General features: G+C 39.7%; 11 protein-coding genes and 1 long non-coding RNA gene across 17 annotated transcripts; 4 read left to right on the top strand and 8 right to left on the bottom strand.

Moving 5' to 3' along the window:
• The first annotated feature begins 71,545 nt into the window (after window positions 1-71,545).
• Window positions 71,546-76,612, top strand: LOC129727572 (intraflagellar transport protein 140 homolog). 2 transcript variants are annotated; one of them, XM_055685541.1, is made up of 5 exons: window positions 71,546-71,825; window positions 71,880-72,092; window positions 72,147-72,742; window positions 72,802-73,805; window positions 73,863-76,612. In XM_055685541.1, exons 2-5 carry the CDS (start codon window positions 71,946-71,948, stop codon window positions 76,538-76,540), a joined length of 4,425 nt encoding a protein of 1,474 aa, XP_055541516.1. In that variant the 5' UTR covers window positions 71,546-71,825; window positions 71,880-71,945; the 3' UTR covers window positions 76,541-76,612. The 2 variants fall into 2 exon arrangements, with proteins under 2 accessions (XP_055541516.1, XP_055541505.1); XM_055685530.1 differs by having other exon boundaries at window positions 71,546-72,092.
• A 3,930-nt stretch (window positions 76,613-80,542) lies between these two features.
• On the bottom strand, window positions 80,543-107,884 carry LOC129727631 (sesquipedalian-1). The gene is made up of 3 exons (XM_055685635.1): window positions 107,399-107,884; window positions 107,038-107,340; window positions 80,543-106,610 (listed from the first exon to the last, which is right to left on the bottom strand). The coding sequence occupies exons 1-3, from the start codon at window positions 107,598-107,600 to the stop codon at window positions 106,261-106,263; spliced, it is 855 nt and encodes a 284-aa protein (XP_055541610.1). The 5' UTR covers window positions 107,601-107,884; the 3' UTR covers window positions 80,543-106,260.
• Window positions 107,885-108,942: 1,058 nt separating this feature from the next.
• Window positions 108,943-112,141, bottom strand: LOC129727589 (uncharacterized). Of its 2 annotated transcripts, XM_055685571.1 has the most exons (8): window positions 112,078-112,141; window positions 111,401-112,015; window positions 111,264-111,347; window positions 110,865-111,212; window positions 110,433-110,804; window positions 110,026-110,376; window positions 109,322-109,963; window positions 108,943-109,252 (listed from the first exon to the last, which is right to left on the bottom strand). In XM_055685571.1, exons 2-8 carry the CDS (start codon window positions 111,991-111,993, stop codon window positions 109,000-109,002), a joined length of 2,643 nt encoding a protein of 880 aa, XP_055541546.1. In that variant the 5' UTR covers window positions 111,994-112,015; window positions 112,078-112,141; the 3' UTR covers window positions 108,943-108,999. The 2 variants fall into 2 exon arrangements, with proteins under 2 accessions (XP_055541546.1, XP_055541537.1); XM_055685562.1 differs by having other exon boundaries at window positions 111,401-112,133.
• A 3,445-nt stretch (window positions 112,142-115,586) lies between these two features.
• On the bottom strand, window positions 115,587-119,456 carry LOC129716674 (uncharacterized protein K02A2.6-like). The gene has a single exon (XM_055666509.1). It carries the CDS (start codon window positions 119,454-119,456, stop codon window positions 115,587-115,589), a length of 3,870 nt encoding a protein of 1,289 aa, XP_055522484.1.
• A 1,517-nt stretch (window positions 119,457-120,973) lies between these two features.
• LOC129716675 (uncharacterized protein K02A2.6-like) lies at window positions 120,974-121,681 on the bottom strand. The gene has a single exon (XM_055666510.1). The coding sequence runs from the start codon at window positions 121,679-121,681 to the stop codon at window positions 120,974-120,976; it is 708 nt and encodes a 235-aa protein (XP_055522485.1).
• Window positions 121,682-122,969: 1,288 nt separating this feature from the next.
• Window positions 122,970-124,820, bottom strand: LOC129716677 (uncharacterized protein K02A2.6-like). Its single transcript, XM_055666511.1, has one exon. The coding sequence runs from the start codon at window positions 124,818-124,820 to the stop codon at window positions 122,970-122,972; it is 1,851 nt and encodes a 616-aa protein (XP_055522486.1).
• Window positions 124,821-130,954: 6,134 nt separating this feature from the next.
• Window positions 130,955-134,653, bottom strand: LOC129727580 (uncharacterized). Its single transcript, XM_055685554.1, has 9 exons — window positions 134,582-134,653; window positions 133,905-134,522; window positions 133,768-133,851; window positions 133,369-133,716; window positions 132,937-133,308; window positions 132,488-132,880; window positions 132,080-132,430; window positions 131,376-132,017; window positions 130,955-131,311 (listed from the first exon to the last, which is right to left on the bottom strand). The coding sequence occupies exons 2-9, from the start codon at window positions 134,498-134,500 to the stop codon at window positions 131,059-131,061; spliced, it is 3,039 nt and encodes a 1,012-aa protein (XP_055541529.1). The 5' UTR covers window positions 134,501-134,522; window positions 134,582-134,653; the 3' UTR covers window positions 130,955-131,058.
• Window positions 134,654-141,724: 7,071 nt separating this feature from the next.
• LOC129727598 (uncharacterized) lies at window positions 141,725-144,932 on the bottom strand. The gene is made up of 7 exons (XM_055685584.1): window positions 144,200-144,932; window positions 144,063-144,146; window positions 143,666-144,010; window positions 143,254-143,604; window positions 142,847-143,197; window positions 142,146-142,784; window positions 141,725-142,081 (listed from the first exon to the last, which is right to left on the bottom strand). The coding sequence occupies exons 1-7, from the start codon at window positions 144,769-144,771 to the stop codon at window positions 141,829-141,831; spliced, it is 2,595 nt and encodes an 864-aa protein (XP_055541559.1). The 5' UTR covers window positions 144,772-144,932; the 3' UTR covers window positions 141,725-141,828.
• Window positions 144,933-146,811: 1,879 nt separating this feature from the next.
• On the top strand, window positions 146,812-206,571 carry LOC129727606 (armadillo segment polarity protein). Of its 4 annotated transcripts, XR_008728565.1 has the most exons (8): window positions 146,812-146,970; window positions 148,687-148,747; window positions 200,306-201,936; window positions 202,326-202,529; window positions 202,746-203,021; window positions 203,609-203,702; window positions 203,941-204,589; window positions 205,196-205,334. XR_008728565.1 is itself a non-coding variant. In XM_055685595.1 (7 exons), exons 2-7 carry the CDS (start codon window positions 148,717-148,719, stop codon window positions 205,450-205,452), a joined length of 2,493 nt encoding a protein of 830 aa, XP_055541570.1. In that variant the 5' UTR covers window positions 146,812-146,970; window positions 148,687-148,716; the 3' UTR covers window positions 205,453-206,571. The 4 variants fall into 4 exon arrangements, 2 of the variants coding, with proteins under 2 accessions (XP_055541570.1, XP_055541580.1); XR_008728566.1 differs by lacking the exon at window positions 203,609-203,702; XM_055685595.1 differs by lacking the exon at window positions 203,941-204,589 and having other exon boundaries at window positions 205,196-206,571.
• Window positions 206,572-210,406: 3,835 nt separating this feature from the next.
• On the top strand, window positions 210,407-227,106 carry LOC129727639 (uncharacterized). The gene is made up of 11 exons (XR_008728572.1): window positions 210,407-210,860; window positions 211,052-211,205; window positions 211,260-211,386; window positions 211,452-211,616; window positions 211,680-211,841; window positions 211,904-211,982; window positions 212,039-212,265; window positions 212,366-212,498; window positions 212,559-212,708; window positions 214,581-214,705; window positions 226,837-227,106. It is a non-coding gene; the product is annotated as an uncharacterized LOC129727639 (long non-coding RNA).
• Window positions 227,107-230,033: 2,927 nt separating this feature from the next.
• Window positions 230,034-239,174, top strand: LOC129716678 (uncharacterized). The gene is made up of 5 exons (XM_055666512.1): window positions 230,034-230,336; window positions 234,129-234,599; window positions 237,774-237,919; window positions 237,977-238,156; window positions 238,217-239,174. Exons 1-5 carry the CDS (start codon window positions 230,034-230,036, stop codon window positions 239,112-239,114), a joined length of 1,998 nt encoding a protein of 665 aa, XP_055522487.1. The 3' UTR covers window positions 239,115-239,174.
• A 480-nt stretch (window positions 239,175-239,654) lies between these two features.
• On the bottom strand, window positions 239,655-241,273 carry LOC129727622 (uncharacterized). The gene is made up of 3 exons (XM_055685622.1): window positions 240,945-241,273; window positions 240,696-240,875; window positions 239,655-240,625 (listed from the first exon to the last, which is right to left on the bottom strand). Exons 1-3 carry the CDS (start codon window positions 241,121-241,123, stop codon window positions 239,728-239,730), a joined length of 1,257 nt encoding a protein of 418 aa, XP_055541597.1. The 5' UTR covers window positions 241,124-241,273; the 3' UTR covers window positions 239,655-239,727.
• Between the last annotated feature and the right edge of the window lie 3,177 nt (window positions 241,274-244,450).

Raw genomic sequence — 244,450 nt, forward strand, 5'->3', positions numbered from 1 at the left:
CTATCTCTATCTCTATCTCTATCTCTATCTCTATCTCTATCTCTATCTCTATCTCTATCTCTATCTCTATCTCTATCTCTATCTCTATCTCTATCTCTATCTCTATCTCTATCTCTATCTCTATCTCTATCTCTATCTCTATCTCTATCTCTATCTCTATCTCTATCTCTATCTCTATCTCTATCTCTATCTCTATCTCTATCTCTATCTCTATCTCTATCTCTATCTCTATCTCTATCTCTATCTCTATCTCTATCTCTATCTCTATCTCTATCTCTATCTCTATCTCTATCTCTATCTCTATCTCTATCTCTATCTCTATCTCTATCTCTATCTCTATCTCTATCTCTATCTCTATCTCTATCTCTATCTCTATCTCTATCTCTATCTCTATCTCTATCTCTATCTCTATCTCCATCTCTATTTCTATATATATATCTCTATCTCTATCTGTATGTCTATTCCCATTTCTATCCCTATCTCTATCTCTAGCTTTAGCTCTAGCTCTAGCTTTAGCTCTAGGTCTAGCTTTAGCTCTATCTCTAGCTTTAGCTCTAGCTCTAGCTCTAGCTCTAGCTCTAGCTCTAGCTCTAGCTCTAGCTCTAGCTCTAACTCTATCTCTTTTCTATCTCTTTTCTATCTATTTTCTATCTCTTTTCTATCTTTTTTCTAACTCTTGTCTTTTCTCTCTCATCTCTCTTTTATCTCTTCTCTCTTTTCTCTTTTATCTCTTCTCTCTTCTATCTGTCTATCTTCTCTCTTCTATCTCTCCATCTTTTCTTTTCTATCTCTCCATCTTTTCTTTTCTATCTTGATATCTTCTCTCCCTCTTTCCTCTCTTATCTCTCCTTTCTCTCTATTCTCTCCCTCTTTTCTCTCTTCTCTTTCTTTCTCTCTTCCTTTTCCTCCTAGCTTCTATGGATGATTTTTTTGTGTATTTCGGTGTAAACTTTTTCCCAAGTTTGGACACATTTTACTTTAAAAGGCAACAATGGCGCCATTCTGATTTATTGAGAAATCGGAAATTTTCGATGTTTTTCCGACGCCATTTTGTTTAAATGCGAAATATACAATTTTAAGAGTTTGTCCACATAATAGCATTTTCTTACTCATCTTTGAAGAAACAGATCTTAAATTGTACAAAAACTGAGCTCAAAACGGTGCATTTACAGAAACAGTTTTGGCATGGTTATAATATATTTCACAAAGCGAAATAAAATCAAATATGTAGGGAATTTCAGGGAAATTTGGACCCCTCTGGGGTGAAACGGACAGGTGCTTTATTTTGAAAGGTATTATTTTTTTGGGTTCCGGTTCCGTCCTTCCCTTAAACCACTAAACTGCCTATAACCGCATATCAGTCCCATCTTGAAAAACATCAAGTTGAGAAAACAGCACTTGAAGATATTTTTCTTGTTTTGGGTATTTCTCCTGTTTGCGGTGAGTTATTCTAATCTTTTCGTCATGATGTAATGAAATAGACCTCAATCATAACTTCTTCATTGGAGAATTGCCTTTGTCGTGAAAATTACAATGAAAAATATGGAAGAGATTAATATGCGATTATTAAGGCCATCGAGTAGCAATATAATTGCATACCAGTTTCACTTTCAACCACTCGGTGTAGTAGGAGTAGTCATATTTTTCTCAAGTATTTTGAATATGAGCAGACGTTTATGGCCGCAGACAGCTTCTAGCCCGTGCATTTAGCATATTGGAAAAGTGGTATTGAAAAAGGGAAGTTTCCAATTTCATTACAACAGTGACTTGACGGAAGACGACGGTGATGAAAAGAGCTGTTTTTAGCTAAGCAACTAAAAATATCTGAGTTCTGACAATTTCAATTTGAACAATTATTTGAAGTGAGCAGATCATCCACAGGAAATTAACCCCTCACAGAAAGCAGCATTGCTCGAAGCTATTGACGAAACCAATAACCTTTCGAGAACGACCTTTCAGAAAAGTTACAGTTTCAGTGTCTACTTACAATTATCTTTTGCATGGAATTTATTTTAAATAACCTTGCAATTATTAATTATTTGATGAATTTTTAACAGTAAAAAGCTTGAAAAATAGCACCAAGTATTTATTATATGGATTGAAGAAAAAAATATGGCCGTACTCAGGAAAAACATTTGGTGGGACTGATATGCGATTATTTTTAAGATGGGACAATTTTACCTCACTTTTTTTTTGACTTTTTTCAAATAAAACATACTTTTTTGTTTCCTCAATCGATAGTAGAGCAAGAAATAGATGTAATCTGATATTTAACTCAAAAACGATGAAAATCCATATGGGACTGGTATGCGATTATAGGCAGTAAACCTAACATGAAAACTTCATGGTTCGCTGTGATAGGTGCACCGCAGTGCCAATGTAAACAAAGGAAACATCAAAAGTTTATTTTGCTGTAAGTTTTACGGTCGTGTATTTAAGGTTTTATGAGAACTTCTTCAATGTTTTTTGTCTGATCAGCTTTGCAGCCGTGTTTGTCTTCGGCTACATTTTGATAAAAGATTACGATAACATAGTGGAAAAACATAGTGGAAGAAATTGTGTTTTTTGTAAGCCGGATAAAATATCCGTACAAAGAACTTTCAATCCCACGCATAGTGGCGAGTTTCTGACCAAACTTGGAAAAAACCTGAAAGTCTTTCTTAAATGATTGAAAATGACGTATAATGCCAATTTTGGGGTGCTGAACTCATTTCTGATGTCAGAAAATGTTATTCACTTGAAATGCCGTTAAACCTTTCCTATTATCAGATTTATTTTTTGTTCAGATCATGTTCAACATTGGTAGACGTTCTTTATCGAAAAACTTTATATCCGTTTTTTTTTGTTTGGTCCTTATGGTGGTCCTTTGCAGAGCCGTAGCTACTTCGATAAGCTCCACCTTTATTTTTAGTTTTCAAGTTTTTCCTCAGTTTCGTTCAATTTATCGTTTGTTCGTTTATTCGTTTTGTTCAATTTATCATAGGATGTAGTGTTTATCTTACATCTCTGTGTTACCTTGATAGTGAGGACTAAGGCGCACGGTCAACACAATAAGAAAGGTGTTTTACATTGAAAACTAGACACGGCTTTACTGGAGGAAGTGTTGGCAAATGCATCTACCGCTAATACCACCGCTATCATACGAAAGCGCGTCGTTTCATTGGGGAATATCAACAACGAAAAATGACGCGCGTCTAAGCATAACCCGAACTGTTTCGCCGTGCTGCTCCCATTTACTTCCACATCGGCCTCAGGGAAGTACCGGACCGGCTGCATCTGCATCTACCGCTGAGGCTGTTACTATACTGCTATTGGTACCAAAAGCTATTAACTCTTCAAATGAGTCTTTTATTTGTTCTCAAAAGAACAATTGTTCAATTCAAAATCGGATTTACGCAATCGCATCTCTGTAATATTACCGACAATAATATTCTTCTGAACAAAATGATACAACTTTCCCATTAGGCCTCTGCCATAACAGACACGAAAAGCGTCGCGAACCGATTCGCTCGGCTGTAGGTTAATGTACATCCATCAGTAGAGCTGTACATTAACCTACGGCCGAGCGAATCGTTTCGCGCCGCTTTTTGCGTCTACTATGGCAGAGGCCTTGGAGAAAGTTGCTGGCTGATGTATTCACTTCATGCAAGCCTGCTACTGATGCTTCCCGCTACCACACTGAAACAGCATTTTGGTGAAGGGAGTGTCATTGCAGCAGCTAACCCTGCTACTATCGATGCTGATATACCCGCAGCAACAGCTACGCTATGCATAGCCATGCCACAGTTGTGGCCGCTATACGCTGGCCCAACTGCTGAGCAACTGCAACGCTATCCGTAGCCATGCCACAGTTGTGGCCGCTATACGCTGCCATTGGTATCCGCTGTACCTGCATCTGCTGGCCCAGCTCCTATCGATGCTGAGATCCGCTGAAACTGCTACGCTTATCCGCAGCCATGCCACAGTTGTGGCCGCTATCCGCTATCGATGGTACCCACTGCACTGCTTCCGCTGCTGCTAAGGGAGGACTGCTGTTGTCGCTGTTCAGAACTAATATGATATATAGGGATGAAAATAGGAATGAATTATTTTTCGTACGTGGTGGAATGATATAACTTGAAAAATATGTGTGACTTCATTCTGGCTCAGAGCGATCATTTGATAAGCTCCACCTCTTTTTTCCGTTTCTAAAGTTTTTCCTCAGTTTTCGCACGGATGCACAAAAATGATTTCTTGTGGACATTCTGTCGAGCCGGACCGATAGCACTCTCATTGAAGCAACAAAATAACATGTTTTGTGTCGTGTTGCGCAGCTTGGTTGAAGAAAATTTTCCCGTTCCCGTGTCGCATTCGCATGGAAGCAGATTATTGCGTGTTTGATATTGCCGATGGTAGACATGAGCTGCTGTGATTTTAAACTTCAATCGTCTTCTACAAGACGTTACACCCTTGTTAATGAAGAGTTGTGAATTTTCTAAAATAGACTCAGCATCGTAAGCAGAACGTGCTGACTGCTGTACATTTGCAGCAGCATTAAACCTCAGTTGCAGTTTATTGATAACCATTCAATATGCTCTTCGATACATTTAGTAGCTTTGAAAAAGGCAGATCGATGCAATTGCAATTTTCATTCAATTAGGCGGCATCCATAAGTTACGTAATGCTCATAGGGGGGAGGGGGGGTATGCTTGAGCGTTACGATTTGTTACATAGGGGAGGGAGGGAGGTGAGTTAAACGTTACGTAACGAAAAATCGCTGAAGATTTTCTAAAAACGAGCATTTTTATCAAGGAAATCCTTCTGCAGCGTTACGTAATATATACGGGGGGGTAGATGTTGGCGTTACGTTTCGTTACATATGGGGGGGGGGGGTTCAAAAATCGATTTTTTTGCGTTTCGTAATTTATGGATTTATGGTCGCCTGAGGTATCAAAATATAACCGTTTCCATTTAAGACGCAAGAGCGTAAGTGCTGCATTTCTGTTATCTGCTGCCATCCAGCACAAGAACAAGTATAAATTATAACCGGTCCTTCGCAGGGCCACCAACACGTTCTTGAGGCAATGTTGAATTTTTCCTCGCTTGCAAATGCTGAAATTCGCGGTTATCCGTCTGTTACACATGATGAAAAATTTTAACTACTCCAATCACATAGTTGAAGAGCACCAAAAGGTGCTATTATATTTCACAACAGTAACAACACTGGCAAGTTTGTTCAATTATCATAATTCCGGATAACCATTCGCCGATGATTCTAGATCTCCTGGTTTCTCTAGTAGAATTGCCTGCCATTTCCAATAATTCTGCAGCTACCGAAATAACAGCCGCCAAATAGACAGGTGCTTAAGTATCAACGCGCCCAGAACGATCGGCCAGAAATTGAAACCCGGCTTTTCTTTCTTCTTCATGATCAGCAACCAACGTCCGTGTGGTATCGGCACAATCATGGAATGAATTATACATAAAACACAAAGCGCGCATTCTTAGTCAACTAGGTATATTCTGTCGACCTTGTTAGGGAAAGAAGCATTGTGCGACCAGTCAGAGGTCGACATTTGAGTTTCGACAAGGCTTGACAATTTTCAATAGTACAATCGTTCGAACAATCAGATTACAACTTTCTGCATTTGGACGGGTGCTTGGTTGATTTTCCAATCGATTACTGCAAAAATAACGAAAATCGGTTGGAAACTGACTGAGCTTAAAACGGTTGAAAATGGACAATTTTTGTGACGCTCTCGATGTTTTTGGTTTAAGACGTAAGTCTACGTCAAAAAAGGATCTTTACGCGTCCAACGGAGTTCTCGGGCACTCACAAATTAAAATTCTTATACCGTTTGCAGTTTTCGTCCCATTTCGATTGTTTTAGCACCTTATGATTCAGAAGCTCATTTATTTTCAAATAAGCGTTAGGGGTGTCCCGTAAGAATTTTCTTATTCCCGAAAATCCGGTTTTCCGGGTTGATATTCCCAGAAATTCCCGGAAATAAAGCAGGGATAGAAACTTTATCATTTCTGTCTTACAGAGGTGAGCCAGCTTGTGGTTAAAAACCTCCTTATTAAAGAAAAAGAAATCTACAAATTTCAATGAGTTTGCTAACTTAAATGAGCAGGTTTACATTGTGTAATTGAGTTTCAGGGGACCAATTTTTTACGCAGGTTCAGCTAGTTTTACTCTAACTTAGTAAGAGCTTCGTACATTTACTTTATATTCATATCGAGCTTGTATTCAAATACCCAGCCGTAAAAATACTCACCTCAATTGACGAGTAATGGAAGATATACAGTGAGGCGCCAGTGAGATGTATGAAAAAAGGTCATTCGGATATCGTTTAGCGGTAGGGTTCAAAAGTCCCCATGCAAAATTTCAGCTAAATCGGCCTTTGGAACACGTCCCTCGAAGCGATCAATGATTCAACTTTCTGACTGATGAAATGCACAGGTAAAAGTTCATGATATCGTCGATATCGAATTTTTTTATGCCAAATATCTAAAAGATGCATGAAACGTCGAGATCTGGTGTACCTTATAGGAAAAAATTTTTGGATGATTTTTTTCGAGAAGACGAAACTATTGAGCCCTATCGTTAAACGAAATTCGAAAAATTGATTTTGGCACCCTAATACACAGGTTACGGCTAGGTATTTGTATTCGAGCTCGACGTGAAAACCGCTATTGATTAGCGTAACTGTGTATCTTTTGGTTCAAGGAGCAAGTGTAGTCTGAACATGAATCAATCATATCAATCACATACATGAGAAAATTGCGTGGTGGGGCAATACAAACGCGTGGGGGGGGGCTAAGCCCCCCCGGTACCTACGGGCCTGGTCTTTTGTGAATTGCGGTTGCCAAAAATCAACAATCATTTTCAAAAATTTGTAACTTTTGAGACGTTTTACCGATTAAAAGATTTAATGTAAAATTAAAGATAATTGATAGGTCTTCCAATGAAAAATAAGAAATCGTACGTCAAAGTACATTCGTTATATATTCTCCAGTTCCACCGATTTGGGATTAACGAATTTGGAGCGACGATACACAAACCGGGACCCAACATTTGAAAAAGTACGATAAATTTCCCATAGTTGATGTTGATTATCTGATCATTTCGAACTGTTTCGCAATACTGTACGTTACAAAAGAATTCTGGAATACATGATTTTTGGGTTTCTGGCAAAATGTTTAAAACTTGATTTGAAAACTGGTAGTAATTTTGGTAAACGTTGGAAAAAGAAAAAAAAATCACATAAGTTTCCCTTCAAAACAAAACCTGTTAATCCGAAATCAGATCAAAATTGAGGAAGTTAAAGGTACTCGAAGTCAAGCTTAAAATTGTGATTTTCAAACATAAAAACCATTGAAAATGCCAGACACAGCAATATTCGAAGTGCTGCCAATAATTGGTATTTCATCCGATTCTCATTAAATTTTGGGAAAAGAAATATATCACATACATTGTGACACACACGGCCACTGACACACACATTAACACACGCACACTGACACACATACACACACACTGACACACATACACACACACTGACACACATACACACACACTGACACACATACACACACACTGACACACATACACACACACTGACACACACACACGCACACACACACACACACACACACACACACACACACACACACACACACACACACACACAGACACTAACACACACACACACACACACACACACACACACACACACACACTGACACTAACACACACTGACACTGACACACACAGACACTAACACACACACAGACACTAACACACACACAGACACTAACACACACACACACACAGACACTAACACACACACAGACACTAACACACACACACACGCGTAACACACGAACGCATTCTCAGTTTCTAGTTTGAATAATTGGAAAAGGTTATTTTTTTTTGGCATATGGCATATGGTGGAATCACTGTGCAATTATCGTTACGAAGAATTGCAATTATCATTCCGTAATATCCTAATAGGGGAACTGCTCCATTATTCATCTCAGCCCATATATTCATCTCATGAGCAATTCTCGCTGAAACCGTCCCACTGGTGACATGAGGTCTTTCAAAAAGGTTATTTTTATGTCAAAATGATTGAAAGTAGCGAAAAAATGAGAAAACCACTTTGGTTATTTAATATTGATGGACCCCTCGGGCACAAATCGGTTAAACAGTTTTTACAAAAATTGATTTTTGAGCAATTCTTGACCTTTTTATTGATTCATTTCTCCTGAATTTGTCATTGAATCCCCTGCAACCAACACATCGTTTTCAAGCGGTATGATAAAGCTTTCATTTGAAGTAGAAAAAAATTGGCCGCCATCGTGGATCTCATCGCCATCTTGGATTTCATCAGAAAAACGTGGTTTTGAGCCAGTTCGCAACCACCGATTTTGAATTTGACATCACCATTGGAAGGCTGAGAAAAAATGCTTTAAGATACATTCAAAATATTAGGTGAGCATTGAGGTTATCTTGTTATTCTGTTTACTCTGATTCTAACAAAAAAAAGTTCCTATTATAATAAAACTGGTGTGAGTAACGTATAAAGTTCTCTCCAGGGAATTGTAATTAGGCGATATTGTTGGGATGGACAGAGGCTCGGTATAGTAGAGTAGTAAGCTTGAAACGAAAAGGTAAAACTTACACACAAGCATGGATATGTATGATAAGCGTATCACTTACTTCAATAGGATACTGCCAATAATATGGAGTGCGGAGTACAGAAAACATCTGGGCAATATCACAAAAGATCTAATCTCTGGTCGCAGTGATTAGTCCACACAGGGGGAAAAAATCATAAAGTTACCATTTTCCGCATTTTATTGGACGCTTAGCTAATTTCCCAATCGATTGCTACGAGAATAATGTAATTTCGTTGAAAACTGAATGAGCATTTGAAATGAGATCATTTTCGTGAAGCTCTCGATGTTTTCGGTACATATAACAATTTGCAGCCCTATCCCAAAATGTGGCCGTAAGACGTGATTCTACGTCAAAAAACGACGCTTAACGTCCCTTGGCTTCAAATCATAAAAAAAACCAAGTTCTTTATTGTTGAATTATTTCCAAAACATGCGATTGCTTAGAAATGACTTGGCGGGTCCTAGAACCAAAGCAAGCTGTTCGTGCATTTGGCAGCGATACTCACCGAGCAATACCTCCAAATCAGCATCTTTAAAAGTTTTAGGTCTTCCTTTACGCGGGCAGTCGTCAACATCGAAATAACCGCTTCTAAAGTGATGAAGCCAAGCACGGTACGTTGCTCCACTTAGAGCAGTATTTCCTTGAACTATTTTTACCTCTCGATGCTTTTCAGCCGCCTTTTTAAATAAATGAGATGGTGCCAGAAAAAAATATCACTAACGAGTCAAAGTGGTTTGTTTACCATATGTCTGAGCTTGGTTTATCGCGTTTTAGATATGTCAAAATCTGAGTTTTCTCCTAAGCAAACGTAGAAGGCCTTTTGATGCATTTCTGCATTTACTAGAGGCACCAAAATTCACAGAAATGATTGAAAAGCTGTTCTTTCATTATTTTCAGTTTAGGATTTGTTTTTGAAGTGTTTTCTATCAAAGTAACTAAAAACGGATGGATATGGGAGCTGATAGAACAGTCAACAAAATTTTAAAAAAAATTTCGCTTCAGGTAAATTTCTACCGTTTCAATCTTATTTTTGGGTTGTATAGAAGCTTTTTGCAGTTCTGTTTTTTTACATTTTATACTACTTAGCATTTATTTGGCGTGGTTTATCATGCTCGAATCGTTTTCAGTATTTCTGCATCATTTTTATAGTGTCAATCTTTTTCACTTTTACATAATTTTCACATATTTCTTGCAGCATTTTTAAGTCTCTTTTCATTACCTTTTTGAACTCCCAGATGGCCTCGAGGTATGATTTTGGCCTAACAAACCAGTCGTCGTCGGTTCGAGTCTCGGCTCGGGAGACACTGTTAGTGCCAGTAGGATCGTAGCGCTAGCCCCACAATTTTCCTGTACACTAAACAGTTGGCTGCGAAGCCTATGTATAAATAAACAAGGTATAATGGTACATTTCAGCTATAACTCTTTTTCATTTTTTTAAATGATTGGCAACTTGACTTGAAGTCAATCAGAAAAATGTCGAAAAACACAGTTGTAGATGGCACTCTACTTCACCGTCAAAACAAAACAGCGTGAGTGGAATTGAGCAGGATCAATTGAAATGTTAGATCAAATTTTATTTAGCGGCCAAAACTCATTTGTACAGCTTCAATTGAAAATATTAATATTGAATTATATCGTAATTACGGTTGATTTTCATTTTTATAAATCTGGGAATTTAACGAATATACCTTCTTCTGTGTTTTGTTTTGGCGGAGTAATAACTACTTCGATTGAATAATTTTGGTGCGCTAAAAGTGCCATTGGTGTGACAGAATAGTGGCACCGGCAAGTTTTTTGTCGTCATTGCGGATTGCCTATTACTGTTTTTCTTCGCACACTACATTTGCATGCAAACAACACATATTGCAAGTGAACACACGCTAACTATTAGTAGTGCCCAAACAGCTGAGAGTGAACGCGATAGATCCGAAGAAAATCACTAACATGTCCAGGCATGTTCAGCAGTGCTGCCTGCCTGCAGCCATGCCTCTGTATCACAGTGCTTCCCACATGGTCGGGAGATCCAAAATCTAGCGCTGCGGAAGGTGATCTCCAAACAATAGTCAACCAATTTCTGCTCTGCTGGTCCGTCCGCTATGGCAGGCTGCAATGAAATTTATATATCTGTATCATTTGTGAAGTATTACTGCTCACTTTTGAATTATTTTTACGTAGTTTTTTTTAATTTTCTTCCAGCATTCCAATATATTTTCTTTATTTTTGGAGCTTTTCGATGGTTTTTAAATACTCATGAAAAACTAAAATGCAAAAAATTAACTAACCATAAATATAATCTCAATTTTCCTATACATTAAAAATGACTGATCGAAATTTGAAAATAAAACATGGTTCCCTTATTAAGAATAGTAACAAACACTCGTATTAAATGCAAAACATAATTGTAAAGTGGCTGACGAGAAGTACACAGTACATTAAAATTATATATTTTTTTACTGTGTATATTCATAGATAAAAATTAAAAAAAAAACACAAATTGTCAATTCATAAAAATATTATGGAAATTCGGCATTTTTACCGGTTTTACACCTATAGCATTTTTGACATTCATGACGATTTTGATATTTTTAACTTTTTTAACATAGTCATTTTTTTCCGACAGTTTTGATATTACGATAAAATTCGCAAGCTTGTCAAAAAAATACTGAAAAATGGCTGAACATTGAAAGGTTTCTGTTCGAGAGCTGTGGTAGCATAAACAAGAGATAATTTTTCAAATCACGATAATGTAAGAAAATTACGAATCAGGACTGCAGTTTAAATTTTTCAATCTCTACGATGTATGCAAATTTCACAACATCTGCCAATATTTTATGTTACAGCGACAATATCTTTCTACTAAGTTATCATGGATCTGCTTTCAAAAGCAACTATAGTTTGCATATCGGATATCCACTCCGTGTGGAACAGTTTCCTTCATCACGGCCACAGGCAACCGAAACCCTCTAATAGGTTGGACTTTCCCTCGCCAACCTCGCATCCGGTTCGTCATTATAATAGTTAAAAAAAACTTTCTCCATGAGCCCAGCAGCCGGAAATTTTATCAATATGTTCGGCCTTAATAAAGTATGAGCTGCAGAAGCAAAAAAAAACTTATCCCGCCAGCAGCAACACGCTGCTGATGCTCCTTCTAGATTGTCAGAGAGTGAAAAACTTGTTCGATAATGGAATATGGGCGACAACAAAGAATAAGAAAAAAAGAACTGAAAACCCGTCGCAGCTGGTCGTCACACGGAGAAACATGCTCTCGAACCGAACCTCGGCATGCCATAAGTTTGGTACAGAAAGACAGGAATGTCGGAATGCCGACATACTGTAAAATGGACAAGTTTTCCTATGACCATATGGATGGACAGGGAAGGGACGGACGGTTCTTCATCAATCCTCTTCCGGCAAATCGTCGTCGTCGTCCTCGCCGTGGTTGGTGGCCAAACGAGGATGGGATTATTTGCGCCTTCCTGCCTCAAGTAAGTGTGGCATAAATTTACACTTGGATGAACGCAAGAGGGGCTTAGTATTTTGATAATTTTGAACATGCTTATGGGAAGCGACTGACACATGTGTTAGCACGGCAAAATGAGAACATTTGCATAAAAACTGTAAAAATACATCAACCTAACTTCCACTAATTAAACATTCGCTCGCTGAAGACAGCAATAATGCGACCAACGGTGGATCGAATTCAACCGACTCTAATTTCCCATCCGAGGGTCGTTCAACTGGAATCGCTTAGATTGCACGGATCGCTACGGAAGCGACCCCGGAGGATGCGAAACGGGAACGATGCAACCGCCAACCAGACAGCAAGTGCGACAGTTTCCGACAGAAGAGCGCAAAGTTCTGCTAAAAGATTGACTTTAAAAGTTATCCCTCTCTCTCTCTCTCTGCGTCAGTTGCTCGATTTCCGTGAGTCTGTTCGGGAATGAATTCAGACAACTTCAAAAGTACAGCCAAAACCGGTATAGAAATTGCACCTCCGTGAACCAAAACCGACCTTTCCAGAGAAGACGGAGCAAAGTTCACCCACAAATGTCTTAATCTAAGATTTATACGTAAAATCCGTGCTTGCGGGCGAAGAGTTTACTCTCAGGTTTCTGTTTACGCCTGGGCCAAGTCTCGAACACACACACAGACAGACAGTAAGCACTCGTTTCCAAGCGAGGTGAGGTTAATTAGATGAAAAATTTATCACCTTTCGATAGCTTGGAAGTATCGATTCGGTGGTTTTCAGTGGCAGAAGTTAGTTTTGCAGCCATACCAAGCAACGATTAGAAGTTAGCCACACCGAGAAGCAGTACAAAGTTTACGCTCAAATGTTAGCCTGGTTGCACTGGAAAAGACAATTTAACAGTAACATAAAATTTTAAACCACTCGACTGGCATTTGGGCAAGGTTGTCTTCGTTTTTTTTTTTGGAGGTGACAAAACCATAACCTCATAACAAAACGACACAAATTCCTATTTGGAGGACTTTTGTTTCGTTTCTTATTTCACAATTTCCACTTCCATTAGCGTAGTAAAGTTCGCTAGTTTACGACACCCCCCGAGGTGGGAGGGAAAGAGCGTTTCGGAAGCCTTAGCTTATCGTTTGTGTCGTCGTAGAATACGGGAAAAAAATCTAACTTTTGGTCCTAGTTTTGATTGTGGTCATATATTCGTTACAGTGTGATGGGGTATGAAATATAATGACAATTACGCAAGATGTGTGCAATCTTTGAAATCTTCATGAAAATGACTGAAGCTTGCAAAGGATCGGCAAAAAATCTGCAGAAACCATAAGATCTAAATACTATTTCCAGGGGTAAAGCACATTGGTGCTTTACCCCACAGCATTCCAAAGTATTCATCGCAAAACACACTGTCTTAAGAGAGGGAGAGAAAAAAAACCTCCCTCGGCTAAAAGAAAAACAAAAGATTAAACCACCGGACGTGGGCTGTTTCACTCGCCCACCCCTTCCCAGGCCTCGGGACCTGACGAAAACGAAACGAAACGCCCGAAAGATTATTAAGTTTTATCTTGTCACTTTGCTTTTAACGGTCACGTCACGTTTCACCCGTGTCCCACTACAGAGTAGCGACGCGTGATACGCTCCGGGCCCGAAGCCAAAAGTGCTGTCTAATTATCGAATGCTTTTGAAGTGGGAACCCACCGGTGCTTCCGGTCTTTGTTCGACTGGAAGACATGTGGGGCAAACTGGCGGAATCTTATATTCAACCATCAGGCGTTTAAGGTGCCTTTTAAAAGAGGCGCACAGTCGAGGCAAGGTTTCATCTGACTGGATCTCTCATACAGACAGTCGACTCAAAGCTCATCTCGCTTCGGCTCATATTCCGGCTAACATGTGCGGCTGAATTGCCTCACACGATACGTAAACTGCCATTCGAGCGGGAAGAGAAAAAAAGTAACAGCCTAAAATGGCAGCGAAACTGAATTACCGAAAACAGCCGTCAATTCGGACGGGACGGGCACGGGGACGATGCGCTGGGCAAAAAGTTGCAATTTTTTCCAGCTTCCCAGTGGCGAATTATTTTTATGTTGAAAAGCTTCTGCTGGTTGGGGCGAGTTTCCACAGCTGGGCAGACCGGATTTTTAAAAGTTAGTCTTAATTAAATTTTGAAACTATCAGTGCGCAGATGAGACATACAGAAAAGAAAAAAATAGGAACTGCAGGAAGCAGTTCCAAATAAAAGCGACGATTGCCGTTTACAATGGTGTTAATCGTGGCGAAACGGAGAGCGATGTCTGTGCTCTTCCCCATGTTATTATAATTAGTAGCAAACGAAAGCTAATTGCTATGAATAATTAGATCCAATCTAGGCGTGGTTCAAACCTAGCGATATGAACCTACCGCAAGCAGCTTCATAGTATATTAAATTTCATTCGATGTAAAATCGTATCATCGTGGAATTAAACATAATCCTTCGCCGTCTGGTCTGACATCTTGAGACATGCTTACAGCAGGCACAGGAACGCTTTCTCGACTTTTCCGATTGCAAGGAAATCACTGGCAGCTATACACACTCCCGCAGCCGCAGCCTCCGCCACTCCATTTTTTCCGGTTGGCCACGGTATTATCATCATTATTATTATCATTGTTATTAAAACGATACTTCCCTCCGTGCTGCTTATTGTGGATGCTGCCACCCATGGGTGGCAGCTACCACTGCCATCTTCCTCGTATAAGCGTTTCTTTCTTCCAGCATGCAGAAGCTTTTCCATTCCCTGCATCAAAATCATGAATGAATTGCTGCGCCTGTTGTTGCCATTTATGAGCGAGATATTATTTTTATATTGTTCTCGGATTTTGTACGAGGTCCGGTGGACACGGAAAAAATGGGCATGCGGGCTACACTTATGAATTACAAAATGAACTTGAAGCAAACTTATTTTCTCAAATAAGGTTTCCCTTCAATCTTGGAACGGTGAAACTATAACTTTAGTTTTTCAACAGAAAATAAAAATTTTAAACTTCGATTTGTGATTTGCAAAAATTAGTTCGAAATTTTTTCCGGAATCCGCGTGAAAAAAACCTGCGTAATTCTGCAATCCGAGTGAAGAGGAACCGAAATCCGCGCAAAAAAAATACCGCGTAAATTCCGGAATTCGCGTAAAAAACCGCGTAAATTCCGGAATCCGCGTGAAAAAAGCCGCGTAAAAAAACCCGCGTAAAAAGCGGCCTTTGTGCACATAATTGTTATTCTGCCTTTCGATAAGTTTCAAAAGTTTCTAAAGGCGTCGTACACAAATTACGTAACGCATGAAGGGGGGGGGGGGTTTAAGTCTGCGTTACTTATTGTTACATAGGGGGAGGGGGGGGGGAGTTGAGATCGTTACGTAACTGTGATGTTTGCCCAAAATTGCAAATTTGGAGGGGGGGGGGGGAAAGGTTGTCCAGTGTTACGTAATTTTAGGGGGGGAGTCATATCGAACGTTACTTATCGTTACATAGGGGGGGGGGTCTGAAATCTAGGTTTTTAGCGTCACGTAATTTGTGTACGACGCCAAATGATATCAGTTTAACATGGTGTAAAATTAACATTAAATAATGAAAACATACAAAGTTTCAACAGAGGCAAAAATGTTCCTTTTAATTTTACAAGTTGTACAACGAGTTCGCATGGAAAGGTTCGTCTTCGGCAAAGTTGGAGATGATAATTTTGTTTTTCCACACAAATATACACCTAAAAAAAAATTCAAGCAAATAAATTGAAAATAATTCAGTTAAAAAGGGCTGTCTGATCGTGGAGAAATGAAAAAAAGTCGAAATTTCCAAAAAAAAAAAACAATGACGATTTGCTGGATTAGAAAGATGTCTCCGGTGAAGTTGTACATAGTGATTTAATCCTTCCAATAAAAAATACACTTTACGACAAAAAAATTCAAGAAACAACCTTAATAATGTTATTAGAAATTGTATATCTCAAAAATCCATATTTTTGAAATCTCTTTTTTGACAGAAACTACACACTGATAAGTGTTTGATCTTGGAGCAATAAACAATAAAAAATATGATAAAATTTTCCCAGCAAAATTTTGTTTCAGATTTCTTTTACAGTGTATATTTTTTAAAAAAGGATAAAATTATTGTATACAACTTTTTCATTGACACTAAAGAAACGGTTTTGGCTCGAAAAATATTTTCATCATTAATAGGCACTCAGCCCAGGAAATACTTCTTAAACTTTATTCAACTTTCTTATGACTCATAAATCAAATGCACATTTTAATATTATGACACTCACACGAGACACACTAGTTTTGGTAAAAAAAATGCTTTCATTTCCATTCACAAGCGCCCAACGATAACCCTGCTGCCAGAGCTTTTTAAGTATGAAAAACAAAAAGGAAAGAAAAAATTCAAACCAAAAGATGAAGCTCAAAAATAAGATCGAAACGATAGAAAGTTACTGCAAATCAAGAAAAAAATTTACATGTCTTTTACTGTGCTGAACTCGAATACAAATGATACAAAAATACTGCGAGAAAAAAATGATTAAGGATGATGCGGAAAACATAGAAATGTTGTAAAGTAATACTAGAAAAATATTTCAGAATAGACAAATACGATAGCATCATTATAAGTTCAATTTGACTAAATTCAAAGATGGCTAGAACAAGATACCTGACTTCAAGTTTTTTCATGCATTTTACCTACGACACCATCTGATCTGCTGCCATCTGATAACTAAAATGCGCAAAAAACTGGTTATTAGCAAAATTGATTTTTCGTGCATAATCCGCCGGATGAAAATGAAAACTAGATTGCACCACCATATGAGCATATTGAAAATTACATGGCCACATCGTGCAAGAATATTGAAAATTAGATGGCAGGACCATAAAATGGCTTTACCTTTTTGCCACCTTGCCGTCATCTTAAAATTACCAGTATACAAGTTAGTTTGACTTTCGTTCACGCGCAGCGACAATCGTGTCCGCTTAAAGAGTCAGGAATTTTGTTCTAGTCATCTTTGCTTAATTTCAATAAGGTATTTATCTCGTGATGAGAAATCAGCAGGATTGTATGTAAGGCCACTACCGCAAGGTTGACGTAAAACTACAGAAGGCTGTTTGTTATACACTGGATTCTGTTTTTACGCAACTTGTTTTACGTGACTTAATTTACACGATTTTTTTACGCGGTTTTCTCGAAATTACGTGGAATGTGACATGCGAAATATTGTTTATGAGCCAAGATGACACACACATACACATAGATACACATACATACACATACATACACATAGATACACATACATACACATACACACACATACATACACATACATACACACACTTACCACTAGGGTGGGGAATCGTTATATGGAAAAAACGAAACTTGATAGCAGAAAGCCAGAACCAAGATTTTTTTGTTCTATTTGGGGCCCCAAACAATCCTAAATTTATCGGTAGTCGATTGGTTTGGTCTCCGCTTGTCGCATTGCATTTCAAATTTATATGGAGATTTGTATGGAAAAACCAACGTTTTTGCATTTTCCTTTCTAAAGAGCTAAAAGTGGCTCAAACCATAGGTTTCATGACTTCAAATGGTAGGTTTTTTTATGCCTAACTACTTGGCCGAAGATATCAAAGAGCTAGGGTGTCCCAAAAAAATACTGGAGCTGTTTAAAGTTGAGTATGTCGAAATGTATGTTGCAAATCATTTTTTCTGCCAACACTGCCAGTATACTGGCGTTAGTCAGATTTCCATCTGAAGTAACCTCTGAAACACGTTGTAGATTCTACCTACGACTAGAATATTGACCTGACTTCGTTTGTTTGATCCTACTGAGTGTATGAGCTCGTTACGACAGGTTACTTCTGATGGGAATCCTACTGATGCCGGTACATTGGTAATGTTGGCAGAAAAGAAGATTTTCTGCATTTAAATCGACATACTCAACTTTGAACAGTTATAGCTCTTCTTAGGGACATCCTAGCTCTTCAGTGCCGTTTGCAAAGTTGTTGGGCATCTAAAATACTATACTTTTACATAATGTAGTGCATTATTAGATCATTATTGAGCTCTCTAGAAAGGTAAATGCAAAAAAGTAGGTTTTCCCATATAAATTTTCATACAAATTTGAAATGCAGTGCGCCAAGCGGAGACAAAACCAATCGGCTTCCGGTAAGTTTACGGTTGTTTGGGGCCCCAATAGGAACCCAAAAAACTTGGTTCTGGAAAATCGATCATTTTTCCCCACCCTACTTACCACATAGCGAAAGATTTTGTAACGACGCGATCTTATTTTACACGATTTGCTCCTAATTACGCGATTTTTTTACGCGATTTGTTCAAAATTACGCGAGTTTTTTACGCCATTCTTTTTTTGCTCGCACGCATCAATCGCGTAAAGAGAGAATCCAGTGTACTGCAGTTTTGTAACATAATATGACGAGGGGAGGGGGGGGGGATGTTTTTCAAGCCAATTTACTAAAAAAGTCTATTTTTCCTTTTTTTTATATTAATTTCCGCTCGAGCGTCTTGATAGAATATTAACACTACACATTACACTTTTTATCCACTTTTACTATTTAGTTCTATCACTTTTGTGAAAAGTGATAGAATTGAATAGTGAAAGTGGATAAAAAGTGTAATGTGTAGTCTATTTTTTCCTTGAACTCGCGTCTATGCGCACGATTTTTAATGCAAATGCATACTATCACATTTTTTCCCTGTGTCCTCTTTTTTGGGAGCAAACGTCAAATATGATTGACTTCGACAGGACAGAGAAAGATGCAAAACAGTGAATGACAGTATTCGAGCAAACACTAGGCATGGAAAATATCGGTTAAAGTGGCTATGGATATGTTTATGATAATAAAATTCGCTAGGATAAATTGTCAGGGGGTGATATAAAGCTACGTTATTATCTAGAGGGTGGTCTACAAATTTTTGACGAATGCTACGAAGGGGGAGGTGGGGGTCAACAAAACCTAAAAAAAAACTACGTTATTTATGCATGCTCCCTAAGAGGCTCAGATTACGATGGATCATCTTGTATGAATATCCAACACTAAAAAAATCACTCTCTGGAAATAATGTGGTGGCCCTGAGAAGATTTTAGATGGCATCTGGAGTCGACTTTTAGCTTTTGGATCTCATCCCGGTTCTGGAAATACCCATACACAATATCGCACGCTTAGCCTTGGGGCTAATAGCGGTCTCGATCAACTAGATTAGTTGAGAGAATTCGTTATCGATATTGTTTTTGACACATTTTGCATGTATAGGATAAGTACAACGATACACCGTGTCCCAGTGCTGAGTCGAGAAAATTTCTAGCTCGAAAAGATCCTCGACTCGATCGGGAATCGAGCCCGATATCACAACCGTGTGGAAGAGAGCTAGCCGACCGACATCGCTAACCACAGAGCCACGGGGACCTAGTATGGAAATACCCATATTAGATATTAATATTTGGTGAATTGTAGCTGTTTTTCAGAAACCGGGAGTCTCTACCTTGGATTCTGCGTACGATTTTTGGTTCTAAAAATAACCTTAATGTCAACCTACTTTTGGTCATTTTCGGAAATAGGAAGTAGCGATTTTGGATTTTGAAATGGCGTCTGAATTGAATTTCTGTTCTTCGGGCATAATCCCGATTCTGACAAAACTATTTTTGGCTATATTCCATTAACCGGAGGTTGCCATTTCAGATTTTAAAATGGCTTATTGAGTCGGTTCTTGGCTTGCGATGGTAGATCTAGTGGTGTGTAACTTTCGCTCATCCTAGATCACCCCTAAAATTTGAAGTTACGGTTATAACACCCAGTGAAGTTACGGTTATAGCACTCAGTCTAACTCAGTCATTTCTCAACCGATTTTGAATATTTTAGCCGTTTTGGAGGGAGGAAAGCTATAACTTTCGAAATATATACAGGTTTGTATTATTTGTTTTTTCTTGTTCACACAACTTTTATTTGACACGGCACAATACAAATTAATATTTTACGGAGCCAATTAAATCTAATGCCTTATGGTCTAAAACAGCGGTTCTCAAACTTTTTTTATTCGCGTACCTCTTGGCGATATTTTTCAAACCAATTGTACCCCCTGACATGAAATATTCTAGCAGAGTGGGAGAGAGTAGTGGTAGATTACAATTGAAGTATTATAAGAAAAATTGCTTTATCCGCCATTACTGATTTTTCTTTCGCGTACCCCCTGAAAGCTTTCACGTACCCCTAGGGGTACGCGTACCCCAGGTTGAGAACCGCTGGTCTAAAATATCTTAGAGCCAAAGGCAAGCAGGTTTGTATTAACTTTACTAGCATATGTTTGATTATTTAAGCTTAATTCTAATTTTTCATACTTTTCCATATAATTTTTCAACTCAACTTGAAATTTGCCAGTTTTTTTGGTATGAAAAGTACTACAGATATATCAACACTTTGGAACTATATTCAATCACCAATAAAATAGAAAATGTTTTGCGTGAAATTTAATTTTTGGAGCTGTTTATTTCGCGGTGCTACATTTTTTATTTCTGCGGCAAATGGAACAAAATGCAAGAACATCTTATGTGCTCTAGTGTAGGTTGTAGCTCAGCTAGGTGTTTCTTGCTTCCATATATGGGGTTCTCCAGATACTTTTAAAATTTTGGGCTATGATCAAAACCTCATTTGCTTGGACTTTATTTTTAACTCAGTCATTTTTCAACCGTGCAGATAGCGCGCCCTAACTGTTTACTGATGAAAGTAGGTAGAAGGAGACGAGTTTTCCTAGAAATTTTCGACACAAGAAATCGCTTCTCTAACTCAGATATCAAGGAGATAAGCGCAATGAGCTCTAACGTCGGAGCTTGTTTTGTTCTCATGAATTAAGCGAGAGGAGCAGGCATTATGTCAACACAGCGGAACAGCTTTATCCGTTCAACGCATTCCAGTGGAATGTCAAGAGTTCGAATCTATGAGAAAGGAAGTTAAGATTAGAACAAAATCTATGCGAAATATTAAGTTATAGAAAGAAAAGAAGGAGTTGAGGGGTCATATACCTTTTTGCTCGAGAAAAAAGAGGAAAGTTTGTTTATTTTTTAGTCGTGTAACACCTTTTTTTTGCATAAAAATAGTAATTTTCTGAAAGTTCAGCTATACGACAACAAAAAAAAAACACGTTTGATCATAACAAATACCAATTATATGTGGAGTAACGGCCGTTTTTCCGAAACGCTTCTTTTTTGCAGAGGTTTGCGGTATTTACGATAGCGACCCAGCAGATCAACAGGAATCAAAACACTCATATTATTTCATTAATTTGGAAGTGTGCAGTGTTTTACGAGTATTTTGTTTTCAGTGCAAACGGGAACATTTTTCCCGAAAAAACCTGTTTCGAGCGCTGAAAATTGCATCAAAATTTGTTTTCCAGCCAAGCTAAACTTTGTGTACCAAAAACGATCGTTCAACGACCGAGCAATTTAATAGTGAACATTTAAAAAAAGATGAAGAAAATCGGTTCAGTAGATTAACCGCAATCGTAAACACGATTCACGATCCCCTATCGCTCAGATCTTTATGAAAAATTGTGAAAATGTTCTCAAGAAGTTACACTTTGACACAATGCAATAAAAAAATTTGAGCCTTTTTGAAAGCTCGAAAGGTGTATAACCCCTTAAAAGGAAAAATTCAATTTTGTGATTCATAATGGAAGCGAATGACTTACTAGTGGTTAAAGCCTCGTTGAAATAAATAAATACAAAAAAACTTGTTTGATTTCTGTAGGCAAAAACCCAGCTACCGTTTGACGTCTCTTGAGCAATTCGGCTACATAGGAGTGTGGAATGAGAATCTAAAAACGGAAAAAGGAAAAAACATGTACAATTTCAAATGCTAATAAGTTGGTTAGTTTTCAATTAATTTCCTTCACTCAGGCATCAATAGACTATAAAATCATCTATGCATTCTCCCAAATCCAGAAAGCTTTAACTTGATTATTCGAACTATTTAAAATTGTCAAACCTTGTTGAAACGCAGATTTCAAACTCTGATTGGTCGCTTGATGCTTGCTTTTCCTCGCAAGGTCGACTGAACTATATACCTAGTGAACCGGGAATGCGTTCTTTAGACTATATAAGTGTTTCTGCTCAAACCAATCAGTTTAGTAGTGGATAGTCGCTGAGGCGGCACTAACTAAGCAACAGCGGATAGCAGCAGTAGCGGCAGCGGATGGCAGAAGTAGCTGCAGCGGGCTTCAACAGCGATAGTGATAGCCGCATCAGCGGTAGGTGCAGAAGCAGTACTTCTTCCTCTAGTAAAGAGCTGCATGAGGGGTGGAATATTGGTCAGCACTTCCTCCAGTGAAAATCTCTGCCATATTCTGGCAAGAGGTTGATCAATGGCTGGATACGTGTAACATGAGACCCTAATGTAGTCACACACCTCTGTCCAACAATTCCTATCCCAACCTCTACGAAATGGTGCCCGGGATGCAAGTAACCTTAGCAGAGATCGGGTAACCAACCCCCGGTAGAAACTTTGGCTGTATGCTGACTTGGAAGGGGGCTCGTACGCGACTGTATCCCCATGTTAGGGGCGGCGTACAACAGCGTCTGACCCGGAGCGAGCGGTTGAATCATCAGCCCCATCAGGAGGATGTAGGTATTGCGACCTTGGTAAGGTAGAAATTAGTAGTATGGAACGGAACAATCCACAGAGACATAGGCTACGAACACGGAAACAGAAAACGGTAAACGATTGATAATTGGGTAACCGAACGTGCCATCTCTCATTGAACCGGCGCGAGCTGACTTGCTTGCTCGAGAGCTGCAGCGGCAGGGAGTCGAAATCACAGTGATTCAAGGAGTTCAGTGGCCACATTTCGGAGAAAGGAAATTCTGTACAGTAGACCCTGTTGTACGCGCTTCTTTCAAGTACCACATCTACTACAGTGGCGGCAAAGCAGCGCAACGGGGCGTCGGTTACGTAGTGCTGGGAAATCAGAAAACAAGAGTCATGCGATGGAGGCCCGTAGAAGACCGTATATGCGTGTTGAGGATTGAGGGCGAATTCTTCAACTGCAGTTTACGCACCGACAAACGACAAAAACGATGATGTCAAAGATAAGTTCGATGGAAAGCTAGAACGAACCGATGACGAGTGTCCAAAACACGACGTAAAAGTTGTTATCGGAGATGCAAACGCGCAAGGAGCTGAAAAATGGAAAGGCCGCTGGAAAGGATGGTTTCCCGGCCGAACTTCTAAAAGCAGGAAGGGAGCGCCTGTACTATGCGATCTACCAGATCATACTGAGGATCTGGATGGATGAACAAATGCCGAACGACTGGTTGGCAGGCCTTATATGCCCGAAGGACCATCGACTGGATTGTCGCAACTATCGAGGCATTACGTTACTTAACTCCGCATACAAAGTGCTCTCCCGCATCATGTTCTTCAGATTGAGACCGTTAACGAAATCCTTCGTCGACGAATACTAGCCTGGTTTTTGACAGGGGCGTTCCACGGATCAAATTTTCACACTGCGACAGAACCTCGATAAGTTCTGGGAGTACTCTGTTCGTATCTATTTGTAGAGTTTGAAGCGGCATACGACTGACATCGTTGGTATCGACCTCAGAGCCGTGGAGGAATCCTTCAGGCCTTTTTAGAGGGAAGCGATGAGGTTGGGGCTCAACATTAACACTGTCAAAATGAAGTACATGGTAGCTGGCAGGGAGTGTGGGAATTCCGATGGTGTTGGTGCTGAAGTGGAGATTGATGGGGAACGATTTGTAGTGGTTGATGAATTCATTTATCTCGGTACGCTTGTGACATGTGACAACGATATGAGCTGCGAAGTGAAAGGCCGGTTTGCAGCTGCGAACAGTTACGGTCACGTAGTTTGCAAACTCGCTCTAAACTAGCGCTGTATTGGATGCCGATCCTCCCGGTTGATCTTTACGGACATTAAGCATGGACGCTCAAGAAGGCTGATCAATAAGTGCTCGGGGTATATGAGCGTAAAGTTCTGCGATCGATACTTGGCGGTATATTGTAAGATGGAGTGTGGCGCAGACGCATGAATCACGAGTTGTACCAGGTATACAAACATACTGATATAGTGAAGGTTATACAGCGGGGCAGGCTTCGGTGGGCTGGAGATGTGGCCAGAATGCCTAATTCGTTCGGCCTTAGACCGGTTAACGGTCCGTCGGCCAACAAAATAACGTAAGTATAGGTATTGTAAGTATTTTTTCATCAACTAACTAGAATATTTTTTAGAAAAAATGACCAACATGGTTTAAAACTTATATGAAAGTAATATACAACCCATTGAAAATGCAAAAACATTGTGAAAAATTGTACGAAAATAATATCAGAGTGATTCATGCACTGTAAATATGATGCAAAAGTGATCAAAAAATTGCAATATGCTTTTACTGTGTGTCGCTTAAGCATATATCAAATGAGGTAGGAAAGTAGATTACGTTGTTCACTTTGCATCTCAAAACTGAGAAAAAATAAATCTAGCCTACCGTCACGCATGTTTGCTCTTTAAATGCTATCGAATTTGTCTCAGCAGTGTGTACCGCGGTGTGTATTCCCATTTGAGTGATTCACCACTTTTGTGCTCATCTGTAGTGTAAGCAGCAAGTGTATTAAGTTGTGAGCGGCAACAACACAGCACAAAGCAAAACAAAGAAGTTTGAAGCAAAGAAATGCTGCACGCAGAGCTTATGCTGAGCAAGAATTGATCGGTGTATATTCACTCTGCTCTTTCCACATATAGAAGAGTATACCAAGTCTGAGGGTTACCATCACTTAATTTTTGTTAGCTGAATTTTCTGTTGCAATTCCATGCCAATTTTGGTTCACATTGGATGTCAAACACTGCAAGGATGTCAAAACTGTAAAAAAAATTACATTTGTAAAAATGTAACGATTTCAAAATTGTTACATTTTTACAAATGGTGTTTCACAGCCTTCTGAACAGAGCATTTATTTTTCGACGATTTTAAACTTCCGGAAATTCAAAAAATTAAAGTTTGAACTATCGGGAAAAAATTGCAAAGAAAAGTAAAAAAGTGGCGATTTATTTGTTTGGATTTTTTATCATTTAAGAAAAACACTGAAAACATGATTCAATGATTCGAATTCGTAAAAATTGATCAGTTTCCGAAAACAAACTGAATAATGTTCAATGTTAAAAAGCGGGAGCAATGACGGATAATAATTCACGAGCAGAAGCATTCGGGTGCCAATGAAAATCTACTATTCGAATTTCGTTTAACGCTCAGCTCTAGGGCTCAAAAGTTTCGTCAAAAGTTGTCATGCCAAATGTCTTAGAAATGCATAAAACGTCGAGATCTGGTGTTAACTCAAAAAAAAATTTTTTTCCTGGGAAGTTTTTTTAGTCTTAAAAATTCGGTTAAAAAAAATCAATAGAATATCAGATCTCGACGTTTCATGTATTTCTGAGACATTTGGCATTAAAAAATATGGTTTCGATATCGACAAATTCATTAACTACTTTCATGATTTTTTTATAGGTCAGAAAAACTCTTTGAGACTCCACTTCCCGAAATCCGATAGAGTCCACATTTTCCACTACATTCCATTAGCACTTTGAGAAGCATATTCATGAACAAAGATTAAAAGAGATGATTCACAGTTCAGAACCGGGTTTGTCAATGGTTATGCAATGGTTCAAAAAAGATCTTAAATTTTAACTCGATTAATCAATAATGTTCATTGCAGAAAATGTTTTCCGGAATTTGAATAAAAAATTCTCGGATATCAGGAGTCCCAGGAAATACCAGCTCGGGACGTCCCAAGAAGGACATTCTACTTTTAAAGCGATTCCGAGTCGATTTAAAAATTTAAAGAGGCCATTTTTTTACGAATTTCTTTTAGAATCATTCATTTCTGTCTGTTGGTTCATAGGAACGGTTTCTGCTTTACTTGGATTTTTTAATCATATTGTTTTACAATTAGTTTTAATCATGAATTGGAATCGTCATTCTCCTGCCTTTGATAGTTGTTTTTCAATTATTTTAAACTTTTAAGGATTCCATTTTTAGCCTTAAGGAACGTTTTTCAGTGATTTGAAACCATTTTTCTATTGTTTGCAGCTAAAAAAATTAATAGCGTTCCAAAACGTATTCAAACTGGAATCTGTATTATTGTTGATTGTATTGTAATTGAGAATGACAAGCAAACTAGCGTTATTATGATTTTTTTTTTCGAAAAGTTTTTCAATTGTAATATGGGATTAAATATCTGTAGCGCTAAAATGAGCCGCTCCAATTTCTCCGAGAAGTATCACCAACGGAACACACCTCCTATGCAGTTGGTGCAACATGAGCTTGACGTGAAGCTGTGCGCCCAGGACACGAAGCGACACTGGAGACATGGAAATTCATTTTGTTTGTTCGCCTAAAGGCAATTTTAAACTACATTTCATTTCAATTTTTTTTTTTGCTTTCTCTCTCTACTATGTAGCTATTTTCTTGCTTTTCATTCAACCTAGCAACTTACACACACACACACTGTACAGGAACGGATTTGTGTCATTGTTGTGTAACGCCTGCCTTTGCTTGGCGAAGCCCAGGAACGTAGAGCATCTCTGCGGTGCTACAGCGAGCGAATCGCGGCTCGACAAATTGTTGCCACCGGAATGCGCTTTCTCTACGTCGTGTGCCAGTTGGCAACAGATGTGCACTTAGTTAGTATTGAGCCTCTTCACCCGCTTTCGCTAGCACCAACTGAGAGGAGACTGACTGACGAAGGCGCCGCACGGAAACTTCTAGCAAGAGCCTGCAACTGTCTGGTTGCGGAAGATAACGTGTCTGAATTTCCCGTTTGCATTCCTTCTCTTCCGCCAGAAGCGCTCGGATTTGATTACAAAGAGAGGCGCAAATTTAATTCGAAATGAGCTCCGCTATTTACCAGCTATAAAGGATAAACATGTGACAATTACGTGAAGTGCAGTCCCACTATGTTGTGCTGCTAGTGGAACTGCCAACAGATTGCCACAAAAAAAGAAAAAAATCTTTATTCAATTTAGCTATCACACGAGTGATTGATTTCAACCTCTGTCTCAATTACGGTCCGAAGGATAACAATCTCGATCCATCCAACATCCCGATACGTATTCGCCCTCTCTCCTTCCTAATCCCTCCGTTGTTGGTTGGCAAAGTAGATTCAAACGGAATCAACGTTTCGTCACGACCGACAGCTAGTCAATTTTCCCTATGATCTAATCATCCGAGAGACCACCGGGAAGCCACAGCTACAGAATGCAGCACGACCAGAAGTGCTCCTTCAGTTCGGCTCAGTGTTGGATTCCGGGCAGCGCAGAAACAAGACGGATGACAAAAAGTGGAGTCCGCTGAAAAATAGCTGATACATCAGGGATTATCGGCGCACCGAGATCGGGGGCGTGCGAGGAGTGACCGTAAGAGACCCGCATATCGGTTGTGATAACGAAAAAACACCAGTAGAGGATAAGAGAGCACGTTCCGGGTGGACTCTTCAGTTCGCCCCTCGGTAGTCGTTCTGAAGGGGAAAACGAGACACAGATTGATGTCATCTTGATATAGAATATGTATACCTTTGATTCCGCAAAATTTTCAACATTTTCAACTTGTGCGATATGGTCTGGAACTTGAAAGGAGAACTGATGGCTGCACTAGATATTTTTATGTACTTCTAAACACTTGCGGAGATATGAAGGGCCTCTTAAAACGACTCGATAGGGATCAGCCAAGTTACCGTACACTGCTTTCACATGTTTCAACCAACCTATCCTATCAGAACATCGATTTTCCGAAACCAACCCTCCAGCAGCCATTCGCTTTTCCAATTTAAATCTAATCATGTAGTATTATAATCCACCACATCAGTCCACTCTGTATCAGCTAGCTTCGGAGGCTCGATCCTCTCCACACTTGCCATGAGGGCGGGCAGGAAATGAGCAGCGTACAGTCTGTCGAAAAGTTAATAATGAGGCTGGAAACCAATTCCCCCAGTTAGATTAAATTACTCATGCTAAACGGTACGTTGTGCAAAATTAATTGTTTTCTGATGGGGAGACGATTGTGACGATTGTTTTCCAATTAACCTACGGTTTATGTATCTCTAATTAGATAACAATTATTGTGTTGTTCCTTGGGAGATGACTCTTCGCTGGCAATATTTTAGCATAACCGGACATTATTTTGAAACGAATCCTTTTGTTTTTAACATTTGATTAAAATTGAAATTGAAATAGAGTGACAAAAAATTTTAAAATAATTGAAAGAAAATATAAATATAAATTTAAGTTCAAATATACTGATTTTTGCGAGGTAAAGGTTCAGAAGAAAAAACTTATCTCACATTACAGCATCGCCTGGTGCAACCTTCTTCCATCTCACACACACACCCAACATAATACATTCAACTTTGTAATGAAATTTAAACCACAACACCCAATTTATCGCCTAATAAATTCATCACATCTGTCGCAGTCCTACCAGCACACAGCCGGCAAATCTACGATCTGAAACTACATGAACACGAAGCATAAGCATTTATAAATATTCATCACCTTGTTTGCTTCTCCTCAAGCATCAAATTTGGCTGTCTGACTTCTCGCAACGCAACGGCGGGAAAGCTCCCCCCCAACCCCATCCCCCCCAAGCCCGATCCATCGCAGGCAAATATTAAATCAGTGGGAAATTAAATAATTTGTAATAAAAACCCATTTGGGATGAAACGAGCGGAAAAGTTGCTTCCCGTGGGACTTCGTCCCTTCTCTCTGCCACCGGTAAACCACAGAACTTCGCCGATTCGGCTCTCTGAGGCCTTTGAACCTTGGCTTTCGTCGGCCTTCTTGTCGGTTTTCTTGCCTAATGCCGGGCGGAAAACTTCTACCACCCTGTACAACTTTCGAAAGGGAGATCTGGCAAGGAGCCATATTTTTCTGGCCGGGAAACGGGCGGAAAGCAAACATGATGAGATGACGAGAAATTTGCAAAAAGTTGTTCCTTCCTGATGCTCTACTCTACCAGCGAGCCTGACGACGACGGCGGAAAGAGTAGCGAACTTCCGGTGGGCCATCAGATGCGCCTTTAGGGGACACCCGTGAAGATAATACAGTTTAATCTATCTTCTGCCTGTCTTGTGATGGGACTGTGACTGTGCTTCAACAAAGTGCCGGAATTTATGTTCCCCCAGAGAGAGATAGAGCGAGAGGGTGGAGGAGTGTCGCGATTGTGTCGTCTCTCCTAAGCCGAACTCCTTAAATTAAGCTGGGACACCGACACCGGGTCCTGCTACCGGTCGGTCGCTCGGTCGGGCATGGCATGATCAGTGTCACACGACAATAAATTCGCGCGAAAATGTCGCCAATTGACGTTAAAAGCTGGCTGCTTTTCGCTTTTAATGGACTTTAGACTCCACAACCTAAGGGACTGCCATTATCGGGCGTGTTGAATTGATGTCGAATTTTGAGTTCGTTTTCGGGACGGTGTATTAGGAGTGGGCCGAGAGACTGAGGAGAGGTCTTGTGGTTTGTAGTGGATACTGTTCGGTTTGACAGGCTCAACTGTTTTATCAATATTGCTACTAATTGATACTAATGGGCCTTTTCTGTTGGGAGCACCGAACGGACGCTTTTGGTTGGGGCCTTAAATGGAGCGTAATGGCAAAGCATTTAGGGTAATAGTTTACCTGCCTCTCGAATGCTACCCCGATGCACGCGTCGTTCTGTATGCTTAACACATACACGCACAGGGTCTGTTGGATCAATGCTGCAGCAGTAGGGTACCCACCCTGTTCATAGGATAAGCGAAATAATTATCGTTTACCATAAATGTAGTAAACAAATAAACTTTGAATATTTTACAAATTAAACATCAGTTTTCAGTGATATACAGTCAAAAAATTGATTAGATTTTAAACACAACTAACAGATATTGCACTTGTCGAATTTCTAATTTGACAGTTGATAACATTGTATAAATTTTAAATTAATGTTTTTCCGTTCATTCTTTATTTCATGTTCTCAACTGTAGCCACAGTTCTTATTTTGATATCTTAACTTGGATTAAATTTCAATTTATTCATGTAATTTGTAATATAAAACTATATTAAACAGTCAATATTCATTAAGAAAATTTAGAAGCTGAAATGCAAATCAGATTTCCCCAAGAGCAGATTGCCGAAAACTAGAAGGTGAAAATATATAGAAAGAAGAATATAAAAAATCCAGAGAACTAACAGAAAAAGTAAACTATTAAAATTCTCAAAAAAGCGGTCCAGAAATCTAAAACAATAATAAAACTATTAAATCTAGAAAATCTATAACGAGCGTCTAAGCAGAGTGATTGAGATCAATCAAAGAAATAGTTATCAAATATATATTTCGACTGTGACGTACAGTCTTCCTCAGTGCTTATGTGGACTGGTAAAGAGCAAAGCGTAAATCCTGTTTTTTTATTTGTAGTAGGTAAAAATGAAAATTTAGCACCCTTAATTGGAGTTAGGGAGGGACTTATGCGGTCGATTGTTTACCGTACCATGTCTGGGGTTTTTGGGAAGCAGATTGAATAGCCATGAGGGGTGATTACCTGCGTCTTTATTGAGAAGCGTGCATGAGTGTTGTTTATAAATTTCTAAACTTTCAGCTACGTCTAATTTCCATAAATTATTAACGGGGCGGAGGAGGTGAATGTTATCCGAAGTTAGTGGATGTTCCTCGTTAAAAATATGTTCAGCCACTTTTGATTTGAAATGGTGTGGTGGGGCATTTGTTGAAACTTTACTTGCTTTGGTCACTTCTGCGAAATGTTCTTTGAAACGTATCAATAGGTTACGTTTAGTTTGTCCAATGTAAACCATGTCACAGTGACTGCATGCAATTTTATAAATTCCAGCTTTGTTCAGGGTATCAATAGGGTCTTTGGTAGACCCTAATTTTGTTTTGAGTTGGGTATTTCTACTAGTGTAGACAATATCCATCCCAAATTTTCTAAATTTTGAACGAAGTGGGCGTGTCAAGTTAACGTCATATTCAACTGCTACCCTTTTTTAGTTTTAGTTAAATTTAGTAGAGTATAACGGAAACCGATAACTATTTCTTTGATTGATCTCAATCACTCTGCTTAGACGCTCGTTATAGATTTTCTAGATTTGACAATGGCATCCAAGCCAAATGAGCCAAATAGGTTTTTAAAGTTAAAAAAGAGCATTGCGGGTATCCACAAATCTATTTCCTTTCTTAAAAATTTTAGTTAAATTTAGTAGAGTATAACGGAAACCGATAACTATTTCTTTGATTGATCTCAATCACTCTGCTTAGACGCTCGTTATAGATTTTCTAGATTTGACAATGGCATCCAAGCCAAATGAGCCAAATAGGTTTTTAAAGTTAAAAAAGAGCATTGCGGGTATCCACAAATCTATTTCCTTTCTTAAAAATTGTTTGAAATATCATGTCACCCCCACGAGTCATAGAGTAAAATTTAAAAGTCCTATAGCCCCCTCCATTATGAAACATATGGAACGAGAGTGTTTGAAAAGTAGCTCATTTGGCTTGGATGCCATTGTCAAATCTAGAAAATCTATAACGAGCGTCTAAGCAGAGTGATTGAGATCAATCAAAGAAATAGTTATCGGTTTCCGTTATACTCTACTAAATTTAACTAAAATTTTTAAGAAAGGAAATAGATTTGTGGATACCCGCAATGCTCTTTTTTAACTTTAAAAACCTATTTGGCTCATTTGGCTTGGATGCCATTGTCAAATCTAGAAAATCTATAACGAGCGTCTAAGCAGAGTGATTGAGATCAATCAAAGAAATAGCTATCGGTTTCCGTTATACTCTACTAAATTTAACTAAAACTAAAAAAGGGTAGCAGTTGAATATGACGTTAACTTGACACGCCCACTTCGTTCAAAATTTAGAAAATTTGGGATGGATATTGTCTACACTAGTAGAAATACCCAACTCAAAACAAAATTAGGGTCTACCAAAGACCCTATTGATACCCTGAACAAAGCTGGAATTTATAAAATTGCATGCAGTCACTGTGACATGGTTTACATTGGACAAACTAAACGTAACCTATTGATACGGTTCAAAGAACATTTCGCAGAAGTGACCAAAGCAAGTAAAGTTTCAACAAATGCCCCACCACACCATTTCAAATCAAAAGTGGCTGAACATATTTTTAACGAGGAACATCCACTAACTTCGGATAACATTCACCTCCTCCGCCCCGTTAATAATTTATGGAAATTAGACGTAGCTGAAAGTTTAGAAATTTATAAACAACACTCATGCACGCTTCTCAATAAAGACGCAGGTAATCACCCCTCATGGCTATTCAATCTGCTTCCCAAAAACCCCAGACATGGTACGGTAAACAATCGACCGCATAATTCCCTACCTAACTCCAATTAAGGGTGCTAAATTTTCATTTTTACCTACTACAAAAAAAAAAAACAGGATTTACGCTTTGCTCTTTACCAGTCCACATAAGCACTGAGGAAGACTGTACGTCACAGTCGAAATATATATTTGCGGACTGAATTTCAATATTTATTTCCAAAAAATTTAGTAGAGTATAACGGAAACCGATAACTATTTCTTTGATTGATAAAACTATTAGCAAGAATTTAAAAACCCGAGAAAAAGAACTATATATATTGTTATAGAAAACAAAAATTACGTGAAAAATTGAAAAAAGTAATTAAATCAAAACAATAAAAAATTAAGTAAATTAAAATCACAATTCTCCCAGATGGTCCCGAGGTTAAAGGTGATAGACGACGGAACAGGATCTGTGAGAGTATTTTGTAGGCGGCATTGATAAGCGAGATATCGCGATAGTTGCGGCACTTCAGCTTGTCGTCCTTCTTGTAGATGGGACAGATGACTCCCTCCATCCACGCGTCTGGCAGTTTTTCCTCCCCCCAAATCCTGGAAATGACCCAGTGCAGCGCTCTAGCTAGCGCCTCTCTTCCATGTTTCAAGAGCTCGCTCGGCAGTCCGTCTTTGCCTGCGGCTTTATTGTTTTTCAGCTTCCCGATCTCACAAAGAACTTCATGAATATCGGGGGCTGGTACTCGGTCATCCGCTGCTGGTGCTCCTAGGTCAGTTCCTGCTCCGCTTCTGTTTACTGTTTCGCCATTCAGGTGTCTATCGAAGTACTCCTTCCACCTGTCGACCACCTCGCTGGCATCCGTGAGAAGGTTCCCAACCGCGTCGTTGTACATGTCGGCTTGCGGCACATAGCCTCTGCGAGACTGGTTCACCTTCTCATAGAATTTCCGCGTTTTACTGACACGGTACAGCTGCTCCAGCTCCTCATGCTCACGATCCTCTTGCTGGCGCTTCTTTCGTCTGAGAATCGTGGTCATGTCGTTCCGTGCCCGTTTGTAATTGGCCTTGTTCTCTCTTGTTGACCTGCCCAGGTATATCGCCCAGGTCCGGTTCTTCTCATTCACCGCTGCCCCGCACTCCCCGTCATACCAGTCGTTTCTGCCACTCGGTGCTTCCACTCCTAGTGTCGCCGTTGCGGTCTCCACGATAGCTGTGCACCAGCCGTCTTCGAGAGGCAATGCGCCCAGCCCCTCCGCCGTGGGTAGCACCGCTTCAAGCTGTTGCGCGTATTCCTCCGCAGCCTGGAAGTTCCGGAGCTGCTTAATGTTGAGCCGCGGGGTTCGGCGATGTCGCGCGTGGTATACGGTCGACAGTTTTGAGCGCAATGATACCACAACTAGGTAGTGGTCCGAGCCAATATCCGCACCGCGATAGGTACGTACGTTTGTAATGTCTGAGAAGAACCGGCCGTCGATGAGAACATGGTTAATTTGATTCGCTATACGTTGGTCAGGCGATCTCCAGATGGTTTTGTGTATGTCCTTACGGGGAAAGAAAGTGCTTCGGACCGCCAGTCCTCGGGAAGCTGCGAAGTTGACGCATCTCTGGCCGTTGTCGTTCGTCACGGTGTGCAGGCTATGCGGGCCGATCACCAGCTTGTACATTTCTTCCCTACCGATCTGCGCGTCCATGTCCCCGAGACATCAAGTCTCTACGCGAGCAGCTATCGTAGAGTTTCTCCAGCTGTGCGTAGAACTCTTCTTTCTCTACATCGGGTCTTCCTTCGTGAGGGCAGTGCACATTGAAGATAGAGTAGTTGTAGAACCGGCTATTTATTCTCAACAAACACAACCTGTCGCTGATCGCCTGCCACTTGATCACACGACTCTTCCTCCTGCCCAGCACTATAAAGCCGGTACCCAGCTCATTGGTTGTGCCGCCGCTCTGGTAGTACTGTGCCCTGAGGCCACAAATCCTCCGTACCTTCTCTCCTTTCCGGAAAAGCTCCTTTAGCGCAACGATGTCGAAATGGTGGGGTTCTAGCTGATCCAGTAGAATCCGGTCGCCACCCGGGGCGTTCAGCGATCTACAGTTCCATGTACCGAGCTCCCAATCGTCGTCCTTATTTCGTCGCCTAGGTCGTTGCCAATTGTTACGGTCCGTATTCAATTCTTGATTGTTCGTAGTATTTTAATGTTTCGGCATGCTGCCATACTAGGGCTGCGGATGCCTAGTCTCGCGACGGGACTACCGTCTTGGGTGTAGCTGGCGAGACGCCGCGTTTCATAATTCAGCCGTCCGCTCCGGATCAGTCGCTGTTTGAGCCGCCCCTAACATGGGGAACAGACGCTCGGACAAGCTGCCCTCCTAGGAGAGCAGCTCCCCTTTCCCTGTCAGCATACGACCAAGTTCCCACCGGTTCACCGATCTTCCCTTGGTTGCTCGTATCCCAGTCGGTACCACGTGGAGGTAGGGATAGGAGTTGCTGGGCATCATGCTTTGGACCACACTGGGGTCTATTTTATGCCAACTAGTACGGGTGTACTGCTGGTACGCACTGCCCAGCTGTTTACCAACTCATAAATACCAATTTGCGAAGATCATTATACAAACCGTATTTTGCCGTTTTGGTGGATTCAAGTCCCTATTGGTTGATTTTTTTTTTGGGTTACTTGGGGAATTTTACATTAAATATCAAATTATGACGGAGCTATATTCTTTTGTTTTGGAGATATTTTTTTAATCAATAATATCCACCATGACAACCACGCGTCTCTATTCAAAAAAGCTACTGTTAGGGACGATCCATTAATGATATCACACAAAATTTGGAAAAAATTAACTCCCCCCCTCCCCCTTGTCACAAGCTGTCACAACTTCCTTGACCCCGCCCCCCTCAATTACGTCACGTTTTTGAATCCCCCCTCCCCCTTTTTTGGTAATAATTGATTGAAAATCGAGAAATTTTTAGGAAATGCATTTTTCGATAAGAACGATTTTACTGAAAGAAAAACTGAAACTAAAAGGAAAGGAAGAACATAGAAGATAACTAGAAAGCGGTTAATTCTAAGTCCAAGGATGCTGTTGAAGGAGTCGCATATCGACGACATAGAAAGCCGAGACAGTAACTGCAGCATCATTGCTGATTTTTGAAAGACCATCAATATTTAGTTCCTCTTCTTCAATCAAATCGCAATCCAAATCATCTCCATATGTTACAATAGCCAAGCATTTTTATTTACGTTTTGTCACAAGTTTTGTATTTATTGATTGGATTGAGAGATACTAAAAATTAATGAAATTGCGCTGTCATTCATAAACGAACATGCACGGTAAAACGTAATTAACGAACATTATGCTTTTTAACATGAAAAAAAATCGTCATTTATTTTATCTAAAGCAAATCTTAAGCAAAAAAAGGGATCGTAGAACTATAAATGCAAATATCATAAATAGTTCTGAGTTGAACTCTATGGTTAGGTATGTGACTTTTTCATTTATTTTTTTTTTCTGAGTTTAAATGTGATGTCACACGCAAGCTAACACCTCCTTCCTCATATGTCACAAAATGTCACAATAATTGAAACCCCTCCCCCCCCCCCCCCTAAACGCGTGACATCATTAATGGATGGTCCCTTATGCAGTATCATGATAAAAATTTTATTCTGCCGTATTTGATATTTTTACATTGCAGTATTTTATTTAATGGAGACGCATGGTGGTTATGGCGAACATTGGAAATTAAAAAAAAATATCTATGTCCAAAACAAAAAAATACCGTCATGAAAACTTTATATTTTACGTAAAATTTTCTGAGGAATCCAAAATAACGTATCTACTATATAAAAATAGAATTCCGTAACGCTTGATCTTATTGATATTATTCCCTCCGTCTCTGTGCTGTACAGTAATCATCATCATTTAAAATCGTTCCAAATCAGAAAAATGAGCGGTGACATAAAGATTTTTTAACCGGAAAATGTTCGCTGATATTCAGGAGATTTGGAGAAAAATAATTAGTATCTCATTACTACAATTTGAGATATTACTCACAAAACTACGTAAAACATGCGAAATTATGACTTTTCAAGCTGAATTTGCCTCTAAATCAAAATTCAAAGCGATGACATGTGTTTCTTTTTTCATTAAAATGTTTGTTAATGTTCAGGAAAGACATTTGAGGAAAAATAATTAGTATCTGATTACTACAATTTGAGATATTATTTACAAAACTACGTAAAACATGCAAAATTAGGACTTTTTCAGCTGAATTTGCGTCTAAATCAAAATTCAAAGCGATGACATGTGCTTCTTTTCTCATTAAAATGTTTGTTACGTTCAGGAAAGACATTCGAGGAAAAATAATTAGTATCTGATATTCTGATATTATTCACAAAACTACGTAAAAAATGGAAAATTGTGATTTTTTATACTGAATTTACCTTTAAATCAAAATCCGAAGCGATAACATGAGATTCTTTTTTCTTTAAAATGTTTGTTAATGTTCAGGAAAGACATTTGAGAAAGAATAATTAATAGCTGATTACTTAAATTTGAGATATTATTCACAAAACTACGTGAAAAAAAGCAAAATTATGACTTTTTAAGCTAAATTTGCGTCTAAATCAAAATTCAAAGCAATGACATGTGATTTTTTATTCATTAAAATGTTTGTATTGTTATGGAAAGACATTCGAGAAAAAAAATAGTATCTGATTACTAAAACTTGAGATATTATTCACAAAACTACGTAAAACATGCAAAATTGTGACTTTTTGTGTTAAATTCACCTCTAAACCAAAATTCAAAGCTATGACATGAGGTCCTTTTTTCATTAAAATATTTGTTAATGTTCAGAAAAGACATTTGAGGAAAAATAAATCATAGCTAATTACTAAAACTTGAAATATGATTCACAGAACTACGTAAGACATGCAAAATTATGACTTTTTATACTCAATTCGACTCCAAATCAAAACTCAAAGAGATGACATGTGTTTTTTTTTTATTAAAAAGTTCGTTGATGTTCAAGAAAGACATTCGAGTAAAAATAACAGGTATTTGATTACTAAAACTCGAGATAATAATCACAAAACTACGTGAAACATGCGAAATCATGACTTTTCATACTGAATTTGCCTCCAAATCAAAATTCGAATCTATGATCTGTGATTTTTGCCTTTCTCCTAGAAAGGTATAGCAATCACTGGAAAAACCAAAGGTATAAAAGTGGTCCCAATGGCCGAATGTCATGTACCACTCGACCCCTTTCGACGAACTGAGCATTTTCTGTATGTATGTATGTATGTGTGTATGTGTGTGTGTGTGTATGTATGTGCAACTTTTTTTTCTCACTCACTTTTCTCAGAGATGGCTGGATCGATTTTCATAAAATTAATTGCAAATGAAAGGTCTAGTTGCGCCATAGGTTGCTATTGAATTTCATTGTAATCGGATTTTTAGTTTAGAGGTTATGTATCAAAATGTAAAAATCACGAAACAACAATATCTCAGAAACCACACAACCGATTTTAATAAAATTGGTTTCAAATGATCAAGCTGTCTCCAGAACCCTCAACTTTTGAATTTCGTAATGATTGAACATATGGTTCAAAAGTTATGTAAAGAAAAGTTATCCTGAGGTTGTTTAAACTCACTCATTTTTCTCAGAGATGGCTGAACCGATTTTCACAAAATTAGTGTCAAATGAAAGGTCTAGTTGCCCCATAGGTTGCTATTGAATTTCATTGCAATCGGATCGTAACTTTGTCCGTTGTTCATGAAAATGTGAAATCACATAATGAAAGTAAACATATTGACTTCATCCTAACGATCACTGGCTAATTAAAAGGTAGAAAAGTGATCCAAATGGCCGAATGTCATATACTACTCGACTCAGTTAGACGAATCGAGCATTTTCTGCATATAAGCATGTATAGGTGTATATGTTTGTGTGTGGGCGTGTACGTGTGTATGTGCACCTTTTTTCGCACTCACTATTCTCAGAGATGGTCTGACCGAACAGATTTCAATGAAATTCATTGCAAATGAAAGGTCTAGTTGCCCTATAAGACCCTATTGAATTTTATTGTAATCTGATTTCTAGTTTAGAGGTTATGTATCAAAGTGTAAAAATCACAAAACATCAATATCTCAGAAACCACACATCAGATTTGATTAAAATTAGTTTCAAATGAACGGGCTACCTTAAAAACCCTTAACTTTTGAATTTTATGAAGATTGAACATGTGGTTCAGAAGTTATGGAAATAAACGTGTTCTGGAGACTATTTAATCTCACTCATGTTTCTCAGAGATGGCTGGCCCGATTTTTATAAAATTAGTGTCATATGAAAGGTCTTGTTGCCCCATAAAACCCTAATGATTTTTTTACAAACGGATTATTACTTTGCCTGTTATGTTTAAAAATGTGAAATCCAGCTATAAAAAGAAACATATTCCAAGACAACTTACTTTACGTCGTCAAATTTCATATTTTATATTTTAATTACAACATCAATATTTTAGAACCCAAAGAGTGGATAAACATTTATTGGATTTAAGCATTCATGTAAATAATAAGTTTGAATGAGAAAGGCTGAGTCTGACCGCTAGGTGGATTAATTTAGGTTTTTTAAGATGAAATTAAGGGAAAATAATAAGTACCTGATCATTTGAAATCTAAATAATTTTAATTAAACTACGTGAAAAATGCAAAACCAAGATTCTCAGGCCTCATTTGTCTCTAAATCATAATTCAAAGCGATGACATGTGATTTTTTTCAATTAAATGTTCGTTCATGTTCAGGAATGACATTTTACATAGAAGAAATGATAGGTATCTGATTACTGAAAATGTAGATATTATTCACAAAACTAAGTAAAACGTGCAAAATCATGAATATTTAGGCTCAATTTGTCTGCAAATCAAAATTCAAAGCTATGATATGTGATTGTTTTCCAATAAAACGTTAGTTAATGTTCAGGAAAAAATAACACGTATCTTATTTCTAAAAGTTGACATATTACTCAAAAAACTACGTATGTTCGAAGCATTTTTGAAGATGATTTTCTGCATACAAAGAAACACCTTAAAATACTCTCTTTGATTTTTTTTTTTTTTTTTTTTTTGAAAAACATATAATACATGCAAAACTTTGACTTTTTAAGCATAAGCTCAAATCGCATCTAAATCAAAACTCAAAACGATGACATGTGATTTTTCTTTCAATAAAATGTTCGTTGTTTCTTCCATATTTCCATATATTTTTTTGCAGAAAAATCCATGTTTTGAATCAGTGCGAGTCGAGCATAAAAAATTTACATTTCTGATGTATTCGTAGATTTGTGAATAGTAACACATTACGGGATTCGGTTTACTTTTTTACCTTTACCCAAACTAGATCTTGAAACATTTAGCTGAAGGAAAGGTCCCATTTCATTGGTTTGAACATAGATTAAGAGGCGACTTAAGCATTGAAAGTCATTTTTTATTTTCTACATAGTTTAGTGGATTAAAGCACAGTTGTTAGTTATCTGAAAACCTTCACTTCTTCTCAGACGTGTTCCTTGGCCACCAACAAACATTTTCGTTTTGAAAAAATCGCAAGCATCTATTTAGATTCCATTATAGAGGAGAAATAAGCATGAGTGGTCATGCTCAATTCTTCTTACTTACTTTAATTTCCTAAAGAGAGGTTTTACTGTAAACGATTGTCAAATTGCTCGAATATCACCCAGTATAGGTATATTCGAAACTGGGATGACTCCACACAACATTTTCCAAAACGGCGGCTTCCAGCTTCAGAAAAATAAACTAAAATGGTATTTGGCCAACCATTTCAATAATTCCGAAAGTGGAACTGCATACGTCGTTTGGAAATCCGATATGGCGACTTCCAGTTTATGTGTGTTCTGTTCTCAAAATATTGAAGTATTCAAAGTGATGAAGAACGTATAAGATGTGAAATATGTTTTAAGTAAGTTGTGCTAAAGCAGTAATGAATTATAAAAAATGATTCTTAAATTTAAAACCTTTGATCCCGAGCATCGCCGGGAACGTTCAGCTAGTATGTTATAAGTTAAGAACCCGGATTGTTCGGTACGTTTTTAATTAAAAAAATTCCCGCAAAGGTCGTCAACGCGCATTCAAATCGGCAGTCTCGTTGCTATTGCATCTATAAGCGGCGCGAAAAGAATGCTACCGTGTTCGTCGATATAACTGAATAATATTTCTTTGCAATCTTAACTTATATAATAACTAATTCAATTCATAACTAGTGACAACTAAAATTTTGATTTTTTTCAGGCTCTGTAAGCTCTCACTCGTCTTTATGGCAGTATTTTTCGTTATGTTCATGCATGTTCAGTTCTATTCAAAATGGCGTCGAAACAAGAAGCCTTATTATTATGATAAATAAACCAAAATAGAAGAATAGAAAATTTCGAAAACAAAACTTTAAATCACAAGAAATAACAAAAACGACGAACTATAAAAAAGAACAAACCATCACAAAACAACACAAAACCGTGTAAACAAACACAAACCAAAACTTGAGCAGTGTTGTTAGTACCACTCATAGACGGCATGCAACACCTCAAATGAGGTTCTCGTAGCTGCCGATATCACGCACTGGAGCATTCTCCATTCAAGCTATTTCTCGTTCTTTCTCGCTGTCTTCCTTGCTCGCATTCGCTCTCGAGATCATATGCAACACACACGCGCCTACTCTTTTACTCGCGTGTAGTCTATCGTGTAGTCTTCTCGCGAGCCCAACCAGCCGAGTACAAATGTTTCAAGATGCATTACGATAGTTGCAGAGGGACAAAAACAAAATTCAAATAGGATAACGAACTACTTCGGTAGCGGTTTGCTTCAGCTGGTTTTGCATAAGACTTACCAAAGCAGTCCGATATCCTACACGTTCCAGTATGCAATATTTTACAATGTTTCCCCCCAAGTTCGGCTGACGGTGCACGAAGCAAAACAGTAAGATGAAGATAGCATTTTCGTTTTCGAGCACAGTTTTTCAAGCACTCCTTCGAGTCGAACAATTTTAGTCGAGTACTCGCTAGAAGGAACTCGCGTACTCTTTTACAGTCACTGAGTAGCCACACAAAAGAGTTTTTGCGTGTCGGTGCGTGCTTGCTGCTGCTCAAAAGAATGCATGAAGAAGAAAGAGTATCTCGAAAGCGTGTGTGCAAAAGACTTGAGAAGCGTTGCATACGTCTTGTTCTCAAGCAGAAAGGAGGAGTATGGTTTTGCTTCTCGCACTTTGCAACGCTGAACTAAAGACTGTGATAAAAAACAATCTAAAAATCACAGTCCAGTCATAATTGCACTATTTATACTATACACTATACTGCACTATACTCAATTCGAAATATAGAAGACCAAGTATGGCTAAAAAAAACGCAGAAAATTAGACAAAGTTTATGCTGGACCAATACGATCATTTTTATACAACACCCAAATGTAAAAATTACTAAATGAAAAGCAAACAGTTCATGGAAACAGGAAAAAGGAATCTGAAATAAATTTCTAGTATAAGTTAAACATCGGAGCCTAGCCTTCAAAAGCAAAAATTGTTATGAAAACAAAGGTAGGATGTGAAAGAATCGGTATTTACAAAAGAAGAAAACAGAATAAGATATACAACGCAACAGTAAATAGACAAAAAAATCATATCATGCTATTCCATTATATTACTCTTACAAACGGGGAAGACGTGATGGGATATACGTCATCCGCCTAAAAGATACACAGCATACAAATTATGCAACTACAAACATATACGCCAATTACCGCGCGAACGATAGAAAACTCGCCTTTGGTGCTTCGCAACAGAACGCGACTCATTTAAATGAAAAAACCTTCTTCAAAAGTCAAGCCTCGAATCGTTACAAGACACAATAGAAACGAAAACATTAGGAACATTCACCAACTCTTCTTAATAAAATGAACTAAAATAATTATTAACAAAAAATAGAAAACGTATAAAAAAATCGATACAAAACTCTTGAAAATTAATCAGAGAAAAAAAAGTGAAATGGAAATTGTTGAAAAAAAGGAACCCTTTGGAATGCATTAGAAGGTTAAAAATAGAGGAAAATAAATAGATAGAACATAACGAATTCTGATGGAAACAGAAAATGGGAAATATGAATAACAGAAAAAACAAAATTTTAATGAAATAAATGGAAAGGAAACACATCAGGAACACGCATGCATTCATACGTAATTTAAATAAATCGAGATAAAAAATTGACAATATTAAATCGAGAATGAGAATCATCTCAGAGTAAACTACAAAAATTATGATTGGTCGAGTAAAAAATAACTAAACTTTGAAAAGATAATTTAATTATACAAAAATAAAAGCAAGTCCAATAGGAAATTTCTAACATACTGAGATAAAATTAGTATTGAATTAGTATCAATTTTATTTGGATTGAATTCAGGTAGGTAAATCGAATTTATTTGAATTCCACCCAATTTTTATTTCAAACTGCTGTTTATCATTCTAGTTCGATTAAAAAAACAATTTCCCCTGTCATTTATTCCATTTTGCTCCGGTTCAGAAAATGTTTTATTCAAGACACCTAATTTCAAACTTTTCTGCCCCTAATCCATTTACCGTCCAGCATCAGCAGTGGTTCTAATTTTAATAAATACGCATCAGTGGTTCGATACCCACCGAACCTGAGAGTTTGAAAGCTTACACAAATCTGAGTACCTACCAAGGTTTTTTTTTTTTCAATCACCCACACCTCCCAAAGTCCACAACAGTCAGCCGACCACATCCTGGCACACCTTCGAAAATAGAGCGCCGCTGCCAGGTTTCCAGATAGTGTTTGGAATATGTTTAAGGGATAAATTGAAAATCACAATTGTTTGCCGTACTCTTGAGTGCCATCTCCTGTGGCACCCGGTGCAGCACCCAACCACCCGCTTCGCACCTGTCCAAATCGAGGAACAAGCAAATTGCTTTTTATGCCTCTGGTTTGTTGTCTAGAGGGGTTGCTGCCGCTGCTACAAGAGGTGGTGGCACTGACCCGACTCCGTCCAAAACAAATATACATCTCAATGAACGGCACTGCGCACAAACTGTACACCTATTGCAGTGCTTTCTGCTGCAGGCGGCCGATTCCGTGAGGTGCCGCCCGCCGGGTTTGGTTTGGACGGAAATAGACCTGTAACTCTCTGTCTCTCTGTGTGCTCTAGGATAGCGGTTCTCAACCTTTTTTTTTGCGTACCTCTTGGCGATATTTTTCAAACCAATTGTACCCCCTGACATTAAAAATATTCTAGCAGAGTGGGAGAGAGTAGTGGTAGATCATGTTGTGGTAGTCTAATTTAAGTTTCAAATTGAATTATGGTTTGTTTGTTTACTCTGCTCATGTTTCGAGAGCAAGTTTGAACAACAATTGAAGTATTATAAGAAAAATTGCTTTATCCGCCATTACTGATTTTTCTTTCGCGTACCCCCTGAAAGCTTTCACGTACCCCTAGGGGTACGCGTACCCCAGGTTGAGAACCGCTGCTCTAGGAGTACGAACATTGAAAAGAACATTGAGGAGGTACAGCTTAACTCATTTGATGCAACATTATGCCTCTGCACACAGAGTTAGGTTTCGGTTATGGAAGCCGGGTTAGAGGGAGGTCCATGTTATTTTCGCAGCAATGGAGACACAAACAGACTCCCCTGATGAGGGAAGAGTACACAAGACAGGGTGGATGAAGAATTCCCATCACTGTCATTGAAAATCAATTAGCTTTGGTTTTATGTTCTAGAATAAATTTCTTTGAAATCTAAAACTAGCCAATCTAGACCACCCTAGGGCCAAACTTTAGCAGCAACGAAAAGCCCCTACAGCTGCTAGACAATCGGTAGGGCAGAAGTTTACTCCGATGATGTTACAGGTACCTACACGGTCTGTAACGAGTCCCGAGTTCGGAAATAAAGTTCGGAGAGCCAAACAACAATTGCCCAGGTAGGAAGAACCCGCAACCTGCAACTCCCCAACGCCGTCCCCACTACTGTCGGCGCAGGAAAGTGTCGGGATGCAATAACGTCGTAATTAATGTTTTAAGGTTGAAATGTACCCCTTGGAGTTTAAATTTATGTCACTTGCAAACCGAAGTGACCACGCAGCAGCCCGGGCTTCGTAAGGGAACCGGAAACCGGCAGGTTGTTGTTGTTGTGTGTTCCATTCGACTGCGGAAATTGGGTGTTTATGGTTTTTAACGCTCGTAAAATGATACTATCGGGGATCTGTGTTGTGTGTTGCTCTGGGATTGATGCTGTAACCGCCGTGATTTTTACTGGATGTGATTTTCCCTCCCTTTGGTTTACCTTTAAATGATGAAAATGGCTACAAAGTATAACAAAGTTTTGTTTGGTCAACTTAGAAAGTTTCTTTCAAAAATCAATTAGAAGGACAAATTTGCATTTCCAGTGTCATACCATAAATCTTCCCCATGTTCCGAAACCATTATTGTGATTAAACTGACTAAAAATCACAGACCGATAACATTGCGAAGTTAATTGCTTCTTGATAACAAGTTTGTTTTATTTCTGATAACTGGTTAAGCTATCATAACATGGTACGAAACGTTGAGTTGCTTTTGAAACTTTGATAGTGCATAAACATTTCGTGCTTACTAAGGGTATACTGCTGCCACCAGGCCATTTCGCCTTGTATATCCACTTCCTTTTTGTCGATTGCATTCAATCATCGCGAAGCCCTTTCTGATAGCCCTCCCACAAGTAATAATGAAGGTCCAATTCATGCTGCAATTCGTTCACTGTATCGCTGATGTTTCCCACGAGCCGTCTGTACAGTCTGAGAGATAGCCCTACTATTCTCCCGCTGCATAAATGCCACCTGAGCGTCTTCCAATCATTGTTCAAGATATAGATCATACTTTCCGCTGCGTCTTTAACGTTCAAAGAACCATACTACACGTAGTAATCGAAGAATTCCCATACTTCCTGCAAACAATCATCGTTCAGCTTATCGTGGCTTGCGATAGCTTGTCGCGTTTCATTGGTGATAATACGCATCTCCAGCATCAGATTGGCATGTTCCACCAGAATCCAGTGTATTTCTTCTCCACGAAAACGTGTATTTTCCGCACGTAGCTCCTGAAGTCGAGGTTCTACCAGTTGACTCTGTTCGGCGAACAGTTCCTGAAATTCCGGAAACGGTGTGATGCCCCAGCACGCGCTAGTCATCGTTAGTAGCAGCACAACCAAGGGCAGCATGATTTCGGGGATGAGTAAAACTACGCACTGAAGCAGTGGATTCGGATTCGGATGCTCTAAATCTGTTCTCTGTAGATAGAGATTTTGCGATAGCTTATCGATAAGCTCCAATTATAGATTGCCGGTACTTTTTTTTATCGGTTTTCTCAATGACCTAATTTAGGGGTTTCCTAGCAAGTGTAGTAATATTGGGATTGGTGGGTTACTCATAGTTAAACATTTGGAAGAGGAATCTTTAGAAAGTTTTGTCACTGTCACTGAATCTGTTTTTTTTTCCCTTTACAATTCTAAATCAACTATCCAGGTTTGAATTTCTCCTCTTCTGGCCTGATAAACATTTTTCACCATTCGAATTAGGAAATTGACCTTTCGGAGCATTTTTGCTTCATTAGAAATCATTTTCTGTTTTCTAAAAAGGATTGACCTTTTGAGCTGTCCTGCAAAATTCAGTTTTAGTTCATATTTTGGCTTTTTTCTGTTTTATGTTCTCTCAAGCGTGGCTTTGCCATTGTGAGCTCGGATTTTTTTCATTTTTAACAATTCAAACTTTGAAAAACGGTTTTCCGTTGCTCAGAGCAAAATTTGGGATTGTTTTTTTTTTTGTCAATACTGGACAAAATTTAGGATTTTTTTTGCCTTCTCTGATTTATTTGAAGTAGTTTATTTTCTAGCTCTTTTGCAGTTGCTTAACGGAACAGTGTTTACTATAGGTATATTTGTTTTCAAAAAAAAAACAAACTTTGTTAGAGGGGGTGATCGCTACGCTCTTTGGTAAGCACTGGGGTTAGTATGGCATTGCCATTTTGACATCTTTGGTTAAGTTTGACATATTTGACTATTACCTAATACATTAAAACTTGTGACTTGCTCTTTAAACTTATCGTTTACATCAAAAAAAATTACGCACTGACGAAACTATCCATGCAGCATCAATCATAGTAACTCATGAGTCAGCGTAAAAAAAATTGACTGCCCAACGATGAAGCAAAAAACCAGCAAAGAACGATACCACGCCGCGTCGAAAACGGACATTGTGTAGCTCTTTGTGGACACCGAATACGCCTGTTCTAACATCTGCAACACTACACTATTGGACAACAATCAGAGCAACGAAATAAAGTAAAGCCCGGTTTCCGTGCGCTTGGCAAAGAAGAAGTCGGTGCAACCGGCCAAACAGTGAAAAAGTACCTGGCGAACATGAACATTAGAGTGTCCCAAAAAAATCGATGTTGAAAAAGTCAAGGTGTTCAGCTCTAAATTGAAGGATCATGTTATTTATAGCATTTTTGTGGAACATTTCGACTTTCTGAAAAATTGTTTCCAAGTTGCCCAAACGTGATTTATGGAAAAATGACTTTTTTAAGCTACAAACTCACTCTTTTGCACTTTTTACAATTCTATTCGATTCCCAAATTTTTCAATATATTTTTTTTATTTTTGTGGGGTTGTTTTTGAATATTTTGCATGGTTCAGTTCAGCATTGCATTCAGTTTTTTGACTCCCAGACCCCAATAAACATCACAAAAAACAATTTTTTTCTAATAATTTTCAGATAAAACCCTTCAAAACACAAATAAAAAAAAATTGTTCAATAACTGAAATTTTCATTACAAAGCGGGATTTACGACAAAAATTTACATAAAAAAAGATACTTGATATCTTATCGGGGAACTGAGATATTGGCATTTTTCTATGTGATGAAAAACTATGCATTTTAACAAATATGTTAAATAAATGTTTTTTTTCGGGAGATAAAAAATAACAATGTTCAGAAAACAAATGCATTTTTGGATGGCTGATAACCTAGTAGAAGATTTAAAAATTCGGAAAAACTTGCGAAAAAAGTTAGAACGGGAATTGTGATTGTAATGTAATATGTAAGAGATAGAAACATGACGTCTTCGGTAAAGTTTATTGTATTAAGATATCCTTAAACTTTGTCGAAGACACCTTGCGTCTATGTTATTCTGATTGAAAAGAAATTTTTTTATCTAACTCACTGGTGGATAGATAGATGTATTTTTGAATACCCTGAAACTACTCCGAACATACCTTATGGCTATAATCAACATTTGAATCACTATTCAAATAATCGCACAAAAACGGCAAAATAAAACACTGCGCAATGGAGATATTGAGCTTCAGTGGCATTTTTGTGAAAACACATAGTTTTCCATCATGTGCACAAACGCCAATATGCCAGCCCCCCGATAAGATATCAAGGATCTTTTTTCATGTAAATTTTCGTCTTGAATCCCGCTTTGCAGTAAAAATTTCAAGGGGCTAAATTTCCAAAAATACGCAAAAATAGGGTGAAAAGAGGCGAAAAAGACCATTTCCCGTGCCCTGTTCAAAATGAAACCATCGCCAATCAATTTGTTGACCAATTCTACATAAGAAACGCTATATTTAAGGTATCCAGCCCAGCGGCTTTTAATTAGTGGGAAATTGGGTTCATTTTTGCCAGTGTGCGTTGGTCGAAATTTTAAACCGCCAACCAGCGTTGGCGGTACTATCAATGTTTTGATTGGCTGTCTTGTGTGCCAAAAAGAGAAGCACACATTTTTATTTGACAAGTCTCTAAATGTGAATTTGTGTAGGTGTGAAGAGGCACGTTTGCTTTCGCCATAACAATGACAGCAGTCGCCAACCGTTGGGAACGGTCGGCGGCAAAAATAGAAATGATTCTATTTTTTGCAACAACAACAAGCGACCAGACCTATCTCACCTTGGATGGCAACGACTGGCAGGGCGCTTCGTTTTTTCCTTTCTCCACAAAGGAAGTGAGGCCCGACGCGAAGTTCCTTTGTCACATTAAGTTCCCCAAGAGGTGCTGCTGTGGCTGTCAATCAACGAGAAGGGGATGTCAGAGCCGCTCTTCTTTCGCTCCGGACTAGCCGTGAACGGGGAAATTTCTAGTACAAAGTGCTTGCCATAGGGGTTTATCAAAAAATGCCCTAAGGGCGAAAACGCGGTGTTCTGGTCGAAGCTGGCGTCGGCCCACTATTCGGCGTAGATGGAGCGGCTGAATATCGATGTGGTATCCAAGTCGGCGAACCCGTCCAACGTTCCCCAGCTGCGTTCCATCGAGAATTTCTGCATTTCTGGCATTTTACAGCGTCTATAAATATCTGAGCTCAATTTATAGTTCTTGTTTGTCCCTTTTGGCCTTTTCTTCCCTACAGAAGCGTATTTCGATGATATTGAGCTTAGGGGCATTTTTTTCTGGTCCTAAAATAAGTTTTTACTGGTTTGAGATTATACCTTTTCTGTCCTTTCTGAGCTCAATTTGGGAGTTCTCTTTTTGATTTTTTCTGGCATTTAGATAGAAGCAATTTTTGATTAAACTATTAATTTTAAACTATTTCGTTTTCTATCCTTTTGTAGCGATTTTCGGCGATTCTCAGTAAAATTTAGGATAGTTTTTGTCTCTTATGACTTTGAGGAGAATATTAATGCGATTCCAAGCTTAATATTGGACCATTCTCTTCTCCGGTGATTCAAAGCTTAGTTTGAAATCATTCACAGTGCTCCCAAAGCACGTTATTATAAAACAAAATGCACCAAAGAATCTGAACGACAAAATACTTATTGTAAAGCACGTTTTTCAACCACCATTTTATGAAATAACTTCCAAAACAGTTTCTACACATTCCAAGGGTTATATTTCACGACATTAACAATTGGTTGAAAGATTTATTTGAAAATTCCACAGTGCACAGTGGTCTACTAATCGTGCTCGTTCTAGATTTGACTGTGAAATATTGATTTTATGTACTCAATGTCTTCAGTGTCAGGAAATACAGACACTCAAACATTTGCATCATGTCCGACAGTCAAGCAGCTTTAAATGCTCTGAAGTCTGCAACATGAACATCAAAACTTGTTTGGGAGTGTTCTCAATCACTTCAAACACTGGGTTGCAATATTCAAGTAAATTTATATTGGGTTCCTGGTCACTGTGGAATCAATGGGAACGAAAAAGCCGATGAACTTGCAAGACTTGGATCGGCTCATCAGTGGCTTATCCGCTTCTTCACTTAAAATGGAGCTAAAAGCATGGGAAACTTCGAAGGTGGAGTCCAACAAAAAGGTTTATAACACCGAACGGTCCTATGACTCGCAAAATACTGGAGCTTTCAAAGAAAGATCTAAGCACATATACTGGTCTAATAACAGTGCATTGCCCGAGCCGTTATCACTTGAAGCTTATGAAAAAACTTCAAAATGATACGTGTCGCTTATGTGGCATGGAAAAAGAAGACTCGGAACACCTGTTATGCCGATGTCCGGCAAATATTAATAAAAGACATAAGTTCTTCAATAGCAGGCTGTTAGAACCCTCTGAAATCTGGAGAACAACTCCCAGTACGGTTATTCGCTTCATGCGAAGTGTAATACCAGACTGGCCTAATGCTATTGGTCATATCATGACGGCCACTTCCAATACTGGTACGTTATCCTGACTTAGCAAAACTAAAAAGGGCATATGTCACAAAAGATAAAAAAATTGGTCGCAGTGATAAAATACCCAACACGGAAAAAAAAACAAATGTCTTCAGCAAAATTATTTCATAGAACAAGGCCTCACTTTTGGCGTTTTCGGTTTTTCGATCAAGCCTCATAACAGTTAGAAAAAAAAAATTTCTCATTTTCAATATACCAGACTGCTTCCTTCAGCAAAGTTGTGGAAAATTTTAAAAGAAAAACAATTGCTGAATACTGCGATGTCCTATCTGTACGTTGGACACGACAAAATAGAGTTTTTTGTGGAACATCCCTCCTTAAAATCAGTTTTTTGTCTATAACTTTTTCTATGGTAGTCAAAACAATAAATTTTATAAAGTCTTGAGAGAATCTTAGTTGAATGAATAAAATCTTAGAACATGTTTTGACCATTACAGACAAAATTATAGACAAAAAACTGACTTTGAGGAAGGGTATTCCACAAAAAACTTTATTTTGTCGTGTCCAACGTACAGATAGGACACTGCGATGTCCTTCAGCAATTGTTTTTCTTTTAAACTTTCCACAACTTTGCTGAAGGAAGCAATCTGGTATATTGAAAATTAGAAAAAATATTTTTTTTATCTAACTGTTAGGTGGATTGATCGAAAAACTAAAAACGCCAAAAGTAAGGCCTTATTTTATGGAACAAGTTTGCTGAAGACATTGAGTACATAAAATCAATTTTTCACAGTCAAATCTAGGACGATCACGATTTTTCGAATTTAGACCACTGTGCACTGTGGGATTTTCAAATAAATCTTTCCACTAATTGTTAATGTCTTGAAATATAACCCTTGGTATGTGTAGAAATAATTTTGGAAGTTATTTCATAAAATGGTAGTGGAAAAACGTACTTTACAATAAGTATTACATCGTTTTTATATCACTTTTTTGTACTTTACGACCTTCAAAAGGGCATTACTCAAAAATGTACCGTACCGTGTATTTTGAAATTTTGACCAGACATTCTGGACGTCATAACGAATCGAATGGTGTACTCAGATTCTTTGGTGATTTTTTTTTTTATAATAACGGTCTGAGGGAGCACCGTGGCTTCAACGGTGTGGAAGGGTAATAATTCCATTCATAACCGAGATATTTAGGGCAAGCCTGACCGAAGAAAGACGAGAGTGATCATCATACCAAAGGCTGGGAAGCGCGACAAAACACTTCCAAAAGCCTTTAGACCAATGAGTCTAACCTCCATTATGTTAAAAATTATGGAAAAACTAATTGACTATCACGTCAAATCAACGTACCTAAAAACCTCTCCGCTGATTAGGTATCAGTTTGCATATCGAAGCAACATGTCAACAGTGGATGCAATACATATGCTGACAACAAAAATAGCGAAATCTATAGATACAAAAGAAATCGCACTCGCTGCGTTCTTCGACATAGAGGGAGCTTTTGATAATGTATCCCAACACGCAATGTTGAACGCAATGGGACGCCATGGGTTTGATACATATACCTCAAAATGGATCAAAACCATGCTGAATAGTCGTGAGATAACTGCCGTATTGGGTAATACTACCCTTACAAGGAACACAACTAAGGGTGCCCGCAAGGTGGAGTTCTATCGCCTTTGCTGTGGTCATTGGTTGTAGACCAGCTACTTAAAAACCTAACTGAGCTAGGTTTCTTGTGCTAGGATTTTTGTGCGGGGAAAATTCAACAGTTCAGTATCGGAGAGAATGCAGTTAGCTCTAAACTATACTTTAGAATGGTGTAGACAAGAGGGGCTGACCATTAACCCCTCTAAAACAACCATTATTCCCTTCACTCGGAAAAAAAGGTACAACTTGAAGAGCCTGAAGCTGGACTAAACATCTTGGAGTAGTTTTAGATCAGAAACTCAGCTGGAATGCACATATTGAATATGTCATCGGTAAAGCTACGAGTGCCCTCTGGACATGTAGCAAAGCTATTGGGAGAACATGGGGTCTAAGGCCAAGTATGATTTATTTGTTGTACCAGGCAATAATAAGACCAAGAATAACGTATGCCTCGCTAGTGTGGTGGCCTAAAACAAAAGAAAGGTCAAGGCAGAACAAGCTTGGCAAGTTGCAAAGGCTAATTTGTAATGCAATTACAGGAATAATGAAAAGTGTTCCGTCGAAAGCCTCAGATGCAATTCTGCATCTATTACCACTCCACCAGGTAGTACAACTAGAGGCGGAAAAAACACGCCCTAAAAAAGTACCTGATGAAGATCAGACAGGCCAGCTGGCAATCCTCAAACATATCGAAGACTGTATGAATACAGAAACAAACTTCGAAATACCTTTCAAAATCATAGAGACTGAACGAGCAGTTTGGGAACAAGGTGGCCCGAATATCCGACAAGATTCTGTCGTCTTTTACACAGATGGCTCGAAAATGAATGATTCAACCGGAGCAGGTATAAATGGTCCTGGGATAAGTATCTCGATACCAATGGGCCGTTGGTCTACAGTGTTCCAGGCCGAAATATTTGCAATTTATGAATGTGCACAAGTCTGTTTGGCTAGAAAATACAGGCATGCTAACATATGCATTTTTTCTGATAGCCAAGCAGCACTTAAAGCACTAAAAGCCTTCACATGTACCTCTAAGCTAGTATGGGAGTGCATCCTTTCACTGAAACAACTGGCAGAAAGGAACCAAGTATGTTTATACTGGGTTCCTGGTCACTGCGGAGTGGAAGGCAATGAAAAAGCCGATACGTTAGCTAGACAGGGGTCGTGTACCGATTTCATTGGCCCAGAACCGTTCTGTGGGGTGTCATCAAGCGCCATGAAAGCAGAATTGAAAACCTGGGAACATAGGAAAATACAGAAGAACTGGACATGCTCAGTAGGGCTATGTTTAAACGCTTTATAAAACCAAGCGTGAAGAAAAGCCAGCAATTGCTTAGTTTAAATAAAAAGGGATTAAGGACAATTACTGTACTGTTTACAGGACACTGTCTAAGTAAGCATCACCTGAAACGAATTGGTCAGTCAGATGACGAAATTTGTCGTCTCTGCGGGTTCGAATGTGAAACCGCAGAACATTTGCTCTGCCACTGCAGTGCACTAATACAGCACAGAATAAGAGCCTTTGGAAAAGAAACTTTGGAGCTTTTTAAGGTCTGGTCTGCGAATCCTAATGAGTTAATACATTTCATACGAAATTCAGTGCCTAATTGGGAGAAAGGGTGCGATATGACAACGACGATCACTTCCATCAATAGTGATATGTCTGCCACGAGTACCTAGACTAAAGAAGAGGTATACCACAAAAGATCAAAATAATGGTCGCAGTGGTCCAAATCTTACAAAAAATGATACGAATCACAAAAGTACGACCCCAATATTACAAAAAGTATTTCAAAAACGGAAATGGTACAAAAAACGCTAGCAAACAAGTTTTTTTGCTAATCTAAGCTAAATGTTGAAATATTTTCTCACCTCTAGGAACGTTTTTAAGCTATTCTGAGTTCAATTTGGATTCATTGACTTTTGTTGGCTTTTTCTGCCTTTTTAGAAGTGTTTTTCACCGTTTTGTAATACATTTTCGCTATTTTTTTATCATTAGAAGTGTTCTTACACAATTTTAAGCTTAATTTGCAATCAATTTTTTTTTTTGGCTTTTAGAAACGTATTTTCGTAATTCTGAGCTCTACTGGAAATCATTTTAGTTTCCACGCCGAAACCGTTTTCTCGCCATTCTGAGCTTAATTTGAGGTTATATTCGATTTTGGTTTTTAGGAGTTTTACGAGGGTGCAAAAAAGCGAATAAGGGAATTGTTCTTTAGTTATTTTACCAACAACAAGCGTCTTTGCCACTTTAAGCCAGGCTAGTAAACTGTCAAAACTTTCGTTTGATTGCGCTCCGTTGGTGTGCGTCACAGTAGGCTTTCGCTCGTAAATTTAGAACGACCGTTGGCTGTCGCACAAAAAAAAACAGATTGTTAATTGACATTCGCGCGTCGAAGAGATGCACACTATCATTCGTTTGTTTTAATTCTGTCCACTCAATCCTGCCAAAATATTATCACAAGACAAAGGATATGAGTAATTTCGCCACTTCCGCACTCAGCGTTTAGGGGAAAAACGTATTTTGATAGTGAGTACTCGTTTGACATCAACAATGTATTTAGCAAGGGAGCCTTGCCACCAACAGAAAAAAAGACAGTTATCGCAGAAAATAATTGTTCTACAATTATGCAATGTTCTTACAATCAAGCAAATAATTGTTCTACCATTTACGAGCCTGCTCTAAGCGCAATTAACGATGTTTTCTTGTCTCTTCTAGACTTTAGAAAAATTTAATTTAAGAATTAAAATTGTAACTTTAGAAAAATGTTCTTAGCATCATCCCAAGCATAATTTGGGATCATTTTCTGTTTTGGTCATTTCTGGTATTCAGAAGAATTTTTTCGCTTCTGAGCTCAATTTAGATCCACTGTTTCTGGTTTCTTACAGATTTTTTTTTTTTAATTTGGACTCAATTAGGGATCAATTTCTTGTTGTAGCCTCTACTGTACACTACCTAAACATATAAAAATGCGGCTCTGTCATTCTGGAAACTACTGAACCGATCAGCGTGAAACTTTGTATATAAGTGTTTTTAAGGCCGGGGAAGCTGATTAAGATAATTCAACCCCTTTTTTAATTCTGGAAGGGAGAGGTCCCATACAAATACAAATTTCTGCACAACTCGAGTACTAATCGAGAAAACCGAACCAAATTTGGTATGTAAAAGTTTATGGAGCTAGCAATATTCTCATGATGGATTAACACCTCTTGCTTTTCTGGAAGGGCCCCTCCTTCATACGAATAAAACACAAATTTCTGCACTACTCAAAACTTATTAGTGCAAAATTTCCACGAGCTTGGAAGGCCGCGAAAATTATTCCAATCCGTAAGAAACCCTCTAACTCTGACTTGAACAACCTCCGTCCTATTGGCATTCTGTGTTCACTGTCCAAGGTTTTCGAGAAAATCTTGAAAATCAAATTCAGGTGCACATTCAACGGTTTAATCTTCTAAGTCCTTATCAGTCTGGTTTTAGATCTGAGCACAGTACTACCACAGCACTCCTCAAGGTCCACGATGATTTGCATAGATTCATTGACAAAAAAGGTGTAGGTTTCTTGCTTTTGATAGATTTCTGTAAAGCATTCGATAGAGTTTCTCACGTTAAATTATTGCATAAACTTTCGCATGAGTTCTATTTTAGCCGAGAAGCTGTGTTTCTTATTAAGTCCTATTTAAGCTCTCGAACTCAAGTCGTTGAAATTAATGGCCACCTATCTAGTCTACTCTATATTCTTTCTGACGTACCCCAAGGGTCCGTTTCAGGACCACTCCTCTTTTCATTGTTTATAAATGATCTACCATCTGTTTTAAAAGCTTGCTGCATCCATATGTTTGCTGATGATGTACAATTATACCTTGGTACGACTGATACAAATTTAGTTAACGTAGCGCAACTTCTCAATTCTGATCTTGATGAAGTTTCAGAATGGTCTTTGAGTAATTTGCTCCCCATAAATTCATCGAAAACCAAAGCGTTATTCATTTCTCGACGACAAACTCATACAATCTTGCCTGATCTGTTTATAAACAATGAGAGGATAAACTATGATGAAAAAGCACCGAATCTTGGAGTGATCTTTCAGTCTAACCTCGAATGGAACTCTCAAATGAATGCACAATGCGGAAAAGTTTATGCAGTCTTAAGACATCCGAGACTCACAGCAAGAATGCTGCCTGTTTCGACAAAACTTAAACTGTTTAAGTCTCTTGTGCTGCCCCATTTTTCTTATGGTTCAGAACTAATTTTGAATGCTACAGCTGTTGCATTTGATCGTCTGAGAGTCGCTTTGAACCACTGTGTTCGATGGGTTTTTAATTTGTCTAGATACTCGAGCGTAACCCACCTTCAACAGCAGCTGTTGGGTTGTTCTTTTTACAATTTCTTCAAATTTCGATGTTATGTTTCTCTATTTAAAATTATTCACCGCGGACCTCACTACCTGTTTGAAAAGTTGGTACCATTTAGAAGTACTAGAGTTCGTAACTTTGTAACTTTCATCATAACACTGCATTTTACAGTAATACTTTCTTCGTACGGGCAATTACCCTTTGGAATCTACTTCCAAATGAAATTAAAACAATTGAAACAACGAAAAGATTCCGTTTCGTATGTGAAAGCTGGCTAAATGAAAAGTATCAGCATGAGTTGTTGAGATTTTTTTTTTGTTCAAGTAATAAAGTTTATTTAAAAGTTTATTTAGTTGAATGTGGTGTGAACAGCAAAATTGCGATTGTAGAAATTTGAAAGGGTTAACCCTTACTCTACATGTATGAATTGAAGAATAAACAAGAATAAATTAACCCAAATTTGGCATGTGAAGGATTTTGGGAGCAACAAATATTTTTATGGTTTTTCGACAGCCCTCCAACATCCCCTCTTTTGAAAGAGGCAACTTCCATACAATTCAAATCAAAAAGCCTAAAATGAAAGGACTGATGCACAGCAGTCAAAAATTGACGCCATACGCCATCTTTAAACCCAAGATGAAAACTTTAGGTTCATGGAAAACAGCCAAAAATAGCCGAATACCAGCTAACATCGGTATTTCTGGAACCATCATAATGCCCAGACTCCACATAGCAATTTTTATTTTCAAGATGGCGACTTCCGGTGTCTGGAAAACAGCCGAAAATGACTGAATACCACCCAATATGAGTGTTTCCGTATTCATGATGATGTACAGACACCAAAAATCCACCTCAGACGCCACTTTGAATTCTAAGACCTTTCGGTCATCGAATGTTCAAAAGAGAATATTGTTTTTGTATATTTGAAACTAACCTGCTAAGCTCTCCGTCTCGCACAGCCAATTCAGAGTGAGACCATTGCCGTGTAAATGACAGAAAAACAGTCTGACAATTTGAAAAAAAAACAACATCTTCAAAGCCAATTTTTACTTGAACATTAGCTTGTTTTGGATGAGTTGCACATGCGCCGTGCTGAACTAGATAAATCTGCGTATATTTATCAAATTCGTAATACAAAAACAATGAAAAAATCACTAACAAACGTAACGATTCAGAAGAACGTTGCTGCAATTCACTACAGTACTGCCAGATCTCGAAAGTTGTAATTGTTGCAAATGAATGTGATAAACTAGTCCCACATTTGAATATAGAATTAATCCTACCCTGACCTAAGGTATAATGAATAATTGGCTAGCAAATTGCTTCAACCCCAGTAAAACTAATTGCTAACCGAAATTTGATACCTATTAGTGAGTGACCCATTGCAGCCGGAAAGGTGTCGCACTATTCACTCTGATGGTAACTGTATTTAATTACTGGTTCCTGTACAGAGCTCCTCACGGACTTTGGCAGAAACAATTTCCCTAGGTTTGATCCTTCGGGAGATATTCGACAAGAAGAAGAAGGGCCACCGCATTTGCTCAAGATGGTTTGAGAAAACGAGTGAGAAAAGTTTTTATTTGTCTTGGCATAGCCTAGCTACCAGCTCAACTATGCTTTGCCCTTCTATGTCTGATGAGGCTCTGACCACATTTGCTCTGATGTGGTTTAGTTGATGGAAGATTCTTGTAAATAACAAGTTTCGTGAGGCGAAGAATGCAGTAAAACTCTAAGGATCATAAAGGCTCACTAAAACCGGAGCTGATTTGAAGCAGAATCTAATCTTCACCCGGCTCCGATTCGTAACAAACTTGACTACACAATCCGATGGAAATCAGAACACAGTAATAAACTCATTGTTGGCCGGCAAATCGATTATCCGCTCGAATTTCGCAATTTCGGCAGATCGAGTTTGGCCGAGAGTTTCCAAGTTTTTCGCTTTAACTTTATTAATTCCGCCAATTAGTTGCTTTAATTAACAGTCAAATCAACCACCAGAACCGGTCCCGCCGGTGGCAAAAATGCACATCCGATGTGCGTTTTCCTCCCGCTTCTGACTCTGGTGTTACTTCAATCAAGTGCATCGTTGTTTCCGGTTTTATGATTTTCATTGCGCGCTGGTGAAAAAAAACGAACGCGCAAAAGTTCGTCCACTGAATAGCTTCCGATACTACGGTTGGTCATCCATCCGAGCAGAGCCGGTTTGTGTTTTCTCCTTCCTGGCGCATCCCGATATTCCTCATCCCCTTCCCTCAGAAAGGTAGCCATCGTTTCATCGCGTTCTATTAATGAGGCTGAGAGGTTACGCGAATAATACAGAATAAAAAAAAACATGAAAATCGAAACCAATCCAAAGTGCACCCCGGGAAGCTCGAGTGTTGAAGTTTCGTTGTACATTTCCACCGAAGAGCTGAGCTTTTACCAGTTTAAAGTAGCTCTCGCGAAAAGTGGCCTCTCGAGGCTTTTCTTCGCCGGAAAGCAATCCGCACGCAAGCAGCGTTCGTTCTATAGCGGGCCAATTTCAGTGCTTCACTAGTGATGCAATTTACCGTCATTCGCCGGTGCCGGTACCGGATGCGATGCAGCGTCGTGGTAACCATCTTGACTCTTGGTTTGTTTAAGTTTGTTAACAGGTGGAGAAATTGTGGAACGCACAAGTTTGGTGCCACTACCCTACCGGTAGCGGAAGTAGAAACAAATCCATTGTGGGGAAGATGAAGAAGTGCAGCGAGCGCTCGATGAGAAAAAAAAAGAAGATGGGGTGGAAAAAACTCCAATAGTATTATTTTCAATTATTTTGGCATCAGATGTTCTCCAAACAGCCAATTATATCGATAGACGGTGAAAAAAAAAACCGAAAATAAAAACCGTTATTGTTGAATGTTCAGTATTCGCCATCGTGAAAGAGCTGTCGGATTGCATTTCTTTTATTGGGATAACGAAAACAATGTGTTCAGGGAGAACCAGAGATGCAAGGTGTTGTTAATGCTGTTTTTATAATTATTGTTCGAATTTGATATACTGATTATCTCATTAAGAAAAAAACTTAATGTCCGAATTTAATTAGCTATCATCTTTAAAAAAATGGCAGCACAACAGTCATTACATCACTGTTGTACTCGCAAAACCTGTTTTCACTGATTGGACCCCGCCCATTGTTCCGTTTCTTACGGATTACCATAGTTTCAAGTAATATGTACTTTGATGTGTTTTTAGTACATTTCATGGGCTTCATCAGTCTCCGTTAAACTTTTATTTTTTTGTACAACAGGTTTTCAACGATTTAGAGTTTAATTCGCGATAAATTTATATTTTAAATTTTCTGGCTCTTAGAAGCACTCTGGCCTTTTCTGGCCTCCATTTCTGTTCTGGCCTTTTCTGGCCTCAAGAAGCCCTTTTTAGCAATTCTGAGCTCAATTTGGGATCATTTACTATTCTGACCTTTTTTGGCCTTTAGAAGCCCTTTTTAGAGACTCTGAGCTCAATTTGGGATCATTTTCTTTTTCTGGCCTTTAGAAGCTCCTTTTTTTCAATTTGGGATAATTTTCTATTTTGGCCTTTTATGGCCTATGAAGCCCATTTCAGCGATTCTGCGCTCAATTTGGGATCGTTTTCTATTTTGGCCTCTTCTGGCCTTTAGAAATTCTTTTAAGCCATTCTAGGCTCAATCTGGGATTATTTTCTATTTCGGCCTTCAGAAGACGTTTTCATGGATTCTGAGCTCAATTTGGGATCATTTTCCCTTTTGGCTTTTTCTGGCCTTCAGAAGCCATTTTTAGCGATTCTGGGCTCAATTTGGGATCATTTTCAGCCCTTTTCGGCGATTCTCAGCTCAATTGGGGATCATTTTTTATTTTGGCCTTTTCTGGTCTTTAGAAGCTTTTTTTAGCGATTCTGAGCTCAATTTGGGATCGTTTTCTATTTTGGCTTTGGCTGGCCTTAAAAAGCACTTTTCGACGATTTTGAGCTCAATTTGGGATGATTTCCTATTTTGACTTTTCCGGGCATTAAAAAGCACTTTTCGGCGATTCTAAGCTCAATTTTGGAATAATTTTTTTATTTGGCTTTTTCTGGCTTTTGCAAGCACTTTTCGCCAATTTTGAGCTCAATTTTGGATCATTCCTATTTTGGCTTTCTTTGGCCTTTAGACGCACTTTTCGACGATTCTGAGCTCAATTTGTGATCATTTTTTATTTTGGACTTTTCCGGCCTTTACAAGCCCTTTTCAGTGATTCTTAGTTCAATTTGGGATCATTTTCTATTTTGGCCTTTTCTGGCCTTTAGAAGCCCTTTTTAGCGATTCTGGGCTCAATTTAGGATCATTTTCTATTATAACCTTATCTGGCCTTTAGAAGCCCTTTTAAACAATTCTGGGCTCAATTTGGAATCATTTTCTACTTTGGCCTTTAGAAGCCTTTTCAAGCAATTCTGAGCTCAATTCGGGATCATTTTTATTTTGGCCTTTTCTGGCTATTAGAAGCCCTTTTTAGCGATTCCGAGCTCAATTTGGAATCATTTTCTATTTTGGCCTTTTCTGGCGTTTAGAAGCCCTTTTCGGCGATTCTGAGCTCAATTTGGAATCATTTTCTGTTTTGACCTTTTCTGGCCTTTAAAAGTCCTCTTTAGCGATTCTGAGCTCAATTTGGGAACATTTTCTTTTTTGACCTTTTCTGGCCTTTAGAAGCTCTTTTAAGCAATGCTGGGCTCAATTTGGGATCATTTTCTATTTTGGCCTTTTCTGGTTGGAAGCCCTTTTAGCGATTTAAAGCTCAATTTGGGATCGTTTTCTATTTTAGCCTTTTCTGGCCTTTAGAAGCCATTTTAAGCAATCTTGAGCTCAATTTGGGGTCATTTTCTATTTTGGCTTTTTCTGGCCTTCAGAAGCACTTTTCAGCGATTCGGAGCTCAATTTGGAATCATTTTCTATTTTGGCCTTTTCTGGCCTTCAGAAGCCCTTTTCTGCGATTCTGAGATCAATTTGGGATCATTTTCTATTTTGGCCTTTCCTAGCCTTTAGAAGTCCTTTTTAGCGATTCTGAGCTCAATTTGGGATCATTTTCTATTGTGGTCTTTTCTGGTCTTTAGAAGCTCTTTTAGCGATTCTGAGCTCAATTTGGGATCATTTTCTATTTTGGCCTTTTCTAGCCTTTAGAAGCTCTTTTTAGCGATTCTGAGCTCAATTTGGGATCATTTTCTATTTTGGCCTTTTCTGGCCTTTAGAAGCCCTTTTCAGCGATTCTGAGCTCAATTGGGGATCATTTTCTATCGTGGCCTTTAGAAGCCCCTTCGTTTTCAATTTGGGATCATTTTCTCGTTTGACCTTTTCTGGCCTTTAGAAGCCCTTTTCAGTGATTCTGAGCTCAATTTGGGATCATTTTCTAATTTGGCCTTTTCTGGCCTTTAGAAGCCCTTTTTAGCGATTCTGAGCTCAATTTGAGATCATTTTCTATTTTGGCCTTTTCTGGCCTTTAGAAGCCCTTTTTAGCGATTCTGAGCTCAATTTGGGTTCATTTTCTATTTTGGCCTTTTCTGGCCTTCAGAAGCCCTTTTCAGCGATTCTGAGCTCAATTTGGGATCATTTTCTTATTTGGCCTTCTCTGGCCTTTAGAAGCCCTTTTTAGCGATTCTAAGCTCAATTTGGGATCTTTTTTTATTTTGGCCTTTTCTGGCCTTCAGAAACCTTTTTTAGCGATTTTGAGCTCAATTTGGGATCATTTTCTATTTTGGCCTTTTCTGGCCTTTAGAAGCCCTTTGTAGCGATTCTGAGCTCAATTTGGGATCATTTTCTATTTTGAGCTTTTCGGGCCTTTAGAAGCCCTTTTTAGCGATTCTGAGCTCAATTTGGGATCTTTTTCTCATTTGGCCTTCTCTGGCTTTTAGAAGCCCTTTTTAGCGATTCTGAGCTCAATTTGGGATCATTTTCTATTTTGGCCTTTTCTGGCTTTTAGAAGGCCTTTTTAGCGATTCTGAGCTCAATTTGGGATCATTTTCTATTTTGGCCTTTTCTGGCCTTCAGAAACCCTTTTTAGCAATTCTGAGCTCAATTTGGGATCAATTTCTATTTTGGCCTTTTCTGGCATTTAGAGCCCTTTTTAGCGATTCTGAGCTCAATTTGGGATCTTTTTCTTATTTGGCCTTCTCTGGCTTTTAGAAGCCCTTTTTAGCGATTCTGAGCTCAATTTGGGATCATTTTCTATTTTGGCCTTTTCTGGCCTGTAGAAGCTCTTTTAAGCAATTCTGGGCTCAATTTGGGATCATTTTTTATGTTGGCCTTTTCTGGCCTTTAGAAGCTCTTTTTAGCGATTCTGAGCTCAATTTGGGATCATTTTCTAATTTGGCCGTTTCTGGCCTTTAGAAGCCCTTTTCAGCGATTCTGAGCTCAATTTGGGATCATTTTCTATTTTGGCCTTTTCTGGCCTTTAAAAGCCCTTTTTAGCTCAATTTGGGATCAATTTCTATTTCGGCCTTTTCTGGCCTTTAGAAGTCCTTTTTAGCGATTCTGAGCTCAATTTGGAAGCATTTTCTATTTTGGCCTTTTCTGACCTTTAGAAGCCCTTTTCGGCGATTCTGAGCTCAATTTGGAATCATTTTCTATTTTGGCCTATTCTGGCCTTTAGAAGCTCTTTTCAGCGATTCTGAGCTCAATTTGGGATCATTTTCTATTTTGGTTTTTTCTGGCCTTCAGAAGCATTTTTCAGCGATTCGGAGCTCAATTTGGGATCATTTTCTATTTTGGCCTTTTCTGGCCTTTAGAAGCCCTTTTTAGCGATTCTGAGCTCAATTTGGGATCATTTTCTATTTTGGCCTTTTCTGGCCTTTAGAAGCCCTTTTCAGTGATTCTGAGCTCAATTTGGGATCATTTTCTATTTTGGCCTTTAAAAGCCCTTTTTAGCTCAATTTGGGATCATTTTCTATTTTGGCCCTTTCTGGCCTTCAGAAACCCTTTTTAGCAATTCTGAGCTCAATTTGGGATCAATTTCTATTTCGGCCTTTTCTGGCCTTTAAAGCCCTTTTTAGCGATTATGAGCTCAATTTGGAAGCATTTTCTATTTTGGCCTTTTCTGGCCTTTAGAAGCCCTTTTCGGCGATTCTGAGCTCAATTTGGAATCATTTTCTATTTTGGCCTTTTCTGGCCTTTAGAAGCCCTTTTCAGCGATTCTGAGCTCAATTTGGGATCATTTTCTATTTTGGCCTTTTCTGGCCTTCAGAAACCCTTTTTAGCAATTCTGAGCTCAATTTGGGATCAATTTCTATTTTGGCCTTTTCTGGCCTTTAGAAGCCCTTTTCGGCGATTCTGAGCTCAATTTGGAATCATTTTCTATTTTGGCCTATTCTGGCCTTTAGAAGTCCTTTTCAGCGATTCTGAGCTCAATTTGGGATCATTTTCTATTTTGGCTTTTTCTGGCTTTTAGAAGGGGTTTCTGGCGATTCTGAGCTCAATTTGAAATTATTCTCTATCGTGACTATTTCCTGGCCTCTAGAAACTCTTTTAAGCAATTCTGAGCTCAAATTGGGATCATTTTTTATTTTGGTTGGGAAAGATAATTTTTTATGTTTTTGTATGAAAAGTGGGTTAAATTACCGTGATTACGTTCTCTTCTAATCCAGTGTCCGAATCGTCATTAGATTCCCAAATTGTATACTTAGTGTTATACCAGAAAATAATTTGTCAGCGGCTTTCCCATCCTCCATCAGGAAATGCATTAGGGCCTGAGGCAGGAAAGATAATTCTGTGTGCTCTTCTGACCAGTCTAACGAATGTTTATCCGTACTGATGGAATCGTTGATTACCTTGCTCCAGACAGACAGACACACAACCAGACAACCTCTGCTGTGGTGGAGGTGATGGAGTGCACCTGATTCGGGTAGGTACTTGGATTTAGCATCCTGCCAAAAATGGCATGGCTTTCGTCGACCTCAAGACCCTGCAGGAGAAGACGGCTGACGGCAAAAGCAAATATCAATCTGTGCACTCGCTCACTCACCACGGCACACGCTGTGGCAATCCAATAGAAATAATAAAATCTCGTGTTCAAATATTTATTCAAAATTTCAACATTTTGAATTTCAATTCGTTTGTCGTCGTATTGGGGCTTTCGCATAGCGCCAGCATTTTTACCGCATCGCTAACGCGGCAGGAAAACCGATTTTCTCGTCAACCTGCTGCCATAATCGGAAAATGTTCCACCAGAATGTGCCGCGACGGGTTTGTAATCCTTTTATGCTTTCTGGATCGGCACTAGCGGCACCCTAAGGGAAACCCATCAGTCGTTTTGTTCTTTTTCGATTGAATGCAAATTGGTTGTTTTGATTGTGTCTTAATCTAAACAAATAGTTACTCCAACAAGAAACTGGAATACAAATCGAACAACCGAAATGAACATTAATCCAACACACAGTATGACAAACAATCGCCTCAGTGCGTCTTGAGCTGCCCGACAGATCAGACGTATTTTCGGTTGCTTGTGGACTGGTCTTTGACTGCCTATAGCTTCAAAGTTTGTGTTTTGTCAGTGTGTCTTTTAAAGATTACCTGGAAGTTAACTTACATCAGTCTTTCTCAAGACTACCTATTTCTTTCTTTCTCAATACTTGCAATTTGATATTATTTTTGAACATTTTTCGTATCACCTGAAATGGCAGGACGAAAAAAGAAACCACGCATCGCTACAAGGAGGAAAAGAGAGGCATCTCTTTCTGAAACTAGCTTATGCAGTGAAAATTTATATGATATTCTGCCTGAGCAAGAAGCCGGCGAAATTGAAATGTTCGAAAGTAAAACTGTTCAAAGTGAAATTTCTGTAAAAAAGGAGAAAGTTCCACCTATTGTGGTAACTATTGCTTCTGAATTTAATATTTTTAAAAGAGAACTTTCTACGTTTCTCTCCGACGTCAAAGTTACTCATCAAATTGGCCGAAGAGGCGAATGCCGTTTACTGGCCCAAACATTGAAAGATTGGAATCGTCTTATTCAGTATTTAACTGAAAAGATGTATAATTTTTTTACATATGATACGAAGAGCGCCAAGCCGTTCAAGGTCGTATTGAAAGGTCTCACCAACGATCAAACCGTTGATGAGATCAAAATTACTTTGACAGAATTACTTGGTATAGCCCCTACCCAAGTAATTCTGATGAAACAAAAATCACGAGGCGAAAACAGTCAGCGAACTGGAGTTTCCCTTGTAAATTATTTAATTCATTTTAACCGCAGTGAAGTTAATAACTTGAAATTTTTTGAAAAAGCACATGTTTTATGTAACGTGCGTGTAAAATGGGAATTATATCGAAAATTTGACGGAGGTGAAAAGCATATCACCCAATGCCGTGTTTGCCAACGTTATGGCCATGGTTCAAAGTTTTGTAACATGGACCAAAAATGCCTCATTTGTGGACACTCTTCTCACAAAAAGGACACATGTCCTGTGAAAGAGAGTAAAAGTTTTCGCTGTGCGAATTGTAACGGCAACCATATGTCGAATTTTTATCAATGCCCAGCCCGTTTAGCAATTGTTAAGGCAAGGCAAGGTAAACAAAATTCAAAACAAAATTCTCCAAGCGTGCCAGTGACGCATAGTTTACCTACTCCTTTGCATACCCGTTTAACTTATGCACAGGTTACAGGTAGTTCGAACATTATACCGCCTAGTGTTGGTAGTTCGAAAATGACCGTTAATATGGGTAAGCAAAACCCGCTAGAAAATAATTGTACACCTATTACTCCAGCTAATATTGCTGCCGAAAATATTTTTTCTAATGTCAACTGCCTGGGGCCTATTACGGCAGGTAAACTTTCTTTTTTGCAACAGGCAATGTTCGATCTTATGAACGCCATGTTGCAGGCAAAATCAATGTTTGAAGCCATTCAAATAGGCACAAATTTTACTATTAAAATTGTTTCTAATTTAAAATTTAGCAATGATTTAAAATAAAACAAATAAAATATTAAATTGGAATGCTCGCTCATTGAAGGCCAATGAGAATGAGCTTTTTAATTTTTTAACAGTAAATAATGTGCATATTGCAATTATTACTGAAACATTTTTGAAACCTAACATAAAATTAAAATATGATCCCAAAATTTAAATCGCATGATAGGATTCAGGGTTCCGGCGGTGGAGTTGCAATTGTTATTCATCGCCGAATCAAACATCGTGCTCTTCCTCATCTTGAGACGAAAGTTATTGAAACTTTGGGAATTGAAGTTCAAACTGAACTTGGGATTTTATTTATTGCCGCAGCATATTTACCATTCCAATGCACACGCGAGCACAAAAATTATTTTAAAGGTGATTTACAAAAACTCACCAGAAATCGTTCGAAATTTTTTATAATCGGCGATTTTAACGCTAAACATCGTTCATGGAATAATTCTCAAAGTAATTCCAATGGCAAAATCTTATTCAATGATTGTTCTTCAGGATACTATTCTATTTTGTCTCCGAATAGTCCTACATGCTTTTCTTCTGTAAGAAACCCTTCAACAATTGATTTGGTGCTAACAGATCAAAGTCATGTATGTAGTGATTTTATCACACATGCTGACTTTGATTCTGACCATTTTCCAATAACTTTTTCTTTATCACATGAATCAGTTTTAAACTTTATGAGCTCTGTTTTTAATTATAACAAGACTAATTGGGGAAGATACAAAACTCATATTTAGAGAAATTTCAATAATGAGCTTGATTTGCAAAACGAAGTGAATATTGATTCCGCTTTGGTAGCATTAAAATGTGCAATTGTTGATGCCAGGAATTATTCTGTTCCAAAGGCTCAAATGAAATTTGATTCACCAATAATTGACGAAAGTCTTCAACTTCTAATTCGTTTGAAAAATGTCCGCAGACGTCAATATTAACGTTCTCGTGACCCTGTTTTTAAAACTATTTATAAAGATTTACAGAAAGAGATTAAACATAGATTTACTCTTCTGAGAAATCAATATTTTGAAACTAAAGTTGAAAATTGAAACCATGTTCAAAACCTTTTTGGAAGCTGTCGAAGATTCTTAAGAAACCTTCAAAGCCTATTCCAGTTTTAAAAGATGGTGAACGTTTTCTTGTATCCAATGAACAAAAGGCTCAAAGACTTGCTCAGCAGTTTGAGAGTATTTATAACTCAAATTTGAATTTTGTGAGTCCAATTGAAAATGAAGTCACACGTCAATTTGATTTAATTTCTTCCCAGATTTTTTTACCTGCAGAAATAATTGAAACTAACTTGAATGAGATTAAATCAATTATTAAAAATTTCAAAAATATGAAAGCACCTGGTGACGATGGAATCTTTAATATACTAATCAAATATCTCCCTGAAAGCACAATAAAATTTTTAGTGAAAATTTTCAATTGCTGCTTCAAAATTGCATATTTTCCCAAATTATGGAAAAATGCAAAAATTACTCCAATTTTAAAACCGGATAAGAACCCAGCTGAAGTTTCAAGTTATCGACCAATCAGTTTGCTTTCTTCAATAAGTAAACTGTTTTAGAGAATTATTCTTAACAGAATGATGTCACACATCAACGAAAATTCAATTTTTGCAAATGAACAGTTTGGATTTCGCCATGGGCATTCCACAACTCATCAATTGCTCAGAGTTACTAATATGATACGAGCTAACAAATCTCAAGGTTATTCCACTGGAGCTGCTCTTTTAGACATAGAAAAAGCATTCGACAGTGTTTGGCATAAAGGTTTGATTGCGAAATTGCAAACTTTTAATTTTCCAATTTTCCTAATCAAAATTTTAAAAAATTATCTTACTGATCGAACTCTGCAGGTTATCTATCAGAATTCAAGATCTGATAGATTCCCTGTCAGAGCAGGTGTGCCTCAAGGTTCAGTCTTGGGTCCAGTCCTGTACAACATATTCACTTCAGATCTTCCTGATTTGCCTCCAGGATGCACAAAGTCATTGTTCTGCGATGACACAAGCATTTCCGTAAAAGGAAAAAGTCTTCGTGTCATATGCAGTCGATTACAGAAAAGTTAAGATATTTTTTCTTCCTACTTGCAGAAGTGGAAAATCTCTCCCAATGCTTCTAAAACTCAAATGATAATTTTTCCGCATAAGCCTAGGGCTTCTTTTCTCAAGCCAAACAACAATCACGTTGTCAAGATGAATGGGGTTATTTCACGTTGGTCTGACAAGGTTGAGTACTTGGGACTAATTTATGATAAAAAACTTATTTTCAAAGAGCACATTGAGAGTATACAAGCCAAGTGCATCAAATATACGAGATATTTATATCCTCTCATAAACAGGAATTCTAAACTTTGTTTAAAGAACAAACTTTTGATTTACAAACAAATTTTTAGACCAGCAATGCTTTATGCAGTACCGATTTGGTCAAGTTGCTGTTCAACAAGGAAGAAAACGCTCCAAAGGATTCAGAATAAAATTCTTAAAATGATTTTGAAGCGTCCTCCTTGGTTTGGTACACTCGAATTACATAGACTTACTGGTGTTGAACCATTAAAAACTATGTCAAATAAAATTATTAACAATTTTCGACAAAAATCGTTGCAATCCTCAATTGCTACGATAAGCTCTCTTTATAGCCAATAGGTTAGCAATTAAGTTAGTTGTAAGTTTACTTCCCCTTTTCTGACAAGTAGGTTTAAATCCCTACGAATGATAAGTCCTAATTGCGAAAGCAAACAAATCCTAACAATTAAAATTACAAATTTCTAACAGTGTTGAGAAGTCACCATTTGTGATTGGACACACATACTCATTATTTACTAATATTAATCATAAATACTTAAGCTACTAACTAGTTTCATTGAAGCCTTCTTTATTAACAATCGCCTCCTAGCAAAAGTAATCTGCGCCGTTTGTCGATGCAAAAATAATGTATATTAAATAGATACAAATGGTCGCTGTTCACACACTGGCAAGTGAGGCAATAATTAATTATTTTCGATGGTCGAATAAACTCGATAAATCATCGTTTTTTTTATTCATACCTATGAATGAACGAAAAATAAATTTTATTCAAATTTCGCTTGCCCAGAATCAACGGTGCCGGATTCCGCTGGCGACGGGAAACGGGTCGTAAAAAATGCGGTGGACACTTTTCGTTCGTGTCGTTACCAAATGGAGCAACAGATTAATTCCTCGTTTTCATCGTTTCGAGTGCGAAGCGTAGCCAATCGGAAGAATTAATCAATTGTCGATCGACTGCTGGTGGAGCTGGAGGGGAAACGATGCTGTACACGGCATTTACTAGCTTGATAAAAGTTGCGTTGCATGGTAAATGTACTGAATAATAAGTTAAAAGGAAACTTAAAGTTCCTTCAAAATTATATCATTAGAAAAGTTGTAAGAATTTGAATCCATTTTCAGAAATAAATACAATGAAACCAATTGAACAAGACCAAAGACTTTGACGTTGTCAGATATCACAAGTTACACTAAAGTCGCTTTTTACGTTTATAAGATTATTCAGAAAATTTGAAATTTAGTGAGTGCTACGTGTCTTCTATAAAATTTTGCGTCAGCTCTCTCTTGTGTTATGTAATTTAGATTGTTTCAATATTTGGAGAGTTCAGTTGAAAAAAAAACTTTATGTTCGCTTTCTCAATTGTCTTTTTACATTCATATTACTGAGCTCTCAACTAAAATCTACCAGCAAATCAAAACGAAAACTTTCACACCAACAGCTTCTCGCCCACAGTTACGAATCAAATTATGATGATGGCTTTATTTACTATAAAAAATGGACGTACTTTCACATACCCGACCACGCAAAATTTCAGCAGGGATCCTGTTTCTGTTAGTATCGGCACTTTGTAGACATTTTTATCTGACGGAGTGCTTTCGTACTGGACGCACCGTACTACTTTGCTCCCTCCTAGAGAAGCATTCCTCATGGCAAAACTTGACGTGAAAGGCCAAATCTGAATGTAATTTGTCATCAAATAGATCTAATTTGTCTCTCGTCCCCGGGAGACCGATCGACGACGACGACGACGTCCATTCAAGTGGAAAAGGTGTTTCGTGTTTTTCCATTTGATTTGTCCCTTCTGGGGGGTGGGTTAACGATGTTCAGGTTTTCTTCTTTGAAGTTTTTTCGAGGTGCATTTTTGGTTTGGAAAAGTTTGCGGTGGTGGGTTATCTTGTTGAGATAATTGGAAAGAAAAAAGTGAATAAAACTTGTTTCTTGTGGATTTGAGCATCTCTTCGTGAAACCTGCAGCAGGGCTGCAGTGTAGCGGACTTGACTTTCCATTTTTCCTATTCATCCAACCGCTAGTGTCTCGAATCGCTCATTCACGGTTTGGTGTGTAAAATATGCTCGTGCCAAAGTCGGTCGGTCGTGCCTCCCCGATGGTGTAGCGTATTTGCGCTTTGAATTTTCCCCCGGAACGGCGACACCCGGGCTCTTTTCACCCCGATAAAGGCAAAACCGATGGCAACAGTTGATAAGCCAACTCTGTGCTCCGAGTGTTTTGGGGTTTGGGAGCATCAAGAAAGAAAAAAAAATCATTTCAAATCCGGCAGCAGGTAGTCTATTTATCATATAACGTGCTTCTTTCGGTTGCGAAGCCCTTCGGGAAGTGCCATCATCATGAATAAAATATTTATGACGGTGGCGTTAGCCTACGGGGGGAAAAACCATTCCTTTGAGCACATATTTTTTCACTCACCTTACGTTAGGAGTTGGAAAAGGTGGCATACCGGGACAGGTTGAACGTGGCAGCTTAGCTGCGTAACACGAGGGATTTTACTGATGGCACCTTCTTTTTTTTGCTAAGGCGATTGCACGATAACAACTTTTCTGCGTGTAATCAAATTAGGAGGATGAAAAGGATTGATAGGGAAGTGGTTCATTAAAAGAAGTTTTCATTGAACGGCTCTCCAGATGGGTGAAGATATGATGGTACAGAAGAGTGCCAGTCAGCCGGGGCTAGCACGCGTGTGATGTTACTGAATAAAGTTTTTGATTATTTTTATGCAAGTTATGCATAAACTATTTTTTGCGAGCAGTACGAGCATTCCTTCCGTTGTTGATTGTTAATTTTACTAGCATGCTGAATTTCAGAAATAGTCTGAAATACCTCAGGAACACCGATTTTGCTTCATGTTTACCTAAAAATAAGAAATTTGATTTTTTTTCAATAGAACCCGCATCAATTTCAAAGACTTTTTTGAGAGCCCTGTTTAATATATAAAATGATAGTTGTTGAATAATAATAAGCTTTTCAAAAACAAAAAAAAAATATCATTATTAAAACTTATAGGTCACGCACCTGTGCGCTAACTGAGGACCCCTTGGTTGATTTAACCGAACAGTAAATTGTTCCTCACCTTCTCCTTCTTCCAACTGCTGAATTGTGCAGTTTTTTGTTGTGAGAGTGTAGCCTGACGAGGTTCGGGCGATTTCATCAGAAGACAGTGCAGAAGTTATTAATCAATCAATCAGCAAAATTATGGAATTTGTGTTTTACGTACCAATAAAAATATATGAACATTGTATTAACATTTTTTTCTAAGCCTGACGGTTAATATAATGAACGCAACAGGTTGTAAACAAAGCTGACCTTGAGACACGATACACAGGTGTGTGTGTGTTTACCTTACCTGTCGACAAGCGCTTGTTGATTATCGAAGCACCGCTACGGACGCCATGGAAACGGTTTGTTGTGCATTCCCCTGGTAAACATAAGTGATTTATATGAATGAAATCTAGCTCGCGCACAGTTCAGTTCCGTTGGATCGATAGAAATTTTCACCATTCGAGAGCCACCTCAGCAAGATGACACTGTATTTCGACACGAAGGTTCAATTTTTGGACAGTGAAGCTATCAGTACCGTTAGCAGTTGGCACCAGAATGAGCCCATCTTCGCGGTGGCTTCCTACAGCCACGAACGGGGAGGTTCCGTTACAATCTTCGATGATGCGGTAATTTTACAGCAGGGTTAAATTTGAGCGTTAACTATCTTTGTTATTTTGTAGGGAATCCCGCTAAGAAATGTGACCTACCCGGTACATTCGACGTCACAGGCTACCGTTCTTACGTGGCACCCGGAGAGGAAAATCCTCCTTAGCGGGTGGGAGAATGGAGAGATCCACGCATGGTACGAGGGGAAGCGCGATTTCACCACGATCAGTGGACCGCACAAATCGCCGATCATGCTGCTGGAGTTCAGCGAAAAAGGCGGCCGTGTCATTACGGCCGATGCGATGGGCGTACTGACGGGATGGCGCTACGATGGACACGGCCAGTTTTTGACCATGTTTCATCACGATTTGCGGGACCCACTGCTGCATATTACTTTCCGCCGGTCGGTGGAAAGTGCCAGCAATCGCGAGTTGACTAATCTTGCCCGAGCTGCAGTGGCCGGTGACGAGGCGGCGCTGGATACGCTAACCACTTGGCGGCCGAGAACGGCCGTACGAAATTTGGCCCACTCTAGTTTGCAGGATAACTATTGTTTCTACGCTTGTACCCAAGCTGGTTATTTGTACTACATTAACCAGCAGGGAACGTGCACGGAAATCATCCGAACTGACAGCATACCCATCGTGCAGATTCTGTGGCATCCGAAGCAGTGAGTATTTTATTTAATGACCCATTTTCACCGTAGTGTTAAACTAAACTTTTCCACAGAGATTCAATCGTACTCTTGCTGGAGGACATCACCATCGGCCACTACGAGGTAGACGGCAGTGGACAGATCACAGAGCTGGATCGCGTCAAATTTTCCGGTTCGGTAAAGGCATCCGGTTACAAGAGTGCTATCACATGGGTAGCTGGAGTAGGTGCTGCTCTCGCCATTCTGACGGGCGATCTGTCCGTTCGAATTTGGGACATTGATAGTAATGATAATTATGTACTGGCGATGGAGCTCGCCAGTGCTGATGGAAATAACCTGCCGGCCGCCAGATTAGGTCCAGCGGTTGAGGTGTTTACCTGTGTTGCTTACTGCAAAGATAACCAAACTTTGAGCGCAGGCACGAATCAGGGAAACTTGTACACCTGGCGGAGGTTGAATGTTAACAGATCCTACGAATATCCGGAGCGCCAGTGGCAGCTGACAAATGTTACACCGGTTCGTGGAACTATAAAAAGTCTCACCTGGGGCATAACGGACACCAATCGACCCTGCATGATGGTGAACTGTCTATCGAGTGTGTTCATCCTGAAGGAGCAAGCACTGCTAGCTTGTCACACGCGAACCCTGTGGGGCACCCAGAAAAAGTCAAACGAACTGCTGCTAGTGCAGCAGAATTTGACCGCTTCTTCGACAGCCGCGGGTGGCGCCACCGAGAGGCGTCACACATCGGTGATGAAAAGCGATAATTCCATCATCCATCTTGCGCTGAGCGAAATAAATCTTGTCGTAACGAATGGCCGCACGGCTGCCGTCTATCGGGTGGGCAGTACCGGCAGTGGTACTTCCGTCATTTCCTCATCAAGCGGCGGTGGAGGCACCACTAGTGGTGGGGAGGATGTCGATGCACTATCCATCACGCATGTCGGCAGTTTCGGCGTTGATTGCGTTGCGATTTTCCTCTACGAGCAGAACTTGGTGGCGCTCGGCCCCGAGCAGGTTAAGATTTATTCGCTCAGCGGGGTCGTACTGCAGGAGATATTCTTCAATGATAATGAAGGTGAGTATTATATTATAGTAAGCGGTTTTTTCTTATGACATCTTCCTTCAATCGTAGGCAAACCGATTGGCGCCGATCTTCTGGGACCGTTTTTGACCCTTTTCACTTTGAATGGTTACGTTAAGTTGTTCGATATTTCACGTCACGAGTTGAAGTTGATTCAACCGTCGAAATCGGCGTACGATTTATTCGAAAAGTTTGGTGAAATAATTGCAGCCAAAAGCAATGCCACGGGAACACATCTAGCTCTGACCATCGCCAACGAGCAACTGCTGCCGGATGGAAAACTGTACCTGTGGAATTTAGAGAGCAATCAGATTAAACACTACGAGTTCACCAGTAAAACCGATTCGGACGCGATCGTCCAATACATGCCGATTAGCTTCTACTGGGATTCGGACGATCCGCGAATGCTAGCTTGCGAGGCGAAACCTATTGGCGGACCAGCGCAGAAAGCTGCTGGCAAGAGTGGCAATATTCCAGAATCCCAAATCCACCTCCTGTTTGTAGATCAAAAGTCTCACCTCAAAGAACTTGAACTCATAGAACTTGGCAGCGGAGAGCAATTGATTAACTTATGCATTCCACATGTAGTAATTTTAAAGCTCAATCAAATTGAACTGCTTCCGCTCAGAGACTTCAAAGGTTTGGAGCACTGCGATGTGATCACTCGAAATATGGTCCTAAACTTTAGCCTCAACGTCGCACAGGAAAACATGGATCAAGCCTTTAGTTGCATTCGTTCCCTAAAATCGGACACGGTTTGGACCAACCTAGCAAAGCTGTGCGTACACACGGGGCGCCTGGATGTGGCGAAGGTTTGCCTCGGTCACCTAAAAATGGCTCGATCGGTTAGAGCACTCCGAAAAGCCATGGAAGACGACAGCTTAGAGCATGAATGTCGAGTCGCGATCCTGGCCATTGAGCTAAACATGATACCGGAAGCGGAGGCTCTTTACAAAAAAGTTGGTCGATACGATTTGCTCAACAAACTGTATCAAGCCGCCGGACGTTTCGAAGAGGCACTGGAAATAGCGGAACACCTAGATAGAGTGCATCTAAAAAACACCTACCATAAGTACGCTGAATGGTTAAAAGAAAACGGCAAAACTCAAAAGGCTATTCAATACTACGAAAAAACCAACACCTTAATGCATAACGTCAGCCAACTGCTAATGGACGACCCCGTGGCGCTGAAAAAGTACATGCAATCCACGAAAGACCCTGAGCTGCTCAAGTGGTGGGCACAGTACATCGAAAGTAGCGGCGATATGGAAGGGGCCTTCAAAGTGTACCAAAAATCGGACGACTGTTTCTCACAGGTTCGTATCCTATGCTTTATCGGTCAGGTAGGAAAAGCGGATGAAATAGCCCGTAACAGTGGCGATCGTGCCGCCTGCTATCATCTCGCGAGATACTACGAAAATTGTGGCAAATTCACCGAAGCGATTCAGTTTTACACACGAGCCCAAACCTACGGTAACGCGGTCCGCATTTGCAAGGAAAACGACCTGCAGGATGATCTGTGGACGGTAGCTTGTATAGCCCGGTCGCGGGATAAAGCTTCTGCGGCGGCGTACTTCGAAGAAAGCGGAGACTTTCGCCGCGCGGTTGAGCTGTACCATCGGGCCGGAATGCTTCACAAGGCGGTCGAGATGGCATTCAAGTCACAGCAACCCGAATCACTGCAGGTGATTGCTTCCGAGTTGGATGCCAACTCCGATCCGGAGTTGGTCAGCCGCTGTGCCGACTTCTTCATTGGAGTCGAACAAAACTACAAGGCAGTCCAACTGTTGGCAACGACCCGTCAACTTGAACGGGCCTTACAAGTAGCGGCCGAACATTTCGTCCCGCTAACGGAAACGCTAGCAGAACTCTTGACACCCACGAAAAATGAAGTTCCGGAAGATTCACGAGTCAAAATATTGATTCAACTTGGAGAGATTCTCCAAGAGCAGGGCGACTATCATTCGGCAACTAAAAAATTCACCCAAGCTGGCGACAAAATACGAGCGATGAAAAGTTTGCTCAAATCGGGTGACACCGATAAGATCATATTTTTCGCCGGTATGTCACGACAGAAGGAAGTGTATGTCATGGCGGGTAACTATTTGCAAGCGCTAAATTGGCAGAGTGACTCCAAGATCCTTAAAAACATTGTAACCTTCTACACCAAAGGGCAAGCTTACAATCAGCTGGCAAATTTCTACGCTAATTGTGCGCAGGCTGAGATCGATGAATTTCGCGATTATGATAAAGCTTTAAAGGCTTTACAAGAGGCAGCCAAATGCCTGTCCCGAGCTACACCTCCATCGCAGAAAATCAACGAAACACTGCAGCAAGCGATGATGGAAGTTAGGAAGGTAATCGATCTACAAGACGCTATCGAGCGGCGCGAGTTCCTAGCGGCAATCAAAATTCTGAAAGTCAAACTCGAAGAACCGATTGCCCCACCCGTTCAAGTGTGGGACCTGCTGGCCATGTTGATCGAATGTTTAATCTCGACAAGCCAATACTCGGAAGCGTTATTCCACGTGAAGACACTGGCACAGAAGAAAATCGACTGGTACCAGCAGGAACTGGTTGAAAAAAGTTTGCTGGATAAGTTGGTAGCCGAAACGGGGGTCAATCTGGAACCGTACGCCAACCCGGGCCGGGTACAGCGACCGCTGACTTCTTCGACGGTGACCATGGAAAGTGAGGAGGAAGAAATTCAGGAGGAGTTTGAGCAGTGAAATCAGTTTTAGGTGAAGTAAATTAGCAGTACATGAAACCAATATTTATTATTTATTGAATAAAATTTTAGACAGCACAATTTGTTCTGCATTTTTTTTTATTCGAAATGATGACTAGTAAATTAAACTTAATCAAATGCTGATTCAAGTAAATTTAAGAAACGGATGTGTAGTGAAGGAAGTAATAACGTTAGCTTCTAAATTAAAAACATAATCGTAAATTCTGTTCGAAAAAGGACAAAACATTTTAATGTCCAGAAAAAGCAGAAACAAATATGACACTAAGAAGACAAAAAATATGATTCCGAACCAAGATCAATTTTACTTCAAACATCAAAACAGAAAATGATTCCAAATTGAACAGCAAAAGTGTACCCAAAATTGTTTCATTTTGAGATTAGAAAAAAAGGGTAAAAAAAGCTCCAAAAGAGAATAATCACAAGTTGAACTTAGAATAGGAAAAAAAAACTTTCATACACAAAAAAAATGATTACAAATTTTGCTTGAAATAGTCACAAAAGCTTCAAAAGGCAAAAAATAACAAAACGATTCTCAGAACTTTTCAGTCCCCTGAAAATAAAAAAAAAAATCCGAATTTAGCACAAAATAGCTCAAAGAACAAGGCAAGAAAAGACCGAAAAGAAACTGTTCCAATCATACTCGGAATAGCTAAAAAGACACAAAAAAAAAACAAAGGATTCCAAAATGAGCTCAAAAAACACCTCTAAAGCCCGACACAAGAAATGATCCCGGATTGAGCTCAAAACTTTTCTAAGCTTAAATTAGACTAAAAATTTTAACTATGAATAAAGTGAAAACATTGCTAAAAACCAGGAAAAAATATTAAATGTCACAAGTTAAACTCAGAGAAGAGGAAAAAAAGTCTCCAAATACTTTAAAAGAAAACGATTCCAAATTCAGCCCAGAATAGCGAAACGTAGAAGCGCCGACAATAAACTCAAACTGAGCTTAGAAAGAACTAGGATTCGACTGTAAAAACTTTCGAGGCATAACCTTCCTCAAATCCATATTCAAAATTCTATCGCATTCTGTTCCATACACTGAAGCCGTTATAGGAAGCCTCTGCTAGTGAATACCAGTACGGTTTCCAAGCAGGACAATCTACAACGAACCAAATGTTCATTTTGAGGCAGATCCTCAACAAGTTTCGAGAACACAGTTTGCAGCCACATAATCTGTTAATAGGTTTCAAGGCGGCGTACGACTTAGTGAAACGCACCGAGTTGTGCCAGATTATGCTTGAACATGGTTTCCCAACAAAACTGATTTAGTTGAGTCGTGTGAGCTTCGACGGTTCGCACCAAGCGTCAGGACAGCAGGAGATTTTCAGACGCGTTTGTGACGTTAGATGGTCTGAAGCAACGGGACGGACTCTAAAACATGCTGTTCAAAATAGCCTTGAAATGTGCTGTACGAAGGACAGGTGTGCATCATCACGAGATTTTACATGCTTCTTGGTTTCACGGATGGCATCGATGTCAATAGTGTTACTTGTAGAGCTGTGGAAGATGCCTCTACGGCTCTCAGAAAGGTGTACAAGGTGGCCTGCAGAGAACGTTGTGGTCCTACGGGCGTTGGTGCTGCGGTGGTGATACATTCGAAGTGGTTGATGAATATGTTTATCTTGCTATCCTCGTAACGTGTGGTAACGAGGTGAAAACACGGATTGCGTAGTCAGTTCAGGCCCCGCAGCACGCAATTTGAGCTCTACAAGACGCTGATCCTCCCAGTGACGCTCTATGGACATGGCAGACGCATGAATCATGATCATTTTCAAGGTGATAAAAAAGGCAGGTTACAGGGGAGGGGGTCTGCAGGGACCCGGATAGAGACCGATAAACTTTGAGGCAGACCCAGGCCCCATGCGTTGGATGTATCGACGAGGGTGCTCGATCAGCGGAAGCCTGTAGAGGAGCAACTCAAGACCTAGTTTTATGATGGCGTATTGTGGTTTCGGCATAGGATCCATAAAGGTAAAAGTGAGTATTGATAAGGAAACACCAAAATTTGATATTGTTTGCACTGTATTTTTATCGCTGCCAGTTTACCGAAAATTGGAAAAAATGCCGTTACCCTAAAGCAACTTGCGAATTGACTTTGCGCAAGCACCTGGAAAATCTTCGGGAGACCAGAAAACTTGAAATCGTGCAGTCAACGGTGACTCGTGTCATTAAACGTTACTAAGAAAGTCTGAGCATCGAACGGAAGAAGTTATGCGGTCAGATCAGATGTTCACAAGCGTGTTGTGTTGTCGGTCAGGGATGTGGCCAAAAATTTGAATCTGTTCAAGTCTTTCGTTCAATGAGCCTAAGATTGGGAAAAACTGCATACCTACAAATGCCGAACGGCAACTTACGGTGGAAAAGTCTTGGGCTCGGAAACTATACACCCAGATGCTGACGAAGCCTCATAAGTCTCATCTTACGTCAAGGCGGATTCCAGCAGTCTCCCGGGCTACTGTTCTTTACTGCCCACTACAAGTTTGATGTTCCGGAGGAAGTAAGGAAGCAGAATCTTTCAAAGTTTGTCAAATACCTGATTCGGCCAGCGATCTACTCATATGGTGCACCGTTCGTGACTACCGGAACGGTACCTCAAGTAGTGTCTACAAAAGCGTCTGCTTCCTCTGTTGATGCAACACGAGAGACCTACGATCTTCCGACCGGATCTAGCTTCGTGCCACTATTCAAATTATGCCCTGAAGTGATACGAATTCAACGGGTTTACTTTCATACCCAAAGATATGAACCCCCCCAACGCACCGAAACTAAGGCCTATCGAAAAATACTGGGTTATTATGCAACATGCCCTACGAAAGCATCCCAAGGAGGTCAAATCTGATGAGAAAATGGAAAAAAGTTGGTTTCCGTTCAGGCCTTACTCTCGTGAATCATAATCACCTGACAGCCCGCTCGAATTTGTTGTGTGGATTTCGCGCTGTAAAGGCTGTCATTAGCGACAGCTTGGAAGAACCAACAGACATAAGGAGATTAAAAATAACAGCCCATTTGTCATTGCATGTATGTGCTGTCGTCTGTGGCTGTCGGGCTGTGTACCGATCGTATGGGGAGCAGGAAGAGCTGTGCAATACAGTGAGAGCCGAATTAGTTTAAATTTGCTGTCACGGAAAGACAGTCATTTTCAGAAACCTGGACTTTTAAGAAGTGGGGTAAAACGGCCCTTGAAAATGATATGTCCAAAAACGCCCAAATTCTATAAGGTGCATTAAATCCTGCTAGACTTGATGGATTTTTTTAAAACATTGTGGTATTATTATTCTACACTAAGAGTATTTCAAAATGCATGGTCACTATATGGCAAAGAGGTAACATGACGAAAAAAATGCATTTTTCTTTTCAAAATGGTCAATTTTCATCTGACTCTTATCAACATCGCTAGAAAAAATCTGAATATAGCGTTTAGTAGAGCAACTCAAGAGCCCTTTTTTTAAATTTGTTCTTTCGAGGTGAAGTAGTTTTTTTTCATGTCCTAACTTACCTGAAAGTATAAATGCGATAGATCATTTTTCTATATCGCTTTTTTCATCTTGAAAAAAATTTAAAAACAAAAACCTTAAACTGATGTGGAGATAAGGGAGTCTCCCTACATCTCGACTTACCTCATAAGCTCTTTCCACTATTATACAAGCTGTATTGATAAGCAATCGCAATAGAACCACAGAGAATAGACATTCAGAATTGTGTGTAAAAGTCTGTTTTGTGGTGCCCCAGTTGCATTGCATGAGTGTATCCATATCGATATCAGTGCTTGGTTTGTCAAAGACACGAGTGCCTCGTAGCGGGAGCATTACCACTTGCGTTAAAAGGACAAGTTTTTACACATCCGTAGAAAATAAGATGAACGTCTGTTCTCTGTGAACATACCTGCTACTAAATCTTAAGTTTTCATTACTTTCTTTTACTGTCATTTCTATCAGGCTTGTTCTCAAATTCTCTCATAAATCAATCCTTTAAAATATACTATCTTTTAATATACTATTTACAAATAATTTATTACACGTTAGTGATACAAACAGTGACGCATAACGAAGCACTAAAAACTATTTAAAAAAAAAAAACTACTACATATATAATAAAAAATCCAATTTAATTTGTTCTTTTCGGCAAACTTACACAGTCTATCTCGAATTTGGCACTCGTAATTTGTACGCTGCATATGTCAACCTAGTAAAACAAAGAGGTAAACAAAGGGAAAAAGCACACGCTTAACTGTTTCCCTAACCACTCTCTAACTAAACTGACTGACTGATTGACATTCAAAAGTGTGACTCAAGGGGTTTTCTTTTGCGATGCCGTTTCGCTGCTGCTGGAACGGAAAATAGACGATGGAAAAAATGCGACTGTATGAAGGGGAAGGATGAGCTCTGAACTACAAAATTGCTGTTGTTCTAGCGGTTTTTTTTGGGCTGTATTATTTGTGCGTTTAGCTGAACAACGAGGCGTACCCTTGGCGCTGGCGCGTGGTTAATAACATATAAAACATTCACACAGCGGGGGAGGGGGATGCATCTGAGCCTGAGCTGGACAGTGGCGGATGATATCCTGATTTCGATTTGTTTGGCTTACGCCAGCAACCAATTGACCAACAACGAATGGAATGGAAACATTGATGATTACACGAGCACAACAGAATGAAAAAACAATAGACAAAGGATGCTTTAGTAGTGGTTTTAGAACTGACAAATGGAATGAAGCCTTCGAGCGCTACTCACGTGTACCCGAATGAGGATGGATGTTAACGAGGATTAATTTTCCTAGTCTATGTATAATAACTTAGATGTTTATATGGCGGTTTAGATTTGAACACAAAATGATGTGTACAGCTTACAACTATTATTAATGCTTTTTTTCTTTGTTACTTAGTTATGTTACCAGTTCGGATTGACGGTTACTAGTATTTGATTGGATAGAGATACTGACAGATTTGTTGAATACAAACATTCTTCAGACATAGATATGTTGAGGTTGTTTATCCTTAAGAAGTGTTGTGCTGATTGTGAAACGTTTTTCCTTCCTTTGTCGAGTGGAGAGCAAGAGTTGATGTATCATACACATGGCGACCGTAACCGGTCGTCATATACATTGATTTAGATATGAAGAATAGATTAACTCATATAATAAAGATGTCCAATAGAGACATCAACGCGTATGCGCGTACAAAATATGACAAAATTGCCTATACTTGAGACGTCTCGGTCAGATACACCTCATGGCGACCGTGAATGTAGAATAGAAATTGCAGCAATGGAAGCTAAATTTTGTAGGAACAGTTCCGTGGCTGCCGTTTGCCCAATTGTTACTCTGAAAGTATTGAGCTCAGATCGTGTGGTGATACCTAGAGCGGTAACCCGACCCAGTGTGGATCTTTGGATACCGATTCACTAAAAAAGAACAAGTTAGTATGACAGATATCTAACAAGACTGATACCAAAATACTACAGGCTGTCATCGCATATGGTAAAGCATTTGGTTCATCGACCAGTGATTGCATCAAAGAGGAGTAGACCTACTCGCTGAAAAACTAACAGACACATACATTAGAGAGCAAATCCCCAGCAAAGTAGCAAAGAAATGGTCCCAAAAAGCTGCTATTGAAACAATGGTAGCTAACTCGACAAATACAGAAACAAAAAAAATGTTAAAAGTTGGAAAATTTACCAATCTCCAAGGAGCCAATAATACTATGGCAGAAAATGAGAAACCTACAATCATTAATTAGCATTCCGCAGCGACTGGTCTACTCCAGTTCGTCTTACCGGATAGCTAAGAGAACATAAGGTCTTATTAATGCGAACGGGTTGGCTTCCGTCAACTCCGTCAGCGCAATTAAAGAAAGCCTCAAGTCGAGATTTGATACAGTGAATGTATACAGTGTGATACAGTAAACTATTCTACTCTAGATGGTAACGACTGGCAGGGCGCTTCGTATTTTCCTTCCTCCACGAAGGAAATGAGCTCCGAGGCGACGCTAATATAATTACTTATAATTAGTTATAAAGAAACTTTAGAGCGAACGCTAACGGTAAGTCACGGATTTTACAACGTCGATTAACGCTAACGGAAATTTTAAGAACACGATGAGTTCAGTCACGAGTTCGACTAGTTACAAGACGACTAATGCAGTCGGAGCGATGCAGGGATATGTTATCAAGCTATTCTTTATAAGCTAATATAATTACCTTCCATGGGAAATTTATCACACTCAATTCAAACGTTATCGATCAAACTGTTGGCTTGGTATTCCGAATTCCATGCTGCTCATAGGTCAACCGCATGCGTTCCTTATAAGTGGAACGGAAGAGTGTTCTAGAGGGTTTAACGAGTCGATCATGAAACTAACAAAACTAAGATAGGTTTTATACGAGATGGTAAAGAACCAACCAAGTAATAAGAAAATAGAACACCGCTTTGTAATTGAAGACAAAAACTATAACGAATATATCATGCGTCAACTTATGACAAATAATTTTACAACCGAAGGTTTCGGTGTTAAAGTTCCTCAGAAGCAATTGCACACAGGTGGAAACGTACCCGAGGAACACAGGGTTTATCTACTCAAAGCTGATTATAAACATCCCCTCCTGACCATAAGCTTTTTTCGAACCCCCAAAACAACTACAATCCAGTTCAGAAATCGTTAAACACTTTCATCTAAAAAAAGACACGCAAATCTAGCCGAGAAAAAAAAACGAAAAAAAAGACATCGGTCGGAATTTCTCCGAAATTTCATTTGTCGAGTGTTTATTTCCAAGTTGTAACAAAGAAAGTGTTCGTAATTTAAAGTTAAAGTGTAAATGAACTCAATGCCGGTCTCTCCCAGTGTTATTTGTTCTGAAAAGTCAGGACGGAAAGAATTGAAACTTCTCATTCTGAGCATAACGTTGCACTTTAGCACGGAACAGCAATAGAAATTTGCAGGGATTAGCTCTCGACATGTTTTCCGCTTTAGAGAATACTAAAGTCGAAACTCCTCATACTGAGCATGGTTGCATAGTCTTTCGAAGGCTATAGACGTTGATTGAAAAAACGAGGGTCAGACCAAACTATTTGCTCACCATGAGGATAGAGCAGAAGCTTTTTAGAATCTTAAGATAATTCCAAAGTACCAATCTTGTTTGCCGGTTGCGGTAGAAACTCTAGCTCTGGCCGGTGTTTCTTCATCTGTGGTGTCAGAGGTGGGATTTATCCACAGTTCGCAGAGCGAAAGAAGAGGAAGCAAAGACAGATTTCGTAAAGCTTAAGTTTGCATTCGCTAATGTAACAGGAGTTAAACGTCACTAAGACACCAATCAAAGGCCACGCTAGCACCATCACCGATTTCCAGGAATCATAAACATAGATATCTCTATCCCAGCAAGTTGGCTAGGTATACTATTGGGTATACTACGCCAACGTATAATTCGTATAATTCTTTACGAATAAAGGAACGCTTCGAAGGACATTTTATAACGCTTCTGGAATGTTCTCCTGCCGAATGGAATATAACACGTAAGCGACTGCGCTGCACCACTCCTGATAGAAGGAACGAGAACTTTCTGCGCCGCTACTAAATCAGTATAAATACCGCGCATTTGCGCAAGCTAGGTCAGTGTGTATTTTAAATCGATGTAGTGTGTATTTCAATCGTTGTTGAGTGTTTATTTCCAAGTTGTAACAACGAAAGTGTTCTTAATTAAAAGTTAAAGTGTAAATGAACTCAGTGCTATTTCATTAATCCGAAAGTGTTTCAATAAGTATGTCAATAAAAAATCTCCCAGTGTCATTTGTTCTGAAAAACCAGGACGGAAGAAATAAAAACATCTCATTCTGAGCAGAACGTTGCACTTTAGAATAGAAATTCGCAGTGATTAGCTCTCGGCATGTTTTTCGAGAATACTAAAGTCGAAACTTCTCATACTGAGCAGAGTTGACAAAGCCTTTCGAAGGCCATAGTCGAAAACTGAAAAAACGAAACTGCCCTCAAGGGTCAGAACAAACTATTTGCTCACCATGAGGATATAGCAGAAGCTTTTTAAAGTCCTAAGATAATAAGATAATTCCAAAGTATCAATCTTGTTTGCCGGTTGCTGCAGAAATTCCAACTTTGGTCGGTGTCACTTCATCTGTGGTGTCAGATGTGGGATTTACCCACTGTTCTTCGCAGAGCGAAAAAAAGAGAAAGCAAAGACAGATTTCGTAAAGCTTAAGTTTGCAATCGTTGCTGTAACAGGAGTTAAACGTCACTTAGACACCAATCAGAGGCCACGCTAGCAGCATCACCGATTTCCAGAAATCATAAACAAAGATCTCTATTCTAGCCGGTTACTGATTACCAAGTCAGCATAATCAGACCATCCATAATCATATGTCTGAGCAATCCTTCTGATTGTTTAGTCTAAACGAAATTTCATAAACATAAACAGTCTCACGGTCAATGGTTAGTGTTCGCAATGGATCATGCAAACGAAGTGAACATTTCCTTTCCTATAAAGTCATTAACCATTCCCATTCATCCTGCAAGACACTCCCGCAAATTGTGGGCCGCAATTCATACAACGCAATGTGTGGTGTGAACGAAGCGAAGCTGATCAACACACATCGAGTGTCGTGTCGCATTAATGACGTAATGCCACCAACAAGAGGGGAAGTGGCAGTAGGCTGATTCACTCCCGTCACAAACAACGCTGATTGGTGGCGGTTTTTAATAATTAAGAATAAGAAGAAAGCTAAGTGTATAAAAGAAGTTGCCTCAAAATGATATTTCCATTTAAAGTTTATACGTTGTACTATACATATCGGAATAAAAGTTTAAGATTAGTAGCGTCTTTTCCTTCATACTTATCGCTCCAAGCTGCAATCAAGACCTGAAGAGTTTTGATAATTTTCTGCGTTTAGAGCATTCTTCCTCCACTTAGGTCCACGCTATCGAAGGCAAGCGTATGGTCTAGGAGAGACCAGTTAGATTGGAATATTATATGTATGAGTAGCATAAGTCATTTGTAACTAGTCTCAACAATATAGTGAATAAAGACTACGAAAGCGGCCAGTAAATTCAACCCCGCGTCGCACGGGCGAAGCGAATACAAACCGGCTTAAACACTAAACGTAAGTGATTTGGCTTCTCTCAGTTGAAATCGAACTTATCTATATTGATAATGTTGCAGGTGTGACGTCACACCCCGCGTAGAAAATACCTTATGTTCCGTCACGCAGAATTTTGTCATAGGTACATTTTTGCTTAGTCCGAAAGAAAGTAAGCCTTCTGTTGTTTGAAATGAGAACAGGTAGAGTGTAAAACCGGGACATGGCCGTCTGCCATTGCCCACCAAAAACAAAACCATTTTTGTTTTTGCGAACGGTTCTGCTATGCAAACGTTGGCGAAAACACTTTCCCTTCCGCGATGAGTAGTCACTAAAGCTACCGAGGCATTGAATAAACAAAAAAGAACTCGACAAACGGTAGCGTCGCTCAGCGTCGCCCATGCTCACGCGCGGGTTCTTAGCGCTCACGATAGCGCACGTGTTTTGGAGCACTTGCTATAGCGCTCTCAAGCAGTTAAATATCTGTACTAAAAATTAGGCATAAAAAAGAGACAGACCGAGGAGTGGAATAGGTTAGAGTAATGCAGCTAGGTATGTGGTGACCAGGGCGAAGGGGAGAAAGGCCTCTCACCCTGAGTTACCTGTAGGGTATTTTTAAGTAGTGTTGTACAGAAATAAAGTTAGTTAGTCCACGTTAATCTGGTGGTTTTAATTCCGCGCCAATTGCGCGTACAGGGACACCTAGAAGAAGAAGTCCCTGGTAGGATATACTCTACATTACTTGGTGATAGCGTAAAAAGAACTTACGCCATTTAGTTTGGTAGGCCAGTGGCAAGAACGAGTGAAAGTTTGTGTATATGCAGTAAAAAGTTTAAAAAAGGGGGAAAAAGTAGAGCTCAAAGTTATGTGAATTTACAGAACTTATAAACCGTCGTAGTGTCACGTGAACCCTCGAAAAGGATCACGGAGGTGTGAAAAAAAAGAACAAAGAACCCGCAATTTGCGATTTAATATTAATTAGCTAAACAGTTGTGAAGTGAGTGAGATCGTACATTAGAAGACACTTTTAAAGTTGTGCAATTCAAAAAAAGAACACGAGGAATAAATATAAACACAGGCAGTAAGTGACTTATCAACAATCAGCCAGACAACTGTGGATTACCGAAGTTACATAGTGAGAATTAAAGGTGAGATGTCAACGACGATGACCGGCTCTGTTCCAAGGATACTCGGGTGAGTGAGTCTTTTCCTTTTTGACACCCAGCACATTGCAAAAGCTGGAGTTGAGGTTTTTTTACTTAAAAAAGCGGGTGTAATTCCTTCAGAAACACATAATAAAAAAAATTTGGGTCTAAATAATTTCGCATAGTTATTAAAAATAATCGTGGTAGTTTTTAATGCACATTTATTGTTATTCGCAAACTCGGACCGTTCTTATTTCTACTATTCTAATCCCACTGTAGCATTTTAATAGAAGCCCAATGGCCGATGGTGAATGACAATAATCACTGATGGAGAAAAGAATGGTAATTGATCCACCAGGCTCTACCCAACTTGTTAAATAGATTTTAGGATGTCGAAACATGGGTCCACCACTTCACCCCTGAGAGATAGTTTTCATTACTTTCAAAACAAAAACAATCTTCAGGTGAATACTACCAGTTAGCTAGAGCATTCGAATGATTAAATCAAGAAAAAAGGAAGTCATTATAAAAAACATTCATCGTGTTCAACTATCAATCCCTGCACCACCCTAATAATGATGATCCGCTCTAATGAAAGATGGAAGAATTCAACAAAAGAATGACAAATTGTCTAACCGAGTTGCGTACTGTATAGGCCTGTGGAAAGGTGCGTAGCAGCACTCGGAACAATAATATTGTGTTCACTTTAGCAATCGCTAACTGACCATGTACGGTATTTAGATATAAGATACTAACGGGTGTTAAATAAAAAATGAGAATTTTTTCAATACCTTTCAGTAACTCAAATACAGAGCGTAAAATTTTCTTTCTCCAAGAAAATTGCTCTTTGGGCTCCCTAGAAACAGTAGGCGTGTTTGGTTTTGCTAGTTTGAAATTAGTCAAAGCAAAGATGGCGTCGAAACAGCACGTGCTCCGCGAACGCATTGTACGGTTCTACGAAACGCATTTCCAGCAAGGAAAAAAGTTCACGGTGACACATTTTAAGGAAGAAAATGTACCTGTTAGTACGGTATATCGTATCCTGGGTTCCCTGAAAGTAGAGCGGAAGGTCGGAAGTGGTCGTCCGGTGACGATAATGACGAAGCAGAGGAAGACGTCGTTAAAGAAGCTGTTTGACAACAAGGACGCAACCAGCCTGCGTGACGCCGGTCGGAAATATGGCTGCTCCCACGTATTGATCCATCGGACCCTATTTTCCGCTGTCCAGAACGCATATTCCAGGAAATGATAATTACTACTCCAGCGACAAGTCATCCACACCGCCTGAAGTGAAATACAAGTTCAAGCACAGGTTTGAAAAAAAGGTTATGTTGTACATCGCCATTTCCGACCGGGGCATTTCAAAGCCTTGGTTTAAGCCGAGCGGTCTGGCAATCAACCATCAAATCTATCAAGAAGAGTGCCTCGATAAAATCCTGCTGCCGTTCCTGAACGAGCATCACTCGGATGGGAAGTACGTCTTCTGGCCAGACAAGGCGCCTTCCCATTACGCCAAGAAGACGCTGGCGTATCTTGAGGAGAAAAAGATACCGTTCGTGCCGAAAGATCGTAACCCAACAAACTTGCCCCAGTGCCGCCCAATAGAGGATTTCTTTGGCTCACTCAGTGCCCTAGTATATAAAAACAATTGGAGGGCCAAGGGTACGAAGCAACTGACTACAAGATTCCGGAATTGTATCCGGAAAATGGACGTAAGTGCCGTACAACGTTCTTGTGAGAGCATCGCAACAAAGTTGCGTCGAACAGCAGACCACGGCCCTTACTCAAACATTCACTGATATTTTTTTGAAGAAAATACATTATGTTATTAATAAAAAATACTGAAATCGATGAAAAAAAATTTTTTTCTATATATATGATTGAAAAAATTCTCATTTTTTATTTAACACCCGTTAGATTGAACTTAATCTAGTTGTCTTTTGGAATCAGACAGAACTAAAAGATAGAGTTAATTTAGTTTGTCGATTCGACAGGTTATGGGTCCAGTGAACATATAGTTCGGGGCACAGTCTTTTTTGATACCCAGGAGATAATATGTACATCATTGAGTGCAAGTTTAGGCAGTACTTGTACTACTATAACTCGGTTTTGTTTTTGGTTTTGGTAAAGACCTAAAAGCAAGTCTTCATCGGAAGGCACCAGAAGCCCGCAGGGTTATCTGGTAATTGTTTGATCTATTTTCACATACTGGAAAGTATAGAAAATAGTGCAGTTTGCGAAGAAGACGGTGGTAACTACAACCACCACCGATAAGGACGACGGAGGCATGAGGATGATCCCCACTTTCGAAGGGAGCGGTCGGGAAGGACTATCCCTTCTGGAAGGTGCGAGTGACCCATTACCTGAAGCAGTGGAGGCTGCTACACTGCCTGGAGAGGATCCCGCCGATGGAGGACTGCGGCGTACTCTCATGGAACTGTTCATGGCCCACGAGCGGTACGTCCAGGAGATTGAGAAGACAGGTCACGTCATCTCGGCAAGCGAGAAGATGGATACACTGCTAGTCGCCATCCCAGAGAAGCATACTACCATTCTGGATATCATCTCCGTGATGCGTCAGGTTGATCTGGCCAATATGTCGCTGGCTGACATTTGGAGCCTGTTCCTGGACGTCGTGGACAGAGAAGAACATCAAAAGTATCCTGTGCGGTCCAACGTGGCAATGGCTGCCCATCTAGCTGCTAATTACCAACCCAGGAAGAAAAACAGGAAGGAGACCCGGGCGTGCTTCGAATGTGGCAAGGTGGCCCTGTGAAACAGGGGTTTGGCAAATGTTGCTCTGGTTAGAGTCTCTGAGATAGAACAAGGTCCATCAGAACGTACCCATACGACAAGCAGAACGTCGAATCTTTTGAAGGGAATTATCCCAGCTGGATATCGACGGGAGAAATTCACCACTGAGCGTGGCCTAGTCGTTGCTCCCAAGCAGATTGCGGAGCCGGTAGCGTCGGCCAGCAAGGTGATCCCCCTAATAGCGGATTCAGTCATAAAGTCATAAAGGGCTGCTGGGCTGTGGACCCAGTTGTGGTCCCCACAGCCAAAGACGGAGAAGTGATGGAAGGGCGAACGAGAGGAGTAATTAAATTAAAAAGCATGTATCTGTTGTGATATGTATGCACGTTACGAACCTGTTTAAAAGCTTGATAAAATAACAACGCTACTCAATCAACTTATAGCAATTATGAAGAAAAGTTCGACTAAGTTTTGTTATCATGGATCAAAAGGATATATCACGGCTGAAATATTCGAAATGCTGTGCAGCTGTTGGCAATAAGCCGTAAGGGTTCACGCAGTTTATCTTCAACCACCTATGACCACCAACTGGATGAATCGATGCACATTTGTGTTTCTTGTCAAGCTGTAATATCGCATAGCAGAAATGTTCCACAAAAAAAGCGACGAACGGATGAATACGAAGCAACGCATGATTTCGAAGATCCACAACCATCAACAAGTAAAAGTCCGCAAGAATCAACATGTGAAAATCCGCAACCACCAACAATTGATGCTGAGCAGCCATTAACAAGTTGTGAAGAGATTAATGACATGCTAGGTAAGAACGTTATTACTTTTAAAGAAATAATAACAAATGCAATTAGTTAATTTTTAACGCACCATAATATGCACGTATATATTCGCCTTTTCACAAGACTGGTCCCTTTAAATAAGAAATCTCCCAGTGTCATTTGTTCTGGAAAGCCAGGACGGAAGAAATTGAAACTTCTCATACTGAGCATAACGTTCCAAATTGGCACAGAACAGCAATAGAAATTTGCAGTGATTAGCTATCGGCATGTTTTCCGCTTTAGAGAATACTAAAGTCGAAACATCTCATTCTGAGCATAGTTAACAGAGCCTTACGAATAGACGTTGACTGACTGAAAAACGAAAACGCCCTCAAGGGTCAGACCAAACTATTTACTCACCGTGAGGATAGGGCAGAAACTTTTCAGAGTCTTAAGATAATTCTAAAGTAGCAATCTTGTTTACCGGAGGGCCTCACTGTCGCATCAGTCTACATTCCACCTAGAGCGGTTATTAACCGGTTGCAGCTGTCACAAATAACGGAACTGCTTCCGACTCCACGCCTCATCATGGGAGATATCAATTCTCACGGTACGGCGTGGGGCGCACCCAGGGATGATAGCCGCGCTGTTCTTATTGAAAGCTTTCTCGATGACTTCGATATGACCTTATTGAACATACCTGGGTTAGCTACGAGAATTGCAAGGCCTCCAATACGAGAGAGCACATTAGACTTGTCGATGTGTTCCTCCTCAATGGCTTTTGACTGCAAATGGGAGATTATTCAAGATCCCCACGGTAGCGACCATTTGCCAATCAGTATTTCGATTAAGAGCAGGCTCCATTCTGCTACCACAGTCGAAGTAGAGTATGATCTTACCCGGAATATTGATTGGGAAAAATTCTCGAATACAATATCCCAGGGTCTCGAAACAACGGATGAGCTTTCTCCATCCGACGAATACAACTTCCTTGCAACATTAGTGCTAGATAGCGCGTTGCAATCTCAGAAGAGACCTGCCCCTGAGAACAAGTTGAAAGTTCGTCCCAACAAGCAATGGTGGGACAAAGAATGCACCGAGATGAAAAAAGCTCTAAAAGCATCATACATAGCAATCAGGAATGGTGGTTCAATTGAGCTTTATGATCAGTTTAGGGAGCTGGAAATAAAACAGTCTAAGCTACACAAACTGAAAAAAGATCATACTGGCAAAATTTTATAAGCTCGTTACCCAGAGATGCTTCTATGAGCTATCTCTGGAATACTGTTCGAAAAATGCGCAATAGGTCGGACAGTAATGAGGCTAATGAATACTCTGAACGTTGGATCTATAATTTCGCGAAAAAGGTATGCCCAGACGCTGTCCCATCACAGCAAAAATTTAGCGATACAACAGCTATTGAAGAACAAGGCTCCAGGACCGGACAGGATCAAATTTAATTTGATGAAAAACCTGCCGGACTCGGCCAAGCTACGATTCCTTAAACTGTTTAATAAGCTTATCAGGAACAATATGATTCCGGAAGCTTGGAGACAGGTTAAGATTATCGCAATCAAAAAGCCAGACAAACCTGCCGCAGATCACCGCTCGTACAGGCCGATTGCGATGCTCTCATGCATACGCAAATTGCTTGAAAAAATGATCCTGCGTAGACTTGACAACTGGGCAGAAACAACTAACCAACTTTCAGAGACCCAGTTCGGCTTTCGTAGGGGCAAGGGCCCTAACAATTGCCTGGCATTGCTAGCCACAGAAGCGGAAATGGCTCTTGGCAGCAAACAACAAATGGTTTTCCTGGATATCACAGGCGCATTTGATTCAGTTTCAATCGAAATTCTTTCCGAGAAACTGCATCAAAGAGGATTCTCCCCTGTATTGACAAACTTTTTGACCAACCTGCTGTCTGAAAAGCATTTACTTTTCAACCACGGTTCTTCAACAATAACACGAACAAGCTACATGGGTCTCCCCCAAGGCTCTTGTCTGAGTCCGCTGTTGTACAACTTCTACATCAGTGACATCGACACATGCTTGACGGACGGCTGCACAATGCGCCAGTTAGCTGACGACTGCGTTGTATCAGTCACGGCGACTCTAGCTGTAGACATGAAAAACAGCCTGCAAAATACGCTAGATAATCTGACCGGTTGGGCCAGTTGTCTTGGAATCGAGTTCTCGCTTGAAAAAACGAAGATGGTAGTTTTTTCGAAAAAGCGACCACCACCTCGCTTCGAGCTAGTTCTGTCCGGAAGACCCATCACTCAGTCACCTAGCTTCAAGTATCTAGGAGTATGGTATGACTCTAAGTGCACATGGGAAAAACATGTCAATTACCTGAAGCAAAGATGCCAACCGAGAATTAATTTTCTTCGGATGGTAACAGGAACCACATGGGGAGCTCATCCAGAGGATTTGATACGACTCTACCAAACCACGATTCTGCCCGTAATAGAATACGGCAGCATATGCTTCAGAGGTGTCGCAGCCTCACACATGCTGAAGCTAGAGAGGATACAATACCGTTGTTTGCGTATCGCTCTAGGCTGCATGCAATCGACACATACCATGTCTCTAGAGGTCATTGCGGGAGTACTACCACTCAAAGAGAGGCTATATGAGTTGGCTCTTCGTTTCCTCATCAGATCGGAGATAGCAAACCCAATGATAATCGAGAACTATACGAAATGTTTGGAAGTTGTTCAAAAACCCTGTATGTCAGTATACCAGCAGTTTTTGACTATGGAGATAAACCCTGCGGATGTTGCTCCATACCGTGAGATTTCACCATCGCTCAACAATTCTTCTGTTATATTTGATTTGACGATGAAACAAGAAATCCAGGGAATCCCCGAACACATCAAACCAACAGTTGTGCCATCAATATATTCGGCAAAATTCGGCCATCTCCCAGAACAGAACAACTTTTTCACGGACGGATCTGTGATGGATGGACAATCCGGATATGGCATTTTTAACACAGATCATCACATATCCCGCAAACTGGCACAGCCTTGCTCCATATACGTAGCTGAATTAGCTGCCATACACAATTCGCTGCGAATTATCGAGCTCAAGACACCAGGTAATTATTTCATCTTCTCGGACAGCCTCAGTTCTATCGAAGCTCTCCGATCGATTAAACCGGTCATGCACCCGTCCTATTTCCTTCCGGAAATTAGACGGAAATTAGAAGTGCTGGTTGATCGGTCTTTCATTATCTGCTTTGTGTGGGTCCCCTCTCATTGCTCAATCCCAGGCAATGAAGAAGCTGATTTATTAGCGAAAAGGGGTGCCATAGAAGGAGATATATTTGATAGACCGATCACCTATACCGAGTATTTTCACCTGCCTCGACAACTGGCCCTGGCAAACTGGCAGGAAAAATGGGATAAAGACGATCTTGGGCGATGAATGCATTCGATTTCGCCCAAAGTGTCTACAAAAGCTTGGTTCAAAGGGTTAGATTTAACTCGAGATTTCATTCGAGTTATTTCGCGCCTAATGTCCAATCACTATGTTGCAAACGCACACCTTTATCGAATAAACTTAGCCGATAGTAACCTGTGCGAATGTGGCGGGTACGAAGATATGGATCATATAGTCTTCGTATGCCCTAAGTACCACAGAGCAAGGACCAAGCTTATTGATTCTCTCCGGAAACAGAAAGTGACGTTCACAATGCAAGTACGGGATGCGCTCGCTAGCCGCAACCCCGCGCTTGTAATACCTATTTATGACTTTTTAAGAGATATCAAGTATCGAATTTGATTATCTCCTCGCTGTTTCTTCTTATTTTTATAACACAACCTCCATCAAAAAGTTTCACACTAATTCTGTTCTTTTTCTTCTTTCTTTCATTGATCTTTTTAGAGACACATGAATCATCGCCTCTTTCTGAGAGACATGATCCATCGAACATATATATAAGTTTTGATTTCTAAGAGATAAGGAACCATCACACCTCAACGAATAGTATTAAGAATTGATATTTACCCATACAGAGAAAAATAATGTTATTGTTAGCCGTAAGTTTTAAAGACATGTATTTTTGAATTGTATTTATAAAAGAAAAAAGATGAGAGGGTTTTTATGCCTGTTTGAGGAGGAGCAGTCGGGATACAGACTCTACTCAAGCTGGCTTTTCCCTACTCCAAAAGATATTCGGCCCCGTTATGCTTTGCGGTTGGGCCTAAATAAATATTAGAGTATTAAAAAAAAAAAAAACTCAATCGAATGCTCCCGCAAGTAGCATGTAGTAGCCATGCACTCATAGGGAGAACGATTGGCAACAAAATAATAATTACGTAGGGTCAGCGTTTTGAGGCAGGTGGCTCGCGCTGCCGTACTTTAAAGACTGTATTATACATTGACTTGTAAATATATTGAATTGTAAGCGTAAAATTAGTATATAAGGAAATTTTGATTGAATACAGTCGAAGTTTATGGTTAGTCTGAATTTAGTCGTTTCATTGGACGGACCGAACCTTCCTATATTACTAAGTGATTACTCTTTGATTTCTCTTCAAGAAGCATAGACCTCCACATTAGCGAGGACACTAGCTAGAAGACTTAATCAGGCCAGAGTGATCCTTGATGGTATACAGAAAATCCTTTAGAACGTAACCTATTTCCCCCTTCCAGACGCATAGGCCTTCGCTGTAGTAAGGCAACTAGCAGGAAACGGGAAAGGCCAGGTAGTCGTTGCTAACAGGAATCTTGGTCCGCCTTGATTATCGGTTCCGCTCGCGTATTTAACTGTCGTTCGGTGACAAAGCCTTGTTAACCCGTACCTTCGCCCGGGGAGGTCGCGTAACGCGAATAACAAATAGCGATATATAAACTACTTAACAATTATCTATCTATCTGCTAAACTGGTTGCACTGCCCGTGCAACTAAGTAGAACATAACAAATGAACATGGTTGTTTTGTCACAGTTGATTCTGCTCTATTGCTATTGGCGGAACGACTGGAGAGAGAATTGTTTACCAAAACAGTGTTGTTGTGATAACCTCACAAGTATGGCCTTAGTGCGCGAATATAATTTAATTCCAGACTTTGATAACCATAGTATTTTATTCCCAATTATTGGTGAAAATGAAACGTTGCAACTTGTAGTATTTTAATAGAAACCCCAATGGCCGATGGTGCATGACAAAATTCACCGATAGAGAAAAGAATGGTAATTGATTCACTAGGCTTTACCTAACTTGTCAATTGAATTGTAGAATGTCGAAACGTGAGTTCACCACTTCACACCCGAGACGAAAGAACAATCGTGATAATGAACTGAAGGGGGTCAACCGCTGGCATGGCACCGGTTTTCTGGGATACGCGTGTGTTAGTTATCATTACTATCAAAATAGCGAGCACTGAAGCTGTCAGAAGATGTTAATAAGTAGAAAAAAATTAACTGAATACGGTCTAATTTTTTTGGCTCTTCAATCGTTGTTTTCCACCAGCGAAACGCGTGAATGCATCAAACAAACAAGTTTCGCCTCTATTAATGACTTTTTGAAATTACTACACTCACATAAGAAAATTGTCTTCTAATTCTTTAATTGTTCATTAATAAAATGTGCAATATAAGAGATTTCTCTATAAATATGCGCTAGTATAATAATAATATATTAGCGAACTCCCTTAGTGATCAAAACTTGTATCCATTGAAATAAAGAATTTATTTTTTATTACAATCCGGGCAACCGCGTTATAATAACATACTTCCCGTCAGGTGAGGAAGAGTAACATGTTGTTTTTTCATGCAATTATGAGTAACTTTTCTCATGGTTTGGGATTTCTAAATACGAACGTATAGCCCCGCTCTACTCTACCATAGAATCTGGGATTACTGCTGGTATATACTGCAGTTGGTTTTGGTGAGCTTGGTATGACAGATTATCGTTCGAAATTGCGGCAGTTGGTGTCTACCTATTGACCCGTACAGGCGTGTATGATTTTCGCAGCAATTTTTTTTGTTATTGATGAATAGCTGACGAGTTAATACGAAAATTGTTTCGATTGGATTCATTTAGTACTCCAATCCATCAACACCTAAGAAAGACAATGTCCCATCGTTTTTTTCTCAGGACCACAAAGAGTAATCTAGAAAACGATAGATAAAGTTTGTGCCAGACATATTTGAAGAACCAACATCACCGCGAAAGACATGTTTTTTGTAATCACCGCCGTACACGAGTCCAAGAGTGGATTAGAAGAACCATTCATTTTGAACTATCCAATACGAGGAAGAGTAGTTTTTTAAATAATTAACGCAGGATTGCGACAAGTATAAACAACCTGATCGATTTGAAATTGGCTCAGAAACCGATTCTTCTAACGAATCTCTAGAGTCAAACCAATTATTTCACATTATGATTTAAAGAGAGTTAGTAAAATATATAAATAGAAAATAAACTTCCAGCTGCACTCAGCCTAGAGGAGACTGCAAATTAGGAGAAGACCCAATTATCATTGAAGTGGAACACCAGACATTTGTGTTGAAGAAAGAAAGACCCTATGCCAATTGTGACCAAATCTACAACTCTGTGGAGGGGCCTTCACGGATGTTCTGTTCTGTTTGATCATTGAATTTATATTTATTTTAGTACCCATCACCCAGATTGAAAATCAAAAAAAAACTTCCAGCTGCACTCAACCTAGAGGAGATTGCAAAATAGGTGTTACGCAACGTATGCTATCGTCATTATTTGAAATTCATACTTGACTCAGAAACAGGCGAGTTGAATAAAGTTAAGACCAAACGAGAACGAAAGTGAAATGAAAAGGATATGAAAAAAGGAGATCCCGTTCGATCTTAACTTTCCGCGCTCCTTTTAGATTTAAATAAACAGTGCAGGTTTGATATACGCATGCGTGCGTCGTAGTAGAGAAAGAGAGATTGCGATGCAACTGCTTATCTATGCGTGGTGCATGGATCATCTATGCGTGAGGTAGATGTTTGAATTTTGGTGTTGTATGGAAATTCGGATTTCTCTGTGTTTAAGAAGTTTGTCATGTATGTTAACTCTAATCAGTACATTTGGGATAAAACGAGAAACAGAACTATATCACTATCTTTGTTCAGTAAATCAAGCTAGGGCTAAGAAGATATACAAGTATAGAAATTCCCTAGCTAGCTCTTATTATAGTATTAGTTACTTTACCCCCTACAGAACATAGTTTTAACCAAATTTTTACTATATAAGGTTTGAAATTGTTGAATAAAAATCAAGTCATATCTCAGTCTGAATTTTAATATTGAACATTGAGGTTTACTTCACTGCCAGCTCGAGAGCGACCAGCAGATTGTTTGTACAATTCCACTCATTCAGCCAAGAATTATTCTAGCGGTGAGTTTTGAGTTGTGCAATATACTCGTTGGTTAGCCCAAAGGCCGGAACTTGTAATATTTTTCTAGCTTGAATATTTCTCTCTTCATAAGGCAAACCTCCAAAGGAGAAAAAAGCCCGAAGACTTGAACTGTTTGTAAAATTTACAATCTGAAGCAACGATTCACAAGTCCGCGGAAAGAAAGACCCCGTCTTAGCGTTGGAAGCTCTACGAAAGGGAGCTAGTGAACCGCGAGCAACAAAAGGAGAAGACCCAATTTCATTGAAGTGGAACACCAGACATTTGTGTTGAAGAAAGAAAGACCCTATGCCAATTGTGACCAAATCTACAACTCTGCGGAGGAGCCTTCAAAAAAGTTCTGTTCTGATTTATCACATTGACCATTGAATCTATATTTATTTTAGTGTTGGGTGATGACTGAAAATCAAAAATTACTTTTAGCTCACTCAGCCTAGAGGAGACTGCAAAATAGGAGAAGACCCAATTATCATTGTGGTATTTCAGCTCGCGATATTCGACTTGATTTCCAAGCGAAATAAAGTAGTTGCGTAAACGAGTGTAATTCACAAGTGTATTTAGTGTATTGTTGTGCATAATACAAAGGAAGAAGGTAGAATTAAGTGAACTGTGCAACACAAATTGTGATCGCAAGTTTTGCGTACCGTAGAGATAAAGCAGTGATCACACAAGCAGACTGACATTTGTTTAGTAAACAAACGCTTCGAAACGGTTGAAGATCGCATAGTTAGTAGAATGTACATGTACAAGATAAATAGTTAGTAGAATGTACATGTTCAAATATATTATTAAACTAAATACCCGTGTTATCTGTGCTTAAGCGAACACATTTGGTTGAAACTTAAGATTTGCAAAAATTCATCTCATATATTTCTACCATTTGAAGCTTTTTTTTTTTGAGAAACTGAGATGTGTACTATAAAGATTACAGTACTCTTAGTGTAGAGAGTGATAGTATTGAAAAATTAAAGTGGCAAGTGGTTCGCAATTGAACAAAAAAAACTTTGATCGGTTGTCGAACGAATCTTGTAATAGCTGTGTTTAACAGCAGTGTGCCGAATTTTGATTTCTGTGATTCTAGCACATTCAGGCTTTCTAAGTTAGTAAGTAAGGTATATTGCAGCCACCGGATGAATGATGTGATCCCGTGCGATTGTTTTGAATACCTACGGAGGGGACTAACGCGACAAGTGGGAGGGGCCACGTACATTGGATTATGGAAGAAAGTAAAGAAAGGTTGGGCTACGCTGCGCGCTGTTTTTTTTTTTTTCAGATATAAAGACCAACGTTGACCAACGAGTAAACAACAACGGCACCTAGTAATTGGTAATTCCGACTTCGAAAATCATTAACTCGCGCCCGAATAGGGACCTTCGTCGTGAGTACGGAATTGTATAACCGGTGCTGAAAATAACTCTTGAGAAAAGTGCAGTGAAAAAATATCCACCTGTAAAATTACTGGTTTAAAAAACCAGCTCTACACCAAGAAGCGAAGCAGCGAGGCACCGAGAGAAAAATTTAATCGGCACCAGGGCCCATAGTAAAAAACAGTGAATAAATTTCCAGTGTTTTTATTTTATTTTTTCTCCGCAAAGTGAAAATGTCTGACCATACCCTAGAGGCCATGCCTAATACTCTCGAGCTTGGCAAGTTGCTAGACTTTGTCAGAGATATACAACCTTCCGACGGAAAGGCTACTGAATTGATCAACTGGAACATCGATGTCCAGGGGATCTTCGATTTATATCGATCTCTGAGAAGAGATTCGGTACAATAATAACTGATCGGAAGATCAGTACGAAGGAAAATTTGCTAAAAGGCGCTTTAAATGCGGATAACGTTTCTGCCGATTGAGAGGAAATCAAATTGGTCTTACTTCTTTGTTATAAAGACAAGAGAGAACTGAAAACCCTCGATAATGAGATGTCCGGATTAAAAAACTTCCCCTTCAGTCTCTGAACATAAAATGGAAATTCTCGATTGCTTGCCAATAAGTGAGATTTAGAAAAACCATGGGAATTCGACATCGAATCTGGCCTAAAAACAACTTGCCGAAAATCCACTTTTTTACCGAAAAATTGTAACAAAGCTCATTTCTGGTGAAAATGGGTATGTTAATAAGCAAAATTGCCGCATTTGGATCGAAGAGCAACCAGAGGCAATACAAGAATCGCCAATGCACCCAGAAAAATGCACGGTTTGGTGCGGTTTACACGCTGGAGGCATCATTGGGCCATACTTCTTCAAAGATGATCAAAATCGCAACGTTACGGTCAATGGCGCTCGCAATCTCGCGATGATTTCTGATTTGTTTTTGCCGGAAATAGAAGAGCTAGGTCTTGTTGACATGTGGTTTCAGCAAGACGGATCAACGTGCCACACATCGCGCGAATCAATGGACATATTGCGGAATGAGTTTGGTGAGCAATTCATCTCACGAAATGGACCGGTGAATTGACCGCCTAGATCATGCGATTTAACACCGCTAGATTATTTTTTGTGGGGTGCGTTAAGTCTCTCGTCTATGCGGATAAGCCAACAACAATTCCAGCCTTGGAAGACAACATTACACGCGTTATTCGCGAGATACCAGCCGAAATGCTCGAAAAAGTGACCCAAAATTGGACTTTTCCTATGGACGATTTAAAACGTAGCCGTGGCCAACATTTGAATGAAATTATCTTTAGAAAGTAAATGGCATAAACCAATTTGTCAGCTCAAATAAAGATTTCATACAGTTTTGTAATTTTTATGCGTTTTTTTTTTTTCAAAGAAAAACCAAATTCTTAAAAAATCACCCTTTATTTTGACTAATTCTGAAAACTATTTCCTGTCTGTTGAAGCCAACATCTGGTGATCTGGTATGAATTTGAATATGATTTCACTATTTGGACACTTGATCAATTTTATTATTTTACATCTGTAGATTGAGGAGCTAAAATTTTCTGTTCCAACTGATCAAACGAAGGTTACATTATAAACCGATACAGACGTACTGCAAAGTTTCGACAGGATTTGCGTAAGGAAGGTTACTTTTGTCGTTAATGACTGATTCCTCGGTAGCTTCAGCTTTTTGTGGTTCATTAGTATAAATATGGTTTGTGCGATCAGCAACATCAGCTTATTGTATGTGTTTCAGATTTTCAAGGATTACCAGTTCATAAAACCTGGAGCATCATCATCATTAATCAGAGCGGTAGCCATAATACGGGTTAAAACCCCAACTCGTGGATCTAAACGTTTGCGGGATCAGAATATGAAGGACTTTTTGAAGACCTTCATGGTGTGATTCAATGGACCAAAGTGAACTATATATTTGTTAGGTTAGGACAAACAGGCCTGTTCCAGAAACTCCACAAGCCAGAATTCCACGATGGTGATTGCTCGGTGGTCTGGTAATTCTGACAGGAGCAGACGTTTTGACTGCTTTCGATATTCTGTGCGAAGCATTCACCGTCTTCAACGTAAAATGTGCATGCTACGTGTCGCTTTCAGAAATGAAAGCACTTCTTGACATCGCCAACCATCAATTAATTTTCCTTTCAGAAGACGCTGCCCCTTAAAATTAGAACAATGGGATTACCGGAAATCACGGTTAATGCACACTCAACAGTGATTTTGGATATTCCTGTCATTCAGAAAGAAGGTAACTTCTTTCTTTAAAAAGACACTAGAATCAACGCAATAACTATACCACCTGATTAGAAACGGTCAGTAGCGTTAGCTACTAATTTTGGCGACACTACGTCCTTTAAATGGACTAACCCCACAAAAACCCTACCAGTAGAAGACTTGACAGAAGCTAACAATATGAATTCCGAACGATCAAATCAACAACATATTCAAAGTCCTTTCCAGAAATGTGGAAATTCATAAGGAATGCGACAAATTATCTTGTATCCCGGAAATTCAACACCGCATCCAAACAATAGACGATATTCCGGTACATAACAAAACTAATAGATACCCACTGACACATCTACAAAACCGAGGTAGAAAAACAAATTAAAGAAACGTTGACAGACGGCATAGGTCAGCATTCGATTTCACCATGGACGTCTCCAATTCGGTTTGTCCCTTAAAAATTAGATGCAAACGGCAAGAAAAAATGGCGTGTTGTCATAGATTACCGCAAATTAAATGCGAAGACGGTGGATGACAAATTTCCCATCCCTCTCATTGAAGAGTTTTTAGATAGCCTTGGTCCTAGTACTTATTACTCAGCAAGTCCGGCAACGTCAGGTAACTGGACAATCTATTTGAAACGGCAGGCTCTGATGGAGCTGCCGCACTTCTATGGAATAGCCAAAGATTGGCCGAGATTCTATTGAAATTTTTTTGGGAAACAACTAAAGAAGACGATTTTAATAAATTAGAAAATTTAACAAGGTTGCAAAAAGTATTGCACGGCAATGCCGAAAAATGTGTTAAGCAGTTGATGTTAGACCCTGATAATGTTGATCAGATCATAACACGATTGTAGGAACGATTTGGAAGAACAGAAATGATTTTTAAAGATCTAATCAACGATCTAATTGCTATACGCAAAGAAAATAAAACTGCATTGCTAGATTGTTCAGATGCGTTAGATAATCTCGACTCCAATATTAATGCAATAGGAAAGCAATTTTATTTGAACGATCCTCGTCTGATTAAGGAAACGGTCAGAAAGTTGCCGTACAATTTGCAAATTAAATGAACTGAGGACTCCGAAGAAAATCAAAACCAATCCGTTCAGAAGTTCAGAATGATAAATATATCTAAAGAGAACAGTAAGGGCGTTAACCTGAACGAGGATAAGATAGAATCGTAGAAGGTTAAAAATGCTTCATCTGTTCAGTAAGTCATAAAAAAACAGACTGTCAGAAGCTCAAAAAAATGAGTCCGCAAAAAAGAAGCGACAGTGCCTTCTCAAAAAATGTTTGGGTTGTTTACTATCCACAAACCATATGAAAAATTGCCGAATGGCAAAAAGATGTGGCATAAATGACTGCAATAACAAGCATCATCGTTTGATTCACACTACTCAGAAGAATCCATTGCCGAACACTCAAGAGGAAACTTTCAACTATCATAAAGATAAAGAGCAAGATCGCTTTTATCAAATCATCCCGGTCACACTGAGAACTGGAAACAAACAAATTGAAACTCATACTTTCTTAAGCGCCGGATCATCCCTTACTTCAATAGATGAAAATGTATCAAATTTACGAACCTTAAAGGAAGAGCAGAATTGCTTAAGCTAAAATGGACACAGAATGTAACTCGAGAAGAGGTCAGTAAAAATGTTCAAATGAAAATAAAGGGACCTTCCGGTAAGGAATATACATTAAAAACGGTAAGAACTGTAAAAATCTGCAATTCTATGCAGTCAATAAATTTCGCCGAAATGGTCGGAAAGCATCAGTATCTGAAAGACCTACCAATTAAGGATTACAATCAAGCGCGTCCGAGAATATTGATTGGATTAAACCATAGCCATCTTTTTTGTAGCTATGGATTAAAGAATGGGACGAGAAAATGATCATATCGCGATCCAGACTAAACTAGGATGGTTGATTTTTGGAAATATATCAACGAGCGTTGTCATGATACATAAAAAAAAGACTTGAATGCGATAATAAAAAGCTTCTCATCCACGGAAGAATTCGGTGTTAAGCTTGTAGGAAAATTACCAAAGCCAACAAGTGGAATAAAAGGTGAGAAAATTCAACAAAATATCAACAAGAGAAACATGAGGTAGTCTTAACTTGAACGTCGAACTCGCGCGTCGAATCTAATCCGAACGTTCCGATTACTCTGTTACTAGTAGGTACTAAGTGTTCATGAAATAAACTGAACAACTGTTGCTGCTTTTCAACACAACAACACACAACAGTCAAGTTTCATAAGCAAATCGTCATCGTCAACGGAACAAAAGGTCAACCAAACGCCGGAGGAGCCGAAGATGGAGAAGGAAGTAAAAGCGGACAACACGATGCAGAAGGCAGTGAACGCGAATTATAAGGTATGAACAAGTTAGATGGTTTAGAAACCGTCATCAATAAAATTTATACAAAATCTTTATAAGAGCAAAGGTGGACCAATAACGCTGGAAGGTATCGAATCAAAAAAACAGCAAGTGGAAGAAAGTTTAGTAGAGTACAAAAAGATTCTGAAAACCTTTGAGTTTCGTTTAGAAAAAAAAACGCCTGGGTAGAGCAGATCACCAGGTACGAAGCGTTAAAAACAAAGTATAAATTGAGTATAAACCAGCTAGATAAAACACCGCTTAGAAAGTCGAAATAATCATTAAAAACAGTAGCCAAAACTGCAATACTAATCAGAAGAATGGCGCCTCCCACACTGGATTTCGATCTGAGAACAGCCACAGCAGTTGGTGTTGGTTAAAGGATAGGCAAAGAACGCAGAGGTGAGGTACTGCCTACACCAGCGACTCGGACTCAAAAAGCAGTCCGCGCACCAAAAATGAATGCGGGCGCAATGTTGCAGTATCAACGCTAATACGCCGCACCAAGCCATCACTCAAAAGCAACCGTAAGTGTATATCACACGTAATCCGAGATGTGGCCCTTTTCGTCCGACACAGAGGTAGCGGTTGAGAATAGTATCTCCACTCATGAAACGACGGGATACGCTATAGACGGCGTGTTCCTGCTAGTGGCGATAATTATCGTCATAGTATGGAGGTGGCGGCGCAACGCCAGAAGAATCAAGGAGCTGGAAGCAGCGGCATTGGTTTAACAAAACTCTGTTTAAAGTTTGAAATACATGCTATGATGACACTCCCATCGTAAAACAGCAGTAGTGCAACCCTATGATGGTTCGCCTTCAACATTAGACGTCGGAAGATCATTAACTCTACCAAAACAAAGTACACTGTTCGTTCGCTAACTGGGCTGAGGGCCTAGCCCAGTTAACGAATGTCGCTCGCTAACTGGGCTGACATTTTAAATGTCGTCAAATATCGAGGGGGATTTCGATGTAATGGCGCTAGGCAAAACTCTCAGCGAAAATTTGAAAATGTTTCAAATCAATACACTAAGAATCCTGACTGATGAACAGAAAATAAGAAAAAATAAATTATTAGCCTTGCGTGTGCTTTATATGCACTTACCGTTGCCTGGAAACATATTCTTTTCATAAAACATTTATTTGACCTGGAAACGAATAGATAAACATCTAGTGGATCGCATGTGTGATGACAACCAAAATCCATTGAACTGAAAAAATCAATCTCAATTCACTATTCATGTGCCCCTATCTCGTTTTGACAGCAATATGCCAAACGCTGATTTTTTACGTTCATCTGCTTTTTAACTGGGCTATAGCCCAGTTAGCAAACGCCCAGTTAAAAAGCAGCCCAGTTAAACAGCACCCAGTTAGCGAACAGTTACTGTACATGGTAACTGGTAGAGACTGTAAAAGTTCCCGTGGTGTTGGTGCTGAGGTGGAGATAGATGGGAAACGATTTTAAGTGGTTTGTGAATTCGTTTATCTTGGTATGCTTGTGACATGACATGATGCGGTCGATACTTGGCGGTAAACTAGAAGATGAAGTGTGGCGCAGACGCTTGAATCATGAGTTGTACCAGGTATACAAGCATGATGATATAGTGAAGGTAATAGAGCGGGTCTTCAGTGGGCTGGACATGTAGCCAGAATGCCGTCAAGAGAGAGCCGTCAAAACTATCTTCAGTAGAGAACCAGAAAAAGGAGTCGACTCCGTGGTTTGCCTCGCACGCCAAGGACACTGTAAAAGTCAAAAATGTGGTTGAAAACCACAAGTGGGCTTCGTGCCAAATAAAGAAATCAATTATCGTGAAGAACTGCACAGAAGCTTAGAGCCGCTTAGAGCTACAGAAATTAGAGAGGTAGTATCTGTTTCCAAGGTCGCACATGGGTAAAGTCTAATCGAGACGAACTCTCAGAGAAAAACAAGGCCGCAAACTAACATAAAATTAATGTTCAGCTTTAGAGATACTAATTACTTCAAAGGTTGCAGCAATTTTACAATAAGATTAGTCACGCCCTGAAAGAGGCCAAACTTATAGGATTTAGTTTAGTACGATGATTACAACCCGGCAGATCGAAGAAAAAATGTTTCACAGCACAGGTAACACTTAACACATCCAGCAAACCCCAACTCAAAATGAAGCACATTTACACATCAGTACAGAACACAGACCAGCGATCGCCTGCTGAACATTAAAAAAAAGACGAGAAAACTGTACTTCGTGTGTTTGAAAAATTTACCTAACAAACTCTATGTTATGATATGTTGCACTAGAACAATGATTTTTTGTTTTTTGTTTTTGAGCGTATGTTAAGGATAAGCGACAATCCAAAAATGTTGCCACCGGTCATAGTAGTTTTATGAATAGGATACTGTATACTATCACAAAAGAGAGCTAGCAAATTGTTACCACTCGCAGCCTAATTCCTAACTGTTTGACCGACTGCCGATCCTACGTTCATAAATATAAAACTTAATAATGATCATTACAACTTCAAACGATCAACTAAAACAAAAACGCGAGCATTCAACCGACTACGATTCAGAACATGATGAGCGATGGTTCGCTCTTCTCCATCGCTAGTTTCCGTTGACGCAAATCGGCCTGAACCGGTGCGCCCAGTGTCGTGTGCATCCGTGCGAAGGTCATCTCAAGGGACTCACCTGCGATCGCTAGCAGGTCAACATTTAGTACGCTGTTGCTACCGGTTGTAGCTTGTAGATCCCCTAAACCCACAGGCTCGTCCTGTTGCGCGTCGGCCGCCAGCTGCGGTTGAACCAACGCCGGTGAGGAAAATGAATTAATCGGCGCGGTGGGAGGAGGTGGCGCACGTCTAACCACCTGGGGCGAGACTAGCGGTAAAACCGGACCTGGCGCCACGATGTCGGATGCTAGAAGCGGTGTTTGTTGGATGGTTTGCTTTTAATACACAACGTTTTAAAAATTATACGCCGAGTTTCGAAAGGTGGTCACGCTTTTTTTCTCGCACTCAAAGTTCAGTCCTAATGTGTTATTCTGCTTTCCACCATTCTTCGTCGACTAAACGAAAATGAAATTCCCTAAACTGATTCTAATGAAAGTTTCTAATACCATCAAACTGGTAGCTTCTGGTTTAATACTATTATTCACTACCGCAACCTTTCGCAAACATCCGCACATCACGCAGGCATCCCATACTCCGTAATGAATAAACCGTCTATTTGAGTATATTTTAGAAGCATGCGATTTCAAGTCACTCGAAAAACTAAACCACAAGCGAAAAAGCGGAACCACTACCGTTTGGGCAAACATGGGGGGTGGACAAACTGCATTACTCACCACTGTTGGAGGCATACTCCACCGGAACCGCGGATCTGTTGAAAGGATTTTGCCTTCGGGGTGGTGCCTTCGGTGCTGGAAGTGGCGTAGCCTCCGGTGTCTTCTCCTTGCAGCCTTCGATTTCGTCCAGCTGGCGCTGCAGCTCGGCCACCATCAGCTTCATGTAATCGTACCCCGCGCAGGTAAGAGCCTTCATCCATTGTTCCATATTGCCCTGCGATTCGGTGCTCAGGTAGTACGTCCTATTGTTCGGACCATGAAAAATAATCTGGAAGCAATACTGTTCGCCTTCCTCCGCTAGTTCTGTCAAGAGATATTTATTTCCAACCAAACCTTTTAACCAAAGTTGAGTCATCCTCACCTACGGTGCAGCCTTCCAGAATGATCATACCAAGTGGCTCTCGGTCACCCTTCCGCTCGAAGTAGAACAGTAGATTTCCTTTCAACACAAACCATCGCCGCTGCCAGCTCTTGTTGATTTCACCCCGCTTATTGAGCCAACCCTCTAAATCGACCGGCGGTGAAGTGGCGAACAGGCACAGATTTTTCTCGTTGATTTTCATTGCTTACGCAGCAGCTGCTTAGGATGATCGGTAGCTCCACCCAAGTATTTTTGCTGTTGCCTTTTTTATGCTTTCTAGACTGGGAAACACTGTGCAAACGGAACAGCAATTTTATCGCCTGCAGCACATCTTAATATACGCACTCTTTTCCTATTGCTGTTGAAAACCGTATTTTGAACCACGAAACGACACACTTTGTGCTTTATACAATAATTTTCTTCTGAGTTTCCTCAATTTTCAGCTATCAAACCGATGCGCCGCATCGTGCTGATGCCATGGTAATGACAGTTTAACATTCCAACGAACATAGGGATGTGCAGAAAAATTGCTCGAAAACATCGATTACATCGAGTAATCGAAATAGTATTCAAATTACATATTTATTCCTTATACAAAAAATATGTGCATGTATGTTAACACCACGGGAATGGCATCGCTGTCAGCTACCATACATTTGACGCGTTACCAACATCACTGGCACTGGCACCCGACAAATGGGCAGTTTACCCTTATCTCATGTAGATTCGGGCAAACCGGCTAAATGTTGACTGCAATTAATAATAGCAGATCAGACAGTTTTGAGCAATTTCTTAAGGTTTTCACATGGTATGTGATATTCTAAGTGATATTTAGTACAATAATTGTGTCCCAAAGCAAAGTGAAGCAAACTGTGACAGCTGAAAAAGTAGTTTTGTGACAAACGGTACAGAAATAGATGTTCGTAACGCTTGAAGGCTACCATACCATTCCCTTGGTTAACACACAATTACTTGTGCGAGTATTTTCATATAAAATTATCTTGATTCTCCGTAACGATGAGCGTCAAGAAGAATTTCGTTAAACGACGATTCTCAAAAGTATTGGACACCACTACCCTGTTCAGAAAAGGATGCCGATAATTATTAAAGGACGCATGGAAACTGAAACAAGTAGCAAGCGCAAAGTACATTGACAACTTAATGGTATGTATCATTGATCACTCCAAATTTTAAGTTTCAAGTTATTTTTATGAAATCTAATTGTTGCATTCTAGCCTAAAGACGCTCTTTCATTGAAATTCCTGTAAGTTTTTTAATGTTTGACCAGTTTAGATTTAGAAATCGGAAATGTGTTTTCTTTTAAGTGACAAAGGATCTCATAAGAATGCACATAATCTAACACGTCATAATTTTATACGTATTTTTGAAATCTATTGCCAAAACATGAGGTTTATTGGATAAAACACGGAGTCAACTTTTTTGTAACATGTGACGCTTACGCGTACCACGACAGTTTAGAATTTAAGAGAGCGTACGATTTAATTAGACAATTTTTTGAGAGTTGGTTTATAAAAACAAAACAATTGATATGAATTCCTTTTTTATTTTATTTTATTTTACCAGTAACTCTCATCGTTTGGCTAAGCTGGGCCCGCAAGATTAGCCTTGGCTGCTTCAATATCTTCCAGTAGAACTCCGTGCACTTTGAGCAAATGCGTTTTCATTTGCACCTTCAACATGAAGCGCAGCTCGCAGAGTTCACAGGGATACGGCTTTTCCTGGGTGTGAACTCGCATGTGCACATTCAATGACCATTTCTTCTGCAGCACTTTGCCGCACACTTTGCATGTGAAACTGCTTGTATGCAACTCGATATGTTTTCGCAGGAGATGCCTGTCAAAATTCAAAAAAAAAAAATATTATCAAAAACTGTTGCCCAACTAGATCCTTCGTTGCTCTCACCGATGTTTCAGTAATTTCCCACAAATATTACACGGAACATCTTCACTCTTGTGCTTGACGGCATAGTGGAACTCGAACTTGGCCCTCTGTTTGAACTTTGCCCCGCACTGATCACAGTCGAATTTGAAGCCATCGTCCCCGTGCAGCATCACCTCGTGGCGATCGCGAGTGATCTTGTTGCTGTACCGCTTATCACAACCCTCGAAGGAGCACGCGTACGGTCGAACGCCATTGTGTTGATTCATGTGGTACTCGAACATTGACCGCTCAACCGGCTTGCCGCACAGCTCACAGATTTTGTGATGCCGCATGGTACCGTTACGATCCATTTTGACGCATCCCACACTATCGTAGGTTTTCTTGCCACGAAATCGTCGCTTCGATTCAGCGCCAACTCTTGGCTTCCTCCGCTTGCTCTCGTCGGGTCTTTGTTCTACTGTCACGGAGGGTTTCTCCGCGGGTGGCAGTAATCTTTGTAATAGTACTAGCAGTCGTTTGGTATCCGTATCCTGCGCTTGATCTTCCCGGGAGACGTGTACATCTTTCAAACGTTTCCATTCTGTTTTCACGGCTAGTGGATTAACTTCAAATTTTGCGGCAACTTTTTTCCAAGCCGCAGTACGCATTTCCGCTCTGAAGTGGCTGTATCAAAGAACAATAGCTTAACAAAGGATGAACAAATGTATTATAGCTTAGCTACTCACTCGGAATGATTTGGACTCCAAAGGAGCTCATATTTGGCAATTTCTTCAAGCAATTCAGTCTGCTGTTCTATGCTTTGGAATGGTCCACTAGCGTGTTGTTGGGCCGACATTAAAACTCCACTTTTCTTGCCAATTTGCATGCTTTCACCTAGCATATCTTCCAACAGTTTGTACAGAGGATCATTCAAAATAGGATCGTCGATAGCAATCGAACCATCAAGTAGCCGTAAACGGCGTCCTCGATAAACTCCTCGCAAACGACTCCACTGGTATCGTGCTTCGGCCCGCGTTACCTCCATCTGTAGTGCGATTTCATCCCAAACTTTATCCTTTTTCGCGCCAACATTGTAACTGAAATTCAAAAATTAGTTTGTAATTTTCCGTACCATAACTAAAAAATCACTTACTCCGGATGTTGGTTATTCCACAAGATTTCGTGCCCATAGCAGATCTGAGCAAACTGCAATCGTTTATCGTTCTCGAACACTTTATAGGAAACACCCGTCGCTGCTTCCTGCTCACTGTGACTTGCATCGAGCTTGGGTTCTTTCGGACTGCCTCGAGCGGGGACACAGCTCAGCATTTCGTCCAATATCTTGTACAGAGGCTGATTAATAAGAAAATCCTCCTTGGATATTTTACCTCCTGCTAAGCGTCTAGCCCGAAGCCGATACATGTCCCGCATATTTCTCCAGCTGCGTTTGGCATCCTTAGCAGAAACATTCAGTTCTTCGCCAATTAGATCCCAAGCGTTCTCACGCGCCTCTCGGCTGTGGTAGCTACAAGTGAAGAATCGAACCGTAAGTCTCCAACCACGATACAGACCGAATCACACGCACTCTATATGCTTGACGTTCCACAGAACCGGATGCTTGTAAATTACCCGCAAATGAGCCATCTTCTGGTGTTCCCCTGCAGACGCTGCCTCGTTAGCGCTTTCCTCTAATTTAGACTGCTCGCGTCGCTGCACTGTTTGTTTCGGAGCACTATCGAACATGTGTTTACAGAGTGAAAACAATTGGGCCGTAGTCGAATCCTCAAGAAACAGGCTATCACCAAGAGACTCGCGTCTCTGCAGTTCGCGGTAGCCATCTCGAATGCGACGCCAATGGCGCCTGAGAGTCGCTATATCTAATCCTAATTTACATGCCAGCTCGGTCCAGCTTTCGTTAATTGTTTGAGCCGAACTGTAATGCAACCATTAATGTTAGTTTTCATATTATCCGGCTGTGTTTTACCTGGTAAAGGAAATATCCCACAGTTCCGGGCGCTGTTTCACTTCCTGTGCAATACCTATTTTCAAAGCTATTGTCAAACGATCACTGTAAAAGAAGACTTGAAATAAACGTTTACAATCGCTTACGTCAGCTATTACTTATCGTTGCTTTCGTTGACAATATCAGTCACTGGTTCTATTGGCTCCAGGGCTTCAACTTTGACTACCACAAAATCAATTATCGGTTCAGAGCCACCACTCAGCAGATGGCCACGTTCCAGCTCCTCCTCAGTTGCCGTTTCATTCTTGATGTTCTCAGCCTTGAGTTCCTCAACGTCATCCTCCTCGGCCTTAGTTTTGCACAGTGCATCATTGACCGCACCCTGTAGCTGGCGCACAAATGTTCGAAGTGTGCTGACAGCTGTGCAGTACTGTTGCCGACTATCTGCATCCGCCGTAGAGCGTTTGATTCGAAGTGAGTCGTACACTTCTGCTGTCTGATGGCAGAGAATTCGGAACTCGTCTATTAGTTCTACCGTTCGAGCGCAATTGCAACACACGAACCGCACCGCATTGTCGGACGGCGCAATGAATATACCTAAACAATCACGAATTTTATCGATCATCGAAGTTTCCGAAAACTCATCCGGGGTGAAAATATCCGTCAGCAACTCTGAATCGTCAGCAGTTTCGTTGTAGTGAAGACACAAGCGGCATTGTTGCTGCACAGCCGGAGCGTGCGACATGGTCATAAGGTCCGACTTTTTCAACCAGCTGTTAAAAAGAACTTTTGAAAATTTCGGGAAACACCAATTGTACGTTTTATTCTTCTGAACCTGATTATCTGCTGAACTAGTAATCGGGAATATAAACAAAACAAACCTTAAAGACGAGAATGACCAAAGTATACTAAAGGTACAAGGTATTATAATCGCTACAATTTTTCTGCTATGAAAAGGGCATCCTTAACGGTGCGCTTCTATAATCCGTTTGGCAGCGCTCATCACTTCATACCGTAATGGTCGCTGCTAAACGCACCAGAGAAATAGTAGCCGGGCCTCCGGGAAGCATCGCGCTCTCAAATTTGGCAGCCCGATAAGAGCGCTGCTAAAAGTTTATGCTGGATGAAACGTCAAACTGAGACGATAGCAACGACCGGTGTGAAAACGGGTGAGTGAACAAAATAGCCGCGCTGTACGGCTGGTTTACGGCAATTTGACAGTTAAGCCTGTAGTACACTCTTTGACCGAGTGTCAAATATTTGTCACTTTTTGACAGATAAAAATTTGGTCAAAGATAATTATTTGTCACTCTCCAATTTTAACATGGGGCAAACACGGGCAAACAACAACCATGATGTCAAATAAATTTGACCATTATGTCAGAAGATCAAATATTTGACCATTAGACAAAGAGTGTACTACAGGCTTTAGCCCATACATTTTCAATTCAACGTCAACGCAACGCAAACGTATCCATTGTATTTGGGCCTAAAGAACTTGAATACACACTTAGATTTTATTGCCGAGAACTCAACAGCTTATAAATTCAGCGAAATATTCTACAAGCTCCCAACTAACAATTGGGCTTAATAAAACAGCTAATAATTTTATAAATAGCTGAATAAAGTCTGCATACAGGCGAAAAGGATTGCCACAATGCTCAGGTTGATTTATGAGTTGATCAAGCAATAAATTCCGGTTTATAAAAACTTGTGAAATACTTCACGCCATTATCTAATTGTTGGCTGGTTAAGCGCTATTTCAATTTAAAAAAAGCTAATAGACAACATCAATTAAACACTGAACGAACTGGTTGAATAAACGCTTCTTAGTACTTCCCAAGAGACAAACGCTTTTATAACTAATCTTATTCAGCTGACGGCTGAACATAGGTCGAATAATGTACAGTCGCCGTTCGATAACTGCAAGTCTTTTAACTGCAACGCTTTTTAACTGCAAGACCGATAACTGCAACAACTTTGCAGTTATCGGACCGCAATCCGTCAAATTTGAAGTCAAAGTCATGTTTGACATTGAAGTGACAAATCTCGCGGGGGGATTCTAAATGCATTCGAAAATGAAAATTGTTGAATCTCTAGAAACATTTCAAAAGGACTTTTTCATTTTTCTCGATTTTTTTCGATTACATTTACTTGTTGTCTCTTCATTCTAAATGGGAGATTATAGATCTCCACTATTGATCAATAAAGCAAAATCACCATGTGGTTCACTTCCCGTAATTATTATAAGAGAAAAAAAAATTTCTTGTGCATTGTTTGGCTAGCTTTCCCTACTCAGTGAGGCAGTGTATAGTAGATTACAAACAATATTTTGTGACCTAGCGTTAAATAGACCATTTTAGGAATTGACAGGTGTCACGGATCCTGCTGACATTGATGTTGCTTTTACTTGCGTTATGTCACCGGTTCCGAGCTTTCTGTCAAAATTTCATTCGTGAATTGAGTTCAGAAACGTCTCGTAAAATGGTCTTCTGTAGTGATGAACTTTATCTTCACCTACATATTGGTTATGTGAAGTAGTTACTAAAACGCAATAAATTATGATGCGGAAATATGACTATCAAATTGATTGATCAAAATGCTTGCCTATTTCAGTTTTCTGCTATTTTTTGCCACTATTCCATTAAAAAAATACATTTCGACATCATTGAAAAATTGAAAAAAAAATGGTAGTGACGGACCCCCCTCTAAATTTTGGCATGTGTCAAGTGTTGCAGTTATCGAACGGCATTCGATAACTGCAATGTAAACATGTTGCAGTTAGCGAACGACGACTGTATTTCTAAGTGTTTAATCAGTCGGTTTTAGAGAACTACATCAGCTACTTGTTACATTCGGCTTCCTAAATAGCCGAACAAAAGCTTAATAAGAAATAACACAGTCATTCGAACAACTTTCATACATGCTGATCAATTCTTTTGAAGCGATTATACATTCTTTGTACAGCTTGTAGAAAAACTCTTTTACAGCCAACAGTAACTGGCTTATAGTCTGAACAAGGGCCTAAATGACAATTGCATGGCTAAACTTGTACATTCTGTCTTTCTGAAAAAGTGCTTTTTTACTTTATTACAGCTGCGATAAACATAATTCAAAATATATATTCGTCTGAATTAGAATCGTAGCTGAACAAGCGCTTTAGCATTTGTATCCTTAATTGTAGAAATCATTGATACTTTATCCGTAATATTCCGTAATTTCCGTAATTTTCACTACACCTTGAAAAAATTCACGTCGAAGTGAAGTGATTTGCTGTTGAATTCGCACTACTTGCCGAACATTTCAAAGTGAAAAGAAAATCCTTCGAAACATGTTAATGCAAAGAACGGTGAAATCAACAGCAAATCACTTGATTTTCTGTTGTTATGTTCATCTTTTTTGATATTCTTATGTTTGAGATACAAAATGTTGGTCATTTGGATATTATCTGCTAATCACAATAAATTTAAAAGGTTTCTGTTTATTTTAGAATTTTTAATTTTATTTTATTCTAGGTTTTTAATTTGATTACAAAATTACCACTGTCGCTGTGTCGGTGTATTCGAATTCAGGATCTGTAAAAGAGTTGTTTTATTATTATTTTATTAATATCAAAGATTCGATAGAACTTACTTCCAAACAAATTTTTAATCTCCGGGGAAAATGTGCTGCTTGCGCCTTTCGCCATCGCGACTATTTTCGTTTCGTTTCATGTTTCTGACGTTTGTCAATTGGAATCGCAGCTGTAATTCAATTGATTTGAACAGTGGTGCAAATTCAAGAGATATTCATTATAACATGATGGTGATTTCCATTGAACAGTTTTCAACGCAAGATCATTTCATTAGAAAGTGTTAATCATTGTGAAATCAACACTAAATCACTTCAATTTGCAGTGTGACGTGACGAATCGAGTCAAGTGCAAAAACACTTGAAGTAATCGTATCATTTAATTACAGTGTAGTTTCACTAACAATAATATAAAAATGAGCGATGAAAAATACACACAAAAGTGCAAAAGAGCGAAAAATTTAGATGTGTTCGAAACGCCTGAACAATAAAAAAATTGTCTAATTAAGATGAATGTTGTTGTGTTTCCACAAGTATTGTAATCGCAGGGATTGGCCAAATCACAAGAATCAATAAAACCGTCCCACACGTGCTAGTTTATAACAACGAATGTCATTTATTTTTGCCTTTTCTCTTCACTAAGCATAGAGTTGGTTATGGTATAGATTGGTAATCATAAGGTAATTCATCAGGGGTATGGCAAATCATGACAGTTCTTCCCCCCTGGGAGAGAATTCTGCTTAATTTACTAGAGTTAGTAAGTTAGTCACAACTTTATAGATTCAGCCTACGCGGAGGTCGCCGCTCGCGGATCGATCGACGAACACTATCGGGAGCAATTTCGACATTTGTTTTGGGTTGGGCGTTCCGTTTGCCGTTTGAGTCTAAACCTGCTTCAGCAGTCCCCCCTATAGTACTGCAAGGTGTTGTTGGTCCACAGCGTCCAAAGTCTCTTGTAGAATAAGCGTCTTCGTCGGAGTCGTCAGAAACTATAGTTGAATCTGTGTCAAGCTCTGTTTTCGGCTGAAGTGCATCCGTGTTTGCTCGAGATGGTGTTGCTGCTTTACAACGTCTTGTGATGTCAGTTGGGATCTGGATCGCCGGTTGCGCAGTTTGATTCGCGGGTCCTGGTTTCAGCTGGTCAATATGTCGTTTCCACATTCTTCCGTCATCTAATTCGATCATGTAATGGAGTCTTCCTATCTTTTCGGCAACCTTACCAAACCTCCATTTCTCGGAAATCGATAAGAAATCTCGAGCAGCTACTCTATCATTGATTGTGAACGAGCGCACCACTTCCTCTCCCCCTCGGAGATAGTTTGGTTTATCCCCTCTCGGTATCATTAGATCAATCCTTGACTTGAGCTGCCTTCCGAACACTAACATTGAAGGACTTTTTCCTGTAGAAGGATGCACCGTTCTTCGATATGCCATTAGTATCTTTTGTAGCTCAACATGAATCTCGGAACGTGGACACTTTAATGCCTTGATTTTATCCTTGAACGTTTGGACATAACGTTCCGCTTGCCCATTCGTAGCAGGGTGGTATGGGGCTCCCATTTTATGTACTATCCCGTTCTTCTTTAGGAAGTTTTGAAAGCATTCCGATGTGAACTGAGTACCTCGATCAGTTACCAAGACCGACGGAAGTCCGAAAGTGGCGAAATATTCCCTCATTCTTTCGATGGTTGTCTCCGTGGTCATATCCGGTATAATCTTCACTTCAGGCCATTTACTATGTGCGTCAACTATAATTAAGAAGTTCAGCCCCATGAATGGTCCAGCGAAGTCTGCATGAATCCTTTGAAATGGTTCTGAAGGTCGTTCCCAACAGTGTACCGCGACCTTACGAGGGTTTGCTCTAACACGAGCACAAGCTGTACAGTTTCGAGTTGTTTCCTCAATATGCTTGTCAATATTCTCCCACCAACAATACGATCTCGCGAGAGATTTCATACGTGAAACACCGAAATGACCACAATGCAGCTCTTTCAAAACACGGTTGCGCAACGGAAAAGGAATATAAACCCGGATACCTCTCATTAAGCATTCGCCATGCATACTGAACTCGTTCTGATCAATGCCGAATCTTAAACGACCTTCAACGGCTCTTCCAGTTTTCAGTCCTTGAATCAGTTCCCTTACACTCTTGTCTCTGCTTGTTAACTCTCCAAGCTCTTGCGCGTTCACTGGGAGTGTTTCAATCTGATTGATTTGCACAATGTCGACTTCCTCCACTTGGTGGCGATTACTTCGGTCGGTAACAGGTAAGCGTGACATCCCGTCAGCATTTCCATGATTCTTCGAAGCACGGTAGCGAATTTCGAAATCGAAAGACTCAAGAAACACGGCATAGTGTTGCATACGCAGCGCAGAAAGTGTTGGTAGTCCTTTATTTGGCGAAAAGATCTGTACAACAGGTTTGTTATCCGTTACCAAGATAAACTTCCGTCCGAAAAGGTACTGGTGGAGTTTTTTAACACCAAAAATAATTGCATATGCTTCCTTATCTACCTGGCTGTAGTTTTGTTGAGTAGTATTCAGTGTCTGTGAAGCGTATTGAATTGGTCGCTCACTGCCATCCGGGTAAATGTGGCTCAATACCGCTCCAACCCCGTATGGCGATGCGTCAGTGGCTAACATCAGCGGTAAATTAACGTCGTAGTGGACTAGCACGCGATCCGATTGCATCTCAACCTTAACCCATAAGAAAGCTTGTTCACAATCATCAGTCCATACAAATGGCGTTTTGTCCTTCAGTAGATTGATTAATGGATACAGCTTCGTACTCAAGTTCTTCATGAATCTAGCGTAGTAGTTCACCAGTCCTAAGAATGCACGAACTTGTTCCCGATTTTGCGGACGTGGCATCTTCTGTAATGCTTCTACCTTTTGTTGCATCTTGTGTACTCCATGGCGATCAATGGTGTATCCACAATATTCGATACTGTCAGCAAAGAACTCACATTTGGTTACATTCACACGCATGTTGTGTTCATGGAATCTTTTCAAGACTTCCCGCAAACGACACAGATGGACTTCGTCGTTTGGACCAGTAATTTTGACATCATCCAGGAATACCGTCACACCAGGTATTCCTTGAAGAATTTGTGAAATTTCTCGCTGAAAAATGGCAGGTGCGGAAGCAACCCCGTACATCAACCTAGTCGGTTGGTACAGGCCAAGATGGGTATTTAATGTCAGCATTGGTTGATCGTCTGACCGAACTGTCATTTGTAAGTAAGCTTGTGCTAAGTCCAGTTTGGTAAATTTGTCACCACCAGCCATGTTTGAAAACATTTCGTTTATTGTAGGTAGAGGATGCTCATCTACTAGCAAAAACTTATTCACCGTCAGTTTATAGTCGCCACATAAGCGAACTCTATTAGCCGATTTCATTACTGGTACGATCGGTGTTGCCCACTCGCTGCGGTTCACTTTTACGAGAACCCCGCTTTTCACCATCTTGTGAATTTCGCACTCCACTGTATCGCGAATTGAAAATGGTAAAGAACGTGCTTTAAGAAACACTGGTTTCGAATCTTTCTTAAGATGCAACGCAGCTTGTATTCCCTCAATATTACCCATTGATTCCTCGAAGACTGTCGAAAATTCTTCAAATAATTGTTTAACCACGCCGGTTGGAGGTGTGCGCAAGGTGATCTTGTCCACCGAACTAACAGAGCCCCTCAAAATCTTATTCCAGTCTAAGTGTAGCTCTCGCATCCACTCACGCCCCAGCAACGGGTGCCGCTTAGAGTTGACCACGAACAAACGCAACTTGTTTGTTCGACCTTTGTAAACGATCTTTGGTTCCACAACACCAAGCACTTCAATTTTGTTCCCGCAGTAGCTTCGCAATTCAGTGTCCGTTGGTTGTATCTTCATGTCAGTCAAGTATTTTGTCATGTCAGTACTACTAATTAAAGATACGGGGGAACCACTGTCCACTTCAAACTGGACCAGTGATTCACCAACCTTTACCTTGAGGAAAATTTTAGATAAATCTTTGGAGTCATTTTCAATCTTACATACGTCAACAACGTAAACCTGATCGTTATCTGTGCATTCCAGTTCTGAATCGACACTATCATTTAACAGATTGGTCGAATATTTCTTCGATTTGTTCTTGCTTTTAAATTTTTGTTTATGCGGTTCATTGGTGCTGAGACATACTCTCTTTAGATGGCCTACCTTCTTGCACAAACTACAAACTTTATTTTTATGTTCACACTTGTCTGCCAAGTGTGCCTCACTACCGCACCGAAAACAAAAACACTTGTTAGTAGGGTTAGTTACCTTCTTAGCAGCGGTAACTGCTGCAGTATCTCGTCGTGATTGGGAGTTACGGTCCATCAAGTTGACGTCTTGCATACGTTGATTCAGTACTTCGGCCCCCTCGCCAGAAGCCTCCATCGATAGTGCAATCTGCTTAGCCTTGTCGAAGGTCAAATTCTTCTCCTCAATCAACCGGGTGCGAATACGATGATTTCGCAGGCCGAAAACTAACTGATTTCGCAGTCCTTTCGGAAGATATTCACCAAACTCGCAATACTTCACCTCCCGCTGCAGTGCTGTAATGAATTCGGCGATAGATTCCCCTTCTCGCTGCATTCGCTTACTAAATTTCCACAACTCAACCATCTCTAGTGGCTTTGGGTCGAAGTATTCTCCAAGAAGTGTGACTATTTCGTTATATGTTTTGTTTTCAGGTTCGGTTGGAAATAAATTATCGCATAGTACGTCGTATGTTTCTGCGCCCATGAAATGGAGTAACATATTCTTTCGATTCGCCTCAGGTATTCCGAAAATTAGAAGCGCCCCCTCGAATCTCTTCACCCAACGAGACCACTTCGATTTATTTTTATCAAATGTCTCGACCGCAAAACTGGGTGGAATAGCAGCACTTCGTGTAGCAACATTTCCTTCGGATGTCATTATGTGTTCCCTGGTGTACACGACACACTTGAAGGTAACTAACACAACAGTGATAGCAAACAGCAAAACGTACACCGTAGCAGAAGTAAGTGTACGTCAACGTTTTCCTCTGCGAAAACGTAGCAATGTGTGTGTGTAACTTCACTGGTGAGCCCCAATTGGGAACGCCTATCCGGATCTTTCCTCCTCTTCGTACGGTGTTATCATAGCATCACAACAGGAACTCTGCCACGATTACAGCGTCGCCAACCGGGAAATATGCATTTATTTTGAACGCGGGATTACTAATCCGCTCGTCGCCAATTATTGTAATCGCAGGGATTGGCCAAATCACAAGAATCAATAAAACCGTCCCACACGTGCTAGTTTATAACAACGAATGTCATTTATTTTTGCCTTTTCTCTTCACTAAGCATAGAGTTGGTTATGGTATAGATTGGTAATCATAAGGTAATTCATCAGGGGTATGGCAAATCATGACAACAAGAGACAGTGAGATTAACACTCAACGATACGTTCTTATAACAATTAACCGCGTAGTTAACGAAATAAAATATTTAACGTTTATTACCTAGATGCTTGTAAAACAATATGGTCGTCTATACCGGATGACATTAATGTTGCCAACCGGGCATCTGTCGCAGTGACAGTCTTGCTGTCATGGGAGAGCCCAGCGGGCAAACAGGAAACGGTGACGGTGTTCCCAGTTCTGCTCCAGTTGCTTCCAACATCTCCCCCTCAATAGCGATAGTACACATCGAACCGCGGATGCGATCTTCTAAGGCGCGAAGAACGTCGCAGTGGCTGTACTTGGGAATTGCTGGCGATGCTTGGTTGTTGATTGCTGCGAATGACTGGTGTTTGTGGCTCGCCCATCTCCATAGGGCAAACTGAACTGTCTGGACTAGCAGGAACCGATGATCGTAGTGGTGATATGGACGGAATCGTCAATGCTGGAGACACAGGGGAAAACGTAGCCGATGATGGTAAAACAGATGTGCTCGGTGAGTTCCAAGCGCTTAACAAAACATCCAAAGGGAGCGGATTTGATGGCGAACCCGACGTTTCTTCTAAAGATTCAGCACTCGGTAACCGTTTTCTCAGCTGGTTCACGTGTGACCGCACTAAACGACGTTTTTCGGTTCGCACATTATACATCACTCCTCCATTTTGTTCTACAATGGTACCAGGAACCCATGACCACGAGTTCCGGTTGTAAACCTTTACATACACTGGATCTTTCTTATTGAAGTTCGGGGTTTCTGCTGGTCTTCTTCTTGTTCTGCTTGCTGACGATCTGTTGGTGGCCGCAGCAGTTCGAGGTTCGTTCGGATTCGACGTCCAAACATTGCTTCTGATGGCGATACTCCACCCACGACTGCCGGATTTGGAGTGCTTCGGTAGTTCAACAGAAACAGGTCCAATGCTTCCTGAATCGGACCATCCCCTTCTTGAATTTTCTTGATACCTCTTTTGAAGGTATCGACAAACCGTTCCGCCTGCCCGTTCGACTGCGGGTGAAACGGTGCCGTAGTGGTGTGTTCAATGCCGTTCATACTGCAAAATTTTCCGAACATGGCACTGGTGAACTGTGTGTCATTATCGGATACTAGCAGCTCTGGCATCCCCATGCGTGCGAAAAGGCTTCGCAGAAACTTGATAGTTGCTGTGGTTGTGATGTGGCTTGTTTGCACTATTTCGGGCCACTTGGTGAAGGAGTCCACTACTAGTGAAAAATAGTCTACATCGAGCGGTCCGGCGTAGTCCACATGGACCCGTTCCCATGGCCGTTGTGGTTTTGGCCAAGGTACAGGTGCGACTCGAGGGGATGTCTTTGCAGCAAGCGCGCACTGTGTGCACGCCTTAACGGCCTTTTCGACTTCAGCATCAATCGCAGGCCAGTACACGTTGCTTCGGGCAATGGCCTTCATTCTTCCGATTCCCGGGTGGCCAGTATGTAACTGATCCAGACAACGTTTTCGTAGACGAGACGGAATAACTAGTCTCTCACCGAAAAGTGCGCATCGAAGTGAGCGATTCCCGTCGGTTGTAGAATTGCTGCAGCTCAGGATTGGATGCCACGGTCTGCTTGTATGGCCAGCCCTGGTGAATGTACTGAACCACCTTACTGAGAACCGGATCGTTCTCTGTACTTTGCTGAACTTCTCTAAAATGGAGCGAAAGGACGTTGAAGGAATCGAAAGCAACTAACCTGACATCATCCTCAAGCGATATAGAAGCGATGACGTAATCCTCATCCAATCGAACGTGTTGGTTAATGAGGCGAGATAACACATCCACATGACCGAACTTCCCCGTGGCCACGTATTCGATGGTAAAATCATACATAAGCAGTGTCAGGGCCCACCGTTGCAATCTGTTGGCGGTGTACACGGGAATGCCCCTTTTCGAGCCGAATATACGAAGTAACGGTGCATGATCGGTTTGGAGCCGAAACTTGCGCCCAAAGACCATGCGATGAAATTTCGTGACCGCAAATATTATCGCCAGGCCCTCTCGATCAGGTTGACTATAGTTTCGTTCCGCTGGGGCTAGGGATCTAGATGCATGCTGGATAACTCGCACAGAACCGTCAGGAAACCGATGACTAATCGTGGCTCCTAAACCAATGGATGATGCGTCGGCAGCGACAATTATTTCTAGCTCTGGGTTGTAGTGCGTTAGGAGCAGTTCCGACGACAGGATATCTTTAAAATTATCCAAAGCTGACTGACATTCCGCCGTCCACTCGAACTTCGTGCCCGCCTTCAGCAACTCGTCCAAAGGAAATCGTAGGGCACGCATATTTGGCACGAATTTGCCGTAATAGTTGACGGCTCCTAGAAATGCGCGGACACCAGACACGTCGACAGGTGCAGGCATTTGTCTGATCGCTTCAACCCTTCCTGGGTCCGGTCGAACCCCATGTTGATCCAGCAAGTGTCCCAGGTACTTAATTTGGCTAGCCCCAAAGGAGCACTTCTCCAGACGTATGGTAAATCCAAACTCTCGTAGACGTTCAAATAGTGCCTTCAGGTTCTCCCAATGCTCTTTCTCGGTACGCCCACCGACGACGATGTCGGAGATGTATCCACTCGTGTGCTGCAGACCTGCCAGCATTGCATCGACAACTTGTTGGAATGCTCCTGGCGCAGCTTTCACTCCGGGTGCTAAACGGTTGACCTTGTAAATGCCCCGGTGAGTGCTAATGGCCAGGAGTTAACTGGTGGGCTCGTCGACTTCCAGCTGAAGATAGGACTCGGACATATCAATTATGCTGAAAATCTTGCAATTACCGAGCTTTACAAAGATGTCCTGTGGAAGGGGCAAGGGATACTGATTTGGTTGAATGGCGTCATTCAAACCAGTGGAGTAATCCCCACAAATTCTTATGCTCCCGTTCGCTTTTCGGACTATTTTCGGAGCCGCCCACTCCGAATAGTCAACCGGCGTGATGATATTCATACGCTCCAACCGATCTAGCTCATCATCCACCGTATTATACATGGCATACGCCACTGGACGTTTGGGTCGAAACACCGGCTGCTGGTTTGGCTTGAGTTCGAGCTTTACTGCCGTTTTAGTACACTTACCCAGCTCGCTGCTGAAAACTTGCGGATACTGCGCTTTGAGACGATCCGCTAACGGCGATGATACGGAGACTTCGTTACAGAATGCACTCATTGGAACCGAATCAAGCTGGAATGCTTCGATTAGATCCAGACCTAGGATGTGCAAGTCCCTCTCCGTGACGAAAATCGTACCTACATGCGTTACACCCTTGACACTCACTGGATAGTCGAACTGTGAAACTAGTTTGAGTGGGTCTCCGGAGGCTGCTTTAGCATTCACCGACGGTGATTTCCCTTCCGGACTTCCTAGCTGCTTCCATGTACGGACAGACACGACACTTATGTCCGAAGCGGTATCAAATTGCATTCGAACGGACACTCCATTTAACATGACAGAAACGAACTTTCGTCTATCTTGAACTACACCCACTGATACTTCGACGGTTTTAGTATCTACTGGTACACGCTGAGACATCCGCTTGAAATTCGGACGGGACGTTTTCTGGGCACTTCCACAATAACCTGCTTTGTGGCCGTAACGCTTGCATTCGGCACACTGATGGTTTTTGAAAGTGCAATCACGGCTGAAATGCATCAACCCACAATTCCAACACGGCCCAGACGGCCTTTTCTTCTCATTTGCCGGTGGTGACCGTTTCGGGAAACTCTCCTGTTTCGTCTGCTTCCGAAATTTCTGATGTTTTCCGCTGATAACGTTGACCGAATTAGAACCACTCTCGATCATGGCTGTATCATGTCGAAGGTTCATCAGCCGTTGACATTCGGTCGACAACTGTTCGAGAGTGACGGCTATGCTATCCTCGATCTTAGTAAGGAGACGAGTGCGGATATCAGTATCGGATTCACCTTTTAATCCGCAGACGAATACCAGTGACTTAAATTCGTCCTCTGAGAGCTTTGACAGTTCAAACTCTACGCAGTTCTTATTGACGCGACAAGCATAAGATAAATAGTCCTCTGTTGGAGACTTTATTGTCTGTAAGCAACGGTAGCGCTTACTAATTACTGATTCCGCTGCTCCAAACAAAGTCTTGAGCTTATTCACGACCTGCTGGAAGTTAAAATCCTTAGGAGTCTTAGGCATGATGAAACTCAGGAAGCGTTCGTGTTCAGCTACTCCCAACTTCCGGACTAATAACCTCACTTTGGCTGCGTCATCTAACCTTGCAGCATCTTTCGCGAATAACTCATCATATCGTGAAAACCAAGCTGCGAACGTAACGCCTTCCTCCGTGTCATATCGGAAGTCTTTTATATTTGCACCGATCGAATCCAGGATGGTCTCCGGACTCTCTGGAATCTGCAACCTAATATTCTGAAGAGCATCACGATTCTGCTGCATAAGCATCCGATGTTGTTCCTGGGCCTCCCGTTGGTTGGCGAGAAGCTGACTTGTCACCGCCTGCTGTTGCTGCAGTTGTTGGAGGACTTGCAGGATAATTGATTCCACTGGAACCTGCTGGCCTGGAGTAGTCATGACTTTTGTGACGGGTTAAAAACCGCGTGGGAAACCGTGATATTTGTTTTGCGATTTTTCGACGCGAGCGCAAACGAAATCACGAAACCCGAGTCGCCACTGTTGTGTTTCCACAAGGGACAGTGAGATTAACACTCAACGATACGTTCTTATAACAATTAACCGCGTAGTTAACGAAATAAAATATTTAACGTTTATTACCTAGATGCTTGAAAAAAAATTTGGTCGTCTATACCGGATGACATTAATGTTGCCAACCGGGCATCTGTCGCAGTGACAGTCTTGCTGTCATGGGAGAGCCCAGCGGGCAAACAGAAAACGGTGACGGTGTTTCCAGTTCTACTCCAATTGCTTCCCACAAATATATATTTTGAATTGTATTTATCGTAGCTGTAATAAAGCTAAAAAAGCACTTTTCAGAAAAACAGAATGTACAATTTTAGCCATGGAATTGTCATATAGGCGCTTATTTAGACTATAAGCCAGCTACTATTAGCTGTAAAAGAGTTTTTCTACAAGCTGTACAAAAAATGAATAATCGCTTCTACAGAATCGAACAGCACTTCACAGCAATCATATTTAGGATTTGGGCGGATGAACATATGCAAAAGTCTTGGTACGCTCGTGACATGTGACAACGATATGAGCCGTGAAGTGAAACGACGAGTTGCAGGCTGCAAACAGGACTTTCTACGGACTACGCAAACAGCTAAGGCCCTGTAGTTTGCAAACTCGCACAAAACTAGCGCTGATACGACGCTGATACTCCCAGTGGCCCATCATGGACGCTGAAGGAAGCTGATCGACGAATGCTCGGAGTTGAGCGCAAAGTCCTGCGATTGATACTTGGCGGTAAATCAGAGGATACAGTGTCGCGCAGGCGCATGAATCACGAGTAGTACCAAGTATACAAACATGCTGATATAGTGAAAGTATTACAGTGTGGCAGGCTTCAGTGGGCTGAACATGTAGCCAGAACGCAAGACGAAAGATCCGCCAAAACTATCTTCAGCAGAGAACCAGGAAGAGGCCGTCGACTTTGTGGTAGGCCTCGCACTCGGTGGATGTGCGCGGTGGAAGAAGATGCACGATCTGCTGGTGTACGAGGTGACTGGAGAACGGCTGTCCAAAATAAAAGAATATATAGCGGTATATGGCAGTAATCGTAGGCACATAGGCGTAGCCAGAGAGGGGCAGGGAGGGGGGGCGTTACCCCCCCTAAATGTTGACATTGGTGCAGAATTTTGTTTTCAATAATTTTAATAGCACAAAACGACATCTTTAGCCCATAGAAACATCTGTGTAAGATAACAGCCAGATCAAAAATAATTGATTAAAATGCTTGCGCTATGTTGCGTGGAATTGCACAGGTTTTTCAGTTGATCCACCAAGGATATTGCAGCGGTAAAAGTACCGAGCAAATCCGCCAGCATCAACTAGCTTGGAGTATTGGAACCGAGCTGTGATAATTCCTTACCTTGATCCTATTGTAACCTCACTGGAAACACGGTTCGATGAAGATAGTGCACCTGCCTTGCTGCATCCCGCTAACGTAATACGTATGTCGTTGGAAGAGTTCAAGCGCAAAACCGAAAATTTTGTAATTTTTTATGAAGTTGACAACTTTGTTGGAGAGGTGGAAGTTTTGTATTAACATTGTAGCAGTATGAGAGCAGATCGTAAGAACTTGGAAGAGTTGGATCTTATAGACCTGCTAGCTAAAGCCCGTTCTTTCTTCCCTGCGACTGAGAAAGCAGTTAAAATTGCATTGCTCTACCATGGAAACATCCCAAGTAACAATTATTGCTGCCTAAACATTTATTCGATCACTTTTATTAGGCTACAGTTGAACAACAACCGAAATGGAAAATAGAAAACTTCTGTTAAATGGTTGTTCAGTTGAATTTGGAGAAATTATCCGACACACAGTTGTTTAGGAATGGCGAAGATAGTTTTGAGCAACAACAGCAGAATATTGTATTCAACACTTGTTAAACCAGCTTTGAATAGATGCACCGGAAAATATTTATTAGCCTACTGTTCTGTATGTGTTCGACCTGTATTCGAATAAAATAATAATAAAATATTAACGTTTGTTAAACCTTTGCTCGACTGTTGAAATGCTCTTGTTAAATGAGTGTTTGATAATAATGCTTGAAAACGTTTGTTTCGCGTATTAGAATATGCTTATGCAGCTCACGCTGAATAGTATCGTGGAAAAAACGTTTAGTCGATATTTATTCAGCTATTTTAGCACAAACAAAATGTAAAAATAAAGTTCGAAGAAATTAGTTGAACCATATTTATTTGTGGTAATATTTTTTATTATAATTCACATTATTGACTTCATTAGTTTTTTACTTGGAAATACTACGGGTAAATTTTAATTTATATCGGAAGGCAACATCACCACTCGCCACCCTTTTTTTTGAACCATCTTTTTTGTTGGGTCCCTGATGAGATTTGAACTTGCGATCCATTGCTTGGCTGCCATCGATGAATGCATGTGAGCCAATCTGTCATATGACGTGTGCTGTGTTAAAAGGGAATATGCATCTAATCGTTCTGATCTAATAAATGTTGAACAGGCACTGTATAACTGCTGGAATATAAGCTTTTTGCTCGCACCTCTAAACAAAGCGTACCGGTTGGTTTGACATAACCATTGTTTGCAAGCAGCAACTGCAGCGTGCAAGAAGCTTATATTCCAGTAGTTATATGATGGCTGTTCAACATTTATTAGACCAGAACGTTTAGAAGCATATTCACTTTACACACTGCACACGTCATATTAAAGATTTGCTCACATGCATTCATCGATGGCAGCCAAGCAATGGATCGCAAGTTCGAATCTCAGCAGGAGCCAAGAAAAAGATAGTTTTTGTTGCCTTCTAATACAAATTAAAAAATCACCCATATCATTTCCATAAGTTAAAAACTAACTAATAAAGCTAATAAAAATAATTTTAACAAAAAATTCGAGCTCCATTTTGCATTTTTTGTGCTAAAAGAACTGAATTAATGTCGATTAAACCTTTTTTACGCTACTATTCAGCGTGAGCTGCATAAGTATGTTCTAACGCGCGAAACACAATTATTAAACAAGCTTAAACAAGCATTTAACAAGAGCATTGCAACAGTCGAGCAACGGCTTAGCAAATGTTTCATTGATATTTTATTCGACAGGTCGAACACATACAGAACAGTAGCCTAATATTTTTTTTGCGGTGCATCTATTCAACGCTGGTTTAACAAGTGTTGAATGAAATATAGATGTTTTATAAAATCGGTGATCTAGCGTTCGCGTCTATAAGAGCTAGAGAATTGCTCTTTGAAAGACTTCAAACGCATGTATGCAGCATTTGAACAACACGTGCAGAATAATAGTTGCGGAGTTGCCGTTTGAAACGTTCAAATAGCTTTTGTTGGGCGAGAATGCCACTGATAAATGGAGACCTTTAAAGCGCTTCAACGCAGCACATATTTATTAGTGCTGCTGGTAATCACTTACAAACGTTTGAACAACTTTTGTTAAGCTAGAGTTCCACTGTTGGATAAGTACATGAACAAAAAAATGCTGCAACGTTTGTTCAGCAAATAGTTCAACGTGTTGTTTATTCAGCATCGATTGCTTCAACACTGCTTTTGTTTCACATTTGCTCTCATAACAGCTTCCAAATGGGGTCCTAAAGTTTTAAACGGTTTTCTGATTTTTATATATCAGCTGGAAGAGTGCAATTTTCTGAGCAAACCGTGATTATTAAAAAATGTTTATCTTTTCCTTTGATTTTTAAATGAAGTATAAAAATCTGCTCGAAATGCCTTAAATGACAGTTCTCTCATATACCGCACATGGGCGAAACGTCATCTAAGACCATTCGAGCAGTTTTTCTATTTTTCATTTAAAAATCGAAGAAAAACGATAAACGTTTTTTGAAAATCACGTTTTGCTCAGGAAACGCGGCTTTTTCAAATGATATATAAAAACCGGTATAGCTTTAGGACCCAATTGTTTCTTGGGATGCACGATTGAACGCTCGTTCAGCACATTACGTCGGGTGAAAACCTGGCTAAGGTCAACAATATTTGAACAGCGGTTGAGTGCTCTCTGCTTGCTGAGTGTTCATCGGCAGATGGTCAACAACAATCGTGAAAAGACACATGAACCGCTTCCGGAACGTGTGACTTTTGATGCCCGAAGATTTTATTGAGAATCTTGACTGTGTCTTCAATCTTCACGTCCTCGGGAAGCTTTGAGAAGGTCCTAGTAGCGGTTAAACAACAACGTCCGAACGCAACTCTGTTTTCTTCTTCAAAGACAAACTCGATGATGTTCGAAGAGAGGGACTCCAAAATCTGCTCCGGGTTTGATACTGACGCTGCTGATGCTGGACTGCTATCCGCTGTAAAATTTGGGCCATCTTGTGAATCATATCTTGAATTCCCGGTTGCGGCTTGGACAAAGAATAATCAAATTTTCCACTCTGATGTCAAGGACAACTTTTCACTGGTTGCCTTGATGTAACAATCACTAAAGACTAGTACAGTAACTGTTCGCTAACTGGGTGCTGTTTAACTGGGCTGCTTTTTCACATGGCGTTCGCTAACTGGGCTATAGCCCAGTTAAAAGCAGATGAACGTCAAAAATCAGCGTTTGGCATGTTCCTGTCAAAACGAGATAGGGGCACATGAATAGTAAATTGAGATGATTTTTGCAGTTCAATGGATTCTGGTTGTCATCACACATGCGATCCACTAGATATTCATCTATTTGTTTCCAGGTCAAATAAATGTTTTATGAAAACAACATGTTTCCAGGCAACGGTTAGTGCAAATAAAGCACACGCAAGGCTAACAATTTATTTTTTCTCATTATCTGTTCATTAATCAGGATTTTTAGTGTATTTGTTTAAAACATTTTACAATTTTCGCTGAGAGTTTTGCCTAGCGCCATTACATCGAAATCCCCCTCGATATTTGACGATATTTGAAATGTCAGCCCAGTTAGCGAGCGACATTCGTTAACTGGGCTACACACTTAATTTATCTCGGCAAACTTCCCAACAGCTGATTGAGCTATTGATATATTTCGACGAACACTCAGCAAATATATCGATTTACCGTAAACCAGCAAGTATTGACATTTCATTTGCCGAAGTTCTTGAAAATTCCGCCGAAAACATGTAGAACATTTCGCTGAATTTATCAGCTGTTGAGTTCTCGGTAATAAAATCTAAGTGTGTAGGCCCTCAGCCCAGTTAGCGAACGAACAGTGTATTGTTGATTGCGACAAATTTTTTCGCGAAAAATTCTTGTAGAAGTGCGCGGGTACGTCCAATCGCGGTAATATCTTCTACAAAAAGTGCGGAAAATGGATTTGCGCACTTTTTGTAGAAGACAGCAACATGATTGGTTAGAACCGCGCACTTCTAAGGCATTTTCATGCATTTTGCGAGATAAATTCTCTCGCAATCGATAATATTTATTTCTTTTTTTTTAAAACACACTAAAGTCGCTTTTTACGTGGGGGATACGAGCCGCGTAAAAAAAACGCGTAAATTCCGGAATCCGCGTAAATTCCGGAATCCACGTAAAAAAAGCCGCGTAAAAAGCGACCTTAGTGTACTATTTTTTTTATTTCTAAAATTTTAAAGAGCTTGCCCCCCCCCCCCCCCCCCCCCTATTTGAAATTCTGGCTACGCCCATGCGTAGGCATCTTGCTAGTGTGGCAACGTCCATACTCTGGTATGATGGACCAGTCTGGTCGAAAACGTTGGGTACTTTCAGTTACCGCGGTAATGGAAGTACCCTCGTTTCAAACAGACGAAGAGGGAATTGTTGACAGTGAGCGGGCCGGATACCACACCGGAAATCTCGATACACGATCCTTCTCGTGTTGCAATGCAACTATCGAAATGGCAGTGAAAGCTACTCGTACCCAGGTAGCCATTAGCTTCTTTCTGATGCTATGCCAAAGCCTTGGGAGAAATAGGGTTGGAACTAGTGGGATCTGATGGGTCGAGTCCGGTAACCCCATACTCACTCCATGAGTCTTACTCAACTTCCATACAAAATTACAAACTCCCCATTAGTTTTTAGACTTCAGGGAAGCGTAGCAAGGAATTACTAGAGCGTCTGAAAACAAATCGTTTATTCGAAACAAACTTATGTCTATGGAATTGTTTTTAAATTTGTTTCGCCAGTAACTCGTAACACCAATCAAGTTCGTTTTACCGCCCTAAACTGTGCCTGCAAGATTAGCCTTAGCTGCTTCAATATCTTCCAGTAGAACTCCGTGCACTTTGAGCAAATGCGTTTTCATTTGCACCTTCAACATGAAGCGCAGCTCGCATAGTTCACAGGGATACGGCTTTTCCTGGGTGTGAACTCGCATGTGCACCTTCAATGACCATTTCTTCTGCAGCGCTTTGCCGCACACTTTGCACGTAAAACTGCTTGTATGCAGCTCGATATGTTTTCGCAGGAGATGCCTGTCAAAAATTAAAAAAAGATTATCAAAAACTGTTGCCCAACTAGATCCTTCGTTGCTCTCACCGATGTTTAAGTAATTTTCCACAAATATTACACGGAACTTCTTCACTCTTGTGCTTGACGGCATAGTGTAACTCGAACTTGGCCCTCTGTTTGAACTTTGCTCCGCACTGATCGCAGTCGAATTTGAAGCCATCGTCCCCGTGCAGTATCACCTCGTGGCGATCGCGAGTGATCTTGTTGCTGTACCGCTTATCACAACCCTCGAAGGAGCACGCGTACGGTCGAACGCCATTGTGTTGATTCATGTGGTACTCGAACATTGACCGCTCGACCGGCTTGCCGCACAGCTCACAGATTTTGTGATGCCGCATGGTACCGTTACGATCTATTTTGACGCATCCCACACTATCGTAGGTTTTCTTGCCATGGAATCGTCGCTTCGATTCAGCGCCAACTCTTGGCTTCCTCCGCTTGCTCTCGTCGGGTCTTCGCTCTACTGTCACGGATGGTTTCTCCGCGGGTGGCAGTAATCTTTGTAATAGTACTAGCAGTCGTTTGGTATCCGCATCCTGCGCTTGATCTTCCCGGGAGACGTGTACATCTTTCAAACGTTTCCATTCTGTTTTCACGGCTAGTGGATTAACATTAAATTTTGCGGCAACTTTTTTCCAAGCCGCAGTGCGCATTTCCGTTCTGAAGTGGCTGTACAAAAGAACGATAGCTTAATATAAGTTGAACGCATGCACCATAGCCTACCTACTTACTCGGGATGATTTGGATTCCAAAGGATCTCATGTTTAGCAATTTCTTCAAGCAATTCTATTTGCTGTTCTATGCTTTGAAAGGGTCCACCAGAGTGTTGTTGGGCCGACAATAAAGCTCCACTGTTCTTACCGATTTGCATGCTCTCACCTAGCATATCCTCCAAAAGTTTGTACAGAGGATCATTCAACATAGGATCGTCCATGGCAATCGTACCATCCAGTAGCCGTAAACGGCGTCCTCGATAAACTCCCCGCAAGCGACTCCACTGGTATCGTGCTTCGGCCCGCGTTACCTCCATCTGTAGTGCAATTTCATCCCAAACTTTATCATTTTTCGCGCCAACATTGTAACTGGAATTCAAAAAATTAGTTTGTACTTTTCCGCACCATAACTAAAAAATCACTTACTCCGGATGCTGGTTATTCCACAAGATTTCGTGCTCATAGCAGATCTGGGCTAACTGCAATCGTTTATCGTTCTCGAACACTTTATAGGAAACACCCGTCGCTGCATCCGGCTCACTGTGACTTGGTCCACTAGCGTGTTGTTGCGCCGACATCAAAACTCCACTTTTCTTGCCAATTTGCATGCTCTCACCTAGCATATCGTCCAACAGTTTGTACAGAGGATCATTCAAAATAGGATCGTCCATGGCAATCGTACCATCCAGTAGCCGTAAACGGCGTCTTCGATAAACTCCTCGCAAGCGACTCCACTGGTATCGTGTTTCGGCCCGCGTTACCTCCATCTGTACTGCGATTTCATCCCAAACTTTATCCTTTTTCGCGCCAACATTGTAACTGGAATTCAAAAATTAGTTTGTAATTTTCCGTACCATAACTAAAAAATCACTAACTCCGGATGCTGGTTATTCCACAAGATTTCGTGCCCATAGCAGATCTGGGCAAACTGCAATCGTTTATCGTTCTCGAACACTTTATAGGAAACACCCGTCACTGCATCCTGCTCACTGTGACTTGCATCGACCTTGGGTTCTTTCGGACTGCCTCGAGCGGGGACACAACTCAGCATTTCGTCCAATATCTTGTACAGAGGCTGATTAATAAGAAAATCCTCCTTGGATATTTTACTTCCTGCTAAGCGTCTAACCCGAAGCCGATACTTGCCCCGCATATTTCTCCAGCTGCGTTTGGCATCCTTAGCAGAAATATTCAGTTCTTCGCCAATTAGATCCCAAGCGTTCTCACGCGCCTCTCGGCTGTGGTAGCTACAAGTGAAGAATCGAACCGTAAGTCTTCAACCACGATACAGACCGAATCACACGCACTCTATATGCTTGACGTTCCACAGAACCGGATGCTTGTAAATTACCCGCAAATGAGCCATCTTCTGGTATTCCCCTGCAGACGCTGCCTCGTTAGCGCTTTCCTCTAATTTAGACTGCTCGCGTCGCGGCACTGTTTGTTTCGGAGCACTATCAAACATGTGTTTACAGAGTGAAAACAATTGGGCCGTAGTTGGATCCTCAAGAAACAGACTATCACCAAGAGACTCGCGTCTCTGCAGCTCACGGTAGCCATCTCGAATGCGACGCCAATGGCGTTTGAGAGTCGCTATATCTAATCCTAATTTACATGCCAGCTCGGTCCAGCTTTCATTAATCGTTTGAGCCGAACTGTAATGCAACCATTAATGTTAGTTTTAATATTATCCGGCTGTGTTTTACCTGGTAAAGGAAATATCCCACAGTTCCGGGCGCTGTTTCACTTCCTGTGCAATACCTATTTTCAAAGCTATTGTCAAACGATCACTGTAAAAGAAGACTTGAAATAAACGTTAACAATTGCTTACGTCAGCTATTACTTATCGTTGCTTTCGTTGACAATATCAGCCACTGGTTCTATTGGCTCCAGGGCTTCAACTTTGACTACCACAAAATCAATCATCGGTTCAGAGCCACTACTCAGCAGATGGGCACGTTCCAGCTCCTCCTCAGTTACCCTTTCATTCTTGTTCATGTTCTCAGCCTCGAGTTCCTCAACGTCATCCTCCTCGGCCTTAGTTTTGCACAGTGCATCATTGACCGCACCCTGTAGCTGGCGCACAAACGTTCGAAGTGTGCTGACAGCTGTGCAGTACTGTTGCCAACTATCTGCATCCGCCGTAGAGCGTTTGATTCGAAGTGCGTCGTACACTTCTGCCGTCTGATGGCAGAGAATTCGGAACTCGTCTATTAGTTCTACCGTTCGGGCGCAATTGCAACACACGAATCGCACCGCACTATCGGACGGAGCGATGAATATACCTAAACAATCACGAATTTTATCGATCATCGGAGTTTCCGACAACTCATCTGGGGTGAAAATATCCGTCAGCAACTCTGAATCGTCAGCAGTTTCGTTGTAGTGAAGACACAAGCGGCATTGTTGCTGCACAGCCGGAGCGTGCGACATGGTCATAAGGTCCGATTTCTTCAACCAGCTGTTAAAAAGAACTTTTAAAATTTTCGGGAAACACCAATGAAATGTTTTAATCTGAACCTGAAAATCTGAACTAGTAATCGGGAATATAAACAAACAAACCTCAAAGACGAGAAAGACCAAAGTATACCAAGAGTACAAGGTATTATAATCGCTACAATTTTTCTCATTTTTCTGCAATGATAAGAGCATCCTTAACGGTGCGCTTCTATAATCCGTTTGGCAGCGCTCTATCATCACTTCATACTAGCGAACCTATACATTAGAGAAATGACAAGACACTCACCGTTAAGGCAACTGTCAACATCAAAACGGGCGAGTTGTTTCATTTTGCATTGCCGTTATCCGTTTTGATGTTGACAGTTGCCTTAACGGTGAGTGTCTTGTCATTTCTCTAATGTATAGGTTCGCTACTTCATACCGTACCGGTCGCTGCTAAGAGCATCCTTAACAGTGCGCTTCTATAGAGTTCTCCAGGCGCATTTGTATTAGTGCGATGTGTTCGATTTTTCTTTGTTAGCTGTAAGAATTTTTTGTCACCTGTGAGAATTGTCGTCTAAAAGAGAGCATAAAAAACTACCGAGTTTGATTCACACTCTCACAAATTTCAATATACAGTGTAAAGCGGGCCGTGTCGTAGTGTTCGTGTGTTTTTGCTTGGAGAACTCCATACCCCGTTTGGCAGCGCCCTATCATCACTTCATACCGTACTGGTCGCTGCTAAACGCGCTAGAGGAATAGTAGCCGGGCCACCGGGAAGCATCGCGCTCTCAAATTTGGCAGCCCGGTAACAGCGCTGCTAAAGGTTTATGCTGGATGAAACGTCAAACAGAGACGATAGCAACGACCGGTGTGAAAACGGGTGAGTGCGTAAAATAGCCGCGCTGTACACAGTCGCCATAACAACTTAAATAGTAGCGCATTGTTAAGGATGCCCTAAGGGGCCGTTTAATAATTACGTAAGCAAACAGAGGGGGAGGGGGTGCAATTTTCTTACTCTATTTTACAAGGGAGGGAGGGCGTAAATTGATTATCTTACGTAAGAAAAACATTGTCAATGCGGCTGTTCAAATAACCATCTTCATGAAAGTGTGGACGGTAAAATTCATAAAAAGAAAATCACGGAAGGACGATTAACTCGAATTAAGGACAGAAGAGGATGCGCAGTGTTGTGCTTGCTTCAGGATGCTGAAACTAAAAAAAAAATTTATATATGCTGGCAGTAAGATCTTTGAGAGAGGGATGGAGGGGGGTTGAAAAAGTGGAAAAATATGCTTACGTAATTATTGAACGGCCCCTAAATGAATGAAATGGCAGCCGGGGCCTCTAGGAAGCATCGCCCTCTCAAATTTGGCAGCCCGTTAACAGCGCTGCTAAAAGTTTATGCTGGATGAAACGTCAAACTGAGACGATAGCATCCAAAGGAATAAAGAAAGGTGCGGAGATGGTTTGAGTCTCGGGTGTAAAGAGCTTCTCTTTTGTTAACAGTGATGACGTAGAAGTCAAAAAACAATGCCCAAAAATCAATGTTTGGTACATTTTTTTCAAGAAATTTATGGCAGTTATGGCACAAGTTATGGCAGTTTACGGCTGAAAATGCCTGCCTGCGTCGTTAAACAATGCGGAACACAATTTCAAATGGCATTTTCTTGTTTTTGGAGTTCTAGGTCACAACCCCAACACGTGCTTCTGTTTACCTCTTGTTCGTTACTAATACAGACAAATGTCTTCTTCTTCCTCACCTTTGTATACCTCGTTGGATAGCAACGACCGGTGTAAAAACGGGTGAGTGAACAAAATAGCCGCGATGTGCGGCTGGTTTGCGGCAATTTGACAGTTAGCCCACGTTAGCCCATACATTTTCAATTCAACGTCAACGCAACGCAAACGTATCCATTATATTTGGGCCTAAAGAACTTGAATACACACTTAGATTTTTTTGCCGAGAACTCAGCGAAATATTTTACAAGTTCCCAACTAACAATTGGGCTGAACAAAACAGCTAATAATTTTAGAATAGCTGAATATAGGTGAAAAGGATTGCCACAACGCTCAGGTTGATTTATCAGCTGATCAAGCAATAAATTCAGGTTTAAAAAAACTTGTGAAATACTTCACGCCATTATTTAATCGTTGGCTGGTTAAGCGCTATTTCAACTTAAAAATAGCTAATAGACAACATCAATTAAACACTGAACGAACTGGTTGAATAAACGTTTCTTGATACTTCTCAAGAAACATATTTTGACTAAATAAGCGCTTTTATAACTAGTTTTATTCAGTTGACGGCTGAACGTAGGTCGAATAATGTATTTTTAAGTGATTAATCAGCTTTTAATCAGTCGGTTTTGGAGAACTAAATCGGCTACTTGTTGCATTCCGCTTCCTAAATAGCCAAACAAAGGCTTAATAAGAAATAATACAGCCATTCGAACAACTTTTATACATGCTGATCAATTTTGTAGAAGCGATTATTCATTCTTCATACAGCTTGTAGAAAAACTCTTCTACAGCCAACAGTAACTGGCTTATTGTCTGAATAAGCGTCTATATGACAATTCCATGGCTGAACTTGTACATTCTGTCTTTCTGAAAAAGCGCTTTTTTACTTTATTACAGCTACGATAAACATAATTCAAAATATATATTCGTCTAAATTAGAACCGTAGCTGAACAAGCGCTTCAGCATTTGAATCTCTAATTGTAGAAATTGTGATAAAGCAAACGAAAAATATTGATAGTTTTTGCAGCACGGCTAGCCGTACCCACTAATAATAAAATTCAACAGTGCCTTGTATAAAATCGACCAATTAGAGGGCCGTCACTTTGACAAAACGTCGACGGATATGACACAAATGCTGAAGCGCTTGTTCAGCTACAATTCAGTATATATACAGGCAATGCAAAATTGTTCATGAAATAAACTGGAAATAGATGCACGGGTTAAATCGATGCGTATGCATGTATGTCAAGATAGACTAATCGGCAACGCGTTCTACCAGCAATCTCATGAGTATGAGTTCGAGATTCGAGACAGGCAGTAAAGTTATTGGATACTAAAAAGGTAATTTTCACTAATTTTACTAACAATATAAAAATAAACGATGAAAAATACACACAAAAGTGCAAAACATCGAAAGATTTAGATGTGTTCGAAATGCCTGAACAATAAAAAAAATTGTCTAATTGAGACGAATATATATTTTGAATTATATTTATCGTAGCTGTAATAAGCTGAAAAAGCACTTTTCAGAAAAACAGAATGTACAATTTTAGCCATGGAATTGTCATATAGGCGCTTATTTAGACTATTAGCCAGCTACTGTTGGCTGTAAAAGAGTTTTTCTACAAGCTGTACAAAAAATGAATAATCGCTTCAACAGAATCGAACAGCATGTATAAAAGTTGCTCAACTGACTAAGTTATTTCTTATTAGACCCTTGTTCGGCTCTTTAGGAAGCTGAATGTAACACTAGGATGAGAATTATGAGTGACGAACAAGCTGTGTAGCCACCAACTCAGAAGGGGGTCATAAAGGCGATTCGGGAACTGGAAAACGGCAAGGCCGATGGGAAGGACCTGCTATCCCGGCCGAACTTCTCAAATCGAAAGGCGAGCGGCTGTACTATGCGATCCATCAGACCATACTTAGGATTTGGACGGATGAACATATGCAAAAGTCTTGGTACGCTCGTGACATGTGACAACGATATGAGCCGTGAAGTGAAACGACGAGTTGCAGGCTGCAAACAGGGCTTTCTACGGACTACGTAAACAGCTAAGGTCCTGTAGTTTGCAAACTCGCACAAAACTAGCGCTGATACGACGCTGATACTCCCAGTGGCCCATCATGGACGCTGAAGGAAGCTGATCGACGAATGCTCGGAGTTGAGCGTAAACTCCTGCGATCGATACTTGGCGGTAAATCAGAGGATACAGTGTCGCGCAGGCGTATGAATCACGAGTAGTACCAAGTATACAAACATGCTGATGAGCATGAGCATGAGCATGATGAGCATGATTGACCGCCCGCGGTTGCTACTCCGTTATTGCCAGATCAGCTGTAAATACACAGAGAACCAATGGATGATGCTTGGGATTAACATTCATCCTCAATGTGTAAAAACTGGTGACCTTAATCTTTATATTAGGCAATACCAGCGCCGGCCGCATCCGAATGCAGGTCAAAGGAGGAGTGTGTATGGGAATATGTTGACGTGATACTCGCTTTATTGGAAGCCGAGAACACCTCTGCACTTCCACGAGAAATCACTGGGATGTTGGAGGAAAGGGTAAGGTTTGCAGCAGGTTTCGTTTTGGTAAACGATGCGCTGAGTTCTAATACTGGGTTCATAATAACAAATATCGCGCGTACGAGTTCATTATATCTTCTACGGAAATCATAACGCGATCCGAACTTATTCCGGTTGATGATGTAACACCGCAAAAATAAAGCGCACGCGAGGATACCGGACCTATAATCTAATCAAGACAGACTCCAATATTCGAAAATATTTTTATGAAGTCATTATGCAACTACTGAATCGTATCTCTCATTGATTTATCTCAGCTGACTACACAATGTTACGAAGCAACCAGATATGCATTAACCAAAAACAAGAAAAAAGTAAATATATAGACCCTCAACACATACTGCAAGCGGTCAGCAAGAGAGCTTCAAAAACGGCCTATTTGCTCGGCCATCGCCGTTCAAATCGAACGAAAAAAAAAAAGAAAAAAAAGATGTGTGCGTTGACAGACGAGTCGCGTATAATCCTGATATTAATTGCAAATAATTGCGATATTTGGTGGCGATTAATTACAATGTTTTGTCGCGATTAATTATTTACGATATTTATCGAACGAACGGAACCTACTCTGAATCACTGCGTGCTGGAATAGAACCTACGGGTGGACGCTGGACAGTCTACTAAGTATACAAACATGCTGATATAGTGAAAGTATTACAGTATATTACAGTGCAGGCTTCAGTGGGCTGAACATGTAGCCAGAACGCAAGACGAAAGATCCGCCAAAACTATCTTCAGCAGAGAACCAGGAAGAGGCCGTCGACTTCGTGGTAGGCCTCGCACTCGGTGGATGTGCGCGGTGGAAGAAGATGCACGATCTGCTGGTGTACGAGGTGGCTGGAGAACGGCTGTCCAAAATAGAGGAATATATAGCGGTATATGCATGGGCGCAACTAAGGAAAATTTCTAGGGGGGGCTAGTTTTCATACACTTCGTTTAAAAAAATAGGAAAAAGAGTTACAATGCGCCTATTTAAAAACGCATAAGTAGTGTCGTAACAGAAGACAAAATCACTCTAATCGGGAATAAATCTCCGTAGATGTATTGAATATCTTGATCATCTCTTTCAGCTGACACTGATTCGATATTGAGGCGAACTAGGTTTAGTAAACGGCTGGGCAGTGCGTACCAGCAGTACACCCGGATCCTGCTGGATCAGCTAGAACTTCACCAGTTCGGCATCGTTGCGCTCCAGGAGCTTTACCGAAAAGGAGAGAAGGTACGGCGAATTCGTGGCCGCAGGGCACAATTTTACCAGAGCGACGGCACAAGCAATGAGCTGGATACCGGTTTTATAGTGCTGGGCAGGATGCAGAGTCGTGCGATCAAGTGGCAGGCGTTCAGCGACACGTTGTGTTTGTTGAGAATAAAAGGCTGGCTCTACAACTACACCATCCTCAATGCCTACTGCCCTCTCGAAGGACGTCCCGATATAGAGAAAGAAACGTTCTACGCACAGCTGGGGAAACTCTACGATAGCTGCTCGCGTAGAGACATAAGCCATATATATACATATATAAGCCGGTGATTAGCCAGCACAGCCTGCACACCGTCACGAACGACAACGGCCAGGGATGTGTCAACTTCGCAGCTTCCCGCAGACGCAGTCCGCAGAACCCGCTTTCCCCAAAAAGACATCCACGAAACCACCTGACCAACGTACAACAAACCAAATTGACCATGTTCTCATCGACGGCTCTCTGGTGGGGGTATTGGCATGACCACTTCGATCGAGTCTAGTGCGACGAAGTAAAAAGTTGACGATGTAGCTGATACGACCGGTAGTTCTCTACGGAATCGATACATCAACGCTTCTGGCCTCAACGCTTGGAGTTTTCGAACAGAAGGTGCTGCGGACTATCTATTATGGAGTACAGACAGACGACGGATAATGGCGACAGTGCATGAACCATGAGCTGCACGCGCTACTTGGAGAGAACCCCGTTGCACAGCTGGCGAAAGCCAATAGGTTGCGGTGGGCCGGTCGCGTCGTAAGGATGCCGGACGATGATTTTGTGAAATCACTTCTCTTCAGCAACTCTGTGGACAAGGGGACGCAGCGTGCGCGATGGCTCGACCAGATCGAAAGAGACTTGCGGGTGATGAGACGTCAGAGGAACTGGCGAAACACAGCCCTAAACCGAGCAGCATGGCAACAACTCCCTGATACAGCATGAGCCACCACGGCACTCGTCTTATTAGTAAGGTAAGTAAGAGAGTTAGGTTTGAGAATCGATCCTGGGCACAGTACTAGTTCTCAGCCAATGAATGATGACTTCTCAATTTGTGTTGATTTTGATGCTCTGATAGGAAGTATGGGACGTATTTATATTGACTACAGTTATTCTCTGGGAAATTCTAGGGGGGGCTTAAAACTTGCTAGGGGGGGCTGTAGCCCCCCTTAGCCCCCCCGTAGTTGCGCCCATGGGTATATGGCAGTAAGCGTAGGCATTACTAGTGTGGCAATGCTAGTGTGGCTTGCTAGTGTGGCAATGTGCATACTCAGGTATGGTGGACCAGTCTGGTCGAAAACGTTGGGTACTATCAGTTACCGCGGTAATGAAAGTACCCTCGTTTCGCGCAGACGAAGAGGGAAATGTTGACAGTGAGCGCCGGATACCACACCGGAAATCTCGATACTCGATCCTTCTCGTGTTTCAATGCAACTATCGAAACGGCAGTGAAAGCTACTCGTACCCAGGTAGCCATTAGCTTCTTTCTGATGCTATGTCAAAGCGTTGGGAGAAATAGGGTTGGAACTAGTGGGCTCTGATGGGTCGAGTCCGGTAACCCCATCCTCACTCCATGAGTCTTACTCAACTTACATAAAAAAATACAAACTCCCCATTAGTTTTTAGACTTCAGGGAAGCGTAGCAAGGAATTACTAGAGCGTCTGAAAACAAATCGTTTATTCGAAACATACTTATGTCTATGGAATTGTTTTTAAATTTGTTTCGCCAGTAACTCGTATCACCAATCAAGTTCGTTTTACCGCCCTAAACTGTGCCTGCAAGATTAGCCTTAGCTGCTTCAATATCTTCCAATAGAACTCCGTGCACTTTGAGCAAATGCGTTTTCATTTGCACCTTCAACATGAAGCGTAGCTCGCACAGTTCACATGGATACGGCTTTTCCTGGGTATGAACTCGCATGTGCACATTCAATGACCATTTCTTCTGCAGCACTTTGCCGCACACTTTGCACGGGAAACTGCTCGTGTGCAATTCCATATGTTTTCGCATCAGATGCCTGCAAATAAAAAAAAAAAGAATATCGAAAACTGTTGCCCAAATATATCTTTCCCTGCTCGTACCGATGTTTCAGTAATTTCCCACAAATATTACACGGAACTTCTTCACTCTTGTGCTTGACGGCATAGTGGAACTCGAACTTGGCCCTCTGTTTGAACTTTGCCCCGCACTGATCACATTCAAATTTGAAGCCATCGTCCCCGTGCAGCATCACCTCGTGGCGATCGCGAATGATCTTGCTACTGTACCGTTTGTCACAGCCCTCAAATGAGCACGCGTACGGTCGAACGCCATTGTGCTGATTCATGTGATACTCGAACGCGGACCGCTCTACCGACTTGCCACACAGCTCACAGATTTTGAAATGCCGTATGGTACCGTTAAGTTCCATTTTGACGCTTCCTTCACTATCGTAGGTTTTCTTGCCATGAAATCGGCGCTTCGGTTGACCATCTTTTGGCTTCCTCCGCTTGCTGCCGTTAGGTCTTCGTTTTATTCTCACGGGGGGTTTCTCCGAGGGTGGCAATAATCTTTGTAAAAGTACTAGCAGTCGTTTAGTGTCCGCGTTCTGCGGTTGATCTTCCCGGAAGGCGTACACGTCTTTCAAACGTCTCCATTCTGTTTTCACTGCGAGTGGATTTACATTAAATTTCACGGCAGTTTCTTTCCAGGCATTTGCATGCCTTTTCGCCCTAAAGTGGCTGTACGAAAGAACGATAGCTTAACATAAGTTGAGCGCATGTACCATAGCCTACCTACTTACTCGGGATGATTTGGATTCCAAAGGATCTCATGTTTGGCAATTTCTTCAAGCAATTCAATTTGCTGTTCTATGCTTTGAAAGGGTCCACCAGAGTGTTGTTGGGCCGACAATAAAGCTCCACTGTTCTTACCGATTTGCATGCTCTCACCTAGCATATCTTCCAACAGTTTGTACAGAGGATCATTCAAAATAGGATCGTCCATGGCAATCGAACCATCCATTAGCCGTAAACGACGTCCCCGATAAACTCCTCGCAGGCGACTCCACTGGTATCGTGCTTCGGCCTGTGTTACCTCCATCTGTACTGCTATTTCATCCCAGGCTTTATCCTTTTTCGCGCTAACGTTGTGACTAAAATTCAGAAAAATAATTCATAATTTTTCGCACAATAATAAAAAATCACATACTCCGGATGCTGAGTATTCCACACGATTTCGTATCCATAGCAGATCTGGGCAAACTTCAATCGTCTATCGTTCTCGAAAACTTTAAAGGAAGCACTCGTCGTTGCATCCTGCTCACTGTGACCAGCATTGAGGGTGGGTTCTTTCGGTGTTAGCATTTCGTCTAACATTTTGTACAGAGGCCGATCAAAACGGAAATTCTCCTTGGATATTTTTCCTCTTACTAAACGTCTAACCCGGTGTTTATACATGTCCCTCATATTTGTCCAGTTGCGTTCGGCATCCTTAGAGGAAACATTCAGTTCTTTACTAACTAGATCCCAAGCATTCTCACGTGACTCTCGACGGTAATAGCTACGAATGAAAATTTGAACCGTAAATCTCCAACTACGACACAAAACCAAACCACACGCACTCTATATGCTTGATGTTCCACAAAACTGGATGCTTGTAAATTACCCGCAAGTGAGCCATCTTTTGGTGTTCCTCCGCAGAAACTGCCTCGCTCGCATTTTCCTCTATCCTGAACCGTTCGCTTGTGGACATTTGTTTGGGTACACTATCGAACATGTGTTTGCACAGTGAAAACAGTTCTGCCATAGACGAATCATCAAGAAACAGATTATCACCAAGAGATTCGCGTTTTTGCAGCTCACGGTAGCCATCTCGAATGCGACGCCAATGGCGCTTAAGCGTCGCTACATCTAGTCCAAATTTACGTGCCAGCTCGGTCCAGCTTTCGTTAATTGTTTGAACCGAACTGTAAAACGGCCATTACTGTTAGTGTTTATGTTAATCGCCTGTGTTCTTACCTGATAAAGGAAATATCCCACAGTTCCGGGCGTTGCTTCACTTCCTGTGCAATATCTATTTTTGAAGCTATTGCTAAACGGTCACTATAGAGGAAAAATTTAGAAAAACGTTAACAATTGCTTACGTCAGCTATTACCTATCGTTGCCTTCGGTGACAAATTCAGTCGATGATTCTGCTGGCTCCAGTGCTTCAACTTTGACTACCACAAAATCAATCATCGGTTCCGAGCTGGTACGTGCCAGCTCGTCATCGGTTGCCGTTTCATTCTTTATATTCTCAGCCTTGAGTTCCTCAACGTCATTCTTTTCGGCCTTAGTCTTGCACAAAGCATCATTGACCGCACCTTGCAGTTTACGAACAAACGTTCGAAGTGTGCTAACAGCAGTGCAAAACTGTTCCCGACTATCAGCATCCCTCGTAGAGCGTTTGATTCGGATTGAGTCGTACACTTCTGCCGTCTGATGGCAGAGAATTCGGAACTCGTCTATTAGTTCTACCGTTCGGGCGCAATTGCAACATACAAACCGCACCGCACAGTCGGACGGCGCAATGAATATACCTAAACAATCACGAATCTTATCGATCATCGGAGTTCCCGACAACTCATCCGGGGTGAAAATGTCCATCAGTAACTCCGAACCGTCAGCAGTTTCGCTATAGTGAAGACACAAGCGGCATTGTTGCTGCACAGCCGGAGCGTGCGACATGGTTGATTCCTTGCAATAAGGTTCAATTTATTTAACCAGCTTTTGAATAGAACTATTAAAAATTTTGGAAAATAACTGAGAATCTGAACTTGTAATCGTATGAACATAAAAAAAAAAACAACTTTAAGAGCTAAGAGGAAAAAGACGACGGAAGTCAAATTATTTTGCATAATGCAAGGGGTTCTTAATTAGTGCTGAGAAGTGAAGTAATCGGACATTACACCATTAAGACATTAACTGCAGAAGCCAATTCATATACAAAAAAATGTGTGTACAAGCCGTTTGTTTATTATGAATGTGTAGAATTTATGAGATTTTGCCATATGAGAAGTTCATTTACCGATTAAACTCTGAATCAAAGGCTTATTCGACCAAAGCTTTGTTGTTTCCTTCGGAAGCCCCGCATCGCATGAAGAATCGAAACTATAGTGTGCGGGCAAAACTGCCGAGGGATAATGAAACGTCATCGCCATTTAAGACGCAAGTAAGAAAGAGATGCCCGATAATTGTTCACGAGCTTAGCACGTGCGGTGGTGGGTTGAAGCTGACAAATTTTACAGTGAGCTTCGGGCAGCACGGCAGATCAAAACTGGGTCAAAATCGAACGAATAAAGAAGGGTTTTGACAGCAGTTAGTGCGCTTCCAGGTCAAAACGAGGTGAGTTGGTGGAATAAAACCACATCGAAATCGTGACTTTCGCTGCAACTTTAATATCCTTACGTGGGAAGTAGTGCGCTGTAAAGCACATCAGATGCGCTATACAGCGCACTATTTGCGACGTAAGGTATAATGTGTGGCATGAGAGTAAAATCAATTGTCGCCAGTCGACAACTACAATTTTCAACTAAAAATAGTGTCTATAATGCAAACTGGAAAAGTTTTCCATCGTTCACCAGCAAAAACGATGAATCTGCGTATTAATAATCAAAAAGTTACGACTAACTGAAGGTGTATTTTCGCGAATATGGCTTTGAATGAAATATTAACTGTAGGGTTGCGAGAAAATTAAACGCATATATTGTAAATGCAGAAAAAAAACTATCGTTTGAACAAAACTTCCCAGCGATTCCAAGCTTAATTTGAGATTATTTTCCATTGTGGCCTTTTCTGGCCTTTAGAAGGGTTATTCAGCGACTCTGAACTTAATTTGGGATCATTTTCTATTATGGCTCTTTGCAGAGCTAAATTTGGGATCCTTTTTATTTATTCCTTTTTTGGCCTTTAGATACGCTTTTCAGTGGTTTTGAGTTAAATTTGGGATCATTTCCTATTCATTACTTTTCTAGCTTATAGGAGGTTTTTCCAAAAAATCTGAGTTTAATTTGGGATCATTGTCAATTTCGGCCTTTAGAAACACTTTTCGGCGATTCTGAGCTAAATTGGGGATCCTTATTCCTTTTCTGGCCTTTAGAAACTTTGTTTGAGCTGAACTTGGGATCTTTTTTAATTTGGCCTTTCCTGGGCATGCTTGATTGTGATTAAATTCTTTCTTTAGTTTTCAAATCTCTTTTGCAACTTTAAATTTGCTTTATGTTGTTTTTACGAAGAATTCATTTGTTATTTTCATTTTCTTAATATTGTGGCATACTGTGTTATGTCACAGTATTGAGAAAATGAAATGACTCTATTTTTTATCGGATTTTTTTTTAAACAAAACCTCTTTGGAATATGAACAGCTACGCAAGTTTTGATCAGAGCCCGAAGCGATTTATACTAAAACTCATTATTTCCCCATATCCGCATGCACTGTAATGTCACATGCTGTTGGATGTTTCACGAAGTAAAATTACGTTTTATTTTGCTGGTAATTTGAAATTATTAATTTTAGTTTCACCAGAGGGATATACTCTGCGTCATGTAGCCTCGCAACCATATCGAACGCTTCGTAGCCTGCACTGATTCAACATTAAGTGGTCCCTCGGCGGCATAGTCGTCTGTCAAATTCAACAAAATCTTCACTAGTACGCGTGTGTTTACGTTTTTCTTTGCATTTTCCACTTGCTCGTAGAAACTGCGTTTGGGTGTGTGTGCAAACCGATGGCAAAAGCAAGAAAACTGGTGAAAGAGCGAAGAGAAAAATTCGATGAAACATTCGCTGGTTGACTGTCGTACTTTTCGAGTTCGGAATTGTTAAAAAAGTGTGTTTCGTGGGTGAAAAGTGCTTCGAAAGTGAATAAAACTATTGCAAATTGGTAGACGGTGAGTTTTCCCATGCTAGTGAGATGAAATTTGCCGTTGAAAGAGATTTTCCGAGCTGAAATACGACTAGCAAGTGCAGTCGAAGCGGGTGTGGTGAAGCGAGCGACCATTCAAGAGTCCTAGTTTTTTTTTCTTCTACTGCAGTTTATGGATATGCGCGGGTGAGCGGACCCGCAGCGCGGCGGGTGCTTGCTACCCATTGAAGTGCACTGTGTGTATTATAATAGTAAACAAAAATCAAAATGGCTGCTGGATGGTACGGAATTCGGTGGAAATGTAAAGTGATGTTTTTTTTTTTGGGAAACTGCCTGACTGCCGGGAATGTTGAATAGACTTTTAAACTGAAATTTACTTTTTGGAGAGTACTACGATCTAGTATGATTGTTCGATAATAAAAAATGGGGTGACTAATACCAATACCAGGAAGCAGCACAGTTCAGCACATGAATGTAAAAATTTATGAATCAACATTCGAACAAGAGAAGTTACACGGCTATGTTATTGATTGTTATGAGGATAAATAATGCGATCCACTGTATGGCGAAGAAAAGTTTGTTTATTTTACCAAGAAAACCAAACAAATTGTTGGGTTTTCGGGAAGATCTGACTAAAATGGGGTTCATGTGCAATAATCACACACACCGAAGGAAACAGCCCCAAAAGAAAGATCGCAAAAGTAAAAAGGCCGAAAGCGGATTTAAGGGCTATTTCCACTGCTTCCGTTCCGGGACCGGGCCGTGTCCGGGACATGTCATGCATTCACACTGCGCCGTGCTTGAACCGTGCCTGCGCTGCGCTCTGGCTGAGAAATGTTGATGTGTGTATGTGGAAGAAAGTCTTCCTCTTTTTTTCATACCGCAGCTTACTCCGCGCGAAATATGTCACTACAACATACACGCATCCCCCCGAGTGCCTTCCGTGCACTCTCCGGCCAACACAAATTATCGTCGGCAACGATAGTTTTTCTCTCGCACGGTGGCAGCACGATGGCAACTCAATGCTGCCCCGGTCTGGGCACGGCGCGTCGGTGTGAATGCGTTCATAAGAACGCATGCAATCAATCTCAAACGAGCCCGGACGACACACGGAACAGTCACGGCCCGGTCCCGGAACGGAAGCAGTGGGAATAGCCCTTTAACGAGCTAGAAGAAAGCTCTGTTTCATAGTTCTTGGCTATGTTGTCTCGCCAGCAGCTATTATATACATGTACATGTATCTGGTGTAACTGCGGAGTCTGGCTATTTTTTCGATTTCATGCTTTTTATGCTGTTCTGTTTCTTTGGTACGACCGTGACAAACGATTACATTCAATATCCGTCGACAAGTGTATCCGGCAGGTACATACCCACTTGGGAGTGGAAATAGCAAACGTAACGGTTTGCTGGGGAAATTTTATTTATAAAAGTCATTGATCATTTCATTCGACAGAAGCAAGATGTGTGATTTTTGATGATCATATTCAAATTTGAACAGTTTTGAGTTTGGAACATGCTTTTACTACACGCTTGAAAAACGTGTCTAATTGTGCAGAAAAATACATTCTTCCCACTCTCCTCTTTCCCGTTGACTTGACCCACCACCAGGCAGTCTGCGAGTAATCGTCGTCGTTCTCACTTACCGGGGGTGAATGCAAGTGCATGGTTGGAGCGCATCAAAGAAAAAAATGACTCAAATATGTTGTACTCATCTTGTGTCTCTATTTTGATTACTTTTCAGGAGTGGATTATTTCGCCCGTGGATGCCAACATGAGCTTTCAAATGTCGCAAAACCGAACAAGTAAGTGATATGTTTTATTTTATCCTTTGATTACACTCACGTCACTATAATAGTGAAGTGATATCAATCAAGTCGGAATAGACGTTCAAATTTTAGCAGTATTTTTTTCATAATCGATTGTTTTCGTTGTTTTTTTTTTCTTTATATGTTTTTTCGTTGTGGTTGAACGTGAAATTTCACACATTCTGGTCAGATTTTTCAAATGGGATGGATCCGTTTTAGCATACCCTAACAAATTTTTAAAATGTTTTCCAAAATGTGGCAGTGATTGTTCAAGTTTATACTGTAAATTGATAACTCAGAGTCATAAGAAATTTCTATTTCCAGTGGTATGTAGTGTAACATCGTATATTCGAAGATTTAAAAAAATCTAACAATCCTTTGAGTTGTTGATTTTACGACCAATCTTTTGTATTCACCATACCTTAGATTCAGGAGTTTTTCTGTCGTTCAACCGTTTTACCTTCCGTAACCCAGGGCCGGATTTAGGATTGTGAGGGGCCTGGACCAAGTACCTTGTAGGGGCTCCCGTTTCAGTTGTCAAAATATAAGTTCAAGGAACGTTTGAGCAAAATTGTGTTGGTTTTATCAAAATTTAAGTTATTTCGTAGTGTCAAATAATTTTCTGGATTTTTATTCTTTGTATTTAGTCGTGAGTCATGATGAGTGAACTTCTGTAGGGGCCCCCAAAGTGTGGCTATGCGTAATAGGGTGGCAGTGTAAATCGACTTTTCGAATTTCGCTTTGAAGTAGTGCTCAAAAGTCCCGTCTTTTCGAAAAAAGCCTAACCTAGTAAAACTTAAGCTCAATCGGACCGTGAAAAAAGCACAGGTCGATAGCGATTTTTTTTTTTTGAATGCCAAATATCTTAGAAATGTATGGGCGTCGAGATCTGGTGTAACCTCGAAAAAAAAATTGGAAAAAAACGATTTTCTGGGACTTCTTTGAAAAGTTCAACGTCATCCGCGTACAATTTACGGCAAACATCCGGAGAAGAAAAATATCATTGATGAACAAAACTCAAAATATCTCTAAACCTCCTGTTGAAATATGAAAAGATTTACTCAAAATTTATAAATTCTAGGCATTTTTTGAAGAATTTCGAGAAAAAATTTCGTTTAGTTTCGGGAACCTCGAAATTTCGCACAGTCTTAATTCCTAGTAACTAATTTAATTTGTTTTAATATAACAAATTTTGAAAGCGTTTAGTCCTGAGCAACGCCGAATGCTTTCAACTAATATTAAATAATTTTTCAACAATTTTATTACGATGTTAGAGTTATTTTGTATTACGCTTGTGTTTTTTCACACTTTTTGATTTAGTTTTGTATATATGTTTTATTTCCGTGACAATTTTGACAATTTTTAAATACCTTTTAATGACTTGTTTGAGTAGAGGTGTTTCAAAGAAACGCTACCATTTTTGGGTTGGGAAAATTCAGAAATCATGTTAAGACATTTCCGTGTAATGTTTCTCCAGTATTTTGAGATATTCATTCGGTTTACTTTTGACAATTTGATTACAGTTTAATATAGATTCAAGCAAATTTCAAATGGGTTTATTTAGTTTTGCATTGCTCAACGTTGGATAGATACATTTGGAAGTATTATTTTCAATAAATACTCAATAAAGAATATTCTGGCCACGGTGCTCCCACAGACCGTTATTATAAAAAAATGTCCTTTTGAAGGTCGTGAAGTACAAAAAAGTGATATAAAAACGACGAAATACTTATTGCAAAGAACGTTTTTCAACCACCATTTTGTGAAATAACTTCCAAAACAGTTTCTATGCATTCCAAAGGTTATATTTCAAGACATTAACAATTGGTGGAAAGATTTATTTGAAAATTCCACAGTGCACAGTGGTCTAAACTCGAAAAATCGTGATCGTTCTAGATTTGATTGTGAAAAATAGATTTTATGTACTCAATGTCTTCAGCAAAATTGTTCCATAGAATAAGGCCTTACTTTTGGCGTTTTTAGTTTTTCAATCAATCCACCTAACAGTTAGAAAAAAAAATATTTTTTCTAATTTTTAATACACCAGATTGCTTCCTTCAGCAAAGTTGTGGAAAATTTTAAAAGAAAAACAATTTCAGAATACTGCGATGCCCTATCTGTACGTTGGACACGACAAAATAGAGTTTTTTGTGGAACACTCCTCCTTAAAATCAGTTTTTTGTCTATAACTTTTTCTATGATTGTCAAAACAATAAATTTTATGAGGTCTTGAGAGAATCTTAGTTGAATGAATAAAATCTTAGAACATTTTTCATTGTTTTGACCATTACAGACAAAATTATAGACAAAAAACTGACTTTAAAGAGAGGTGTTCCACAAAAAACTCTATTTTGTCGTATCCAACGTACAGATAGGACAACGCAGTATTCAGCAATTGTTTTTCTTTTAAAGTTTTCCACAACTTTGCTGAAGGAAGCAATCTGGTACTGTGGGATTTTCAAATAAATCTTTCCACCAATTGTTAATGTCTTGAAAAATAACGCTTGGAATGTGTAGAAACTATTTTGCAAGTTATTTCCTAAAATGGTGGTTGAAGAACGTGCTTTACAATAAGTATTTCGTCGTTTTTATATCACTTTTTTGTACTTTACGACCTTCAAAAGGGCATTATTAAAAAATGTACCGTACGAGAATTTTGAAATTTTGACCAGACATTCTGGACGTCATTACGAATCGAATGGTGTACTCAGATTCTTTGGTGCATTTTTTTATAATAACGGTCTGTGGGAGCACCGTGGGTGCGTTACAAAGGATAATAATAACTCAAAAATGTAATATGTTTTATACACAACTATTATGTGACCATTTGGCATTTTAATAGAACAAATTTTCGTTTGTTTTGCAGCAAAAGTACATCAGTTTTATTTAATATTTTATGGTGGTTTCCTTGCAATTTTGTTGCTAACCCAAAACAATTTCAATTGCGAATTAACTGTTATTCTTGCATGGCTTTTTAATTTCTTGACGTTTTTTGCTGCAATAAATATAAATTCCAATTTTTTGGAGTCAAATAATTTCGGTTAAATTTTTCATATTCTCTGTTACAAATATTTTTCGTGATTTTGTAACCGTTTTGCGCAGCTGTTGAATTCGTTGCAATAAGAGTTTAAATAATTTAATGTTTTCAGAATTTTGTGTTTGTAGAATTGTTTGCTTCTTTTTTATTACTATTTTCTTTGTTTATCGTTGTTCTTTTTTTGTGATAATTTCGTGTTCATGAACTCCGATTTAATTTTACAAAAGTCTTGCAACAACTTAGATACAATTTGTTACCTGACAATTGTATTAGTAGTTATCTGGTTATAACCAAGTTTATCCATTCTGAACGAGTGTTTGGATTATTTTGTAACTGTAACTATAATTATGTTTTGAGGCTGATTAGTGTTATCGAATTTAAGACGATTTTTTCTAAAATTGACAAATTGTAATAAACTGCAAAAAAGCGGTGAGTTGATATAGTCTAATTGAAACGAATATTTTTTTTTTAGAATTTTCAGTATCATGGAATAACACTATTGTCAACCAAACAAATATTGGTAGCGTTAGCATGGGCTCTACCTGAACTGTTTCTAAACAATTCTATTTAAATGTGAATTCTATAAAAAAAAAACCTTCACAAATACATTAAGGCGAATATAATTTTCTCAACAGCAGTTATTTATATTTATTATTCAATTAGTCGCAACCTAATTCATTGTACTGTAGAGGAGCATCCTTCGAAAAAAAAAACCCTGTTGCTCCATACTCCCACTGCTCCCATTAAGTTTCGGCATTGTCCTCCAGCTAACTGTACTTAAGTGGAAGCTTGTTGATGTTCGACGTCGGTAAATTCGTGTTGAAAGAAAAGTGTTGTTCAGACTCCAAAAATAACTCCCGCTTCTATTGAATAACCATAAACCCACCCAGAGAAGCTGCACAATTTGATTATTTCCATTTTCTTCCTTCACCCCCGCTTGACACTTCTCTTGTTCGTGGTTGTGTATGTGTGTGCTAGTATGTGCGTGCATATAAATTGGGGAAAATTCCCCTCCACACATCATCCATCCATTCTTCCATCCTTCAGTGAGGCACACGAAAAGCGCATCATCCGGGTCGGGATACGCCCTAGCCTTGATCGATCGCGCAAGGGTGGAGCTTATAATACACCCCCTCGTCCAGGTTCGAACGTTAGTTCCGTTTTTCCCACCATCGGGGGTGGAAAATGGCGTATCCTGGCGCGTGCTCAGTAGCGATTGTCAGCCTCGGGCCGTGGTTGAGTCCATCAAGAGGACTTGTGCCGTTCTTCACAAGGACCACTATTATTTCGTTTGCTGTTGCAGAATCTCCTGGTCCGGGCTCCGTCCGTGTATCCGTGTGTCCGGGCGCGTAGTGAGAGTGCTATTGAAGCGTTACAAAGGATATAGGACTTTTTTCCTGTCGTGTAATTTGGTGCAGAAATAAAAAAAATTTTGCTCAGGAAGTGCATTTAGGTGGTGAAAAAAAAAGAGCAACATTATTGTTAGCCGGTTGGTGCGATTCTGGTGACGACGACTTACTGCAGGTCGCCCATTGGCCTGCGGCTGTGAAGAAAAAAAAAACGCAAGAAGGATATCACGTCTTGGTTCGAGGGGGGCACAGCATTTTTTTTTCTCCCGCTCTCATTTTTTTCACTTTCGGATTCATAAACGCTCGCGCAAAAGTCAACACGCGCGCGTTGGTGTGTGAACAAGTGTCCAATAGTCGGTGGCGGTTTGTGTGTCCCGTCAACAACAAGAAGAACCCGTCGCTTTCTTCCACGAGCAGAGCACCGCAGGAGGAAGGTACGCTGCACTGTTGACTTATCCGGGTTGATTTTGTGTACCCTCATGTCCCTCCCGTCCTGTTTTACCACCAATGATGAAGATTGTAATTGAGATTAACAGAAACTGTTGAAACCTTGTAATCCACCCGAAGCAAAGGTATACGTACTGTTGTATGGACCACTGCGTCGACAGTGGTAGAAATCTATCTGCCAGTTTTTGTTTATTGCGAAAGATAATTGTTTTATCACATTGGCTTCTCAATTTATTGTCATCTTTCAATCACTTTATCTACACCTCACAAAAAAAACTTCAAATTTGAATTGAAACTAAAGTCTAATTATCATGCCTATAAAAATATTTTTGTAGAATGAATTGCGAGATTTTTTTTTTGTTGCTAATTCTCTCGGAACGGAACGGAAATTAAGGATGCCTGATCCGAACTTTCTCAAGGTTGGATGTTATTGACGGCAACAACTCGAGTCTTAATAATTGCCGTCTTGGGGTCTTGAAGTACAAAAGAGGTAAAAAAGTTAAAAAAAGTCGAACAAAATATAACATCAAATGTAACAGAAGCGTTTAATTCTCATTGTAAAAAATACGATGAAGAAAAATTCCTGTAATAATGATGAAATGCGGGAGAATTTGCAAAAATATTTAATACAAAAAAATTTGCAGACACAGGAAGTTAAACAAACTAATTAGATTTGAATTTTTTTTTTCTGAAAATAGTTAAACTCAACTGTTTTTTTTTTAATGATTATAGAATAAATCTAGTATATAGAACAATACGTATGTTGAAATATTGCAAAGGTGAAATGAACGTGAAATGATTTTAAATTTTTTAACCTGAACTTGGTAGTTATGGTAGTTAACATTATATAGTTTACCAATCTTGAATAAAACTAAGAAAAATATATATTTATATAAACAATTATATAAAAATGCAAAAAAAAATCAAGCTGTGAAACAATTTCTCAAAACAAAAAATGTGAAATATTAAAAATATGGAATAATTACAATATGCCAAAAATGATCAAATCACCTAGAAAATTAAAGAATTCGTTAACTTCTAAAAGTAACTCCAAAGTAAGTAGGATAAAAATGAATATAACCTTATATGAAGTGACAAAGATTATGCTCAACTTTCGAGCTTGTTATAACAAAATTCCCTGGACTGAATATTATTCTAAGACCTTAATTCTATTCTTAAAAACCCGACCAACACAGATGGCGAAGGGCAAATCGGATTAAGCTACGCTGGATTCTCACTAATTGGATAATTTGCGTTGCATACCGTATACTCCAAGATGCTCCGAACCAACGAGCAATACAGCGCCTTGTGAACGTAAATGTCGTTTATATCTACGGTGTTACGTCGAATGAATATTTGAGCTTCGAACGCTTTATCAGTAGTGATAGGGATGTGCACGTCGAACTTGAATTTACTATCAACGACCACTTCAAAAGCTCGAATAGAAGCAATGCGTTGCCGGACCTTTGCTCCAATAGAATAATCGTATTCAATTCCAATTTTCGGGCGAGAAAATGTAATGGATTTACAATTCTCGGCATTCAGTTCTATCTTATTTTCAAGGCACCAACATTGTAGCTCATCTATATCCGTCTATAGCGCGTAGCAATCGAAGTAGGTCTTCATAATGCGATAAATTTTAAATCGTCAATGTACATCAAAATATCAAATTACAAACGACATATAATCGAACCTAGAACGCAACCTTGTGGAACACCAGATGCGAGAGAGAAGACACGGAAGTGCGAGCCGTTGACTTTGACGAAAGCATTTCGCTTTGTCAGATGGCAGCGCTCTGCCCATCCGTAATTCGGCATGGAAAATGCAAGTAATTGAGTTTGGCTATAACACTTTGTCGAATGCTTTTGCGAAGTCGGAATATATGACAGCGCTCTATTGCCTGTTCTCAATTCCAGCTGAAAGCAAACCATTGAACGTCATGAGATTCGTAGTTATTTGATATTGGAATAAATGCCAATGATTAAAACGCTCATTGAAAACTGAGAATCGTTGAAACATATTTTGATAAAACACGATTTCGTGACAAAATCAGTTTGATTACTGAAAACGAAAAATACTTTAATTTAGATGCGAATATTGAAAAGGGACGAATTATTAAAAGCCAAAAAGAAAAATAGGAAGAAATTTAAAAAAAAAACAAGTTTACAATTTAACATATGGATATTGGAATGTCAACAATTTCTACTGAAAACATTTCTTAAACCCAAACAAAAATATTTTAAACACTAAATTGTGGAATTATCATAGTAAAAACTATGCCAAAAATTATTACAACTATCCAAAAAATGGGAAGATAAATCGTCGAATCTTCTTCAATTAATCAGACGATAGGAAAACAATAACTGAATACAAAATGGCAAAAAAATGGGAAAGTTTACAACAAAAAAGAATCCAATTAAAAAAAAATCATGGAAAAAATAGTATAAAAATCTTTGCGATAAAAATATACAATGTCGATGGAAAGTTTTACTTTGATATTCAATAAAAACACGATAGTTTGAAACAAAACGGCGCAATGTTTTTAAACCTGTACTTGAAAATTGGTAGGAGTGAAAATATATAAATAATTATATAAGAATAACTATATTTAAAAAGTACAAAAAGCATGAGAAGAAAAAGAAATACACTAAAGTCGCTTTTACGCGGGGGATACGTGCCGCGTAAAAAAACCGCGTAAATTCCGGAATCCGCGTAAAAAAACATCGTTAATTTTGCATTCCGAGTGAAGGGAAACCGAAATCCGGGCAAAAAAATACCGCGTAAATTCCGGAATCCGCGTAAATTCCGGATTCCGTATAAAAAAAACCTCGTAAATTCCGGAATCCGCGTAAAAAAACCTGCGTAAAAAAAACCGCGTAAAAAAAACGCGTAAAAAGCGACCTTAGTGTACAAATAGCAAAAACTGTGGAATACAGTAGGCGAAAAATAATTGAGCAGAGAAGTAAATATTCCGAAGAACATGCAATTATCGACACAGATATGAACAAATAGAAAAATTCTGCAGCAGTTGGAATGAATATATATGGAATCATATAAAAGGAGACACCCAAAAACACATACTCTAAAGCCGGTTTTTACTTATATTTCATCATTATCATTTTTGTGACGATTCCGTAACTTATGAGCTTTTTTGCGTGGATTCCCCAGAAAGATTTTTATTTCTGTTTTTCCAATCGATTATTTAGCGTGCCGGGTGAATTTCCACAATAAAACTCCCGAATATTCCCTGATTTCATCTAAGCTTCTATTTTTATCTTAATTCACAAGTAGAATTAATTCTGCTAATATTTGTTTGCTATAATTTTACCAACTGTTTTCGGGATTCACGCAGGTTTTTCACGGTTTTTTTCTTGCACGAAGAGCTAGTCCAGTGTATACCTAAAGTCTATTTATTAAAATCAAGAAAGTTTGACAAATGAATAGATAAAAAAATGAACCAAAGGAGGCCATGAATAGTTGTATCAGGCAAAATGAATATAATTAAAATATTCTTAACACAAAAAAACAGTTAACTCAACATTGAAAACAAAACAGAAAAAAATTTACATAAACATCAATACAACTTGAAAAAAAAAAAGATCAATGCTGCTTTGAAAATCATAAAAATCATGGCAAAATTTCAATCTACAAAAAGTATAAAAAAAACACAAAAAAATGAAGCTTAGGCGACTGTTTCGAAGAACATGTAACAAATTGAACAATAAATGAATAGATCGGTGGTTCCCATTTTTTTTGGCTCCGTGGTCCCTTTTGCTAAACAAAAAGAGTTCCGCGGCCCTCTTTACACAGAGAGCTTCGCGAAACTCAAACGAGTGGAATCTTGAGCAGCTTCGACAGAGTTTTGTACTGTTCACAGCAAAAAAACAGAAATTAGAATTGTTTCGTTAGAATAATACATAAATTTAAACAAGGATTTCTTAGATAATGATGCCAGTTATTTTAAACAAATTTTTGATTTTGGAAAAAAATTATATATGATTTAAAATATTATTTAAATTAAAAAAAAAAAAGAAACATGCAACCACTTTAAACCTAGGAGCCGAACAAGATGTAAATTATATTCATCAAATTTCACCATAACTGGCAACATTGATTGCACCATTTCGAAAGACTTATCTGGCAGCAGGAAAAAAAAAACATCGCCATCAGCAAGCTTCTTACGTGTTAACGTATGCAGATGTATGTATATACGGGTTGATTCGTTTCCACAGGGCGGCGGCAATGGTTCTGTAATAAAGTAAGAGGAAAAGGATTTTTTCGCTTCTTCACCGCTGCTGCTGCTACCGGTCTCCAACAGAGGCTGCTGGTTGCTTTCCGATGATTCCTGCACACTTCCCAAGCACAAAAGTTGTGCCCCTCGGGTAGCGGTTGGGGGTGGAACCCTACCAGAGCCACCATGTCGTCGTCATTACAGCGAGGCGACAGAAAGAGACGGATAACCGAAGGAGTAGAGTCCATAACCAACGGCGAGGCCACCCAACACACCAAACCCAGCCAGCCAGTCAGCAATCCCGGGCACCGCACGCGCGTCGTATAAATTAAATCAGCGCTGGGGAGGAATTGTTTATTGAACTTTTATCGCTCGATAAGCGCAGGACCCGGGTCATATTTCGGTTGCCGAAAGAAAACAGGAGAAAAAAAAGCTAGACTAAAACTTTCGAAGTGCATATTATTACGAGAAGTTTTAAGTAAAACTTTATCCGACAATACGTGTAAAAGTTTTGGAAATAAAACAAACAATGCGTTAATCAAGTGCCGTCAATCCACCCTTCGAGTGTGGGGGTCGTAAAGTGTGAATCAAATTTCCCGGCGAGTGTTACGCGTTGTTGGTGGATGTGGTTCAGGAATAACTTTCGCCAAACAGTCTGACTGACGATTGTCGACGACTGCGGCGGTAGCAGCAGCAGAGCCTCACTTGGATAGAATTCGGGTCATGAACAGACCGGCAACGGAATGGAGTTTTTACAGTATCTAGGCGACAGTAAGATGATGGTTTTATTTGTTCTCTCCGTGTACCAGTACCAGTATTAATTTGGTTGTAGCGGTAATGAAAAGCCGCTTAAAGAAGGATCGTTTTGCAAACGTGGAGTACTCATTGATAATTCATCTGTTTTTGTGAGCGTGGTTTCGGTGGAATATAATGAACAAATGGATTTCGTTTTTTTTTGAGAGTGAATTGAGCTGAAGTGGTGTGAAGTGACGAAAAAGTTTGTTTCCGTAAACTAAAAAGCAGTTGGTCATAGGAAGAACAATTATACTTATGATTTCTTCGCATTTTGATAATCTTTTTGCTTCAAAAGTGTATACTTGATTGTAGAATCACTTTGACTAGTATCCTTGCGAACTGCAAAAGTTTTCCCGTTGTGTTTTCTCAACATTTTGTCACTTTAACCCTCTAGTGCCCAGTGCCGCCTTTAGACGGTCTTTATTTTTTTCTTCACATAACATTTATTTGACACGGCACAAATACAATTTAATGTTTAACGGCGCCAATTATATCTGATGACTTAAAAACTAAAGCAAATTTTTTATCCTCGCTGCCGACTACGAGCTGAAATTAAGTCTAACTTAAAACTAGCATGGGATTTCCAATCAGTGTTTTGTTGTTCAATGGTCGTCTGATAATCGTCGAATGGCATGTATGGATTCGTTCTGCTGAGCCACGATGTCGTGAGTTGGGACAGAGGCTCGTAGTCCTTGGGTCCTGGTTCTATTGTGCGGGGTCTGGTTGCTGGTTTTGTGCTTAAGGTTCAAACGTGTTCTTGTCGTTTTGTTGGGTGTAGACGGAGGGGAACGGGACTAGACTGGGGCGTGGATGGATTTCAGGAAAACGTATATAAGGGACATGTAGGATAGGTCACGGCTCGCCAAGACATCACGAACAGGAACAGCCGGCTGTCTACCCTCGGCCTGCAGGGAAGCTATTAATTTAGACCTGGCGTCACGGTGTACAGGGCATGACCAAACCACATGCTCTATGTCGTGATAACCTTCACCACAGGCACAGATACCACTTTCCCCGAGCCCAACACGACGGAGGAGCGCGTCAAATCTATAGTGATTGGACATAAGCCGGGACATCACGCAAATGAAATCCCGACCTACATCCAACCCCTTGAACCACGGGTTCGTCGATACTTTGGGGATTATGGAATGTAACCACCTTCCCAATTCCCCTCTGGTCCAAGCATTTTGCCAACTGATGATCGTATTCTGACGTACAAGTGCGAAAAATTCATTAAAGGCAATTGGTCTTTCATAAATATCACCGTTTGTTGCGCCCACCTTAGCCAAAGAGTCCGCTTTCTCATTACCCGGTATCGAGCAGTGAGAAGGGACCCACGCTAAGGTAATCTGAGTAGATTTTTCGGATAAAGCACTCAGATGTTCCCGTATTTTCCCCAGGAAATACGGAGAGTGCTTAACATCTTTCATCGATCGGAGAGCCTCAATGGAACTGAGACTGTCCGTAAAGATGAAATAATGGTCCGTGGGCATTTTTTCGATAATCCCTAGGGTGTACTGAATTGCAGCTAATTCTGCGACGTAAACAGAAGCAGGCTTATCGAGCTTATGGGAGACGGTTAAATTGTTATTGAAGATACCGAAGCCAGTGGACCCATCAAGAAGTGATCCGTCAGTGTAGTACATATTGTCGCAGTTGATGTTTCGATATTTATTGGAAAAAATTTTAGGGATCTGCTGCACGCGTAAATGATCCGGGATTCCACGAGTTTCTTCTATCATGGATGTATCGAAAAACACAGTAGAATCAGAAGTATTTGATAAGTCGACACGATTTGGAATATTCGAAGAAGGGTTAATATTTTGGGACATGTGATTGAAATACAATGTCATAAAACGGGTTTGAGAATTAAGTTCGATTAACCTTTCAAAATTTTCAATCACGGGACGGTTCAAGACCTCACATTTGATTAGAATACGAGAAGACAGGCTCCAGAAGCGGTTTTTCAATGGTAGTACTCCAGCTAAAACCTCCAAACTCATCGTATGGGTCGACTGCATGCAACCTAAGGCGATACGCAAACAACGATATTGTATTCGCTCCAGTTTGATCAAATGTGTGTTTGCTGCGGAGCGGAAGCAGAAACACCCGTATTCAATAACAGACAATATCGTTGTTTGGTAAAGCCTTATAAGGTCTCCTGGATGGGCTCCCCACCATTGTCCGGTTATTGTACGAAGAAAATTCACTCTTTGTTGACATTTTTTCATCAGATACCTCACGTGACAACCCCAGGTGCCTTTAGAGTCGAACCAGACACCAAGATATTTGTGTACCAAAACCTGAGAAATCGTTTTACCCATTAATTGTGTTTGAAGCTGAGCAGGTTTATGCTTCCTAGAAAAAACTACTATCTCAGTCTTCTCCGGAGAGAATTCGATACCTAGCTGTAAAGCCCAAGCAGACAAATTGTCCAAGGTATCTTGCAATGGTCCTTGCAAATCGGCAGCTTTGGCTCCTGTAACGGAGATTACACTGTCGTCTGCAAGTTGTCTTATCGTGCATGAATTTGCCAGACATTCGTCGATGTCATTTACATAAAAGTTGTAAAGAAGGGGGCTTAAACATGAGCCCTGGGGAAGACCCATGTAGCTAATGCGAAAAGTTGCCAAATCGCCATGCGTAAAATGCATGTGCTTTTCGGACAACAAGTTGTGCAAAAAATTGTTCAAAATTGGAGAAAATCCTTGTCGGTGAAGTTTACCCGAAAGAATGTCAATAGAAACGGAATCAAAAGCCCCCTTAATGTCCAAGAACGCAGACGCCATTTGTTCTTTACGAGCATACGCCAGCTGAATATCTGTTGAAAGCAACGCAAGACAATCATTCGTCCCTTTGGCACGGCGGAAGCCAAATTGAGTTTCTGATAGTAGACCATTTGATTCGACCCAGTGGTCTAAACGACGGAGTATCATTTTTTCCATCAATTTCCGGATACAGGATAGCATTGCAATCGGCCTATAAGAGTTGTGATTAGAAGCTGGTTTCCCTGGTTTTTGGATGGCGATCACCTTCACTTGCCTCCAATCCTGCGGTACAATGTTTTGCTCCAGGAACTTATTGAACAAGTTCAACAAGCGCCTCTTGGCATTGCCGGGTAGATTCTTCAACAAGTTGAATTTGATTCTATCTAAACCAGGCGCGTTATTGTTACAGGACATGAGGGCAACTGAAAGTTCTGCCATCGTAAAAGGTGATTCTATCGCGTCGTGGCCCGGAGACGCATCGCGAACAATATTTTGCTCAGGAACAGAGTCCGGACATACTTTCCTGGCAAAATCAAATATCCACCTACTTGAAGACTCCTCGCTTTCGTTGACCGTTACGCGATTCCGCATTCTTCGGGCTGTGTTCCAAAGAGTGCTCATCGATGTCTCCCTCGACGTCTCGTTCACGAACCGACGCCAATATCCACGTTTCTTTGCTTTAGCCAAGCTTTTAAGCTTGGTATCAAGCTCCGAATACCGTAAATAGTCGCCAGGTATACCTCCCGTCTGGTAGGCCTTAAACGCGTCGGATCTTTGCGTGTAGACATCGGAGCACTCTTGGTCCCACCACGGAGTGGGAGGCCGTTCTTTGATCGTTACGCCGGGATATTTCTTCGTTTGGGCTTGCAACGCGGCGTCGAGAATCAAGCCCGCGAGGAGGTTGTATTCTTCAAGTGGTGAATGATGTTGAATCGACTCGACCGCTTTTGAAATCATTTCCTCGTATAACTTCCAATCGACATTTCGTGTGAGGTCATACGGAATGTCAATTGGTCGCATGCGAGTTGACCCGTTAGTAATTGAAATAAGAATAGGCAGATGGTCGCTACCGTGAGGATCGAGGATTACCTTCCATGTGCAATCCAACCGTAGCGACGTCGAACATAAGGATAGATCCAAAGCGCTTGGGCGCGCTGGAGGTTTCGGGATACGTGTCATTTCACCGTTGTTTAAAATAGTCATGTCGAAGTCATCGCAAAGGTTATAGATTAAAGAGGAGCGGTTATCATTGTATGGGGAACCCCAAGCCACGCCATGAGAGTTGAAGTCTCCCAAAATCAAACGTGGCGAGGGAAGAAGTTCTATTAAATCAAAGAGCAGCCGTTGCCCAACCTGTGCTCTGGGGGGAATATATATTGAGGCAATACAAAGCTCTTTACCTTGTATTGTCATTTGACATGCGACAACTTCGATGCCTGGAATCGAGGGGAGGTTAATACGATAGAAAGAATAGCACTTTTTAATCCCTAAAAGTACTCCTCCATATGGGGTGTCTCGATCAAGGCGAATAATATTAAAATCATGGAAGTTGAGATCAATATTTGAAGTAAGCCAAGTTTCACAAAGGGAAAATGCATCGCATTTGTTTTTATTTATCAAAACTTTAAACGAATCAATTTTTGGTAAAATACTTCTACAATTCCACTGTAAGACAGAGATAGAATCCTTCATATACGCAGTTGAATTAGGCATCGAAGGATACAATCGCTGCAAGGAGAGGCCATTGGGCAGTCAACTGCTTCAAAAATGATCTAACTGTTGGGAGGAATGCTGTAAGAAAAATTTTAATTGGATCGGGTACATTGAAAGTTTCAAAAATCCAGTCCACAATGTCAGAAAATTTCACTAATCCAGAGTTTGTTTCATCAACTGGGAGTGTAAAAGGAGCAACTGGGGTTTTAGATGTTCCTGGCAGTGCTGGGAACTCCTTCTGGGACTTTAAATTTGCCAGCCCAGGAGGAGTTTGCTTCGGTTTTTCCGCAGCACTGTTTGGTTTGTTTGTAACCTTCATTTCACTTTGAGAAATCTTAGGACCTTTTCTGGGAAGTTTAGGAGAGGAAACACTTTTCCTCTTTCTAGACTCCCCAGGATTGGCGTAAGATGCTCCCGCTGGTGAATCGTCAGAATCGGTTTCCTCAGAGGGCAACAGATCGAAGGGGTTCGAAGTAACGGGAGAAGTGGTAACGGTCTTCTTCAGCATGTCAGCGTAGGAACGCTTTGAACGCTCTTTGAGAGACCGTTTTATTTTATCCCTGCGCTGCATGTACACCGCACATGTCGAGAGCTCATGCAGATTTTCTCCGCAGTGAATACACTTTTCAGCGTTAACACTGCAAGAATCTTCCGCATGAGACTCCCCACACTTGCCACAACGTGCCTTATTGCAGCAGTAGGCGGCTGTATGGCCTAACTGCTTGCAATTCAGGCAGTTCATGACGCGGGGCACGTAGAGCCTCACAGGGAGACGAACCCGGTGGATCGAGACGTGGCTTGGTAGTGCAGACCCGGCGAACGTAACTCGAAACGAGTCTGACGGAGTGTATACTGTTTTGCCACCGATGATCGATGCTGACCGCAATTGCTTGCAGTCGAGCACCTTTACTTCGGGACACGTTTTGTTCTTAAAGCACCCTTTGGCACTTTGCAGTATACACTCGACGGACAGACTCGAATCGGTTATGACACCGTCGATCTCCACGTCTCGTGCGGGTATGTAAACGCGATACTCGCGTGTGAAGAGCTCAGAGCAAGCTATATCGTTGGCCTCTTTCAGGTTACCGACCACGACACGGAGCTTGTTAGGCCGGACCTTGGAAATTTCGGTCACGCCCTTGTACTCCTTCGTCAGGTCTTTAGAAATCTGCAAGAGGTTCAACTTTTTCGATTTCGGTCCTGCCTTTGGCCGAAAATAAACAGTATAGCTGCCCTGGGCTCCGTCTGGGTAAAGCCTGGGGCGAGGGGGGACTGAAGAATGAACAGGGGAGGGGGTAACAGAAGGGTCAGGGTCAGAGGGGTTCGGGGATGGTGGCGCGGGAGGCGAGGGATCTACATCCATCGCGCTATGTTTAGCGCACTAGCGCTGACAAGAACACGTACCTTTTTATTTCTCCCTTCCAGTAAGGTTGGTTGTCCGATCGTTCGAAGTAGCAGCCGTTACAGCCAGCAGCACCAATACAGCAGCACCAAACAGCCACCAGCAGCGAGCCAGGTGTGAGATCACTCCACACAGCGATACGACTCGCTGACACTGATGGCTTCTTCTTTTTCCTCGTTTGTGTCTCGTCCACTGCTGTAGCACAATCCAGCCAGCAGCCAAATCGGCTTACGCACCAGCTGGCAGTCACGATGCGAAACAGTTGCACAAAGGAACGACCTTGAACCCGGATTTATTTCACTCGACCAGGCAAACAATGCCAACACTTGTTCACACGTCTTTTGTTTTATACTCTATCGGACCGATCACCAAACACGTCCAGTACTGATGCGTGTTCGGCACAGAATGATTTAGACGGTCTTTAGTTGAACCTCTACAAAGCTTCAATCAATACTTAAAAAATATTTATGAAGATTCATAGTGATTTTTTCGAAGTCCGTCTAAAAATTAACTCGGGCACTAGAGGGTTAATGTTTTTGGGAGTGTTCGCATATTTTTCTATATAATCATTAACGCTATGATTTCGCAGTTATGACAAATGAAATTTTTGATTTTGATCACCAAAAAAAAATTTCTGGGCAAATTTTTTGAGAATTTAAATGTCGCATCTTTCAACGTATGACGTGGCATTCGCAAGGTACGCCCCTCTTGTGAACTAGTGTTCCTATTCCTTTTTCCTAGTTCACATTATTTATGACCTAAGTACATAATGACAGAAAAAAAAACTTCTAAGAGTCATGAAAAGCCCAAAATAAAGCAAAAAATGATTTCAAATTGAGCCCTCGAATATCAAAAATGCATTCAAAGGCCTGGGAATGCCAAAAATGAAACTTTTCTCAAATTGATTTCAAGATGGCAAAAAAGATAAGGAAAATAGTGAAAACAGTTCAAGTCAAGCTCAGAATTGCAAACAAACATGCTTGAAAAACCTTCAATAAAAAGGGTTCCATGTGAAGCTTAGGATGGTGAAAAAATACGCTCTCAAAGGCTAGAACTGACAAAGACAAAATTAAACTATAGTTGAGGTCAGAATGGCAATAAAAACTAAGGTCAAAAAATCAAAATGATCGTACGATGAAAATGGAAGGGTACAACCAAACAAACGATTTTAACTTCACGAACCAATTTCATTTTTTGTCTTATGTTTACGTTTTAGGTTAAGTAAAGCGGGCAATGTATGTAGTTTTACGAGGATGCGAAAAATAAACCTGGTAATGAAATGGTGTGACCTAAACATAGAAAAAATTTTCCTCCTCCTCATCCAAACGATAAACTTAAAAGTTTTTAAGTTTGGTTCGAAATAGAAGAAAAACCAACACTAAAAATACCAAATTGAGCACAGAACATCGAGAAAACGCTGCTAAAAATATATATCATCGACTCCTACCTTTTGTTTCCATACGACACTAGAAGAATTTGATTGTCTCCCTTCCAATCCGCGACACGATACCAATTACAACATACAAACAAGTGGTTTTGGGGTTGTGACGTAAATATTTATCAACGAGCCCTTTTTTATGGTATTTCACAAATGGCGGGTCGTTTTCAGCAGAAGCATGTCAAAATTTACGTAAACTACCATCATCATGCATCATTGTTTTTGGAGTTCTATGTCATCAATGTCAACAAACAAGGCCCTTCAAATCATCTTGTCAACACGAAAGACGATTCATTTTTCGTACATTCGTGCTACATATGGGACAGGGCTTTTAAGAGACTTGGTCTGTATTTCAAATTTAGTCTCTGAAATGTCTCTTTTTCCACCGAAAGTTTTCTAAAGTTTCTTTTTTCTCATAAAATGGTCTCTTTTTCACCTAAAAGTCTCTTGTTCCAATTCCCGTTAAAATTATCATTTGGATTTTCAAATGCGTTTCTGATAAATTAAACATTCAAACATTTTGGGAATACAGTAGTTATCATGCTACAAAAGTTATACGTTTATATTTCCGTTTTTTACAATTTAAAAGCCCTTCAGAAATCAATAAATATTTTTCGCTTCTTAATATGAGTTTCTTCTACATGATTTTTTATGGTTTTGTTTTTAATTCCATTTTACTCTCCTTTCTCAGTTATTTGATCTATGAAGTTCCTATTTTCTCAGTCACTACCAGTTTTGAAAAAATAAGTAATCTCTGTGTTTTGCGAAAATGGTAAAATGACTTAACTTGAAAAAAAGGTGGTGCCTCATACAGTATGGGTCTGAAATAAATATCGCGAACAAAAAGCAAGCAAGCGTGAGTGTTTAGCCGCTTGCTTTTTGGGTATAGTGTTCAAGATCTGTTTCATGAAAATAACAATGCTTGCCGGGTTTGTTTTACTCTCCGTACATTCCTCCAGGATTTTCAAGGAAAGTTAATTGATTCCCCGACTGGTTTCATATACACCTAAATTTGACTAGAACCATATGCTTTTTCAATGGTTAGCACACATTGGTTTCGCAGTAAAAAAAATCGATTCAATGTAAATAATTTTTCTGCATCACCAGAACGATTTTTCAGTTTCTGCCGCGACCTACGGCAAGAGTCAAGTGACAAATTGGGTGACACCCGTTAACAACGAGAGCTAGTATGTCACAATCACAACCCCCTAGAGACCTTTTGATTGGGTGCGGTTTTGTAATTATAGCAAATTGAATGTATGTTGACCTCTGAGCAGGTCCGGATTAGAGGAATGCCAATGGGGCAAATGCTCTGGGCCTCCCGTCAGTGGAGGCCTTTTTTGCTCGTGACCTTTCAGCGGAGTTAAGGCGTAGCACAATTTTTCGTCGAAATATTTTGAACAAAAAGGGCCCCACGAAAAAATCTGCCCGGGCCCCCCAATCCTGCCCTGCCTCTGAGTTTTTTTTTTTTTTTGAAGTAGAATACTTCTCTCAGGAAGTTCGGCTACATAGGGATGTGAAATGAAAATCTAAAACCGAAAAAAGTGAAAAATATGTTCAATTTCAAATGCTAATAAATCGGTTAGTATTCGATGGATTTCCTTCGTTCTTGCAGCAATAGATTGGAAAATCTTCTAAGATTCTTCCCAAAATAAGATAATTGTAATTTTATTTTTTTTTTTTTTTTAAGGGGGGATTTGTTAGTAGCTTAAGTATTTATGATAAATATTAGTAAATAATGAGTATGTGTGTCCAATCACAAATGGTGACTTCTCAACACTGTTAGAAATTTGAAATTTTAATTGTTAGGATTTGTTTGCTTTCGCAATAAGGACTTATCATTCGTAGGGATTTAAACCTACTTGTCAGAAAAGGGGAAGTAAACTTACAACTAACTTAATTGCTAACTTATTGGCTATAAAGAGAGCTTATCGTAGCAATTGAGGATTGCAACGATTTTTGTCGAAAATTGTTAATAATTTTATTTGACATAGCTTCTAATGGTTCAACACCAGTAAGTCTATGTAATTCGAGTGTACCAAACCAAGGAGGACGCTTCAAAATCATTTTCAGAATTTTATTCTGAATCCTTTGGAGCGTTTTCTTCCTTGTTGAACAGCAACTTGACCAGATCGGTACAGCATAAAGCATTGCTGGTCTAAAAATTTGTTTGTAAATCAAAAGTTTGTTCTTTAAACAAAGTTTAGAATTCCTGTTAATGAGAGGATATAAACATCTCGTATATTTGATGCACTTGGCTTGTATACTCTCAATGTGCTCTTTGAAAATAAGTTTTTTATCATAAATTAGTCCCAAGTACTTAACCTTGTCGGACCAACTTAAAATAACCCCATTCATCTTGACAACGTGATTATTGTTTGGCTTGAGGAAAGACGCCCTAGGCTTATGCGGAAAAATTATCATTTGAGTTTTAGAAGCATTGGGAGAGATTTTCCACTTTTGCAAGTAGGAAGAAAAAATATCTAAACTTTTCTGCAATCGACTGCATATGACACGAAGGCTTTTTCCTTTTACGGAAATGCTTGTGTCATCGCAGAACAATGACTTTGTGCATCCTGGAGGCAAATCAGGAAGATCTGAAGTGAATATGTTGTACAGGACTGGCCCCATGACTGAACCTTGAGGTACACCTGCTCTGACAGGAAATCTATCAGATTTTGAATTCTGATAGACAACCTGCAGAGTTCGATCAGTAAGATAATTTTTTAAAATTTTGATAAGGAAAATCGGAAAATTAAAAGTTTGCAATTTCGCAATCAAACCTTTATGCCAAACACTGTCGAATGCTTTTTCTATGTCTAAAAGAGCAGCTCCAGTGGAATAACCTTCAGATTTGTTAGCTCGTATCATATTAGTAACTCTGAGCAATTGATGAGTAGTGGAATGCCCATGGCGAAATCCAAACTGTTCATTTGCAAAAATTGAATTTTCGTTGATGTGTGACATCATTCTGTTAAGAATAATTCTCTCAAACAGTTTACTTATTGAAGAAAGCAAACTGATTGGTCGGTAACTTGAAACTTCAGCTGGATTCTTATCCGGCTTTAAAATTGGAGTAATTTTTGCATTTTTCCATAATTTGGGAAAATATGCAATTTTGAAGCAGCAATTGAAAATTTTCACTAAAAATTCCATTGTGCTCTCAGGGAGATGTTTGATTAGTATATTAAAGATTCCATCGTCACCAGGTGCTTTCATATTTTTGAAATTTTTAATAATTGATTTAATCTCATTCAAGTTAGTTTCAATTATTTCTGCAGGTAAAAAATTCTGGGAAGAAATTAAATCAAATTGACGTGTGACTTCATTTTCAATTGGACTCACAAAATTCAAATTTGAGTTATGAACACTCTCAAACTGCTGAGCAAGTCTTTGAGCCTTTTGTTCATTGGATACAAGAAAACGTTCACCATCTTTTAAAACTGGAATAGGCTTTGAAGGTTTCTTAAGAATCTTCGACAGCTTCCAAAATGGTTTTGAATATGGTTTCAATTTTTCAACTTTAGTCTCAAAATTTTGATTTCTCAGAAGAGTAAATCTATGTTTAATCTCTTTCTGTAAATCTTTATAAATAGTTTTAAAAACAGGGTCACGAGAACGTTGATATTGACGTCTGCGGACATTTTTCAAACGAATTAGAAGTTGAAGATTTTCGTCAATTATTGATGAATCAAATTTCACTTGAGCCTTTGGAACAGAATAATTCCTGGCATCAACAATTGCACATTTTAATGCTTCCAAAGCGGAATCAATATTCACTTCGTTTTGCAAATCAAGCTCATTATTGAAATTTCTCTCAATATGAGTTTTGTATCTTTCCCAATTAGCCTTGTTATAATTAAAAACAGAGCTCATAGGGTTTAAAACTGATTCATGTGATAAAGAAAAAGTTATTGGAAGATGGTCAGAATCAAAGTCAGCATGTGTGATCAAATCACTACACACATGACTTTGATCTGTTAGCACCAAATCAATTGTTGAAGGGTTTCTTACAGAAGAAAAGCATGTAGGACTATTCGGAGACAAAATAGAATAGTATCCTGAAGAACAATCATTGAATAAAATTTTTCCATTGGAATTACTTTGAGAATTATTCCATGAACGATGTTTAGCGTTAAAATTGCCGATTATGAAAAATTTCGAACGATTTCTGGTGAGTTTTTGTAAATCACCTTTAAAATAATTTTTGAGCTCGCGTGTGCATTGAAATGGTAAATATGCTGCGGCAATGAATAAAATACCAAGTTCAGTTTGAACTTCAATTCCCAAAGTTTCAATAACTTTCGTCTCAAGATGGGGAAGAGCACGATGTTTGATTCGGCGATGAATAACAATTGCAACTCCACCGCCGGAACCCTGAATCCTATCATATCTATGAACCACGTAATTGGGATCATATTTTAATTTTATGTTAGGTTTCAAAAATGTTTCAGTAATAATTGCAATATGCACATTATTTACTGTTAAAAAATTGAAAAGCTCATTCTCATTGGCCTTCAATGAGCGAGCATTCCAATTTAATATTTTAATTGTTTTATTTAAAATCATTGCTAAATTTTAAATTAGAAACAATTTTAATAGTAAAATTTGTGCCTATTTGAATGGCTTCAAACATTGATTTTGCCTGCAACATGGCGTTCATAAGATCGAACATTGCCTGTTGCAAAAAAGAAAGTTTACCTGCCGTAATAGGCCCCAGGCAGTTGACATTAGAAAAAATATTTTCGGTAGCAATATTAGCTGGAGTGATAGGTGTACAATTATTTTCTAGCGTGTTTTGCTTACCCATATTAACGGTCATTTTCGAACTACCAACACTAGGCGGTATAATGTTCGAACTACCTGTAACCTGTGCATAAGTTAAACGGGTATGCAAAGGAGTAGGTAAACTATGCGTCACTGGTACGCTTGGAGAATTTTGTTTTGAAGTTGGTTTTAATTGAGAAATTGAATTTTGTTTACCTTGCCTTGCCTTAACAATTGCTAACCGGACTGGGCATTGATAAAAATTTGACATATGGTTGCCGTTACAATTCGCACAGCGAAAATTTTTACTCTCTTTCACAGGACATGTGTCCTTTTTGTGAGAAGAGTCTCCACAATTAAGACATTTTTGGTCCATGTTACAGAATTTGGAACCATGGCCATAACGTTGGCAAGTACGGCATTGGGTGATATGCTTTTCACCTCCGCCATACTTCCTATAAATTTCCCACTTTACACGCACATTATACAAAGCATGTGCTTTTTCAAAAAATTTTAAGTTGTTAACCTCATTGCGGTTAAAATGAATTAAATAATTAACAAGGGAAATTCCAGTTCTCTGACTGTTTTCGCCTCGTGATTTTTGTTTCATTAGAATTACTTGGGTAGGGGCTATGCCAAGTAATTCTGTTAAAGTAAGTTTGATCTCATCAACGGTTTGATCGTTGGTGAGACCTTTCAAGACAACCTTGAACGGCTTGGCGTTCTTGGTGTCATATGTAAAAAATTTGTACATCTTGTCAGTTAAATACTGGACAAGACGATCACGACCCTTTACTGAGTCGGCTAATAAGCGGCATTCACCTCTACGGCCAATTTGATAGGTAACTTTAACGTCAGAAACAAACGTTGAAAGTTCCTTTTTGAATATATTAAATTCAGAAGAAATAGTTACCACAATAGGTGGAACTTTCTCCTTTTTTAAAGATTTTATATTTTGTATAGTTTCATTATTAACAACTTCCATTTCACCAGCTTCTTGCTCAGGCAAAATATCAAAAGGATTGTCACTACAGACACTCGAAGTGTCAGAAAGAGATGCCTCTCTTTTCCTCCCCGCAGCGATGCGAGGTTCCTTTTTCCGTCCAGCCATTTCAGGTGATACGAAAAAAGTTAAAACAAATGTTAAATTCAAAAGTAGGAAGTCTTGAGAAAGACTGATGGGAAATAACTTTCAGGTAGTCTTTAAAAGACACACTGACAAAACACAAACTTTGAAGCTATAGGCAGTCAAAGACCAGTCCACAAGCAACCGAAAAAACGTCTGACCTGTAGGACAGTTCAAGACGCACTCCTTTGTAATTTTATTATTCACACTATTGTACTATTGAAAATAGTCAAACCTTGTCAAAACGAAAAATTTGACCTCTGATTGGTCGTTAAATGCTTGCTTCCTAAAAGCACGGTCGACAGGATCATATACCTTGCAATTGGAAACATGCTATTTGGCCTATATAAGAGCCTGTTTCAGCCGGAGCCGCTCATAATAGTTCTAGACAGCGACAACAGCAGTCGTCCTTTCTTAGCAGCAGCACTAGCCCTGTGGTTGGTCACCACGTCTCAGCAGCAGCGCGGTTTTTCTCAGCGTGTGTCGCCAGACAGCCATTATTCCCCCCGTGTTGGGGCAGCATGAAGATTGCCATCAGGAAATCCAATTTTGGAAATCAAAATGCCTTTTTCAAGGCGAATAAACAAGTCATTGAAAGTTAATCATTTTTGTCAACGAAAGCAAGCATTCTGTGTTGCATCCTAGCAATTTAAATTTGTCGCACCCGTCTAATTTACTGAATGTGAAATAGCTTCCACAGTGCATGTTGTCCGTGTATCTTGATTCCCCCCATGTTAGGGCAGCTCAAAGGTTGTAATTAGCAACCGATTTTGAACCGTAAAATGCTTTTTTTCAAGGCAAATAAAAAAATAATTGAAGGATTTTAATTTTCTGGCATCAACACAAGCAGACATTCTGTGCGGGATGCAATCAAATTCTGTTGTAGTTGTCTAATTTTTACTTTTACTTTATTTAGTAAACCCCCCACTGTAGTGGCAGCGCAAAGGCTGCGATCAGCATAACCAACTTTGAATAACAAACTGCCCTGTTAGACCGCATTCACAAAGATAGTTAGTTCGACTATGCAGAGCTAATATGAAGTCGATTCAATCAATCAGCATAAACAGAATTTCGTCGTCTCCCAGTTGCCAAGTTGCAACATGATGCAACACGCAACAGCGAGCAAACGAAATCGCTTGACGTTACGAACCGCAATAAGATACGGGTTAAAACCGTTGCGTGTGTGAGAGCACCATCGGTGTTTATTCGCTGGATACAAAAATCAAATGCGAATTGTGGATTAATTTGTCTGAAGAACATTAGGGAATGGAACAACTGAACTGATAGGGCATGGCCTATTACGTAGCACCCTTCGGCTATAAAAGAGTGTTTCTGAAAAAACTAGCTACATTCATTAGTCGAAAGGTGAGCTGGTGAGGTGAGCAGCAGTAGCAGATATCAGCACTCAGCGGTAACATAATATATCAGCGGGTTGCGCCTGTGGCTGCCTTCAAATTAAACAAATCACTTGCCCTGTGGTTGGTCCCCATGTCTCAGGCCTCTGCCTGAGAACGAACGCCAACGCGAGCGATCGGGCGAGATTTTTGCCGTACATCAGTCGGCACTTCCTCTAATGGAAAAGTTGGATCATTTTGTTCAGAAGAATATTACTGTCGGTAATATTACAGAGCTGTGATTGCATTATATCCGATATGGAATTGAACAATTGTTCTTTTGAGGACAAATAAAACACTTAATTTGAAGAGTTAATAGTTTTGGGTACCAGTAGCAGTATGGTAACAGCCTCAGTGGTAGGTGCAGCCGGTACTTCCATGAGGCGGATGTTATAAGGAAGTAAAAGGAAGCGGCATGGCGAAACAGTTCGGGTGTGCTTAGACGCGCGTCATTTTTCGTTTTTGATATTATTCCCCACATGAAACGAAGCGCTTTCGTACGATAGCGGCGGTATTATCGGTAGATGCATTTTCCAACACTTACGCCACTAAAGCCGTGTCTAATTTTCAATGTGAAAACACCTTTCTATTGTGTTGGCCGTGCACATTAGGCCTCTGCCAGGCTAAACGCGAAAAGCGGCGTGAACCGTTTCGCCCGGTCGTAGGTTAATGAGCAGCCGTAAGTAGAGCTGTGTAAAAGTATTCTACTTCAACCTCGCGGTCGTGGCTTTGCACACAACCCTCCTGTGATTTTTTTTTTCAAGAGATAGAGAATAATATTTTGTTAAAAATGAAGAAAGGTTAAGCCTCGCAAATAGCAATAGATTTTCAAATTTTGATCTGAAACAAGTCATGTTATTCGTTCTGGAGCGAATCTTGGTATGAAATACTCTACAGAAAGCACTTGTTTTACACTTTTCACAGTATGCCACCCCACTTTAGTAAGACGTAGTCCTACGTCAAAAATTAACAGACGTAGTCCTACGTCAAAAACGCCTAGTCAGGGAATGTTACGAATGAAAAAGCTCCACAATTGGGTCCTAAAGTTTTACACGGTTTTCTGATTTTTATATATCAGCTGAAAGAGTGCAATTTTCTGAGCAAAACGTGATTTTTAAAAAATGTTTATCGTTTTCCTTCGATTCCTAAATGAATAAAAAACTGCTCGAAATGCCTCTTCCATATACTGTACATGAGCGAAATGTCTTTAGAGACCTTTCGAGCAGTTTTTTATTCTTCATTTAAAAATCGAAGGAAAACGATAAACATTTTTTTTTTAAATCACGTTGTGCTCAGAAAACGTGGCTTTTTCAAATGATATATAAAAACTGGTATAGCTTCAGGACCCAATTAAACTGGTAATAACATAAAACGTCTCTAATGTTGAAAAAAGTCCGAAAATAAAATAATTCTAAATTAAGCTCAACAAAGTGAAAAACGTAAGAGCCAGAATGATGAAATAATCCTAAGATTTAGATTCAGATTAGCCAAGAAAGGTAGTAAGCTAGTAAGTCAACAGACTGTTACAATAACAAAAAACGCTCCTTAAGATCAGGAAAGGTACAGAAGAATAACAAATTAAAGAGGTCCAGGGCAAAGTGTAGAAAAAGCCAGGAAAGGTAAAAAACGCGACAAATATATCAAATTCTGTTTAGAATAACAAAAAAAACTACAATGAGATTGCCACGTACAAAATTGGTTCGCAAAATTCGAGTTTTCATCCGATTGCCATCAAATTTTCAGGGATTGAAAAATAACTATTAAACTTCATTCTACAATTTTACTCGTATTTTATTTACAGCCCATACACAAATGCCCGCACCTTGGCCTTAACCCCGGCCATAAGATTGTGTACAACCTGTGAATTAATCGTTTTTTGCATGTAAACCCATACTTTCTTCAGTTCCTCGACTGTCTTCACTACCTTAGGTTGTTTAAGAAGGTGCTGCTTCATAATCGCCCAGTACTTTTCGATGGGGCGGAGCTCCGGAGTGTTGGGAGGGTTGAACATTTTCGGCACGAAGTTGACCTTATTGTCCGCATACCACTTCAGCACGTCCTTGGAGTAGTGGCATGAGGCCAAATCCGGCCAGAAGATTGTTGGGACGTTGTGGGCCTTCAGGAGAGGAAGCAGCCGCTTCTGGAGGCACTCTTTCCGTTCTTCTCCCGTTCCCTCTTATCCGTTCTTCGTGTCCTAGGTCACGAAAGGTGCACTCCGCTTCCCGCACGTGCAGATGGCTTGCCAAATCAGGAATTTCTTCGCAAATTTGGACATCTTCTGAGTGCGGACATGCTCCGGAACGCTGAACTTATCCTTGGCCGTTAAAAACAGGTTGCCGGGGATCTGTTTGGAGTCGGCCTTCACATATGTTTCGTCGTCCATGATGCAGCATTCAGCTTTCGTCAGCATGTTGAGGTACAACTTCCTGGCACGGGTTTTGGCGGACTTGTTCTGCTTCTCGTCACGATTAGGGGCCTTTTGTACCTTTAAGGGCTATTCTCACTGCTTCCGTTCCGGGACCGGGCCGTGTCCGGGACTTTTCATGCATTCACACTGCGCCGTGCTTGAACCGTGCCTGCGCTGCGCTCTGGCTGAGAAATGTTGATGTGTGTATGTGGAAGAACGTCTTCCTCTTTTTTTTCATACCGCAGCTTACTCCGCGCGAAATATGTCACTACAACATACACGCATCTACCCGAGTGCCTTCCGTGCACTCTCCGACCGACACAAAGTATCGTCGGCAACGATATTTTTTCTCTCGCACGGCGGCAGCACGACGGCAACTCAGCGCTGCCCCGGTCTGGACACGGCGTGTCGGTGTGAATGCGTTCGTAAGAACGCATGCAATCAATCTCAAACAAGCCCGGACGACACACGGAACAGCCACGGCCCGGTCCCGGCGCGGTCCTGGAACGGAAGTAGTGGGAATAGCCCTTTAACGTTCGAAGCCCAGCCTTAGTTTTGGCCTTCTGGACAAAACTTCGGCTTAGGTGCAGCTTATAAGCCACATCCCGAACGGAGGCGTTCGGGTTTCGGTTGAAGGCCCCAACTACGCGGTTGTGATTTTTGGTGTTGTACGGAATACTTTTTCCTCCACTTCTGGGCTTCTGATCGGTGGTCAATCGTTCCTCGAACCGCTTAATCACTCGCGACACCGTGGAATTCGCGATTCTCAACGTTTTAGCGATGGAACGATGCGAGAGATCCTTGTTCTCGTGATGAATGCGCAAGATTTTATCACGCACGAGCTGTTCTTTCGACTCCATTCCCGCGAGTTTTGATCTTAGGACTTTAAAACTTGCAGGATGTAAATAATGCACTATGAACTAAATCCACCAAAGTTCTCATTAAATTCTACCCAACGGTTAAAAAATTAGAGCAATTTCATGGTGTGGCAATTTCATTGTGGACACCCTTTAAAAGAACAAAAAATATTCAAAAATTCAATTCACAACCATTTGTTTTTTTTTTCAATTTAAAAAATAATTGAAATCTACCAAATTTAGTACAAAACAGTTGAAGAGGTTGTTTATAAGACACGACCGCAAAGGTAATGTAGAATTTCGATAGGCTGTCTTATGTCAACAGGGGTCTAAACTTCGAGCTCGTATACAACTACCCAGCGTAAACTGTGTATCTTCCATTACTCGTCATTAGAGATAAATATTGTTTACGGCTGGGTATTTGTATACGAGCTCGATGTGAATATCCCTATTGTATTTTTTGCTATAGAATTGGGAACTGATTGGCAACCTTGGAAGAAACATTGATTGGTTTGAAGAGAAGCGTTGATTTTGAATTGCCATTCACCAGTGACACGAGATACCGCAAGCAAGCAAAAAAGACGTAGTGATCATACACACACGCTCGCGGAACACTCACAGCTATTATCAGTGGCCAAATGGCTAAAGGCAAACAAAACGCGACAGATCCGGACAAAATTATTTACATGTTCAGTAATGCTGTGCAGTCCGTCGGTTGGTCCGTCTGCTGTGGAACGCTGCGATCGAATGAGTCGTCTGTTAACCCTTGTTAGCTACGTGTCGAGTCAGTTGCCAGTAAGAGACAACCGTGTCCTTAATGCAGTAATCGGCTATACAAATGAAGACTAAATTTCTGCATGCTAGCTTTTATACGTGACCACTGAATCTAGGGCCAGTGAAATCACAAAAACAATTCGCCTAAAAAGTCGAATCATGTGTATACTTTAGCGTCGGCTGTGTTGTGAAAGAAGGCCTTGTTTCAGCTCTGATTGGTCGAAGCATGCTTTCAACAAGGTTTCACATTTTTCAATAGTACTATTATAGTAGTAATAGACATATAAGCATTCGAAAGTGGATAAATTTCATGACGCTCTTGGTTTTTTCCGGTTTTCCGATTTTTTCCCCTAATGTTGCCGTGAAATGTAATTCTATATCGACAAGAGAAAAAACGCCTCTAAAGGACGGAAATTATATTTTTCAACACTTTCGAATGCTCAACAGTTTAGACTCAAATGTGCATACAAATTTGCGAACTTCTCAAAATTTAGATTGTTATATTCTAGGTGTTCGTGTGATTAACATTTGGCTCGAACTTTGATCATTTTCCAGGTTTACTGGGTAATAAACTATTTAAAATTAAATTGTTACTAATTATCAAATCACTGAAAACTACATTACCCCCGGAAAACCATAGAATACTAGTTCGAAATGTCTTTTGATTACTTTAGATGTTGGAGAAAACTTTTACCCACATTCCCAGATTTCTTATTTTTCCGATATTTTTCCAACTGCTCCGTTCACATTGTCGTTGAGGACACATGTTTTCTAGCAGTTCAAGTGTGTTCCGTAGAGTATCAACCTAAGAATACCCTCCGAAGCTTATGTTTTTATACTTTCCGTTAGCGGACTAGGCCATTTTCAATCCTTTTGATTTGAAAATTTCGATTTGAAAAATTAAGTACAAAGACTCGATAAATTCAAATTACTCGAGCTTAATCGATTTCAACGATTAATTAGCCTTTCATGTGTTTACTAAAAACATCAAAAAGTATGCCATTACACTGAAGTCATAATTAATCTTTATTATTGAAAATGTGCCCCATTGGATGATTTTAATCCTACAAATAAAAAAAAAACGTTAATACATAACCAAACGGCCGAGTAACTATATGCCATTGGGACCGAAAATGATTTGCCGTGTGATTTATTAGCTCTACATCAAACCTGATTTTAAATTGTGTATACTCATTCAAAATTGGTACCATTCCAAGCTCCGGAGATCGCTCGTTAGCTCAATATTCGCCCATTATCGATCGATCATCCCCCGTCCTCGGTGGCGGCGCTGGTTGTGTGTGTGTGTGTCTGCTCCCCACCGTGTTCGTGTGCGCGGGCGTATATTTCGCGTTGATGTTTCCAGATCCTTCGCAGTTTCCCGCCAACCAATATCTCATAATCGAAAGCGGGCCTCCATCCAGTCGGCAAAGCCCATTCCACTCGCACTTTTCAGCCAGTTGATGGTGTTCTCGACTCGTCGTTGCGCGTCCTGTTTTCCTTTGATCTTTTTTCCACTCCACAATCTCTGGTGCGCAACGGAACCCTGAACCCCCACTTCTATACAGATCCGAAGAAGGTTCGCTCGGAGCGTTTCGTTTCAGCGTTTCCGACTTTTCATGAGGACCATGTTTTGCAATTTTACAGTTTCCAGCATCAGCTGGTGGAAACTTTTGCCGGGGTGAGGAGGGGTAACGGGCACGAGGCGGAATTTTCATTTCATTACAATATGTCCAAAACGCGATGGCGCAGCAGACCGACCGACCGGTCTTCAATCTCACCGGGGCGTAGAATTCAGTTGCCATTGGAGACCGGCATTCTCCGGTGGACATTTGTGGAAACTGGAAAATGAAATGAGCAGCCAACAGCAGCGGCGAAGGTGAAACGACGTGTCCTTGTGATAACAGAGCAAATTTCGTTAGCCTTTGTTTTGATGTCGGCGGCGGTTTCTTTCTGGAGTTGACGACAGGCGTTAGTGTTAAGGGCAACAATTTCCAACGGCGCGCCCACGACGGGAAACGTTGCTGTCAAATATGGGTGGAAGGAAGAGTGTCGCCTTTTTTCGCTTTTTTGTTCCCTGAATTATAAGCGGAAATGTCTTAAGATTTTGTGAACAGCCCGGGAAGAACCAATAACGCTAAGTGTTAATTTTATAACCGGTTGATAGACGGAGTGTCTGAAAGTGATGATAGCTGATAGATTTTTGTCTCCTCAATTTGAGTTTTTCTGCAAATGGTTAAGATAATTTAATTAGAATCTCCTCTTGTGCGTCTTGATATTCATATGAAAAATAACATGGATTGGTGAAAAACAAGTTCAGGCATATTGCAACGTTAAATTTCAACAAAATTGAACGTCAATTAGTATACCCGCGAAGCGAAGAATTATGTCACTAGCGTTAAACTTTGAAAAACCTCCAAGGCGAGATTCGGTTAGAAGACAATAAGTCGCTTTTTGTTGCTTATGATCCAAGTACAGTGTTTATTTTAATTATAAGCATTTTTCGCCATCCTTAGTTTAATTTAGATTAAATTTTGATTCATATTCTGGCCTATAGAAGTGTTTTTATGACTGTTTCATTTCGAGCTCAACATAGGATTAAACTATTCCCAACTATTTTTGGCCTCAAAGGAGGAGCATTTTTAAAACATTCGGAAAAAAAAATTGAAAATACTTTTTGGCCCATCAAGGCGTTTTTTCGTCGTTTTGAGTTCGAAATAACACTTTTTCTCGCTTTTTTACATTTCATCTGGTCTGTAGGCGTGTTTGTAACATTCAGAGCCATATTTCTGTTTTCTGCCATTATGAATTGGTAACTTTTGAAACTTTCCTTATCGGCCTTTCTGACTTTTAAAAGTGTGATTTTACTTTTCTGAGCTCAATATAAAATCATTTCTTGGCTTTAACGTGCTCTTCAGATTTAACGTGCCGACACCGTGGTTATAGTGAGAAGCTTCAAGCTTCTCAAAATAATTAACTGCAGTTTTCAAACATTTTGTGTTGATGAAAGATAATTTTAATAAAAAAAAAACAGCCTTTTTTACGCTAACTGCGGTTGTTAAAACACTTCAGTTAGCTCACACAATATTCGAACGTCGATTGATTTACCTTTGTGAAGATGGTAAAAAAATATTCCACGCGCATCCCAAAAAACCAATGCCAGGTACATGACAGCTTTTTAGAAAGCGGTTATCTATTTGACTGTGTTTTTGCATTTCAGGTGTTGAGTGAGGAACCTATGTTTCGTCGATACTTTGCTAATCGACTCACTAGAAACAACCAAAATGAGAAAACCCGGTACCAACCTTGTGCATAAATTTGCTCATACCGAAATTTAGCGTCAATATGAGATTCACAGCACTTTTTGATGCTTTTGAAGTCTACTATTTCACGCACGAACATTCCATATTATTTTATGGATTTATTCCATCAAATCTAGTGTTCTCTGCTGTTCATTGGGATAATTCTTTTGTCTTTCTCAGGCCTTAAAAGCTGTGTCTGCATTATTCTGATACTCGTGATTATTTTCTTTTGTAAGTAATTATCGCCATTCTGAGGTTAACTTCATGGCTTTTATGGCCTTTAGAAGTATTTTAGAAAAAAATTTGAGGTCAAATTGTGATTATGTGTTGAGCAGTTCTGGCCTTTCTCTCAAATAAAAAGGAAATGAACCTACATTGATTTCAAAACGAAAAAAAAATGCTTCTGACAGAGTGTACGTGCGCTCAATTTGGGATTATGGATTCTGTTTCTTCCTGGCTTTCAGAAAAATTTTACAACAATGTACACGCAATTTACCCTCTACCATTTTCCGTTTCGATCTTTTCTTATCCTTTTCACTATTTTAATCTTCACTTTCTTTATTTTATTTTATTTAACTTTCGAAATCATTATGACATTCGAATTTGTCTTTCGGAGCTCGATTTGCAATTAATTTTTGGGATTTTTTTGCACTTTTATAAAAGTGGGCTATTTGGAGCTCATTATAAAATAATTTTTCTCATATTCTTTTACGGCCTTTTGAAATGTTTTTCTCCATTCTGATCTATTGTGGCCTTCAAAATCGTATTTTCGCTATTTTAATATCAATTAGATATCATTTTGTGGTCTTTTCTGACTTTAAACGTTTTTTTTTTTGGTTTTTTTCTGGTGTTTAAAAATGTTTTCAGTCGCTCTGAGCTCAATTGGAGATAATTTTCTGTTCTTCTGTTTTGTTCTCATTATATTTTTTTTGGCCTTGAACCTTCAAAACATTTTTTGCAATTTTGAAATAAATTTGATTTTTTTTATGTTTTCTTTTCAATTTTTATTTCAATGTTAACCTCGCTGACCTTGAAAAATGTTTTTTTTTTGCCATTCTGATGTAAATTTAGAAGCACTTCTTCGTCTTTTTTGCCGAGGAGTATTTTCTCTGGTTTAACAGCCCCCTTGGTTAATTTATAAAGAAGTAAAAAATGTTCGTGCATTATACATACTAAGGCTGCGTTCAATTTCGATAAGTTTCGTTTAATTTCGAGAAACTCGAAATTCGCGAAATTTCGCACAGCCTTAGAATATACTGATTGAATTCGTTGACTTTCTGGTCTGCAGGCCATGATGTTGATCCCTGTTTTTTAATCCAAGATGGCAACTTACGGTTTCTGGGAGCTGTATGAAACTGTGAAAAACGTTCGTGAAAAAAAAAATCCGAGTTGATGATTAGAAATTGGAGCCGTGTCCGACATTTTTGAATTTTAGATGGCGACTTCCGGTTTACGGAATCCGACGAAAATGGGATATACGCTGCCAAAAGTTAATCTCCTAAGGAACATGATTTTCGACGGTATATTTTAATTATATATGGTAAAAAGCTTTGTAAAATCCTAAAAACTGTTCAACAACCTTTTGATATTGATAATTCAGGAATCAGAATGACCAGGAATCGATGTCCGATGGAATTCGAAATTCAAAGTGACTATTTTCGGTGTCAGGAAATCCGTGAATATTACTCATATGTTTTCCAATATGGTCTTCTTGAAACGGGATGTTATTCATAGACCGATGTATGATGATGTTTGAAAAGCTGAGAAAATTGTGGAAAATGCTCCTCAATATTGGTACTTTCGTATGTAACATGACACCAAAAAACAGCAAATTGACGTCTTTTGACGCCATTTTGCATTCCGGTTCACGAGTTCTGCCTTGTTAGGCCAGTATCGTACCTTAAGTCCATCTAGAAGATTCAAGACCAGCTAGAAGGTCTGCCAAGCTATGTAAAACTTGAAAATGTTTAAACACATTTCAATATTGGTACTTTTAGAACAGGGACTATGCCCATTGAAACCGCCAGGCTTCAATGAGATGGCGACTTCCAGTTTTTGGACAGCTAATTACCCTCAAATATCGGTATTTCCTTAAGTAAAGGGACACATGGTGCGTGCAGACATATTTGATACACCGTTTGAACCAAGTATTCGAAAAAAAATTTTTATTTTGGGATGAATGGATATTTCCGGTTTTCACCGTTGTTTTTATCGCTCAGTATAGGCTATTTGGCTATTAAATATTTTAGGAACATCTAAAGTGGGTGATTACCAGCGATTGTTGAATTTTCGTGAAAATATTTCTAGAGAAGCACTTTGAAACCTATAATAAACTTTGATCGTTTTGACCACGATTTGATATAATAATAATTTGAGAGCGGGGAGTCAAAAATACTTGAAAAACTTATTCTCATCTTCTTGTAATCCGATTTAAAATTAAAGACTCAAGAGTAACAAAGAATATCAATTTTCGAGCCCAACACATCAAGCCTTAGTAACTTCTAACCCACTATAACAGCAGGAGCTAACATTAAATCCCGAGCAAGATCGGGTACTCAGCTAGTTTTGAAATAATTGTAAATTATTTTTTTGCATTTTCTGACCCTTAGAAGATTTTTTTTTGACGTTCTGTGCTCAACGTGGGATCATTCCATTTGTCGGTTTTCTCAGTCCTATTTCGTGATTATATTATTTTTCACCGTCGCTGACGTTTCAACGCGTTGTTTTGCCACTCAGCAAGCTGTTTCCAAAGCTGCAGAAGGATAATTGAAAATATTTTGACCTGAAAAATAAATTTTAGAGCCATAATGTCTTCAGAAAACTTGTTCCTTCAAATATTCTCAATTTTATAGAAAGCTATTTCATGATTAATCCTTCTGAAAAAGAGAAACGAATTTTATTTCTCACATGCTTGCATAAAAAACTACATTTTTGCGGCAAAGTTATTGCACATTTTATAAGAAACAACTTTGCCGCAGATATACTTCTATCTCCTCGTCGGGATGCGGTATATTTTTCCAAATCTGTATCACATTTCCAGTTCGCTTATTTTTCGCTCTCTTTACTTCACATACTGTCTGCTTAATGAACTTGCGTGTTAACGGGAAAAAGCCGTTGGTAAAAATAGTAATTTAGTTCGAAAAAAAAAAGATACTTCTATCTGCCGATGTATTTGCACGTCTGAATATTCGGAAGCACACCTGGAGACACCCCAACGGAGAGGCCTGCTCCCAGATCGACCACATGCTGATCGACGGCCGGCACTTCTCAGACGTCATAGATGTGCGGTCCTTTCGAGGGCCAAACATCGACTCGGATCATTATCTCGTGGTAGGCAAGATTCGCGCCCGGTTGTCCAATGTATTTAAATCGAGATCGGCGAGGAAGATACATCTGGACATCCAGAGGTTATCAGCGGAAGGAGTTGCTGCAGAGTATACTCGGAAAGTTGATAGACGGATCGGAGGACCAGCTGGAGTGGACCTGAACGAGCAGTGGAAGCACATCCATGATGCGGTCAGCGAAAAATCGCGAGAGGTGATAGGCATGACAACGGGAACCACGCGTAGTAGGTGGTTCGATGCTGAGTGCCTAGAGGTGACGGAGGAGAAGAATCGAGCCTACGCCAACACGTTAGTAGCAGCTAATCGTGTAACGCGTCAGATGCGGGAGAAATACCGGGAGGCAAGAGCTGCCGAAAGAGGCTTCATCGCCGTAAGAAACGTGAGCACTACGATCGCGTCCTCGCGGAGGCGGAGAATTGCTTCACCAGGCACGACACGAGGAGCTTCTATAGAACGATCAACGGAATCAGGAACCGGACCGTGCCAGTACCTGCCATGTGCAATGACAGGGAGGGGAACCTGATTACCGATAAAACGCAGGTGGCCAGGCGTTGGAAGCAACATTTCGAAGTGGTGTTGAACGGCGAGGAAGGGAGGAGAGTCGTCGAGGGGAACAGGATAGAAATTGGGGAGGACGGACAAGCTGTGGACCCACCAACATTGGACGAGGTGAAGAATGCTTGCAAAGAGCTAAAAAACAACAAAGCCGCTGGGAAGGACGGCTTACCGGCCGAACTTTTCAAAGTTGGGAGCGAGCGGCTGTGTAGTGCAATTCACCAGATTATCCTAAGGGTATGGTCCGAGGAAAAACTACCTACGGACTGGTTGGAAGGACTCATATGCCCTATCTACAAGAAGGGACATAGGCTCGACTGTAGTAATTATAGAGGCATAACCCTCCTCAATTCCGCTTACAAAATTCTCTCCCGTATCCTGTTCCAGCGATTGAGGCCGTTGCAGGAAGCCTTTGTTGGAGAATACCAATGCGGTTTTCGAGTGGGGCGATCTACAACGGACCAGATGTTCACCTTGAGACAGGTTCTCGACAAGTTTCGAAACACAACTTGCAGACGCATCATCTGTTCATAGACTTTAAGGCGGCGTACGACACAGTGAAACGCAACGAGCTTTGGCGAATAATGCTAGAACATGGTTCCCAACAAAACTAATTAAAGTGTTACGTGCGTCGCTTGACGGTTTCACATCATGCGTCAGGACAGCGGGCGAATTTTCGGACGCGTTTGTGACGTTGGATGGTCTGAAGCAAGGTGACGGGCTCTCGAACATGCTGTTCAACATAGCTTTGGAAGGTGCAATACGATGGGCAGGTGTGCAGAGGAGCGGCACCATCATCACTGAGTCTCACATGCTTCTGAGCTTTGCGGACGACATTGATACAATTAGTGTTAACCGTAGAGCAGTTGAGGAGGCCTTTACGGCTCTCAAAAGGGAAGCTGCGAGAATTGGACTCACCATAAACACTGCCAAAACGAAGTACATGGTGGCGGGCAGAGAGCGTGGTAGTTCTACGGGTGTTGGTGCTGCGGTGGAGATGGATGGGGATACTTTCGAATTGGTCGACGAATTTATTTATCTTGGTACTCTCGTGACATGTGACAACGAGGTGAGCCGCGAGGTGAAGAGGCGGATTGCGGCGGCGAATAGGGCTTATTACGGATTGCGTAGCCAGCTCAGGTCCCGTAGCCTACAGATCCGTACGAAATTTGCGCTCTATAGGACTCTGATCCTCCCGGTGGCGCTCTACGGACACGAATCGTGGACGTGGAAGGAGGCCGATCGACGAGCGCTTGGGGTCTTCGAGCGTAGAATCCTGCGATCAATACTCGGAGGCAAACTAGAGAACGGGGTGTGGCGCAGGCGCATGAATCACGAGCTGTACGAAGTATACAAACACGCTGATATTGTCAAGCTGATGAAACACGGCAGGTTACAGTGGGCTGGCCATGTAGCACGGATGGCGGATGAGCGACCGGCAAAGATAATGTTTAGTAGAGAACCGGATAGAGGCCGATGACTTCGAGGCAGACCGCGCACGCGCTGGATGTGTGCTGTCGACGAGGATGCCAGAGCAGCGGGTGTAAGGGGAGACTGGAGAGTAGCAGCCCAAGACCGAGTTTTGTGGAGACGTATTCTGGATTCGGCATAGGATCTTAATGATCTGTCGCCATAAAACAAACGAAACGAACGAACTTCTATCTGCCTACTTTAAAGGACTTTGTTGAAATTTTCTATAGGACACCCCTTGAAATAAATTATTTCGATATAACTTAGTGATTTCCTACACTTTTTCAATATTCTACGATGTTGATTGCTATAAAAACACACAATTCCACCGAAAAAAGTTTATTTTTATCTCTAATATTTTTTTTAGTAATTAAAGATTAACATTAAAATAACGCACTAATTTACTAACAGATACCTCTAAATTCGCAAAAATCAGCAGACAAAATCATTGGAGCATTATTTTAATGTAAATCTTCAATAACTAAAGAGATATAAGCGATAAAAAAATTTGCTTCGATAAAATTAAGTTCTTTGTTATAGCAAACAACATTGTAGAAAATCACCATAAAACGTTACATTGGAAAACAAATTATTTTAGGGGCATTCCACGAAAATCCATTCAAATAGACAGATAAATGTATGGTGTCTTCAGTAAAATTGTTTCTTATAAAATGTGCCATATGTTTGCCAAACAAAGTTGATTTTTATATGTAAAAATAAAGAAAGTAATATTCGTTTCTCACATTCAGGTTGATTAATCACGAAATTGTAACTTCCATGACCATAGGATAATAAATGGAACAACTTTGCTGAAGACTCCACTGTCCTAAATCATTTTTCTTTTGGGTCAAAGTAACGTTTTTGTAGCTTTAGGAACAGTGTGCTCTGTGCTGAATTTTTCGAATTTGGTATTATTTCCTGACCTTTAGAAGCATTTCACTACTATTCTATTCACATGGAATTTTTCTCTATTTTGAGCTCAACTTAAGAATATGGAATGTGGGTTTGCGTTTTTCTAAGCTCAATTCAGTATATTTTTTTTGCTTATTTTGCTAAATTATAACTTAATGGTATTTCGTTTCTGGCCTTTAGAAGCGTTTTCCTCCGATCTGAGCTCATTATCCCTCTAATATATTCTTGTCCAAATTTTTTTAATCACTTCATTACGAAAGACATACACTAAGCTTGATTCCACGATTCACGGTTTATGAGTTATGATATTTTAAATTCGATGATGATGTGTAAGCTAAAGGTATTTCCCAAACAATGAATTGTTCCCTTTAATAAGCTTTCAGCATTTTTAACATTGTTTTAGTTTGAATCGAACAAATTTATCCCAACGAAACACACGTACTTTATTTATACGCAAATACCTTAAATGCTCCGCAAGGAAGTCACATGGGATTAGTGCTCTTTTTGGTCAAATAGATCCATAAGCTGAAATTTCTTAATTTTTACTCATCCGTTACCAAACAGAAACTAGAAAAAAAAACAAATCTTGACTTGAAACACTGATGTAAACAAAAATTGACAACTTCCTTCCGGCATAATGGTTGTACTCCCTGCAATCTGGAAAACAACTAACTTCTCCCCCCTTCACACCCTCACGAACGAGGCCACATCAACGACCTTGGAGAACGTTCATCTTGTATCACAATCCGCTTTCCCTTGTATAACAATCGCTACCCAGTTCTTTGAAGTCCTAGTTAGCACATGCTACAATATTGACGTATGATATTCAATTAGGCACTCTTTTGCTCTCTAATGTATGCACATATCTTCGCTACACTGTCTGTGTGTGTGTGTTCGTATCACAACACAGCATCTATGACGACCTAGATGCATGCTATCTACACAGATCAGTGCGAGATGTAAAGCATTCTACCACCCGTCAAAACAATCCATAACTCGGAAAAGGTACCAACTAGTCAACCAACGGCAACAACGTGAATATGTGTTATTGCATGTGGAAGTACGGCTTTTTGATGGAGAGAGAAAGAAAGAGCTGTGCCACCCGCGCACAACACACCATTCATGGCTATGTAATTTTCATTATGAGTGTACCTCGCCTGATATTTTGAAAGTAACGCACAGAGCAGGCGGAAGATGCACGAGGTACAAGCCAGAGAGAAAGATCAAAGGGAATCCTAATCACGTTGATGACGATGCCGACAACGTCCTCCAGCGTCCCAGAAGTGACGGCTTTCTTTTTCCTTTTACTGTGCATCCACACCGACCTGATGGGTGTATGTGTGATTGGTGTTAGGGGGTGTGTTGTGGTAGGCAAGCCTTAAAAACTGATGAATGCTATTAGGGATAAAGAGATTTTCATAAGCGGCAGGGCCAGGAGAAAATCCTGAGGGCAGCCGGGAGAGTGGGAAATTTGTGTCCCTTTCATGTTGCTGCGACAAATGGCAGTCCGGCGGCTCTCCGGGTATGCGCTTGATCTTTTTGGCGTTTTTTAATGTCTCCGGACAGGGATTTGGCAGTGGAAATCGAAAAATCCGGGTAGAGACTCATCACAAAATATGGCTTCCGGCTTTGCTTTTCATTTTTTTTGTTTCCAAACGCTGATAATTAAAATGTCTCTTTGATTGAAAATTTATTCTGTGTTTCGCTTACAATAAACCTAAAAGGATTTTTCGATTTTAATAACTTACAATTTCTCCAGATTATTAATCCGTTTTCTGTTAAATCATGTCTAATTGCAAAAAGTTTTAAGATTTTTTCCGACTTCACTGAGGGTCATCAGGGTTACAAAATTTAACTAGCTCACTCTACTTCAAACTGAAGATTTTTTGCGGTTCGTACTCTTCTGTGGCAAGTTTGTTTGATGTTTCACTTTGTGTCATTACTAAATGTAATGTCTAAGCAAACAGTCTACTACTGCTGCTGCTACTGCTATGGACCTTTATCTTTACGTTTTCTCGCAGTATTACTGCTCCTTGCAAAGCAAACACGGATGGACGGCGGCAGAGTATCACTACCGAAAGCGGAAGATGACCATCCTTGAAGCATAACCACTCTCACCGGACCTCAAGTGGTCGCTTCGTTTTGCTTGATTAGAGCCAATTTAAGGACAAACCCGCCGGGCTAGGGCAGGGCTCACTCTAGTAGGATGCTCTGTGTGCGGTGGGATTTCTAAAAAGCTCTCAACACTTTAACTCCGATTTATCCAAGATTTTTTTCTATTATCTGTTTATGTTTTCGGCACATTTCCCGCAGGGAAACGGGCGCTGATCTTTTTACTAAGCCAGCAAAGAAAACTCCCACTCAGAGTGTGTTTGAGGGTTGGAGCTAGCTGAGACGCAAGCTTATTCCATAATACCCGAAATCGCTTTGCAGGCGGCAAAGTTGCACATCACACTTTTACTTTGAAGTCGTGCTCCGGATAACGGAAGCCCAAAGGTAAATATTTACAAGTTCCCCTTCGGTTTTTTGTGTGAGTGCTGCAAATCTGTGCTCCTTTGTTGGGTCGTTGTTCGGTGGTACATTGATTATTTCCGGAAGAGGAAAAAAAAGTTCACAGGGTTTAATGTTGCAAATATTACCATTCAAAATAAATTTCTAAAGAAGAAAAAAAATATATTCATCAATGCTAGCGCCGATCAGCCCAGGTTAGGTATATGAAATTTTCGTCCGTGATAATTCCCAAAAAACAATGAAAAGAGTGCACAGAAATGTAGTCAGGTTCGATTTAATCAAACCTTTTTCAAAAGAAGTTTGCAGGATAGTATTAACGATGCGGTGGTTTCAATTCCGTTCGTTTTCAGAAACCATTTTCATTTTGTATGTCTTGTCTGTTAATAATGCCGTTTCGATTTTATCATGTTAATAAAAAAACACTTTCCAGTGAATGTAGCGAGAGTGTGGATCAGAGGAAATGATGGAGGTTAAAAGTTTTTTGTTGAATAGCAAAGCTAACTAAAGATACTGATTTTTATCATTCATTCATTCATTCATCACGGGAGGATGGTTTTTTGACCGTGATAAAAGCGAAACAGCATTGTAGTATGTTTTATTATTCTAAATAACTTTTTATTTAATTTTTTTTAATTTGCTTGGAGACTCCAGCGCTTTTTTATTCCACCTTCTATGAGTTTAATGATTTTGCTTAAAAAATATTGAATTAGAAATTGATTATTAGTACTTCTTCAGGGGAAATTTCTTCTCCAATTGATTTTAAATTTCTACTCAAACACTTTAACTCCTGGATATTCAGAGAGACACCGTAAACCCTATCTTATGAGTTCAAAGTAACGTTCCATTTTACAATCCCGTAGTTAGGCACGGCACACACCAACCGAAGGGTAAAAGATCAAAGGAACTCAACCCGGGCAAGAGAATGCGTATTGTTTGTTAAGTCGGTCGTGGAGGAAGAAATCAACTTTGCGCACTGCCAAGAGGTTCCAACCATCACATTTTGCTTCCCTTCCATTGATTCTTCAAATACACTCCTTTTCCACTGAAACAAGGGTGTTCGCTATCAGACCGGCCCACTTGCCGCAGCGATATTACTACAAGGGTTACCATGTAAATGTACGCCACCTTCAAGTGGCTGTGAAGGTGTCGAATTGCTTCATTTCGAACTCGTTCATGAAGGTGGAAATTCACCGTCGAGGGAAGCTTTGTGGAAATTTTTCCTCGCATCAGTATTTATCCAGTTACAAAGTAATAAAAGTTCTAAAATTTCAATTTATTCTTTTTTGCTAATTATTTCAATCAGTTCCCGACAAGCCACCCGCAACAATTGCGAGTGAAATAATGAAACAATTTGCAACTGAACGGGATCGACCTTGCCTATTAGCATTCTTGACCGCAGCATGATTTATTCATGGGATTCGTTGTGTTGGGTTTTACGAAACGTAACTCGGTAGTAATATGGTGTGTTTTTTACACCTATCACTATCCGCGGAACTGTTCTGTGGAACAGGGAGAAAGATGTTGAATTAATTTCACTCCCATTCGAACGCACGAGTGTTCGTTCATTGTTCATCGCGGAGACGTTCTGACTCCCTGCCCCTCAAGTGTCGGCGGACGACCAGCGGAAAGCAACCCTTCTCGTCGCGCGGTGCGCCGGGCGGGCTGGTGCATCCCTTCCGATTGCGAAAGCATTCGTCTGCGTTCCCGACAGGGCCTATAATTACGAAATACACACGTTTTCGCTTTGATGTCCTTGTCTTTCTAGGGGTTACTGATGGGAAACCCGGCCGCCTGTATTGCTTTCATAATGAATGAATGAATGAATGCGAAATGCGGAAGCCCGTAGGGTTGCACCCGCTCTCGGTTGTTGTTGTTGTTGGTTGGCCCCGGGGTTGGTCGGTCACGGTACGCACTACAGTTTTTTTTAGGACAACTTGAAGTGCTACGATGGCCTTGCGTACAGGTTGTTGCCTGCATATTGCCTAGAGGGCGGGAAACTCCAGAAAAAAACGATCATTCGATCCTGGAATGAATACTTACTTAGTAAGAGATTTTTGTTTTCACTTGGTCATCAAAATGGTTGAAATTCGCTTCTTCAGAAAAAAACACAAAAGTTGGTTGACGTCGACTACGTTAATCACGTTAAACCAGTTATTCACGGCATGAGCGATTCGATTTGTACTCTATTTTGTTGGTATGTACTAAAAGCCCCTCGGTACAAAATGGTGAAACAAATGTTGAACTACTTCAGTTTGTCTTCAAGGTTTCGAGAAGCACCGTTCATGTTTCGCTACTATTCACTGGTATACACAGTACTTGCCACAAGTTTTGAATCGCTTCACTGAGTATTTCAAGACCCACTTTGAATATTGCACCCCGAAAAGTTTAGCATCACCTACAATGGGCAGATTTATGCAACTCTTTTTCGTGATTTCAAAAAGTTATTCAGAAGACTAAAACACGTAATGAGGAAAAAAAACAAAACTCAAATAAGAAAAAAATCGAAAACAAAAGGTTATGTAAGAGCCGATTCACAATACAAGGTTCTCCTGAAAATTTTAAAGGTCCACAACTTTTCTGGGGCGTCTCTTCAAGGGTTTTAAGAACGGAACTTGATGAGTGGGAGAGGATGGGCATGAAAGGAAATTGGAATGCAGTAGCTTGCTTACGACAGTCAAAACAAAATTTATAAAACCGATCTGTGGAAAATTCGTGGCATTTCTCAGGCACAACAAAAAGATCTATATACGATGACAAAACTTTGAACCAGCCTTCGTTTTGCTCATCTTGATCTAAAAGAGAAAACAATTTTCTCCCCTCTCAACAACTGTGAGCTTACATTTCATCTGCTGTTGACAGAGCGCAGAGTAGTGGTTTCGCTGGCGAATAAACTCTCTTAGTTTACAGAGCAAAAGCTCAGTACAACTCCTGTAAATAGCTCACCCACACACGCAAGATAAGTGAAATGAATTGCTCAGCGAATATCTGAGAATTACGTTACTGTTCTCATCGCTCTGTGGTGTGATAAAAACAGTATGAAATCGAAGGTTTTGCCAGAATACGCACCCATGGTGAGTTCTGAATCTTTCTATAGTATTAAATCCAAATACTGTTAGAATGTGGCTTGAATGTGAACCTACACGTTTTGTTCTTTGGCCAACTTCTCTTTTAGTAACTAAGAAGCTAACGAAAACTGTTCCTTCTTAAACTGAGAGAGAAAACAAGGATTTACACCTCGCTTGCGATGATTGTGAGTGGAAATGAGTTCTGCGACTGAAATACTCTACGACTAAATGTGGTTAGTTTCTCATTCTGTTTGAGAAATAGTCTAGGCGACATCCATAAATTACGTAACGTGTCCAATTTTTGGACCCTCACCCTCCATTTGTAACGAAACGTAACGCCAACGCTTACCCCCCCCCCCCCATAAAAATTACGTAACGCTGTTGAAGAATTTAACTAATAAAAATGCTAGTTTTTGGAGAGACTCCTCAGAGATTTTTCGATACGTAACGCTGGTCTTACCTCCCCCTCTCCCCTGTGTAACAAATCGTAACGCTCAAGAATACCCCGCTCCCTCCTATGAGCGTTACGTAATTTATGGATGCCGCCCTAGTTTTCCAAGGCGTTTGCGGGTAGAAAAGGGGATAAGAGCAAAAACCAAGCGAGTGAATGAAGCTACGTAACACCTACTCTGCGAATGCCGAGTATTAATACAATACAAACTGCGTGTCCTCGGTAAACGATTCCTAAGTCCTACTTCATTCGAAATTTGGTGCCTGACTGGGATATATGCGCAAATCAAATTGGACACAATAGTTATTGCCCAGAGTAAGGCGGAGCATACCACAATAGATCTACTATCAAGCGTAGTGATTCAGTCTCCTACAGAAAAGAAGAAAAAAAAAGAAACCAGAAAAGATAAAAATTTATATACCTTTTTGGTCGAGAAAAATGAGGGAAGTTTGAATCTATTTTTAAGTGCATAGCACCATTTTCAATGCATTAAAGGGATATTTTTCTGAAAGAACAGTTTATCAACAACAACAAAATACGTTTGATTTTGAGATATACCAATTATTACTGAAGTGATGGCCGTTTCCCCGAAACGCTATTTTTTGCAGAGGCTTGCGGTGATCCTGATAGAGACTCAGCGGGTCAACCGAAATAAAAAAACTCATATTATTCAGGGTGGCCACTCTACCGGGAAAAACGGGAAAAGCGGGGAAAAGCCGGGAATTTCAAATTACCGGGGAAAAAATGCGGGAAATTAGGCTTCACGCCGGGAAAATCCTCCTCCTTCATGTCTGCTGTTTCATTTTCTCCACAGTTTCTGAAGAAATGTCAACATGAAAACCTGTTTTTTTGCACGATTACCTAACTGTCATGATTCTGCCGGTTAGGAGAAAGCTGGTTGTTGGTTTCAACCAAAGCCGACAGCGGCTTCGCAGCAAGATCTACGTCAAATAAAATCTTGGTCAGGTGTATAAATTTACTGTTCCGTAACTTATATTGTCAGATTTTTAAAGAAGCGAAAAAGTAATCAGTGTCGCGGGAGGCGTATTGAAACTTCTTATGAATAATGTTCAACATCGCATCGGGTAGAATCCGGTCAAAAGTCAGATAGGACCGGAAACTTCGAGTCTCGATTTTATTTCGAACCGGACCGGAACGGAGATACCCGGTTTGTACTTCTCGATTTTTGATGTGATTTAATCACAAGCAGCACATTTAATTGCATTTGCAAGTGACATACTTTAAAGAGAATATGTATATATCAATTATTGTTAACAAACTGTGTTCGTCTGTCATGTTGCAGGAACGTTGATAATATAAATAATCAAGACTCTGTTATTTTCAACATTCTCCTCATTAAGTGTTTCGCAGAAAAAAAGTAGTTTTTTTTATTCTGTGTTCGACCTTTTCACTACTGAATTTTGTTGGGAAAAGTCGCCACCTTGAAGAGCTTTTTCTCAGATCTCAGATTTTTCTATATAAAAAACAAACAGTAACTAATAATATTTTTTTTCAAATTGTTTATTCAGAGTGTCAGTTGTATTCATTTTACGGACCATGAGAAAATTTCATATACATTCCATTGGCCCCAGCTCGAAAATTTTGTGTCAGGGTCGAAGTTTTTTGAAAAAAAAATTGTTTTGGAAGAACAGATCTCAACGTTTCATGCATTTTGCAAAATGCATCTTGCCAGTTTCATGTGCATTTTTTCATTGGTCACTCTGAGGCTCTTCTTTCCAAAGTCCGCTTGAAATTTCGCCTGAGGACATTTTTCGAGAAGACAAAACCTCTATGCCGCAACTCTTTAATTTATCCCATGCATTTCATTGGCATCCTGATACAGAAGCACTGCAAGCTCGAGAGTAGGTTGACTGAGAAAGATCAGAAGGAAGCAAGAAAGCGCGAGAAGGCGAAGATTGTCAACGATTTGGAGATAAAGACGGCGAAAATTGTGCAAACTTGTGTGTGGAAACTTCGACGAACAGCTAAAAACGATGAAGGAGAAATGTTTTTCATAGTTTTGTAACACTATTTTTGCAAGGCATAAATAAGCATGTGAAAATAATTTTTTTCTCATATGTTTCAAAAGTAAAACACCGGGAAATTTTATAAAATATCATCGGGGAAAACCGGGAAAAACCGGGGAATCGAAAGTTGATATTGAGTGGCCACCCTGATTATTTCATTAGTTTAGAAGTGTGCCGTAGTTTTCTCGCAATCAGGATCACGGCAAGGCATTTTTCGGAATACACTATTCCGAGATAATCGCGTGTAAAGTTTCGTGGTGAGGCGCGCTGCAAATCGCTCTAACCTTCTTCCTATTGCTCAGATCTTCATGAAAATTTGTGACAATGTTCTGAAGATGTTGTATTTGAAGATAATGCAATAAAATTTTTTTAGGTTTTTTGAAAACTAAAAAGGTATATAACCCCTTAACTCAAGTGTTCTTAAGAGCTCAATTGCACCCTGAGATCCTGAGATCTGATTATAGTTACTTTACATCACGGATTCGCATTTCCATTTCGCATCAGAATGTCTATTAAGAAATATGTCGCACATTGATGATTAGCAAAAAGCGTTATTCAATGAATTATATACTTTATACAGATATCTCATACTCTGCGTATGTAGTTCAAATGTAAATGTATTTCTAAAGAGTTTAGGTAGGGCATAATACATTTTTTATAAAGCATGCGGCGAAGGCGCATAATCGATTGCAAGAAACCGAGGCTGCGTCTATTTGGCCTCTCGTTCATTCAACCTCACGTCCACTCGTCCTAACGTCCATTCGTCCTGACGTCCACTCGTCCTGACGTCCACTAGTCCTCACGTCCACTCGTCCTCACGTCCACTCGCCCTCACGTCCACTCATCCTCACGTCCACTCGTCCTCACGTCCACTCGTCCTCACGTCCACTCGTCCTCACGTTCATTCAGCCTTGCGTCCATTCGCCTACCGTCCATTATGCCTCGCGTCTGTATGCTTAACGGGGTGACACGATGACAACAGTAATAAATTCCAAATTTAAAAACAAACATTCGAAGGAGCAGAGTAACGCCTCTAAAACCAGCAAAGAAATGATCCCAAATTAGTTAAAAAACCAGTAAAATGTCAAACTTAAGGCAAAACTGTATCAAACCTAATTCAAAACGCATTAAAATTCTCGTGAATGTGACTTAAAACATCTGAAAATATTTCGAAAGGCATGAAGGAATGAATTCCCAATTCAGCTCAGAATAGTTGGAAAACGTGTATTAAGGATAGAAGAAAAAACAAGAATGGAAACAATGTTTGAAGGAGCTATAATCAGATAGAAAAATTACAAACAGAATGTCAAAATATAACCCAAAAAGGCTTAAAATTATAGGAGAAGTACAGAATAAAAATTCTTCTAGATATATATTTTAAAATTCCTCTAAAAACGGATGTAGCAAACGAGTTTTTCTGAAAAATGCTCGAGAACGCCCCTGAAATCAAGAAGAAATAACAAGAAAAAAAGAAAATGATCTTAAATTTGGTTCAACTTATAAAGTAATTCTAGCGAGAGGAAAAGGCCGAAATAAAATAGCAAATTTGAATGCAATTGCTTAGTTAAAAGTGCCACAAAGAGTTAAAACAAAGTTAATGGAAAATGATTTTGAAATAACCTCAAAAAACATAAACATATTTCTATCAAAGGGAGAAAACAAAAAAGAAATATCTTATTCTACTTGAAACTCTTGAATGGTTCTAAAAATGTGCTCAACATATCTGAAGAACCTTTAAAAAGCGAAGATGCCACAGAGAAAATGATTAAAAATTTATCCAAAACAAAGCTGACAACAACACTAAAACCAAATTATCTGTAGAATTGTTATCACGGGTCAATATATATTTTCTCTCCCCCTCCTGTAGACAAGTCTGGACTTCCTGATTTGTAAAATTAGATGCTCAAAAGAAAAATCGGAATCGGGAAAAAATCGGTATTCACGCTCCACATTCTGGTCAAAAGGGTGCCTTTGAGTATTATCTTCCAAGAGGAAAATATACGTGCAAAATTTGAAGTATTCATTTTTCACATTGGCTCATTTCTCTAATGCGAAAATCAAAAAGGGAAAACGTCGAGATCGTGCTACAAGCATGACTAAAGTCTGTATAAAAAAGGACATTTCTCAGCAAAAAAAAGCGCACGTTTTATCTAATTTTTTTTGTTAGGAAAATTTATTTAAATCCTATGGTTTTACTCACGACCAGCACCTGCACGTAAGTCCAAATAGCACCACTTCCCGTTTGCACCAGATCACGCCATTAGACGAAAAAAAGCAAAATAAATTTTACTTAACGCTAGAGGCTAAACTAATTGGCATTTACGTGGGCATTTAATTGACATTTACAAAATCCGATCCGAAATGACGCCAAGTAAATAGCAATGTCGGTTTTTTAATTTAAATTTTTAAAGAAAATTATTCGTCAACCAAGCCTTCTCGGACACAAATTCACCGAACAAATGTTACTGCAGGGGCAGTACGAATATTGTCATTTGGTATCTTCTTGCTGTTGACCCGTACAGTTATGGACGGTCTTCGTAGCATTTTTGTTTTCGCTATCCTGCGATATCTTCACGCCGCAAAACCACATCAGTAATACCGTAGTATAAAATGTTGTGACAAAACACTAACGAGAAGTTGAAGAAGACACGTGTTTCTTGAAATTGCTAAAGATTATAGTAGTTATACTATGTATAGACAAAAAACCAAAAACCTGTTGCTTAAAATGGGATTAACTGTCAACTGATAACAGGAAAAAGAAAATGACATCTGGTCTGCACTACGCTTCGTCTCCTAGGATTTAGTGCAAAGTTCACCCAAAATCCCACACCCCTCACTCTGCAAGAAAGCTGCTGCTGCTGCTGGTGAAGCGCAATTGATCAATTTGTACACTAAAACGGTTTACAAAGGGAGTATGGCATTAGAAATATCAATTACTGTGTAATTACGACAATGGCAAACCGTCTCACCGCGAAGGGACAACTCCGCAAGGGGGTCCCTTGAACTATTATAGCATCGCTCCGGGCGAAACCGACAGGAGACCATCGATATGGTACAACCACTTTTTCCCACCCCCTTACAGTTTAAGCAGTACCGTCAGATGGGGTGTTGCTGTTGCATAACTTTCTACCGGATTGATCAGAAAACTAATTTAAAGGTTCAGAGTAACACCATGCTAACGTACAAAACTATAAAGGATTTTAAATCTTGTCATCGAGATCAGACTTGTATTTACAGGCGTATCGCCAAACTGGAAACGGATCACACGGTTCCTGTATGGAGATGATGCCGATGACAAATATGTATGCCCTCTCTGCAAAAAAGGGAACTGTCACTCGTGACATCCGCCCGTAGGCTTTGGAAAAAAAGATAAAAGTAAATATTGTGCAGATAATAAAAAAGAACTATGCGCTGTAGCGGTATATCAAGGCACCCTTCAGGGATCACGTTTTCGGTAGAACAGGCTAGGCTAGACGGCTGAAGGACTTCGTGTGTTTCTCGAGATTAAAGCAATTTAGGCGAGAAGCAGAGGGGTCGGGTGCTCTAAGGGAACGGAACAAAAACCTACATTATGGCGAAGGGTGTGCTCATATAATGATGCTGTTCTTGCGTGCCGGGCTGCTCACGTGTTGGCGTAAATGATGAAGATGTTTTCCTCTGTTGGACCTTTCTCATGACGAGGGGTGCGACCGCTAACCGGAACATGACAAATATTTGTCATAAAGTTCATAATTGCCGCGATGCGTACGATCAATTTTGTATGGTTAACTGGTGGCAGATAGTGAGAAACAGGTGCGACTGCAGGGCGGATGTTCTGGTTAGGTAAAGTTGGAATGCGTCGAAATGACGCGAGTCATTTTGCTGACAACGGGGACAATTGGTTAAAAATTGGGTGACATATTAAATGCTTGCAGATGCAATGAATAAAAAATTAAACAAAAATTTTGAACGCTTATAAGGCCGTCTAATGAATAAATTATTAATCAGACATTGGCACTAATAAAAAACACCACAATTAAAAGAAACGCGACAAAACAATGACGAATTACCTCACAGTGACTGATTTCACTTCAATCCATTTTGTTGGGCTAATCCAAACAGGAACATAAATAATTGATTTCATCACCATTATGTCTTAACCACCGGAAAGATCATACCAATCCAAGTTGTATCCGATGTAATTATCGTGATTTCTGCCCAACATCGGCCTCTTCTTTCTCCCACAACAAGATACAATTGTGCTCCCCAGAAGAAAGCAAACGTCTTGAAAGGAGGCACTTCAGAACCGTATCGACTGAAGAGGAGTGCCGTCAAGAGACGCGAAAAGCCAAACATTATAACGAGAATTAGCTCACCCTCTTTCGCGCGCCTCCAATAGGTCTACCGGAAAACGTCAAACCACTCTCGGTCTGAGGACATTGTCAAGAGCTGTCGTTATTATTTATTTGTCCATGATTAAACGCTCGGAAAAGCAGACATCCTGCCTAAACTCACTCGCAAGACGTTTTCCAGTGCGGTCCTCCATCATCATCGTCTTTGTTCGTCCAGCTTCGACCTTCGAAAGAATAGGAAATAATTTAATAACAAAGAGATTATCCAACGAGAAGCCGACTCCCAAGGGGGCTTCCCACGATTTGCTTTGGTCAACTATACCAACACCCACTCCCTGTTTTATTGTGACAACGAGCGAAAATTCTACCTCAGCATCGGATTCAATCAGAGAAGGAAACCTTCCTCCGCTAACGCTCAAAAGAATTATCTTCTTATCCTACTTAGCTGGTTTGTTTGTGTCGCTTTTTACATTTCCGTCTGAAGAAACATACAAGCAGATGTATGTTTGCCTGGTTCAACCTGTCTCTATTGGGATCCTTTGTGCCCCCCGTTTTCGTCCGTCGTTCAGAGCCAATGGATATTGATGCGTTCGAAGGGGGAAGATTGCTTTCTCATTTTTCGCCTCATGAAATTCAAAGGATATTGAAATGAGAACCTGTTATTCATGCCAAGCACTTAACGTCATTACAAATGTCGCTTCCTTCAGGCATATCAGAATGTCTTTTTTTTTCATCCAAGAATCTAGCGGTAGTTGAATATTTATGACATACGAACGCGATTTAATTTACAGCCTTATCAATCGCTACCGGTGTCACATTGTAAAGGAAATTATGACATCAAAGGTTCCATATAATTTGCGAAGCATAATCACAGAGTTGTGCAACATATCGGTAAACGTCAATTCAATTGAAACCTCACAATACCTGCTAAAAACTAATTGTACCTTAAATCTATCCCTCGATGCGATAGTTCGTACGTGGTGACAACCCCGCTAGCATAGAGACATTATCGCCAGACATGCTATTAACGAATAAATTATTAACCGCTTTTCTTTTGTGTCCTTTCTTTTTTCTTTCATAAACAGTGTCACACAATCCCTACAACACATCGGACATGCCGATGCCCTCGGCAAAGGAGCAAACACTGATGTGGCAGCAAAACTCCTACATGAGTGATTCCGGCATCCATTCGGGTGCGGTCACACAGGTGCCCTCGCTGAGCGGCAAAGACGACGAGATGGAAGACGACCCACTGATGTTCGACATGGATCAGGGTTTTTCGCAGAACTTCACACAGGACCAGGTGGACGATATGAACCAACAGCTGAGCCAGACCCGCTCCCAACGTGTCCGGGCTGCCATGTTTCCCGAGACACTCGAGGAGGGCATCGAGTTCCCCTCTACCCAATTTGACCCACAACAGCCGACGGCGGTTCAGCGTTTGTCCGAACCGTCTCAGATGCTAAAGCATGCTGTGGTGAATCTGATCAATTATCAGGACGATGCGGATCTGGCCACTCGGGCAATTCCCGAGTTGATTAAGTTGTTGAACGACGAAGATCAGGTCGTGGTCTCCCGAACAGCGATGATGGTCCATCAGTTGTCCAAGAAGGAAGCTTCACGTCACGCCATTATGAACAGCCCACAAATGGTCGCCGCTTTGGTACGAGCTCTGTCCCAAAGTAATGATCTTGAAACAACTAAGGGAGCCGTGGGAACGCTGCATAATTTATCACACCACCGTCAAGGTTTGCTGGCAATTTTCAAATCAGGTGGCATTCCTGCCTTGGTGAAGCTTCTGTCCTCACCGGTCGAATCCGTACTGTTCTACGCCATCACAACACTTCACAATCTGCTGCTGCACCAGGACGGTAGCAAAATGGCGGTCCGTTTGGCCGGTGGCTTGCAGAAGATGGTTGCTCTGTTGCAGCGTAACAATGTCAAATTTCTGGCCATTGTAACCGATTGCCTGCAAATCCTTGCCTACGGCAACCAGGAAAGTAAACTGATTATTCTCGCTTCCACTGGACCGATCGAACTGGTCCGTATTATGCGTTCATACGACTACGAGAAGCTTCTCTGGACGACCTCTCGCGTACTGAAGGTACTGTCCGTGTGCTCTAGCAACAAGCCGGCAATCGTCGAAGCCGGTGGCATGCAAGCTTTGGCTATGCACTTGGGCAACCCATCACAGCGACTCGTTCAAAATTGTCTATGGACACTGCGTAATCTATCAGATGCTGCCACAAAGGTTGACGGATTGGAAACTCTGTTGTCCGGTCTGGTTACTGTACTCGGTTCGTCCGACGTCAACGTCGTAACATGTGCCGCTGGTATCCTGTCCAATTTGACTTGTAACAACCAGCGCAATAAGGTTACCGTTTGCCAGGTGGGTGGTGTGGAGGCACTTGTCGGTACCATCATCAACGCAGGCGATCGCGAAGAAATTACCGAACCAGCCGTCTGCGCACTGCGTCATCTCACATCGCGCCATCCGGAGTCGGAATCCGCGCAGAACATCGTACGCAATGGTTACGGGCTACCGGTGATCGTTAAGCTGCTCAATCCGCCTTCCCGCTGGCCGCTGATCAAGGCCGTTATCGGGCTGATTCGTAACTTGGCCCTCTGCCCGTTGAATGCAGCTCCGCTGCGTGAGAATGGGGCCATTCATCTGCTGGTGCGGTTGCTATTCAAGGCCTTCCAGGATACGCAAAGGGTGAGTAGTGCATTATGTTAGAGACCGGGTTCGATTTTCCGTTACTTCTTTAAGAAATCATTAAACATAAAAAAATGTCAACTCAAGTCCTTTTTGTCCCTTTCCGGATTATTAACTTGGAATTATTTATTGTCAAAGTTAAAGGTACAGAATAAAAAAAAACACACTAGAACAGTCTAAAAATAGGGAATTCAATTTTTTCTCAAAAGACCTTCCAGCAACATAATTCACACTAAGGCGTTAATAATTTTGATGAATGATAATAATTCACGAAGCTAAGAATAAATGTCGCCAGCCCCAGCAGTGCGGCCATGCTGCTGGAATTTAACACCTTTAGATTAGAATAAAAATAAAAAATAAACATTTTTCATTCGGGTTTTTTTTTCCAGCAACGGTCATCGGTTGCCACCAACGGATCCCAGCCACCGGGTGCGTACGCTGATGGCGTCCGCATGGAAGAGATAGTGGAAGGCACGGTCGGTGCCTTGCACATCCTCTCGAAGGAGGATCTCAACCGGCAGCTCATTCGCCAGCAGAATGTGATTCCGATTTTCGTGCAGCTACTATTCTACAACGACATCGAAAATATTCAGGTACGAATTTACGTTTTTTTTTGGATAAAGTTTCTCGCCAATGCCACTGTTAAAATTCCCGGGATGCGCACATGCGCTTCGAAGCGCTCGGTAGGATGATGCTCTCATCCATCTTTCCGTATGGGTGGGCTCGAGTGCTTTTTTCTACACTGCATATTATCACACGACTGTATGAGTATGAGAGTAACGTTTCTCCTCCGTAATCGAATCTTTCAGCGCGTGGCGGCCGGCGTTTTGTGTGAACTAGCAATCGACAAGGAGGTGGCCGAGATGATCGAGGCAGAGGGGGCCACCGCGCCGCTAACCGAATTGCTCAGCTCGGCCAACGAGGGTGTCGCCACCTATGCGGCCGCCGTCCTGCTCAAGATGAGCGAGGACAAATCGATGGACTACAAGAAACGATTCTCCAGCGAGTTGACCACGCTACCGGTATTCCGCGACGATAACAGTATGTGGAACAACGGGGAACTGGGGATGGGACCGGATCTGCAGGTAAGAATTTGGAGCAACATGGTCTACTAATGGGCGCCTTATCGATCGTCGATAATTTCCAATCGCTTTGTCCGTGTCCCTGCCGTTGATTTTTCTCGGGGACAGTTTGAAAACCATAAATTAACTTTTGCACAATAAAGTGGATAATCGTCCTCTAGCGGTGCAACGCAATACAAGAACAGTAGAGATTTGAACCAGTTATATTGCTCTCGTAAACCTCATTCTATTTGCAAGTCCATCAATACTATCTCTACAATTGGCCGCACCTGTTGACGATTTTACTACGTGTAACAACTAGAACCTATGAGAAATTTTAGTTAGTTATAAAATAACGATTGGAAATCTACTCTTAAACTATCTTGGACAGCAGAGGTAGGGTAAACCCCATTAAACTACCGCTGCTGTCTACACATTTTCTAAATTTCCTTCACAACTTCGTTTAATTTAATCAAATTGCTTACCCCGTTTATTTTCTGTTTCGTTTTTCCTTTTTTTGTTCTTTTTTCTGTTTATTTTTAATCATCTTCACCACTCAAAAATCGTCAACCCGAAAAAAATCACTATCACAATCGGCACTGGTGTTATAGGACATCCTTTCGCCTGATCAGGCTTACGAGGGTCTCTACGGACAAGGGCCTCCCAGCGTGCACAGCTCGCACGGTGGTCGTGCATTCCAGCAAGGTATGTAACCTACCACATCTTACGCTGGTTTTGGTAGTCGTTGGTATTACAATTCAAAATATCCACCGATGCTTCTAACGATGATAGAAAACTGCGTAATCACAAGCGTACTTATCGAACGACGAATGTGTCCCAATAAAATCGTGGCTTACCCACTGACCCACCTATTAACATTCCTCAATTTAGTCCTATTAATACTTTTATCATATATTCCATCTGCTTTTCTGTGTACTTTCAGCTAAACCAGCCTAACATATATCATCACTAAAGAAGCAAAAATTTCTTAACAAATAATTACTAAAAACAAAAATACTGTCGGTTATTCACACTCTACAGTTGCAGACTCTAGGAGCTAATACTTAGTTGTCTGAATGTTATACTCCTCCTGATCCCCCAATTTCCCGCGTTTTGATAGCCTAGAACCTCCTCTTTCATACTTTAACGAAAATGTTGAAACTTACCTTTTACCCTTTTTCTCATTCGTTACCCCTTTTACATATACGTTAGCCGTACATGCAAACAAGTGGTAGAAAATAAATTATTAATAATGAATAATGGTGTAACTTAAAGAAGAAGAAAAAAAAGACGGAAAAGTTGTTTGTTGAAGAAAAAGGCTATAAGTAAAACAAAGAAAACATTTTTAATAAGCAGCATGAAGAAAAGACTTAAACACATTCAATTTACGAGTATCAAACAAAAACAAACACCCAAATGAATGAAGGACGTCATAACAAAAAGCGTTTCAATCAACCGCACGGAGAGCAGCAAGACAGACAGCCTAGGCAGTAGTAAACATCGCCATTGCTAAAGCACGCGCCATCCATGTTCCCCATCCCGTCTCCCATATCTCGAGAGTGGGAACGAACGATCAGTAATATTCCGATTAGGTGACTATTGAAACGAATATGGTTTTGCGTTACCGTTTTTTTGGCATTTTTTTCTGCACCGTTTTCTATTGTTTCTTCTTACGTTTTGTTTGCCCGTTTCATCAAAGTTTTCGCGAGAGCGGATCCAGAAATCATTTTTTCATTGGATCTCTCGGTTTGGTTGTTGCCTTCCTCACTCCGTTTGGGGTTGGTAATGGTTGTTACTGTTACAAGCACCGCATTATTTTGCTTGCACTCAGATGCTTCAAGTGCGCTTCTTCCCATTTATTATCATCTGGAACTTGACTTTATGCTATCAGAACAGCACTTTCTAAATTTCAAAGCTTTGAAAGCACCTCACTGAGTAAAATGTCATTCGTTGAGACTCCTGTAATAATTGTAAAATTTATCATTGAACGCGAAACTTCATCTGAACCACATTTTATTTGAACAATCGTAGGCGTGATTTTTTGGAATAGTTTTTTTTAAACCTTTGTCGTTTGAACGTTTTTGTTATGATTGATCCTGTAAGTTTAAATTATGTTTTTAACTTTGGTGTGTGATTTGTTCTCTGTAATTTATCAGCAACTCATTCAACTTTTCTGTTTTATTTCAACATCGCTGTAGGATACGACACACTGCCGATAGATTCCATGCAGGGACTGGAAATAGGCGGCGGCAACGGCGGAGGTGGCCAGGCAGGAAACAGTGCCGCCAACGGTCCGGGAGGGCCCCCATCCAATCAGCCGACATCGCCGTACGCGATGGACATGGACGTCGGCGAAATGGACGCCGGCGAGCTCACATTCGAGCATCTGAATGTGATGCCATCGCCACCGCAGGACAACAATCAGGTGGCCGCCTGGTACGATACCGATTTGTAGGTTGCGGATCGGCCTCGGCCCACGAAACCGATGGGATTTCGGTATTTTTATATTTGCTTTTAGTGATACACAAACATACGTTTTTAATCCACAAACACATTGTGCTTCCGAAAAATTTTCGCGAGAAAGATTCACTACGTTGAAAAGGCAGCTTTTACTATGAATGTTTTGTTCTCTTTAGGATCTTTTTCAAGCAAAAATCATCAAAATAAGGCCCTGCAGGCAAAGAAAGCCATTTACACGGGCAGCTTTAGTTTTAAATATTTACTTTTATCTATATCTCAAACTGAAGATAAACGAAACACGACACCGATCAAGCTAAAACATGCGATTTTAATTATTTCGTAGAAGTGAAAAAAAAAACATCACCACGGTATCGTTAATTAGTAACAGATGTTGACTACTGCATTTTGCGAACAGCCGCTCCAAGCATGGGAGCTCATTTGAACGGGACGAATTACAAAAACGACAAGAAACGCGACACAATGGCTTCATACAGAAGGGAAGCACTAATCAGAAAATCTTAAGGCAACTTACTAAATATTTAACGAAACATAGTACATATAAATGTTATGCTACTACAGTGGAAAGAAGGAGAAGAAAAATCTAAAACCTAGACAAAAGCGAGGGCGGCATCTTACACTTAGCCCATTGCATTCGGATCAACACATTAGTAGAAAAAGTCAGCAATTCCATAACAGGATGAAAATCCTCTCAGAACGAATTCGCCACAGTCGACCGACTGAATCTGTGGTTGGCAGCCTCTCTCGATCGTTCCATGGTGGTTGAGTTGATGAAGGTAAACGATAGAGTAGAATTGTGTTTCACCACACTTTTTTTGGTTATCATAAAGCTGACCCTCTTGATTGAGACGTGTCCTCTGCTTAGTTCAATTTGCCCAAAAACTCGGTTCTTTTCAGTTATTTTTTTAACCCGGATGGATTGAAGCATTTGATCCTTCTTTTTGATACAATAATTTACATGTATTTAATAAGCGAAGCAAAAATGAAGTATAATTAATTATTAAAATTATATATTATATATTACACGAATGCAACAGAACCTTCCTCTCAGTATATAAGAAAATGCAAGGAGAAAAATATATTAAAGCTATACAAATCTTGGAGTTTTTAGCTACTGGTGCGCCCCGATGACAAGCCAAGTGAATTGTTTTCCCGAAAGAAAAGTGAAACTTAGAATTTTCAAGGGATGACCGTTTAGCAGGTGTTTTAAGCAGTTTATTATTTTCAAAACACAATGCAGTTTATATAGAAGCTAGTAAAATCCTTTTTAATGTTATTTTTCCGTTTCACACTAAAAATCACCTCACTACCAGCGCTCAAACAGTAGTTCGAAACTATTGAAATATAGTTATATTAAAACGATCCCAACCCACACTATTAGAATTAACATTATTCTTCTTCTATTTTATCGTTTCCTTTTTTTATTCAAAATTCATTGCTGAGTATCAATAGTACACGAAAGAATTCAATATTCGTAAAATGACCAGTAAACGAAGAATTAAACTTTTTCATCAAACTGCTGAACATCGTGGAGTGGACTGAAGGTAATAGAATCTTAAACCTAACAAATGAACGTTAAATACTGAACTGAGAATCTCATGCACAGATACTGGTGTTATCTTTAATATGTGACGCTAGATGTTTCCAGTATTCAATGTATAGATGTGTTGGATTTAATATCACATAGTGAATTTCCAGATTTTTGAAGTTGTAAGAAAGGTAAAACTATGATTGTAATTAAATCAACTCAAGTCAAAATCACTCCTATCCTAATGCGTTTTATAAAATATTATAGATACTATTTTCCTCTCGGTCAAATTTTCAAAAGAAAGTGTTTTTTTTAATTCGATCAAATTATTTCCCTTGTTTGGCTACAAACGAAATTGTACGTTACATAGAAGCATAAACAAAACACTTGATAATTATGCTTAGAATTTTTTCATTATGCTATTTGTTTATAATCATATAACTTATTTATGTCGTTTTCGTTTTTGCGGTGTAGCTACCCCGCGGACTACACTTTGTCCTATCACTGTTTTTTTTACATTTTCCGGACTATCCCGAACTACCCTTTTTCTATCCCGGACAGTCCGCGCAAGAAACAGAGTGCAGTTTTGAAGACACCAAGGCATTCACACGTATGTGTCAAAATCAACAAAAAATGTGTCAAAATCGGTTTGCTTTGATCAGGGGCCTATAAACGTCAACATTTTGCCTACCAATCATAAATTCATCACGGTGGTAATATTTCATTTCAAATGCTTACAAAACTTATCTTATTCAATAAAAGTGCACATTGTACTGAAAACAAATGTTGAGCTCTTGTTTTTTTTTTTTTTTCATCTAAAACGACATTTACTCGAGAATAAGTCTACTGACAAAATGGGACGTTTACCCTATTTCACTTGTTTTAGGGCAAACCAACCAAAAAGTGGGTACCAGAAACGCTGGTACCAGTATCAATGAGTGGTAGATGGAAAATGTATGGAGTTTGACAGCCACAAGAGCCCCCTGGCTTCGATTATCGTTTTTCGCGTGTCAAACATCAGGTTGAATTTTATTTATTTTATTTTGTTATTTTGTCATTTTTCAGTAAATTGGCAAATTTTTCGTACAGTAGCACAAATGCGATAAAAGACAATGGCGATAATCAGAGTCTATGTTAAAGAGTCCCGCAAAGATGAAACCAAAGGAACCAAATCAGTGTCAAACGAGGGTACCAATCGAGCAATGTAAATAAACAAGGTGATAATGTTAGGAGTGGATGAAAAGTGTTGTAATTGAGCGTAATAAAGAATATGTGTTTTTCCGAAGTTTTACTTACACATTTTAATCCAACATTAAACCTGTACACTGGTTCACTTAAATTTAACAAAACATCACCGGTAAAATCTTTCAAAACTGTGTACCTTGTGAAGAATTTCAAAAAATGATATTCGCTTATGCATGGTGAAAAACAGAACTGTATAGTTCTTGGCAACTAACGGCACAAAAACTGTGTTGCCGAAACGATAGATTTTATCTTCGCGCGACTCTATATACCATACAGAGTCTGTCTCTATATACCATATGTGTTCTATGTTATGTCTACCATTGCAACTGCTCGGAAAGTGTTTTTTTTCAGCTGCAAAGCGTAGTCCAGGACGGGATAGTCCTGCCGTAAAAACGAATTCGACATTAGACAATATTATTCTTCCCAGTGAGTCTCGGTCTCTCGGAATAAAACAAGTGTTTCACGTGCGTCCAAAAGCAAAGCTGTACTTTGACATTTTTTGTATACCAAAACCGAACTAGGAAAATTTTTGAATAGTATTTTCAATTCAACCGAATTAGGCACTGAACACTACAAAATTGTACTGGTCAGTCGAAGCGGATTTTAAAGCCACTTAAAATCATGATGTGTGTTTTTCAACGTTTGTCATAATCAGTACAATTTTGCTCCTTGGTTTGTAAAGTCAATACAAATAATGGAATACCATAGCCCTATCTTGTTTTTTATTTTAAATGGATTAATAAAATACTGAAATTTTAAAACATTTTTATTTGTTAAGTAGCAGGAAAATAAAATCATAATAAAGTAAAAACGTTTCTAACAATAATTACAATTATTGTACCAATCGTTTGGCTTACATCACAACATTCTCACAGCTCATCTCTCCCTCTGAGCATTTTGATTTCCCACCAGGGTTGTCAATGTTCCAGTTTAAGCTGGATTCCTCCAGTTTTTTTCAAATGATCCAGTCAAACAGTTTATTCCCAAAATCTTCCAGTTTTTTCAGATATTTGCCAGTTTTATCCTGTTTTGTATTCACTGAAGCTCCGATTGATTTTCGGAAATATTTTTAAAACGGTAATTTTGTAGATTGATAAATTATTTTGACAAATCTTAACAGCATTTTCAGTATTCTCGCACGAAACACGGTTCAATTAAAGACTGCATGACGTGGTTGAGACAAAACCAAACAAATAGACTTTACCAGACCATGAAAAAAAATTCCATTTATTTTCTGTTGCGTAGCGGTTAAAAATTGTTAGAAGAATTAGATACCAAAAGATAGCGAAGTCAGAAATAATTGAAATTTAAACTTCACTAATGTAACGAAAGAAAATATTGCTCTATTTTCTTAATTTTGAGATAGATTGATTGCGTAATTTTAAATTTTGCTGCTGTTAGAAGAAAGTTTTCAGCCCATAATTTTACCAAAATGTAAGCCCGAAACGAAACAGTTCTGATTAAAATGAGTATTTTTTGCGAAGAGTTATCTGTATAAAAAACTGTCACTGGATTCAGTCCCCATAACAGAAAAGCACTATCACAATCATTTTTTTGCTTATTTTAAATTTATTTGGAATCCAGTTTTTCCAGTTTTTTTTTTCAGCCTTTTTCCAGATCGAATCTCTACTGCAAATTCTGTGTTAAATAGTGTAACACCTAAACTTTGCTTTTTTGCAGCAAAAAATATTGTACAATTTTACAACATATTAAAACTTTCTTCAAGACACTTTTTGACTATTCGGTTTGAAATCACATTATTAAATATATTTAATAATTCAATTAGCCTAATTCTTTATGAATTTTCGAGAAAGTATTTTTCCGATTCATTTAATTCTTCAGTTTTGCAATTGTTTGCAAGTGATTTTGCTGTACGAAAAACTTTACACTAGATTTAAGTGATCGAATCCTACATCCTAAACATTAGGCAAACGAATCAATAAATAGGAACCACCATATAAATTTACTTGTTAACGTTTGAAAAGCGAGAAAAGAAACATTTATCTCAAAAATGCTAAACATTCGAATGACAATGAATGTCCCTACTCCCTAGACACCCTGTGACGTGAGTAGGTGCCGTCAGTAGAACCATGCATCCTCTCCTATCACGTGTTAGATTAGGAACATTTCTAGTTGGGGTCTTGGGGACTCGATTAATCGAGAAGTAATCGGACATCACTAATTGAGCAGTTCGTAGCCACAAACAACATAGCAACCGTTGACATTGTGATTTTTTTTCCAAATTTCCGTTTCGTATTTTTGGTTTTAGCTGCCGTTACCTGACAGAATACTGGAAAAATTACTTGAAACCGAATATTTCTGAAAAAAACAAGCAGCATTTCAAGTTTTATTATGTGAAAACCCAGATCCTATTCAAAAAGTTTGCAAATCTCAGTGAAAGCGAAGTAATTACAGTGCATCGAAACCTTTGGACAAAATGTATTCCACGAATGGTCTGGTAGCGGACGAGCTCCAGGCCTCTTGGTGTTGGAAAAACCGGCAATGGTTCCGCTCGATTTTATTCTGCTACAACGGATGCAAGATGTGAACATATTCCTGTACGAGAATCCATCCGAAGTTTACGTACAGCGAGAAGTGTACGAGCAGCGAAAGTACGACATTGACGGTTCAGTTTTTTTTCTATACACTAAAGACCTGTTTGTTACGGGTGATACATCCGTTTGGACCAAAACGCGCTGATAGCAAAGCATTGGCACCAAACGTTTGTTCCAGCTGTAAGAACACCATTAAGTTTGCTTCCTGTGGCTAACCGGGTTTTTTTTTCTCGTCTGATTATTAACAGTTGTTGCGCTGCGAATGGTTCCTCATCATAGCAACCGATGACATTGTAATATTTTTTCACAACTTTCAAGATGTAAGAAAAATCACCTAGAAAAATCAATTGTTCCGAAGATGTGACTGGTGCAGCTTTGGATGGATAAAATCAGTTTTCAATAGTAAGTTGTTGTGAAGCTACTATTAAATAGTTTATAGAATTCAAATTCTCGAAGGTGTGAATGTAGAAATCCCTTTCCGAAGCACAATGTCCATGAGTACGGCGACAGTGCAGTGCAATTCGTACTGCTTGTGGGACAAACCCAACTACTGGTACGACAAGGATAATTGGAGTATCTTAGCGTAAGTAGCCCCTTTTTTCTTCATCTAATGGCGAGACTATCAATATGTGACTATTTCGCATACAGAAAATTCTCAGCAGAAATAACTCCAAGATACAGTTGCTGCAAATGGTTCTTCATCATAGCAACCGTTTCACAACTTTCAAGATGTGAGAAAAATCGCCAAGAAAAATCTATTGTTCCGAAGATATGACTGGTGCAGCTTTGGACAGATAAAATTAGCTTTCAGTAGTAAGTTGCTGTGAAGCTACTAATAAATAGTTCATAGAATTCAATTTCTGTCTTATGAAAAAGCCTTCACAGGGTTTCTACATGACGACATGATTAATGGCTGCTATCTGTGCTACTGCCACATTCGGAAGAATTCTCGAAGGTGCGAATCCAGCAATCGTTTTCCGAAGCACCAACAATTTCCCTGAGCACGGCGTCAGTACAGGATAATTGGAGTACCTTAGCGTAAGTAGCCCCTTTTTTCTTTATCTAATGGTGGGACTATCAATCTGTGATCTCTCTTACAGAAAATACCTCCAAGATAGCGGCTCATTCAAACGTTGATTATGCAGACCTACCACTGCCTTACAAATGAATCTAATGAATGTAAGACTGGCAATTATTTTTCATATCGGTTCGTCTGATAGTTATTTATCTCACAGAGAATAATCAGTTTAAATTTAACCTGTCCTGCAACGGAGCTTTGCACGTAACAAAGCTTTCCCGGACCCCCGTTTGCTGGTTCCTTCGGAATTACCAGGTTCGTTCTTGGCCGCTGACAGAACAATTAGATAAAATTTGCCATCTCATTCATTCTTATGTGGTAGCTGCGCCGCAGGATCGAATCTTGGATGATCTGTTGTACCCGCACCGATTCGTGTTTCGTTGGGTGAGTTTTTTTATCGATTTCTTATGGCTGAGTTTTTTTTTCGATCTACCGTTACAAGTGATGAAGAGAAGTATTTTTTAAACATTGGCTTTTTTCATAGGAATCTTGAAAGGAAGGTGACTATGATGTCGCACACGATCTAATTCGCTCAGCCAGGCCGCATTTCGGAGACCCACATCTACAGTGACTACAAGATCGTCAATGAGGATGTCAGCTGTTAGCTCGAGGATCAGGTCAGTAGTAAAATTGCCAGGCTGAATTTGATGTATCTTTTTACACCCCTGTTCTTGCAGCTAGAGGATCTGTTTAATACATAAGCAATGGTTGATCGAGTTTGCGCCATACACTAAGGACTAGATCAAGGAGAAAATCTACTTCGTGCTCAAACTAGCGGTCCTACGAAATAGAAGATGGCTGAAGTGAAGCTGGATTGCGTGAGTTGGGTAAGGTACTATTTATTTAAAAAAGTCACCTTTGAGAGTTTCCGTATTCACTTGTTTTTATATTGATGACTTCAACGGTTTGAGTGTTTTGTAACATTTTCTTGATCTTTTAGAGTTTTTATTATTATTCTAGTCATTTTGACCATTTAGAACATTTTTTGACATTGTTGATCGTTTTAGTTTTTGGATTTTGAAATGTCTTGAAACCCTATTTTTGACCTCGTTGACTCTTGTGAAATTTTTCTTCTAGCCCTTTCCGACATTGGTTCATAGGAAGTATTCATCGACCGTTTGTGACATACTCGGTCTGTTTCAAAGATGTTCAACTGTGTTATTCTTTGCTTATTTCTGAATTTGTTTTTACTATTTTCAACGTGTTTGTCATTTGTTGGCATCCAAAACACTTTCATTCGTTGACTTTTGTAACATTTATTCACATTGGTATTACTGTGCTAGCCTTTTTGGACTTTTTTAAATTGATTTATATCTTTTTGGCCTGGTTTGATCAATTTTTATCACTTTTAGCGTTTTCAAATCTTTGTCGTCAGTATGTACTATTTTAGCACTATGACCTTTGAAATTTTGTGTTATTTCTTACATTTTTCCCTATTTATCCTAGTTTTGACCATTTTCTACTTTTTTTGGCGCATTTAGGTCTGTTTCGATGTATTGGCCGAATCTCAAACGGCCGAATTATATCAATACCAACGAAAGGCTTTATGTTGTTACAGCTATTTTATGTTGCATACTTTTTAAGCACCATCAAAAAATGAATAAAACATTGAAAACTTGCCTTTAATGTGTAAAATAACTAGTTTTTTCGTTGAACATTCTGTTTGGAAACGATATCAATGCGGCTCTGCCGCATAATCGAGGGCAAGGAACCAAGGCGGCCCTAAGCCGCCGCGGTGTCCGATGACCGAGTCGGCCGCCGACCCGCCGTCGGAAGCGGCGGCCTCTCGCATGCAAACAACTGATCTATTGGATTGCCCGGATTACTTTACGTCCGAACGAGCGGTAGCGAGTAAGGACAACGTGCGCCCCGGACAATCGAGTTGGCCGAAGGCCACGAGTGTGTTGCATTAAATTTGTAACAAAATCAATTTTCAATTGATGAACAAGGAAACAAAATAAATATTTTCGAAACCATCTTTTTTGTATAAATTCTCAGAATTTTTCGCATGGGTGGTAAAACTTTATCGAATCAAATAGCCAAAATTGTCCTCAAGCATTACGTATTTTATGGACGTTTTCTTACAACATTTCAGCTCTAGATAAGTCATATTTAAAATAAAGAAAAAATTTCCTGCTATAAATAATCGAACCTAAAATGGTACATAATCGAGTCCATATATAATCGATTCTGACCTATAAATAAGTACAGTGACGTCTTGATTATACCAAGATCAATTTCTTATTTATTACATGTTATTTTTGTGTGTATGTGTTAATATAAGTTCATATGTGTGTGAATGTAAAGTTTTGAATGTTCGGTATAGTTGTGCTGTTGGCTACCTAAAATTTGTTACTTAGAGTGAAAAAGAATTTCACCCGAAATTATAGAAATCCTGTAAATCTGTTTTAACAAATAATAAATTCGAATGAAAGAGGCTGGGTTTCACCGCTAGGTGCATAATTTCGGGTTTCATTTGAATCAACATTAATTATCGATGATTTTTCGGCCATTCGAATGATTCGGCCTTTTGTAGTTCGGCCGTTTGAAATTCGGCCGTTTGTGATTCGACCGTTCGTGTTTCGGCCGTTTGTAGGTAAACCAATTATTCTATCTTCAAAATAGCTGCTTCCGGTTTCTTGAATCTTAAAGTATTTTTGAAAACATTTTTTCATCGCCTTTTTTTCTTACTTTTTTAGGTGACAGTCAACCCGAGAGAATGGAAAAGTACAAGTGTATAATGTGATAACAATGGAAAAAGGGTTGAATAAAACGGCAGAAAACAAAAAGATTTTTTTCTTCATCGTACCAGAAACCACCCAAGGTAAGAAACAGTTCCTAAATTTGATAGTTAATCAACCAGAGCTTCCGAAAATTATTTAAAGTGTGAATCACTAAACCATTTAAACGTGCTGATGGCACAGGATTCTACACATACTCGTCGTTTTTACAATTAAATTAAAAAACTCAGTTTAACTTTTTGCTACGTTTCTCATGTGATTAACAATAGAGAAATTTGATCAAAATTAAATTAAAGTAATGAAATTCGGTAATTAACTAAAGGAGGATGGAACATAACAACTATTCAGACTGTTGATAATTGATAAAATGCTCTAGCCCAAATTGCTATCGACATAAACGATTAGATATGGGAAAAAAAATTAAGCATGTGATACCTTTCTTCGTCGGTTTTACGGAAAAATTAATAACGATGCATGCTTTGTCTCGCAATGCAATAATGTCACCAAATTGAGAGCATTATTTAGGCCTTGCTAAATGGGATCGAATGTTATTTGAACATTTGAGGAAAATGAAAAATATCGTGCTCGCAAAAAAAAGTTGGAAGAAAATGTTATCGTTGTTCTATTTTTCTATTATTTAATTTGTTCTAGTTTAATTTTATATTTTTCCAAAGTGTTATGAACCTGATTATTTTTACAATTTATACACTTTTTATTTGCTTCATTTAAATTGCATTTCATGTGTAAAATACCCGTACCCAATCTCTAACACATATATGCAGTATATTATTTTAACTCTCCAGTTTCAGTTTCATACACTAATTTCCAATCCCTAAAATTTCTAATCCTAATAAAAAATAATTACAATAAAATAACAATAATTTAATTTCACAAGATTACACTCTGAACACATCCACTATAAACACACACTACAAACTCAAACATTGCAAACACTCACAAAAATCACATCACAACTATACACCAACACTCGCCAATCCAATATGGATTTTACATTTAATTCCTAATCTAAAGTTTCAAATAATTGATTTATTATTTTCATTCTAAGTCTAAATTTTGAAGTTGAATTCCTTACTCATATTTCTTATTGTCTATCTCTTATCTTTCATTTACTGAATCTGATTTCAAATATATACTATTTTCTATATACTTATCAACACTAACCAATGTACTTAGGAGCGCTTCTCGGATCTATCGACAACGTTTCCTCATGGTGGTTAAAACACAACTGTCGTTTATTAAGCGATCGGTTTGTACAATTTCTGTTCGCGTGTAATTAGACTCTATTCCCACGTTTGTCGCGACTAACGCAGTGTTATTGGAGAAGGCTTTTCCGTTTGAAACTGTGCTCGTTGGTTATTGAAATACTATTGAATTGAAACTAATGATATTACACCTTCCCCGTTTGGGAAGAATAACGAAATGCAATGAGTTGTTCTGTTTTTGAATATTTGGGAACGTTGTTAGAGTCTTCGAATCTTTAACTTTGAATGGTCTGCTACAAAATTGTTCTGGTTTACGGCTCTTTCAGGTTTTATCAACTCGAAATTATTCGATTTTTGTGTACTTTTTGATTTTCTTCAGTTGAGCAGTTTTTAATGGTAACGTTAGGGTGCTGTATTGCAACAATTTCATATGGGCCTGAATAGACATTATCCAGTTTTCTTCTGTTCTCCTTCTTTAAATAGACTTTATCATATAACTTAACGTCTATAGGGTTAGCATTTTGAGACTGATTTCTAATCCTAGTCGCTTTGTTTCTTCCTGATAAACTTTTTGCTTTTAACGCGGTTACTTGAATTTTGTACTTCAGTTCTGTTAAGTACGAGTCATAATTATATTGAGGTTCTAGGGATATAGTATTTTTGATAAACCTGGGCGTGCTAGCTACTCTCCCAAGAACTAATTCAAAAGGACTGAATTTATGGTCTGTATGTATGGTTGCATTGTAACAGAATGTGTAGTAAGGTAACCAGGCGTCCCAGTTATCCTGTTGTTCATTGATGAAGTGTCTCAAATATTAAATATTCATCGCGTTGATTTCTTTCAAGACTACCAATAGTTTCAAGATGGTATGCAGTTGAGAATTTTTGATTGATTTCTAAGTATTCGCAAATATTTTTGAACAGTTCATTTTTATATTCTGTTCCGAGGACTGATTTTATAGCTGTAGGACAACTATATACCAAAATCAGATTTTCGACGAATGCTGGGATTGGTGCAATAATTATATATTTGTATGGTCAGTGCGTATCTGTTCCCAAGATTCAATTTTGTAAGTGGACCTATGGTGTCAATTGTGACAAACCCAAAGAACTTTGTCGGGGTAGTTTTTTCGGTATATTTTTCCTTTGTTTTCGTTCGGTGTTTATTATTTATGCACTTGTCACATTGTTTAACATATTCTGCGATATTGCGCTTCATGTTTTTCCAGCAGTATTTTGATCTTAGTCGTTGTAGTAATCTACAGGTACCAATATGACCTCCCGTAGGTGTGTCATGGTTTTCAGAGATTATTTTGTTTTTAATTTCTTAATCCTTAATTATTTGTGCTGGCACATATAGTATTATTGTTGTGCATTTTGAAATTTCGTTGCATGCTTCTTTGAATGTTTCTCGAGGAATCAGGGTAAATATTTGTTTGTAAAACGATGTTACTATTATGGAATAATTGATCTTGAGCAATTATTCTTTTCTGGTTTTTTGTTAAAAGTCGTATACATGACTAAGTATCCTTAAAATCGAAAATAACTTTAGGCATATTAAAAGCATCTAAGTTATTGACTGATTCATATGCCCTGGGGTGATCAATCCCAGTAACAAGTGAATGAGTAGTTGCGTTATCAATGTTATTTTGTTGTTTTGTCATGCCTCACGTTTGAACTTGTAAACATGAGATATTCATGAGTTCGTCTGAATCAATGCAAATACGCGATAGAGTATCGGCGCTGACATTTTCTTTGCCTTTCACGTATTCGATATCGAATTTGTATTCTTCTAACTCAAGTCTCATCCGCGTTAGTTTTGGCGAGGGATTTTTTATCGAGAATAAATATACGAGTGGACGGTGATCCGTTTTCACAGTAAACCGTCTATCGTATAAATACGGTTTAAAATAAGTTATTGCCCAATGAACCGCGGTTAGCTCCTGTTCAATGGTTAGTTTATTTTTCTCGCCTTTCGTAAAATTTTTTCTTGCGTAGGCTATTGGTAGTTCAATACAGTGATCACCCGATTATAGTACCCGATTTTATCTGCCCCCGATTTTTTCACCTTTTCCACCCGATTTTAACATCATATAACATTTCATCAAAAAATAGTCAGTATGAACTGATTTTCTAGTTAGATTCAACATTTTAGTACTTTTGCACATCTCTGGGTAGAATAACATCGTTCTGGATATAGTTTCCATTGAAAACTCAACCATTGCACAGTGTTTTATTTTGGCGTTTTCGTTCGATCAATTGATTCAAGCCATAACGTATATTCATAAATTTTTAAACTTATAAACAACGCATTTTTGATATAGAAAAATGGGTGATCAATTCACCTAAACGTTAGATGGACAATTTTCTTCTTCATTTGATTGTGATAGACGCATAGTGTCTTTAGCAAATCTCTTGCATATTACGAACCATATGCAGTTTTCTTTCAAAAGACACTAAACATCCCAATTTTCGTTCTAATTTTTTCCCACATTTTTCCGAATTTTTAAACCTACAAAGTTATCAGCCTTTCAAAAATGCATGTTTTCGCAAAAAAAATATTATGTTTTATCTATTAAAATAAACAAGCTATTTGCCATATTTTTAGGGGTAATACCGGACTACTTCGTGATTAGGGCGAAACTTACAATTACAACAAAACTCAAAAAAGGAAAACAAAGTTTTCAGTCATATTTTAAATCCTAATTAACGATTCAACAATATATTTGTCATTCAAATATGGTAATATAAGCAAAATTAAATTAGCTCTAACTCCGTCCATGTTAGACATAGAACTTGAATTCCAGTCGCTTTACATTGCATTTACGAAAATTTGTTGTTTCGCCCTTTACTATTCGCCTTTTTAAATCTGCTCGAAAGTATCGCCCTTAACTATGCGTCTTTTTAAATTCGCTCGAAAGTATCGCCCTTTACTATGCGCCTTGTTTTCATCTGCTCGACAGTATCGCCCTTTACTATACGCCGTGTTTACGTTAATGTATCGGAATACATACGCCCTTTGCTTTTAATATTTATTGTTGACAATTTTGGTTCCGCCCATTCATCAAGATAAAGTCAAGTTTCGCCTTTCACTAACGTAAACAACAAAAAGGGTGTATTCCTCATTTATTTCGTTTTGATATATATTAGATTTCTCCCTTAACAAACATCGAATTTTTTAATAGTTAGAAAATAGATACAATATTTTCTCAAAGTTTAGAGGTAGGTAGTAGCTCACTTCATACGTTTCCGGTATAATCTCTATTTGTTTACAGTTTGTTAGATTCGCCCTTATCACGAAGTATTCCGGAATTGCACGTCCACCATCTCCAAATCTCGCAATTCACACCGATTGGTACAGTAGATTCCACGTCTATAGGGACCATAGAGACGGACAGACAGATAAAACTGCTGTTTCATATGATTATGTAAGGTATGATCTTGTAATTTAAATCGCTAATTCTACATAATAAATTATTGGTTTACCATCTTTTATAACAAAATATTAATAAAAAAAAAACTTCCCGATTTTATCACTTTCCCTATTTTATCACCCCAAACATCATCAAGGGGGTGATATAATCGGGTGATCACTGTATTACCATGCTTCTGAGTAAGTTCAGTAGTGCCAGTAGTTATTTTCGACGCGTCTGTGTATAAAATAAACTTCTTTTTAAAGTCTGGAAATTTCAAAAAAACTTGCGATAAAAGTTTTTGCTTAAGTGTACGAAATACTTTTTCACACTCTTAGTCCACTCAAACTTGACATTCTTCTTCAAGAGTATATTTAATGCGACGAATCTTCTTAGGTCTTCTGTTCTTCCGCAGATTTCGCATAGGTCGTTTTCTGCCCATAATCGCATATTTGTAACATTTGCAAAATTGGTTGTTCGAGCAAATCGCACTTTTATATTTTGAGCTTTAATGCATTGTTCCCAATATATTCTTGCAAACAGGCACTTTAACTAAACTTAGTATCATGAAGAAAGCACTACTTTACACTATGTATACATTGAACATTACTTTTGAAGTCAAATTGGTTGAAATTTTTGCAATGATACATTTATGCCGTCACTTTTAAGCTACTTTTGGGATATAACACAGGGGAAATGAAGTTTTTCTTGTATTCAACAAGCATGAGCTGAACCTCAGAAACGGATCACCGCTGGTTGGTTACCGAACCAGAAAAACTGCCGAGTTCCAAAGGATGCAGATGTGGATTTGGATGGATGCTTTTTTGACAAAAAAATTGAAAAAGTTAAGTAGTGTAACAATTATGCGGACATTTACGTTATGTGACAAAACAACTTGGTATTTCTTACGATTTTTTTCAAACAAACATAAGCATATTTTTTCAGATGTTAAAAGTACATACTATTCTAAGCATTTCCCAAAAAAAGGACGAAATCCATGAAATGTCGAATGTTACAATTATTGGATTACAGGCAGTTTTGCAGTAAATTCCATTTTGCCAATCTTTCTTTTGTTGCTGTATGTCCTGTCCTGATTCGAGTAAGTGTTATTATGTCGTGTGCCGTTAGTGTTTCTTTTAAGTCTGAACCAGGGTTTGAAGGAAATTGTTTTACAGTGTTCGTAATGGTAACGTCCTTTTTCTTGTGATAAATGTGTGTAAGTGTCTTGCCAAGTTTGTGCTATTTCGTTTTTAATTATGTTGTGTAAATCTCCCAACGAGTAGTTAGTGTCTTCTGTAGTGTTTTTTGTTGTCCCTAACCTTGCAGCATAATCGGCCCTATCATTTGTTGATGTGTCCCGGAATCCATTGGATAGCAATGGTGTCAATATCTGGTTCAGCTATGTTGTTCAAAAGCTCTGTAATGTTGCTATTGGTGTTACTATGATTTAAGAGTAGTTGGCATGCGCTTTTGTAATCTGTGAATATGGCTATTTTCTTCTGTCTTTTTTTTAATTTTACGTAATGTACCGCCCTTGATATGCCGATTATTTCTGCGTTCTTGATTGAGTGCCCTGATTCCACTATATGATATTTTTTCTTGTGGGTCATAGTAACCATATCGAACAGCTGAGTTGATGATTGAACCGTCTGTATACATATGGTAATGATTATTATATTTTGTGTGGATAAGTTCTAATACTGAAGCTTTTTGTCGAGTTTGTGGAAGGTTTCTTTTTTTTAATCCTTCTATTTCAGGTTGTATTTTAAGTTTGTTTTTGAGTCTGGGTAAGTATTTTTAGGGTGGAATTTGTTTTGCTAATTGCAAAAAATGGAAGTTGTTGAGAGCTGCAGTTTTTTCTAAGTAAGAAATGTGTTGCGGCATTATGTCTGATTTCATAATTTCGTGTAAGGTCATGGTTATGGAACTGTTGTTAAAGTATAATGTTTTGGCTATCTCTTTGACTGCTAGAAATTCTGCTCTGAATTTAAGAGGCCATTCACCTGCTTCTACTTGCATGACATGGATAGGTGTGGATTGTAGTGAACGTAAAGATATTCTAAGTGAAAGTGAGCTTTTCCTAGCTTGGAGAGTGTGGTTTTGGATGTTGCGGCTGTTATAGAAAGACCATACTCTAGATGAGGTTTAACTATTGCTTTTCCTATACGTAGCATTCTGGATGTAATCCGCTTCGTTTTCTGTTGATCATTTTAAAAAAAATTAATTTTCTGTTTAGCTTTTGATACCGTGATTGCTATATGTGTGTTAAAATTAAGTTTATGGTCAATATAAATTCCTAGAAATCTGTGATAAACTTCAATGGTATTCTGTTGGTACCTATTTTAATATTTGTGGTTGGGTGAAATTTGTTTGTGAAGACTATGGATGCTGATTTATTGAGATTTAGTTGCATACCTAGTTGATCGAACATGTTTGTTAGGCGATTGAGAAAATTATTCATTTTACTAGAAGCTGAGGTTATATTAACTCCTACTGTGAGTGCCGTAAAGTCGTCTGCGAAATGTATCAATTCCTCTCCGTTTTTGGAAACTGTATGAAGGATTTTTGTGTATATATTCAAGAGAACCGGAGAGGGGGCATCCTTGAGGGAGACCTTTGTTAGTTTCGTATTATATTTTTGTTCCGTCATTTAATGTGAGTACGACTTTTCTATTTTTTAAATATTCGTGTATCCAGTTAATTATTTCCAACAGGATTTTTTCATTTTCTAAGGTTTGTAGCAGTGTTTCTATGTTTACGTTATCGAAAGCTGTGCTTAAATCAAGGAATGTTGCAATTACTACAAGATTTTCTCTTTTTGATTGATGAATTTTAGAAATCAATGAATTGATGCATGTAACAGCCGAAGTATTCTTTTTAAAATCGTATGAATTCAATGGGATAATGTTTTTCAATGAGAGGTGGTTGGTTAGTTTGATTTTGACTGCACTATTGATTATTTTAAGTAATATATTCATCATTGCCAACGGTCTATAGGAATTATGTTCTGTTTGGTCTTTTCCTGGTTTCAATAGCATTGATCTGGAATTTGACAACTGTTTAGAACGGTATTCAATAATTAAATAACTCTAATTTGCAAGTTAGTTTTTATTTTTTTTTTTTGAGAATGTAAAATGAGAATCCATCTACCCCTGGAGTAGAGTGATCAGCTTTTGAATGAATTGTTTCAAGTGTTTCCTGTTAATTTATGTTTATTTCATAAGTTGCTGGCTTTTGATTGTATTCTAATTCTTCGCTAATTGTTGGGAAGTTTTGATTCATAAACTCATATTGCTTTATTGCGATTATTGCGAAGTGATTGATTGTTTTTTGCTGGTCAACCGCCGTTGATCGTTCTGACTGTATTCCAAAGATCTTTTTGTCCCATGTTTGGATTAATCGAGTCAATTAATTCTTTCCAGCATTTACGTTTTTGGGTTCTTGTTTCTCTTTTCAACTTTGCTCGGAATTTTTTAAAGCTGTTTAGATTTTCGATAGTTTGATTTCTGTAAAAGTCTTTTAGTTTTCCATTTTTAATTGATAGTAACTGTTGTATTTCAGATATACACCATTTTTTGGTGTTATAGTTTTGTTATTTCTTTTCAGATAGTATTTAGATGATGCTTTTTGTTCTTCTAGGATTAGAGGAATGTCTTCTAGTGTGTGAAACATTTGCGGTTGGAGTTTGTTGAGTTTTTCTATTACTTGGTTTTTGTTAAAATGTTTAATTGGTTGGTTGCGCAATGGTGCTGAATTAAGTGTTTCTATTTGTATGATTCTATGGTTACTGTTGAAGACCTCCGACCAGTTAGTTTTTGATGCTAATCTTGGAGTGCAGAATGTTAAGTCTATGGTTGAGGGTAGGGTGTTTGGTGGTTTGATCAGGGTGTTGGTTCCATCGTTAAGTAAAATTATATCTCTATTTTCTATTAATTGCTTAATCAGTTCTCTCTTGGGCAATTTGGATGTAAAGGATTCCATAGTAGGTTGTGAGCATTGAAGTCCCCTGCGAGAATGGTTTCTCCACTGTATTTATCAATTATGTCCAATATCTTTGAAAACGGTGCTCTGCTTTCATTGTTATTTACCGGTATGGGAGGTATAGAAATAGATATGATTAGTAGTTGGGGTTGTGTGTTTCTATTGCTATTGCTTCTATGGGATGAATCTTTGGCAGTTTAAATAATTTGTGATCTATTGAGTTATTGATGATTTGGCCTACTCCTCCGTATCCTGCAGGCCGTGCTTCGGTAATAAATTGGTATCCCGGAAATTTAAATGTTTCTTTAGGTTTTAGCCAAATTTCACTCAGTATGGCAATGTTTGCCTTTTCCCTTTTCAAGTATTCTATAATTAATTCCCGAGTATCTGTTAAGCGTTGAGCATTAGACCGCTTGTTACATTATTTTGTACGATTTTCAAACTACTGTATGGATTTACTGGCATATGGGATGTAAGTAAGATTTAATTTGATTTTTGTTGTGATCAAGGAGAAAATGTTAGAGTGTGATTGTAAGTTATTATCGGCAGTTACTTCTGGACTTCTGGCTCTACAATCTTTTTTAGTTGATTACTGATGTTTATTAATAATATATCCTGTTCAATTGAATCAGTTTTATTAAGGTTTTCTAATATTGTATTTTAAATGGATTTGATTTTATTCATTATGTTGTACAAACTGAATTGGCGAATTAGGTCTTCTTTTATGATGTTTGCTATTTTTTCTATTTCTGTTGTTTTGTAAGGATTTGGTTCGAATTGGTATGGTGGGTTCGCAATTTGTTGCGGTTGTAGGATTCCGTTAGTTTTAAACTTCACTCAGTTTATCCATGCTTTTGACCAGCTTCAGCTCTCTTTTTTCAGCATCATATAAAGCGTTATCAGCAACTGTGTTGCCGTAATTGCTAGTATCATAAAGGTCATCACCTCATGCTGCTCTAGCAGCTCGCTATGGTAACTCTGTGTATTCACTATGTGGATCTGGGGATCAGCGTTGTGAACAACGTCCGATTTAGAATTACTTTTACTTTACCCATTACTAGAATAACTAGACTAAACTATGAAACTTCACTACACACTGATTGTTTTGAGAAGGTTTTTGTGTATCAGACAGGCTATTCTCCTCGTCACCGTAGCCATGTACTTGGGAGCGCTTTTCGAATCTATCGACAACGTTTCCTCATGGTGGTTAAAACATAACTGTCGTTTATTAAGCGATCGGTTTGTACAATTTCTGTTCCCACGTCAGTCGCAACTGCAGTGGCCGTGTTATTGGAGAAGCCTTTTCCGTTTGAGACTGTGCTCGTGGGAAACGTTGGTTATTGAAATACTATTGAATTAAAACTAATGACTTCAATAACTTACTAGTAATTTTTAACTTTTAATTTGTTATTTCTCTCATCTCTTATTACTTATATTCAATTCTCTATATTTGATTTCCAATTCCTTGTTCATAATTTTTAATCTTAAATTTCAAATAAAAATTTTTATTTCGAATAAACAAAACTTTAAATTTGAGTCCATTTAGCGTTACCCAGGTTGCACCACAAGGAGGCGGACTCATTTGCAACCCATAACCCCCCCCATTTCAAATTTTAAATTTCTACAAATTTTCCAATTTCTAATTTTGAACTTCCCATTTCCAATTATTATTTTCTAGTTTTCCATTTCCTCTATATGATTTCAAATATTCAATTTATTATATTAAATTTGTAATGCCCGTTTAATAATTTCTAATATCCAAATTCATATTCATTTTTTTTATATCTAATTTTTCATTGCTAACAACTATTCTATTATTGTCAATCTCTAATTTCGTAACTTTTAATTTCTTATTCAGATTCTCAATTTCAATATCCTATTCCCACTTCTTATTTCAAATTCCTAATTGTAAACTTTTTTCGAATTTAATTTTTTTTTAATTTTCCATTTCTAAATTCAACCCAATTTACAGTTTCTTAGTTCTAATCTAAAGTAATTTTAAATATCCAATTACTTATCTCTGATATCTAATTTCCAAATTTATTTTCTAATCTTCAATTTCAATTTTCAATGTTATATTTCATTTTTATTTTAATTTTATAATTTCTTCTGGCTAATTTGAATATTTCTAATTTCTAATTTAAAATAACTTAATTTTAACTACTATTACTAACATTATTTTATTAACACGTAACAAATACTCCCATACGCACAAACACACACACACAAACACTTTCGTCCATTCTACTTTTTTATACACATACTGCACAAAATAGTATGTGTATAAAAAATATTCTCTACAATCGTACAACATAAATAAACAACTTCTTACTACAATTACATACATTTTCTTTCATTCCCATTTTTTCATAAACACATCATACAAAAGGAATGTGTATATGAAAAAATCTAACAAACACACTTTCTCCCACTCTATTTTTTTATTCACATACTACACAAAAAAAGTATGCGTATATAAAAACATTCTCTTAAACGTACAACATAAAAACACACAAGCTCTTACTACAAATACACTCTTTCTTTCATTCCTTTTTTCATAAACACACTATAAAAAGGATTGTGTATATGAAAAAATCTAACAAACACACTTTCTTTCATTTCATCTTTTTTATACACACACTGTATAAAGGAACTGTGTGTATAAAAAAGAACATTCGCTACAAACATACAACATAAACATACTCACAAACACACAGAGGATAAGAGGATAAGGATAGGTTTTTTTCAGTCCGTCTTTCATCATCAATTATTCCTTCATCCATCCATCCATCCAGCAATCATCCTTCCAATAAGCATCATCCATTATCCGTTATCCACACATTCACACACTGCTTACATTCTACATCTTGCAAATATACACATATACACTATAAAATAAACAAACACAAATAAAATTGAGAAAAGTTACTAAAATACAAAAAACATACATTTCATTCTGAGAAGTTTCATTCGGCGAGAACGTCGTAGCAACCCTGGCTTTTCAAAGTTCGCCGGTTTCACTTTTGACATTTCAGTGAAACTGGGCCAGGTGTTGCAGCGACGAATATCGGTCATTGCCATCACGGTAACAACCGATTCTCCATTCAAGGACAGGTTGTCATGGGATCTTTCTATAGTTGTTGGCATCGGCGTAGCGTTCAGCGATTCGAATGATCCAGCAAGCGCGACTGTAGACCATTCGAGTCGTAACAGTGCTCCACGAAGTGCATGTTGCATTACTGCCGGGTACTCCGCGAATTGGTCCGGATTATCAAAAACGCCATTAACCTCCGAACTCTGGCCCTGGCAGGAACAGCAACATGCCGCGAATGTCCGCTTCAGCCTCTTCCAACAGGTTCTAAAGATTCCCATGGCGGAGCGAAAATTTCAGCCGTCCGTTCTCAACCTATCCTTATCCTCTTATGATGATTTTATGGTTGTGCATGTTATAAGGTAAACTTTTCGCGGTTGAAAATTGTTTATTGGTCACTATGGATATTTTTCCATAGTGATAGGTTTGGTTGTTGTATCTTTGCAATGTACCTACGATTGAAAATTGTGTTTGACATGTTGTAATTATGTTCTTTTTTTTTCCAGCGCTACATTCGGAATGTGACTGCTGCCAAAAGTCGGTTTTGAAGTTTCCGGAAGGGATAGTGAAAGGTTTGGCGGAACTCGGACAGCGGTGGAGGAGGAGGAGGAAGAGAGATTGGAAGAACTCGGAGCGGTCGCAGAACCAGGTGGAATTCCTGCCGGATGACATCGGTATAGACTAGCCATGCTAGGTCAGAACCGGCTGCACACGGCCAGAAAACTTCCCATCAAATTAATAAAATAAAATAAACGCGAATAAAGTTTCAATTTATTTTGTCAATAGAATTATTATAATTTTATCCGAATGCACGGTGATAGTTACGTTCCTCATTCCGCATTTTCAATCATCCAGCAGGCCGAATTCCTGCGGCAGGCCTTCCAACTGGTTCTGCGACCGATCCGAGTTCCGCCAACCGTTCACTCTCCTCTTCCTCCAGCAACCGCTTTCTCTCTCTCTCTTCCGGAAACGTCTTACCAGGCCAGATGCCAGACCGAAGCAGTCACATTCCATATGCAGCACTAGAAAAAATATAACCATATATACAACATGTCAAACACATAGAATATATACAACAGTCAAAAGTATCACTATGGAAATTATCCTTAGCGACCAACAAACAAAGCGAAAAGTCTACCTTATAACATGCACAACCATAAAATCATCATAAGAGGATAAGGATAGGTTGGGAACGGACGGCTGAAATGCTGAAAATGCTTTAAAATTTCAGTTTTTCAGTGATCCATTTAAGATCAAAAACAAGATAGGGCTTTAGTATTCCATTATTGGTACAGGTCGGACTCGAATATCCGGAGACTCGATTATCCGGAATTTTAGACTCGATTATTCGGAATTTTTTTTTTTTTTTGGTGTTCGTTTTTAATTTTTATTTCGGAATTTTACCTTTGCCATCCCTTCTGGCATATTTGTAACCATTCATGTCACTTCCGGCATGTTTGGGACATGTTCGAGTTGAGTGAAAATAATCAATATCCAAATTGTATTTTCCGTCCAATTTGTTTCCGCCAACGTAACACCCCTGGCCACGAAAAGACCTCTACGGTCGACCGAACCTGCGTTATCAACTTCAAGGTAGTCCCAAACAGGCTCAAATGCACCGACATCTCTGATTTTATTGAGCATGAGCATGAGCATGAGCATGAGCCTGATTGACCGCCCGCGGTTGCTACTCCGTTCTTGCCAGATCAGCTGTAATTACACAAAGAACCAACAGATGATGTTTGGGACCAACATGCATCCTCAATGTGTAAAAACAGGTGACCTAAATCTTTATATTAGGCAATACCAGCGCCGGCCGCATCCGAATGCAAGTCAAAGAAGGAGTTTGTATAGGAATATGTTGACGTGATACTCGCTTTATTGGAAGCCGAGAACACCTCTGCACTTCCACGAGAAATCACTGGGATGTTGGATAAAGGGGAAGGTATACAGCAGGGTTCGTTTTGGTAAACGATGCGCTAATGTCGGGTTCTTCAGAACAAGTGCCGCGTCTACAAGTTTATTACATCCGCCACGATATTCATAATGTGATTCGAACTTATTTAGTTTGACAATGTAACACCGCAACAATAAAAACGTACGCGAGGATACAGGATTTTTGACTAAACCGAGACAACTTAAAATTACCGTATAACTCCTCGTAAGGTGATGCTCTTTATACCTAAAACTATTGCGCGTTGTTGATCCATCTGAAGATAATACGACCTCATGGAAGGTACCGACGCGGGGGTTGAAATGATATTTATCGACTCAACGAAATCTACTTCGATTTCCGATGTAATAATTTAGATGCAACGCGCGAGCAGTCTCCGACTTAACGTTGATGAAGATAAGAAAGATATGATGAAATATCTGGGTTCACTTCGCGAAATCACCACACGCCGGAAGTCCATACATCAGCAAAACTCGCCCGGGCTGAATACGCGTTTACACCGAAGCGTTACGAACAACCGCTTTAATCCCCCCGGCCGACACATACGCGCAGGAACTCGGCGTTTACGTCGATTATCTCTTAACAATGTACGCCTAATACGCCTAATAAATATGAAAATTGGCAATGTTCCATGCATCCAAAGCCTCAACAATTTAATAAAAGCAAATATACATATAAGCCTGAATATATTTTTAAATTTATTGACAAAGTGCCGAACTAGTCATAAATATAACAAATTATGTAAAACAACTGGTCAAAAGCTAGAACAATCAAAAAATCAAAGCATATGATTCCTGAGAAACACATACTCCAAACTCCACAAACCACACTAACACTTTGTGGACAAAAATAAAACTTGTTACTGAAACCCTGCGGAAAAAAATACCGCGCACACAATTTCAACGATGAAATCAAAATCTCTCTGTATCTGTTTTCTCACATAAAGTAAAACTAGAAAAAAGCATCAAAATATCACTTTACAATACAGACAAGACAAAACGTATACTTAGCTTTCATCTCTTCATTTTCCAGTTGTTTTCATCGTTTTTGGACTTTTCTTTAAATGGAAGTACAGTGGCAACATGCGTGTATGCCTTCACACACTCGTTTAATCCATACAACATTTTATTCGTTGAAAAGAGATAGCACATAAACACTGTAAACGGGGCGATGCATGGTTTTGATCTTATTGGCAAATTTTCACTTCAAGTTTAATTAGATACAAGCCAAATATAATTTGCACTATGCCAATGAATAAATCCCTAATGAGCATTCAATCACTATAAAACTATGTGGAGCAGCTGCTCGAAAAACACTCTCCTTATTGTATGTAATAACACCACACACTCCACACTTTCAAACCGTCGCCAAGACAGCGATAGAAAAAAAAAAAACAAGAAAAAATAAACACTTTGGTGAATCTAAAAAGCAACGCAATAATATTCAATTTTCACAATTAAATTCACTTTTTTCTGTGGAGCTTCACACTTTTCGCACTCAGCACATTTCAATGGAACACCTGTATATATGTTTAACAATTATTTAGGCGTAAAATAACCGAAAATCACCAAACAATGTGATGATTTCAAAGCAGGAACCAGCTGGCCAATCTTGATCACGGCCTCGCACAACCATCCGCGAACTTTTCCAAGAAAAAACAATTTTAAATTTAGAAAATAAACTCACTCCGCGATAACATCTATAACGAACATGCACAACTAAATTAAACAATTTTTCTTCCGATATAACATGCGAGCGAAAAATTTTTGCGTCCGATTCTGCACCGACATCTCTGATTTTATTGTGCAGAAACTGAATTTTCCCCCGACCCAGCTCAAACACCTCCAAATCATCAACGGCCGTGTCTACGTTGGAACTGAATCCCCCGAAATAGCCCAGAACATGGTTCAGAGTCATAACAGGCAGCACGAGCTGGTACACGACGGAAAACTCTACCGCATTCCTCTTTCCATGGAGGACAATACGGACAAATTCACTCTGTGCGAGAAGAGACCTGGAAAGATTTTTGGTCCGGCGTACCCAACGGCGTTCGTATTTTACGAATGATCCTCTGATACTGTAACCGAAATGTACACTTTACCCAAATCTGTGCTGATTATTGTAAATTATTGCGACCATCCGTTAATGACCGCCTCACTCTCGCGGACGTCGTCAAGAACTCCAACACCGTGAGCAGCGCTGACGCTGGAAATTTGGCGGAAAACAGCTTCGATCCCTACGTGGATTTCACCGAAATCAAGCGCGCTAGACGCAGTAAAAAAAGTAGGAGGGTGGTATTCAAGACACGACCGCATGACGTTGACTACCGTATTTTCTTATATTCCATCAAAACAAATAGTAGAGGGAATTGCAACTCCAGTATTTGTTGCAATTTTATCTAACAGTGCATTTCTGAATGCTGAATACTAGAAGAATAGATCTCTCTTATTTAATCGCTGTCATTTCATACATACCGCATGACGTAGGACTCTAAATTTTTCATCTAACAGTGCTTTCTTATTTGCTGACATTAGAGCGCTTTGAACAATAATTAATAAATAAAACAGAAAATTCAATTAGCCGCTTCTGTACCAAAATTTCGAGGCACCAAAAGGTGCCAGTTGCCGATTATAGTTTCCTGGTTAGTCCGTCCAGAATTCCAGCCATTTAAGTGTTTTGCAGTAGCCATTTACTACTAAAGCCACCAGCATTACGGGTGAAACCGGCACGAGATGACCGGTACTATTTTGTATTTCCTCCTTTCAGCTGCTATCACCTAGCGTCCGCATGTCACTGGTGCGGTTTTGGAATCAGAATGATGGGGCGCCGGCCGCTGTCGTAAAATTAACACCAACAAAAAGATGCATATTTGCAAGGTTTTTTCCGCTAGCAGCAGCATTTTGTAATAAAACAGAAAATTCAATTAGCCGCTTCTGTAACAAAATTTCGAGGCACCAAAAGGGGCCAGGTGCCGAATATATCCATGTTTTTGGTCAGTCCGTCCAGAATTCTTTCAAGATAGCGTCCGTATGTAGCCGGTACGGTTTAGTAATGAAACTGATGGGGTGAAATGTTCGAACGGTACGTTTTATACCAAGGCTTCGTCAGATAAATTAAAAGAGGGATGGGCTACATAAATTATGGAATGGAAGAGACAAATGTTTCTTGAAAGCTGCGCCGGCCGCTGTCATAATATTAACACCAACACAAACATGCATTTTTGCAAGGTTTTTTCTGTACCAAAATTTCGAGGCACCAAAAGGTGCCAGTTGCCGATTATAGTTTCCTGGTTAGTCCGTCCAGAATTCCAGCCATTTAAGTGTTTTGCAGTAGCCATTTACTACTAAAGCCACCAGCATTACGGGTGAAACCGGCACGAGATGACCGGTACTATTTTGTATTTCCTCCTTTCAGCTGCTATCACCTAGCGTCCGCATGTCACTGGTGCGGTTTTGGAATCAGAATGATGGGGCGCCGGCCGCTGTCGTAAAATTAACACCAACAAAAAGATGCATATTTGCAAGGTTTTTTCCGCTAGCAGCAGCATTTTGTAATAAAACAGAAAATTCAATTAGCCGCTTCTGTAACAAAATTTCGAGGCACCAAAAGGGGCCAGGTGCCGAATATATCCATGTTTTTGGTCAGTCCGTCCAGAATTTTTTCAAGATAGCGTCCGTATGTAGCCGGTACGGTTTAGTAATGAAACTGATGGGGTGAAATGTTCGAACGGTACGTTTTATACCAAGGCTTCGTCAGATAAATTAAAAGAGGGATGGGCTACATAAGTTATGGAATGGAAGAGACAAATGTTTCTTGAAAGCTGCGCCGGCCGCTGTCATAATATTAACACCAACACAAACATGCATTTTTGCAAGGTTTTTTCCGCTAGCAGCATCATTTGGTAAAACAGAAAATTCAATTAGCCGCTTCTGTACCAAAATTTCGAGGCACCAAAAGGTGCCAGTTGCCGATTATAGTTTCCTGGTTAGTCCGTCCAGAATTCCAGCCATTTAGGTGTTTTGCAGTAGCCATTTACTACTAAAGCCACCAGCATTACGGGTGAAACCGGCACGAGATGACCGGTACTATTTTGTATTTCCTCCTTTCAGCTGCTATCACCTAGCGTCCGCATGTCACTGGTGCGGTTTTGGAATCAGAATGATGGGGCGCCGGCCGCTGTCGTAAAATTAACACCAACAAAAAGATGCATATTTGCAAGGTTTTTTCCGCTAGCAGCAGCATTTTGTAATAAAACAGAAAATTCAATTAGCCGCTTCTGTAACAAAATTTCGAGGCACCAAAAGGGGCCAGGTGCCGAATATATCCATGTTTTTGGTCAGTCCGTCCAGAATTCTTTCAAGATAGCGTCCGTATGTAGCCGGTACGGTTTAGTAATGAAACTGATGGGGTGAAATGTTCGAACGGTACGTTTTATACCAAGGCTTCGTCAGATAAATTAAAAGAGGGATGGGCTACATAAGTTATGGAATGGAAGAGACAAATGTTTCTTGAAAGCTGCGCCGGCCGCTGTCATAATATTAACACCAACACAAACATGCATTTTTGCAAGGTTTTTTCCGCTAGCAGCATCATTTGGTAAAACAGAAAATTCAATTTGCCGCTTCTGTAACAAAATTTAGAGGCACCAAAAGGTGCCAGTTGCCGATTATAGTTTCCTGGTTAGTCCGTCCAGAATTCCAGCCATTTAAGTGTTTTGCAGTAGCCATTTACTACTAAAGCCACCAGCATTACGGGTGAAACCGGCACGAGATGACCGGTACTATTTTGTATTTCCTCCTTTCAGCTGCTATCACCTAGCGTCCGCATGTCACTGGTGCGGTTTTGGAATCAGAATGATGGGGCGCCGGCCGCTGTCGTAAAATTAACACCAACAAAAAGATGCATATTTGCAAGGTTTTTTCCGCTAGCAGCAGCATAAACATCGGAAACAGAAAGTGACAACAACAATAACAACAAAGTCAGATCGATTGTATCCGTTAGTGTCGACTGTGCTTGGGAAGAGAGGTAGTGATTGGCTGCGCGGTATGATTTAGACAATCGATATTAATTACCAATTTTTCAATAGTGTATCTCAAACAATAGTTTGTTTTTGTTACATAAATTTAACCGTAAAAGAATTTCTGATCGATTGATGCCAAAACCTCGAAAACCTGATTATAGATGACTGCAAAATAAGCGCTCAAAACCTGACCACTTTTCTCTGGTTTTCCCTGGTTGAATTACTAGATTTTTAAATTCAGGGGCCTAACTTAGATATAGACGTTAGTCAACGTCAAAACCAGCAAAACTGTGGACAAAAATACACAACGAGATAGATCCAAGTCCGCCGTTTCGAATGCTAGTCAAATCCCCATCTCCTGGACCGAATTCCCAACCGAGACGCCAGTGGGCGAGCACAGTTCGAGGAATGTCATATCCCCAGAATCTGCAGCGGCAACGACATCTCACAATACAGAAGACACCAACGAAATGGACACACAGACACCAACGGCATCGAATCACCACCTTTCTTCGGTTTTCTCGTCGCTGAACTAAACAACAGCAACAATAAGCACAGGAAGCACAACAAACAACAGTCAGCTACAAACAACATCGACATTCTACACAGCCCGACCCCCGTTCCCGATCCCCATCACGAACAAAGCCCAGAAACTAAAAACAACCTTTAGCGCACCCCCTGTACATCCACAGACAATCCCCACCCCGCTCCCAACCACTTCAACAACAATAATAATGGATAATTCATTGCATTCATCACCATCATCATCTGCATCGATTCCGGATGTCCAACATAGGCCTTCGGAGAGATGCCTCGCGTTGCAGTGGAGCCTCCGCGGTCTACGCGTTTACAAGTGTGAGCTGAAGCAACTGATTGCGGACCATCAACCTGCTGTAATAGCCATCCAAGAAACTGTGGTCAGCGCCGAAACTCTACCCGCAGATTTTATTGGAAAGGATAACAAACTACTGGTTGAAAGCGGCCTCAGCTATACGTGGACACATGGGGTTGGCCTGGCAATGCACGAAGGGATCCATTTCGAAAGACTCCAGATCCAGACCACCTTGCAGGCGATAGCGATTCGCACGCAGATACCCACAGCTGTTACAGTGGTATCAATCTATCTTCCGCCTAACTCAGGACACTTCGGTGACCAGCTGGAAGAGCTTCTCGAGCAGCTGCCTGAATTAGCTTTGATACTAGGAGACTTCAACACACATCGCGATGCATGGGGATTCTGTCGTGCAGATTCCCTCGGTCGGTTTATTGCCGAAAAAGCTCTCATGAGAAAACTCGTGAACTTAAACGATGGTTCTCGATGTCATCGATCGATCTGTCACTCTGTTCGGACTTACTCGCCCCAAAACTAGTCTGGAAAGTCCTACCCGACACGCACAACAGTGATCACTTCCCTATCGGAATATTTTGCCCCGAGTAGTCACAGTCTGCAAAGGCTAGGCAAAAATGGCTCTACGATCGCACAAACTGAATGCAGTTCGAACGGCTAACCTCAGCTTCAATCCGCCCTGGCGCTTTGGTCGATTTGGACACCTTCGTAGAACGAATACTGTCGGCAGCAAAAGCAAGCATTCCACAGACAAGCGGAAAGACAGTACCCCCAAGGCAGTACCATGGTGGTGCCCGGAGGTTAAAACCGCTATCAAACTTCGAAGAAAAACTCTGCGAGCCCTACGGCGACTTACTGACAGCAGAGCAGTTGGTGGACTGGTATCGTCATCCCAATCGAAACTGGACCGGTGGCCTTTCGACTCATTAGGATGGTTAATAGGAGACTAACTACGGAATTGGAAGCCAATGGGCGACTCGACATACGACAACATGCCTTTCGAGCTGGCCACGGGACTGACACACATTTCGCGGAGCTAGAAAGGTACCTACCAGACAAAGACGAACACTGTTTGATCGCCTTTAACTTTTCCGGTAACTGTAACGTGAAAAATATTTTGAATGTAAGCTAATGTCTTCCAATCTGGCATCGCTGGGTGTGAGACGACCAACCAACTGCCTGATACTTTCAGTACCTGAATAATGTCAGTGCTAATTATTCCGTGCAAGAAAAAGTGACATTTTGCTCCTAGCAGTGTTCACAGCAAGTGAACTTTGTTTTCCATTTCGGTTTATAATTTCTTTTTAGCTGCGTAGTAGCTACCAGAAGAAATTTCATTGCCTGATTCAGTGCCTGAATTTTACATGGGATCGAGATAGGAAAACGAATTCCTTTTTGAACTGCATACTGCGCTTAATGTACGTTACTATCGCCGCGGTAACAAGGTCCAAAGCAGCATAGTAAAGGTAATTAATCCTCCACCACAGACACCACAGAAAAATAACGATAATTTTGAAATTTTGCTCAGTGGACAATAATGTCGCTATAAGCAAGCGTTCACATTCATTATCAAGGACAAAAACCATCAGTGATGCCGCTTGAGACCGTTTGAAAATAAGTTAGTTGGCAATAAGCTCACATGGTGGTGCATGAGTGTAACGTTTCGAACAATGACGAAGATTTTCAAGGATTTTTGTTCGAAGAGGCACATCTGTTTGTCTGTGCTTTCACATTGTTGTTTCCTCAAACGTAATACAATTATTTTACATACAATTTCAAGTAGTATGTATTAGCCAGTATTCATCTAAACATATCTAGTTCTATTTAGCTTGTACCAGGCCTGTATTGCTGCGCCTTTTAGTTTACGACTACAAAACCGTAAGAAATACATTCGGGAAAATATCAACAGGCAAAACTAGTTTTATTTCTTTTAGCCAGAAATAGCTAGAGCATTGTCTTAATCTACAATTAAACATGTTCAGCCTTGTTGTTCTCCGCAATATGTGGAAAGGGCAGAGTGAATATTCAACGCTCACTTCATACCCAGTATGAGTGCTACGTGTTGCCATTTTTTTCATCAAACTTCTTCATTCTGCTTCGTACTTCGTTTCTGCCGCTCACAGAAAAATCAGTACACTTGCTGCTTACACCATAGCTGAGCAAAACAAGAGTGATGAATCACTCGCACTGCTGAGATAAATTCGATAACGTTCGAAGAGCAAACATGCAAAACGGGCGGTTGAATTTATTTTCTCCTATTTCGAGATGCAAAGCAAACAACGCAATCTACTTTTCTACCTAGATGCTTCCCTCATTTGATATGTGCTTAAGAGACACACAGTAAGATCACTGCAGTGAGCTCTGTTGTGTATCGTTGTTGTTAAGTAAGCACCAAGAATTTCTCGTAATGCGTCTAAATCAGAATTAATTCTATTTCCTTAAAATCCCAAAAATACTTACGTCATATATTATTGAATGGTTTTGTCTTATTAAACTCTGATTAAATCAAATTTATCATATGAATCATACTGTGAAAATAATTCCGAAGTCGTTACATACGCCCACTAATAGGTAAACATCAAACGAGATGTCGAACAAAATTATCAACAAGTTTCAGCAAAAATCACAGCAGTCAAGAGTTACCTACAACGGAGGTAAATTTTGAAAAGATTCATTTCTGTTCTTCACTTGACAAAGTTTTTTTTTTCATTTGCCAACAGTTACATTCACTGTATTACGAAAATAACTAATAAACGTATGTTATTTGCTAAGTTGAAAATAAAAAAGTATCATCTAACAATGTTGAATTGTAAAAGAAGATTTAGAATAAATCTCAGCAAATGGACGAAAAATTCACAAGCATTCGCCGGCTCTTACTCTTCTATAAATTTTACTCGTTCGATATTATGCCGGTCACGATTATTTAGTGATATGGAAGATTGGACACCGTGTTAACTTCTGCATCTCCACAAAGGCCACAGGAAGGAGGTTTTTGTTAGTAGGGAAGCGTAAGTTGGAACAGGATTCACTTTGATAAGTGATACTATCATATATATATAAGTTATACCCGATTCTATTCAACTATATTCGGTTTATTCTCCGTTCAGTCGGATGATTAGAGATGCACACTTAGCTTATTTATATTTACTGCATGTATCCCAGTATAGAATATAAACACATGATCCCACGTCAAAAGGTCTTCTATAGGTTTCTGTAGAGACTTTGCGAGCTGCATTATTCGGTACAGGATAACTTAACGCATAAGTTATTTCGAATTCTCGGTCGCTCTCATCTATTCAATTTTATTTGCTTCATTGAGACATTTTACATTCTTAGAATTGTTCAAAACATCCCATCACTCTGCCGGGCAGCTATAAAATGATAATAAATGTGTCAGCACTAATGAATAAATATTCTTGCTTCGCGAGATGACCATGCAGTTCCACGCAAGACGGTTGCAGTTTACATCTCACCCACCAATCAGTTAACAATAGGAAGCTGCAGTTGATAACGGAAAGACACGCTTAAGTTGAAAAGACTGGCATTTACTAATCATTGTCTATGCAAACACACGATACCTTTAAGATATGAGACGCCAAACGAAGTTCAGGCAGTCAGTTAGCAGCTGACTACGGAAACGATAGATCGCGTGCTTATCAACGAGTTGCGTAGTCAGGACTTGCTGGTGGACAGTTTGGACATTTCGCCAGCAACATCAAGCGGCGATAACTATATGAGCGACGTGTTTCGCATTCACGTCCAATTCCGGTAGTGGTAATCGATTCGCTTCATTTACGTTATTTTTGAATTGTGATCGGTTTACAGCATTTCGTCAACAGTGCAAACCGTACAGAAGATATCGCTGGTAGTGAAATGCCTGCCAAGCACCGGCAGTCGAGGATCGGTCATCGAAGAGATGATCCTATACGAACAAGAGGCGGAGATGTTTCTAACTGTAATTCCACAGCTGTCGAGAATCGCGAACAATGAATTCTTTGCCGCCAAGTGAGTAATTATGTAACTAGTTTTAAGCGGTAAATGATCGACGTTCCATTTTCTATCTAGGTGTTATCATGCCACACGTGTTCCAGAGCGGATGCTGATTTTCCAAGAGTTCAAATCGCTGAATTACACCATGGCTAATCGTCTTACCGGGCTGGATTTCGATCATTGCGCGTTGATTATGAGGAAAATTGGGAAATTTCACGCCGCATCGATGCCGTACATCGAGCACCACATGGATCTGGTGGATAAGTTCTTCCACTTTAACATATTTAATCCTTCAGTGGAGAAGCAATCCGAATTAGTCGATGTGATTTTCGAAAAGGGTTTGCGTACCCTTATTGAAGTGGCTGAAAGCAGCTGGGATAATTTCGATCCAAAAATACTAGCGAAACTAAAGAAACTACTACCGAATTATGTATCTAAACTTGAAGCTTGCTTAACGCAAAAGTTTGATGACGCTTTTAACGCTTTTAAGGTCTTGAATCACGGAGATTTATGGTGCAACAATATGCTTTTCAAGTACAGTGAAAAGTCAGGTAAAGTGACAGATGTAGTTTTCGTTGATTTCCAGATAAGCTTCTATTCCAGTCCGGGATTGGATCTAAACTATGCTATCGCCACTTGTCCTAATCTAGCAACTCGGGATCGATCGGACGAATTGATCGCTATTTATCATCAAGCACTGAGTGAAACGTTAAAATCTGTTCATTATCCGCGAATACCAACCTTGAATGATGTGTACCACGAGATCCGGCGAATGGAATTCTACGCTCTGGTCTTGATTCTTTCCATCGCAATGATGAAGAAGACGGATTCGGCAGAAGCCAGCTTCGAGGCATTTTGTGACGAAGAAGTGGCAGCGAAAGCTCGTCGGATTCAGTACAGTGGCAAAACGTTCCAGACGATAGTGAAACCAATGCTTAAGCAATTTGATGAAAGAAAACTGTTGGATGTGTAGTTGTGAAACATGACCAATAAACAGTAATGTCGGAAGACAATATCCCACCGGAGAAAGAAAGTATTTTTGTCTGTCATTCAACTTCTAATCACAACTTCACGTACTATTCAAGCGTCGATCCTTAATAATTATAAAAAAAAACGGCGAAGATAAAACGGTTCCCTGTTAAGAATGTTGACTACGTATTTCTAAACAAACAAAATCCGTACCAAAAATAGCAAATATTTGCTTCGTGTAATACCTGCTTAACAAGCGTAATCCTTACCTTAGCGAACGAAAAAGGCGAACTCAGGAAGAAGAGCGCTCTACGTCAGAATGGTAGGGAATAAATACACGCCAAAAATTCAAGTGAGTTCTAATAACTACTTAGCTATTGTGAGATGCAATTGCGTGTATAGACACAACGTAAAAAGTGACTACGATGTAGAATTTCGTAAAACTACCCTCTTGAAATCGTGCCAATAATTGTTATAATTACATGTTACACTTAAAATTACATGTTAACTCGAAAAATATCTCAAATAATTTTCTTCATTAGTGTTTTTTAAGTAGTACTGAAGATTTATTTTAATACAATAAAATTCACAAATGATTCTAAAAACCAATAATATTTCTACACATCCAGTAATTTTCTATCATCGAACTGTTTCAGCATCGGTTTCACAATCGCCTGAAACATTTTTCCACCGTACTGTATCCGGCGAACTTTGTCCGCTAGCTCTTTGTCATAAAACGCCTCGAAGCTGGGTTTAACCGAGTCCGATTTTTCCATCATCACGATAGGAAGAACCGAAACGACCGAAACCAGTGAGAAGAATTCCATTCTCCGAATTTCATGGTACACATCATCCAGGGATGGAATTCGCGGATAACCAACAGATTTTAACGTTTCACTCAGTGCTTGATGATAGATAACGATCAACTCGTCCGATCGATTGCGAGTCTCCAGATTAGGACAGTTAGCGATGGCATAGTTGAGATCCACTCCCGGGCTGGAGTAGTAGCAAATCTGGTAATCCACGAAAACTACGTCTTCTACTTTGCCGGACTTTTCGTTGTACTTAAAAAGCATATTATTGCACCATAAATCTCCATGATTCAATACCTTATATCCGTCATCAAACTTTTGCGTCAAGCATGCTTCTAGCTTAGATACATATGTAGGCAGTAGTTTCTTGAGTTTCGCTATTATTTTCGGATCAAAATCATCCCAGTTGTTCTCAGCTACATCAATAAACGTTCCCAGTCCTTGTTCAAAAATCATATTAATGCAGTCGGATCTCTTCTCAACGGACGGATTGAACATGTTGAAGTGGAAGTACTTGTTCATTATATCCATGTTACGCTCGCTAAACGGCATCGACGCGGCGTGAAATTTTCCAATTTTCCTCATAATCAACGCGCAATGGTCGAAGTCCAGTCCGGCATGGCGGTTGGCCATGGTGAAATTCATCGATTTGAGGTCGTGAAATACCAGCATCCGCTCTGGAACACGAGTGGCATAGTAGCACCTACGAAGGACACGAAAGAGAGCAGATTTGTTCGTACTCCACTGTTTTTTATGAGTTCTATGATACCCACTTGGCGGCGAAGAATTCATTGTTGGAGATTTTCGACAGCTGTGGAATAACATTCAGAAACATCTCCGTTTCTTTTTCGTATACGATCATCTCCTCGATTACTGGTCCCCGATTGCCGGTAAACGGTAGGCATTTTACCACCAGTGATATTTCCTGCATGGTTTGCACCTTCGGTGAGATGCTGCAAATCGAATACAATTCAAAACTTCAGTTAATAAAAGCACGATTTTCTCGAACCGATATACACTACCGAAATTTAACATGAATGCGAAATACGTCACTCATATAATTATCGCCACTCGATGTTGCTGGTGAAATGTCCAAACTGACGACCTGCAAGTCATCGCTGTGAAACTCGTTAATGAGTGATTTTCTGACTAGTTCCTCATTCAGATAATTTGGGACGTTAACTTGATTTGAAGCTGACATGATCTTCTGGAAGGTAGAGAACGATCTGTCCTATCATGCGGTCGGTTGCTAACTAATTTCCTGAGCCGCGTTTGGCGGTGTGCAATGCCAGACACTTTGTGTTTGCCTATGATTAGAAAACGTGAATCTTCTCAAGTTTGTCCGTTATCAGCTGGAACTCCACCACAATAGGTATACAATGACTATGAAATATGCTGTACCTACTAGCAGACGGCTGTACCGTAAATTGCAATAGCCTTCCTATTAGAGTGCACGGTCATGGTGCAAAGCGAGAATGTTTCTTTATTAAAATTGACATGTTTATTGGTGGTTTAGAGTGAACCGCTGGCGCTGAGATATGTCATATATTTCTACAAACATATAGGATTGCAATAACCCCATTTATCTTGACAACGTGATTATTCTTTTCTCAAGCCAAACAATAATCACGTTGTCAAGATGAATGGGGTTATTTTAAGTTGGTCCGACAAGGTTAAGTACTTGGGACTAATTTATGATAAAAAATCGCAGGAGAGTTGTGTGCAAAGCCACGACCGCAAGGCTGAAGCAGAATACTTACACACAGCTCTACTTACGGCTGTACATTAACCTACGGCCGGGCGAATCAGTTCGCGCCGCTTTTCGCGTTTAGCCTGGCAGAGACCTAATGCGCACGGCCAACATAATGGAAAGGTGTTTTTACATTGAAAATTAGACACGGCTTCACTGGACTAAGTGTTGGCAAATGCATCTACCGCTAGTACCGCCGCTATCGTACGAAAGCGCGTCGGTTCATGTGGGGAATAATATCAACAACGAAAAATGACACGCGTCTAAGCACATCCCGAACTGTTTCGCCGTGCCGCTTCCATTTACTTCCTTATAACATCGGCCTCAGGAAAGTACCGGCTGCACCTATCGCTGAGGCTGTTACCATACTGCTACTGGTACCCAAAGCTAGTAACTCTTCAAATTAAAGGTTTTATTTGTCCTCAAAAGAACAATTGTTCAATTCCATATCGGATATAATGCAATCGCATCTCTGTAATATTACCGACACTGCTGCTACTGCTGCCAACGTTGTGGACGGTTCATCCAGCTCACCTTCCGGCTAATGTATTAAGCTAGTTTTCCCGGAAACACTCTTTTATAGCCGAAGGGTACTGCGAAATAGGCCACGCCTTTCAGTTAAGTTTTTTTCCATTTCCTAATCTTCTTCAGACGAATTATTCCACAATTCGCATATGGTTTTGTATCAAGCGAATAAACACCGATGGTGCTCTCACACACGCACACACACTCACAACGGTTTTAACCCGTATCTTATTGCGGTTTGTAACATACGGCGATTTCGTTTGCTCGCTGTTGCGTGTTGCATCATGTTGCAACTTGGCAGCTGGGAGGCGACGAAATTCTGTTCATGCTGATTGATTGAATCGACTACATATTAGCTCTGAATAGTCGAACTAACTGTCTTTGTGAATGCGTTCTAACAGGGCAGTTTGTTATTCAAAGTCTGTTATGCGCGTTTGCGCTGCCCCTACAGGGGTTTACTAGAACAGAATTTGATTGCATCCCGCACAGAATGTCTGCTTATGTTGATGCCAGAAAATTATTAACCTTCAATTATTTGTTTATTTGCCTTGAAAAGGCATTTTGCGGTTCAAAATCGGTTGCTGATTGCAACCTTTGAGCTGTCCTAACAGTGGGGGAATTATGATACACGGACAACATGCACTGTGGAAGCTATTTCACATTCAGTAAATTATACGGGTGCGACAGATTTAAATTGCTAGGATCCAACACAAAATGCTTGCTTGCGTTGTCAAAAATTATTAACTTTCAATGACTTGTTTATTTGCCTTGAAAAAGGCATTTTGATGTTCAAAATTGGATTTCCTGATGGCAATCTTCATGCTGCCCCAACACGGGGGGATTAATGGTAGTCTGACGACACACGCTGAGAAGAACCGCGCTGCTCCTGAGACGTGGTGACCAACCACAGGACTAGTGGTACTGCTAAGGAAGGACGACTGCTGTTGTCGCTGTCTAGAACTATTATGAGCGGCTTCGGCTGAAACAGGCTCTTATATAGGCCAAATAGCAATTGCAAGGTATACGATTCTGTCGACCGTGCTTGGGAAGCAATCATATAACGACCAATCAGAGGTCGAATTTTTCGTTTTGACAAGGCTTGACTATTTTCAATAGTACAATAGTGTGAATAATAAAATTACAATTATCTTCTTTCGGGAAGAATCTTAGAAGATTTTCCAATCTATTGCTACAAGAACGAAGGAAATCCATCGAATACTAACCGATTTATTAGCATTTGAAATTGGACATATTTTTCACTTTTTTCGGTTTTAGATTTTCATTTCACATCCCTATGTAGCAGAACTTCCTGAGAGAAGTACTCTACTTCAAAAACTTATTTTCAAAGAGCACATTGAGAGTATACAAGCCAAGTGCATCAAATATACGAGATGTTTATATCCTCTCATTAACAGGAATTCTAAACTTTGTTTAAAGAACAAACTTTCGATTCACAAACAAATTTTTAGACCAGCAATGCTTTATGCTGTACCGATCTGGTTAAGTTGCTGTCCAACAAGGAAGAAAACGCTCCAAAGGCTTCAGAATAAAATTCTGAAAATGATTTTGAAGCGTCCTCCTTGGTTTGGTACACTCGAATTACATAGACTCACTGGTGTTGAACCATTAGAAGCTATGTCAAATAAAATTATTAACAATTTTCGACAAAAATCGTTGCAATCCTCAATTGCTACGATAAGCTCTCTTTATAGCCAATAAGTTAGCAATTAAGTTAGTTGTAAGTTTACTTCCTCTTTTTTTTTTGATAAGTCCTAATTGCGAAAGCAAACAAATCCTAACAATTAAAATTACAAACTTCTAACAGTGTTGAGAAGTCACCATTTGTGATTGGACACACATACTCATTATTTACTAATATTTATCATAAATACTTAAGCTACTAAAAAATCCCCCCTATTGAAAAAAAAAAATAGAGGATTGCAATGAGTAAGATAATACAACACCGAAACAACCGGAGGAGTCGCCGCACGTTTTGTTGTATTTTGATGTTGATTATCGTTTGCTCACCGGTGTCATTTATTGATTTTGCCACCCAGAAAAATGCTTTGAGATGCCTCGCATACTTCAATCACATACAAATCATAACAAATACTTGGTGCAACGTTAAATAAAGGTACCTATTTTAATTTATTCGAATCAAAAATGTAAATAAAACCAAACTGAAGCAGTAAAGGTAGTTTCTTTTCTACAACAAATTATTACAGCTGTGTCAAACTCTCAGCAGGTTTTTCT

The sequence above is a fragment of the Wyeomyia smithii genome, chromosome 1 (genome assembly GCF_029784165.1).
Source record: "Wyeomyia smithii strain HCP4-BCI-WySm-NY-G18 chromosome 1, ASM2978416v1, whole genome shotgun sequence".
Lineage (NCBI taxonomy): Eukaryota > Metazoa > Arthropoda > Insecta > Diptera > Culicidae > Wyeomyia > Wyeomyia smithii.

Bases quoted from the DNA above. Each gene is read 5' to 3' on its own strand.
- LOC129727572 (XM_055685530.1), top strand. From the start codon at position 71,946: ATGACACTGTATTTCGACACGAAGGTTCAATTTTTGGACAGTGAAGCT. The intron at 72,743-72,801 runs GTGAGTATTTTA...ACTTTTCCACAG, and splicing joins ATTCTGTGGCATCCGAAGCA to AGATTCAATCGTACTCTTGC. The intron at 73,806-73,862 runs GTGAGTATTATA...CTTCAATCGTAG, and splicing joins ATTCTTCAATGATAATGAAG to GCAAACCGATTGGCGCCGAT.
- LOC129727631 (XM_055685635.1), bottom strand. From the start codon at position 107,600: ATGAAAATCAACGAGAAAAATCTGTGCCTGTTCGCCACTTCACCGCCG. The intron at 107,341-107,398 runs GTGAGGATGACT...ATCTCTTGACAG, and splicing joins TCTGGAAGGCTGCACCGTAG to AACTAGCGGAGGAAGGCGAA. The intron at 106,611-107,037 runs GTGAGTAATGCA...CACCGCTTCTAG, and splicing joins GGAGTATGCCTCCAACAGTG to CATCCGACATCGTGGCGCCA.
- LOC129727589 (XM_055685571.1), bottom strand. From the start codon at position 111,993: ATGACCATGTCGCACGCTCCGGCTGTGCAGCAACAATGCCGCTTGTGT. The intron at 111,348-111,400 runs GTAATAGCTGAC...CTTCTTTTACAG, and splicing joins GTCAACGAAAGCAACGATAA to TGATCGTTTGACAATAGCTT. The intron at 111,213-111,263 runs GTAAAACACAGC...GTTGCATTACAG, and splicing joins TGGGATATTTCCTTTACCAG to TTCGGCTCAAACAATTAACG.
- LOC129716674 (XM_055666509.1), bottom strand. From the start codon at position 119,456: ATGGTTGAGTTGTGGAAATTTAGTAAGCGAATGCAGCGAGAAGGGGAA.
- LOC129716675 (XM_055666510.1), bottom strand. From the start codon at position 121,681: ATGAAGGCCATTGCCCGAAGCAACGTGTACTGGCCTGCGATTGATGCT.
- LOC129716677 (XM_055666511.1), bottom strand. From the start codon at position 124,820: ATGACTACTCCAGGCCAGCAGGTTCCAGTGGAATCAATTATCCTGCAA.
- LOC129727580 (XM_055685554.1), bottom strand. From the start codon at position 134,500: ATGACCATGTCGCACGCTCCGGCTGTGCAGCAACAATGCCGCTTGTGT. The intron at 133,717-133,767 runs GTAAAACACAGC...GTTGCATTACAG, and splicing joins TGGGATATTTCCTTTACCAG to TTCGGCTCAAACGATTAATG. The intron at 131,312-131,375 runs GTGAGAGCAACG...AATTTTTGACAG, and splicing joins GGAAAATTACTTAAACATCG to GCATCTCCTGCGAAAACATA.
- LOC129727598 (XM_055685584.1), bottom strand. From the start codon at position 144,771: ATGTCGCACGCTCCGGCTGTGCAGCAACAATGCCGCTTGTGTCTTCAC. The intron at 144,011-144,062 runs GTAAGAACACAG...GCCGTTTTACAG, and splicing joins TGGGATATTTCCTTTATCAG to TTCGGTTCAAACAATTAACG. The intron at 142,785-142,846 runs GTAAGTAGGTAG...TCTTTCGTACAG, and splicing joins TGGAATCCAAATCATCCCGA to CCACTTTAGGGCGAAAAGGC.
- LOC129727606 (XM_055685595.1), top strand. From the start codon at position 148,717: ATGAGCTTTCAAATGTCGCAAAACCGAACAA. The intron at 201,937-202,325 runs GTGAGTAGTGCA...TTTTTTTTCCAG, and splicing joins CCTTCCAGGATACGCAAAGG to CAACGGTCATCGGTTGCCAC. The intron at 203,703-205,195 runs GTATGTAACCTA...ACATCGCTGTAG, and splicing joins TGGTCGTGCATTCCAGCAAG to GATACGACACACTGCCGATA.
- LOC129716678 (XM_055666512.1), top strand. From the start codon at position 230,034: ATGCGAGCGAAAAATTTTTGCGTCCGATTCTGCACCGACATCTCTGAT. The intron at 230,337-234,128 runs GTATTTTACGAA...CTCGCGTTGCAG, and splicing joins CGGCGTACCCAACGGCGTTC to TGGAGCCTCCGCGGTCTACG. The intron at 238,157-238,216 runs GTGAGTAATTAT...TTTTCTATCTAG, and splicing joins AATGAATTCTTTGCCGCCAA to GTGTTATCATGCCACACGTG.
- LOC129727622 (XM_055685622.1), bottom strand. From the start codon at position 241,123: ATGTCAGCTTCAAATCAAGTTAACGTCCCAAATTATCTGAATGAGGAA. The intron at 240,876-240,944 runs GTAGTGTATATC...TTCGATTTGCAG, and splicing joins CGCATTCATGTTAAATTTCG to CATCTCACCGAAGGTGCAAA. The intron at 240,626-240,695 runs GTGGGTATCATA...TGTCCTTCGTAG, and splicing joins AATGAATTCTTCGCCGCCAA to GTGCTACTATGCCACTCGTG.